The sequence below is a fragment of the Arvicola amphibius genome, chromosome 11 (genome assembly GCF_903992535.2).
Source record: "Arvicola amphibius chromosome 11, mArvAmp1.2, whole genome shotgun sequence".
NCBI classification, from domain to species: Eukaryota; Metazoa; Chordata; class Mammalia; order Rodentia; family Cricetidae; genus Arvicola; species Arvicola amphibius.
Genome location: NC_052057.2, coordinates 116,190,054 through 116,478,411, shown reverse-complemented (window position 1 = coordinate 116,478,411; position 288,358 = coordinate 116,190,054). Strand labels below are relative to the sequence as shown.

The following is a 288,358-nucleotide window of genomic DNA, read 5'->3' as shown; positions in this document are numbered from 1 at the left end:
GCTCTCCTAATAGGCAGCGCTTGGCAGGCACAATAGCGGCAGCTGCTCTTCCAAGGGCGGCCTCCAGCAGGACCCCACACTTCCCCTCCCGATGGGGCATTGTTTTACAGGAGGCATCTGGAACCTCGTGGTCTTGCGGCTCAAAATAATAATAATAAAATAAAATAAGAAAAAGAAGAAGAATTTAAAATTAAATCAAAATCCACTCACCCTCTGATTCTAAGATACTGTAACAGACTATCTTCCTGGGAGAACTTCCGAGTCTCGCTCTATTTCAGTCCTCCGGGAGGCAGGTCCCTAGACAGGTCCCAGCCCCTCCCTCTTGCTGTCTGTCAAGGGGACTATACACCTCAGTCAGACATTCACACCACCCAAGCGATAGCGCTTAAAACGTGGAGGGTGCGGGGAGCACTCAGGAATGTTGAAGGAGGGACCTGAGGGGAAGAGGGAGAGTTCAAGTCCAGCCTGGGCTACATAGTAAGACTCTGCCAAAAATAAATAAAAATAAAAGAGAGTCTTTATTAAACTACCCCTAGAAGCCTTCTAAATCAAGGACTGTGGGGTTTGAAACATTTCCTGCTTCTTAATCAGAGGGGGCACAAACAGCATGAATTCAGATTCGCAGTCCAAGCCTAATATCAAAGCAGCAGGGCCTAGGCTGCCCGGCGTTATTTTCCACAGGTCTCTTCCGACCACAGGGTTCCTCTTCCCTGGCCTTGTACCCATAGAAACAAGCGTGCATTTGGCAGGCAGCAAGAAGGCTCCGCGTGCATCATCCGACTGCTCGGGTCCTTCCAACACGCCGCCTTTCTCAGACGCCTGCGCGGGCTCCATGGATGAGGTGTTGCCCAATTACCTCCCTCTGTTTGTTCCCTCTCTCTCCTCTCCTGTCCTCCCTCCTCCCCACCCCCTTAGAGGACAGCCTTTCCAAGAAACAACACACACGCACACCTGGCACAGTGAGATAGGAATGCTCACCATGGATACCGGGCTACCATTCCCACTCCGGCAGCGGCTCCTGGGAATAAGTAACTATCTGTAGAATGCTGAAACTCCAGATGTGTGCCGGCTAGTGCCTTGAGACCCGGCTTCCCTGTCTCATTATGCCTATTTTTTTCCACAAGTTTCATATATGCATATCAAGCTTTCAGAAGGGGAAAAATTGGAAATGGTAATCTTCCTTTTAATATGCTACCACATGCCAGCCCAGAACAGCTGTGCACACACCACACATTGGAATGGACATGAAATATAGCACAGGACCATTTTTTTTTAAGCATTCATTCCCAGGGCATACCAAACACATTTACTTGGAGGGAGGTCACACAGTCTTCCTTCTGCATAAAAAGGTGGCTTTGAACTAGGTACCGCCATCTGGAAACAGCCTCCTCTGCTATTGATATGTAAAGTGCACATATTACGCCATCTTGCTGGGACACTGCAGCAGGAGGCTGAGGCACACGGGCTCGTAATTGTTTAAATACACAGCCTCCAGTTCTCCTCGATGCTTACTTACCTTGCTCTGAGAAGCCATTTGCCAGAAGCAGAGGTGGCTCTGGACAGGCTGGAGGCAGTCTGCTCACAGGGGTATTGGTCTGCCTTCAGGAAGACGTGCCCGGAACCCAGATTTTGGAGAAACGTTTGGCTATTCTCCACTATTGCTCAGAGCTTGCTAACAAGGAAGAATATGTCAAGTGCTTGCCCATGAGTCAACTGCAAACACCGTGGAAATAACAACTCTTGCTCCTTTGCTCGTTAGAGCCAAGTCTTTGCCTCCCAAGCCCTCCGGACTCTCCAATAGATAGATAGCAGCCTAAAACTGGTTTTCTCCAGCATTTAAAAACAAAAACAAAATTGCAGGATTCCATATTGTTAATTGATCTCCACTAGTCAGTGGGATGGTCGTGAGTTTACCAACAATTGCTCTTGAAAACGGCCAGCATTCCTCCACCCTCAAGTGTCCTTTGGCTGTAAAGAGCTTATCCAAATATACTGCTGACCTCTGGGGCTGTTTAACTTCTGTCTTGCTTTTTTTCATTTTTACTTCCTGGCCTTGTTTTCGCATGTGTTTGCTTTTTCAAATGGACATGACGTGAGTAACATAAATCAGCTGCCTAAAAGTGTAAAACCAGAGGGCAGATCTTCAGCTGGGGTGAATGACCGGGAAGGTGGCTTATGGGCAGCACTTGCCTGGCACTCTTGAGGCCATGGGTTTGATCACAAGCACAGCAAAAAAGGGGAAAAATATTGTATTGTATGCCATACCATAGATAGATAACAACTTTTAATGGCTAGTTATGCTTTGACAAAGTTCAATTACTTTATGTGTTTGTTCGATTTTCTTCACCACACTAGGGATGGAAGCCAAGACCTTGAGCAAGCTAGTCAAATCCTCTGCTACTGAGCCAAGTCCTCTGCCCTAGCAAACAAAATTAAATGCCATTTCAAGAGAAACCAGGAAGAGAAAACAGAGCTCTGAGTAACTCAAAGAGTTAAGCCATTACATGCACAAGTAACAGAGGTTCTGTTACACACACACACACACACACAGAGAGAGAGAGAGAGAGAGAGAGAGAGAGAGAGAGAGAGAGAGAGAGAGAGAGAGAGAGAGAAGAGAATCCAGGAGCTCCTTGGAAAATGGAGCAGACTGTAGGTCACCCTGCCCTTTATGTTGTGAAGAGCTTGAAAGGGGCTAATAAACCCAGCAGCCTATGGCAAAGGTAATTTATTTTATATTCCCCTTCACTGCATGCAATATTTTTGGAAGGGGAGAGCAAATATAATTCAAAAAGAGTGATAAACAGTAGAACAATATCTAGTCATGCTTCTACCTCCAAGTGAGAAGACCACATGCCTTTCACCTCCCTGCAAGGTGTTTCCCATCCTGTTCTGTATGTCAGCATCTTGGTCATGCCTAGCCAAGGATGTGGGGCCAGCAGTTTTGCCATCTTGTAGTCGGTGGCCCTTCTTAAAACCAAGAAGCAATACACATCACCTGAGATAAGCAACTTCCCGGTGCAGGCACACACATGTCCACACAGGCACCTCCCAACTCCACTCCACTGAAAACACACCGCTTGGCTGGGAGTGGCTCCAGGCTGGGAATGATTACTAAGTGGACAGCTCTCTGCTGATTTCCTGAGTCCCAGAGAACCCGCCCAGCCACTACTGGGCTCCAGAGAGATTCTGGCTGGCTCTGTTCCTGGCTCATACTTGTTACATTTTAGGTGGATGAGGTCATTGGACAACAGATGAGGTAACCATGCAGCCTGTTCTGTGAGTTGGAAGAAATTACCCTATGACCATCCAGTAAACACAGTGAAGTCCCCACAGGGTTTGCAGACAGCTGGGCTTTGCCGCTGGCTATGAGCGGTGGGAGCCCCGGGACTCCAGAAGCCTGACCATGCTCTAAAAGGAGCCAAATCGCTGTCTGAGCTCACGTCACACCAATCCCGGTGTCAGCCGGCTCAGCTGGAGGCAGCTCCTCACAGAAGGAGGGCTAACTGCTCCGTGGCAGGTTTGCATAGAAGCTGGGTAAACAGACCCCATTACTTCTGAAGACTGCTCCAAGCCAGCGCACCAGGGAGCAGGCCCAGCCTGGCAGTTGTGAGCTTTTCAGCTGACAGCGGTGGTCCTGCTGGTCAGAAATACAGCCTCGGTCTCTGCTGCTGTTCTTTGAGGTAGACGTGTGACGGGGAAACACACACTGCTTCATAACCAGTAAAAGTAAACCCTACTCCGAAGCCTGTGAAACTACACAATGTATTCCTAGAGAGGTACGCATCCTGCTAGGGCCTGCAGGGGTCCTACCACCCTCATGATCAACCAGAACATCCTTCCCATGGTCAGGTTTGATTAGCTACATTCTGCTTCTATCTCATGCATCCTCCTTTCCTCCCTTCCTTTTCCCCTCCCATTACTAAGCTATGTGGGAACACTAGGAATGTAATGGAAACCTGTGATCTCCCTCCAGACCGGCAGAACTCACTAGCTGACAACCAGCAATGGTTACAATGAAAGTTAGCGTGGATCATGGAAGGGAAGATGGGAAGTACAGAGGAAGAAAGCATAGGAAAGACACCCTGAAAATCTCCTTAAACCAGGCACCGGAGGGGAAAGCCATGGTTCTGGAGGCTCTGTACTGTGTCACACACATCTCCAACAGCCCCGTGAGGTAAGTTCACAGTGACCCCTTACAGGTCAACACAGAACCCCCTAGACATTAAATCACTTGCCCAAAGACATGGTAAGAGTCAAGAAGACTCAAACCAAGACAGAGGACACATAACCTGGCCTCTGATCACTCTATCCCAAGCACAGTTAAACAGATGACAAGCCACACAGTACCTCAGTGCCACATGTGAGTTCTGTATCCTGCCAGCCACGTAAGTCAGAGCAGTCTCAGGTTCCAGTCACGCCTAAGGAGGAAGCCGTGGTTGCCACTTTCTGCACACTCTGGAACACTGGCCAAGAGGAAGGCCTTGCCATTCCTCTGGGTCTTAGATATGGTTACATTTATCATGGCTATGCTCACATCAATAAAACACATTTACTCAGGACTTCATTTGTAAGTAAATAGCATGTTTTATGGATGGAGTATGCATGTGTGAGACTTTGTAAATCTTGTCAAAGGATTTGAACCTTCTTCATGGGTCATGGGCAGTCATTGGCTTGCTGTAGTTTGAATGTGTCCCCCTTGGCTCTGCGTATAACTCAGCGGTGGACTTGTCCAGCCTGAGGATCTGTCTGTACTCTCCAGAACTACAGGAAAAGTAAGCACTGGAGCTGGATAGATGACTCAGGCAGTAGAAACACATTCCACATAAAGATGGTCACCAGCACCACGAAAGGACAGGCATGGAGAACACATTTGCAGTCACGGTGTTGGGGATGTAAGGATAGGAACCACTACCATTAATGGTGTATCAATATGAACCTTAGGAGTGGGACTGCTTTCATGGAAGAGTCACTGCATAACACACACACACACACACACACACATACACACACGCACACATGTGCGTGCACACACATGCACATGCACGCACACACGTGCGCACATACACACACGAACATACACACGCACACACATACAGAGACAACAGATGTATAAATTAGCTTCATTACAACGGTCACTCCAAAATGTATACATATGTCCAAATACCAAGACACACTTTGGAGGATGGTGAAAATGGTCTTACCTGGTGGTCCAGGCTTCCGAATCATGGCAATCCTCCTGCCTCAGCCTCCTGAGTGCCAGCATTCCAGGCACAATGCCACCTATACCCAGTTTAATGAAACACGTTAACAGAGGAAACAAAACATGATGAAGCAATCAAACAATGTGTCCCTGCTCGTGTGCCGCTCCAAGGGCCACACAGTGCATCAGGACCAACGCAGTCCTCAGCAAAATCATATCACCTGCTCTCCACCAAGCCACGTTTTAATTCGCACCACATTTAAACTGCACATTTCTTACAAAGCTTTTACTTCCCCCCAGTTTCTACCTTTCCACTGTGTTGTGTAGGCTTAGGGCTGTGTATATGCATCTTTGTGAGGGTGCCCATGCATACAGAAATACATGCATGTGTGCACGCCTACATGTAGAGGCCACAGGTCAACTCCAGGTGGCATTCTCAGGGGATGTCCACAGCGGGGTGTTTGTTTGTTTGTTTGTTTGTTTCTGAGAGGCTCTCACTGGGACCTGGAACTCACCAATTAAGCTAGACTGGCTGGCCAGCAGTCTCCCGGGATCCACGTGTTTCTACTTCCCCAGCAGTGAGGTTATAAGTGTGCAGCACAATGCCTGGCTTTTTACATGGGTGTTGTGGATAGAATACAGATCGTCATGATTGCGAACAAGCCCTGAGCCACCCATTTTAAGAAATGCATTCACTTTACGAAATGCAACCATTTTAAGAAAACTGCCCAAGTTCCCCCATAACATGTGTTTCCTGAAACCCTTTTCTTTAAGAAAAAAAAAAAAAAGTTTACTTATTCCTGTCTCATACAAGACAGACTGCATACAATCCTGATTGCATTTTCCCTCATTCCACTCCGCCCGGCCTCTCACTTCCCTGCTCCCCCAGATTCACCGCAGTCACCCCAAACCCAGAAAAGAGAAGGCCTCCCAGGGACATTATCCAAACACGGCACAAGAAGATACAATAAGAACAACACAAAGCCCCATATCAAGGCTAAACGAGGCAGCCCAGTAGGAGGAAAGGGTCCCAAGAGCAGGCAAAAGAGTCAGCACCCCCAACTCCCACTGTCAGGGTCCTACACAAAACACCAAGCCAACGACTCTAACGTATTCAAAGGACCTAGAGCAGACCTATGCACGCTCCGCAAGGGCTGCTGACGCTCCTTTATCATTCTAGACATTCCTTTTCGGTCCCTCAACCTTCCTGCTCTAACTGGGATCCGCTGTTTTCCACACCTGCTAATCAACTCATCTCCCGGGGCCGCTTTGCCCTGCCCAGCCCTTCTGCTCCTCAGATTCCTAATTCCCTTTTCTCTGCAGTCCTTTTGGCCTCAGTTTTTCTGCCACTGTATTTCGGCTGTGGTTGTTTTCACTGCCACTCTTCAACTCCTCACATCTTCACACATCTTGTCCTAAGTAGTAGATAGCGGGTGAGTCTCAGTGAGTCTAAAGCTCCAATCAGAAAGCAGTGCTTCTCCTCCCCGCCCCCGTGAGTCTAAAGCGCCAATCAGAAAGAAGTACTCCCCTCCTCAGTGATTCTAAAGCTCTAATCAGAGAGCAGTGCTCCCCCTTGACGAGTCTAAACTACTGTTTCTCAGCCATTTACCTTAAAATAACTTCTGTGGTTTTCAACACTTTCTCTTCTTTCTTGATATCGTCCTGCTTTATTTAATAAATGTAAAGATTCTTTTTTTTTGTCTGCTGTTGTTTCGTCTGTATCTTCCTGTTAACAGGGCAACGTAGAAGAGAACCGCATTTATTTCTGGGTCCTCCCTGCCAGCGCCTCTCACGCACTAGCCCACTAAGTGGCCCAGAGAAGCTCAATAAACACGTCTGGGAGAGCTCACAGAAGGCAGGAGGCCATACTCCACACACCACCTCGGTCTCTTCTACAGAAGGTTCTTGATTTATGGTGGACTTACAACCCATCACACCTAAGTTGAAACTATCACAAGGCAAAACGCATTTGGTACACCTGACCTACAAAACATCGCAGCTTAACCCGGCCTGGCTTAAACGTTCTCAGAACACCTATGTTGATCTACAGATGGTCAAAATCATTTAGCACAAATCCTATTTATAACAAGGTGTTGGACATCTCAGTTAATTTATTGAATGCTGTGCTGAAAGTGAAAAATATGATGATTTATGGGCATACTTTCACCCTGTTATAGAGCCAAAAAATCATGAGTCAAACCGTTGTAAGCCAAAACCATCTATACACCACCCTCTGACCCAACAGAAATGTCAGAATCTTAGTGTCTCTCTCCAAAAGTCGCTGAGGGAAGGTGTGTTCTCAGAACACACTGTGGCACGGTGTGTAAGGACTTAGGAGCTGCCTAAGGAAAAACACATGGCTGTCATTTAGCTAACATATTAGATTTGTTTTAGCTGAGTGGATATATAAACTGAAGGGGGAAAAAAGAAATTGCTAGATTTTGCTACTGGTTCTGTGGAAGTCTGGATATTTTGAAAATCCCTCTGTTATAAAACAGTGCAGTGCTGGATAAATGACCAAGTTAAATGAATTAACACATTTTTGTTTTAATGAGGATGTGGGGTTACTCAGGAAATAAACGTTAATGCCAGAATTCTAGAGCAGGGTTAGCAAAACAATGTGTAGGCCAACCACCTGCTTCTGTCAATAAAGTTTTATTGGCATACAGCCACGCCCTTTCAGTTACATATGGTTTGTGACCGCCTTTGTGTTACAATAAGGTTCTGCAGGTGCTGCTGACGCCATATGGTGCACAGGCCTGAAGTGTATACTATCTGACCCTTAAGAACATTTTTCATGCTTGTTCAAAGAAATGGGGTCTTTGGAACTTGCTCCGGGAAGAGAGTGAACCTAAGATTAACATAAAACTTAAACCTTGCAACAGGCTCTGTCATGACTCGAGTCTGAAATGGCCCCCTCGGGACCAGGTTTGCGATGCCCATTCTCCAACTAGAGACTTACGTTTTAGAAATCTGAAAATCTTTAGGGAGTGGGGTTCCCCTAACGGAAGTGATCCCTGGAGGTGAGACTTTATAGGGTATATGCTGGCCTCTGGTTCTGGCTGGCCAGCTATGCTCTCCATCTGGCATGGTGGGAACCACTACACTGCAGGGAATTCTGCTGTGCATTCTCTCCCAGGAAAGATTATAGGACCTTAAACCATGACTCCAAATAATCCTTTGTCCCCTTAAATTGTCTGTGTCACATGATGTGACCACAGTGATACAAAGGGAAGTAACACAAGTTCACTCTTGGCAGAAAGGACAGAGTCCAGAAAACACCTGCTGGCTAAACCACCCCAGATATCCGGCTTCACTGTAGCTTGGGGTGAGAAAAGAAAACATTTATTAATAATAGTAATGATAACAAAAATGGTGGTAATGACCTCCTGAGAAATAACAATCATTGGCCTGTTTTTAATTTTTGAATAATCCTAATTAAACGCCCCAAACAGAAAATATAAATGTCATGCAGAAGACATGCAAATACTCTCCATACACTCCAAAACAAAGCGTTCACTATCCATGATTCCCACATGTTAAGCCCCAATAAATATAAGATGCACACTCGGAGAGATGGATCAGCAGGTAAATGGGATAGGAATTTGTATCTCAAGGATCCTCATTAAAAACTGGCTGAGCATGACAGCTCACCTGTAATTCTAGAATATGGAAGTCAGTGGGTCCCAGAAAAGCTGGCTAACTAGACTAGCCAAATTGGCAAGCTCTTGACTCAAAATATAAGATGAAGAGTGACCAAGGAAGACCTAACATCAACCTTGGATCATCTCACACACACACACACACACACACACACACATGTGCATGAACGAACATGCATACACAAAAAGAAAAAAATTATGAAACTCCTAAGTACTAACAACTGCAACTAGGAGTTGAAAAAAAATAACCATGATTTAAACCTACAAGGTCTTCAAACAACAGAACTGTCAAGTATTAGAACATAAGATGACTATGTATATTATACATATGCTTAACAAAATGATACATATGGTCAACATCAGCTAAAATGCTGTCTAGTTCTATTTGGTGGTTTGAATGAGAATGTCCCCATAGATGCATATGTTTAAATACTTGGTGCCTAGTTGGTGGAACTGTTTGGAAAGGCTTAGGAGGTGTGGGCGTAACAGAGGATGTGTGTCACTTGGGGGCGGGCTTTGAGGTTTCAAAAATCCATGTCAAGCCGGGCGGTGGTGGCGCACGCCTTTAATCCCAGCACTCAGGAGGCAGAGGCAGGCGAATCTCTGTGAGTTCGAGACCAGCCTGGTCTACAAGAGCTAGCTCCAGGACAGGCTCTAAAGCTGCAGAGAAACCCTGTCTCGAAAAACCAAAAAAAAAAAAAAAAAAAAAAAAAAAAAAAAAAAAAAAAAAAAAAAAAAATCCATGTCATTCCCAGTTAGCTCTCTCTGCTTCCTGTTTGGAGATCTAGATGTGTGCTCTCAGCAGCTGCTCCAGCACCATGCCTGCCTCCCTGCTACCCTGCTCCACCATGATGGACATAGTCTCTAACCCTCCAGAACCATGGGTCCCGAAGTAAACACTTGCTTTTATAAGCTTTGGTTATGGTATTGTGTCAGAGCAATTAACAAGTAACTAAGTTGTTCTGTGTATATTTATTACAATAAACATTTTAATAGATAAATAAAAATATGAATGAAATATCAAAACTATACAAATTATAGAAAAATTATTGAGCAAAAGAGAAATCTCAAGTATGATTGGACATAATCCATAACCAAGTAGATTTTATGAAAATGAAATTAAAGGGGACTGAAGAGGTGGCTGGTGACTAACAGGCTTAATGTTCTCAGAGGACAGACCCAAGTTTGATTCCCAGTGATTTACAACTGCACATAACTCCAGTTCTGGGGCATCTGAACTTCTGATTCTGTGGAGACCTGCACACGTGTGACATACACTCACACAGACAAGTACACATATATAGACACACAAATAAAATCTTTAGGAAAGAAATTATATCTATACCATACATATGTTAAATAGCACATATGCTTGTAGACATGTAGGCAAAAGATAGATACACAATATAGAGAGTTGAATACTCATTTGAAGAAAACACCCAGAATATAACACAAAAAAAAACATTTTAAAACACAAAATAGCAAGGGAAAAGAAAGAAATAAGAAGATCCAACATACATTCAGAGTTCTGTAGAAAGATTGGAGATGAGATCATGAGGAATAGTGTTTAAGAAAATCAGAAAACTAAGGAGAGGCATGAGTCTCTGCGGACAGGATGTGTAACATTTCCCATGGCAATCTTTTCCAAAAAATAATCACACATATTAGGTATAGCATGGGAAAGTGTAAAACATTGAAGCCAGAGAAAAAGGTTGAAGCAACAAGAGGTTCTGTTGCTTTCTGAAGCAACTAGAACAAAACTGTCATCTCTCATCAGACGCGATGACACCTAGAGATGGTGGGATCATGTCTTCAAAGCCGGAGATGTTGTCGACCAACAATAACTGAAAATAAAAAGTTTGGGCCAGGTGGTGGTGGCACATGCCTTTAATCCCAGAACTTGGGATGCAGAGGCAGGCAGATCTTCGAGTTCTAGGCCAGCCTGGTCTACAAAGTGAGTTCTAGAACAGTCAGAACTACACAGAGAAACCTTTCCCAACCCCTCAAAAAAGAAAGAAAGAAAAACTTTGATGAAACAAAAACTAGCACAGCTGACCATTCACAGACTGTCCTCGAAAGAAGCCTTTGGAGACTAGCACGTGGAACGTGATTCTGCTAAGATCCTCTGGGATAGAATGAAATACTGGGGCCTGGGAGATGGCTCAGTGGGTAAGAGCACTTGTAAAAGTATGAGGACCGAGTTCAGAGTCTCTGCATCCACGTAGAAAGCCAGGTGTGACCACCTGAGCTCATCACATTAGCACTAGAGAGCAAGGGAGGCCAAGACAGGAGCATAGCCAGGCTGGGGCTCTCTGGCCAGCCAACGTACCTTCCGGTCAGCGAGAAACGGTCTGTGCCGGCTGGTCTTCCGTCAACTCGACACACAAACTAGAGTCTGAAAGGAGGGAAACTCTGAGAAAACGCCTTCAGAAGATCCAGCTGTAAGGCATTTTCTTATTAGTAATTGGTCGGGGAAGGCCCAACCCATTGTGGGTGGCACCATCCCTGGGCTGGGGGTCCTGGGTTCCATATGAAGGCAGGCTGAGCAGCACCACCGGACCCCGAATCAGTTTCTGTCTCCAAGTTCCTGCCCTGTTTGAGTTCCTGCCTGAACTACAATATGGGAGTGTAAGCTAAATAAACCCTTTCCTCCTCAACTTGCTTTTGGTCATGGTGTTTCATTGCAGCAATAGAAACCCTAACTAAGACACCATCTCAAGGGAATAAGAGATACAGCATAACATTCAACATTTTTCTCTGAACTCCTCACAAGAATGCATAGATAAACATACACATGCACAGCACGTATACACACGCAACACACACACACACACACACACACAGAGAGAGAGAGAGAGAGAGAGAGAGAGAGAGAGAGAGAGAGAAATGAACTTCTCAGTAAACTAAAACTTGAGAAAAGAAAAGATAGAGAGATAAGAAAGTCAGTCAAGAGGCTGGAGAGATGACTCAGCACTTAAGAGCACTGGCTGCTCTTCCAGAGGACCTGAGTTCAATTCCTTGCAACCACATGACAGCTCATACCTGTCTGTAACTCCAGTTCCAGAGCTTCTGACAGCCTCACAGAGACATGCAGGCAAAACACCAATGCAAATGCACCTCAAAGAAAAAGAAAGCCGATCCAAAGGGTCTGCTAAAATGTGATATTGTGATTTTACACTACAGAAGGAATTATAGAGTCTTCTCCTGACTTCCCACAGTACCTTCATCTGTTTTTCAAGAGGAGAGTAAGAGTCAGGTGAATATTTCAATATTTTCACAAGAACAGAGCTACGCAGGTCTTCTGGGAGCTCTCCGTGAGCTCGCCGTAGAAATAGAAATGCGGGCACGGCTCGTGAATCCTTTGAGTCTAGTGGGCAGCCCGAGGTTTTCCCCACTGGCATCATTTCTGTAATGCTCTCATGACTTTCCTCGAGACACCACTCAGCATAAACACAGAGTCCGTCACCAGGCTGCACTTCCACTTCGTCTCAAACGCAAAGTTAAGCTTCACCGTGGCCTTCATCAAGGGCAGGCCTGAGCACTGCTGAGGGAGGACTCCCAGCACAGCGTAGGGGAAGAGAGAAAGGGAAAGAGGGGCGTCTGCTGAGCCCTCCTCTGACCTGGCACCACACACGGCTCTCTCACCACCTCATATCATTAAACCCTCACACGGAAGATACAAACAGTTCTCAGCCTATCACAGTTCAATTTCTAATTTTAAAATTTTCAGTGTACTATCCAAACCATTCTGTTTTCTTTTAATACACTACTCAATACATAATCTGAAACCTTCAGCATTTCTTTATAAGCTAAGCTTTGTACTAGATGTTTGTCCATCTGCAAGTCAGTGTAAATGTTATGAGCACAGTTAAGGCCGCCAATAACAAGCCAGAGTGTTGGTAGGTAAGCATTGTGTGTTTGCGACTTGAGATATATTCCACTTCACCAAGGGTTTGTCAGAATGAAACCCAGCCTAAGGTGGAGAGCATCCATGGCTGGAGACTATAAACTACATGCTGCCAGTAACTGTGGGCAAAGGGAAGAGAGAGGGAACCACGGAGAAGTACATCCTGGACCTCCTCCTCACCACTGCACGATAAAAAGCAAAACGTACTGCGTGAGACCATGATGATCAAAGACATTTCTGATTTGAAGCAACCTGCCCACACCCAACCCAGGACAGAAAGCTGTGGCAGTTCCAGCCCTCCACCTGTTTCTGTGTGACTTGGAGGTGAGATGATTTCTAGACCCTTTAATGTCTGAAACACTTCTAAGGATACTGTGAGGCAAATTCTAAATTTCAAACTTCAATTACGCTACGGTACGGATGTTTGTATCATCCCCAGATTTTACGTGCTGAAAACCTTGTCACTAATGTGGTGGCACTGGGAGGTGGTTAGTGTGTGATGGGAGAGCCCTCATGAATGGGATTAGTGCCCTAATAAAAGAGGTTCTAGGTCCTTTCCACAGCAAGATCTGTAAACAGAGTAGTGAACCCCCCACCGGAAACCATGTCTGCCAGCACCTTCGTCCCCTGCTCCTCAGAGGCCACCAGTCCATCTGTTTATTGTAGAGGCTCAAAGAGCTAAAACGGGGCCGCAGTAGCTTTTTGAACCATGCCTACGACTATTTGCTCAAAGATGGCTCTTCTGGTCCTATAATGGCAGAGTTGAGTAGATGTGACAGAAATAAGAGATTCCAAGTGACTTCAGCGTGAGAAGGAATCACAGCTGTCACACTAGTGGAAGCAGTGCCATCGAGTTGGATACACGTCCCCAGTGGGCCTGCCACCACTCCTTTGTCTTTCTCATCCTTCCTCCCTGCTCTGAGGTGCAGAATGTTCTCCTGGTCCCCATATTTCACATGCCTGCTGGAAGGCCATAACCACAAGGATGCCCATTTGCCTTGCCCGTGGCCACAGGCTCGGCATGGCTCCCACAGGCATGGCTGACTCAGCCCTGGTCAGAATGATCAGGCTGCAAAGGCTATACATCGTAATGCAGCGTGAATCATTCTAAGATATCTAAGAGTTGACGGACTTTACATGGACCATTTTCTTCTTTCCTGTAAACCGAGGCACCAAGACCCCCGTCTCTGTCCCCATACTGAGGTAGAGCCCCCCACTCACCGCCCCAGAGTTGTGCAGCTCCCACAGCTACTGATAGCATCCCTTTCTTCCTGCATCCCTTTCCCTCCCAAAGGGCATGATTTAAATCCTAGCTCTCTCGTTGGCCACATGATCTAGATGAAGACAACATGTTTCTCTGAGCTGTGGTGAGCTTGTCAAGAAAATGAGGACAGTGAGCCTCTTCTGAGACTCAACACTGGCAAGCAGGCAAGGTCTCCAAGGCGCTAGTCACCCCCCTCCACACACACCCCTATGGGTCTTCTTCCACGCCACACCATACTCAAACTTTCCCTCCCCTGCCTTCTGCTATCCCTGCCCTGCTTGTCCTTCCCTGGACGCTATCCTTCAAGTTCACCTTTCTCCTAAGTTTCCAACCTCAGGCTCCCTCAGTATGGGACAGATATGGGGGTCTTACTGCCTCAGTTTACAGGAAAGAAGAAAATAGTCCCTGTAGAGTCCGTCAATTGCCCTGCACTCACGCTGTGCTCCCTGCTTCCCCCTGTCACAACCCTTACCTCTGTGCCTCAGAATCATTCCCGTGCCTGCCTGCCTCACTTCTTTATGAAGTCTTTCGAGGCTGTAAACTTGACTCATTGTTCTGCCCTTCTCAGCTCCTTGCCTGGCACAGTTGAGCTGACTGCGCTTGCACAGTTGGGGATGGATGGGAGGTGTGAGAATCCCAGCCACCATCCCTGTAAGTCATGTCATTCATAAGCTCTCTCCTAGTCACTTTCAAAGTCTATAACCAGACTCTTAAAACCCGAAATCTGAAAGAAAAATCAAAGAAAACCTCACAAACTCTTACTGTTCGAGCTGAAGGGTCCCTCAAGGGCACTTTGTGGCAGCACCGTGTGGCACCGCCACAGGAGGGTCTGTGCATCCCTCCGTCCTCTCTGAACTCCAGTCCCTGCAGGGCATTTGGGACCAAGTATCTGTCCTGAAGGCCCTTCATGTGGCCATAATCCCCAGTCTCCCTGATGCAGAGAGCACAGAACAGACAAGTTTGTTCCAAAGAGAGCAGAATGCTAAGTGATTAACACTTCCTGGATAATAGAGCGTTCATTATATCTGAGGACATGGGCAGTCTGAGCAGCTCTGATTCCAAAACCTCTCTCCCTGGCCTCAAAAGAAAGGAGTGCATTGTCCCCTACGAGCAGCTGGAAAAGGGGTACATTAGGAAGTCCTCCAGAGGATGTATCTATGCCATGTCCTTCTCCGAGGAGCATGGAAAACCAGGTGCAGACTGGAAACAGCAGCAGACAGAAGAACGCCAGGGGCATGCTGTTTTCTAGGAAGTCAGCATGTATAATGTCTCTCAGCGCTGTAGATGATTTTGTATGCAACATGTAAATAGGTTTTTGTTTGTTTTTTTTTTAAGTGGAAACATCAGATGAAGGGGGGAAACACTGAGGCCCCTTATAAAGAAGCCTTTCCCTTGGGAAATAATCGAAGGCCCCAATTGCTCAAGTCTTTCAAAGACTATACAAAGCACCCTGAGCGCCTTGTAGAGAAAAAGTCTGCATTCGCAAGGGAATTGGCTGTGTGATCTAATAGGTCTTTGCCCTCATTCCAATTCCAATGATTCATGTGTGACTTATTTAATTGTTATCATCTATTGCAGATATATAAAAGAATGCTTTTATTCTTAAAAAAAATCTAAATTCAAATCACCTTTAATATCATCAAGTTTCTGCCCCCATCACCCTTCAGAGCATTGACACATTAACTTTTTGACCTACGTTCAACCCCACTTCTACCTCCCAGGATACAGAAAGTACATCTGCCAAGCAGCTGGGTATAATGAGAGGCCCCACCCAACAGCGCATTGAAAACAGGTTTTGGAGAACTAAGGGTTAAGCCAAGCCCCCCAGGAATTCCAGTCTAGTGCAAGCTGCCAAATGAGAAGCTGCCTGGGGCCTAGGTGTAACCACAGCTAAGAAAACAATGCCTAACGGCCCTACCCTCCCCAGCATTTAGCATTTATCATGGTCAGAAAACCACCTGTTACTTGAGAGAGTGTCAAAAGAATCCGAAGCCATAATTAAAGGAAAAAAAGGAATAAAAACATATTGTGAATTGCTGTGCAAACCTCGGGCAGATGTGTTAGTTAGCTGTGGGCTTGATCTGTGATATTAATTTGAAGTAAACATAGCAGAAAACAAAATGTGCACTGAACCAAGACTCTGCTTGCCTGAGGGCTTTGTTTCTTTTGTAGACTTTGACAGTTGCGGTTAGCGACCTAAATGCAGGCAGAGCTGGTGAGTCCTGCAGACTTGAGGACACTGGCAAAACCTTAGGGCGGAGCTGGCCCCCAGTCAGATGTACAGGAACCACTGTGCATCACTGTGAATATCTATAAATAACGACTGCAGAGCATAGTAGATGACTAGTGTCAGGCAGTAGGGTGACATCCTCCCTCTGCTAGGGACTCTAGCTCCTTGGAATCCAGCAAAGGCAGAACAACCCTCTACCCCAGCTCAACAGACACTTGGACCCCACCCAAGAGATACTCTGGTCTTTTCCCTGGGAAAACAGACTTCTCCAAGGGTTGGCCAAATAACTGTTAAACTCAGAAACAGGGCAGAGCAAGGAGCTGAACACAGCGACTGCTCAGTACATCTCAGTCTGGCACTGTTGTTCTGTGTTTAAGTTTCTCCAGCTCCTCGAGTTCCCAGCAAAGTTTGAGAGGGTGAGTGGAAGGGCACAGAGACGTGACCTGGAGAAGCCAGGGGCAAAGCAATTTGGTGGTGCCTGGGTGTTCATCGCTGTGAATCCAGCATCGCCCCTAAGAGATTGCACAGTTCGGTTGACAGACCTATGCAAATGTGGGAGAAACAAAGAAAGGCGAGTTGGCGTTCGTTTAGTAGGTGGAAAGCATCACTTTGATTTGCGATGATCTTTAATCTACCTCTTCTACCGCAAGGAAACATTGCGCAAACAAAAGCCCCAAATGTCACAAAATAAAGCTTGCAAAGAGTTTCGTTGGCACGCTTTTTAATTCTTGAGCAATTACCCTGCCATATACATTTATTCTAGAATACTATATAGTGACACATTAGATTTTGATACTGAAAGGAAATGACATATATAAATACCTCAAATGCAAAACTGACTTTAACCCACAATCTACTGCCAGGCAGTGGTGGTGCATGCCTTTAATCCCAGCCCTCTGGCCTCAAGGGGCAGAGGCAGACAGATCTCTGTGAGTCTGAGGTCAGCCTGGTCTACAGAGGGAGTTCTAGAATTCCGGGACAGCCAGAGTTATTACACAGAGAAACTCTGTCTTGAAAAAACAAAAACAAAACAAACAAATAAGAAAGCATGGAGTCTATTGATGTCAATTGATTGCTATTTTTTTTTAAAAAAAAAAAAAAAAGGAGTGTACATTACTTTGCCTTGAAAAAATTTTGAAAGGTTCTTTACTGGAATAGATTATGATCTATATTTAAGATACGATCTTTTGGCTCACAGGTTAAGAACACTGACTGTTCTTCCAGAGGACGCAAGTTAAATTCTCAGACCCATTTGGAAGCCCACAACTGTCTGTAACTCCAGTTCCAAGGACTCTGACACCTTCACACAGACATACATACAGACAAAACACCAATGCACATAAAATAAAAATAAAGCATTTAGGTCTGGAGAGATGACTCAGCAGTTAAGAGCACTGGCTGCTCTTCCAGAGGTCCTGAGTTCAATTCCCAGCACCCACACGGTAGCTCACAACTGTCTATAATGAGATCTGGTGTTCTCTGCAGGAATACATGCAGACAGAACACTCTATACATAAATAAATAAATCTTGGTGGAAAGAACAGAATAACAAAAACAAAGCAATTCTAAAAATCTTTTTAAAAGAAGACATGATCTTCATGCAGTTGCACTCATATGAATTCATAGTTCTGAGTGGCATTGTGTGGCTTCAAGCTTCTGGTGGACCTATCATGACACCTCATTATCTTTAAAAAGGATGAACTGTTAGTCAAGACTGACCAAGACAGCTACAAACACCTTTTCTGGATTCACTTCTGTGGAATATTCCTTTAGACTACGTGCATACTCGTCACTGTGATTGGTTTAATAAAGAAGCTGACTAACCAATAGCTGGGCAGGATAAGGTTAGGCGGGAAAACCAGAATAAGGACACTGGGAAGAAAAAGGGCAGAGTGAGAGGAGTCACCAGAGAGACACAGAGAGGAAGCAGAAGGTGCAAGATGAAAGAGAGGTAATGCCATGTAACAGAATGTAGATTAATACAATTGGGTTAATTCAAGTTGTAAGAGCTAGATAGTAATAAGCTTGAGCTATTGGCTGAACATTTATAATTAATATTAAACCTCCATGTCAGTTATTTAGGAACTGACAGTGGAAAAGAAATGTTTGTGTACACCTTTCCCCTTATTCCACATGCCTTTTGCCAGCCAGTGTGGATTCTTGAAGACTTTCTAGAGCTTCTTACTTTTCATCTCTGTCCTCACTCATCCTCTTGAAATGTCCTCCCAAGTTCCCCTCACCACAGTAGAAGTCTCATCTCTGAAACCATTTCTCAGGTGCCACACCAATGTCTTATTTGTGGCTTTGTTCTAGTACTGAGCAAACTACCTGGCCGGGGTTGAAATGTGATATGTCCTCTGTGAATGTGGTTTCACAGGTTTCTCAACAATTAGTGAGTTCCCAAGCCACCTTCCTCTGCTGCCCTCTGAACCACGGTGTTGGAACTCTGTTGAACGCTTTCCATGTTCAATCGAATATTGCAGTTGCTTGTTGGCATCCCCCTGCCTTCCCACTCTACCTCACCCCACTGTCTTCCACTTGCTAACAGTCTGCTGAAGCTAACACTTCACATTCCTTCCATGAACCCAACACTGTGTTTAATGAGAGCAGTAATATCTAATAACTGACAGTGCAGAGAAGTTAGCAAGCTACTCACACAGTAGGGAGTCCATGCTGCTCCCACAACAGTACAGCCAGCTCTCCGTAACTGTGGGTTCCACATCCACGAGTCAGGTGAGTGATGGAAGAGTTGGAGGAAGCAAGTTCAAGGCCAGTCCAAGTTCCATAGCTAGATTTCATCACAAAAACAACAACAACAAAATGATGGGTTGAAAGCACTTTTTAAAATTACATCTGTACTGAATATGTAGAGACTTTTGTTCTTGCCATACTCCCTAAACAATGTCCTATAAAAAAACTATTTATATCGACTTACATTGTACTCAATATTGTACGTAATCTCAGGCAATGAGGCAGGGTGATGCAGGTTATATGCAAATGCTTTGCCCTTCTTATGAGTCTTTGGCATCTGAGGATTTGAGTATCATGGGGCCTCCTAGAACCAATCCCCATGCACAAGAGAGATGTCTCCGTGTAAAACGGGAATGGCATCCTCTGACAGACGAGAACTACAGGTGACATGTGTTGGCAGCTTGCTTCATGCCAGGAATGACAATACATAAACTGCCTCTCTCGCATCCTCATCTAGAAAGCCCTGTTTTTGTGCTCGTTTTAAAGAGGAAGTGTCTGTGGCTGACACAATCTAAGTTAAGGACCACAGCACCCAGCTGGGGATGGTCAGTGTCGTGTAGGGATGGATAGTGGGGACAGGGTTCGTGCACTTGCTTGCAGCCCCTAACTAGCATAGACATCCCACCTCACAGTCTTGGAGCTAGAAAGAGCAGATCCAGAGCAGGAGGTCGGCTCTTTCCGTTGTCTTCTGTGGTCTCTTTTATCCTCCCTAGGAAGAACTCGAGCCAAGAACTGAGTGATGCCAGAATTCAAGAAACAGAGGCAGGTAGACTGCTGAGCTGGGGATGAGCCTGGTCTGTCTCAAGTTCCAGGACAGCAGGGACCACTGAGGCTGCTTTGAGAGCTGGATCACGGCACATGGGGTGTCAGCCCTGAGTCTGGACCCTTCTGGGCACAAAGCCCACCTCTGCCTTTGACCAGCAGTGCAATGTTGTGGAATGTCTTAGCTTTCTGTGCATCGCATCTCCATCCCCGAGGTGGAAGTGATAATGTTTCCACCTGGTTACATAACCCAGGAACCCAGGGGGATGGGTGCATGTTTGATACCTTCCCCCACTCAGTGATGTACAGAAGCCAGTAGAGGGTCCAAAACTACTTTGTTTGAGTCTTGACTGGCCTTCCTGGTTCCCTCTATGCTAATGTGCCCTCAAAACATCCCAGAGAATTCTTTTCCTTGCTGTAGAAGCAGCTCTCCTAGCTGGAGCATCCCAGCCCCAGCATTATGAAGGGACTCACCTCAGTATCTCTCCCAGCCTCATATATGTGCAAGAGAGCTGACTGGGGCTGTGCCAAATGCCTCCTGCCACAGAAACACAGACCTGCCGTCTCCTCTGACCTAATCCTTCTGCCTTGCAGAATTCCCCCCAGCCCTCACAGCTTCTGGGAATACACTAACAACTCTACAGATGCTCTCTTTGCCCTGTCCTCACACATGGTCCTCCAGATGGGACTGACATTCTACCCTGCCCCATTTTCCATTTGTGTGCACTTAACCCACCTAAAAGGCCACCAGCAGTGCCCATGTGCATAAGCTCTCCAGTCCGCTTATCTGACATCTCTGTGGCCACAGCTTTTTGCTTTTCTCCTCTTTGCTGCCTTCTGTCTTTTTCTGTTTCTTCATTTCCCTTGGAGGTTCTGTTTCCATCTCTTTCTCCGAATCTTTGCATTTGAGACTTTTTTCAACCCCTTTTTCACAGAAAAACATACATCTGACTTGCTCTATACACACACACACACACACACACAATCCCAAGTGGGTTTGCCTCACCCCTACAGGCAGAGCTGAAGCCAGGGGGGGGTTAAAAAGAACATACTTCACACCTGTCAATTAAGCTCAATCACTTGTGTGAAACTAGACCCTGATGCTCAGGGACAGGCTGACCTGGCGGGACTGGGGACTCAGCTGTCCCTCCAGAGAGGGCTCAGGGAACAAATGTCCCTTCTGTTCCCAGAGGATGAGAGCATGCATCCCTTGGAATGTCCGGGAGCAGCTGTGGGCCTTCCCATAGGGTGGACAGAGGACTCCTCCAGGCCAACACAAGGAACAATATGCACTGCTGTTGGTCAGCTAATTTTACAAAATTCTATTGACACAACAAAAGGAAACCCTAAACTGAAGACCAAGCTTCTGTAACTGATAAGTATCCATGCAGTTATTTGTGAGCTGGTGGCCCAAAGTCCAACTACACCATGTGCCAATATTAAATCCTTTTTCCTTTAAGACGCTTCTGCGGTGGTTTCTGGTTTTTGCTGTTGCTTTTTATCACACGAATGAGAAAAGTAATAACCACACTTGGAAAGTGTGCTAGACTTGATTGGTGAGCCCACTCCAGAGCTGCCCAAGACAGACAGGTGAAGCCTGAGAACCTGAACTTGCCAAGAGATGCCAACACTTTCCTTGTTTTGAGAATTCCTGCCACCCGTGTGAAAACAAGTAACAAGGGATGAGCATTCTTCCTTCAGCAGATACTTGAGCTAATACAGGGCAAGCAGCGGGTAGCCGCAGGTAGCTGGGAGACCATCCTTCCCATGGACAGCCTTACTAGCAAGGAAGGAACATTTCCAAAAGGAAAAGGGGGGTTCTTTTTTCAGATGGTAGGGGTAAGAGAATAACTAGCTATGACTGAGTTTTCCAAGGGAGCAATGGTGGGGCATGGGGGATGAGACATAAATAGAAAAACAGGCACTGAGATTTACAGTGATGAACCAGCTCATTTGATCATTGAATCTGAGATGCTCAAGCAACCAGCAAGCCAAAGACTCGGATGAATCAAATGTATAATTTCATACTGAGTCCAAAATCTGCTATCTTGAAAAACTGGTAGCATAAATTCTGCTTCAGATCCAAGTATAAAGACGGGAGACTACTGATATCCCGCTCATGTCCTCCATAAAGAAAATGAGTTTTCCTTTACTTAGTCTTTCATTCTATTAACGTCATCAGTGAATTGGATGAGGCGCACCCACTTGCCTTTCTCAGTCTACTGATTCCCATCTTAAGCTCTCCAGAAATACCTTAGAGTTTGACCATCTATCCGGGAAGCACATTTGCTAAAACTAATCATCACAGCAGCCCAGAAACACGTGGACTGTGGAAGAGCCAAAAGGAGTGAGTCTATCAGGAGAGAGGGAGCACTTTCAAGCCCCCATACAGAAGATTGTAGGGAGCAGAGGTAGTCGCAGTAAACGTGTATGGTTCTCACAAGCACTGCCATGTCAAGGACCCCAATTCCCAGATCTGTGGGAGCAAAGGCACTGAGTTTCTAGCCTGCTACTGTGTGCCCATTAAAGCTGACAACCCACCCAATCCCAGCTTATCTGTATGTGTTGCCATTCCCCTAGCTTTGTCAGTCTCTAAGCCATGCAGCTTGCCCCAGAAAATGAGAGACAGGCTATCCATTGGATTGACTGACTTGGGAGGCACATGGCCTTGGGAAGATCATATTTCATGGGATACCATGATGGAGTCAACCTACAAAAATGTGATAATATGAGGTGAGTGGTAAGTTAAAGACTTCTGTGACCCATGCAAGAAATGGACTCAAGGTTTAGGTGGGAACTTGCTTTTCTTCTTAATTGGGAAGATACCCGAGTATAGGAGTAGGTAGATCATAAGGGAATGAGAATACAAGAGAAAGAACATGGCCACAGAACAAGACTCTCAAGAATGCCAGCAAAGAGGGACCATGATACCAGATGGAGTTACCAGCTCTATCTCTAGGGCAAGGACCGATACCAAGGAAAATGGCTCAAATGGGGGAAAACATATTCCCACCTGGGTTTCTACATGTTTGGTGGCAGTTCAGTCCAGAGGGGGCTGAGGCGTTGGGTTATAAAGTCCCCTCTGGAGATGCTACAGGACCAGTGATTGGGTTTCTTCTGTGCTTAATCAATGCCTATGAAAGAGGAGTATTGAGAGCAACTTTCTCAAAACATGAAAGGGCTTAGAATCCTGTTAGGAACACACAGTAAGCACTGATGTTTATGTGATGCAGGAGAAGAGAACAGAAGCAAAGACTCCTTCACATAGACCTGACAATAGCACACACCCATAAAACTTTAAGTCGGTCACAGGAATCAAACCTTTGTCAGTCTACCTGGACACAAGTTTAGTCACTCAACAACAATCTTCATCAAATTCTAAGAGCACAGGAAACTGTAAACTTGTGGGAGAGGTTGTTTGCATGAGAGAAGGGTTCTAGATTCCCCTAACTCTGAGCCACCAACCGCTGTGTGATTCTAAATATTTTCAAGGCTGTCTCCAAAGGCATGTCAAGATGCAACAAGTAGGTGTGTTAGAGGCCCCAAAGTGAGTCACTTGCCTGGAGCTGGCGCCTTCAAACGGATCAATGGTGTAAGGCACCCTGGATAAGGACATGGGTAGTTGGTTTACCCGGAACGACAAACTGTGCCACTTCCCAGTACCACCAGCTCAAATCACGTGAGTCAACGATGCTGCTTCCTTTTTAAAAGACAGGAAGGAGTAGCGGCTAGTTCTCTAATAAGGCAGCTCATTTTCTGTCTTGTGTACCAGGGCTGAGTTTGCTTTGCCAAAGAAATTTTCTCCTCCTGGGACTCTCCGGACCTGACTAGGTAAGTTAGTTGTCATAGTTGTGGCCCCATTTAGCCACAGGCAGGACAGAGCAGCTCCAGATCCTTTGTCCCTTTCAAAGAGGTGAGACAGATTTTAGGTGTCTCCTCTTCCATTATGACCATTTCCTTAGGCATGCACCAAAAGGCAGTGACTGCATTTCATTAGTTCAAAGACATGCATTTCCCTTGCGCCTAACACCTGAGAAGTAGGGATGTGTTTAGAGACCATGGTACCTTGGCTTTGTGTGCTGTTCCTATTGGCCCATCTTACGGTCAGTGTTATTGTATTGATGACTCTGAAATTGTCCTTCACTGAGAACTCTGGCCTAAGTACTCACATGTTTCCCATGTTTGGCCACAACCTTGTGCATCTGATATGATACCTCCTGTGGCAGAACCCAAGGTGTGGCCCGGTGTGATGATGTGCTGAGGCCACATGGATAGTAAGTAACAGAGCTGGATGGTGCCAAGCCACAATACTACTAAGGGCTTATAGTTCATCAACAAATTACCAGCAAACTACGTTCACGCACAGTGCTGCTCTGGTTGGGAAGTCTAAGAAAAAAAAAACTCATTTGTTGAAAGCATGGTGCCCATTTACAGCAGTGTTAGGAGGTGGGAACTTTCATGAAAAAAAAAAATGGATTAATGAGTCACGATGGGAGTGACTTGGTTGTATGAAGCAAGATGTTAGTATCCCTCTGGTAGTTCTCAGTCATGCTCTCAGATATCATACGATACATCATACATCATCGTATAGTTCCTCACCTGGATCCCATGGTCATGCTCCTACATGCCCAGCCTCTGGAATCATAAACTCAATAAAATCCTATTCTTTGTACATTACCCGCTCTGTGCTATTTAGTTATATCCACAGAAAACAAACTAGGGGAGATGAAGAAAAGGCAAAGTCACGAGCAAAATACACTAGAGGATCCCTGCTGGGGCTCTGTCAACAGACTGCAGAAATAGAAAGAGAGCCACAGACAGAGACATTTCAAACCAACCGGATGAACGTCATAAAGCAGCAAAGACACTGTTACCTTCTAGGAGCCTGGGCCCCTTCATCTGTAAATATGGAAGCAATAACAACAATGGCTCCTGCTGATTGAAAATTCAGCCACAACAGGAATTGTGGCAAACATTTTACAACATTTTCCTCCTGAGAAGTGTTGCTTATCGTCTTCATTAGGCCTTCTGTTGCCGTGAAGAGACACCATGACCATGACAACACTTAGAAACAGAACCCTTCACTGGGGCTGGCTGACAGCTTCAGTGGTTTAGTCCATTATCATCATGGCGGGATGCAGGCAGACGTGGTGCTGGAGAGGTAACCGAGGGTTCTACATCTTGACCCACAGGCAGCAGAAGGAGGCTGTGTACCACACTGGGCAAAGCTTGAGCATATGAGGGACCTCAAACCCTGCCCCCACAGTGACACACTTCCTCCAACAAAGCCACACCTAATAGTGTCACTCCCTATGGGCCAAGTATTCAAACACATATGAGCCTATGGGGACCATTCCTATTGAAATCACAACACTCAGCATATTAGGACCACTGGGATAAGTATGAGAACTGATATTCAGTCCTTCCTGTTTGTCACCAGGTATCTCCCAACCCTTTCTCAGCTACCTTACCCACCAAGGAAGGTGATGATGCCCCAAGAGTTCTTACACTCCCTCCCTTCAGGGAAGTGGCCCTTCTTTCACCAAGAAGTAGATGACAATTCCACTCTTGGTGATGCTGACTTGTGAGGAGGTATTTAAGAATGTTTTGATTGGGGGAAAAACCTCAGAGATTAAGCACAGAATAATACACAATCCAGTATTCCCACTGCTAAGAATATACTCAAAACAAAATTTAAAAAAAAAAATGCAGGAATTCAAGCAGACCCTTGCAGGCTGACTTCCTCCCCATGTTACACAACATCTGACTGATGGAAACAATACAAAGATCTATCGATGAAAAGATAAAGCAAACTATGGCGTGTACATCGGATCTGACCCTTTCCAGGGAATGCAATTCTCAAACATGACAACATGGGTAGGTGTACCTGGACTTCTCTGTTCCTCCAGCCAGCTCTGTCCCGCCAGCCAGCCCCCAAATAAACACACAGAGACTTCTTATTAATTATGAAAACTCACCTGATAGCTTAGGCTTGTCCCTAACTAGTTCTTAAAATTTAAGTTAATTCATATTTCTTTTCTATGTTCTACTCTGTGGGTCAGTACCTTTTTCCAGCATGGCATGTCCATCTTGCCTCTCTGGGCCTCTTTTGACAGCTCCACCCCTCTTCATCCCAGGGGGCTGGCTCCCTGTCTGCAAGTCCCACCTAACCTCTTCCTGCCTAGCTATTGGCCATTTAGCTCTTTACTAAACCAATGAGAGCAACACATCTTAAAGGTGAACAAAAGATTTTTCCACAACCGGTAAGCCTTGAAGACCTTTTTCTAAATGAAATAAACTGGTCACAAAAGCACAAATATGCATTCTTCCATTCGGACGAGGCGCCTGAACTAGGCTAATTCATAAAGTAGAATGGAGGCACTTAGGAGCTGGAGGGCTATCCCAAAAGAAGCAAAGGAAAGTGTTCCTGACTTTTGCTAAGCTAGAAGTTATGTCCCAGGAGTGTGTGTTGAAAAAGCAGAGAGAAGCAACAGCAGAGAGTTGTGTGGGCTGGGAAACAGGAAGAGATGGGAAAGCTAAAGACAGGGGTTCTGCTAGACAATTCTGGGCAGAGACCCAGGGCATCTCAGAGCAGATGGCAAGTTGGAGCTTGACAGTAAGGAATGGCCAAGGGAGTCTGTGTCATTGAGAAATACAGCATCTACCTCAGAACTCTGGGGGATTTCTTTAACACACGCACACAGTAACTCTCTCACGCATCAAACAATACGGCATCCTTCCTCGGCCCTAAATAAACACCTGGGCATCCTTATTTTAATTGTAATAAGGAAACGGTTGACTAATGAAGTCACTAGTTGGCCTTCTGTGACATTGGTGCAAGTGACAATGTCTATTCAGATCAGAGTCAGAATTCAGAGTGGCGTGTGCTGCAAGCGCTTGCTGATGGCCAGTTCCTGCGGACTGGGCAGCGCTTCCCAGGAGGGCCCGGTGGGGGTGCTTTCCGGAGCAGCTGGATGGAGGTGATCCAGCAGCGAGGCAGAAAAAGCCAACCCCGCCACACCTCCTGTGAAACCAGCCGGACCCTAACGGGCTCTTCAGAGTCTTCTAGGAGAAGGGGATAAAGCACATTCGCTGGAACCAGGAACTCTCGCTTGTGTGGGTGTTGTGGGTGGAGCTGAGAAGGAAGTGGGTGGAGCTGAGAAGGAAGCCGGCGGGGGCTGCGGAGGAGTCTACACTGGTTTCAAGATTGATCAGAAAACAAACACAGGCAAGCATTCTCTGAGAAAGGCAGAAAAGTCCCAACGCAGGATCAGAGGCCATGTCATTTAATAACTCCCGTCTGTTTCCGCAGCCTGGGTAGATCCAGGAACCAGGCCAACGCCCAGCCCCAGGTGCTTTCACCTGCCCGGTGTGAAGGCTGGGCAGGCCTTGGCCTTGACAACTGACTCCGCTCTCCCTGAATCTGGGCTTCTCGTCTAACGTGGAGAGGCTATAACGAGTCTGTACTACAGGAACATCTGTGCCTGTAATTTTTAATGATAAGGGTAATAGAACATGCAATAATAAGCTCACGAAGTAGAAATACTTTGCCCCCTAGTCCAGAGTCCTTTCACGGCAGGCAGGAAATTGTTCCACCAGCAAGCAGCACCTTCTATGCCCAGACACAGCTTCCGTGGCCCTCACTCCACCAATGCAACATGCTTTAGTTTTGTATTTAGAGGTTCATAACCTTGAGGCATAAGCAAGGGTGTAACTAATTCTGAAAAGCAATAAAGTGGTGCTTTGCAGTGGCATGCCTGCCGTCCCAGCATGGGGCTGTTCAAGTGAGAGGGGTCTCAAGTTGGAGGCTGGCCTGGGCTATCTGAGTAGGAAGCCAGCCTGGACTACATAGCAAGACTCTCTCTCTCTCTCTCTCTCTCTCTCTCTCTCTCTCTCTCTCTCTCTCTCACACACACACACACACACACACACACACACACACACACACAGAGAGAAGTATTTTAGCTGTCTCTGTTCAGGGAAAATATGTGTGTGTGTGTGTGTGTGTGTGTGTTTCAAGGTTAAGCCTTACACTTTCTAAAGTCCCAAGGCCTGTTGTCTGTGGCAATGAGTCCAGGGCTGTAGCAAGCTAATTTGTGCTGCTACTCACCCTTTCTATGAAGCCCTAACCCTAGCTAACTCGCAAGGAGGGCGTATTTAGAGATGGGGTCTTTAAAAGAGGTGATATCCATAGAGTCATTTGGGTGGGCCATGATCCATTATCACCATCAAGCTTATAAAAGAGGCAAGGGACACACACAGATGGAAAACCATGGAAAGACACAAGAAGACAGCTGTCTGCAAGCCAAGGGCCCTGTGACTTTGAACTTTCAGCCTTCAGAACTGTGTGAAAATAAATGTCAGCGCGTCTAGGACACTTTGTCATGGCAGCCCTAGAAAGCCAATGCAGGGAGATATGATAGTTTCCTTGGTAAACCATACTGATCCCGTTAACCAACCACGGACTGTGTAAGCGTAGTGTAACCCCACCCCTTGACCCTAGTAATACCAGACACCCAGACACAAACACACACACACACACACACACACACACTATGCATTTATAAACACCGTGTTTTAATGGGCATAAACCTATTGAACTATAACGCGAATGTGTTTTTGCAACCATCTTTTACAAATACTGTAACAGAGCTAGCTAGGGTCTTGAAGAGTAACCACATCCTCTCCTTCAGCAGCTTCTCCCTTCCTGCCAGCCAGTCACTTAAGAGGCCGTGAAAGTGAACTGGGGACTCATGGTGAAGTGGAGTCGCTGCCTCCCACTCACCCCGCCCCTGGAGATCTTCCTGAAAAGAGACTAGATGAGAATCTCACCACTCGTCCAAGACTGAGTGGAGAAGCACCCTTCCTCCCCCACTCCCCGCCACAGCTGCCCCCGGGAAGCTGTAAGATGAAGCTGTCCCCGGGAGCCAGACCTCTAATGGTCCCTTTCTGCGACAAGCCCTCCACTGTTCCCCACGCTCACCTGTGCTAATGGGAGGCCAGCTGCCCAGTGGCGCTACTGTTTGCTTTTGGATTTAGAACAACAGCTTCCCCTGTCAGCCCTGGGGGACAGTGGCAGGTGTTCGGGGGCTCTAATATGTCAGTGTGGCCTTAAATGACAACAGAGAGAACAGAAAGTGAAGCAATTGGACTTTAGGGGAAAGGGTCCCTCACCAAGAGATGAAACAGTAAAAAAAAAAAAAAAAAAAAAAAGATCCACGTTTTTCTCATTCTTTGTAGCACTCAGAAGAAAGCAGAAACTGAAGAAACATGGCCATTGTTAGACAAAACCAGGTGAAGGAGTCTTTGCCAACTACAGCCCAGTGCCTAAGATGACCTGGAGGGGTGGGAAGTACCAAAGGTCAATAAGACCAAGGCTCAATAGCACCAACTGCATGTTGAGCATAGATGGGGGATGAGGGTGGGGGAGTGGGGGGGGGGGGCGGCGGGGTGGATTCTGATCTACTCAGCATGGTGCCTCATACACCTGCTGCTAATAAAAGACAGCCACTTTAATGACTGTCAACACTTCTTGCTGTGGTTACAACAACCTAGTTTCGGTTTTTGCCTCAGTTTGTCCCCTTTCTCCTGGGGACTCCCGTAAAGACTGTCACCTCCTTTCATTAAAAGATCGGTCTCAGAATTAGCACTTCTCATGCATGGTTACCGAGGCCGCAAGAACCTAGAACACATAACCTACCAGATGACCTAGCCCTGCCCGTGGTGCTTCCTTCATCCCGTTACCCCAGAGAGGAACAAGCCAAGCTTCCCTCGGGCCTCACCTCCAGACTAGAGCTGAAGAAAGGAGGCATGTAAGCGGAAAACCAGACACCAAAGCCGTCTGAGGCGTTGGAATGTCACGCTAACTCAGAGATGTTACCAACTGCTATTGCCCATGTGTCCATCTTTCCATGAAACTTCCCACCTGGTTCCACCAAATCTGTGACGCATCGGTGCCTCTACCCAAAGACGTCCTTCTTGCCTTTAGCCTTTCCTAAGTTTACTCCTCTCGTCATGATGCCTTCCACTGGCACAGAACATGAAACCAATCTACCATTCTGTTCTGACTTCACTGTGCACTTTATACTCTCCCGCACGCCATTTTACTTCCTTCTCTTATTATCTGTCTTCCAGACTAGGACCTATAATCTTAAAGACTACATTGTCATCCACTGGTGTCCTCGGGTCCTCCTGGTAATCTCCATGACTACATTGTCATCCATCGGCATCCCCAGGATGGCCTGATAATCTTCATGACTACGTTGTCAGCCATGGTTGTCCCCAGGACGGTCTGATAATCTCCATGACTACACCGTCAGCCATCAGACCATCTGAGGACATCAGAACCTGGGATGCCCAAGTCCACTGTGTAAACTGGGGTATTTGCACATGACCTGTTTGGAGCACATCTCTCCTGGGCTTTAAGCCTCACAGCATCACAAAGACTGAATGTGGAGTTGTGGGAACTTGGGCAAAAAATAAGAAACTTCTGAGCACACATTACATCCAGATCGATTCAAAACCAGATAGGCGAAGCAGCACCTGAGGCATCTGAAAGTGCTCCCTGACACTGGATCTTCTCTGCAGCCTTGACTCTGAACAAATAGCACAACCAATGCCCAGGGTGAGAATACCAAACAAGTATGCTGCCCAGCACACCTCGGCTCAGACTCGACACTAGGGTGCTATGCATGGCAGTGTTTTTAATGTACATGAAAAATTATTTAATTACAAAAATGTCTTTGAATATTTTCCTACCACCATTTCTCAGTAAGTAAAAATCACATTAATAAACCTTTGGTGTGTGTCATATTAAAATATTTCTAAATATTCTTCTATTTAAGTATAAGAATATATGTATATATAAACATACATATACACACACCCATATATGTGTGTGTTTATATGTATATATGTATATATATACATATGTGTGTGTTTATATGTATATATATGTATATACATATACATATGTGTGTATGTGTTTTGTTATTTCAAGGCAGAGTTTCTCTGTGTAGCCCTGGCTATCCTGGAACTCGCTTTGTAGACCAGACTGGCCTCCAATTCAGAGATCCGTCTGCCTCTGCCTCTGCCTCTGCCTCTGCCTCTGCCTCTGCCTCTGCCTCTGCCTCTGCCTCTGCCTCTGCCTCCCAAGTGCCTGGTTATAATTTATATTTTTAAACATTCTGTTTTGGATAACTAGACATGATGGTATACACCTGTATTTAGTCTCAGCACTCTCCGAGGCAGGTGGATCTCTGTGAGTTCAGGGCCAGCCTTGTCTACATAGTAAGTTCCAGGACAACCCGGACTATATAACGTAGACACCCTGTCTCAAAACAACAACAAAAAATTGCTGTTTTGAATTGCTAGCTTGAATTTCATGAAAAATAACTAATGAATTTTGGCTTAGGATTAAAACATATTTTCCAATAATTTATGAAATGGTTCTAAATTTATCTGTCATTTTTGTACAGTGTATTTACATAAAACAGCATTCTTATTTGTGATTGTAAAATCAAAGTATCAATCAACGTGGAAAAACACTGAGAATGCTGTAAGCCCTGCAATATGAAATATTCAGCTAAAAACACATTCTTCATGTGAAGATAAAAAACCTCATCATTCCATCAATATTCAAATTTGCTTTTACTTTCAATAACTGGTTATTATATATATTATAAAAAGTTACATGCATATGAAAGAATGGCTTCAAATAAACTGTCTGTAAAGGTTTGATTTCCATGTCTGTTTTATATACCTATATATTTGGGCCAAATAAAAATGCATTGCACAAAAGAGGTCCTGGGTGGAAGAAAGTCTCAGAAGACCTGCTTTAGATCATCTCTGAGTCAGCCATAATACCCAATATAATGCAAATGCTGCACAAATTAGTTATAATGGATAGAGCATAATAATGAGAAGGTCTCTATATGTTTAGTGCAGATGCAATGTTTTCACATATTTCTGATCCATTCGTGACTGAATCCAGACTTGAACCTAGCTCCACGTGGTCTTGCAGCCCCTGCTGACAGCCAGGGAAAGCTGCTCCATCAGCTGGCGTCACAGACAGGCCACCAAACAAAATTAGGTGCATGAGGACCCAAAGGGGAGCAAACACATGCTGCTTGCATCTCCTTTGCAAAAGGCTAGAAAAGCAAAGGCAAGTCTAGGGACCCAGGAGAACAGAAAGTGACAGCTGACTCCAGGCTGGTGCAGGAAGAAAAACATACAAACATGAGGCGGTATGAAAATAAGAACAAAGTTCTAGGGCTCGGGAGTGAACGCCATCCCCAGAGCTTTCTTTGGCAGCAGATGGAGAAAGGAAAAGTCTGTATGGTTTCCTGGAGAATCAGGAAAGGAAGAACATTGCCATCATATAGAAGAGTAAACTTCTAACCTTCTGGGAGTCGCTGAGGCTTGCCTGAGAGTTAGCTTGGGGGTGGGGAGATCCTGGTGAGGAAGAAGGAATCCTAACTAAGCCAGGAAGGAGAGGACAAGAAAACTTTTTGGGAGTGACCCTGTGGAAAGTCAGAGTTTGAGTAAAGGCTTCGTATTGGAGCCAACACAAGAGGAAGGTAAGGTGTTACTCATCAGCTTTTAGGAGCAAAAGAAACACACACACACACACACACACACACACACACAGTCAGACTGCGCCAGGACCTACTTGTGATCCAAGGCTTCTCTGGGCTTCAGTGATGGCAGTGCCCAGAAGCTGTGGGTGAAACCTCCCTTTCCAATAATAATGACTTATTTAAAAAATGACAGAAATGTAGTCAGAAGTGCTTTCTCGGAGTCTGGGCTCAGCATCCGTAGGAAGAATTTGAACATTCAAAATAACTCAAAATCCCAGCATTTGAGGTATCTTGTTAGGAAAACACTTTAGGGGACCACAAAGCCATAGTACATGAGGATACACAGAGGAGTTGGAGGCAGTGAGCCGAGAGCTGGGGATGACAGCACCAACAGGAAAGTGGCATTGCTATATTTATTTATTTAGACTCTGGGGGTGGAGCCCAGGAACTCACGCATGCTAGGCAAGCACTCTTACACTGAGTGATAGGCCTGGCTTTTAATAGAGATGCTAGCTCCTCCCCAGCGAAGTGACCAGAAGGGCGGTGGGACTTCCTGGAAGCTTACGAAAGGCTTTTCTACCATCTCCCACAGTTCACAGCCCTCTCTGTTTAACCACTGAATTAAAAACCATCCACATGGGTGAAACGACAGAATAACTGAGATTTGCTTCAAAACTCCCCAGCAAGCCAAGCAGGTTGGGGAAGAAGAAGAGGCCCCATAATGGAGAACTTGTTACAGACGCTGAAGCCAGGGGAGGGTTACATAAGGATCTCTGCAGCCAGCACAGCACCTGGGAATTCTAACAAGTTGCAAAGTCTCAAGCTGAGGCCAAGCCCAGGTCTCCCAAATAAAATAACCTCTGGGGCTAGAGCCCAGCAATCTGTGTTTTAACAAGCCCTCTAGAGGCTTCTGCTCCGCTACTCCTATACACCCTCAAATTGAAGACCCGCTGAATAAATATCATTCTCTCCCTTTTTGTGTAAGCAGTGGATTTCCATAATAAAGGGTTTTGAAAACCATCCCTCTGGGCATTTTTGTTGTTGAGGGTTTTTTTTTTTTCCTTACATCATTTGTCTCCAACTGCTATTTAACTATTTTTATAATCTTCTGGAGCCAGAACACAAAGTCAGGAGACAGAAGAAGCCAAGACACTCTCTCTGTCTGTCTCTATGTCTCTCTCTCTCTCTCTCTCTCTCTCTCTCTCTCTCTGTGTGTGTGTGTGTGTGTGTGTGTGTATGTGTATCTGTCTGTCTGTCTCTCAGTCTCTCTCTCTGCCCCCCCCCACATGGGAGTTTGCAAATGTTAAACCTCAGCTGACACCCCAAAGCACACCCAACTCAACATCTGAAGGCTGCCTCCACCTGGTGACCCTGGAGCAGCTTCCCCACCCCCCTGTGGTGCAGGCTGCAAGTCGATGCTGTCTAGGCCCTTGGAGCAGGACTGCCTTCTCTGCAACTTTGTTAGGTGCTCACAGAGCACGCTGCTTGGAGCCCAGGCGCCTCTGCTTCCATGGTCTGCACGGTGACTCTGGGCCTGCGAGAAATGTTCCCTTTTACTCTGGTTGCCTTCTGAAACTGGAGTAAGGCAAGTGTGGGGCCCCTTTTCCATTTCTGCAAGAAAACAGTGAGGGGAAGGGGGCAGGCGAGCCCCAGGTCTGGTCAGAGGGCGGTTCCCTCCAGGCAGGACCAGTTCCTAGCACGTTCCTGGCAGTGGGTGCGAGGGAAAGGCCTAAGGAGACCTGGGGGCTGTGGGAGGGGAAGGGTTAAGAAGCTGAGGCCTCCTCAGCCCAGATCTAGTTCTCTGTCTCCGTCCTCCTGCAAGCCTGCCCCACTTGTGTTCTGTAAAACAATCCTTTTGTTTCCTCTTGGAGACATTAGCCTCAGGGGCCATTATAGGAAATAAAGGTAGCAGGGCTTTTTATCTGCAAGAATCCATTATGCTTGGCCTTCGTGCAGCAGGACGCTCCTCTACTGGCAGCATCTCAAGGCAGTCCTATGTAGGACCCGCTCCCCAGAGACGACTCATAGGCACCTGTACCCCAGTCCCTCGGGGCAATTGAGATGAGGGTGGGGGTGCACCAGATCAAGAGTTAACACAGTAGGACGTGGAGTCCAGTGTCCTATCTTCCCGCCCTGGGTCCTTGTGTACCCAGGAAGCAAGACAATTCTCCAGTGCTAAAGGGAAAATGGGCTCTGCTTCCACTATAGTCCGAGCGTTCTTTGCCCCACCCACCCAATGCTTGGACGTGCAGCTGAGCCTGATCGAGACCAGACCTTGGACACGACTGGCTATCCTCCGCGTGGCGAGTGCATGGGGCCACGCATGAATGAGTCTTGCAGCATCCGACCCAATCTCCCCGCAGACGATCCTTCTGTTGGTGATACCGTGGGGCAGTCTCTGGTCATGGGGGCGGGGATACAAAAAGCGGGGGAGCGTTTTACCTCTCCTAGGAAGCTACAGTGCAAAATTCTCTCTTAGAAGCACCTAACAACATCAATCATTTGTCTCTTCCAAGTACCAGTCGCCCCAAATGTCTATTCAACCGGTAAGCTCGCTTGGCTTACCTAGCAGCCCAGTCAAAATAACAAAAGACACCAACAGGCTTAAGGCACATGCACCAGGGAGAGGGCTTTGAGTTCTGGCTTTTGAGTGCAGAAGCTGGGGGAGGGGAAAGGTTCTGGAGCGGTCCAGGATCATATTTTCACGAAGATTAGGGAGCCCATTATCCCTTGGTGACTGCAAGGATTCGAACCTTCAGCGAAGTATAGGGGTGAGGAAGAGCTAGAAAATCAAACTCCATTTACATCCTCTGCTGAATCCGGCCTGTGCCGCCTGTGGGCAGTCTTGGTGGACCCGCCGCCTCCGTATCTTCCACCCTTTTCCGCACTTCCCCCATGTTTTCCCGCTCACTTCTAACGGCCAAGTGGCCACTACCCTGCTGGGCTCCTTGCAAAAAGAGAAGGAGGGTCGAGGCAGGGGAGGAGGTAGCGATGCTGTTTAGGGAACAATGTTACTTTCCTCTTCATCAAGATTCTTTGTCAACTGCTAGGGAAATAATTGACCCCAAGCTACTTCAGTCACTAGCAATAGAAAACTGGGATGGTGATGTGTTCAGCTGTTCGGGAGGGAGGCGAGCAGGCCGGGGAACAAAGGTAGCAAGCAAGGAGCTGATGTGGGAAATAAAAACCAGGAGAGAGCTTGACTGGGGAGTCTTGGGAAGCATGGATTTCACTTAAAAAAAAAAAAAAAGAAGAAGAAGAAGAAGAAGAAGAAGAAGAAAAGAAGAAAGGAAGACTTAGAATTCTATTGCTTTGTCCTAACTCCAAGGTTGCAGTTCTGAAAGCTGGCCCTTCAGCTGGTTTAGAAGGAGACCCCCAACACAGGAACCCTGTAATACAGCTGCCCAACTTCAGGTCTCTGCCCCGTCCTTAACCTATGTAATGGTACTTCGCTCAGTCAGACAGGGTGACTCCAGTGGTCTGATCCAGGGGCCCAAAGGAATGGTTTGGGATTTCAGTGAGTATTGTTGGGGGGGGAGGGGGAGGCAGGGACTTTCCAAGGAAAAAACAAGAAAAAGGAGAAAAAGGAGGAGCAATGGAAAGGAAAAGAAAGTGGAAAAAAAGCAGAGAAAGCCAACTTTGTCTTTTCTTGAAGAGCTGACAGTTAAGAGTGATTAGTTGAAACATATCTCATATTTCTGACCGTAAGATGTACCATTTTGAAGGCTGATCCTGACCCAGATTGGACCAATCAGACACAAAGCAATAAGGACATACAGTGTCACCCATGGGGTAACAAGCCGGAAACATATCAAACAGCACCTCAGTTGGACCCCCGACTTGTGCTCTCAGCTTGCACTGAGTGATCTCCAAACCGGAAGAGAAGATATAGGAGGAAGGGGGAACAGAGAAATTTGGGCGCTAACCATTTGTTCTCCTTTAGTGTCCAACTGAACTAGCTCAGTGGATAAGTAGACGTTGACAACAGCCACCCCAGAGGCGAACCACGGGCCCCAACTTCTTCATGCTTAGCACTGAACCACGAGGGTGAAGAGTAATGTCTGAACGATGTGAACGCCTATCTTTCAAGAGAAGGCCTTATAAGAGTCCTGCAAATGCTAGTTTTCTATTTTCCTCCACAGTCACAGGGAGTGCTGGATATGTATGTGAGAGACCCACACAGAGATAGCCTGTGGGAGTGGTCCTGACCACGCAGTAATGAGGCTACAGTCTCCATCTGACACCAAAGCGGTGTTTCTTGATTTTAGACTCCCGGCCTCCAGAACTATGGACAAAAATCAGTCTACTGTTGTTAAGTCCCCCAGACATGGGCATTCTGATATAGCAGTGTGAACAGACTAGACAGTAAATGTATTTTCAAATTTGCTCCTACCTCTCCAAGCTCTTTCCCGTAAGTTCTCTGACATTCAGTTACATCAAGACACAATCACAGTCACTGCCCCTCGCACCCCTCAGGATGATAACTCCAACCAGCTGAGTGACTTTCTGTCAAAGAATGAGACCCCTACTCAAGGGGTTCTCTAGCTGCCTGCCTGCCCAGAGCTGAGGGATCTTCCATATGGAGCCAGAGGCATCTTTACATATAGTGCCCTTTGAAAGGAGCGAACTCTGGACTACGTTTGTTCTAACTCTGTCTAGAACGGAATCCTTACTGAATCATGAAACGTTCTGATTGTACCAATTAAGATTTGCTCACAACCTCGCCACTTCAAGTTCACTTAAAGGTTCAAAGATGAAGCCGTTGAGCTGTCTGCCTAAATCATAGCCACAGATTTGCAGAGAGCAAACTCTTCTAAGGTTAGTCTTCCTTGGATGACTTTGGATGACCTTGGATGACCTTGGATAACCTTGACAGTCACTTGCAAGGTGGAAACCAAGACCTGGGTAAAATCTGTGGCTGTGGCACTTTCTAAGGATAATGATCTTTTATGAGAATGAAGCCTAAGACTTGGTATCATTAGCCCTGAATTAAGTCTAATGTATCAGAATAAGAATATTCTTTATTTAATATTCTTTATTTAAGTCCTTACCTGGAACACATTTGTGATTTGGTAGATAGGGTTCTCACTGAATCAATGCTATTCTGTCACAAAAGATACTCTAGACCCAAAGAAATGTATTAGAGTATGGTGTCAATCATTCTAGACTATGAAAATCAGATGTTTTTAAAGTGTATAGCTTTCATTCATTTTTATTGTATGTTAATTATACTATTAGTCTAAAAATAAAAAGCCCAGAAAAAATTAAATAAATGATATAAATCAAAATTTTTATGTGTCTTTTATTGATGTGGGAAGTCCTTCTGCATATGTGTTGCTTTTATTGGTTAATTAATAAAGAAGATGCTTTGGCCTGTGATAGAGCAGAGTAGAGCTAGGCAGGAAAACTAAACTGAATGCTGGGAGAAAGAAGGCAGAGTCAGGGATAAACCATGTAGCTGCCAGAGAAGAAAGATGTGAGTTGTTAGCCTGAACCTTGCCGGTAGGCTACAATCCTCGTGGTAAAATATAAAATAATAGAAATAGATTAATTTAAGATATAAGATCTTGCTAGGAATACGTTAGAGTCATTGGCCAAGCAGTGTTGTAAATAATAATAATAATAATAATAATAATAATAATAATAATAATAATAATAATAATAATAGTTTCTGAGTGGTTATTTCAGGTCTGGGCAGCAGGGAAATGAACAAACAGCCTCCGATTACATTTTATAGATAACAGGATCGTGGTTCAATGATTTTTTTGCTTTATTTATTTATTTATTCATTTATCATTTGGGGGTTTGATTTTCTGAGACATGATATGGCTGGTAACAGTATTAGCTGTCCAGGAACTTGCTCTGTAGACCAGGCTGGCCTCCAACTCACAGAGATCTGTCTGCCTCTGCCTCCCGAGAGCTGGAATGAAAGGCGTGCGCCACCACGGCCAGGTTTATTATTGACTTGGTGAGACAGGGTCTCAAGTTCTGGCTGAACTCACAGAGATCCTCCTGCATCACCCTTCTGGGTACTAGGATTAAAGGCAGACATCACCATAGCTGGCCTTAGTGCCTCGGCCTCAACTCATTTCCTCAAACTGTTACTGGGTGCGCTGATTCACAGTAAAGGATAAATTCAATCCATAAGCATTTGTTTATGTTTCGGCACTGGCCTCACTACCCCCAAAAGTGACCTAACACATATGATTCCTGAACGCTGCTAAGCAGTGACCTGAAGAACCAGGAAGGAGAAGTAACCGGAGATAGGGAGTAGTCTCTGTTTTTTCCCTCTACCTGCCATGGCTGTGTCTCATTTAACCCTCCTGGCAAATGCAAGATCATCATGGATTTTACAGCCTAGGAACCAAAGCTCCGAAAGAACAATACTGCTAACACACCTAAGAAGTTATTGATGGCATGGGTGTTCTCACCTGGGTTCACTTCCTACTCCATGAAAGGCCTAACATAACTAAGTGAATATCAACACTCACACCAAAAGCTCTGTACATTAGAGACTGCTAAATCATACCCCTTATACAGAATCAACACACACACACAGAGAGAGAGAGAGAGAGAGGGAGAAAGAGAGAGAGAGAGAGAGAGAGAGAGAGAGAGAGAGAGAGAGAGAGAGAGAGAGAGAGAGAGAGAGAGAGAGAGAGAGAAAGCTATCAGGGCTTGGACCAACGATGAGCCCTCAGCTTCCCTGCTGCTAATGCCTCCCGGGCTGTATCTTCTCAAGAATTTGAATAACGAGGAGGATCCTCTGTGGGAAAGCCTAAGGTAATCTTCTCAGCTCAGACTTTCATTAGGTCAGTTAGGATACAGAACAAGAAGTCAGTAGAGGTTAGGAGCTCCTTGGACCTGTCCTGGGTGTTCTACAAAGCAGGGGGAGGGGAGGGTCTGCTTTGACCTACAAAGTTCAGAAGAGATGCCCCCTGCTCATGAGCATGAGCAATGCTCTTTGAAGCCCGCTGTGCTGGAGCAATACCTTGTTTTAACTGAGCTAGCTGGAGTAAATGTCTTTCCTTACAACGGAAGATCTGAGACTCCAGCATAAATAAACACAGTGGAAGAGAAGCATTTTCTCCAGTCTTGGCGTGGCTTTGCCACTGATGACCAATGCTCCCAAACTGACTCCCACCTGGCTGTCCTCTCGGGAACCTCGATCTCTACATGCAGAAAAACAAAGCTTCCCCTTCCCCTGCATGCTCCCTGACCTCGTCTCCAGCCGCATGGAAGCCATAGTCCCTCCAATTGCTTAGAGCCAGGAACCTAGAACTATTCCTGACTTTTCCTCTTCTTCGCTTTCTTATCCAGCCATCACAGTCCTCTCAAAGCTCTTCCCAGCCCACCCACCCCTTTGCCTCCCTCCCACTCTGTTATAGTCCAGGCTTCACAACCTTCCGTCTGTCTTACAGTACCACTCACTGGCTCCCTTGCCCCGTCTTGTTATTCTCTAACAACCAGGAGGACCCTCTAACACTAGTCTTGTCGGTGTACACACACAAACACACACTCGTGTGTGCGCAGCGGCAGCAGCATTTAAAACCCCACAGTGGCTTTCCTTTGCCTTTTAAGGTAAAATCAAAACTCATATACATGGCTTACAGGGCCCCGTTCATTGCAACCTCTCGAATCCTGTCTCTCAGCAGCATCCTGCCTACAAGCTGCTGAAGCTGGACCTCTTTCGGTTCCTCAAAAATGTCATGCTTCTATGCCCAAAGGACTTGTGTGTGCCCAGTGCCCTCTCTTCCTGATGAACTCTTCCTCTTTGCCCATGCCACAGCTTAGATTGTGTCCTCCCCAAGGCTTTCGCAGCCCTACTGTCCATTCCTGTAACCACACAGACCATTTGCTGACCTCCACTATAATTACTAAATATAGTCACCACCTTTCTTTCTTGGGGACAGACTGCTGGCAGGCAGTGACACCCCAACGCTGAAGTACACTGCCTGCTTAAGAGGTTCTGAAGGAATGACTCAAACAGTATTGCACAGCGTTGTCCTCACGCTCAGGACTGTAGAGACGTTGCAATGACCTCTCTTCTAGCAAGTTCATTACTGCTTACATTCCTTACAAATATAGGACGAGGTTGTCAGGTTGGCAGCAGGCACCCATACCTACTGAGCCACCTTGCTGGCCCTGTGGGTGCTTTTCAACAATCAATAAAAACTGGAAGTATTGCATGGAGACAGCTCATAAACAACTTCCGAAGGCCCTGTGCAGGAAATCCCAACAGCCCAGCAAAAAGCCAGCGGCCCTGAAATAGGATGTTGGCAGTCCAGTCGATATAGGGTTACCACTCGGATATTTTCCTAAGGCCAACAGCAGGGTATGTCTGCTATACCCCATTTTAAAAAAAAAAAAAAAAGGCAAGAACACAGCTATGGCTCTTTTTCTGTCCTCCGTTCCATTTAACATTCTTTCTTTCTCTTGTCCATATTCTAATCAAAGGCAAGAACATCCCTGCCCATGAAGAACCCACATTGAGAAAGAAAAGCATTGGGTAAGGGGGAAGAGAGGCAAGTTTCCCCCAGAGTCTTCGGTGACTTGGTCATTTGTAGGAAATAACCACATATGTCAGCTCCCTGGATGCCAGGACAGATGCCTGGAGTGGGGATGGTGACAGCAAGAAGAACCAGGCTCCCTGCAGGATAGACAGAGAGAATTTGGGCATAGAGTCAGCGTCAAGTCCTGTGGTAGGAGAGGAGGAGGAGAATGAACCAGAGAATAGCAAGGCACACTCCTGGGTTGACGGGAATGCTGCTTCTCTGAATCAGAAACAGCAGACAGACTGCTGTGGAGGACTCCATAGCCCAGTCACTCACGGCTCTTCCCACCATCGCTCTCCCGCTCCGTAAGAAACCCATGTCTGTGTCTTCCCTCCCAAACAGTTTTGGCGTTTTGGGAACTCTGTATTTGGGCTCTCCCAAATCTCCTCCTTTCAGCCCAGACAACGAAAAACCCTCTGTTGTGGCACCTTCATGGTCCTGCTGGCTTCAGACTGAGAAGGCCAGGGTGGGTGTTGGCTGCAGCAAGGACAGTGATGGCAGAGACCCTGAAGGTGTCCGGGTCACAGCTCCATCAGGCACAGGAGATCTAGCGAGTGTTGAGTGCCATCTTCTATCTCCTCAGCCCTGCAGCCCAGGCCTCCCTCTGTCCTCTGCAGCTCAAGTCCTCCCTGACTCTCTGCTTTGACAATCTCTCTCTCTCTCTCTCTCTCTCTCTCTCTCTCTCTCTCTCTCTCTCTCTCTCTCTCTCTCTCTCCCTCCCTCCCTCCCTCCCTCCCTCTCTCTCTCTCTCTCTCTTTCTCTCTCTCTCCTTTCTTCTGTTTTTCAGTCCCAGTTCAAACATCAGCCCCTCCAAAAGGAATTTTATCTGCAAAGCATATCTTTATCCAAAAGTTGTTTCAAATAGGGTTGTAATGATAAAGAGTGAAAAAAAGAGGAAAAAAGGCAAAGTGGGTGCCTCTCGGCGGGCCCTGCCAAGGTGTGCCACTGAGCAAACGTGCCATGCCGCGTGAAGTGTGAGAGGTTTGTTGGGGGAGGGGTGGGGCAGAGTGAAAGGGCCTTGTAGGAATGGGGATGTGAGAGCTGCAAGGAGACAGACAGACAGACAGACAGGCAAGGAAGAAACAAGAGGAAGGAGAGAGGCAAGAGAGGGAGCTGTGCCTGGCGGCCACTTTCCAAGGGTGTGTGTGTCACGTGACCGATGTGGAGCCGCACCTGGTACCACGTGATGAGGCTATTTAACTGCGCTGGCAGCAGAGGCGGGCCGATGCCATGGCAGAAACTAACAAGGGTTTTTGAAACTGGGCATTTAGCTCAATGATAGAATACTTGATTTACATGGATAATGCCCTAAATTGAATCTCTACTGCAAGAAAAAAAAAAGTTAAATTTAAAAGTTCTTTCTCAGCTCCACTAACTAGAATATACTGCCAGGAGAGCATGGCTTTGGTACATCTTAGGCCCTCCCCTAGTCTGGGGACCAGAGAAAGCACATGGCTTTTGATGAGGCTGCTCAAAGGGTACTGAATTGAATTCAGTGACATTAAACTTTCAACCCACAAACAAGTAGCCAAATATTTAACACGCTCTTAATTGGCTGATAAAATGTAATCGCAAGTAATTATTTTTGGCCCGGTCTTAAACAGTAGTCGTAGTGTCTCTGTCCCGTGTGCCCCCCACCCCATCCCACCTCATTGGTACCTTTCCTTTCGTTTCGCCTGGTTATGCATTTGGAGCATTGAAAGTGATTCCCAGTGGTTAAAGGAAACCTATGGCTTTAAAAAGAGTCATCACTGAAAGGCATTTTAAACACACAGTAAAAGGAAAATCTCCAAAGGAGATAAAGGGTGTCAGGAGTGGGGTGTCTCTTTTCTGTGAACAGCTCTGAGATGGGGCCTGTCTAGCTGTCCCACTCAGCGGGGAAGCCGGTGGTGGCCTCCCTTAACCCTTCAAGGCTCCCAGCTCAGCCAGATGCTGGGCAGATCAGAGCGAGTCACACACTCCTTGCTGACTAGAAGAAAACAGCAAAGGAAGGAGTAGAAAAAACGGTGGCTCCAATGCGGCTTCCCCACCCCCATCCTTTCTTCTCCCAAAGAGCCCTCTGTTCAGAGAAATTAAAGGACTCTGATAGCAGATCACAAATTCAGAACAGAAAAGCCCCACTATGCAGCAGAGGTCGTTTCTCTGGGTACTCAGACAGTGGACACTTTTTTTGTTCATGAACTTTTGGAGACCATTTATATAGAAGGCTGTTTGTTCCTGGACAAACACCAGCAAAGAAGAGTGGGGGGTGGTTTGGGGGATTTTGTTTTGCATTAGGGAGAGAGAGAGAGAGAGAGAGAGAGAGAGAGAGAGAGAGAGAGAGAGAGAGAGAGAGAGAGAGAGAGAAGAGAGAGAGAACTTTTCAGATAAAAGAATTCAGACTGATTTGTTTACTATTGCTGGCAGTTCTATTTACAAGTTCCTGTGGCCCCATGGAAAAAGAAGTGCTTTTTTAAGAAGTTAAAAAAGCCACATAAACCTCCACACTGAGGGTGCTTCTTCCCCTTCCTGCCTCCCTCACCCCCACTTTCATTTTACAAATGGCCAAGTCAAAGCAACCAGGGAGCTCTATTCTTTCCCTCTTAGATTCCCTTTCAGAATCCCTTCAAAAAGCTTCTCTCCTCATCCCTCAGAGAAATTCTACTTCCCACACCCCGATAGATTCCCCTTTCAGCGAACCACGTCCTGGCCCAGTAGGATCTCCAGGCAGACTTCACTTTCCTGCCCCTTGCAACTTTGCTGTTCCTTGTATACATGGGCAGTTTCTAAAACCAAGCTGGCAAGATGTTGAATAATGTTCTTTTAAAAGAGAGTGAGCTACCAAAAAAAAAAAGGTAAGAAAGAAAGGGGGAAAAGGGTGTGTGTGTCACAACTGTATCACTGTGTGACTAAGCACAGTTGCCTATAACCACAGAATCTGTGGCTTCAACCAGACACGACGTGGTCCCTTACAAACCACAAACTGGCCCAGCCATCTGTAGGAGTTGCGGGTTGCCAAGCAGACAGCTCTTCCCAGGCCTAACACTTCTTTGCCAGTGGAGGGCCTCCCTGTATCTCCAGCAACCAAGATGGAGTCTGCCCTTTCAAACCTCTTGGTATCTACATCCTTCCTGGCTCCTGCAGTGGAACAGCCACAGCAAGTACTAGCAGGTTCCATTTTGCAACTCTAGATCCAAAAGAGAAAAGGACAAGTTCAAACTATGTTTTACAGTTTGGGTTTTTTGTTGTTTGTTTGTTTGTTTGAGACAAGGTTTCTCTATATAGCCCTGGCTGTCCAGGAACTCACTCGGTAGACTAGGCTGGCCTCGAACTCACAGATATCCACCTGCCTCTGCCTCCCGCGTGCTGGGATTAAAGGCGTGCGCCACCACTCCCAGCTCAGAACATATTTTTCAAAAGAGAGGGGGAAAAAAAGGAAAGGTAACAAGAGAAGTTTCCCAGTTTAGGACCCTCCACTGCACGTAAAACTCAGTGCAACAAAACTTGATAAAATCCATTATAGCTTTCCCAGTCACTAAAGCAATGTAAGGAATTTCAGGACCTTTGCCCAAGGGTCCCGGAAGTATTCTAAATTAGAAGCACCTAAGGTCAGCCGTCAGCCGCACAACAGCAAAGCAGGGTCCTCCAAGGGATCAACAGAGAACCGTGTAAGAAGCCATTGACCTCTTCCCTTCCTGTCACCAACTTAGCAGTTTTTCCGTTTGCTTGTTTTTTTGGTGTGTGTGTGTGTGTGTGTGTGTGTGTGTGTGTGTGTGTTGGTGGTGGTGGTGTTTGCTCCAGACCTGCTAAAGGAAAAAAAAACTGATAGCTAAAGCCTTATTTATGAACAAGGAAAATAAAGATGATTGGCAGTAATGGAGGGTTTAAAGGATACTGGGGTTTTGTTTTTGTTCTGAATAATCTAGGGAAAGTCAGTCCACCATACAATGGACAAAGACACCAGCTCCCTTACCTGTGTCCCCCCCTCACCCCACCCACCCATCCCTCCATTACAATCCCACTTTCTTATCACATTAATTCAGTATAGTAACTGCTCTGTCTTGGAGGGGGAAAGACTTTCCTCTAAAAGGACATACAGAGCAACAAATGGGAAGGAAACAGACAAAGCTTGTGAAATCCCAACCCCTGTTGGTAGAACGACATCATAAATTATGGATCCCTCGAGCCGCCTCCGGCCTGTCACTGCTTGGTTTGTCTCCATGGACGTGCCGGGCGCGGGCGACACTGTTGTCCTGGAGCCTCAGATGCTCCCCCCCTCCGGCCTTTCCCTGGCGCCCCGCGGGGCAGCCCGGCCTGGGGCCGCGGGGACAGCGCGGCGCTCAGCCCCGAGGGACGTACCAGCTGCAGAGACGACGCCCCGCAGCCGGCCGAGCACAGGCTCGCCTTTGTTCCCAGGGACTCCCGCGGGGACACCCGGAGCTGGCCTGGGCGCTCAGGTCCCAGCGGGGCCAGGCCGAGTGGAGGATGCGAGGGCGCCCAGGGCGGACGGGCAGGGAGGGTGAAGGCTGCTTCTGCCATGGCGGCCTTCCTGGGCGGTGTGGCGGGGACCCCGGGGGCAGCTTGCGACATCTGTGCAAGAGAGGCAGAAAGTGCGCGCGGGGCGTGGGGGGTGGGGTGGGAGCGTCACACTCAGGACGCCCATCTGGCCAGGCTTTGCTCCGGTGCCAGAAGCCAAGAGGCAGAAGTCAAGGTTAAACGCTGCGGCGGGGCTACGGCCCCCTTCTTCCCGGCCCGACTCCCCGCAGGAGCCCAGCGCCAGCCCGGGCCGCCCCACCTTGCCCTTTGTCTTTGCTAGCGCAGATGTGCGCTGACCCCTGCTAGCAACCGAGCTGTCAAGATTAAAAGAGCCTCCACCCAGTTTAGCAACTGCAACTCTGGTCCCCGACCCTCACCAACCCACCTCTTGGGGTTTTTTTGTTTGTTTTTTGCTTTAGAGTTTTGGCAATAAGTCAAAATCAGTCATCATAAGATGCACAAACCCCTCGGTTCACATTTAAATTTGTGTGCCAAGTTGGCTGCTGTTACACCCCTTTAGCGGCGTAACCATCACCACAGACACAATGAATTGTGAGATTAAAGTTAAAAAAAAAAACAACTCATCCTGCAGATGTCTGCTGAAGGCTGTCCCACGGAGGAGTGTGAAAGGTCTTTGTGTGCACGTACGCGTGTGACTGTAAAGCCAACAGCTTCACATCTGTTCTTTGGTCATTAGTTTTAAATATGCCTTTAAAAAAAATCAGTGATGAAAGTTATCAGACTCAAAACCCTAAGCAACCTCTTTGGCAAGCTCTAGTTCCAGCAATGTATGGGAGAAATGGGGGGAGTTGGGATTCCTCATGAAGCGGAGAAAGGAGAACTCCAGATCACGCCGAACTGTGTGTGACTCAGGGCCCGGGAGAAAATGTGGGTAGAGGAAACGTGGGGTGGGTAGGGGTGGGGGGCGGCTTCCTGGATTTCTGTTGCAGGAAGAAACCACCGGTGAGAGGGAGGGCCGAGAGGGGAAGGGTGAGCAAAGGGGCTGCAAAGGAGAGCTTGGCCAGGGACTCGGCCAACAGGGCCTCCCGGAGGCGAGGAGGGAGGGCGGGTAGACGGATAGAAAGCTGGGCTTTCTTTGTTTTGTTTGTGTGGGCCGGGCTAGGCCATGAATACGCCTACGTCTGCAGCTCTGAGGTCAGCTGCCCAGCGAGGTAACAGCTGGCACCTGTGTGTGAAATGCAGCGTGCATTAGCAGCATCATTACTTAGCATTAGAGCATTACGAAGATAATTAGAGAAGCCTAGGACAGAAGGAGTTGAAACCGCAGCCCCCTTGGCTTCTCAAACGCCCAGGTTATAAGTGTAATTTCAAGGATTTAGGGGGCCACCTTGCACAGAGCAACTGGTCTGTGACTTCAAGAGAATTCCAAGGAGACCCTGAAACCGGGGCCGGTGCTGGTAGAAGAGGGGGCTTCTTTCCAGGCGTCATCTTGGCTCAAAAGTTGAATTAAGGTCACAGGTAATAGGTCAAAAAGATCTTTATACCATTTTCTAATATCCAGATTAATTCTACCTGGAGCACTATAAATTATTTTTTATTGCATTTGGTATCTGATAATTGCCTCAACAGACAGCGGTTGCTAGGTTTGTACCTGTGGGACTCTGTGGTGGTCTCTTCAGCTCGGTCCCTATAGCAGCTTTATTGGGTCATATGATAGATAAGGGTGCAGGCTCCCGAGGTCTGGGACAGTGGGCCTGCGCATTTCTTTGCATTTGCTTCCAGAATTTTTTCATTTGAGTGTGTGTGTGTGTGTGTGTTTCTTTGCAGCACTAGAGGTGAACCGAGGGTGGGGCCTAAATCTTACCCCTGAGCCACATCCCCAATCCTGCTGCAAGCTCTTTATTGGTCTAGTAAAGACATGAACTTATTCTGCCTGGTGCCTGGAAGTTGAGGAAATATCAGCAAGCACCAGACACTAACAGGACAGCAAGGGGAAGTGAGTGGTGCCTCTGGCCTGAGGATTCTGTGAACGCTGGCTTTCCAGACACACATTCTGTCTACACATGTGCTCATTTGGGTCCATGGTATTAGGTCAGGGTTGATGGGGGCAATTTGGAAACAAAAGAAACAGATCCATCTAGAACCAGAATCGCTCCTTTAATCAGAACAACCAAAGGCCCACCGTCTCTCCAGGAGTAGAGACTGCGAAGGTGGGACAGGGGATTAGAGGTTTGCAGGCAGGAAAGGGTGGGGGTGGAAGGTTTGATCTGCCTGCTCAGAATGGTAGTTAGCAGCCAAGGCATCCTGGATCCACCCACAGGCACTGCGGTGAAGTCAACTTTCCTGTGGAGAGCTTCCCCATCACCTGAGGCTTTTAGTCACTCTCCTTCAAAAGAGAACTTTCACAAAAGTCAATACTGTTGTTTCAGAGAGGCATTTTCAAGCAGTGCTTCCTTTAAGATAAATATACAAATTTAACGCTGGGAAAAAATCTCACAAATCACAGATTCGGCCTGTGAAAAGTTTGTGTGAAGACAATAAGATTTAACAGTAGGGACTTCCAATTAGCTTTAGATTTGAGTCCTACCTAAGTCAATAAACTCTTTCCTGATCTACTTTTTCCCCTCTTTGGAGACTGTAGTAACTAAACTCAGAGGTGACATTTACTTCCTGGTGTACAAGCTGCATTTATGGAATGCAGTCGTCTGATTATAATGTTACTGTTCGTTATTATTAACAAAAATTACTACCATGACTGGGCACCTATGCGTGTGTCCTGTATCTTAGGAAATATTAAGCATCTATTCTCTCATTCAGCCATTACAATGAAAGTCCTGGCTCCTACTCCTTCCCTTCCCCTGCACAGAAGTCAGGGGACCCTAGTCAAAAGTCAAGAGGTCGTCTTGTCTCCTCTTCAGGTCTCTGGCAGCTTCTCTGCGCACTCAGAAGGCTTCCATTGCTTCCCCTGGTTAGAAGCCAGCAGTTCCGGGCTGTGTGTTGTGTGCATGCTCCATCAGCCCACAGTTCATTTCTTCGAGTCGGTGTTACCTGTGCAGCTTTGTGGATCATTCAAAAGCAGCTGGACCTCAGGGTCTTGGCAAATTCTCCTTCCTTCACCCAGGAGGGGTTTTTCCACCCTTTAAAGATCTCTGCTTCCTGTAAACCCTGTCCTTTGCCTCTAAAGCACTTGGCACTCACTGTGTCTTTGCAGACTTGCTGCCTTTACCTTCTACACCGTAAGAGCATGGGCGGGGGTGTCCGTCTTCAGTGCTGCGCCCACCATACCCTCAGTATCTGACACTCTAGGGACAGGCAATAATATTTGTTGAATGGATAGATAGATGCTCTCAGAGACAGATACCACTATGAGCCTCACTCTGTAACCGGGGAAACTGATGCTCAGGTTACTCAAGTGAGCCAAGAATGAGGTCATGACTATCTTAAATTGCTACCATTTATTGAAACCAAAAACCGTATGACAAACACATGATCCTGAAGAGATATTCAAATCTGGATTCTGCAGAAGGCTGGTGACCTGGCGCAGTAAGGCACTTGCCTCGCAAGCACAGGGACCCGGTTTTATCCCCAGCATTCAAAGGAGGAGGAGGAAGCAGAGGAGGAGGAAATGGTACTAATGATGACGATGTATTAAGGAGACAATAAACACATCCTGTGAAAAATTTCATTTTACATCAAGATGGTATCTCCAGACCCATCAGACTGGCACAGCAGCTTGCGCCTCTACTCCAGCCACACAGGGACCAGTGACATGTTCTTGTGTCTGTGGATGCTGGGTTTCCTGATAGCACAGGTTTTTATTCTTTGAAAGTGTTTCTAAGCATTTGATCATTTAAACCTTTAGAGTTTTCTTCCTGGAATATATAGCTTGGCGGTAGAGCACTTACTTAGCAAGTGTAAGACCAAGGGTTCACTAAGAAACAAAAAACAAGTATCTTTCCAACCAGTGTGGACAGGAAGCATGCATCCAATCATCTCTGCCACGACCTTCAGAACCAGGCATAAAATGCTTTCCCATAGGACAGGAGCCCCGCACAGCCACAGATGCAGGAAGCTGCTTGCTCCCCTCCAAATGCAGCATCCTTTGTAGGCAGTGTCACAGAGGAGAAGGTAAAACTGAAACAAAGAAGGGTCACTTTAATTACTACAGTGCCTTCAAAGGCCTGGGCATGCTGCTTCCCCAGATGCTATGCAGATGGCTTTTTGGTAGCAAGGAACTTTTCACTGGGCCTTCTTTTGCCACTTGGCTAAACCGGTAGGTCCTTCTAGGGGAAGCACGGGAGGGCTTCCAGTAAGGGCCTGGAGGCTGCAGAAGTAGCTTTCCCTGCAGAGAGCTAAAGCCTTTCATTTCCTTCCGGCAGGAACCAGAGGAAAATACAGGAATTGATTCACACAGACTACAAACCGCCAACCCCAGGAGGGAGGGGCTTTCCTGAAATACACGCGTATCTCTGGTTTCACATGACGCTGCATATGGTTTATCCTTTGCCAACCACAGGAGGCTGAACATGGTCATTTCCTGGCCCTCCAAAGGTGGTTTTCCAGCGAGCACTGCATTCTGACTAATCAATGTTGCTTTTTCCTCCCTCGGAGTCTTTCTGCTACACACAGGCACGGAGGTGACTTATATCTGGGTGGGGGGGGGAGGAGGGGAGCGGGGCTGAAAAGGTGGCTGCGGAGCGCAACTTCGAGCAGGTCTTGGTATCAATCATCTCTGTCTGTTGTGAGAATTGAGGTCGCAGAGCCTCCCCGGGCAGCCGGTCTGGAGAAGACAAGCATCCTCAGCTAAGGTATAAAGGAGAGAGATTCTCCCCCCATCCCGCCCACAGATGCTCAGTTGTACTCAGTGTCCTAAGAAGTTGGTGATATCACTCGATGAGGACAACACTCAGCAGAGAGTCTGTGTTGTTTCAGTTCCCAAGTCTCTTTTTCTCAATTGGCTCACTTTCTTATACACCCATGGACACACGTTTGTTTTGAGGGGAGTTTTCCAATCTTGAGACCTCCCAGCATATCTTTGCTGCTCTTGGAGGCTGAAAGCTCGGCAGAGCTGGCAAAGCAGAATTTCAGTTCGCTTTGTGGTCTAAGATTCCTCAATCATTTATTTTCCTTTACCCGATTGTTAATAGTCTCCATTCCTGGGGCTAGGGAGTTGGCTCAGCAGTCAAGAGCACTCATTGCTCTGGCAGAAGACCGGTGTTTGGTACCCAGCACCCAAGGTGACTCACAACCACCCATTTCCAGGTGCAGGGGATCCAGCACCCTCTTCTGACCTCCTCAGACACCAGGCACAAATGTGCCACATCTACATACATTCATACACATAAAAGTAAGTACATCCAAAATATTTCAATTGTCCATTCTTGGAGGCGCCGGCGCTAGCAGAGGGCGTTGAGACCTTGAAGAGCACTCTCTGCAACCTGAGCACCTGCAGTGTGCTAGTCATAACCACCTATCTTCAGGAAAGGTAGACTCCTAGGAATTGTCGACCAGTGGATGGGTTACAGAAGCTGAAGGACCCCTTCTGCAAGATGATGCACACACAGTCTCAGGAAGGAACTCCCAGCAGTGAGTGGGCTCTGGTTGATGTGGCCGTTAAACCTAAAGAGAGGTAGTCAGCATGGGGACGCTGGGAAAGAGAGTTTAACCCTAAAACTGTCACACTGTCTCTAATATTGCTGGGTGGGAGGAGGGAGAAAAGAAGACTGGCCTATCTTAGGCAGAAATTGCCCAATGCTCTGGGATATGCCTCCTTCTGGGAGAGATGGATGCCGGCGATTCCCGAGGACAGACGTCAGGAGCGATCAGCATTAGACACACAGTCTGTGGCTGGTATATTTTACATTAAGAATAAATGAATGAGACTCCTAGTTCAGTGTCAGTGTCTTGTGGTTTGGGTTAAGCAAGAGCCAGTCTTAGGCCAAACACCCTCTAGGCTCCCTAACAAATCATTTCTTGCACAGAAACAGGCTGTGGACTCGCTTCCCCTGAGAGACCAGACCAACCGGCCAAACAACCTCCAGATGACATCCTCAGCTTCTCTCTGTCTCCAGATGACACCCTCAGCTTCTCTCTGTCTCCAGATGACACCCTCAGCTTCTCTCTGTCTGAAGCCAGCAAGCTGAAGGGAAGCTCCAGAGGGAAGGTGCTTCCTTCTCCTCAGCCCGCACCTGAGTGGTAACACACCACTGATATTTGGTTTCGATTAATTGTGCTTATTAAGTTTACAACACAAAGAGCTGATATTTGTTATATAACTAATGAAAAAAGCAGTCATTTTCCAGTAGAGCCTGAAAACACACACCTACGTCCAAGTCGCTGAAGGTTTTTCCTGCAGGAATACGGGAATCCAGAAGAATGGTTACGGATGTGCCTGGTTCCAGCAGGACAAGAAGCTTGGGATGCTTCTGACAGAATTAAAGTTTGCACCATGCTTCTGACTGGGAGAGATGCTCACGGGGAGTCCAGCTTCTTAGGAAGCTGAAGGATGAAGAGACGCCTGTATGAACATGGTACCACTCAGTGAGAAAATGAGCAAAATCCAGCCCCATATGATTCCTTCATGGGCAATATTGGTCCACCATCCCCGGAACATTTTCTTCAGCGCTGGAAGGAAAGGCAGGCGTGGTGTGGTCACGTCAAATGGCCTGGTAGCAATTAACCCATATTTTCAAAGAGCATTCTGGTCCTGTCTAGGTTGGCATTTGCCTTGGAACTTTCCTCATCAGCGTGAGTCACTCAGGTGGTCCTTCAATCTACCTGAAGGCCTCGGACGAGTGATGTAAACCCTGGGAGAACGGGGCTCCTAACGAGATAAGTAACAAAACGCTGCAAGCTTATTAGAGGGGAAAATTGGAAAGGCTGCAGCCAATTATTAATAAGTCACGAGAACATGACATGTCTAGGGAGTGCTTGGATGATAGAGGAGACGTCACCTGAGTGAAGATCAGAGGTGGCTACCCACCAGCCTTAGGGACAGTTCCAGCCACCGTCCATGTTTGACAGTCCACAGAGACAGGAAAAAAAAATAGGCAAAATAACATGAATAAAAACAGGATTTTTTTATTTAGAGAAGCTTGCGTTTTTACCTTATCTTTCTCGCATACAAATTAAATTCTTTATTTCAGTTTGAGTCCATCAAACTGGGTCAGAAAGAAAACAATGAAATGATCATTTCCATCTAAGCCCCCCCAAAAGCTTTGCTCTTAGGGAAGTGAAGCCACTTGTTCCTAATGAAAAGGGTGAGGCCTTTGGGTGCGGTGGTGCATATGTCAGCACTGAAACGTGTGTGTGTGTGTGTGTGTGTGTGTGTGTGTGTGGTGTGTATACAGGCACACATATGCTGCTGTGCTGGGACTCTAACCAGGGCTTCACACATGCTAGACAAGTACTCAACTGCTGAGTCCCAGCCCCACCAGCCTGAGCAATGTCTTCTTCCTCCCCCGCACCCTAGGGTTTCTCTATGTAGCCCTGGCTGTCTTGGCACTCATTTTGTAGATCAGGCTGGCTCCAAATTCAGAGAGATCCACGTGTCTCTGCCTCCCAAGTGCTGGAATTAAAGGCGTGCTCCACCACTACCCAGCGAGCAATATTTTTGTTTGTTTGTTTGTTTTTTAATCTTCCTAAAAGTATCTCGTGATCCCCTTTAGTCCTTCTGAACCCCTTTCATCTTTTCTTATCAAACTCATTTTTCTTTAGTCACAAAGATGATTTGTTTCTGGACTTTCCATCCAGCCAACCCACCTTAGAGTCTAAAGAAACACACGCTTTGGTTTCCGTGGCATTTTAGGAAAACCATAAGAAACTACGAAAAATATAAAGTTTGTTCTTTTGGCCATGAATCCTTGATGATTGTACTGTTACAGCAAAGTTGTCAGAGCCTGCCCCTCCTACATTATTAGCTGATTTCTAATGCTACCATAGTACTGGCTTGATTAACTAGGCAAAAAAGGCTGATTGGAAGGAGCAATCTACCGGTCAGCTAGTGGCTATGGGGAGTTTTCCATGCCCACTTCTTAACGGGAACAAAACTCCAGTGTTCTAGTCTGCTGTACGCTTCTGTGAGAAACACCGTATTAGTTGCCTTCCTATTGCTGTAATAAAACAAGACAACTCATGGAAGAGGGAGATGACTTTGGCACGTGGTTCCGGAGGGATAAAAGCTCATCCTGGCAGGGAGGCGTGGCAGCAAGAGGCCAGCATTGTAGTGAGGGTCGGAGACTGACCGTTCACATCTTCAACCACAAGCAGCAGGCAGAGAGCACACTGGAAGTGAGGTGAGACTATGAACTCTCAAAGCCCACCTTCAATGGCATGCTTCTTCCAGCAAAGCTGCCCCCTTAAATGTCCCCAAATAGCACATCACCAGCTGGGGACACCTCTTAAATGTCCCCAAATAGCACGCACATCACTAAGTTTTCAAATACCTGAGTCTGTGGGGATGCTTCTCATTCAAACCACTACAAATACAGGGACCATAAAGAACTTGAGGAGGAAATGGTTTATTTCATCTTTCATCTCCAGGTAAGGGTTCAACATTGAGAGAAGTCAAGGCAGGGACTCAAGTCAGGACTCTGAAGGTAGGAACTGAAGCAGAGACCATGGAGGAACCCTGTTCACTGGCTTGCTTGCTTCCTGGATTCTGTTCAGTTACCTTTCTTAAACATCCCAGGACCATCTGCCTAGGGACAGCACTGACCATAATGACCTTGGCCCTCCTACATCAATTAGCAATCAAGAAAAATGCCAATGGTCATACTGTAAGCCAATTTGATAGATAAAAACTAACCAGTATACCCAGTTAGACACAATCTAAGGGAGTGTGAGAAACTTAAAGGAAGAGCAAGGATGGAGTAAGCAGAAACAGGTCAAGGATGAGAATAAAGCACACCACACTCATAAAGACTTGGAAGTTGGGGAGTAGAAAAAAGTAGAAAAGACCACGAGGAAGGAGAGAGACAGAGACAGACAGACAGAGATCCCCTTTATCTACTGGGAAGTTCCAAAACATTGTGCAGATGTATGAAACTTCAGAATGTACTTAATCCTTAGGAATTATATTTTCTTCATTATATGAAGACACAGGAAAATGTTTAACATAAATATACACAGTAAGAGTTCAACAACCATAGGTAAAGACAAAAAAGAACAATAACAGTATTCGGTAAAGAACATTATTTAAAATCGTAAGATGTGTATGTTTACAATATTCCAGAAATAAACTTGGACCACAGTTGGTATTGGATAAACAGACTTTGGTAAAACAAAACACAGATAAGGGAGACCCCTAAATAAAGTTATGGCAGGGGACCTGCAAGGGCCTGAGAAGCTGCTATGGGCTGCTTTTGGTTATGGGCACTGATTCTCCTGTCTTCAGGCAGCAGTCGCCAGCTGGCCCCAGGTTTCCCTCCCTCCCCTAATGCCCACCTACCTTCCTTATGCAAAGAGCCAGCCAGCCAGCATCACATACATCCAGTCCTCAGTGGCAAGAGCGGGCAGAGTCGCCTCTAGAACTCCTACAAAGAGGAGTTCTTCTTGCTGCAGATAAGAAGTCAAGTCACCAAGGAAGCTACTATAGAAAATTGGCCCTAGAGTAAACCAGAGAAAATGAGAGATGAGAAGTAGAATAGAAAGCATAAGTTACCAACATGAGGCCAACCTGGCAACCCCTCTGGAACAGGAGGCATTGAGACAGGGCAATGGAAGAGTGAGCATCCTCAGGCACCTGCTTGTGACCTCGTGGGGCTGGGCCTGACTTAGATGAGAGGAAAAGCCATCATCACCTTCAACATACACTATATAAATCTATGAGAATGTATGACAATGGGGGAGTTATGAGTAGATGAGATACCTCATTGTCATCTACCCTGGTTTGCTTGCTTTTGCTGTGATAAAACACTGGCCAAAGCCAACGTGGGGAGGAAAGGTCTTGCTTAGCCTACCTGCTCTGCTTATAGTCCATCACTGAAGGAAGTCAGGGCAGAAGCCATGGGGTAAAGTTGCTCACGTGCCCCCTTTCCTTGGCTTGCCTGGCTACCTTTCTGATACAGCACAGGTAGGAGCGTGGAGCTGGGGAGGTGGGGAGGATCTGGGAGGAGTTGGGGGAGGGCAAATCATGATCAGAGTATTAAAAAAAACCTTTCAATTAAAAACGAAAAGAAGAAAATGTCAGGTGATCTTAGTTTATGTGAAAGTGACAAATACCAACTGGTACCATCCCCATAAACAACACCATAGCCATGATGATCATCACCACATCCCCATAAACAACACCATAGCCATGATGATCATCACCACATCCCCATAAACAACACCATAGCCATGATGATCATCACCACATCCCTATAAACAACACCATAGCCATGATGATCATCACCACATCACCATTTTAAACAACACCATGGCCATCATGATGATCATCACCACATCACCATAAATGGCACCTTCACAGATCAGCCTCTCGAAGCAAAGTCACAAGGTTTCAGAATCGCCCTAAGAATCAGTTAGGAAGGAGCCACCCGGAGGGAGTCTCTCCAAAGTCTGACACATCTACCCCCCTCCCCACAGCTGGGCAAGTTGCTGCATCTCTAGCCCAGAACTAGCCAGTGTGATTTGTTTCCATGTAGGGACTTCTGGAGAAGCCATATCTTTAAATGCAAGTGTAACTGGAGGTTTCTCTCCTGCCTGCCAGTTCCTGAATAATCATTCTGAGGCTTAATAATAACTATAAATGTTTATAGCTGATGGTTCAGGTTTATTACTAGCTAACTCTTACATTTAAATTAACCCATTTCTAGTCATCTATGTATTGCCATGTGGCACTGCCATGGTATTACCTCATTTTCTACATGTCTGGCTTCCTTGGCAACTGCTGGTATCTCTCTGACTCTGCCCTTTATCACTGATATCTCTGCTTGGATTTCCTGCCTGGATCTATCCTGTCTTGCCTTAGGCCAAAGCAACTTTATCAACCAATGAGAACAACACATACTCACAGAATACAGGATCCCACAGCATGCAAATGTTATTCTAAAGGCACATGGGAACTGAGACCTCTCCAGAGAATAGCAGACCTCCAACTCCCACCTCTACTTCTAGAGGTGTTCATGGCGTAGCACCCAAATAGTAAACGCCAGGTAATTTCCATCTGGAAAGTAGTGTCTGCCTGGGTTGTCTTTCCCTCAGCCTGTTAGCGAAGCTCTATGGATTTGGGGATATAAACTCTCTGGTAATTCCACAACAGCCTTGGGTACTTTCAAGTATAATTGCTTCGCAATGCAAAGATTTGGTGCCCCCCACCAAAACGGCGAAAGTCAATGATAAAAGCAGCACAGTGAGCTTTTCCCTATGACCATAGCAAACCTCATAGAATGAGCATTTTTCATAACCCTGCCTAAAGGGAAAGAACAGCATGGCAATTCCATCATCGTGACACAGGAAGGAAAGCATCCTTGGGGCACTGGTGAGTCATCTTAAGGGAGGGAACTAGATGCAGCTGGCACCCTGACTCCAGATGTGATAAAGATCTGATAGGATTGACAGGGTAAAAGAGGACCCAGAAAAACAGAGGTCATGGCATGAGGTGGTACAGGGGTAAAATGGCAGGAATGTGAATCTGCAAAATCCTATCAACTTGAGCCACATCTGCCATTCAGAAAAATCGGGAGCAGGGGCACAGTGAATACAGACAAGACACAATTTTGATATATCAAAAATAATCCGCCGAAAGACCCAGGGTCCTGTTACCACCTGCCTCAAATCTTTCTCTCCCCTGTCTCCCCAAAGCAAGCTATTGTAATATTTCTGGATCTGTGTCACACATATCTATTTTTTGTTTGACTTTCATTTTTTGAGACAGGGTCTTACTATATAGGCCAGATTGCCTGGACCTCATAGCAAACTTCCTGCTTCAACCTCCGAAGTGCTAGGATTACAGGTGTGAGCGCTATGATCTCATTCAAACCCCAGTTCTCTCAACTGGTAGTTTTGTGCGTCAGGGGTGCACACTTCTGCTCCCTTAGCCTCAGTTTCCCCAACTCTGCCGTAAAGATGACAAGACTGCACTTGTCTGTGAGACTGGCCATGGGCATCAGCATCATGAAGAGGCAGAAGGACAAGGAACGGGTGGACAGTCGATACCAGCATCTGCTGTGGGGCAAGGAGCGAGTGTGCGGTCAATACCAGTGGTGGGTGTGCTGTGCTGGCCCATCCTTAATCCTTTATACCATGCCCCTGAGAGTTGTGTGCTTAGATTATTGAAAAGCACTACTCTCTCCTCTGGGCACCCCAAGGCTGGACAGAATGCTTGGGGTGTCACTTTGCTCTTCTATGTGTTTATAGTCAGCAGAAATTAAATTGCTGCTAGATTTGTTGGTTCCCAGAGGCTTCGGGGGTCTCACTTAGCAAAGACCTTGAGCAAAAGAAGAAAGACACATCCAATATCGGTAAGTGAATCTTAATGTTTGCCAAAGTGGGCTCCAAATAAATGCTGGGGCTCAGCAACTCCTCGGAAAGGCCTGACTTGGTGATCAGGTAGAGGCTTGATTGTTTGCATTCCAGAAAAGAAGTCGTGAGCACAGAGCTTGCAAGGACCAGAAATTCACACCAGAAAGAGAACACGCGGACATTTCTACAATGAACTCCATCATACAGAAATGCACTGGGAAGAACCTACGTCTCTTCAGAGTTTTCCATCTCTTAAAGGATGGGTGGGCTTCCCCACACAGCCCGCCCTGGGGACTCACTCTCACTCCAGAAGAATAATATAACAGAGCAGCGTCCTTTGATGATGGGAACATCACGTCCATTTTCTGCTGAGTGCTCAATAACCGTGATTTGCCAACAGGCAGCTTCATGGAGTCATGAAATCATCCACTATTCTTTTGGAAAGTAAACTGGCTCAGAAAATCGGCTCTGGTAGGAGTCAGGCAAGATCAGGCTCATCCACAGCGATTCTGCTAATTATTCAGGGCACTTTCAAGCAACCCTCCCTCCCCTTTTGCCATTTTATCAGTCGTAATTAATTCTGTGGCTCAGGTACAGAAAGATTTAAAGCGATGTTTATAAAGTGAATTAGCCCCACCTTTGTCTCATTTGGAGTTCTCCGTTGTGAATACGCTCAGAGGGTAAAGGAGAGGCAATTTATGAGAGAGCTCTCTAGTGTCCTTGGTTCCGGAACCTCAAGAGGATTTATTATTTCAGTTGTGTGAGTCCTCTGGGACAAGAAGACAGACCATATGGCTCCAAAATAGCAAGTCTACCAATTTTTGTTTTTTCAATTTTTCAACTTTATTTTATACATATGGGTGTTTTGCTCGTATGTATTGTATCTCTTGGGATTGGAGTACATACAGATGGTTGTGAGCCACCACATGGGTGCTGGGAATTGAACCCTGGTCCTCTGGAAGAGCAGCCAGTGTTCTTGGTTGCTGAGCCATCTCTCCAGCCACCATCACCACCTCACCCCCAACCCCCACCCCACCCCACCCTCTCATGTAATTTTCCTTTTTTTTTTTTTTTAAGTCGAGGCTAGAGAACGCTGGTGCTTAGCGCAGATAAAGTTCCCGGTTCAACCCCTAGCATCAAAAGGAAGAGCTGTTCTTTTAACAGGCTCCCGTGAAGTGCCACAGGAGCAGGGTAGGGTGCAGCCATCAGTCACTGGTTGCAAACCATCTGCCTGCCTCCAGGTACAGGAGGCTGCTTACAGCCCCACAGCCTGGACCACAGCCAGTAGCCCTACCACCGCCTGCATTTCTGCTTCTACCCATATCCTGCCTTTCACTCTGGAAAGTCACATGCTGCCTCTGGCCTCCAGCTCTCTATGTCCAAATCAGCCCAAAGGTGTCCAATCCCTCCTTGCTCATTTTCAAAATTGTCCCTCTTTGCTTAGATGGCTATGCTACAGTTTAGATCTTCCTGTCTCCCCAGGGTTCATGTGCTCAAAGGCTGGGTTCCCAGGATGGTACCATCGGAAGGCAGCGGAAGCTTTGAAAGATGAAGCCAGCGAGATCTTTAGGTCAGTGGTTGTTCTGGCCTTAAAAAGCAAAGGAAAGAAATTATACGCTGAGGCTGCCAAAATCTATAGTAAGAATAAGCTTTCTGTGCCGCCATGAAGAAAAAAGAAATCTATGTTGGTTTTACTGCTTCACCCCAAACTGCAAGCATTAAGACCACATTACATAGTAAGTGCTTAATTAAGGCTCAGTCAGGAAAGTGCTTGCCATGCAAGCATAGGGACCTACAGAAAAGATGGGCATGATGGTGAGGACCTGTAATTCAAGTTCTGGGATGCAGAGACAGGTGGGTCCTTGGGCCTTGATGGCCAGCCAGTCTCTCCTAATCAGTAAGCCCTGGGTCCTAGAGAAAGACCCTTTCTTACAGTAATGTGGCTAGCTGCTGAAAAATGACACCTGAAGTTGACCTCTCACCTACACACACACAGACACACACACAGACACACACACACACACACAACTTGATACAAACCTAGACATATCTGGGAAGAGACAACCTTAATTAACAATTATGCTTCCACCGGGAGGAATTGGCACACACCTTTAATCCCAGCACTTGGGAGGCAGAGGCAGGTGGATCTTTGTGAGTATAAGGTCTTGTCTACAAAATGAATTCCAGGACAGCTAGGGATGTTACACAGATGTTTATGTCTCAATAAACAAACAAACAAACAAGTAGATAGATGATAGATAAACAAACAAGTAAATAAATAAATAATAGATGATAGATAGATAGATAGATAGATAGATAGATAGATAGATAGATAGATAGATAGATAGATAGATAGATAAAATATGTCTCCATATGATTGGTCTGTAGGCAAGTCTTAGGGAATTTTCTTGATTAAAGCTTGCAGGCCCCACCCACTGTAGGTGGTGCCATCTCTAGGCAGGTGTATAAAAACGTTGAGTGAGTAAGACAGGAGGAACAAGTCATAAACAACCCCTCCACGGTCCCTGCTTCAGCTCCTGCCTTGAATTCATGCCCTGACCTTGCTTCAAATGTGAGGTGAAATACAGAAGTGTAAGTGAAATCAACCCTTTCCCCCAGGTTGCTTTGGGTCATGGTTTCTGCTCACAGCAGTAGACACCTAAGACACTGGTCTTGGCTTTTTCACACTTAAAGCCACTTTCCAAGGCGCTCATTCTGAAACAGGGGTTTCACCTGCTTCTTTCTCGCTTGAATACTGTCTCCCTTAGAAGATAAGTATCTACGCTAGCTGTGAAGACCTTGAAACCTATTTGCAATCTCCTCCTTCAAGTCTGATTTGTTCTGCTAACCCTGGAAGGCTAGGGGGTTTCTGAATGTGCCCTCGACTTTAACAAACGTTACCACCTACTCTGCACGCTCGCCGCACACACCATTCCCACCCGTGACTTTTCCATAACAAGCTGGACTTCGCTGTTAAGATGCTCTACAAACTGGTCACGGTGGTGCAGGCTTTTAATCTCAGCACTCAGGAGGCAGAGGCAGACACACCTCTGCATTCGGGGGTAGCCTGGTCTCTCTATAGAGATCTTGTCTCAAAACAAAAGCACACAAAGAAGAAAGATGTGATACAAACACCATTCCTTTCTAGAAGTCTTTCACAATTATCCCTGTCAGAATTATGTTTCCATTCTGTTATCATAGCCTCTATAAATATTGCTACTAACATATGTTATATTATTTCATAGTCTTTCCTTTAGCATAATTTGGTATCATGCTTCATACCTATAGACCTCTTAGACCTCTAGTTAGCTCTATAAGTAGGCTCAGGCCCCAAATGTTCTGAGAGTTCAAGAGCTAGAGGATTATTATGGGACTGATAACATGGTTGATGGAATGGCCATTGCTGAATTGGATGTGGTCTCTCTACACTGAAGTAAACCAGCCTGGCCGTGGTACCTCTGTAAGGGTTCACATCTCAAAAGCTTATTTTCTCCATGAAATCACTGAAAGGAGTTTGTTTTGTCTGGCTGGGCACCAGTGACTCTTCATTTTGTTTTAGGACTCTACATTTATGGAACATCATTGACTCTCTTTCCAAAAGATATCACACTGGATTATTACATTAATAATATCACTTCGATGGGACCCTGTGAGCAAGAAATATTTGCGGCCATAGATATCTCCGAAAGAGACGTATAGATTAACGCTTCGACCACAAAGCCTTTACTCTACATTGTGGGAAGAGCCATGATGACCAGGTAGGCTTGGTCCCCTACCCATGGTGCTCTGGGAGAGGTAGAACCTTTAGGAGCAGGACTTCACGGGGGAGGAGGAGGGGTCTTTCGATTGCTGGCAGTGTGTCCATTTGTGGGACATTGGTCTTCTCCTTTTCTTTTGTCAATGTTCAGCCTTTTGCCCCTTTCCAGTGGCTTTGTTCTTGGCATATCACTGTTGTGCTAGGCTTCTTTGCCATAAGCCCACAAAGCTGTGGACCAGACAAGCATGAACTGAGACCCTAGAACCCCCAGTACTGCGAACCAAAAAAAATACCTTTGCTTTTTTAATCTTGGAGATATGTGTGTGTGTGTGTGTGTGTGTGTGTGTGTGTGTGTGTTTTATTTTCATAGGAATCCATGCACATGCACAGGTAGAATCAATGCAACAAGTTAAAAATTGTTCAGTATGTTCATAAAGTAAAGGGCTACCGAGAGAGGGAGGCAGGGAGGTTACGTGTGGCTCAGAATCGTGGACACACCCTTGTCTGACTGAGTCTGCAACCTCCTCACGGCAGAGACCAAGCCTGGAAGTCAGCATGGCAGCACGCCCAGCGGGAGCAGTCACCCTCATGGTAGCTGGCCGATTGCATCAGACTCTTCCTAATAAAACAAGGGGCAGCTTGTTTTCCCTGGAATGAACACTCACTGTGGACCTAGGCTGCATCTGCTTCCCCTCTCACCAAGCTTCTTTCCTGAACCACGTGATCTTTATGGATACAGATAGGATGATATCACACCCATACAAAATGGCTTCTACAACTGAGTGAAAAAAATCATATTGGACTGCATCCTAGGTTTATCGTTTTGAGGCGGAAGCGAGAAAACTGCCATTTCTCTCCCCCATGGTGCTGGGAGGTGAACCCAGGGCCTTGGAGACAGTAGGAAAGCATTTCACCACTAAGCCCCTCCCAGCCTTCTCTAAGGAATTCTAACCTGAGCGCTTTCTCTGCCTCTTCTCGGAAGTTACTTGACAGTTCCAAGCCCAGTTTTTCATCTCTAAAATAGGGATGCCAATAGCATCCTATCAGACGGTTTCGGTGGGATTAGTGAGATAATCTGTATGCAATGCACACAGGAAGGCTCAAAGCAGTAGCCAACCTCAACCTCGCTCCTTTTTTTTTTTTTTTTTTTTTTTTTGGTTTTTCGAGACAGGGTTTCTCTGTGTAGCCCTGGCTGTCCTGGAACTAGCTCTTGTAGACCAGGCTGGCCTCGAACTCAGAGATCCGCCTGTCTCTGCCTCCCGAGTGCTGAGATTAAAGGCGTGCGCCACCACCGCTCGGCACCAACCTCGATCTTGATCCATGTGAATCTTTGGGAAAACACCCAACGTTCGATATGATTTGTATTGTACCAGCTTCTTCCTTTCCCTTCCCAGGCCATCTGTTTCCTGGAGAGTTACTTTAGCTGGATCTTTCCTGTGAAAGGGTAAGAAGAAGCATGTTTTCTTTCACTGGAGGGAGGGGGACTGTGTGTGTGTCGTTCACCACTACTGCCGATGAGCAGTGTGCTAGAGAGGGGACATCCTGACTGTAATGTGAAAAGCTGGACTCCTTTGCCATTCCCCGCCCCCCAGGATTGGAATGGCTCCGTGGGCAAAGGTACGTGCAGTCTAAGCATGAAGACCCAAGTTCGAATCCTCTAAACACATAAAGGCAAACATGTAGTGTGAGTGTCTACAACCCAGTGCTCCTACTGGGAGACGGAGGTAGATACAGAAGAATTCCCAAAATGTGTATGACTGGTCTGTCATACACAGACGAAAAACAACCAAGAGATCATCTCATATGGGTGGAAGTTGAGAGCTAACATCTGAGTTTATCTTCTGACCCCTGCCCCCATAGGCACCACATGTGAAGGCCATAACAAGACGTTATGATCTGGCTCCGTGTGGGTGCTGGGAATCAAATTCAGGCTTTCTGAAAAGGCACATGCCGTTACCACTGATCTGTTGTGTTGTTTCATTTGTATTTTAATAACTAAAGCTCGCCTGAAGATCAGAGAGTAAAACAGCCCCACTGGCCAGCCTTACAGACCAGGCAGTGGTGACACACACCTTTAATCCCAGTAGCCATACTAGCTTGCCATAGAAACCAGGTGGTGGTGGTACACACTCTTAATCCCAGAACTAGGGAGGATTATAAAACGGGAGGAGACAGCTCTCAGTCTCAGTCTCATTCTGAGATTCCTGGAGGCAGAATCGCCATTTCAGACTGAGGTAGAGGTGAGAGCCAGTGGCTGGCTGCGTTACTTTTCTGATCCTCAGGCAAGCTTTCTTTATTAGAATACAAATGAAATGTCACTACACTGAACCATATCTCCAGCCTCCTAAAACATTTTTTTAAAACATGGGTTCAGAGGGTCAAACCTTCGAAATGAGTTACAAGGTAGTAAGTCCTTGGCTCCACTTTGAGGCAACCGGTGCGCTAAGCGGTGGTGGCACCTACTCCCTAGACCCTTGCATCTCAGAAACTCTCACAAGTTATTCCTTTCCTTTAAAAACAAGACCTGAAACTGACTTGAGAAACTTGAGCCACCCTGCATGGAAAAGGTGGAAAAGGTAGCACGCAAGAGGAACCTCTGCTGCATTAAATTGGGAGCGCTGGAGCAGGCTGCTGGGAGATGGGTCGCTACTTAAGGCGTGATGTCACGGCAAGACATTTTATCATTCACTCTGAGGAAGCCCTTCCGAATGTCACTCCTCTTTCTGAAGTTTAACGCATAGTGCTTTGAAAGACACTTAGAGGAGAACGGCCCGGCAGGAAGGAGACAGACAACGACTTTAGAAACTTCAGCTTACAGTCTTCAGTTCTCCAGTCACCCTCACAGGAGCACCAGAGTGGCAGAGAGCAGCCATTGCAAACACACCACACTGCTGTGGTTTGAATGAGAATGGCCCCCATAGGCTCCTAGATTTGAGTGCTTTGTGCAAAGTGGGTGGACCTGTTTGGCAAGAACTAGGAGGCGTGGCCTTGTTTGGAGGAGGCGTGTCACTGGGGGTGGGCTTTGAGGTTTTAAAGCCCATGCCATACTCTCTAGCTGACACATGGTTACACCTTAAGATGTGAGCTCTCAGCTACTGCTCTGGTGCCAAACCTGTCCCTGCTGCCATGTTCCTCGCCATATTAGGTCATGGACTCTAACCCTCTGAAACTATAAAAACCCCCCAAATACACTCTTCTATAAGTTGCCTTGGTCATGGTGTCTCATCACAGCAGTAGATCAGCAACAAAGGCACACACATGGGGATATAAATGTCTTCACAAAGGACTCTATATTATACACTCTTGCAGGACTCTGGAGATAAATATTTCCTAAAGAAAAAAACCCAAAACCTGACATAGCTTTCATAAAATATATTCTTTACCTGAAAAACAGTAACCTCAAGAAATCATTAGAGCTAACTGTCAGGTCAGGGGTATGTGGGTAGAACTTACCAGAGAGAGCACCTGCTTTTGTCTGCAAGGTCCTGGGTTTGATCCTCGGAAGAGGAAGAAAGAAAGAAAGAAAGAAAGAAAGGAAGGAAGGAAGGAAGGAAGGAAGGAAGGAAGGAAGGAAGGAACTAGTTTTTTAAAGTACCTTAATTCCTATTAGTGAGAAAATCTATACAGTGTCTGAATGGACTGGATAACGTCCCTGACGTCTTTTGGGAACACTGAATTTAATGAATATACATGTTCTTAAAAATGGGGAGATATACATAAGAATTTACATCAGTAACTCATGATTTTAATACAAGCAATCAAGATAGAAATGTAGTTTTTTTATGAGCCCCCATTTGCAAGACTGATATACCTAAATCTACTTTTAAAATAGAAATATTTACACGAGGTAATAATGCACACCATACGTCTGCAGTAATAATAATAACAGGCATATGAGCTATTATACTCTCCTATTCATATAATAATTCATATTCATATAATAATTGCAGCATTATAAATCAATAAAGAACAGAATCTTAGTAGTTGGTAATGGGAAAACTGGATCACCCTGTTTAGAAAAGTAACTGCATATTTCTATAATGGCAGATGCAAAATTGACACCAGAGAGATTAAAAACTATATGTGAAAGATTAAAAAGTAAAAATAACATAGAATAGAATATTTCATCTATCTATCTATCTGTTTATCTATCTATCTATCTATCTATGATCTATCTATGTATCTATCATCTATCTATCTATGTATCTATCTATCTACCATCTATCTATTTATTTTGTAGTGTTGAGGACTGAACTCAGGGTCTTGTGTGTGCTGGACAAGTTCTCTACCACTGAGCTACATCTCCAGCCATGACCTCTCTGATCGAGGTCTAGAGACTGGCTTTCAACATAACATCAATTCATCCAGGAAAATTCATTCAGTAGAAAAATGAGCACAGGAGGTAAATAAACAGTTTACAAAGACAAAATAAAACAGGCTAACAACAGGAGAGAGACAAACGCCCTGGCAATTAGGGACACGAAAAATAAAACCCTGACTTTCTATATCCAGCAACAATGAAAAAGACAAGCACCACAAATCCTGGCTGAGGGCTGGAAAGAGAACGTTCGTACTTGGCTTCTGGAGGTTAGACTGGTTATCCTTCCCGAAGAGCGATCAGCTGCCCCCTTGCTACTACGTTAGCTAATTCTGCTCTGACAAAATGCACAAGATAAGCAATTGCAAGGAGAGAAGGTTACCTTGGCCTCACAGTTTCTGAGGTTTCTGTCCATGGTTAACCAGAACAATTGATTGATTGCCGAAGACGAAGAGAGTGACTAGGATACAGCGCCGGGCAACTGCTCCTCTCGAGGCAGGCGGGAAGCAGGGCCCAGGAGCAACACCTGCAGGAGTTCCATTCTTCAGCAAAGCCCTCATGAGATTAACCTCTGTTTCAGTCAGCCCTCACCAGCACTACCAGTGCAACCCTGCCTGAAACTCAACGAGCCTTTTGGGGAACTCACTGTCTTGTACCCATAACAGTAACTATCAGCACACATCAAGGTTGTTCTCACACATCTATTCCTGGCCACAGATCCTCAGGAATTTGCACAGATGTCCATGCGAAGACATGAAACAAGACTCTGCACCATGCTAGTAATTAGCACTTGGAGGTTGATATAAAATGACTATGGATTAGCCAGGCATGGTGGCACACGGCTTTAGTCTCAGCAATGGAGAGGCAGAAGCAGGCAGATCTCTATGAATCTGAGGCCAACCTGGTCTACAGAGTGAGTTCCAGGAGAGCTAAGGCTACATAGAGAAACCCTGTCTCAAGAAACAAAAAACAAAATAAAACAAACCCACTAGGTCCACAACATGACTCTCTTGTCTCAATTTAAAGGGGACATTTCAGAAATTTATACAAAATGGATGCAATAAGGATGCCCCAAAGGGAGACAAATTACATGTCAGTACCCTTGGGGGTTGACTTGTGGCCTATGTGTACCGTATCTCCAAAAAGTCTTCTAGTCATTTGGCTAGCGGCAGAACGCTCCAGTTCAGCCAGGGCATAATTCGCATGATGTTTCTGATGCTCCATCAAGCCCTCTGCGCAGACCCATTACACAGATGTTTAAGTACCTTCAAGCTGTGTTTTCATATGCTCAGCTAATAATTAATTTCTAGCTGTGTTTCCCTTTAAATAAACCCCAAAGTAACCAGAAGGAAGGCCTAGAAGGAAGGTTTCCCTATGTAAAAACACCACTTGTGTTTAGTTTACTACAAAGGGGGGGGGGGTAGCAGAAAATAATTAAAAGTGTGTGCTTCCTTCTAACATGCTGTCTCCACTAACTGAACTTCTAACCTGACATAAATCCATTGCATACTGTAACCTGTTTCTCCTGATTATTAACCTTGAGCGTGGCAACCTATAAATCACGCTCGAAACAGCTGGCGCTCAGCAGCGCCCCAAAGGTGCATGATTACGATCGTTTTATATATATCTTGGTATGCAGACATGAAAAATTCATTGAAGAGGTTGGGACTGTAAGACTTATTGTAATGAATTTTCTCCAAAACATAGATCATGCTTAAAATAGGTGTCTGCTTATTATAATGCAGCCATTTATATCCCCCTGAATTACCTTGCTCATAGCTCAGCCATTTTCTTAAAGTCAAACATGATGAGACCTAAACAGATTTACCGCCCCACTTTTGGCTGCTTCAAACTAGAAGTTGGTGACTCCTCTGCCACCTCTCCAGTTCTCAGTGTTAATAGCTACAGAATCGAGGGCTACAATTTTTTGTTTTGGTTTAAAGAAATCTGTTTGAAAGGCACTCCCCATTGGCTGGGGCTTGTCAGCCATGAGCACATAGAGAAACTCAGGAAGTATTACTTTCTTATAACTCAGCAAGCTGTCCCACTGCTTCTCACGTAACACTCCTCCTTATACCAACCTTCTTAAGAAAACCAGTGTGTGGGTAAAGTCCTACAGCCCAAGCCTGAGGACCTGACTTTGATCCCCAGAATCTGGATGAAAAGCCAGAGTGTGGTGTGCATGCTTTTAACCCAGTGATGGGGGGGAGAGAGAGAGAGAGAGAGAGAGAGAGAGAGAGAGAGAGAGAGAGAGAGAGAGAGGATCTCTGTGGGCTTGCTGGTCATCTAGCCTAGCTTAATTGTGAGCATCTGGCTAATGAAAAACCCGATCTAAACAAACAAACAAACAAATCAAAACAAAAAAAACCAAAAACATGGCTGTTGACGAATGACCAACCCCAACGGTTGACCTCTTGCACACATGTGAACACACACTCAAAAAAGGAAAGAAAAGAAAGGGAGGGAGGAAGAAAGGTGTGAGAGCAGAAGCATCACTAAGGCCTGCATGCGGCTGTGTCACATGCAGGGCAGGTGGTGGCTTTCTCCAAGGCTCTGGAGAGGATAATGTTCCAGGTTTGAACCCATGTTTCAGGTCGCTAACCATAACCAAATAACCACGTGGACTATGCTTAGGAAATGCAGGCTCGCTACTCAATGCCTCATGCATTGTGTGGCCTGGTGTAATCTTCACCGCCAGCTCCTGAGATGGTCTGTGGAATCCCCACCACCACCTTCACCGTTTCTCCACCTTTCATCTATGGTAAATGTTCTGAGAGGTGAGGAAGCTTGTGCCGGGCACACGGAGCCTGCGGTTGGCTCAACCATCAGAGTCCACCCTAGTCACAGGACAATGCTGCCCTTCACTGCAAGTGTGGTTTCTTACTTCCCTTTCCCAAGGTGGTTGGCCAGACTCGTAAACTGTAATAGAAATACGAATTCATAAAAAGGCACAGTGTAGGGGCCTGCCAGCGTCGTCCTAGCCAAGCACACTCTAGACTGGGTGGCTTCAACAACAGACACTTGTGTCTCCATTGTACTGGAGGTTGGAAGCCCCAGACCAAAGGGACGGTAGGGTCTCTCCTGGGAGGGCCAGCTCCCCGGTGAACAGATGTTTGTCTGCTCTCTGGATTCTCATGCCTCTTCCTCTGTGTCTTTACATCCTAATCGTTCATTCTGAAACATGCCTCAGGATATGGGTTGGTGCACTGACCAATCAAACACGACTTCATCTCTTTAGAAACCTCACCTTTGCGTGCAATCACACTCAGAGACGCTTCAAGGGGAGGACAGAAGACACGATTCAGCCCACAGGGGGCATTGGGCCTTTTGTGGATGGAAACACTATCTAGAAAAACATCTGATTGAAAACAAATAGGTCCCAGTTGCTTTAGGAGCTTATACCTCTGCTCTTCGGGTTAAATGTTCTATCGTTAGTCACACCTTCAAGCCCCTAGACCTTCATTTGTTATCAGAGACAAATTGTTAAAACCAGAAAACCCTTGTTCACGTGTCTTTTTATTTATTTTGTATGTAGGGGGTGGGAATGCACGTGACACAGTGCACCCACGGAGGCCAGAGGATAACTTCCAGAGTTAGTTCTCCGGAACTGACTAGCATGGGGGTTCTGGGGACGTCAGGTAATCCTAGGATTGGCAGTGAACTCCCTAACCAGCTGACCGTTTTGAGCTGAGTTCTGGAGCCAGACGTGGTGGCGTACTCCTGTTATCCTAGTACTTGGCAGGCTGAGACAGGAGGATGGAGAAATCAAAGCCAGGCAGTGGTACATCTGGAGGAGATCCTGCCTCAAAATAATAAATAAATACAATAAACTAACTGGGTTTGGTGACTCCCAGTCAGAGCCCGGTGGCGTGTGCCACATCCATGGTCTCCTGGAGTCTGAGTCTGCCCCCTCCACTCTGGTAGACAGAGGTGCTTTCGTGCTGGCCAGGAGGCGGGGAAAGGGGGGGCAGATCTGGCATTCGGGACCACACAGCATTGCAGCAAAGAAAATGTTAGAACTTAAATAAGAAGGCAAGAATTCGGTGTCCAAATGGGCTAGAAAAGCCTTTTTCTTCTCACCTCAGCTTCCCCACACAAGGGAGGCCAAGGGCAGCTCCCCGGAGCCTATTCTGTTTTGGTTTGGTTTGATTTTCATACTGAAAGGCGAGTAGGAACAGGAGCCCTGCCCTGAGCATGCCAGGGCGGAGGGAGTGGTGACGTGGGTGCCGGTTGCCATCTGGCAGGGGCGGGCACACCTTGGGCATCTAGAAACCTGTGTCAGCTTGGCAGAGCCACTGTGCAGCTGCCAGAAGTCAGGCTGGTAAGAAAGGTCTTGCATGGGTCTTGCAGTGCTGACTGAGTACTGAGGGTAGAGGCCTTCGGCTCCTTAGACTGCCCGAATTTCTCCCAGTCTCAGTGAATGAGGAAAACTGTTCATTCCACCCAAAACAAACACACACTCACAAAGCACTGGACAGACACAATGGGGACAGAGCTCCCTGCGGTACTGTCACCACACAGGGACAGTAGGCACAATAGTGGACATTGTGTATGTTGTGTGCCAGCGTGCCAAGCAGATCTAGGCATGAGCTCATTCAGTGTTTGCAAAAGCCTGGCATGCAGGGAACTTCTGCCGTCTTCACTGTGGGCAGAAGAAAGGAGGTGTGCTCACGGCTCAATACACAATAGAGAATGGAGTCTGTAGCGCAGGGAAGCACTGGAGGGAAACGGAGTCTGGCGTGGCTTTTACTGCCCCCAGGACTGACTCTGCCTGTGCTTTCCATTTGAACACTGACCTTGAACGCAATCTCCATCGTCTCTAAGCTCCTTTGCCATCTTATTTTATTAATAATGATAATTCTTATTTTGAGCCAGGATCTATGTGGCACAGGCTTGCCTGAAATTCACGGCCTCTTGTCCTGGCCTCCCAGGTTCTGGGATTACCGCACAGGTCTTCCTTCATGCCCGTTGTGTCTCTTCTCATTGACGCTCTCACAGAGCGGACACAGACATCTCGAAGGCCAGACAAATGAAGAAACCCTCTTGCCATCAATAAATACACAACTGTACTGCTAAGGTCAGGGAATTTGGAGCCACTAACTTTAAATTTAGGGTAATTTTATGTGGGATGTTTCAAAGTTCAGGATGCCAGTCATGACTGCTTGATCATACATCGGTGTAGAGTGTATTAAAGGGAGAAAGCCTATATTTTGTGAAGTTTCAGCCATTGTTCATTGTGTATGTATACATATGTTCCAGGGCACATGTGTAGGTGTGTAGGTGTGTGTGTGTGTGTGTTTGTGGTACTGAGCACTGAGCTACATTCAGCCTATTTTATGGAGCTTGGAAACATTCCTATCTAACTATCAATGTGCATGAGGCCCCAGTAAGCTATCCCTCTCCCTTGCTATGGTGTGACAGAGCCTCTCGCCCAGCCTTGCCTCTTCTTCCAGGCTCAAGCTGACTCACCGTCTCAGCAGAGGGCCTGTCTATCAGGACAGGCTACCAGCTCTATTCCTGAACAAGACTTACAGGTTCGAGCACCCAGTCCTGTTTCTCACACGCTCTCCTGTGCTGCTTTGAAACTCATCGCCAGATGATGGTGGCTTTGAAGTTACCATTTAGCCGGTGCCAGTTCAGACTCATGGCTTTGATAGTCCTGTTTCTAATCCACATACCACAACCCAAGGGAAACATGAAGAGGATTAACTTGTTTTCTCCCAGTGAGAATGAGGACTCAGAGATGAGCCACATTCCATTCCCGCTGTGTGGAGGAGTCACCTGGTTAGTTATAAGGTGGGAGGAGAACAGTATATGTGGTTTAGCTGAGCCAGTGCCTGCACACATGACCTCAAATCTCCGCCAAGCAGGCAGGTGAGGGTTGCATAGTGACCAACTCAATGACAGACTGAGGCCCACAGGACTACACTGCGCTCTTTCCTTAACCCCGACTTCCCAGCCTAAGTATTTCACAACACGCCACTGCAAACGGCTAAGAATGCTGCTTACTACCTGGCCTGGCACAGTACTTTTGAAAAATGATTCCTTACAAAATACAGGAACAGTCTTCATAATATTTATTCCTGAAGAGACTCCATATATGAAGGTCCAAAGTAAAATCAAAAAGGCTGCATTTAATTCACCAAGGAGGTGTCCAGTTTTCTAGAACTGGCCAGTGGCGCCATTCTCCGTCCACTGCCAACCCTTGAAAAAAGCATATGGCCTTAGTAATACAAGAGAGGGCAAGGTGTAGGCCACTTGACTGAAGATTTTAACTTTAGTGGTGATTGTTTGTTTTTAATCCCAATAATTTTAGGAGCCTTGGTGGGTTTGTCTTAAAGCAAACTAGATAAGGTCAAATTACAGTAAGCCAAGACAACTGACGAAGCCACAGGTCCGTCCTCAGATCTCTGGGCTTGGGAACGTCTTCCATAATTCAATACATTTAGCCATAGCTAACAGACAAGGAGCTAGGGAAATCTGTGTCTGTGGCAGCTGTTGAAACAGTCCCTTTGCCTAACCTTCGAGTTCTGGTGGGTTTCAGTGATCCCTGAGAGCAGGGAGGGACTTTTGAGAGCACGGGGAGAGATGCTTTTGGCATGGCATCATTAGTAAAGCTAACCGCGTCACGTTGTCGAGCATCTGATTTGCAGGGATGTGTCCAGGGTCACGTGGCTTTACTATTTCCCGTGTGTTCTCATCCTTTACAACTCTGGCTGCACCAGGCTAGCCAGGAGAATTGTTAACGGCTTAGTCAAAGCTCCAGACAATGTGTTTTTGACATTGTGGTCTCCCATGCCCCCCATCATGGTACAGGGGGCCCAGGGGTGCAGGTGGGGTCAGTGGGTAGGCTTTGGCCACTGGAGAATTTGAGCTCCAAACGGGTAAGAAGAAAGCATCAAAGTTTTCTTCCCGCATGAAGTCCACACCGTGCTTTCTCAGTCCCTCTGGCAAGCCATTGTTGGCTCATCTGGTCTGTTGTAGATCATGTTAGGAAATAATTAAAGATAGGCATGGCAGAACACACCTGTAATCCCAGCACTCGGAGTCTGAGACAGGGGAATTGAGAGTCCAAGGCCAGCCTGAACCACTCAGTGAGATTCTGTCTCAAAAACCAAATACCTAAAAACAAGACAGAAAACAAGAAAGGAGCATAGACACAAACGTGAGTTGTTCTCCCCATGACTCAGGTTTTGGGGTCACGATCCTAAACAAAGGGTTTGATATATAATTAAAAATATGTTGCATTGTATATAGTATGCGTGTGTTGGCATGTGCAGGAGATTGCAGGATAACGTGTAGGAGGTGGTTCCCGCCTTCTATCATCTGCATCCTGGGGATTGAATTCCAGTTGCCGGTCTTAGCAGCATCTTTGCCCACTGAACCATCTCAAGGGCCTTTGCAAGACTTAAATAGGAAACCAGCACCTACACATCTCTTGGGGAAGGGTTTTGGTTGGAATGAAAAAGACAGTCCTCAGTGTTAGTTGTACCCCCTCCTTTGGCTACATATCTTTCAGCCTAAAGAGTCCTTTACTAAAAGTGGACTAAGGGCAGAGTCCAAGCCAACCACCTTGTCCCCGAGCTATGACAGTGTCTCTCTATTCCGTGGCTCAGAACACACTGCTCTATAGAGAAGAGGACACAGGTTGTCTATACCTTTAGATTTTGAAGAGTGGAGGGCAAAGAAAGACCACAAGGATGGTTTTACAGGATCTCTTGGGTACTGTGGGCTGGTCTAGCTGCTCCTAAGAAAGATGAAGCCGGGGCAGAACATGTGCATGGCAAGAGGCAACAGCTGCAGAACATGTGCATGGCAAGAGGCAACAGCTGCCCTCATTTTCCAGACCTCTCGCTACAGGTAAGAGGGAATGGGCTGTGGAGTTGCCCTAGAGGGCTCCAACCCTAGCAGAGACTACAGATGTACAAACCATAGTGAGAGCTACAATAGCACACACAAAGCCATGTGGGAGACAGGAAGACACAAGACATACCATTCTGGTGGGATAATTTTCCATCCTAACCATGTTCCAGAAAGCTCAAGTCAACTTCTCCAAACTGGGACTTTTGTTGTATCAACAGGTAAAAGGAAAAAATTAACTGTTCAGAAATCCCAGAGAGTGTAGGCAGTGGTGTGTGTGCGTGCATGCGTGAGTGCATGCGCGCGTATGCGTGTGCAGATTAACAGCGCTAACCAAGCAATCCTTTCCTCAAGCAAAACTCAATTCCCAGACCACAAGATACCCTCCTGTAACCCCAATACTTCTAAGGTGACATAGGAAGTGGAAGCAGGAAAACCCACAGTTCACGGGCTGGCTGACCTGAATTAAGAACTAACTGTAACAGCACAAACAACAGAGATCCTGACTCAGCAAAGACAACCAACCCCTGAAGGCCGTGCTGGAACCTCCAGATGCACTGTGGCAACACACACACACACACACACACACACACACACACACACACCATATATTTTTAAAAACTTTAGACTGTTAGTTGCGTAGATTAGATAAGATCATAAAACAGGAATATTAAGCATACTGGTATCTGCTTGCACACACACGTGCACGCACACACACGACTGTTAGGCTTCGTTAGTCAGTTTGTCCTGTTGCAGCATATGACTCTAGAAACTTTACAGTCTTCGGGTCTTACACCATCAGTGATTTCTAAAGAGTTATAAGATAGCTCAAACTAATTTAACTTTTAATATTTTAAGACCACAGGCTAATGGCAGGTTTATAATCAAGACAGATGGCCAAGATAGCCACCGATCCTGTGGGCGTTTACATTTTATTTGGTCACTACCCTTGCCTTACCACTTGGCAAAGGACCCCATTTTTTTTCATGCAAAGGGGTAGTAGCCACAACACGGGCCTAACTGGCTGGGGTGAGGTGTGGATTAGCTCATGAACACATAGTAACAAACGCAGGGCAGAGTGTCCTGCCTCCCAGGGAGGCATGGTTAAACATGTTGAGCAGTTGTACGCGGTCTCCGGTCTCCGATGTATGTGCCTTCCCCCAACCATTAAATGCACAGCCTGCTTGGGTTTCAGCCACCCAGCTCACATCCAGGTGGAAGTTCCTGAACTGACACCGCCAGTTTTGAGTTGCAGAGCCTATGAAGTCAGTGCATCACCTGGATCCCATCAGGGGGCTAAAAAGGATCAGGTTTCTCTCTTCAGTAATTTTGGAATTAAGCTTCCAGATCCAAAGGTTGAGGCAGGGAAAGGACAGTGGAGGAAGTCACCTAGAAGGAAGTGTAAATGGCATTTCGAATAGGCGCTTCTGTTTGACACACCAGAAACGCCAGAAAGCTGTTGCTTAGCTACAACTTTGAATCCACCGTGACAGATTTCTCTCCAGGCCAGAAAGGCTATGAGGAAGACTGGCCACAGAAAGGCTGAGGCAGTAGAGGCTCTGCTACACTCCTGTGGCACACCCACGAGCACCCTGACATGGAGCGCCGCCTCCTTTGCTCCAGGGATGGGAGCTTCTATCTGCTAGGAGCGAGACCGTGCATCAGTCTGAAGAGAAAGAGGTCAGAAGTGAGAATACCTGAAGTTATCACTGACTTGTTCTCTTTCATTTAAACCATACCATAAGGAGATCAAAATTGATTAAAGAGATCACATCAAAATTTGCTCGTATGTAGGAAGATCCCAAGCTAGAGCAACAGATCCTTTTGGAGAGCTGGGGCTATCGTCCTGAAGACTTAATTGAAATTATTCGTGGAGCACTTTGCCCAAACAGAAGGCTTTCCCTTTAAAACATTTCCCAAACCCACTGTGGAGCCCCACGGCTGCTAGACCCACCTCCCAGAGGGAATTCATCACTCCCTTCTGCAAGACCTTATTCCTGTGCTACTTCCATATTGGTCTTTTATTATTATTATTATTATTATTATTATTATTATTATTATTATTATTATTATTAAATGTACATTGGTGTTTTGCCCACATGTATGTCTGTGTGAGGGTGTCAGGTCCCCTGGAACAGAAGTTACAGACAGTTGTGAGTCACAATGTGGTGCTGGGAATTGAACCCGGGTCCTCTGGAAGAGTATCCAGTCCTCTTAACCACTGACCCATCTCTCCAGCTCCCATCTCGACCTTTTAAAGGTATAATTGTCTTACTTTCCTGGATGGAGCCTTTCAGTGATTTTCTTTAGGGCTTAGAATGAAATTCAGCCCTCTACCAGGACCATCCAGGCCCTGTAAGTTCTGGCCTCACTTCCCAACTCTTCTGAGCAGACATGCTGTGCTCACTCCACAGCAGTCCCGTGTTAAGGTCTCCACACCAGTTATTCCTCTTGCTTGGGAGATCCCGCAGTCAAGTCTACCTGCTGTTTCTCACAGCTCAGGTGAGTTTGGCTGCACCCTCTTGAGCCCTTTATAACTTCACCAACTTAACACCTCATTTAATAAGTCTTCCTTGCTCTGCCAAAACTGAAATCCACCAGTCTTTTTCCAACTAGAACGTAAGCGCTCCGACAGCAGGGGACCAGTCTCTTGTTCTTGTCTCTGTCTCTTTAAGCCCAGCAGTAGTGTGTGCTGACTCATGAGTTGTGACTTCATTAGCACACTGGTTAAGAGCCTGGGCTTGGATGGCAGGCTAAACTTGGTTTCAACACCAAGTTACAACTGGGTCAAATTTATCTTTTCAAAGACTCGGTTTCTTTATACAGTAGAAATACTTGTGGGACAACATAAATTCAAATTTAAACATGCTCACTGGGACTCAAGTGTACTTGGTCACAGTTTAGTTTCCAGATCTAACTCTACAGGTTTGTCTTCCTGTTCAGTGCACACACCTAGAACCCCAGCATTTGGGAGGCTGAGGCAGAAATGAGTAAGTGCATGGCCAGCCTAGGCCGCACAAAGAGACCTTGTTTCATAAAATGAAATTTTTTTTAAAAAAAAAAACTTTTCTTTCAAGTCTCAGCCTCAGCTATAACATGCAATTGTGAAGAAGAAAATATAAAAATATAGTAACAGCAAAACCTTTAGATCATCCATCTATCACTTTTCTTTCTGCAACCCAGAATGCAGTACTTGAGGAGGGCAAGATGGGCTTGGTCCAGACTATCCTCCAGATCTCAGCGAGAGCCAGTTACTTCCATTACTGTTGCTCAGCTTTCCTGGCCAGCCAAGCTGCCTAGCAACAACGGGGACCTTGACACCACAGGTCAGCATTTGTATGAACCGTATCCATGTTTTAGATAGTCTCAAGATGTAATATCAATACTTCGTTCCACTGGAAGAAAAAAATATATCTTCCAATGTGAAAATTTGTATGACTTGGAGTAAAATGAATAAGTCAGAGTTCTCACTGCCTCCAAGTGTGGATACCTCTGCTTTGAAGATCATCACACTCTCAGTGTTTGATGCTGACAGGGACAGAGACATGCTCATCTCTCTACTTACAGGAGCCCAGAAGAAACTTTCCAATAAATAAGGAATTTTAGGAATAGACCTTTTTATAATGTACCATACTATACCAGGTCTCCCTGGTAAAGTCTTTCAAATTAAATATTTAAGTCCCTCTGTTTTTTGCAGGTCTAGCTTTATTTTCATGTTCCAAGAATCCATTTCAGAAGGCATTCCTAGACACGCCCTTCCCAAGCACAGGCTGGGTAACTCAAGGTTTAGCCATAATAATAGCTTCCAGTTGTTCCTGGTCCGGTCATGGGCACCTTTTCATCCTGGGCTATACAAGATGGAGTCTCTAGGCTGTTAGGCTGTCGCATCACATGTAGAGGATAACCTGCATGTGCACTGGTGTGCATGAGTGTGCACAGGTGTGTGTGTGTGTGTGTGTGTGTGTAGGAAGGTAAAGATATGCACAATTCCATCCATATCACTTCCTTTTTAGAGGGAAGAAAACAGGGTTTGTTCAAATGACATTGAAAATAGGTCTTATAATTTAAATCTTATTTTAAAAATAAAAGGGTCAATGAACGTATAGCCCTTGAGACTGGGTAAACGTGTGCATGCACACACACTTGCTCAAGTGGGTCTATTCGGGTTCCACATGTGTTCTTCCACACTGGTTTCTGGTACCAAGCTCTGGTCGGCAGGACACCAGAACGCCTTTGTGTCCCTTGCTGACACTACGACACTGTGTGTTCCCCCATTATCCAAGGATAAATGACCTAGATAGTGCGCCTATTAAAGCCCCATTTTTCTTTTGCCCTTTTGTCTACAGTGTAGCCCATTATCACAGGCTGCACACATTTTCAGGATTCTCACTCTCAGATGTCCTTTCAGGGGAGCAAGAAGAGGTTTTTGTGTGTGTGTCTGCTGAGATAGCTGGTGTGGAATTACATAAAGGCAATTCAAGGTTTTCCTCCTCATCTAGTCTCGAGGACGGTTAGTGTGTTACTAGCAGCTCGTCTAGCATAAGAGGGTACGAAAGTCAGAATGCTGTACCTGCATCTATTGCGAACACAGACACCACACACACACACACACACACACACACACACACACACTGAACACCCACGCCCCTACACACTGCATCTGTAACTCCATCTCTGCATATCATGGGTCACTTTTATTAAAAGCATCGTTACTACAGTTGGCAGCAATTTACATTTTATCTTACATGATAGCAGTTTTCAGAGAAAAAAATAAAAGGACATCACAACAAAGAAAAACATTTACAAAGTCCTGTCTGTAAACTTCAAGGCTAGTTTAGAGCTGAGGTAATGCTGTTTTAGCTTTGTGGCTAAAGTAACAAAGTCCTTTAATTTAAAAAAAAAAAGGTACCTGATTCTCACTTCTCTCACTCTTTTATTTATTCTTCTATTTATTTTGTTTATACCAGTGCATCACAAGACCACAAGCCAATGGAACTCCAGTTGTCTGGCAAGAACCCTCCCAGTAGGTTAATTTTCCAAAGGGACCCTTCACATTCAACAGCTGCCTTATTATTGCTGCGCCTCGGGGTAGAGGCGTTCACACTAACGTGGAGATTGTCAGAGTGTATGGACGTGTGTGTATGCAATGTGGGAACCCCATACAGTCAGAAAGGGACACGAATGAGCAAGTTATGATATGTATGGTAAATTTCATCTTGACCTTCACAGCAAAAAAATTAAAATTAAAAAAATTAAATATATAACTTCATACTTCCTTTGAGCAGCACTTCCTTCCTCTAGTGCCGCTCTGTTACAAATTGCTCTTTATTATAATACCAGCGGTACCCCCAAAAAGCAGAGCATTATGTAAGTTTCCTTAAAAAGACATGATCGCCTCTCAGATTTCATCTTTCCTAGGGATAATAAATAATGCACTGCACAATACTTAATGACCAAGATACCTTCGGACACACCTGCATAACGTGACTTGGACTTCTTTTCTTTTTCTTTTCTTTCTTTTTTTTTTTTTGTTTTGCTACACTATGTTACAGAACAGCTTATAAAACTAGGTATGAACATTAACTGTGAGTGTAAACAGTAGGACTACCACCTGTCGACAGTTTTCAACACTTTCAGAGGAGCTGCGGCTGCTACTCGTCATTTCCGTTGTGGTCTATCTCATCCCCGCCTTCGAGGGAGTCCAGCTCTTCACCCTGTGCAACCTCGTCTTCCAAGATGGAGGACTCTGCAGTCTTGTCCAGGTTCTCCTCGGCATCGCTGCCTTCCAGGGTCTCTCCTTCTTTACAGGGGCCTCCCTCGGCCTTCTCAGCAGCCTTTTCTTCACTGGTACCCACGGCGGCGGCGTTCTGCAGTCCCGCCAGCGCCGGGAAGCCAGGCAGTGTCAATCCCCCCAGTCCTGGAGGTAGAAACATGGATGGGTAGAAGAGGCCTGGGGCCATGGTGGACAGGAGGAAAGGGTTGAAGGCCAGCGGGTTGGAGGGCAATGCAGCCGGGGCAGTAGCAGCACCAACAGATCCGTTTGCCGAGTCGGCAGCCGAAACGGCGGCGTCTGTGCTTTTCTCCGAGTCTCGGTTCTCGTCTTCGTGCTCGGTTCCTTTCTCTTCCGCCTTGGAAGTGCCGTCCTCGGGCTCTCCCTGGGGAGCAGTAGTGGTGTTTCCAGTAGCAGCTGAGAGAGGGTTGTTCAGCAGCCCGCCCAGGCCGAACACGTTGGGCAGGCCTGCCATTCCTGGCAGCATCAGGGGCAGCACGGCAGCGGGGCTCTTCGCGTCGCCTCCGGCGGTGGCAGCTGTGGCCAGTCCTGGAGGGAAGCCCATGAGCCCTGCAAGCTGGAGGGACTGGAGGTTCTGGAGATTCTGCAGGCTCGTCAGGTCCATCCCAGCAAACAGGCTGTTCACTAACAGAGGGTTGATCCCTGAAGTAGAGGCCACAGCAGCGGCCGCAGCCGCTGCCCGGGCGATCTCGCTTTTGGGCCTCCGTCCTCTCCGGCTGGCTCCTTCTCCCCGCACCACAGGTCCAGTGAGAAGCCGGTCAAACATGGACTCGGGGACAAAACCCTGGAGGACAGGGAAGGGCAGACAACAGCTGTAAAGACTGGTGAAGGGTACCTACTGCCAAGGAGGGCCTTTGTGATGAGCTTCACACCACCATTCTAAATAGGAGAGCCACTGTTTCCATTGTAAAGGATTATTGTGAGAATCTGGAAAGCACAGGTTCTGGTTCTATACCATTTTTTTTTCACTTGCTGAGTTGTAGGGAAAAAAAAGTTCAAGGCTAGCACTCCACCACCGAAGCAAATGCCAAGGTAGCTGCAACCCTAATTAAAGGATCAACACACCAGATAATGGCTGATTGACTGGCGTAATCAGTTCCTGGTGTGTACGTGTGCATCCCATGCCTCAAGCACAAATAACTTTCCATTTGTCAATTCACTGCCGAATAAGTATCTGTCAATTTGAAAAGGTTTTATACGGAACAAATATGATAAAATAGTGTCATGAAAGAGTTGCATAGATTCTAAGATATTCCATACATTGTGTGTACTGGATATTTCAAATGCAGATAGATGAGAATAAAACAAAACGTGTAACAATGTGGAAAATTATACTCACATGTTAGTAAGTACCCCAGAAAAATGAGAGGTAACACCAAAACCTGCATGTAAATGTTTACGGCAGCTTTACTAATGAGTTCACAAATGTGGCAATCCCAGAGGTCTTTCCGTGGGTGAAGAAACAACATGAGGTAGCCAAGCATGCAGCAGCGTGCTGTACAGCAGCAAAGAGCAGACTTTGATGCCTACTCCACCCTGGGTGACTGGAACATACTCAGAGAAAGCCAATGTCAAGTTCCATAGTCCTACTTCCCCTTTATCCAGACATTAGGGATGGAGACAGTCAGCAGTAGTCAGGGTACCAAGGCGGGATCACAAGTACAAGGACCCAACCACAGCAGACCAGGGAGGTCCCAGTTGATAAAAAACGGTTCATCACAGCACAACAGACAGAACTCTACACCAAGAGTCAGTTTTAACTGCATTATTCAACAAACAAAACCAACACGCATGCTATTAATTTGTCTTGAAAAGAAACGGATAATGATAAATGTTTATGCAGAATCACTGTCTATTTTAAAACTGGAGATCATAGCTAATAATCTTCCTGCTCCCAACCAGTACACATCCCATCGCCCAGATGATGTCAACTAGGCTCACCTGGAACACGTCCACCTCCAGGGCCGGGAGTGGGTATGTTTAAACCTGAGCTGACAAAACAGTTCATTTCCGATCAAGGGTGGGTGGGTGGGTGTGTGTGTGTGTGTGTGTGTGTGTGTGTGTGTTTAAGTAAAATATTATGCATTGACTGTACGAAACAATGTGTGAAATGATGTAATACGACAATTCTTTTAAGCTAAGATTAAGTTACAACTTAATAATTAATAGCCAAAGGGGAAATAAACAGGCACACAGTTTTAAGTGTACCTGTAGTACTTACAGACTGCTTGACTATATCGGTCCAGTCTGGAGCGACTGCAAACTCAGGGTTCTCCTCCAGCCATCTGGGCAGGTCCTTCATTGGAGGGGCCATGGCTCCACCCATCTGGGAAGACGAATTCGGTAAACATCTGAACACAACAGAAGCCTCCCTCCCCGTTCCTCTCATCTCCCTCCTTCCAAACACACACAGGTTCTGGAAGAAATGCCAGTCTTGGTCCTCACCAGCTCCTCCCCAAAGTTTACCTTCTTCCCATTCCGTTTGTTAACAACTGGGACCCTCTCCTCCCCGGTCAAAGTGTTTATATCCAATTTATTAGGATTCCGACATCTATGTCGTTTCTGTTTCGGTTTTTGAAACGAGGAAAACAGCGCGTCTGCATTCTTCTGCAAGAGAAAAGGATGTATTTGGGTGTATTTAATAAAGCTAGATTTAGTACTGGCCCCTTCCTGCAAATGCCTAGGAGAACAGGTTTCCAGGACTGTACAAGTTACAGCAGAAAACCGGGACACATGTGAACCTGGAGACATTCAAACGAAAGATGCAGGGTGAGCTAGCTGTCAAAGCTCCCTCAGATGAGAAGCAGTTAGGCAGACCCAGCGAGGCTCCACAAACCTCAGACTTTAATTCCAGCACCTGAGAGGCAGAAGCAGGCAGATCTCTGAGTTCGGGGCCAGCCTGGTCTACGGAGTGAGTTCCAAGAGAACCAGAGCTATGCAGAGAAACCCTGTCTTGGGAAAATAGAAACCAAACAAACCAAGCAAGCCGACTGTGCAGTACTTACTGGTACATAACTGGGCATATCGACAGTGTAAGCAGGATGCAGCTTTAGCCAGTCAACCAAGTCCTTGTTTTTAGGAGCATCTTCTCCCATCAGCCTCGTCCCGTCTTCAAGATTTATCACAGGGATCCGTGTGTCAGGGTCCAGCTGTCCAGGAGAAGGAATGTTTCGTATTGGTGGGGTCTCTATATCGTCTTCAAAAGCTTTGGTCACCTCAGCATCCTCCTGCAGGAAATGGAGAGCAGAAATCTGAATTGTTGCATGATGAGATTCTGAGAATGTTCTACCGCAGGAAAATACCCTCCCAGCCCAGTAGATCTCTCATTGAAAAGGGAGCAGCTATCTGAAACAATGTCAGTTTTAGGATGACCTTCAAATTACAAGATGACACTTTTAGATTCCTCACGAGGTAGGAATAGTACTTCTGTAGAAAATTCAAAACCTAAAGGGCCAAACAAGCCATTAGGACAACACCAGCGTGCTATGCGGCAGCCTGCGCTAGAAGTGTGTGAAAGGCGGGCTCACAGGGATCCTTGGATATGACTCCAATGAGCACCAGTTTATAAATAACTGACTTAACTTGGTTGGTAGAGCACCATTCTGTGTTAGGCACGTGTAGAAGCACCAGAAATAACATTCCACCCCCATTCTGCCACTGGTCCTTAAAAGCTGTCTTTCCAACATCCAAACACCCATTTCCTAGTCCCCAGGGCTCCCCTTCCCTCTGTCTCATTACAACTTTCCTTATTCTAGGTTCCACACTCTTTAGTCTAACCTCCAGGCTGCTAGACCACACTGGGCTTTCTAAAATGAGTAATCTCTGCCTGATCTAAAAGCTGCCACTTGGCCACTCCCCTAGCTAGGCTACTTCGCTAACTGGCTCCACGATGCCTTCAGGGCACCCCATGAAGGTGTCTACATCTTCATAACCTCCTTGTTTGTATTCACTGGCAAAACTTCCATGTTTCAAGTCAGACACAAGAAATGCTCTCTTGCCCCAGTTCTTCTGCTCCAACAAGAGCTTCAAAACTTAATAACACACACTACCCTCAGGAAAATTTCCTTATGGGTTCCCCAACCTCTTTCTTGCACCCTAAACTCCTCTTTGGAGCATTGGGAGCGTGTCTTGGTCCCACCTAGCATACATACATAACTTATGACACATTATTGAAGTTGGATCCCCTTACCCAAAACACCTAAAACCACCAAGTGTTGAAATTTGTATTTTTTTTTTTTTTTTTTTTTTTTTGGTTTTTCGAGACAGGGTTTCCCTGTAGTTTCTAGAGCCTGTCCTGGAACTAGCTCTTGTAGACCAGGCTGGCCTCGAACTCAGAGATCCGCCTGCCTCTGCCTCCTGAGTGCTGGGATTAAAAGCGTGCACCACCACTTCCTGGCTTTATGCAGTATTTTTAACATAACTATGTTTTTAACTTTTTGCATTGACTCTACCTGTGCATGCATGATTAGTGTGTAGGAGAGCGAATGTGCACACGTATGTATATTAATGTATGTGGAAGACAAAGGACAGCTTTGAGGAATGGCTTCTCTTCTTCCACCTTTATGCAGGTCTGTTCCAGGATCACAATGATGTCAGCAGACTTGGATGGGAAGTGCCTTTACCCACGGAGTCATTTTCCCTGCCCTGCAGCTATGATTTAACTGTGACCCTCCAGGCGAAGTCAACTGTGAAATGTTAGTGTGTTTTGTTGGTGCCCAAACAGGTTCAGAATTTGGAGCACGTTGGACGTTTCAGTTAGGGCATGCTCAGGACTATCCTCTTCTGCTATTTTACCCCAATACTGACTTTTCTAGGAATGCCCACCACATTACTCAGTGCCTTACTCTTCAAATCACAGAAACCAGCCGGCACTGGCGATGCCACGGGAGGCGCAGTCTTCTTCCACGACAGCAGTGGGGGCTGGAGTGTGGACGTGAGCCTGTGTTCAGCACACTTTACACTGCGAACTCTACATCTATGCCAGCCCTGCTTTCTCCCTATATCTTATTCATAAACAAATCAGACTCCATAATCAGGGAACTGATTTACCGGATCTAACAGTCAAAAAAGCCCTTAAAAAGACGTTTTCTAACATCTATTAAGATGTTCCTGATGGGCAGTGGTAGCACACATTGTTAATGCTAATACTGGGACGGCAGAGGCAGGCAGATCTCTGAGTTCGAGGCCAGCCTATTCTATAGAGCAGGTTCCAGGACAGCCAGGGCTACACAGAAAAACCCGTCTCTAAAACACAAGACAAAACACAACAAAAGAGGTCTCTCAGATTTGAGCTGACGGTGAAGTTAACTCTGAACCTGTGTGTATGGACACTTCCGTTTACACCCCATGATGGGGTTAAAATGCCAAAGACTGCTGCTTTGTCATTTCCCACCTGCTTTTTCCTCCAATAAAATTATCAAGCTTCTTTCCAGGCTCAAGTAACTGGGGCTGGGCATTGAGGCTCACACCTTTAATCCCAGCACTCAGAGAGGCAGAAGCAGGCAATCTCTGTGTGAGGCCAGCCTGGGATACAGCGAGATGCTGTTTTACAAAAGGGGGTGGTGGTGCAATGGTAGAGATGGAGGAAGAAAGCCAAGCCAGAAAAAACCAGGATCCCTTAATTTCAAATCATAGCTTTTTTTTTTTTTTTTTTTTTTTTTAACTGTCCCATTGCCCATGGAAAGGCTTACGGTGCCTCAGCCCAACGTGGCTTTATTGATTACTTTCAAATCAATAGCTCAGGATGTAAAGCCCTCAACCCTTCTTGCAGCACATGTAATGGAGTTCTTCAGGGTGAAATCCTTGCTATCAGAGTCAGAGGTCCCATTTTGGGGTGATGTGGTTGAGGCAGTTTGTAGAGGAGGATTTATTAAACTGCCTTTTATATCCTAATTAAAAATCCACTGACCTGTCCTCCCACTAGCAATGATGTGACTCGGACTTCTAAGACAACCAGTTACAGGGACTGAGAGAGCACTCCGAGCCACTAGCTGGGCACGTGACGGCCTGGCACTAAGCGTTTACACTGGTCTAACGGATGTCAGCCCCAGCACCAGTGTTCCTGAGAGCTGAAACTTTGCCTCCTCAGGAATTCAGAGATAACAATTGTGTGCTCAGAAAAACACGTTTCTACTCTTTCTAGAGCAGTTATATGTCAGAACCTCAGGAAGAATCGTTCCTCTGCTGCCCTTGGCTCGGGCTGAGTGATCGGCACCAGGATCAACCACAGCTCCGTCCACTGTAGTTCTGTTTCTCTGGTGGAAGAAGCCAGCTCCAATGTGATGTTGCTGAGAGAGGTGGGGTCAGCAGCCCAGGGCTGGCTGTCAAGAGGAGTAGACACAGCGGGAGACAACGCCCAACTTACTGCACTTAATGCTGTCCGTTTGTGGCTCATGAAAAACAGGTCGAGGCCCTCCACATTTTTCCTCCTGCCCCGCCTCCTCTTCATGGGAGGCTCTCCATCCATCAGGGAGCCGTTGAGCAGATGCCTGGTGGGGGTGCGCGAAAGGCCTGCCTGCAGAAGTTCCATCTGGTTCTTAAAGGCATCGGACACTGGCGTAGACGCGGTAGGCAAGATAAACTTCGAAGTAAGAGATGAAAACTTTGAGGTAGAACTTGTGGCCTCTCTTGAGGCCTTTGATAAGTCCACAACTTTTTCCTGTCCGTTCTCTGAGACTACCTGAGACTCTCGAAGCTGGGCAACCATCTCCATAAGATTTCGCCTCTTGGCAGCCCTTTCGGCCTCTATTTCAACTTTTCTCCTTCGTCGCCGCCGTTGGCGAGGGACGGACAGGTTAAGGGCGTCATCCTATGGAAAGATTCCAACAGAACAGAGGTATAGTCAGCCGAACCTTTATCTGGCATTAGGGGCTGGAATTAGAAAAACTGAGACCACCGAAGAACTGAACATTCTACACCGGTAGCCACAGATATGGAAACAGAAATCACTTCATTTTCAAGTCTGGCCAATCAGCCAAATGTGGTGATGAGTGCCTGGGACTCCAGCTACTTAAGAGCCTGACAAGATGGGCCACACAGCTACACAGATAAACAAAACCAAGGCATACTTGTGGGCACAGGCTCCCAAACCAGTTAAAACCCACAGAGTCCCCCAACACGAAAGAAAACTGTGGTGGCCTACCTTGGACAACTGAGGAGACGTGGTGATGTCCTCACTCCCGCTGATGCTGGCCTGGCTGACCATGGAGAGCTCGGCCAAACTCCTCTTCTGCAAGGGACTGTCCATGGTGGAGGGCGTGTAACCAGGGACGAGGCCCTGGAAGTCAAACATCTGGCGCCGATTGACTGGCCATTTGCCTTTGAGTACGGCTTCACAGATGTTGTCTAATCGGTTTATCATTACTCTGTCCTGGAGGGGGAAGAGGTGCAGGGCATTCATAACAAAGACCTAGTAAAAATTCCTGGGTAAATTCACCCACTGAGACATGGAAGAGCAGAGAACGCTTAAAGGCCAATCACCAGGAATAAAGAAGCCGGAGAAGCAGCAAACCAGCAAACCCATCAGAGCAGCTTGCTTCTGATAGGCTGTTCTGACTGTGCTAATGAAGAAAAGGGACCATTTTCAACTCCGCACACTGTATGCCACAAAACGGGCAGCGCACTGAGTAAACAGCACCTTTAAAACAACCTCAATTCATGACTCATTCAGGCTTCAAGAACCTCAGCGGGTGACAATGGGAGCCTCTCACTTAGCATTTTAGTGGTCAGGCCCTTCAGATCCACAGGCCAGAGTGCAGTGTGTCCCAGGAAGGGGGACATCATTAGCGTCACTATTAATAAAGTTCAGCATTATGAAGTGGGCACCAACCTAGGAACACCTAATGAATGTCAATCTGGATTCCCCACATATTATCGCTCCAAATTTCATTGAAGCGTGCACATTAGAGTTTTCTAATTACAGCTCCTTAGACCAAGTTTCCACAGATTAATAGTGCCTGTGACTATAAACCTTTCACTGAGCTGGGAAACTCCCCTCTAGACTCAAGGTGGGAAATTATAACCAGGAACTAAGAGGACAGAGAACCGGAGAAAAAAAAAATCTTGACAGCACACCCTTCAGACAAAAATGTCACCTCCTTCTTAAGCCACATTAACACCAATGAAGACTTGCTGGGATGATGACCTCAGGCCTATGGTGTGCGTGTGGTACTGCTTTAAACTAGACAGCCCCTGCCGTGGCATCTACGATGACACTTTCTGCCCTGAGAAACACAGACCCAAATGGCACAGAGAACATTTTAAAGAATTATGTTTCCTGACCAAAGACCAATTTTCCTTTGCCTTGAATTATATCTACATCTGGGATGAGTTCACAATGATTGGGAGCAAAGGGGTCCGCCACCACCCCTTCTCCGGACTTGAGAACATAGTGGGTTTTCAAATACATCATTTCAAACCAAAAGACTTTACTTCATCTTTAAAAAGTGGAGAACATGATCTCAAGGTTGCGGACTTTTTATTTTCTCAACTCTACTGAGAAACCATGAGACAACACGACAGACTGAAGAGCCAGCTCCGAGGAACGGTGAGGATCTTTGGTTGCTAGTCTACAACACTAGCTTTTTCATCTTATCACAGAGATACTCCAAACGCTTCTTCATTTCTGTTCTCCCCAGCCATTCTTTAAAATAAAGGGAAATTCTGTATGCTCGACAATGTTTACCTCAAATTACTTGAAAAAAAATTAAGCTACACAGATTTTCTTTCTGCTCTTTTGTTCAGCCAACAAAACAATCAGAGTAACAAAACGCTGCCAACCTTGGGCCAGAACGAGAAGGCAAAGGTTCGCTCGTGAAGGAGTTGAGCCACAGAAGGGTCTCCGTCTTCCATGTAGAATCCATCTCGGGTCTCGTCCCTGGCAGTGCTCATGGAAGCATTGCTTTCCTCATCAAAATTCTTCCCTCTGGACACAGCTCCTGCTGAGAAATGCGTTACGTGCAGCACTCACGGCCAGCATGCGCTGAAACCTACGCTTAGAAAGGACGGGGTTGAAAACAGGAATACCGCCCAGTTCCATTTTATTGAGTGCCTACTATACATCCAGAAAGGCATGGGGTGCTTTTCACATCTGTGTTGTCTAAGGCTTACCAACAGCCCATTAATGTAGATGGTGCACCTAGCTTGCTGGTGAAGAAGCCATGGAAATCTTTTCTTTGTGGTCACAGACACAGGGTCTCATGCAGCCCAAGAAGTCCTCAGATTCACTATGCAGCTGAGGCTGGGCTTGAACTTGTGAGCCTCCCGTTTCCCTACTCCCAGGTGCTAAAATTATGAGCCTGCGCCACTACACCAAGTGATGGTAGAGGCGTTGAAGGCTAACCATGCTTCTAACCCAAGGGCTTACGTCCTGTGACACGGGACAAGGCCACGACGGCAGCAAGGTCCATCATGGTGCCCCGTTCCTCTGCTGTTATAGTCTGTAACATGGGAAATGTGGATTCGGCCAATCGTCATTGATTTTGAAATAATTAATATTTGCTCTTCCCTCACAGTCATTTGTCTGAACTTACCACTACACAGGATTCTTAGCACACCCGACCGTGAAGTTAACCTGTGCCTGTAAACCAGAATTGACTGATGTGTGCACAGCTGCTCTGAGTACGCGCTTGGAAATGGGTTTGCAGGTGTAAAGTACCAGGACAGACACATGCAACCGTAAGCGGGACTATTCCTTCACAGAAGAGCACAGGCGCCTTCTGTACTTCTGGATCTCAGTATGGAGACTCCACCTCCAAAGGCCAAACAAAACTGCAGGCCACTACGCCTTGCCACCAGTGACTTTTAAACAATCAAGTGCCTGAAGCACTGGCAAGGTGGTGCACGCCTTTACCTCTCTGACCCCAACTCCCTGGAGGCAGAAGCAGGTGGATCTCTGTGAGTCTTAGGCCAGCCAGAGCTACAGAGTGAGATCCTGGATTTCACAGCAAGGCTGCGCTCCACTGTAAACCCCTGTGGGATCGGGAGCCAGGCATTACCTTCGGGCTGCGACGACTCCTCTGACTTATCGTCGTCCTCCAGTTTTTCTTCCTCATCCTCTTCTGAGCCTTTCTCGGAGACAGACTTGGACCCGGGGTCTGCACTGCCCTCGACCCCTTTCAGTTCGCTCTTCAGGGAGTTGGCCTCAGTCTCACGATCCTGCTTGCTCTCCTTGGCCCCGCCACCAGCTTCTTCTTCCTCCTCTTTCCCAACCGACCTCTCTCTAGCCGGTGAGTGTTCAGCTTCCTCTGCCTTGCCCTCAGCCTGCTCAGTTACCTTCTCTTCGTGAGCATGAGCCGAGGAAACGCCTTGAGGAGTCTGGCCAAAGCCCACGGCCAGAGTATTCAAAGAAGAGACGGTCCCAGCCCCACGGTTCTGAGCAAAGCTTTTGTGTGCATCGAGGAAGGACAACTCGGGGTCGTTGAGGATGTGGTAGTCGGTCCGGCTGACCCCATGCTTAGCAGCGCCCACCAGCAGGTCCCTGTCATGCCGTCCACATTCCCACCACTCAGGCAGGTCCAGGCTGGGCTGGCAGAGCTTCAGCCTGTCACTCAGCTGTGGGTGGTGGAGGACTTGCTCTCGGATCTTGCGCAGCAGTTCAATGCGGTACAGAGTCCTCGATGCTCGTTCCTCAGTGATGGGCTCGATGAGGGAGGCCAGGTCGGGTGGCTCTGTAACATGAAGCATGCTGGTTACCTGGGCGGGCCCCGGGCCCACCTGAACCTGCTCGCATGGCCTGACCACCTAGTGCAGTGTGGCTCATCATTCATGTACCTACCGTCCTCGGGCTTGGAGGGCATCCGACACACCCGCCTGCACATGGCCACAAAGCAGCTGAAGTACTTCTCCAAGCTCTCGTCAGATTTTTTGTCCAGCCTGGCAAAGGCGCGGAACTGGTTCCAGTCAAACTGCTGCTTCACAGGGTCGAAAACAACCCCAAAGGTGGACACCACACGGTAAAAATCAGCTTCTTCTCTTCTAGTCCACCTGTGGGAAAGGAGACCTGGCTCACACCATGCTTGAGGAGGTGGGCATACAGGACACTTTTTTTTTCCTCTGCCCCCCAAGAATGTTTCCAGGACTTATTTAGGGTTGAGGGACAGACACCTTCCAGGCACGAGACCTTTCTTTGGTGCCACTGTCTGGTGTGATCACTGCTTCTTGTGGGTTGAGTAGAGAAGAGCAGGCACCAGGGCTGGGGGTGGGACTGCACTGCAAGGGAGATGAAGGACTCACTTTTGCCTTTTCTCAGATATAATAGCTTCCCTTTCCGCCTCCAGAGCTCGCACTTCCTCCCGAGGCCTCCGTCTGCGCCGGTCTGTCTTCATTAGGGCCTCCTGCCTCATTTGTTGCCTTTTATAGCTGCGCTGATAGGCAGTAATGAGCCGGCGCAGGCGTGTAGTCAGGGTTGACGTGTTCGGCCAGTAAAGTTGACCTAACTCAGCGTTGCTCTCGCTGTGCTTGCCTGGGGAAGTGAGAGGGAGAGTTGGAAACGCGCCCTGCATTCTCACAACACAGACAGCTTCCCAACAGCAACAGACGACTCCTTTGCCTTCTGAGGGCAGGGTGGGACAGGCCAACCTGGCACCCTCAGGTTTTAAAATATAAACAAACAGTAACGGTTATGAAGAATTTGTGAACTATTTATTTTTAACTCCTTTGAGGGAGGGGAAAAGTTTATCAGTCTTACAGAAGGAAAACCAGTCTCTCCTACAAAAGTACTTACACTGGTAATCTCAAACACAACAAGCATGCAATTATTGTCTAATCATTTTGCACTGGGTAGAAAGTCAACAGTCCACACAAATATTTCAAATGAAAACAAACGACCTTCTCTCAATACAAATGTTTTAAAGACTTTAAGTTTTTCCACTAAACAAGGACTATAAGCAGGTTAATTATCTTAATTAAAAAGTTCTATCCATGAAATTTAATGTAGTGAAGCCATAAATAAGGATCAAAATGATTCCCAAGGGAAGGGTCCACGCGGAAGATTACCCGGAAGATACAATCATCATGCCATGGCATACGATCATCATGCCGTGGCATACGATCAGACCGCCCAGCTCGCTTTCCCTACCCTACGGCTGTCTGGGGGGCCTCACCTGTGCCGTGTATTTCCAGGGACTCCTCCTTATCCTCTGGGGGAGAATTTGCAAATTCCTTGAAAGCAATGCAAGAAACAGAGATATTTTCAATGGGGGGGGGGGGGTTGATTTTATTTTCTCTCTAAATCAAAGGCCATTATCCATAAAGTTTAGCAAGCTCTATCTGGGCATATCATGTGTTACTGGCACAGTAAAGTCAATACACTCAAGGTCTTACATCTATTTCGTCTTTGAATGGCACTCTGGTTGGCTTATATTCTGGATCTTCATCTTCTCTATCAAATTCTCCACTGTGAAAAATTTTAAAAAACAATTATTTAAATCACATCAGCGAGTAAGGAGGTGAGAGGGAAAAGTACCGATCAACCTAATAACTACTTCTAAGACCTAATATTGCTTTTAAGTATTATAGCTATTACTTTGTTTCAAACGATTATTACGCTATATGGATAGGATCTACCAGTAAGCATCAAGTCGAGCACATAGTGAAGCAGAACTAACCCTGCCAATAGATGTGATACTGACATAAAGTTTATTAAAATTTTAGAATGTCCTTCTTACCCGTCACCGCCATCTGCTAGCATGTCTGTCCCTCTTTGCTCGGCAGCGATGGCCTTGGCGTCAGGCATACCAACTCGTTCCAGAAAGCACAGCGCAGGGTCAGCTCGCATGGAATTGTACTTCTCATAGCCTGGACCATGCCCGCCAGCCCACAGAGGACACACATAGAAACAAAGGAAGACCCTGTCACTGTCAAAAGCCACAGCCCTGCCATAACACAACCAGTACACAGACCACCAGACCGTTTAGCGGAGTGTCCTAGAGAATGCTCATTCTAGGGAAGCCTTTGTGGGCCAACTTACACTTGGAGAAGCTATGAGAATGACCACAAATACAAACAGAAAAGGGCTCAGGGTAACTGCAGGATGTCAGAAGATTTCTGACCCTATTTTCCCCCAACATCTAATTTTGCTTGACATTTAAAAGGCTTCATAACGTGTCTTTATGACCTCTGCAGGGGTTCTCCAGATCTACCCCCAACCCCCACGACTGCGTCTGGTCCTGCAGGAGCTCACATGGCTGGCTGAAAAACCCCCATATACGTAAGGCCAGCGAACCTGTCTTATTAGGTTTGGGATGATGCATGTCAGTAAGAGGACCCTGCTCCCTTCATGGCTTTCAAACTGCAATTTGCTTTTTGACTGCCCAAGTTGACTAGACGGAAAATGGCAGATCCCAACAGTGCACTGCGGGAAAATGATTCTGAGGCCGAGCTCGGAGAACACGGCTGGAGTACATGGGCAGAACGGCACAATTCAATTAGGATGTGTACTACAACACACCGCTCCTAACTGCTGTAGAGCCGCAAGCCAAACTGTAATCATGAAAGGTTTTATAAGCCATCATTCTCCCCTTTAGTCAGGCTGGGCTGCTGAGAATACCTCCACGACCTCCGGAGAATTGGGATTATAATCAGGAACTGCTCACTGTATATATCATGCCAGTTCTGCATCCCCAGCCTTTCAAAGTTAACAAGGCTGCATCCCACTCGGGGGAGCGGTGAGTCCTCGGCACTGACATTTGTGAGATATTGCTTGGAACAAAGCCCAGGAGGCACTTGTACAGATTAATAGCAGAGGTTAAGCCCACGTCCACTCTGACACTGGCTGGCGGAGTTAGCGAGGGGAAGCCGTTCTGGAAGCAAAGTTTCGGGAAAGCGATGGTACAACTTGGCTATTACTAAAACAAATATGGTTTCTGTTTACAGCCAAGAAAGAAATGTTTTCTTCTCAAATGCTCAACAAACATTCAAAAACAGCATCTGATATTTACAGTTCATATTAGTTTTTTTAGTACAGAAGAATGGAGCACGCCAAGAGTCCTTTGGAACGATCCTCATTAATACTATGACTTTGGAAAAGGGTACGCAAAGAGTTCTAAATAAAGATGAAGCCGCACAGTCAAGATGCATTCAAACAGAAACACCCCTTACCATGTTTGAACACTCCGATTAGCAGGGATTTGTCTGCTTCCTTATCCCACCAATCTGCAGGAACTTCAGCATGGAAAGGCTCAGGGATCCACACGTCTGCTTCACTGCAGAGACAAGCGTTCAAGCACGTTCTAAACCTGAGCCCTGGAAATGAACCCTAGTCCCGTGTGGTGGTGAAGACACCCTCGTGTGCCCCCTCTTTCACGGTAAACGTCTCACACGGCGGGGAAGAACTGGCAAAGGTGAAACCAAAGGGGTCAGTGGCCCGCAGTGAGCCTCATCGTGCGGTTTCCCGCCTCAGACCAGCGGTCGTCATGTCTCACGTGCAAACAGGGCATGTGCAAACGGCCCTGTGTTCTCGTCACACCCCAAGCCCGGGGGACAGACACTTGCATTAGAGACACAAAAAAGAGAGGTGGGTCCCCGAGGCTGGGAGGGTTCTAAACACAAGCCACGGGGCTTCCCATCCTCCTGGGTGAGCTGTGGAGGGCCCGGAGCACCCACCTAGAGTCAGCACCCTCGAGGATCTTATCTGCTTGGTCGCCTATCACTTCTTGTCTTAGGTAGTACAGCATGCGGACACGCAGCAGGACCCTGGAGAGGAAGACAGAGGGGGGGAAAAGTTCTTAACTTCGGTGCTGTTTGCCAACAGTGGCTCTTGGCAGCTGCTGCTGTTCATCCATCATCCTGCCAAGGCTGATTAGCCATGCTGTATGGTAGGCTTGAAGCGTGACAGATGGTGGCACATAATCACCTCTGTGTGGTGCTTTCTGCTGGCTTCCAACAGGCCTGCCTGGCAACGGCTCACGCTGCACAGAGAGGGAGCGAGCTCGGCCCAGCCCAGGCGCACTTCATTTAGTCTTACCTAGTGCAGCTTGTGGAGTTTAGACACGTACCCTACCACTGCCTCTGAAGTATTGAAGCAAGTTTGTAAACAAGCGAGCAGATGGCTTTCAGTAACTGTTCTGCTTCATTATCTCATAAAATTTCCTCAGCTGCTGCCTTAATACCATTTTTGGAGGCACATCAGAAGTTGCAGGAATAAACGAGATATAAAATCTGGTTTTACTACCTTACAATAAACCCTCAATATGGAATGTCAGGTTTTTCAGATTACACAACTTTGCTTCCGAGAAAGGAAGATGGTGAGGGGTGGGCAGCAGGTGGGTCCTTGCCCTACTCAGGGAATATTAAACATTTCTACTACTTCTCACTCATATTATCCGGGGACCTAAGCTGCGGTTGAAAAATAATAAACACTACCAGATTCAAATGTATCTAACTCATTGATACTCATTTTTAATGAATCGGCATTAAAAACCCTTGACATTGTCAGGGCACCAGATTTTCCATCTTGCTTGTGTTTCATGGCTACAACGTGATTTTATCTTTAAACTAACACTCACCTGGCATATCTCATAGGCCAGCTCACTACTCCAAACCCAGTCCTCAACTAGACAGCCCTCACGTGCATGTGGTGTTGACGCCTGAAGATGACCCTCTGGGTGAAGGCTGTTTTCTTCCAGTGTAATTTCCCTGGCTGAATAAGCCTGTCACACATTTGCATAACACCCCTGTACCACCGTTTCTTGTTCATACACTGGCTCATTTGGCCTTTGTAATCACCCTGTGATGAAGTGGGCAAGTTCTCATTTCCATACTACAGATGTAAACACTGTCGGTAACGGAGGACGAGCTTAAACCCAAGGTCACAGAGGCACCTTGAGCTCAAACTCTCAGAACTGGGTCTCCCAAGATGTGGTGACTTGCCTCTACAGCATCAAAATGACAAGGAGGGACGGGTGGTTTTACTGCAACAGACTACTCCTGAGCAGGCATCAGTATACATGCTGTGACCGCCTACCCGGAGTCTACTCGCGGCCAGGGATGGGCTGCAAGGTTGCATATATCCAACTGTATGCCAGGATAAGCAGTTGTTTTGGGGAATGATTTTTTTTTTAAATTTATTTTCTTTCTCTTGTCAATGTGTAAGATCAAATACTGACTTCGCCACACTGAACCAATAAGAGAAAAGTGGAGTGGTGGTTAGCAGTGCTTCCCTTTGGTTAAAGAGTCTGCAGGCGTGTCTTCTCACACCGGATGCTTGGAAGGGTAGTTCCATCGGAAACCCCCTCTACCTGTGGCTCGACTCTTCGCTTGGCTCGCAGCAGGGAGCCTAACACTTACTTTTCCTTTCAGTAGGAAACACAGACTTCCACTTTGAGGTTAGTAATGTGGAGCATTCTATGAACTGATGTGAGCATCTCCTTCTTCCTCCAGAGGGAAAGCAGGAGGGAAAAGGATGGCTAGGACACAGCTCCCTAGCTCATAAAGGTCACTCTGTGACAGACAGACACGGAGGCTAACAAACCCCCACATGTTCTCACACATCCTGCTGGTGATCACAGCCCGGGGCCCAGCACTGCACACAGGACTTCATGACCAGTTCCCTCGGCTCTGTCACCTGTCTGTTCCCCCCATCTGCAAGTCAGTTATTTTCCTACAGTGCCCTTCAACTGGGTCTTATTTTCTATGTACCACCAATATGTCCTCAATGTTGACAAGACTTAATCTCAAGGCATGGCCTATAGGCAAAGGACAATGGGACACGCTCTCCACTCCAGAGGAAAGCTAGACCGTGTCAACAGCGTTTTTCTGAGACCGAATGAAAGATATGAAAGAACCCCAATTTCATCACATGTGCTAACTGGGGAGGGCTTCCCATGGAAGATTGTTACTGACAAGACAACAGAAATCAAACATCAACACAGCCACACTGGCATCTGGGAAAAGGAGCCATTATCTCACATGGAACCATTTAACTTCCTGTTTGAATCCAGAACTCAGAAGGGAGCGACCCAAAGTCATGGTAAACTACAAAGATAGACATTTTTGGAGAGTCATGATGATTACACGACACCTTTAGCAAGAAACACCATACTACAACAGGAACAAGTTTTAAAGACACCAAAAGCTTTAAGACCACTGGGAACCTTTCAAGAGCCCCTCGGTGAAGAGGTAGACTTGGTGGCAGGAAGAGTGTCACCAAATCCCACTCTGCTCTAAACTGAGAACCCTTAGGTAAGTTACTCCGGCTGGAGACCCACCTCTTCGTTAAGTGGAGACAAAACAGAATATCTGCCAGGAAGAGATGTGGGTGCCAGCAGTAGCTATTCAGGGGGCTGAGGCAGAAGAAACTATGTGAGTTTGAGCCATCTGGGTCTACATATAGCTCAAGCACTATGTAAATTCCCTAGTGCCCCTCAATGGAGCAGATAGTGACAGGGTGGAGTCATAGGAAATGAACCATAACTGTCTGTCTACGTATTAGCCCCAAACTACTATGCGATCCCATGGCAACACCGCTTATGGAAGGTAAATGCGGAAACAATCCAAATGTCCGTCCGTGGGAAAAGGATAAACAAAGTGTGGCATACACATAATGGAATAGTATTTATCTGTCAAAAGGATCCCGACATGACCGACAACATGGATGGATCTCAATCACTACAACACGTGAAGCTGCCAGGTACAGGGGACAATGACTCGATCATCACCACCCTCAAAGCAGCTAGCCTAGAATGGACGAGTGACTAAGACAGCGGCTGCCGGGATCTGGAGGCAGGGGAAGGAGGGTACGGAGTGCCTGTGGGGATTGATGATGCAGTGTCTGACTTAGGTGTTGGTGATGAGCACGGGGCACCATGGACACCACCCACTGCTCACTCACAAAGGGGCGCAAGTGGCGCATGTACGCGCTTCCTCTCCACACGCACTCGGCATGCTTGCCTGCCTCTGCCTGGTACCTACTTGTTGCAGTGGTGCTTCAGGTGCTTCTTGTAGCTGTCCTCCTGGAACAGGGCATCTGGGTTGCAGCTTGCCAGCCAGTCCGCATCCTGCACTACTGGCTGCGTACTCTGGGCCTTTACCTTCTTCCCCTTCCGGCCCCTTGGCACAGGGGCCGACAGACCTAGAAGTACCAGGGTCACAGTCACGGAGGCCTTAGCATTGGGCAGTATCGTGTCAGGGGTGGATACTGTAAGCAGCAGGTGGGAAAACGGTCTACGCTGCTACCCATTACCAAATGGTGGTGTTTCTGGTAGCCTTTTGTGACCCAGAAGCACAAAGAACACAAGACCGACCTACCGGAATGATTGAGCAGGGCTCGAGTTTGGCCATCGGCTGTCGGCGTGATCAGGTCCCAGATAAAGCTCTTGATGTTCTCATCCCCTCGGTAGTGATTGAGACAGTACACCAGGATGGCTCTGCAGATGGTTTCTACGTCTTGCTCAGTGAGCTGACGTTTGTAGCGTCCATGGGACAAGATGTCTGTCCAGCGGCCCCAGCTGGAAAGCAAAGAGGCAGCATGCAGATGGAGTCTGGTTGTAGTGACCTCACCTTGACATCCGGGCCCCAGTATTGGGAAATCCTTGACCCACATGGGCATCAGTAACCTCTGGCGATCGGAAAGGAATGCAGGTGCAGGCATAAAATACCTCCTTAGAGGGGAAACCACAAAGCCAGGAATTGTGTGGCCACTGAGACACCCATGTGGCTAATGGCTTTCCTAGGCTGTTGGTGGCTATGGCTATCATTTTTAGGAAATGCATGCAATCTGAGGAACTGGAAATTATCATACTGTGCTTCCTTCAACTCTGATTTATATGTTCTTATGGTGACCAGCAGTTTATATTGAAAGATGGCTTCAAGTAGGATGAGTACTAGAAATCAAAGCTACAACCCACCACAAATAGACACCACACCAACTAGTGGAAAGTTAGGAGCCCCGTGGCTCCCTTTCAACAGGGAGTGATCACTTCCAACTCAGGAAAAATGCTGAACCAAGTCTCACGTCCTCACAGAGAAAGGGCAGGAGGAAGGACTAAGCAACGGGACAAACATACATGGCGCCACCATCACACACAGTGGCCATACTGTTTTGTCTTGGAAATACTTGCTACACAAAAAACGGGTAGGATACAGAGTCTGCTGAGCTGTGTGTGCCTCCTCAGGGCGGAGCCTCTCCACTGCCCTCTGCAATAACTGAGAGTAGTACTTTGAGAACAGAGAGAAACCGCCCTCTGCCAGGGCCTGCCTCTCCCCAAGCCGCCATTCTTCCTGGCTGTCTTGACCTTCCTCAGACCCATTCCCAAGGCCACCACTCAACTCCAGGCCTTGCACTTGCTTCTCCTTCCCTTCCTCATGTCTGGTGCTTGACTGATGCTCACCAGGGACAGAATCTCTCTGTGACTCCTCCCAGCAGAGAAGCAGGAGCATGGCATGGTACCTACGCTATGTCCTACGGCTGAGCTTCTGTGTTCTCTGTCACATCATCTTAGCATACTGCCATTTCTGCTTGCTCGCCTTCCGCCTCAGGCTGTATCTGCCTTGCGCACAGTGGTGTTCCTGGTGCCCGAGAGTATACTAGCCCAATGCCCAGCATGCAGTGGTTATTTAATCCCCAATAGTAAGAGTGGGAAGAGGAGGGGATCTGACTGACAGGTGAAATGCCTGAGCATCCCTTTTAGAACTAGGAGTTATTAGTACGTTCCAGTCCTAATGTTCCCAACAAAATTCCAACTATGATCACCAGACTGAAACAAGGAAGCAGGTTCAGGGAGCAAAGGGCTGAGGCTAGGGGGAGTGTCTGTTCTACACAGAGGCAGGAGAGCTGCCCAGTGAGCACAGACTAGTGCCAAGTTGCTGAGATAGGGGATAGGCCTCAGCTGGCATTGGTGTATCCCACACTAACATCTGTGCAGCGCTGTGCATCTGTGCTACTGCCTCGTGCGCTGAGGAGACACTGGAAGAGCTGCTGTCCTCAGAGAAATGCTGACTGGGATTCCATCAAGACAGACACTGGCGTGACAAGACAGCAGGCCTGAGCGCTAAGCAGGCAGCTGTGAGGAGAGCTGCAAGGGAGGCAGTCTGGTTAAGTCTGGAGGTGGAGCCCAGGGGGCCCTAGGCAGAACAGCCTGTGCACAGGCAGAAACGAGAAGGGCATGAGCAATGGGGTGTGAGTGGAAGCAAAGTTCCCAAACGGAGCTTGGACTACCCATGAGACAGCATCCACATGACAGACAACCTTGCAGGCCTCAGACACGTGTCTCCCCCTGCTCTGCATGAGCACTGATCCGCTGGGAGACATGCCCACAGGCGGGACAGCATCGACTCGGCGCAAAGACACTTCGGCGGGCGCTTCTACTTTAGGGGCATCAATCTGAGAGTAAACGCTTATCTACTGATTCAGGCATTTACTGAGTTCCTATCATTCAGGGTGCTGTGCGGGTGCCAAGTTGCATGAGACATGAAGCTGATGTGGGTCATGAGGGTTTGGGAGTCAGCCTTTAGCAAAAGGAGCCCACAGATGCTTCAAGTTCAGATGGCCTCTTAGGTTTCAGATGAGCCAGAGGAACCTTTGATGAAAGTTTAGAGCAGAAAACTATTAAAAGATAACCGTGGCCATAAAGTTTATGTGGCGGTACAGTGTCACGAGATTTTGCAATTGTACATCGTTCTTAGTTTTTAATAATCTACAAGTAAACTGGAGTTGCCATAATTCCCAAGATGCTAGCTCACACTCCTAACACTCTCTCTCCAGTGACTTTTCTCTCCACACCCAAGAGGACTAGAACCTGGGTCATGTTAACCAAATGAGCTACAGACCGCAGAGAGTTAATGTGGAAGCATTTACCTGGCTACTCTAAGAGGAGCCACGCGGATCCATGCAGATATGGCTTTCCTATGACAGCTGAGAGTTCCAGCTGTTGCTCCTCGTGAATCCATGCAGATATGGCTTTCCTACGCTAATAGGAGCCACACGGATCCACACAGATTATGGCTTTCCTATGACAGCTGAGAGTTCCAGCTGTTGGAAAGGGTGATATCACGCAGTGAGTCAGCCTTACCCGTAGACCAGCAGGTTCTTCTCCACCCGGAAACACTCACTCCTGGCATAGCCCTGGGACTTGTCCTGAGGGCGCCGTGGCTTGGCACAAGGCTTTTCTTCGGAATCGCTTTCCAGGTCGGAGAACTCCATCAGCTCATCCTCCTTCACGGCGCTGTAGAGCCGCGTCTGCTTCCTTACTCTTGGAGTGTCTATGACCAGGTTGTTCTAACAAAGGAGCAGACGCAGTGAGACTACAGCCCACCCTTCGGGTCCTATCAGGCGGCAGTCTGGGGGGTGGGGGGGCTTCTCACTTACCCTCCCATTTAAGGCATCGATGTCCAGTTCAGCCTTCTTAGCCCACTTCTGCCAGAAATTTGGGTCATCCAAAGAAATATCTGTCCTATTTCCAGATACAACAAAGCTGGCCTAGAAGGAGGAAAACATACGCATTACTCTGAGATGTGTTTCTCAGAGGCAGGACACAAGGCAGCCTGCTTCCACCGAATATGCACATGTTCATCCTCTTGTGGAAGACAGTACTGGATATGTTCCACACCTGCTCTAGGTAGGGGAAGGTATAGCAATGGAGGAAGGCCTTGAACTTGGCTTCAACAAGGTACTGCTCGGAGCAGATCGTAAAAAAAAAAAAAAAAAAAAAAAAATCCATTTTCTCTAGAAGAAAATGCCTGAACTGTATTGTAGAGCACTTCTAAAAGAAGAAGAAAGGTTGCAGAAATGCTCATGGCTCATGGCAGGACATGCACAGAAGCCTAGAGGGGAGGACCGAGGAGGAAGGGACTTAAGGAAAAGTAGCCAAGAGCAAGCCAGTGAGGGTGGATGCCAGAACAAGGGGCCTTGCATGTGTTGTAGGCAGTCTGACCTCTATCCTGAGGGAAGCAGGGACTATTTAAAAAGAGAGGTAAACTCAAGATGGCTACAACCATGCCTAGAGCCACCTGGTGCAGAAGTTACAGCAACACTCTCCAGGGTAGAGATCAGAGCACACCGCTCTTGCAGTTTACACAACAAATAATGACAAAAATGAAGAAACTGAGACTTCCTCAAAGGACGTCTGTCAAAAGGTGAAGAGAACAGAGGTAGAGACCAGGAGGATGTAAAACACTGAAAGGGAAGAAGCCAGGGAGATGAACTGTCTGCGTGCACGTGCGTGCAAACATACGCATGCCCGCACACAGGTTAATCTTGCACAGACTGAACTAAAGTGCATGTGAGGACGGGAGAAAAGTCCTGCAGCAGAAAGAATGAAAGATGTGAGGGCAGAGCCCAGAGAAGGAGCGCTGCAAGCTGGGGCAACAGAGGAGCTCAACTCCCGCTCACACCACGTAAATGGGTTATAAAGGGTATTGGTGAAAACACAGGAAACATTAACTCTTAACACACAGGTGTGGGCAGGCGGCAGGGAACAGTGGCTCTAGAAGACAAACCGGCGTTCATCAATTTCAGCCACCGTGGAAAAGGAAATTAAACTTAGCACCAAGCAAACGAACAAGGAACGCTGTCCAGGATGGACCGAAAGAGAACTCAGAGCCATTGTGCGCTTCGGGAATGCAAACTCATGGAGCAGCTGTGGATTCCTCAACACACTGGAAAGGGAACTAGGAAATAAACACAGCTACGCCACTAAGTGTATTCCCGAAGGGAGGACTCTAAGTCAACACCACAGAGACACTTGTGGACCCACACTTCATAATAGCCAGGAAATGGAACCGGCCTGGATGCCCAACAACACCTAAACTGATAAAAGACTCCAGCTACACACAATGGAATTTTATTTAGCTGTGAAGAGAAACGAAATCATAGCATTGAAGGAAGGTGGATGGAGCTGGAAACCATTATGTTAAGCAAAATAAGGCAGGCGCAGACAGACATGTAGTTTCTCTCACATACGAATCTAGATTGTGTGTGTCTGTGTTCATGTGTATACGCACACGCATGTGCAGAAATCTGGTCATGAAACGACAGGAAGAGATTTTACGCAAAGGGGTAAAAAGAATAATGGGACACATGGGACATGAAGAGGGAAGAAGGGGCTCCTGCAGGGTGGAAGGGGTCCAGCGAGGGGGTGCGAAGGGCACAGACAGCAGTGGGGGACGGGCCACACTGCACTCTGACAGGCGTACGATGAAAAGGCCAGGAAGAAACCCATGATTTCTACGCTAATTCAAACTTGTCTAATTCATTGAAAAGAAAAACAAACCAACCCAGTCTGTCAGTTCCTTAAATGATACAGGTGCATATGTGATGCTCAGGTTTAATCCGGTGAGGGGGCAGACAGTTAACATCACTCTCTAGAAGTTCCCTTCCTGGCATATGTTAAGAAAAATGATTTAGCCCAAGCAGAAGCTACCATGAAAACGTTCATGAAAAATCCCAAGTAAGCCGGGCAGCAGTAGTGTAAGCCTTTAATCCCAGCACCTGGGAGGCAGAGGCAGGCGGATCTCTGTGAGTTCGAAGCCAGTCTGAACTAGAGAGAGTTCCAGGACAGTCAGGGCTACACAGAGAAACCCTGTCTCAAAAACAAACAACAACAAAGGCATGACTTGTGTGTTGGAGTTACCAGGGAATTAACAACTGGCCTATAATTCATAACAAAAAGCCAAGGTTCTGCTTATGCCTTGTGGTCCCCTCATAAGAACTCCTCATGAGCTCTAGCACGCTTCTCTAAAGGCCTGGCCCCCTAGGCGGATTCGAACCTTAGCAAACGTGGACCCTTTTCCTTCGGACTCAATGGTAATAGTGTGGGTTCGACGAAGGAGAATCTGGTCAATGTCCTCTTCACAGAACTTAGACCCTTCGTCTTCCTCGTCCATAAGTGCACCATAAGCTCCCTTTCGTAGAAGGTCTTCTATCTCCTTCTTGGAAAGCTGTTGAACCTGTTGCAGAGAGAGTTTAAGTGTTCAAAGGAATTTAAACAGAAACTGAATGTCTTAAGATTTGCTAATAACAAAGGAAAATGCGATAAAATACGCTTCAGTTTTGAGGTGAAAAGCAGCCAGTATATCAAGAGTGACACACGCCTTTAACCCCAGACATTGGGAGGCTGAGACACATGGATCTCTGTGAGTTCCAGGCCAGCCAGATCTACACAGTGAGACCCTGCCTCAAGAAAACGGAACAACAAAGTCCAGATGCCAAATGATTTCTTACAATCAGATAGCTGTGGCCATTAGCCGGAATGAACACGAGGCCTGGGCAGTGACGTCTTACCCCGTTGGTGGCGTTTTCTCTTCCACTCATAGACTGCAGCACGGCTTTATCCAGGCCCAGCTTCAAACTAGCCTTGTCAAACATCTCCCTTTCATAGGAGTTTCTCGTTATCAGCCTGTAGATTTTGACAGACTTGCTCTGCCCTATTCTGTGGCACCGAGCCTGAGCCTGGAAGCAAAAGAAAATCAATGGCTGTTGTAATGAAATATATAGTGGTGTCTTCTCCAAATTTGTATGTTGAAAAGCCGATCTCAATCTGATTTAGAAGTGGGGATTTAGAGGTGGGAACTTAAGGGGGTAATTAGGTCACGAGGGTGGCGCCCTAATGGATGGGATTAGCCTCCTAGAAGAGGTAGGAAGGAAGCTGAGTGTGTTTGGAGGAAAATGGCTGTCTGTGCAGAGTTTCTCACCAAAAACCTGACCTTGCTGGCACCCAGACCTCACCCTTCCAGCTCCAGACCCTTGAGAAAGGCGTGGGGATTGTTTAAGCTGCCCATTCATGTCGTTTTGTTTTGGCAGCCAAACGTGACCAACACAGCTACTTAAGAAACACTCAGCTCTGGCCAGTTCTAAAATGGCACGTCCCCATAGTTAAAGGTGCAGTTTAGAAGGGGTTAAGACACTCAGCGGCTTCCTCTCATACACTGCCTGGGGTGATCCCTGGGAGACACCAGCTGAACAGGGACACTAGTTCCCTGGTGTGACTGATAAGTCTTTGTCACAGGAGAGTGAGAAGAGGCGCTGGAGCAGCCTGTCCCTGCTTACCTGGAGGTCATTCTGGGGATTCCAGTCTGAGTCAAAGATGATGCAGGTATCAGCAGCAGTGAGATTAATGCCTAGACCTCCTGCCCGTGTGCACAGGAGGAAAACAAACCTATCGGAATCAGGTTTGGAGAACCTGTCAATGGCTGCCTGGCGGAGGTTGCCTCTGACTCGGCCATCGATCCTTTCGTATGGATACCTGGAAATACAGTAGCGAGGTCTGAAAAACAGCTACCATTTTCTTTTTCCTCTTAATTAAGTATCCATTGTGGAATGGGTACTCACAAAATAGAAGGAGTTAACAAATAATTTCAGATGAGAGTTGTTTTTCCATACCATTGCCTGAACAATCAAAGAGATTTTTACTTGACTTCTTCTTAAAGAAATAGCTGTTTCTAAAAATACAGTTTGAATTTTAAGTAAGAGCTTTTCTCCCCAAGTTGAATGCAATAAGGGAAAAATTGCCCACTAAAGTATGTGTTGTAAAACAACAACAAACAGAAACCTCCTACACATGGTACGTGCCTTTAATTCCAGCACTCGGGAGGCAGAGACAGACAAATCTCTAAGTTTGAGGCCAGCTTTGTCTACTGAGCGAGTTCCAGGACAGCCAGGGCTACACAGAGAAACCCTGTCTCAAAAAAAACAAAACAAAACAAAGCAAGTATACAATGGCCTCTCTGCAATCATCACAGAAGATGCCCTTATGTAATTGTAAAAGGCGAGGTGATACACTGTTTCTATCCACCACCTCTACTGTAAATGTCATTTCTAGGTGACCCAGGAGAGTCCTGGCCTTTCTCTCTGTTGTTTTGTGCAGTGGTCTCACCGTCTCTGAATGAGATAGTCTTCCAGGATGTCCAAGCAGCGCACCATCTGGGAGAAGATAAGCACCCTGTGGCCACCAGCCTTCAGCTTTGGCAGCAGCTTGTCAATCAGCACCAGCTTGCCAGCAGCCTGGATCATTGCCTGGAGCTGAAAATCTGGAGACTCTGCATTGTGTGCTTCTTTAAACTCTTCCAAAATTTTCTCTTCAGCACCTGCAGAGATTGGACGGCAGGACGTGAATACCGTGAAGGGGTTTTATTACTGAAAACAATGGATTTGCTTTCCAAACCCACAACAAACTGGCAAAACCAGAAGAGCCCATTCACGTTTAGGAGCAGGAAGCCACCTGCTTCACTCAAAGTCAGAACCAGACACAACTACAGGCCTACAAACGGAACCAGGGTTTTAGGTCCCATATACTGAGGCATTTGGGGAAGAGATCCACATTTTTCAACAACCAAATGTTTGCTGTCTATGTTAAAAACAATACAGAACAAAAACAACCAACAAAAACACACCTAAATTTCAACAACAGATGTTAGGCCAGAAATGGTAGAAGCAAGCCACAGGCTGGAAACCTACAGGAAACCAACCTAGCGCTTGAACTGTCGAGGAAGGTGCTGTTTACTAAATAAAACGCAAACAGCGATTCTACCTGAGTTAGCCAAACCCTGTGAAGCTAAAACCAGAACCAACCAAGGCTTCCCTGCCTGATTTCCTTCTCCCCCATGTTTGCTATTGTGCAGAAACTTGTGTACTTGAGAGAAGCCTCACGAGAAGGGCTCGTTCCCTGTGAGGAAGGCTCACCGCTACCTCCTCCAACTCCTCCACCCCATGGTGTGGCTTTCGCTGCTCAGGTAATTTGGCTGGAGTTAAGCAGAGGTGCTCTGGCCTCCTCCGAGGCCTCCTAGGCTCCCAGCACATCTGATCTTCAGAAAGAACACCAGCTTCTACCACTATTTTGTGCCTGGAACGTAGCCCTTCCTACCGCTGGTAGATAGGGATGCAAATGCCTCCCAAAGGCTTCTGAAGGTCGGGGCAGACAGGCCACTGCGGTCAGTCAGGTGGCAGGCACCTCACAGGCAACACAAAGCAAGCCATGCACAGTCCTGTTTCCAGGAAAGGTGGTTGGTGAGATTGTCCTTAGGAGGTCATATGCAGAACACCCTGTGAGTTAAGAATCATCGAGGGCAGATTAAAGCCACTTGATGTTTGGTCCAGCTGCCAGGCCTTCCCCGGAGCACCTGACCTTTGCACAAAGGAAAGACTGGCAGAAAATGCCAACTCTCTGGAGCAGGCTAACTCTTACTCCCCCCTTGCACATGAACAAAAAGCTGAGATTCAGATTTTTTTTTTCTGTAAGTGTGGAAGCAACCCAAGGAAATACAAAGAACAAAACGTCGCATCTCTGATTGAAGGGACGGTGTCTCCCAAGCCTGAGATCTGTAAACCCAGGTTCTGAATTAGGAAAGCTCTTGTGTGCAGGACAGAAAGTAAATATCACATTAGATCTTTTAGAAAGCTTGCTTTTGTATTTTCTGTGTAATGCATTGTAAGATACCTACAATTTAGAAATGAATTTTTTACTTTTAAGATGTTTGGTTGTTCTCTGTCCATAAGGCGTACAATCCAATCAAATGAAATGTAATGAAGTTTAAAATAAGTTAATGATCAAGGAACAGTTTTCAAAAATGAGATTTTTACTTTTGAGACAGCAAATGTCACACCTGGAATTATTTTAGTAAAAAATTGAAATATAAATAATTCGAACAGAGAAATCTGAACTCACTCTAAAATTTTAAATTCAGTAAAAACAAGCAAAATAACTCCTGCCTTTTCAATGAATTTATCGTAAAATGTGAGTGTGCATGCATGTGGGCATGTGAGGGCAGAGGCATCAGACCCCTTCAGAGACAAGCAGTTGTGAGCCACCTCCTGCGATGTGAGAGCTGGGAATTCAACTCAGGTCTCGCTCCTAAGTAAGATGCTCTTTAGTAGCTAAGCATCTCTGTATAAGCACCAAGCATCTCTCCATAACCACAGAGCCTTTCTCCAGCCCCCATGACTTCTTATTTTATAAGAACAGTTAAAAAAGAAATAATTTTTTTTTTAGTGTGTGTGTGTGTGTGTGTGTGTGTGTGTGTGTGTAGGGTCAGGGGTAGAGGTGAGACAGGCTTTCTCTGTGTAACAGAGCCCTGGCTGTCCTGGAACTGGAACTCACTTTGCAGACCAGGCTGGCCCTAGACTGAGAGTCTCTGCCTCCCGAGTGCTGGGATTGAAGACGTGAACCACCACGTCAGGCCCCTTTACAGTTCTTTTAGTGTTGTATTTAGTATGGCATGTGGAAAGAGAAGAAGGAGAGGGTAGCAATTTCTGCCCTATGCATTACAGCCGATTTTTTAAAAGTTGCAATTAAAGGTTTCTTAAGATGTTAACTGAATATGGGTTATGATGAACCAAACTACACATATGCACGCCAGTAACTTCACTGAGTCCCAGCTCACTGACCGAGTGACATAAGGCTTACAAACGCATAACTGCATGATTGGGGGCTTGCGTAATAAACACACAGCGATCACACACGATACTCTCTTCAGAAAACAAAACCAAAGCCACCACCTTCAAAAGCAGTTCACAGGACCTCGCTGCAGAGAAGCAGTGGCCTCGGGCTCTGTGCTCTGAGGCTATCTCAGGCAGACACTACTTTCTACACTAACAAGGGTATGCAGGGAGGTCAACAGGTAGGTGTACGCTGCCCGCGAGACAGGAAAGGTGAGGAACTTTAGGTCAGCTGACCTTGACTCTCACAAATCAGATGGATGAGGCTTTGTCCTAACTGCACTGCGAGCTTATTATAAACATCCACAAGAACCCCGAGTTACCTGCACAGCATAAACTGCCCAGATCACAGCCACAGACCCCCAGCTCGTCTGTTTACTTGTCTGTCTGTCCTTCCATCTTTTTAAATATTGCCTGTGATCAGGATCTCCATTGTTTTCACGTTTGCGGCAGGCTCTCATGAACAAGACCCTCGCCCCTGTGCCTTCCCCATGATTAGCCTCAAGTTTGCTACATAGCTGACAAGAACCCTGAACCTCGGATCCTGCTGCCTGTACTTCCCCAGTGCTAGGATTATAAGCATGTGCTACCACACCTGGCTTTATGCTGTGCACTGGGATGGAACCCAGAGCTCTCAACAGTAAGATGAGAACACCCTCAGCCCCACAGACTCATTTCTAGTCAGGGCTCAGTTCCAACACCAGCCACGGCTTCCCTCCGCCTACAGTCTTGGGTGAAAGTAACATGTGACCCCATCTGATGGCATCATAGCGGGGTCCAGTGTGTCTGGGGCACAGTCCTGGGTCTCACACATTGCTGTACTTTGGATGAGATCTCTTCTTTCTTTGCCTGCATTAGGACTTCAGCCTTAGCACCCTCCTTTTCCTAGTCCCGCCTGGGCAAAATCCTTGTCTCGTGCATCATCTTTCTCTGAGGTTTCCATCTCAATTCTTCTACATCCTGACAGGGCCATCTAAGTCCATACTGGCTATGCTTGAACAGGCATGGGACACGCATCTCCTTAACCATTTTTGGGAGCATTTATAAGTATTTAATCCATGGAAGTTCCATGTCACTATGGAGTAGAAGATGAAGTCTCCACAGGTAACGGGGACAATACAACGGACACGACTTTAAGATTCCTTCCCGTTTTGCAGGAGACACATGCTGGAAGTCTCCAGACTGCAAGGGATCGAAGGCCACTTTTCTACCAGATGCCTGAGGTTGCTGGCAGTGCTGCCCACACGGGGATGCTCTTTAGTACTTGGGTCAAACACCCACCTCCCTTCTAAGAAGACCTCACAGGGTTCCTCTGTCTTTAGCAGCCGCCCCTCCTAACATCATCCGTCCCTGGCAAACGCCTGCTTTCAGATGAAGGGGATCGGTAGGAGGGAAGACAGCATGGCGTTTCCAGGTTCCCGGGAGCACGGGCCACTAACCTCAGCAACGACAAAGGTGGGCACCCCCCATGAGCAGACGGGGCAGTGACACGCACACACCATGAGCAGGGGCAGAGGGGAGCTTCTGAAGCTTGTACCAACCTCCCATCTAACAAGCTCCAGGCAGGCGGGTGGGCGGGTGGGCTTACCATTGATTAGATAGGGGTGATTGCAGCACTTTCTCAGTTCCATCATAGTGTTTAAAAGGTTAGGTACGTTAGCTTGTCCACCACCTTTGGAAAGAAATGTAAAATTCTTCTCAAGGATGGCTCGGTAATATTTCTTCTGAATGTTTGTTAGCTCAACTTCAATAATAGTTTCTTCTTTGGGGGCCAAGTTCTTTTCTACATCCTCTTTGAGACGTCTCAACATCATTGGCTTTAGAATAGCCTGTAGTTTTTGCACCTAAAAAAGGACCTCAGGTCAATACTGGCATCTCCATTTGTTTGGGTGTTAAAACATTCTGGCATATTAAAATAGGGAAGGCTGTCTTATTGATTTAACATCCACTTTCAGTTTGCAAAGCCTAGGAGGAATGTAAGGAGCTAATCTCTGAGCTGTCCTAAGAGAAACAGAACACTGGGTGGCTTACATCAAAGAGAAAACTTCACCTATCCAGAATTCCTGACTAGCTTGAAGGGCTTGAAAACCTCAGAGCTGGTGTTGGGGGAAGGGTGTTTAGTTTTCCTTTTTGTCTAAGCCATGGAGATGAACCGGAAGAGGGCAGGAGCAACGTCAGAGGTTTCTGTGTTTCTCTTCTGTTGTGGAAAGAGACACAGAATAAGAGTAAGGGATCTGGGGGATATTACTCTGTATCAGTGGCCAAACCAAGGAGGGATGTCACCCTCTGGCTCTCTTTTCAGCAACTGGCACAGCACTGTGACCTTAGAGGAGAAACAGAACAGACATGCTCTGAACGGAATCAGAAGATTTGAGCCAGTAGGCTGGAAAGGGGGCAAATAAGCCCAAGAGTTCAAGCTTATAAATGCATTTATTTCAAAATTAGTGAGGTGCAGGTCTTTGCTGGCTCACTGACAGGAGGCTCCCCATGAACCAACACATGCACACCTCATGCAGTGCTTATGGCAACCAAGTACTTCTCACACAAGCCCTCTAGCTTCTCCCAGAAATCCAGCTGGCCAGTTGTACCTCCGAGGAAAATAAATAGGCTTGAAGCAGTACAGTTCAGAAATCAGAGTGAGGACCCAAAGCTCAGTGGGCAAGTGATCCTATAAACCCCTGCGACTTCTGACCAGTTCACCCTGCAGAGGCACTAACCCAAGGGCACAACTCTGTGAAGGTTGGGTCTGTAAAAGAACCTGCCTATAAAAACGTAACAGGCTTTTGTGGGGGCTGAGGGACAAACAAGATCACCTTCGTAATGATGACCTGAAGTCCTAGAGAAGGGTACACAAAGCTGTTCACCAGGGGGGCAAATACTGTGGCATAATCTGTACATCTTAGAGTCGCAAAAGCCAATGCTTTGCCATTGCACGAGTTCATCTTCGGTGTCGTGACTAAAGGCAAAGCGGAGGGGTAAGTACCTGTTCTTCTGTTTTCAGATCGCCAAATTCTTGCATGAAGGTTGTTTCTGAAGGGAAGCGACTTGGCTCCAAGAAATGGAGCAGGCTGAAGAGCTCTTCCACGGTGTTCTGCAGCGGGGTCCCCGTCAGCAGCACTTTGTGTTCCTAGAAGAACGTGAGAGAAACAGCTTGCCGAACTGGGACAGAACAATTTCCTAAAGCCAACACTTTTCTCTCCGTACCTATACTCCCCTACTCCTGCTCCCTGCAGCAATCAGCATCCGGTGTAGAGCTCGGAACAGAGAGAAAGAGATGCAGGCAGGCGCGGCTCCTGCTCCAGGTAAACGCAAACACAGCACAAACTCTACGCAAAGGACTCCTCCCACGTGCCCTGCTGCTCTCCTTCTTCTGGGTTTCCTAGGCTGATATTTAAGGATGACTGTTTTCTAAGTCCCTCAATCTCAGTGGCTTGCTTTCTCCACTGTAGTTCAATTTTTCCTAAAGTTCCTAGACGCAGTTACTCGCTCCTTTCTGTTCTCTCCATCAGCACGACGCTTACCTTTCCATCTGCTTCCTGCATGAGTCACGGTAGAGACAAAAGAAGTGCTTCAAATGCAACAGCGCATGAAAACTGAGTTTGTTCTGCAAAAATTTCCAACTAGCAAAGACGTCGGCTTAGTTTTAAATACCAAAAATCATTAAAAGTCTTTCTTTGGCTAGTCTTCCAGCTTGTAAGCCCCTCTCCAACTCTTAATGCAGCTATGCCTTCTCTATCTCTACATAGGTAACAGAGATGTCTTTTAGATCAGTCAGGATTAACAATGGTAAACTTACTGCTTTTAAAATGTTTTCTGAGACAGGGTCTTGTGTGTCCCATGCTGGCCTTGAACTTAGGACCCTCCTGTCTCTACCTTTCAGGTACTAAGATGACAGGCACATATCACCGCACCAGGTTTTTTGTTGTTGTTGTTTTTGAAACAGGGTTTCTCTGTATATCTTTGGCTATCCTGGAACTCACTCTGTAGACCAGGTTGGCCTTGAACTCACAGAGATCCTCCTGCTTCTGAGTTCTGGGAGTAAAGGCGTGCACCACCACCGCCTGGCACCCAGGTTTTATACAGCACTTTGGGGCCAACATAGGGTTTTGTGGATGTTAGGCTCTACCAACTGAGTTACACTCTAATACCAAGCTTATGAATTTTAAAAGCCTTAATATGTCCTTCTTTTGGTATTTGGTGTATAATACAACACAATTATTTTAGGAAGTGACTGCTTCAAAGGTAAAGATTTTTCTGGTTTAACTTGAAATCTTACCATGCAGATCCTATGCTCACTAAACTCTTGTGAGATAATTTAAGCAATGGCAGCATCTACCAGGTCTATCTGTCAAGTTCTTTATCAGTGAGGTGAAGCAATTCGGTGTTTTTGTTCCTTTTTCCTTCCTCTCTCTCAGTAGAAGTCTCTGGTTAAGGAAGGTGGATAGATCACCATCGTCATTAGGCTCATAACGCGTGATCCATTTGCAAATGAATGGAAGGTCTTCTTACTGGTGGGGCACAAGGGTCACGATCACTGATTTGCTGAAGTCCTGAGTGACTTTATCTGAGAAAGTTTGAAAGTGCAGTCACAGAGAGAGGAGAGGTCACTGTGGGGGAGGAGTGGTGCTGACTGGCTTGGAGCTTTCCCAGGCCTTTTCTTACTATCCTCAGCTCTGAACATTTCATTTAAAAGGTAAAGACTTTTAACTACACTTATGGCAAAGTAAACTTATTTGGAAAAAGGGAGCCCCGTCTTGGGGTACTGGGCATTATCACCTCCAACCTGCCTTGAAAACATGTTTGTTCTCTTTAGTACGGGTGGAGGACGTGTACTTAATTTCATTTAAGCAACACATTTTTGTGTGGAGCCTCCTGCCAATGAATGAGGAGACAACAGATTCAATGAAGACCTACAACAACCTCATGGCAGCCCCTCTGCTGAGGGCATTCCTTCTAGAGCTCCTATGGAGGACCATGGTGACCATGGATACCCCTCCACACCTCCATTTCCTTTGCCATGGAGTAGAAGAAGATACCCAGCAATCCTCTTTGACTTGGAGATCATCTTCATCAAGTGCATGCTCATCCCAACTCAGTCTAGAGCATTCAACAGTGATCCCTAAAGTGGATGGCCCTGCCTGCGCAGGGCTCCTTCGCACTATTTGACAGTGGTCAGAGTATAGGCTAAAATGATGCTGAAGGTGGGATTTAAGCACCAAGCAATCAGCTATTCTGAACTGCATAAATAAAATGACATTTTGAATTTGAACAACAATAACATCTTCCACCTTTAAAAACATCTCTTCTGAGATAAGTCTTTGGAGATTTCCAGAGCATTAGCCAAAATGTGGTACAGGCACACTGGCCATGACACTCACAACCTAGGACTGGTCTCCCACAGCAAGGGACAGCCTTAGCCTCCCCTGGCTAACTCCGTGAGGAAAATATTATTATTTCCCTATGTGATAGCATGCATAAAAGATAAATAAATATTTGGACATGTAAAAGAAAAGTTATTTCTATTCCAGATTCTAATCCATTAATAAAATGTTAATTTCTAAAACATCTCAAAAGCAAGTGAATTTTTTGATGTTGACGGGATAAATAAATTTTTCTCAGTAACAAAGGGGTGTTTTACAATGAGACTACTATTTTGAGACATGGAAACTAACAATAAAATACAACTTAAGACAAACTCAGTCATGACTTTAAGTCTTCTGAAAGGGACCATGAACTGTCTCCTAGTGAATTGCCATGAAGGGAAATCCCTGCTCTGAAGATACAGTTAGACAGGTCATGAGCATGTTTACCTACAAAGAAAGTTTACTGCGCTGCACTGCCCAAGTGTTGCCTGGAGAAACCAAAGACAGGTAGGAGCTGTTCTTTCTAAAAAAAAATGCCACATCAAGACCTTTCTCTGTTCCTAAATGTTCATGCTGCTTTGTGGACTGGCTACCAAAATTGGTGAACTGCTTTACAAAAGATTTAGGATGAGGTTAATAAGTTCTCTACATGACAGGAAAATGGGAAATGCTACCCTACATAGGAAAAATTGGTCAGACTGCTTCCCTTAAGCAAAATTAGATTTCACTTGTTTGTGATTAAAAGAAGGGCTTATTAGTCCCTTGCAAAGCTCTGACAGAAGGCTCTGAGGTTCTTTTCAGTAGCTGAGGTCTTTGGTAAAATGTGGATAGCCCCAAACATGCAGAAAGTCCCTTCCACGTTCAATAACAAGAGACCTACAGAAGTCCTTTAGTTTCTTGAAATTCGCCAAATCTGCCAACACAATTTGAAATAAGAACAACTTTCTTTCCTTTACTCTGTACATTAGAAATGAGGGGCAGAGCTGATGAGCTGGCTTATCAGGTAAAGGCACTTTTTGCCAAACTGACAACCTGACTTCATGTCCCAGAACGCACGTGGTGCAGAGAACCAAAGAAGCTCGCCTCACACTTCCATGGTGCACCACGGTGTGTGTGTGTGTGTGTGTGTGTGTGTGCGCGTGTGCATGCGCACTCAACACACAAATTAACAAATGTATGGGAGGGGTAGAGAGAGAGACACGCATGGTAAGGCTGTGCTGCCAACTCTAGATTAATAAGGAACTGAAGAGCAACTCAAGCAGCAACTGTCATCAGAGGATTGTACACACAGCAGCAGGCACAACAAGAGACCAGATGCTGCTATTCTGACAATATACCTGTGACAATTATTCCTAGAGGAAAGAAAAATCTTAGCACACCAAAGGAGGAACACATGGTTATTTCTTTGGAGACTGGAAGATCACAAGCTAAGCAAGCTTAAAAAAAAAAAAAAAAACTCAGAATCAATGTAAGGTCTTCAATATCTCAAGCCTTTCAGCTCTATACAAAGTGAAGGGACGGCCCAGCCAACTAACTCACTATGGACATACAAAACTGGCCCCAATGGGGCAAAACCACATGCTTGGGAACACAGCTGGACTGTCAGTCACCACAGAAGAAACGTTTGGCTCAAAAGCTAATGACATGGCAGATTACTCTGCTGTGATACCAGCAAAACAGTAAGGAGGAGCAGGGGACAGCAGCCTCCAAGTAGCTTAGCTTAGGAAACCGAGACATGCGCCCTTCACAGGCAACACCAGACTCAAGCGACGGCGCGATAGCGCCATCAATGAGACCGCGCCATCAATGAGACCGCGCCATCAATGAGACCGCGCCGCAGTCAATGAGACGCGCCATCAATGAGACCGCACCGCAGTCAATGAGACCGGCCGTCAATGAGACCGCACCGCAGTCAATGAGACCGCGCTGCAGTCAATGAGACCGCGCATCAATGAGACCGCGCCGTCAATGAGACCGCGCTGCAGTCAATGAGACTGCGCCGCAGTCAATGAGACCGCGCCATTGATGGTCACTAACCAGGTCCATCATCTTCAGTCCTTCCAGCAGCTTGCAGTTCCTGTTCTTCAGCCTGTGGGCTTCGTCAATGACCACACAGCGCCAGGGGATATTGCGCAGCTCAGGACAGTCCGTCAGGATCATCTCGAAAGTAGTGATGATGGCATGAAACTTATAGGACCCCTTTATCACTCGACCCTACAGGAACAAGTCAGAATTATCACACGGGAGAGACTACGTTGGTACAGCAGACGATGAGGATAACCAAGCCCCTAAAATCTACGTACTGAACCCCTGGAGATCTCTTCTACTAGGTGGCACATTCTGTTTTCAAGCTATTTATCAGACTGGAGCTTTTTTGACTAGGCAGAATTTTCAAATATTTCCTTTTTAAATCAAACTAGAAGCACTAGGAATTACATGGAGTGAAGTGCCATTAAGGGCATGCGGTCTCATCACAGCCCACAGAACCCAAGAACCCAAGGGAATGGAGTGCCAAGGGAACTTGAATTTGTTTAGAAGTTTCTCAAGCTTCTTTCTAAACTTGTTTTTATAACATTTCTTATAAAAATGTCAAAACATTTGAAATTTAAAAAATTCAAAAATCTAAAGACGATGAACCTTGTAATTTCTTAAATCTAAAGATAAATACAGATTTCAATATTTTTCTCCTTTAACTGTAGGCTACGTGCCTTTTTATTGAAAGGGTGCATGTGTATAAAATCTACCTTATTCCTAACTGCAGGACAACATCTATTGCTATTATCTTCTGTTTGGTATTGTCATAGGCATATAAAATAAACTAAGCTAACTAATATATTATGGAGTTTTGTGGTCACCAAATATTAAAGTTATTCTTTCTAATTAAATAATCAGAATGACAAACGCTAGAAATAGAAAAAGCATATATAAAATATAAAAATATTCACGGATGTAGGAAGATGACAGACACACATAACAGACAAGCAATCTCAAGTAAGTCTCTCAAGTGAGCTAATCGTGGCATCGCCATGCCACAGAGACTTGGGTCTTCGACATGCACAGGGGTCACACCCCAACAAGTCTTACCTGGGGATCTTTGAAGTACATTTCATACAACTGAATGGTCCGACGACTAGCTTGGCTCCCGTGATACACAACCACGTTTAGCTCCGTCCAGGTTCGGAATTCCCTTTCCCAGTTGGGGATCGTGGACAATGGGGCAATTACTAAAAAGGGGCCATGGATTCCTTTCAAATATATCTCATAGAGAAATGTAATAGACTGGATAGTCTTTCCCAGACCCATTTCATCTGCTAAAATGCAGTTTCGCCTTTAAGGAGGAGAAAAGACAGAAAGGCTTAGTGAGCATTAGCTATTCTTCTCGTTTCACAGAATAAGTACTACACAAACGCATACCCCATTCGACTGCAACTGTTTTCCTAGTTCAACAAAATACATGTTGAAGGGAATCTCTAAGAAACAAATGTTATTTCTACATAGCTCTGTCAATTTCTCTATTAATTTATTCTGTGGATAAATTAAGTGTATCCCAACAGTTGGATTTTAAAAATGTATTACAGCGTTAACTATTGCTTAAGGTTTGCTAATATTAATATTTCTAATACTGCAAAGGGAAAGAGCCACAGCATTTGTTAAAAGTAAAGAGAAGTTTTACATACATGTTGTACCAATTGAAAAGTAGCCAGTTCACTCCCTCCAACTGGTATTCCCTGAGTTTGTTATTGTTTCTATACTCCCTGGAACTCTCCGACTTCTTCCAGTCATCAGCAGGAGGTCGCTCCTGTTCCAAAGACAGGAAATCCCATTAGTGGTTTCTCCAAGTCTGCACACAGACGCTCCTTCCAAACCGAACCCTTTACCACGGGCCGATCCTTACCACACGCTCTGTTTCCGGCTCCCTGGACATGAGTTGCTCGAACTCTTCGATCTTTGCTTGATCGATGTCCTGCCTCAGCTCCCATGTGCTGTCTTCGTAAGGGAGTGAGCACCACTTCACCAGATAGTGAGTCACAGGCTGGGATGGGTTCAAAGAGATGGGGACTAAAGTCACTTGACCAAATATCATATAGTAAGGAGAAACATGCACTCTGCCTGTTTATCAGTGCTACCCCCGGCAGGCATCAGTAAGACTGAACTGTCCGCACCTGAAAACTATAACCACTGAAAGCTGTCTCCAGTGTACATTGAAAACTGTGTTATTGGATGTTAACCAAAAAAAAAAAAAAAAAAAAAAAGAAAAAGAAAAATTTAAGTTTGTATCTGAATCGTTGGTTTATGAACAAAATATCAAGGAGTAGCTAATGAATCGCAAGAAGCCAAATCAAAGGCTCATTTTTATCTGTCAATCATTCATCAAGTATACTTGAACTTACATAGTAAACCATCTTAGCACCTTTTTAAATATAATTGAATAGTTGCCTGAAGGCTGAAAAACAGACAAATGTATGAGACAAATCTACCTTTTCCTTTCGGGGGAAAAATGACTGTTTGCATTCAGCTACATTAAGATAATGAACTTGCGTTCTGGAAGAATGAAGGGCAAAATGTTTTGGGTGATCTGTGCCAGCAGGAATTCTTTGTCCCCTTTAGAAACATGCGAGTCTGCTGATCTTCAGCTGAAGATCAAGGTACACTGACATGTCAAAAATATTTCCTGACAATGAAAATCTGCTCTGAGACAGTGTTGCTTAAGAACAACTAAGGAAGGCAACCAAGGTAAAGATGGCATCGTGGTAGTCTTTGAAACACTGCAAATTTCATTACATGAAGTTTGGAGGACGGGGTGTTCCGTGGAGGTCCTCCAGAGCTCAGCACTGACATGGGAAGCTCAGTTCCATAGAGGGCCAGGGGCACCCGAACTCATGGCAGGGAGGCACACAAGTGACTAACTGACACACAGTCCTCACTTCCCTAGTGGGTTCCTTCAGTCTCAGAGGTTTATAAACAACACAAGAGAGCTGGGTCTGGGGCCCACTATCCTCAGAGCCATCCCACTAAATGAAGTTCATCAGCTTCACTAAGCACGTCCAATGCCAACTACCATTAAACTCTGTTCTGTTACAGGTGTGCTGTCAATTTCACAAAAAAATGTGTTGTATGGTACACATGTACAAAATGTGTTGAGGTCTTTATTGATCCACATACAATTGTGAAATTTTAAACACAGCTCAGACTGAAAATATTAAGAGTGAAACTCTTCATTCTAAACCCCAAATATTTAGCACTATTAAGTTGCAAATCTAACACCAACTCAGGTAAACATAGACCAAGCGTGTGGGAATGGAGGTTCTGACCAGGCCCAGGCCTTGATTCCGTCTCTTCTGTCAACGCGTGTGAGCTGCCTGAACCACCCTGTGTTACAAGGAGGAGCTGTTACCTCGCCCCGGTCATCTGTGCTGCGTGCGAAGTCCATTATCCGGTCAACTTCCACATAATCTGGATTAAAAAGATCATCCTCAATCTGTTCCAAAGGAAGGAAAGAGGTTAAAATGCTTATTCATTTCTTCAGAGAAACACTATTTCACTTTTCACTAGGCAATAATAGTTTGGGTCACAGCAACACAAACTTTGTATTTGACATACTCTATTATATTAATTGAAATGCTACAATTTAACAAAATCACTTCCCGTGAGGAAATCAAACTTCTCAGACTTTGTGAACTGGGTATTTTAATTACTGTGTGAAACCCTTTACTATGAGGGAATGTTTAAGAATATTTCAAATGAAGTGTGAAATTACAATTCACTAATGAGCAATCCAAAAGGCTTATGGCATGCAATACATTTAGCATTCTTGAAAGTACTGTCTGCAGCGGAGAATCAGAGCCACACAGAGGGCGAGGGCGTGCATCTCAGAAGCACTGCTTCTTCTGATGCTGTGAGCCACCATGTATGGGAGGGATACACATGGGCTATGAACCTGAAACCCGCAGGTTTCCCGTCTGGAAACCTCTGCAGCCGATAGCACGCCTTCCCTTAGAGTAACAGTCTTCCGACTGATCTTAAACATTCCAGGGATTTATTTGTACTGAACACTGAGTGTTTGGGTGAACGAATTCAAAGAAATGAAGCCTAAGTAGAAACACTTAACTAATATTCTAATGATATTTGCAAAAGCAAAGTAACACGGCTTTCTCAGAAAGAATACAAGAGTATAGTATAGTTCAAACAGGTTATAGTCATATGAAAGAATGGACGGTGGCTCCCATGAAGTTACAGGCCATGTCATACTTTAAAGAAGCCCACACCTGTGAAATTTCTGGTCTGAGTCAGAAACAAAAGCCACAACGTTATATGTTGCTGGAGATTAGCTTGGTAACAGTTTTTAATCTAACAAGCAAAGGGCAGTTTAGGAGTCAGTTAGGCCTCATTCCCAATGCCTTGACAAAGTGAGCTGTCAGTCACATACTATGTTCAAGGAAGACACACACCCTGGGCTATTTGTACCCACTTAAAATGTCCAAGTTGGGTGCTTCGATTATGAATTATGAAACAAACAGCACAGGCAAACCGTGCTTCTGCTGCTGCGGGCTTTCTAACAGAGGTGAGCAGAGAGGAGACAGTGCACTACAGCGGCTGCTCCACCTAAAGGGTTAATACACAGACAGTGCACTACAGCGGCTGCTCCACCTAAAGGGTTAATACACAGACAGTGCACTACAGCGGCCGCTCCACCTAAAGGGTTAATACACAGACAGTGCACTACAGCGGCCGCTCCACCTAAAGGGTTAGTACACAGACAGTGCACTACAGCGGCCGCTCCACCTAAAGGGTTAGTACACAGACAGTGCACTACAGTGGCCGCTCCACCTAAAGGGTTAGTACACAGACAGTGCACTACAGCGGCTGCTCCACCTAAAGGGTTAATACACAGATGCATTTAGCTCTGCCAAAGCTCAATTTTCAGTCCCCTACATCCCTTCCCGCTGAGGGAGCACTCTGGCATCATGCATATGATGGACTTCCTGGCCTGAATAGATTGTACATGCAGCAGAGTCAGGAAACACAAGTGTCAGCAAAGAATGCAAGCGCAGCCAGAGATCCTACAGGAACAGAGTCGAGGGACGTGCAAAGCCATGATCACTGATGGGTCTGCCTGTGTGTAGAAGGGAGGGACATGTAAAGCCATGATCACCGATGGGCCTGCATGTGTGTAGAAGAAGGGAGGGCCGTGCAAAGCCATGATCACTGATGGGTCTGCGTGTGTGTAGAAGGGAGGGACATGTAAAGCCATGATCACCGATGGGCCTGCATGTGTGTAGATGAAGGATGGACAGAGTCGTATCCTTTCCTGCTAACTCTCATTCAGGATAGAACTGAGATTTCTAGTTGCCATTTCACCAGGAAGACAACGCTTCTCATCCTGGATGCCTGGGTGTGAGCGACTTACACAGACAAGTTCAGACAAATGGGCGGGACATTAGGGCCAGGCACAATTCCCTGAATCCAAATGAATCCAAACGAATAATAAAACAGAACCATGATTTAAGGATGGGAAAGAGATCCCATCGTGTCTTCCCCTTTGCCCTCCTACGGAGCCTCAGATAAGATCAACAGGACATATGGTCCCTCCTCTCTAGCAATGCTGCTCACCCAGTGCCTGGAAATTTTAACTTTGCTTCCACTAAAAAAGGGCACAAGAAATAGAAACCCACAGCTCTTGGTGTTTGCCAGACCACTCTTTCAAAGAAAGAACCGTCCTAATAATCTCCAAGGGGAGAGAACGGAGTCACACTCAGTAGCCAAGCCTCTCGGTGTTGAGCACTCGTTGCTACCAAGGCAGCAGAGCAGAAGGGTGAGGCCAAAGGGCAGAGCACAGGCACCTGAGACTCCCTGCCCGCCTGCAGGTGTCCTGGAGACAGGTTCCAGGAAAGCACACTAAGTCCCTGGGGCTCCTGGGAGGATCCTACGGCATCCGAATACTAGGCCTCTTCTTTCTGACCTCCCTCATCCCCACGAAGGTGTAAACATGAAGGCAGCTGTCCAGCAGCCAGCATTTTACAATCTTCATGTTCTTAGCAGTTTACAGCCAGTTAAGTCTTAGTGATTTACATTTTGCTTTCTGCCCCTGTCAGTGCGGGGGGATTGAACCCAGAATCTCACACTGGCAAGCAAGTGTTCTACTACTACACGCATGGCCCTGGTTTACTCTTTCAGGAGAGCAACTAGGGAATCATCAAGTCATCTTTTTCAAAGTTAGAGTTGTTGGTTTTGCAAATCTTCTTGTCTTGTACATGAAGGAAACTTAATGGTCTCAAGTCCAGGATGCTCCATCCTTTAAAACCTCACTGACCCTGACAGGAGCCGGTCCTCTCCTCGTGCAGATCAGCGATCTCTGTCTATTTGTAACTGAGAACCAGGTAGGAGACACTGCCTCCCCTCTGTGCCACGGCACACAGCATCTGCTCAGTGCCCTCTGCGAGGGGCGCAGGCTTCAACGGGAGCCATCTGCCACACTTACCCGGACACCCTCCAGACCTACTAAGTTCTGACCTGCTCTCAGCAGACTGCTGCCTGCTCACTTTGTTCATTTCCCAGCTTGTTCTCAATGGACAATATTAGCCACACCATCACCGTTATTCCCACATCTCCTGAGATTTTCTAGATGAAGCCAATGGGAAGAATGGGAAATTTCCTGTTTACAAATTTTAGCAATACCAGCTACCAACATGCAAGTAACAGCACCAAATGAGGAACGCCAGTCTTTGTTTATAGCTTACTGACCAAAAATTCAAACTTTCGAGTATTTTAATAAAGAAAACATTTCAAAGATTGATCAGGTTGTTCATACCTCTGAAAGGAATTTGTTCTGGCCCTGTTTTGACTTAAATCGTTTTATCTTTTGCTGAATTCTCTTATCTTTCTCCAGATCTTCCACAGACGCCCACTGACAATGAAGGTACGAGCTGAAAGAATCAAACAGCATCCTTAAAACATAATCAGTGCATTTGTCTTATTTTCTTAAAAATCATCAAAAAAGATCATTCACAAAACGCCCACTTAATTAATGATTATTGATGGTGCCAAGCAACATTCTATATAGCCACCAATGTTGGAAAAGAAGAAAAAATTGATAATGCAATTGTACTTAAAAGTTGTTATCCGTCAAACCTTGTGCTTTACCCACTACCCATAAATTTTTTTAAATTAAAGTCAATCAATAAAACAAACAAACAGAAAAGAGCCTGAGAGCAAGGTGATGTCCCAAGTTAACAGATTATACACCAGTTTCAAACAATTAGCACTACTCGGTGGCCTTAACTACAAAATGTTTTGAGTCTTTTATCTTTGAGAAATAAAAGGTTCTTATCGAGTCAGAAGAACTCAAATTTAAGGCCTCAGTTGCTTTGGGGATGGATAAGGGGACCAGTATGTCCCTCGTTCACCCAAGGCCTAAACACAGCCCCTGATGACTGGTTGTCAGGAGCCAGGGTGCAGCTTGGCTCTGGCTCGTGCCCGTCTGACAGAGCTCCTCCTCATCCCTGAGTTATTAGCTTGTGTTCTTCTAGAAGCTCGAAACCAGGCCCCTCAGGATTGATTTTTCATTCGAACACACTCACCAGCGAATGGCTACCTCTTACCAGTCAGCTCCCATTTTCCAGACTCACCTGCATGAGCACAGTTCTGTCTTTTCTTAACCTGAACATATTCTAGACACTCCCTCTCCTTCCATAGACTCAAAGGACAAGCGATACATTGTTCTATTTGATATTTTGATATCATTTTGTACCATCTTCCTTTCAGTGTCCCTAACAGTTCCTATCATCTTGTTTTTCTTCCCAACTATGACATTAAAAAGTTGGTGCTAAGCAGGGCAGCCCATGCCTAAAATTCATGGCCCCTGGGAGGCAGAGGGGAGAGGAAAGCATGTTCAAGGCCAGCGTAGGGGACTTAGTAAAACCCTGTCTTCTTTTCAGATTAAATACTAAAGTTGGGTGAAAGAGGAAAATATTTTAAACAGAAGTGTCTTACATAGATGCAAATTCATCTAAGCCCCATACTGATACACACACACAGAGAGAGAGAGAGAGAAAGAGAGAGAGAGAGAGAAAGAGAGAGAGAGAAAAAATAGACCAACTGTGCAAACATCAAAATGTTAATAATTACCATAAGTAGTAAACCAACGAATACTGTTTTTTTTTTTTTTGCTTTCAACTTGTACAATTTTCTAGCAAATACTAAGCAATACAACTATAATCAAAAAACAGCAAAGAGCCTACCTCTGTCTTCTAGCTAAGTGACATAAAAGACACAGGGCGGTTACACGGCGGTTACAATTCTTGCCTTGAGAAAGGAACAAACACGTATGGAACCACCAGGTCGGCCCCAAGCTGGACACAAGCACTTGGACATGTGGATCTGGCCCTGCGCTGCCACCTGAGATCTGAAATTCTCAGTCAGTGACTCCACCTTCTAAACCTTGACACTGAAAACCCATTATGGAGGATTAATCAGGAAAAGAAGAAGAAAGAGAAGAAACCAAGCCAAAGGCTGGCAATTGTTTCTTAGTGAGTCAAGGCAACCAAGCAGAACGCTTTCTGATAGACGTTAGCACGGAAAACACGAGACACTGTTCATGGAGGAGTCAACTGCATGAGGACTAGACTAATAAATAATCTGAAAGAAGGCTTACAAGAACATGGCTTACGGACACTGAAAAATCTCATTTCAAGACATAATCATTCTTTACAAAATGAGTTAAATAATATTTATACCTAACGTTGACAAAGATGGTACAAAGGGAAAATTAATGTATCTATTTCTACGTGTTAGTGGATGGTTCTGGGGCAAACGCTAGCAAACACCCCATACTACTTTAAGAAAACAGCAAGCAGATGAGCCAAAGAAAGGGCTCAGCCATCAAGAGACACTTGCCACCAAATCTGATAACCTGAGTTCAATCCTTGAAACCCATAGGGTGAAAGGAAAGAACTAGATCTTTCCTGCAAGTTGTCACCAGACAGACTGATACACAAAGTGACAGTTCCCCACACCCCCAGGTGGGGAAAAGAGGAAGAAAAAACAAGAAGTAAGATTTCCTCCAGTAATATAATGTTTGTTTAGTGTTAGGAAATGTATTTTAAAATAAACAAATATTAATATACACATTAGGAGAAAAAATCACACAATTATTCCAACTGGTGCCAAACATTGCTTTAACAAAATTCAACACTTACACTGACTGTCTTAAAATCCAGGAAACTAGGAATTGATTGGTAGTTCATTAACGTAAGTAAATATGTAGGCTTTAATCATAAAGTCAGGTCTTATCAGACAAGAGAAGTAACAAAGACTTTTCTAAAAAGATCGGGAACAAGGAAGGCATGGATAGCCACAATTATGCAATAGTGTACCTATCAGAGGTACTCACCAATGCCATGATTATGCACAAGCATGTGCGCGCGCGCGCGCGCGCGCACGCACGCGCGCGCACACACACACACACACACACACAGAGCAACCCTCTAATGAATCAGTTAGAAAACTACTTCAAAGAATAAAGCAAATCAGTAACGCAGAAGAAAGCAAATTTGCACGTGGAAGTTAATATGCAGACGTCATTCACAAAAACAGCCAATGAGGGAGCTTTATGACTTCAGAAAACTTCCATAACAGCAACAAAGACAAAGGGTTTGGCAGTAAATTAACACAAAATATACATATGTGTTCTAAAGGGACCCAAACATAACAATGATTCGACTAAAAGGACTCTTAGGCTTCTACACCGTGCAAAGTCAACAGCCTACATCACAAATTTATAAGTGTAACACAATATAGAGAAAAATGGAAGTAAGCATTCTCATTGAACTAGACAAGTTCACACAAAACTGTTTATATAGACCTAAAAGTACAACAAAATCCATAGAAACATTAAAAACAAGGGGCAACTAGGAAACATCAGATAGCAAAATACAGTACACAGTCCCTAAGTAATGTGGTCCTGACATGAAGAGACACACTGATCCAAAGAGCAGCCTCCCAGCCCTGCACTCTCTTCTGATTGGTGCATTAACCACCGCACAAGCTGTTCTATTTCTGTTGTTCTTGTTAACCTAACACAATCGAGAGTCGTTTGGGAAGAGGGAATCCCAATTAAGATTGGCCTCTAGGCAATGCCACCTATGGTTTGGTGATCCTGGGTGCTATAAGAAAACAGGCGACCAAGCCATGGGAAGCAAACCAGTGAGTGGCACTCCTCCATGGTCTTTGCTTCAGTTCCTGCCTCCAGGTTCCTGCCTTGGCTTCCCTTAAAGGATTGTAACTTGAGAAATGTAAGCCAAACAAACTTTTTCCTCTCTAAGTTGCTTTTTGATCATGGTGTTTTATCAAAGCAACGAAAACTCTAAGACAGAAATTGTTACCAGGAGTGGGGTATTGCTGTGACAGACCTAACCATGTGTTTTGGAGGAGGTGACACGCACACTCTGGGATGGAAAAGCCACAGAGAGTGCTCAAGAGGTCAATGGGCTGTCCTAGGAGAGCTCGGAAGGTAAGGATCGTGAGACCTGTGCAGATGACGGAGGCCTGGCTTGTGAAGTTTCAGGGAGAAGTTCGAGAGTCCCCTAAACACTACTGCATTGTTCTGCATTTTGAATTAAAGAATCCGTAGTTCTGGTCAGCTGGGACTGAAGAATCAGCTGTGATAAAGAGACCAGCCACTCAAGGTGAAGTCTTCTGGGAAGTGTTTCCTCGGGGTCAGTACACAGAAGCTCTGTGGTCCAGAGGGGACCAAGGCTGTATGTGATGCTGTAACTTGAACTTGGTTGTGTGTAAAAGTCTCTGGTGTGGTACTGATTTTCAAGGCATGAAGGAGTCAAGGAGAACGACTGAGGCTGGTCACAGTGAGAAGCCAGAAGAGGATATTAGTAAAGGTGTAGCCTCAATTGCAGTAAAGTCCCAGAATTGAAGGACTCATAGAGCAAAACTAAGACTTTGGCACCATGTGGCAGGGCCAGAGTCCCTGAAGAGAGCCTAGGAAAGGTTACTGGGACAGGTGTAGCAGAGCCGTAGACCTAGCATTGTGGAGAGGTCACTACCATGGGTGGACTACCAGGGACAGCAGCAGGCGTGGTGTGGAGCCAGGGTGGGTTTAGGACAAGCTGTGAGTACAGTAGATGGCACAGTCGGAAGTAGGCTGCCCAGGCCCCAGAGTCCAAAAGATTCTAGAGCAAGGGTTCTCGGCCTGTGGTTCACAACCCACAGCGTGAGGGACTGCAGAGAGTGGCTGCAGCATTAGGAGGGTGGAGAACCTGCCACAGAGTAGATCCCAGGCGCACGACACTGCTTATTCATTACACTGCTGGACTTCGGTTTTGCTTTGCTCTGACTGTAACTGTGCCCTGGCTCTTCCTTTTTGAAATAAGTACAGAAGTTATTATTTTTCATTATTATTTTACAGGAACCCACAGCTGAGATGCTTTTAGCTTTGAAAGCGACTCTGGGTATTCTAAAGGGACTGTACTTTTAAAGTTTGAATTTTCATAAACTGTGAAACTTTATATAAAATTTATATTTTACAATGTTATATATTGTAATATCAATGTTAATATGCGATCTCAGAGATGAACAAGAAGGAAAAGGTTATAATTTAATTAAATGATATGTTTGCCTATCAAGTTAAGAAGGGGGTCTACTGTGTGGGGCTGGGGTTTTTTGTTGTTGCTGTTTTGTTGTTGCTGTTTGTCAACTTCACACAAGTTATCTGGGAGGAAGAACCTCATTTGAGAAAAGGCCTCCATCAGACTGCCTGTTAGCAAGACTGTAGCGATTCTTTTCATCAGTGACTGATGCAGCAGAACCCAGCCTACTGCAGGTTAGTGGTTCCTGATGATGGTGTAAGAAAGCAGGCTGAAAAAACCATGAGGAGCAAGCCCTTAAATATCCCCTCTGTGGCTTCCGCTGCACTCCCTGCTCGATTTGAGTTTCTGTGCTGACATCCCTCACGTCTTTATCACAGCGAGAGAAACCTTAACTAAGACATTAAGTCTTAGAAGTCTGGACTCATAAAAACCTCATAAACGCCAGGTGGGAATGGGAGCTGCTTATAATTTCAGAGCTCAAAAGGTAAAGCCTTGTGTGATACGGGTAACCAGAAAAGCTGATGGGTGAGTTCTGGGTTCAGCTGAGACCCTGGCTCAATGAACATGGTAAGTCGAGATTGAAGAAGACTCCCAATGCTTCCCCACCCATGTATAGTGTACACGTATACTCACACACATACATGTGCCCACATGCAAACACACGTATACACATAAGGCAGAGAAAACAGAAAAGAGTATAATAAACATGCTAGTACACAATAGTAACATCTCAAATCACCATGGAAAAGACGGACTTAACTACAGAGCTAGAATCATCCAGCTCATGAACTATCTAACATTTCACTTAGCGACAGATCGCATGTAAGACAGATTGTGGTCCCATAGGTTTGCAAAGGACCTAGAAAATTCCCACTGCCTGGTGGTATCCACACTGCCATGCCTCAGGACCGTAAGTCACCCAGGTGACAGTGGAAACTTACTACACTGCCGGCCGCAGCACACACAATTACAGACAGTAGTAACACTGCTGTCAACAACCATGGTCCTGGACAAGCATTTAGCATACAATCCTCGTGAGTCTTTAGTGTGACTGTCTACTCACAAGCCATGCTACAGCAGCAGCCCTGGACAGCTCATCTCGACCCTGCCTTCTGATTCCGTCCAAAGCATCATACCAGCTGGCTGTCACTGACCATCTAGGTCTGATAAGGCCACACTGATATCCACATGACACCACTGAAAAGAACAAACACCATGCACATCACGCCCTTAAGCAGAAAAGGCATGAGCACAGCAAAAGAAAGTGTGGGCTAATTCTACTTGCACACAGGACGGAAGGACTTTCTAGTATGACTTGAAAGCCAGATCCAACATAAGACAGATACGTCTAGCTACGGAACTTTTACATTCATTGGGGAAAGAGTCAGGTGGTGCACACATGGAAGTCAGAGAAGACTGTCTGGTTTGATTTTTCCTTGTCAACCTTGTGAGATCTGAGGCTCGAACTCAAGTTGTCAGGTCTGTCCATGAGTTCTGAGCAATCTCACCAGCCCCAAGCTTTAAAATTTATACCGTAATTAATAAGCACAGAAAGCTAAGGCACATCCTGAAACTGGTAAATCCAATGGTCTGTGAAGTAAAGAATGAAATGATGGGGACCTAGGAACGTAAGGAAATTCTGAGTAAAGTAGTTAACCTCTACTCTATCCAACTAAGTACAAAACATGCAAACAAAGAAACAAAGAGGCTTCTGACTCACACAATTCTCAGCCAGTCATTCTTAATTCATTTCCTGTATATTTTAAGGCTGGCAAAAAAAAAAAAAAAAAAAAAAAGTAAAGACAGTAAGATCCAAGCTTTTAGAGTTGAAGAGGGGAATTGCTAACACCGAAAGGAGAAAGGACAGAGGCTACTCCGTGGCATGGGGGCTGGTGCTGGAACTGTCAACTGGGAACTGTTTTGTTGTTAGGTAGGCAGGCGGGCACATAGGCGGAGGTAAATACATATGTTCGATAAACAGGTACATGTGCCTGCAGATCATGTGTATGTAAGCGTTTGAGGTGTATCCACAATCCTAGCAACCTCTCCAGACAGCGGCTTCCCAGCAGCAGTGAGCATGCTCACAGCCTACGTTGGCTCCTACACACTCTCTCATCCAATGAAGGCTGATTGCACAACTGCTACTTGCCGAGACAGGATGACCCGGGAACACGCTCTGCCGTCAGTGCTCAGAGATGGGGAAGGGGAAAGCGGAGCCAACCGGAAGGGACTTCCACTAGCTCCATCTGGGGTGATGAGAGCAAAATAAACTAACATTTACTACTTGGGTAAAGAACTCGAATCTCTCCGAATGAACCCGCAGGTTCGCATGGCTGTACATTAGCCAGGGCAGAGCAGAAAGGCCATCCTTCAGTTAAAAACTCAAACACCCCACCTGGAAGGAACCATGGGTTGACTTAGCAAGCATCACCATATTTAACAAACTCAAAGTATTTCAGATATACAGTTATCATAAAAAGAAAAAAATCCTTCCTACTGCTTCTACAATTTTTCTACAAATCTGATTTGCATTAAAAGGAAGTAAGAAAAACGTTTATAGGAAGTTTAAGTTCCCTGACGTCTCCAAAGCATCTCACAGAAAACTAGCTCTCAGGACTCCTCATGCTGTGGTAAGTGTCTCTTTCCTCTTGGCAGCAGCGCCTAGTACAGAGCCTGCGCTCTTCTCTTCCCACAGGGGAGTGGATGGTGACACTTGGTCCCATTGCCACTCTGTCTCTGATGCCTGTCTGGTGGTGCAATCACACGCCAATCAACCTCAGCCCGCTGTTTGGTTTGACGCATCCAAGGGAATTCCCCCTCCAGCTTATTTAGGTTACCTCCCCTTTGCCTACTGTTCTTGCCTTAAGGATTACCCCACAGGAAATCACGTCAGGTGAGCAGTCTGAGCCTATGAAAACTCACCATGAGGACTCACGATGACAGCAGCTAACATTTACTGAACATTTTGTACTGCCAGACTTCATTTCACTGGTTCCCATGATAAAACTGAGAGACACCTCCATCTTTTTACTTAAGAAAACATTTTGCTTACAGCCTTTTCAGAAGAGTGACCTTGCATTTTACAGAATGCCAGCCAACAAGGGACAAAAGGAAGAAAACATGGCACCCAGTCCCCTCTTTAAAAACCCAGGACTGATTCCCATAGGCGTCTGGGTCTGTCTTCAGAAGGACAAAGCAGAGAGCGCACACGACCTCAAAGTGACCATTGAGAATCTCTGTCCTCAGCTGCTTGTCTGGGTAGAAGCGGCTCAGACGACCAATCCCGAAAGCATGCTGGCTGGCCACCGTGAACACACAGATACCACAGCATAGTCAGGGAGGCTGTGCTTTTCCATTCAGGTAAGGAAAAAAAATTAAGCCCACTAAACAAATATAGCAACTAACCCACATGACGCCGCAGCTCGGTGCACTGAAGCCCGAGTGGCACCCTGTGGGTCTGTGGGTCTCTGAGGGACTATAGAATTCTCGTATCTCAGAGAAGGGAGGGGAGCAAGAGCACTCTTTATTTCACTAGTATCACATCAGGTGTTTCTGTCTACAAAGACCTTCTTGGTTATATAAGGAAGTTCATCAACTTTTACACAGTAAATGTTTTCCAGAGAACATCTACGAAGCCACCCAAAACAACACAGTTAGCAGGAAACAGCCTTCGGGGGCACCACAGAAACCACATCGATGCTCCCATGCTCACGATTCTTAGTCCAAGCAGACCCCCTCCCCGCTGCAAAGAAGCCACGATTTACTTACAAGTTTTTGTACTTTACGTAAAACTCCTCAACTTCCACCTCCTCGCCAGATTCTTTCTGCAACAAGAGAAAATTGAGACACACACTTAAAACTGTAAACTGGAGTGTTTCAAAGGCAGCGACGCACACCCCCACACGGGGACACGATGCCTGAGAAGGCCTTCCTGGAGAGATGAGCACATGGGGAGCCTTGGCCGCCCATGCCTTGGATACTGACGCACACGGGCACATGCATGCTGCTCTACTCAACGTGCCTGTGATTCTACGGCATGAATCATTTTAACTCCTCCCTAACCACATGCAGCTTCATTCACAGCAACCTGACCCCAAACCTGGCCGTCTGCCAAACCCACAGTGTTAAGTAGACGCCAAGTGTACCATTTTCTCAGGCAGCAGCCAATTAGCAACTGCTCTCCTGAATGCCATATGTATTATTTTTGGCTGCCTCATGGCAACTTTACATTGTGGGTTTTGTAATGTTTTAAAATATTTAAAAGACATTTATTTCTCCATATAGTTAATAACTCTAAACAAGAAACCATATAAAAGTAAACCTTGTTCCTACGGTGTAATCCAGTGCATCCCTGTTCATAGTTTGAGTTGTACTCGGTGGAACAATTAAAATCTCTCAGACAAGATGTCTCACACACACAGCAGCCAAATAAAATTAACACTTCCAATCCCATTGAGGTGGGTTACAATTGCCATGCGTGTCCTTCAAGTCAAGAGTTTCAGTGGTCAGACGTTATGACTTAGACATCTCTCTCTTTCCCTTCATGCTTTTAGGTTGAGACTGCTACACAATTCAGAATATGTCACTTTCTTACAAGTGCGTGCACAGAGAAAGCAGAGATGTAAGCCAGAAATGTTTTTATCCGTGTTTCAGCAAGTTCTACGCTGCTGCAGGAGCCCCCAAGCCGGCCTGGCCCTGCAGGTCCACACATGGGTGCCATGTGGCCTCTTGGATTGGGGAAGAAAGTGAAGAGGAGTAGAAACATGGGATAAAACAGAAGAGAAGGCGTGGAGGACAACGGGCATCTTACAAAGGCACTAGGGTTGGTCTCCATCTACAATGCTCTAACCACGATTAAAGACTCTCATCTAACTAGAATTCCTTCACAACCTTTATCAATTTCAATTAAGCCTACATTTTAAACTACTTCTTACCAATGAGAAGCCTAGATATTCTAGTGTGTAGTCAACACCTATCAACATCTGATTCTACCCGAGCGGGTCTATGAAAGGTCCAAACTAGAGTAGCTTTTAAAATCAACATATTCGGCTTTTATTCATCCAAAATGGAAAGAAATGACTGCCTATACCTCAAGAGGCAATGGCACCCGAACACAGGTCACTTCATTGCTCACTTCAAGACAACCCGTCTAGGACTCGACCTACCATCTCTAAGCCCAGTATCTTCTCATCCTCTCCTGTTCAAGGTATATTACACTGATACAGAATTAGGGACTCCAGGAGCGAATTAATGATGAAAACAGACAGCCAGGAAAGTGGGGGGCTTTACAGCATGGCCTGAAACTCAACCTCAAAGTGGATCTCAAGTCACTGTGCTCTTACAAACCTGGGGTGCAACCCAGATTTCTCCGAAATAATTTTTCAAAATGACGCCTCTCCCAGGCGGCGTCAAACAAACCATCATTATAGGCAGTAGTGTGATCTCTGACTTCCTTCTTTCTCCTCCTCCCGTGCTGCCCTTTCTGCCTTCATGGATACAGGGGCCCAGAAGTCTGGATGGCACTGACACACAGGCCTAATCCTTCAGCAGTGGAGACCGTTTTACTCGGTCTCAGCTCTGCTCCCAGAAAGCATCTGTCTACAAGGCATTACTGCCCACTTCCTGTCACGATCGTCTATTCCCTGGGGCACCTGCTGAAGCCGACTAAGGGGCTCTAGAGCTGTCTGGGAGAAGCAAATGGACTGAGACCACCGTTACCACCAGAACTGGTGAGGAACTGCCGCTGGGTCCCCAAGTAAACAAACACGCGGCATCCTGTTTAAGTGACCACACGTGTAACATATGAGCTACAGCTGATGTTTGCTTTCGCATAAATCTGCACACGCTGACCATCTTCTGTCTTACCCAGAGTGTGTAGATCCACGAGCCTCCGCACCACTTCAAGAACTGACTAAAGACAGCTACTTTCTCCAGCCTCCAGCACCCACACCACCAGGGCAGAAACTATCCCATAATGTGCACACTCAGGGCATAACGGCATGATAGCTTACAGCTGCACACATGCATGCACACAATATGGATATTTACTCCTTACCACGCACATTCGTGAGTTCAAAAGAAGATTTGAAAAATATGTATTCCGTTCACCCCCAGATGAATGTATGGAATCATTGCGATGTATACGAAACAATGTTTTGCATGTATTAACATATTTGCCTCATTGTTCGTGTGACCAAGAGCTTACATCAGGCAGAGAGCCTGCTTCTCTAACCTGGCCTGAATCCGCACATAGCAAGGCCTCATCTGAAAACAGGATGGCCTTTCTAAACTAGATAGCTCCCTACTCAAAACTACACCGCACCAAACAAAGGGAAAGCATTATTAAATAATGAACAAAAATTGAGTAAGTATCCGAACAAAAATAATAAAGTGCAGGTATAAATTCCTTTCGACTTCTTACCTAACCTCCTTCATACCCCAACAAAAACAGAGTTACAGTCTACTTAGTCAGAAAACAAGTACATTCTAGGGAATAGGTCACCTTTATGGACAGGAAACCACGGACTAGGAACAGATAGCACCGTCTATGAGCAACCCCATGCAGCTCCCCAGAAGGCATTAGCAGTCACTACAGATGTGTATGAGGACGGAGCAGTCATTGCAGAGGCTCTCAGCCTTCCTAATGCTGTGCCCCTTTAAGACAGGTCCTCGGGCTGCATTTAATTTTATAAGCTACTTTTTTATCATTTGGTTTGATTCAGGGAAATTAAGACAAACACCTTGAAATTATAAAGTAACTTCTTATGGAGAAAACATACCATGTAAGTAAGTTTAAAAAATAAAAGAATTTTAGGGACTAGAATAGAGTTCATTCAGAATTTGCCCCATACCTCTCCCCTTATGAGCCAAAGGGACTTGAATTATTTTTCTGCAGAAGAATGGCACACACAAGTGCTGTGACAAAATGTGGAAAAGTCAAGATCTTCTACGGGATCTAAAGATCTATTCACGTATTCAAACGTACCTCAAGGTTCACGTCTCGGGTACACTAACTGTGTTTAAGACCATATATAAATGCCCAGCCATACCCTTTAACATGGTGCACTACACTGAGCGGCGAGCTTAGTGAACTCCACCATAATGGATCTCCAGTCTTGCGAGGCTTCCGGATGGAGGCGGTTGACTTAGGAACCCACTGAGTCCCTTTGATGCTTGCACCCTCAGGACAGGCCTGAGGAGTTCACAGACAGTCTCCACGGAATTAACAGACAGCTACGCACAGCGACACACACACACGCACACGCACACACACATGCATACGCACACACACGCACACGAGGGAGAGAGCGCGCTCTTCCCACAGACAATCCTTACACTATTCATAGTAATAGGAAACAGACCAGCAAGCCAGTTAGAATCCAGGGGAAAAAAAATTCTCAAATCTCCTTCTGCTTCCACGCGCAACATTGTCCCCCGGTGTTTTTATAACTGATAACTTAAAGCAACCTATGCCGAGAACATTAGCAGTTTAAAGTATCTCTGAATGGGTCTTTATGATCCTTACGAGACAGCAACAGAGGAACAGCTGCGGATAGTCTCTGCCCCTCTCCCTGACTTCAGCCAGTCCACGTCTTCCTGAGAACTCCTCCCAGGAGTTTTCTCCATTCTCAGATTCCCCAAGTCAATAATCAGTCACTCACAACCTGTGGGTCACGACCCTTTGGGTGTGTGTGTCTCTCTCTCTCTGTGTGTGTGTGTGTAATAACCCTTTCACAGCGGCCACATATCAGATAAAACGCGCATTAGATGTTTACACTACGACTCATCACAAGCAGCGAAATTCCAGTTATGAAATACAGTGAAAGTAATTTTACGGTTGGGGGTCCCCACAACACGAGGACGTGTCTTAAAGGGGCACCGCATTAGGAAGTCTGAGAACCACTGCAGTGACTGCTCCATCCTCACACACATCTGTAGTGACTTCTAATGCCTTCTGGGGAGCTGCATGGAGGTTGTAAGGTATGTATGTATGGTAAGTTCATAGAAGGTGCTACTATCTCTTCCTAACCCACGGACGTCTCTCTGTAAAGGTGAGCAGAGAGAGAGAGAAAAAAAAAAGGTGCTCCGAAGTAGGCAAAACAGAAAAGCTACGCCCTACACCAGGTATAAAGCTATGAAGATCAGAGCTGGTTATAGTCTGCACCTCCAAACCTGTGGAGCATGCCTGCTGAAGAACCAGCCACGCAACAGAAGCTAGTGTCTCCATCCCAACAACATGTTGTCTACTCAAACAAGCCGCCTCAGTTCAGTGAAGGGGACCACTCTTTGAAGCATGCCAACTGTTTAAACTTTAGCATAGATCTCTAACTCCCAAACGAACAGTTCTAGAGTCACCAGGAAAAAGGCAGCCTCATGCCTGCTTCGACAGGTGGCAAATCTGGATTATAGTTTTATCATTTAATCCACCAGGGCAAGAGGCTGCGAACCCAAAGTCACTAACAGCCTCCTACCCAGCCTACTTTTATACTCAATGTGAAAATATCCTGACTTCGTGGCCCCTGAGCACTTTTATATGAACATGTGGTGTATAAACTGATAAAATACACATACCAAGTCACCTAAGAAAAAAAGCAAACTATAGCGGGAGGCACAGACAAGTTCACTGTTGGCACAATGGCTATTTTAATGACCTCTTCCCTCCACACACACCGGGTGACAGGGTTTCTCTGTGTAGCCCTGGCTGTCCTCAACCTCACAGAGATTCTCCTGCCTCTGCCTCCTGAGTGCTGGGATTAAAGGTGTGTGCCACCACGGCTGGCTAGCCTCTTATTTTTCAGAAAAAAAAATAAGATTTATTTTCATTTACGTGTCTATGTGTGTGCACGTGGCTACGGGTGCCCACTGGGGCAGGAAGAGGGCATTGAGTCACCTGGAGTTAGAGTCACACGTGATTGTGACACACTCAACAAGGGTGCTGGGAACTAAACTCGGGTCCTCTGGAGGAGCAGAAAGCATGCTTAACTGCTGACTTACCTCTCCAGCCCCCAGTAATGACTTCCTAACAGACATACTTCCAGAAGTGCCTATGGACTCTGGGACTTTGTTGCTGCTGCTGGTGGCTCTGTCTACTTGGCTTGTTTTATTTTCTGTCGTCTGATAGTTGATAAGCTTTGGGATATTATTAAAATCAATTTTAAGTCCTATAGTTCTGCCACTCCACCTCCTGGCCACTGGGAAACTATACCTTGCATATAATTTACTAACAGAAACCACATTTGTTGTACATATCAAAAAATGAAATGTGTACTTTCGTTCAGCTTAAAGAAAAATGAAAAGAACTATGTTGGCGTGACTGACTGACCTATATCCACAGTACCTACTTTCTAGAGACACAAGCTCAGCGTCTCCCAAGCCGAGTGAGAAAACTGATGTGGAGCAGACGTCCCGCTGGCTAGAGAAAGCATGCTGGCCTTCTCCATTCTAACTCCCCTCGGCACCAGTTCACCTGCTGCCCGCTGGCTAGAGAAAGCATGCTGGCCTTCTCCATTCTAACTCCCCTCGGCACCAGTTCACCTGCTGCCCACTGGCTAGAGAAAGCATGCTGGCCTTCTCCATTCTAACTCCCCTCGGCACCAGTTCACCTGCTGCCCGCTGGCTAGAGGAAGCATGCTGGCCTTCTCCATTCTAACTTCCCTCGGCACCAGTTCACCTGCTGCCCACTGGCTAGAGAAAGCATGCTGGCCTTCTCCATTCTAACTTCCCTCGGCACCAGTTCACCTGCTGCCCACTGGCAGGTGCTTCTGCTGACCAGCATCCACTTGCAGTGGGCATAAAGAGAGTTTGAATACATTATTTATATATGCAAAATGTCATCGGAGGTCTGGTAAAACATCCTTGCCCCAATAATAAACAGACCTTGGTGGGGGCGTTTCCAGGCGAGCTCCCACAACAAGGTCTTTTCTTCAGTGCTCCTTATGGAAAAGGCAGTCTGTAATTATGGAAGTCTTAAACATTTCTTTGGAGTATTTGGGTTTCTCGCCTTCTCCAAATAGTGCTATAAAGGTTAATACATCTTAATTTCATTGCTTAATGGAGTTCTGATTTCATTCCAGGTCAATTACCCAGCCCCCAACTTGTATCGGTGCTAGTATATCAGATGGGATCTGCGCTATCACCAGAAGTTTCGATTTACAATAATGTAATCGCTGAGCTTTTCTTTTTCTGAGAAATGGTCACATGTAGAAAAGGCTGCCCTTGAACTCCTGATCCCCCGGCACCTGCCACTGTAACCAACTCCGTGGCGGAACCTTACAGGGGCAGCAGACAACCTGGAAAGACCCACCCTATGGGCTTCCACCTTTGCACGGTGCTCACCTGCTTCTTCACGGAACGACAGCTCATGATCTTCTCTACCACTGGGCCTTCTGCATCAACAGATTCCTGCAAGAGAGACAGCGGCATCAGTCAGTCCAAACAGAAAACCTCTGACCTGGGCTACAAGAGCCAGCAGGAAATCACCCCCCACCCCAGGCCTCCACACCCTTTAAATCACTTGGTCCAAAGCCACGAGTGGGAAAACTTACTAAAAACAAGAAAGCCCACATGCACAGAGAGGCGAAAGGAAGAGCTATGTTTATAACTTCCTGATTGTGTGGTTAATTATAGAGACTCGCACGGGTCCCTCAAGCCACAGGGCACTCTCTCTGGCTGCCAAGAAAAGGTAACCAGAGAGTGAGAGCAACTTTTCTGCATCCACACTCCTGGGGTAAAGACCCATCACTCTGTCACTGGAGGCAGCCCTTATCTGTGCTGTAAAACACTGTCCACGAATGTAACAGAGGACAAACCGCCAGCTAAGTACAAAGCTGCGTTTAACAGACCTTGCAACTGGCTATCAGTCTGTTAACTAAAGTACAGTAATAGCAAAAAGGATGAATAAATAAAATCTTTACAATAATCAATTCTACGTTCTTCCTGTGTTTCCGTACAAACTGTTTTATCCATCATTTACATTGCACAGAGAATAAAGTGTGCCCTGCTGGGTACTCCAAGGCAGTAATTTCATAAAGCGGTTCTGACGGTGCCGAGCAGCAGGAGGTGAGCTTCAGCGGTTTATTATAGTTCGTTTACAGCGCTGAGCTCCCAGAGGTAAATCCAGGGCCCGAGATTCTAGCTGAAATTCTTCCTCGGCAGAGACCATTAATTCTCCAAAATTGTGTCAAATTGCATATCATAGCCTTGCATAAAAACGAATTTGAGTGAGCAGGGATTTTTAAGACACTACGGAACGATGAATTTCCCCTGGCACATCAGCCCACACGAGCAGACTCTCCCAATGCTCGATGCCCACTCCAGCCACGGCGCTGACTGCTCAGACGCCAGGTAGAGAGTTTCCGGTCCACCCAAGCCCAGCTGCCAACCTGCTGCTCCGACTGTGAGGTGTTGGATGGAGAGTCTCTCCCAGCAGCATCTGCATCATCTGCCTCCTCATCAGAAATCTTGAACTCCAAGTCTTCAGTGTATCGCTTCCGCTTCACCTGCCTGCTGGACCGCCTCTTCTGGAAGGGAACCCCAACAGAGCGAGTTTAAAAAGCGATCTCTGGTGCTTCTCTATGGGGTGCACAGTGGGGATACCTTTGTCGTTGGTGTTGTTGTATTTCAACCTTAAAGAAAAGCTGGTGACTTTAATCCTGAAAGCCAAGAGACAAGATCACTGTGGCAACCACAGTAACGAACAGGAGACAAAGTGCCTGGGACCATGCCACGCCACTGCTCCCAGCAAGGCCCCTTCAATAAGAACACACGAGAAACAGCAAACTGTGCTCCTCACTTGGCCAATCTCCATTGCGAGCAGTGGCCACACTGAGGTGGGCAGTGGATCTACGGGAGTCCGGGACACTCTGCTCTATTTCTCTATGACTGAAATCTATAGGCTAAAAAGGTCTACACAAATATTGGGTTATTGTTATTTCCCAAGGCCCTCCAATGCATTTTAATTTCGGACTGAAAAGAAAGAGTCAGGGCTGGGGATGGACACCTAGTGGTAAAGCACTGACTTCAGAAGACCCTGGGTTCAATCCCTAGCACTGGAGGGGGGGTGGGGCAGAAATGGGAGCTGAATGCACAATTCATAATGAGTGGCTAAGATGAGTATGCTTTTATTTGCTTGTTTGTTTTGAGACAGATTCTTACTATGTAGTCACAGCTGGCCTGGAATTCATGATCAGACCAAGCTGGGCTCCAACTCACAGAGATCTGCCTATCTCTGTCTCCCAAATGCTGGGATTAAAAGTGTGTGCCACCATGCCTGGCAGTTCTAGTTTTAATACAACTTTTTACCATGCTCTTTAAAATTTAGAGGACTGGCCGGGCAGTGGTGGCACACGCCTTTAATCCCAGCACTCAGGAGGCAGAGGCAAGCAGATCTCTGTGGGTTTGAGATTAGCCTGGTCTACAAGAACAAGTTCCAGGACAGGGTCCAAAGTTATAGAGAAACCCTGTCTCAAAAAACCATAAAAGAAAAGAAAAGAAAAAAATTTAGAAGATTAGTAATAGCTAGCTAGCATCAGTATGACTGTTAGCAAAACATATACTTTCACTCTCGTGGTCAAAACACAACCGAGCACAGCCTTCCTAGGACAACATAGTCATCTCTATCAACGTTTAAACACACCAACCCTTTGACCTAACAGTTCTGCTTACGGTAAGATACATCATATATTTGGAAATCTGTCCAAGGTAAACTGACGAACACAAGCAACTCATGTAACTACCTTCTGATTCTACTTCAGACAAATTCAAATTGTTTCTTTATTTGGATGTGCAAGTGAGCAGTAACCTCAAGATGAAGAAAATGAACATCATCTTTACCTCTCTTATTTTCAACACTCAGTAAGAAAATAAATGGTGCTTTTGTTAACAGAAAAAAACATCTGAAAAGAAATACAAATTTGTTACTAGGTTTGTGGTTCTGAATAAAGAGATAAAGGAGTGGGGTGGTGGTGATGATGGTGATGGAGGTGGTGGTGGTGGTGGTGGTGGTGGTGGTGATGGTGGTGGTGATGGTGGTGATGGTGGTGGTGGTGGTGATGGTGATGATGATGGTGGTGGTGGTGATGGTGGTGATGGTGGTGGTGGTGGTGGTGGTGATGGTGGTGGTGGTGGTGGTGATGGTGGTGGTGGTGGTGGTGGTGGTGGTGATGGTGATGGTGGTGATGGTGGTGGTGGTGGTGATGGTGGTGGTGGTGGTGGTGGTGGTGGTGGTGATGGTGGTGGTGGTGGTGGTGGTGGTGGTGGTGGTGGTGGTGGTGGTGGTGGTGATGGTGGTGATGGTGGTGGTGGTGGTGGTGGTGGTGGTGGTGGTGGTGGTGGTGGTGGTGGTGGTGGTGGTGATGGTGATAGTGATGGTGATGGTGGTGGTTCATGGTGTGGTGGTGGTGGTGGTGGTGGAGGTGGTGGTGGTGGTGGTGGTGGTGGTGGTGGTGGTGGTGGTGATGGTGGTGGTGGTGGTGAATTTTCATTTTAATCCTAAAACAAAAATGCTGCCGCCGCTCAGGCAGGGCTGGCCCACCACACCATCCACCCCACGGCCTGAGAATGCTGTGTTCCCACCAGCTTTAGAAAGATACTTTGGTGACAACCGGCGTGTACTGAAGAGGAACGTGTGTCTACAGCCTTGCTGTGGCGGCACCTTTGGAATGATTATGAGTTAAGAGTTAACATGTCACTGACTTTTGACAACCAATCAGAAAATTCACAACCTGTCCCTTCCCTGCAAGCGTGTCACCGATACATCACAGGAAGAAGCCTGCATCACTTCCTGTGTCAGACGCCAGAAAGACAGCCTTCAAGGCCGGTCTCTGGGGGCTGCCTGGCTTTGCTGGTAAGCCCACAACTGTTACACTGAGACAATTAGACAGAAAACACCGAGTTTGCCGTAAGTGGCTAAGCTCTCTTCTGTCCCTGAAATACAGAAAGGAAAAGAAGTGGGAAGCGGGTAGAAGGGGAGGAGAGGAGAGGAAGGAAATAATCCCACCCCCAATCAGAGAGTCCGTTTTAGTCAGAATGCAGCTTTTTTTAAAAACAGCAGCTGTATTTGGGAAGCCATGATGGAATTTACTTAGGACATGATTCTTTGTTTTGTTTTGAGACAGGGTCTTCTTTTGTAGCCTTGGCTATATATACAGGAACTGACTATACAGACCAGGCTGGCCTCGAACTCAGAGATCAGTGCTGGGATTAAAGGTGTACACCACCACATCCAGCCTGTGAAAATAATTCTTAATGTTGTCCAAATATGACTATCATAAAACTCCTAATTAAGCACAAATTAAGACGAAACATCCTCAAGGATACAATGAATTTTACTAAACATTTTTAGTTTCGAACCTCTTAACCAGCTTGTAAGAGGTACCTATTAGGGCTGGAGAGATGGCTCAGTGGTTTAGAGCACTCGTTTCTCTTGCAGAGAACCCAGGTTCAACTCCCCCACACCCACATGGTGGCTTGCAACCATCTGTAACCTTTCTACCCTCTCAGATCCGTCTGTCCAGCCAGTGCATGACATCACACGCACAAGGGCTGCTCAAGAAAAACACATCACAAAGAAATTCTTTGTAAGAGGGCCCCATATTACACACCCTTGGACCTCAGGCAGGAAAGCCTGGGAGCACACTTACGTCAGAGGAAGCCCGGCCAGCTCCTAAGGCCTATAGCTACAGGACTCAACAGTAGCTGTTCCCTGCTGGCTCAGATGCCACCTGCACAGGCCACATTCCCAGCCATCCCAATAGAACAGACTTGCATGCTTCCAGATTTCCGTGGTAGGAAATAAATCTTAACTGTCAGGTGTACTTTTTAGTCCTCTCTCAGCCCGTCTTGGTCGAAAGAGAGCAAAGTTCACACACAAGCACCCAAATTCCTACTATTTACTCCTAGAATTCAGGAGAACCTCACATTGGGCCGCTGGGCAGAGTTGCTACTTGGGAGTCACTGACTTGTCCATGGAAACTATCAGGGATATATCTCATTTGGATCTACCGTCAAGAAGATAAGCTACAAAGTATGTTTTGGTTTTTATTATGAAAAAAAAAAATAATGAGGGCAAGACAGATAGCTCAGTCAGCAAAGTGCTTACCACCCAAGTGTTAAGACTCAACTCTGACCCTTAGAACAACAGAAAAGCACAGCATGGAGACCCATGATTACAATTCCAGCACTGGGGAGGTGGACACAGAATCTCTGGGGCTCCCTGGCCAGTCGAGGCGAGCATCCTTCACAGACCCCAGGACAGTGAGAGACACTGCCTCTAGATCACAGGGTGGATGTCTTCTAAAGAATGACACTTGAGGTGGGCCTCCTGCTTCCACATAGATGTGCACACACACACACACACACACACAGAGAGAGAGAGAGAGAGAGAGAGAGAGAGAGAGAGAGAGAGAGAGAGAGAGAGAGAGAGATCAGCAAATAAAAATTGACAAGAAATCAAATTTTAGGAAAAAATTTAAATGTGCACGACACTTGAAGTAATATAATAGCAATGTTAAAAATATTTAGGAGGGCATAAATAAAGATCAAAACACACACCCATGGAATTAAAGGGCAGCTTTCTGCTTTACTGATTTCAAAGCTCAGCAACCCTGGAGTGAGCTGAGTTTCTGCTCGCCTGGCTCTCTTCACTATGGATATAACGTTCCAGACAACAATAAGGACATCGCACACACACCTGACAGCAAAGCCATGCGGCTAAAGTTACCCTCTCCCCAGCCGGAGCTCAGGAGGGATAATGGCATTACCTGAACACCTGGGTCTTCATCCTCTTCAGGGGCAGGGGACGGTGGGGGTGTTTTGTCCAAGTCTGAGTTTTCAGAACCTTCTGTTTTTCCTTTGTTGACCTTTTTCTTCAAAGCACTTGCTTCTGAGTCCGGCTTCTTATTACTAGAATTCAAAGTGACACCACTTAGTGTTCACGTTCAGTGTGGTTCCCACGTGCCCCAAACCTTCTCCTTCCACGAGCCCTTGTGGTAAAGGCTAGGTCAGTGTGTGTTGGCCGATTTTCATTAGGTGGTGCTCCTAATTAATGTCTGACAACAAAAAACTTATAATTGATGACCTTCAGCAAAGTTCTCACCCGTTAAAACTGAGTTGAATGTAAAACTTTGAATACTGCAGAGTATTGCTTGTAGCCCCCACTAATATACCAATCCATGATGAAGAACTAAGATGTTGCTTTGCTAAAAAGGCACAGCCACCTTTTCTTAACTAAAGGAAAAAAAAATCCAGTCTAATGACCGCATCCTCATTTTTCTGGCAGAGTTTTATACATGCCTATGGCAGCCAGTAACAGTAGGTTTCCTTATATCCTACTGACAAGCATTTGATAAAAATTCATTTCCTAGAAATAAATTTTATTTAGTTTTTATTCAGTTCAGTGTTCTTGTTTACAAGCAAGTTGAGTTGTTGTTGTGAGCTTTTTGTTTGTTTGTTTTTATGCTAAGCAGTTCGAAGAGATGGTCACAATTGGTCCTTATTTTCCCGAGTGCTAGCAACTGAACCCAGTGGCAGGCTTGCTACCACTGAGGACATCACCAGGCTCAAAAACTTAGGTCTTTGAAATTGTGTGTGTGTGTGTGTGTGTGTGCGCGCGCGCGCACGCACGCACACGCGTGCGTATCTAACCAATAACTAAAGCTCACTTTCCAACTGCTACTGAAAAACATTAGTCGTATTTGAATGTTATATCAAAACACATGAGTACCCTCTGAGAAAAATAAAATTTTAGGGTTATTGCCACCCCAAAAACCCTCCCTTCCTCAGCCGGAGTGAACACGTAGTGCTCCCTTTAATCTCCACTCTGGACCCAGGACTTCCTTACATCAGCACACATTTGTTACACATACAACGCAGAGAGCGATCCTCACATCAGCAAAGACTTTTTAAAAAAAAAAAAACTATTTCTAGGGAGCCTCACGCTCTAAGTAGTTTAACAAACAAAAGATAGATTTCAAAACCCCACACTTATTAAATTTTATAAAGTCCCAGAAAACCACACTGAGAGGATACAGTAAATAGCATGTTGTCAGACGCTGGGAAGAGGCTTCAGGAACTAACGATTTTGTGTAAGGATGTGTCACATTGAACACTCCCAGAGCACACCGGTCGTGTATCCAGCACAAGCCTATGGCAGGCTTTCCTACTGATAATGCTTTGAGCGTTAAACTTGGTATTTTTATAGACTCAGAGTTTATTTTGATACGTGAGCGCTTTAGCATCGCAAACAGCTACATCAGGAAACAATTCAAAACAATTCAAGATTATCGCAGATAGCAGTTACGTTTCGAACACTGATTTTATTTATAAAAAGGTGGTGTGACTAAGTCAAAGATCCACGGACAGCACAATATTTTTTAAATTAAAAAATTCATGCAGAATTTCCTGACGAGAGTGTCCTGGTGTTTACGCTACACACGGACAGAAGTCTCCCCTACCATGAGGCTCCATTCCCAGCATTTATTTCCGCTCTAACTGCCACAAATTATACAATACTACAGCTGAACACTGGGCCCCTTTCCTTTCATCTGCACGCCAAGAGCAATCAGATTACCCTGGTAACCAGCGGTCACATGACCAGCACCTGCTCTTTTGGCTGGATGCCACTGGCTAAAGCCATCTGCTTCCCTCAATCAGCTTTCAAACATTCTCAACACCTGCGCTGCAGTGTTTTGTGGTTTCTTTTATCAAATCAGTGCAAAACTGCTTCCAAAACTTTACATATTTCTCGAATTTGTTTAAATCAGAGGTAGGTCTGTCAAAGAGTTGAACCATTGCCAGGTAAAGTGGGCTGGCACTGGGTACTTTCCATGGTGACCTCGCTCTACCAGAGCAAAGGAGAGAGTTCAGGTTCATGGGGTTTCGGGCCCTGCGAGCACCATCCTGCAGGAGAGAAAGGCTGACTAGAGCCAGGTTTGAGGAAGCATCTATTTGCTGGGGGAACAGAAGCACTAATGACTGTCCATCTGCTCTGTCCAAGGATGAACTGCACAGAACCTCCAAGATGGCTGAAAGTCAGACAGGACCTCCCCAACGCATAGACAAAAACCTCATGGTCGAGGGAAGCACTTTCCGATCTGATTACTGCAAGAGGCCAACTCATTAGACCTCACGGCGTTCGTGGAGAGGGACAGCTAGGTTCTCCCACCCACCAGTATACAAATCAAGCACCCCAAGAAGTAAGGTTAAGAAATCTTCAGTGGCCACCCAAAGACAAATCCAGGCTATCCAGGACAAAATTCAATTACTTACATTAAATTGTCCTCATTATGATTTTGGAATACACCAACCTGGATTCCTATGAAGTGCTACATTCAAACCGCTTTAACCTAAGTCATTTTCTTCTGCCAGAAGTACTACAGAATGGTGGTTTCCACGAGACAGGAATTAGTTACTGTTCCAACTGTGACCCTGGACAAATCATTTTGGGTTGTCCTGCACCCCCGTTTCCTCATCTATAGCACAAGGCTAATATCTGCATCTCTAGGGTTTCTAGAAGCTGGAGATGAGAGACAGACGTTCATTCCCCGCATGCCCCAGAAGGTGAGGACCATAGCTGAGAGGTGCACTCTGGCTGGGACTCTGACCCACCGTTGCCAACTCATCCGGGGAACTCCTAGAGAGGATGGCATGAACATCAAGGTACACTTGACTTAAGCAACATAAACAGAAGGAACATGCATGGCCAATGTTAGTCACCAGCTAAAAGGAGAAACAGCATTCTCATGCCCGCTACCACTACTGTAGCCACACACGTCATCCCAACCTGGACCATAACAATCTCTGCACACCGCCCCCTCACCCCACGGGAAGGGTCTCCAGCATGAGACCAGTGGGAAAAGGACAGAGTCCAGATTCCGAATCATTCTGTATGTACCTGGCAGGTTCGATCTGGTCTTTTACTGCCAAACCCCAAAACATATCCACACAAACATTCTCCTTCCAGACTATATTCAAAGCCTGAATATGCAGACAGCTGCCCTCGTTGCGGGGTACGATATTGTTTGGAACGTCCCTGAGGCCGGCACTGCGACACAGAGAAGGGAAGCCGCTGAGCTGTGTGGTGCAGACCCAGAGGTGCAGACCCAGAACTTCGCTATCCCTCCAAGAGTTGCGGCGATGCCTCCTCAGCTCCAGCTTGTCACCCAGCAGTCGGCAAGTAGAGTCACAGAAGCCAGGCACACACAGGCCTCACTGCTTCCTCTCACCTCTCCTGCCTCTGCTCTGCTCCTGCCCCACCCGGAACACCACTCACCTCCGCAGCAAAATCTGAGGATGCACTGAACTCCAAACTTGACCACTAATGTCTGCAAGCCTCAGTACTGGGGTCCTTGGGCTTCTCTGGCCTTCACAACTCACAAGGTTCGCTTCCTGTGTGTTCCCTACAGCTTCATTTGCAGACTTATACATGAATAATAAACACCCTCTGGTACCCCAAACCTGCCTGCTCATCTGCAATACTTAGCTGACATCCAAGAAGCAGAAAATCAGAATACCATGGTAGCCTGGGCTGGGTATGATTTCAAATCCCTACATGTCACATGGCATACAAATACTTAAAACATAAAAACTGTTGTTAACATTACTGAGTTATCCTATGAACTAAAACGTATTTATCTTTGTATTCCTGGTGCCTACTTAGAGGGGCTGGTGAGCTAGCTGCTTATGTTTCTTTTCCTACTTAATATCTAATTAAGTAGTTTAATAAGTACAAAGCTCTTTTTTCTTTCTCTCTTCCTTTCCACCTCCCATAAGACAGGGTTTCTCTGTGCAGCCCTAGCTGTACTGAAACTCACTCTGTAGACCAGGCTGGCCTCAACCCTCAGAGACCTGCCTGACTCTGCCACTCAAAAGCTGGGATTAAAGTGTGCACCATCACCACCTGGCTACAAAGCTTTTTCCCTATGCACTTTCCTATTTCCTAACACACACACACACACACACACTCCCACACACACACACACACACACACACACACACAAAAACAAAATGATTCTAAACAACCACACGACAGTGGCAGTAAGATGGCTCACTGGGTGAAAGTGCTTAATCACACAAGCCTGGGTTTGATCCAAGAACTCAGATCACATTATCCTCTGACCCCAAACGCGCACTGTGGGTGTGCTCAGATACATAACAACAATAAATACTTTTAAGGATAAACAGAAGCTGGAATAGCAATCTCCCTTCATGACGAGCCATCTACAAAGCTCACTGCGGTGGAGCCAAAGAGCCAGGTGAGCAGGCTCGGCTGGACTGGCAGAGTGCTTGTCTACCATGTAAAAGGCTCTGGTTCTTTCCTCAGTATCCATAGGTACAATGGCACACCTATTTCCAGAACGTGGGAGGCAGAAGCAGCAACATCAGGATTTTAAGGCTAGCCTGGGTTACTTGATACCTTAGCTCAAACAGGAAGGGAGGGAGGGAGGGAGGGAGGAGGGAGGGAGGGAAAGAAAAAATGAAATGAGACTAAATTGTTAACAAATTTGAGAACAGGAATTTTTCAAAATCAGAACAGTAAGTGCCATTTATAAATAATATCTCCAAGTCAAAGTCCTTTCTTCTTCTATCTTCCCAATCAGCAATATGACAAAAATACAAATACAGATCTAACCCCACCCCCGACTCATGTGCAGAGCCTCACTCGTGCTGGCAAGCCCTGGAAACAAACATAAATCCAAGGATGCCCCTGGAAATTTGAAAGGCCACTGTTGCTCCTGCAGCCTTGAGGGCTACACTTTATTATGGGAGCAGACACACACTGGCTGACGCCGGGGTCCACAGCCAACAGCTGAGATCATTAGTCCTGGAGTTACCCCCAATGCCGTCAGAGCGTGCACGCACCACCCTGAGGAGAATGTTTGGTACACTTGATAAAACACAAACTCCATATTCTGAGTTGTGTTACCCTGTGGGGACTTGTTCTTGGGATTCCACACTTGTGGAAGGACTCTTATTTAGCTGAAGACACAGCTGTCCACAAACAGGGTAGGGGCTGTTGTCTAAGACAGAGCTGGTGGATCACTGTTGATCAACACTTATCTGAGAAACTGTAGGCTTTCTAAAGAGCAAGAACTTATTAGAAAGTAAGGGCTGGACCAATTTATGACACAACAGAATGCAGTTAAAGAGTCATTAGTGTCAACATTCATTTTCAAAAGAAACTTGGAAAAGGAGCCATATTGCAAAACCAAATGTGCTGAGTCAGTTAGTAAAGGTGACCGGACAGTGGGCAGAAGTTAGCAACCAAGCAGGCCCTGAAGAGGAGGTAAGTTCATGAGTATTCTCATGACAGTGGAGGGGAAAATCAGTCTTGAAACTTAGGTCAGGACCCTTAATCAGAGATATTATTAGGGGTTCACGCTTCTCCAAAATAATATATCATCTTCCTTAAGAAGAAGGGCATTAGCCAGACCTTTAATTCCAGCACTTGGGAGGCAGAAGCAGGCAGATCTCTGTGAGTTCAAGGCCAGCCTGGTCTATAGGAGCTAGTTCTAGGACATGTTCTAAAGCTACAGAGAAACCCTGTTTCAAAAAACAAAAAAAAAGAAGGGGAGTGTGAGTGTGTGTGTGAGTGTGTGTGAGTGTGTGTGTGTGTGTGTGTTGGGATGGATCAATGCCCCTGACCTGGAGCTCAGTGGTTGGCTAGGCTGACCTCCAGCAAGCCCTGGGGATACACTCATCTTTTGCCTCCCCAGAGCTACAATTACAAGCCCATGCCATCATATCCAGCATTTTATGGAAGTACGAGCTATCCAAACTCAGGCCGCTATACTTGCATAACAATCAGAATCTCACTGTAGCCTAGGCTAGCCTTGAATTTGTGACGACATTCCTGTCTCAACCTCCCAGATGGCCTGGACGAGGTACGAAGCAGCACATCCAACAACAACCACAACCACAGACTTCCCAAAAAGGTGAGGCTAACACTGAGAACTGCAACCTAGGATGTGGGACAGAAGGGCTGGGGCTTAGCAACTCCACAAAGGCTCTGGAGGTTTGCTGTTGGACTTCATGGCTCAACGTTGGTGAAAAAGCACAATCAGCTTCACAAACCAAAAGTCCTCTAAGTCCTCATGTGCTGACTAGTTTTATGTCAATTTGACACAAGCTAGAGTTATCTGAAAGGAGGGGGCCTCAGTTGAGAAAACGCCTCCATAGGATTTTCTATAGGGCTTTTTTTTTTTTTTTTGGTTTTTGGAGACAGGGTTTCCCTGTAGTTTCTAGAGCCTGTCCTGGAACTAGCTCTTGTAGACCAGGCTGGCCTCGAACTCAGAGATCCGCCTGCCTCTGCCTCCCGAGTGCTGGGATTAAAGGCGTGCGCCACCACCACCTGGCTAGGGCATTTTCTTAATTAGAGATTCACAGGGGAGGGCCCAGCCTACTGCGGGTACTCCCATCCCTGAGCTGGTAATCCTGGGTTCTGTAAGAAAGCAGGCTGAGCAAGCCAGTAAGCAGCTCCCCTCCATGGTCTCTGCCTCAGCTCCTGCCTCCAGGTTCCCGCCCTGTTTGGTTCCTGTCCGGACTTCTTTTGATGATGCACAGTGATTGGAAACCTAAGCTGAATAAACCCTCTCCTCCCCAGACTTGCTTTGGGTCATGGTGCTTCGCCGCAGCAACTGAAACCCTAAGACGACCTTACTACTTAGTAATAAGCTTTCTAAATAGTGAAAATTAAAAGTAACATTAGAAAACCAAACCAAAGAAACTAGTAACAGGAGAAATTAACCTCAGTCTAATGAAGGCTCCATGAGAAATCTCCGCCCAATGCTCTCTAGATGGGGAAATATGAGAGAGTGTCTCTTTCTTTGTTGGGAGAGGGGTATCACTATATAGCCTTGGCTGGCCTAGTACTTGGAGTGATCATCTTGCCTCCATACATTAGGTGCTAGCATTAAAGGTATGTGTAACCATGCCTGGCTCCCATCCCTCCATTCTTACTCAATATGCTATCTGAAGACTTAGCCAGAGACCAGGAAGGTAAAATAACAAAGAAGAGAATCACAAAGAGCAGGGGAGGGCGGGGTCAGATTACCTCTGCCTGTACATGATACCATCCTGTCTTCAAAGGGCCTACGGATCCCACTGCAAACTGGAAACCCTGTCAACGTTGCTCTGAGACTAACACTTTCTACAATGTAGTAAGACACAAAATTATCATAGAAAAATAAGTAGCTCTTCCATGTATCGATAACATATTTTGCCATGAAAGAAATGGACAGGAATTAAGATAGCTTTTAGAATATTTTATTTAAAAAAATTTATAACTAGGAATAAACTCAACCAATGTGGTAAAAAGGCCTCCATGATGAGTTTTTTTAGGCTGACTTGACATGCTCCTGGGTGGCAGAACGGAAGTGTGTGGAAGTGTGTGAATTACTGAAAACCATCCCTATAAAAACTTCAATGATATTCTTCACAGAACAGCAACAAAAGTCACTTCAAAATCATGCAGAAACATACACACACATACAAAACAAACAAACAACAACAACAGGCAAAGCAATCCAGAGCAGAAAAAGCAATGCTGGAAGGTGTCACAATACCTGACCTCAAAATTTATTACAGAGCCATAGTAACAAAACAAAAGTAAGACACAAATATATCTCTAGACCAATGGAATAGAATAGAACAGAGGACCCAGAAATGAAGCCACACAGCAACAGTACCTAATTTCTGACAAAGGTCTCAAAGACATACTCTGAAGAAAAGACAGCCTCTTCAACAACTGATGCTGGGAACATGGGACATTCTCCCTGCAAAATCCCAATTCGAAATGGATCAAAGACCTTACTACAGTGGTTCTCACCCTTCCTAATGCTGCGACCCTTTAATACAGTTCCTCACATAGTGACACCAACCATAAAATTATTTTCATGCTACTTCATAAATATAATTTTGCTACTTTAAGACCTGAAACTCTGAAATGTCCGGAGTCAAACCAAGATGCAGATATAAACAAGGGCTTCGCTTTGACAAAGACTCCAGTAGCTGAGGACATAATTTCAAAAATTGACAAATGGTCACAAGTGCAATCAAAAGTATCTATACAGCAAAAGAAACAAGCAGCAGATCAAAGAGACAGAATAGAAGAAAATCTTTACCAACTATGTATCTGACAGAGGTTAACATTTATAATCTATAACCCCAAATGGCTACCCAATTAAATGGGCAACGCGGACTAAGCAGATAATTCTCCAGAGGAAAGCAGGTAGGAGACCACTAGAGACATGAAAGACTACCATCCTTCACCACCAGGGAAGCGCACGCCACAGCTGTCCAGCTCTCACGCCCTCTTCAAGAGCCTGGCTTCAGGAAAATCAACAATAACAAATGCTGGAGAGAATGTAGGCCAAGCGGAGCCCTAGTCACTCCGGGTGGGAATGGAAAATGGGGCAGCCAGTGTGGAAATCAGCATACAGGTTCCTCACAAGACTAAAAACAGAACTTTGGTGACTCAGCTCTATCACTCCTGGGTGTGTGCCTGACCGAATCCAAGTCAGAACCCCATGGAGAAACAGGCACATCCATGTTCACTGCACCACCTTTGGCAATAGTCAATGCACGGAGCAAATCTACAGGTCTGTACAGACCCAGAAAATATAGTGTGTGTGTGTGTGTGTGTGTGTGTGTGTGTGTGTGCTCATAAGGAATAATGAAATCACACCATTTGCAGAAAAAAAAAGATAATATCATGCCAAATAAAATAAGCCAAGACATAAAGACAAATAGCTCATGTTTTCTCTCCTATGTGCAGCCTAGATCCACGTGTGTACACACATACACAAACACACACACATACACAACCAGAAGGGGGTTATTTACTGTTTGGTGAGAAAAGATGGATTGGGGAGGAACTGGGCAAATATGAACAAAGTACAATGATAAATACCTATTAAAATACCATAACGAGGTCAATTTTTATGTAACTTAAAATTAAATTTAAAAAGCACAAAAGTAGCCGGGCGGTGGTGGCGCATGCCTTTAATCCCAGCACTTGGGAGGCAGAGGCAGGCGGATCTCTGTGAGTTCGAGGCCAGCCTGGTCTACAAGAGCTAGTTCCAGGACAGGCTCTAAAAAAAGCTGCAGAGAAACCCTGTCTCGAAAAACCAAAAAAAGAAAAAAGAAAAAAAAAGCACAAAAGTTTCAAAAGATCAATCGAATCAGCATAAAATGTGATGCACCAAAAAGTGGCATCAGTCCTACAAAATAAAATGAAAATAAAGTCTTATCATTGTGCATCTGATAGCATAACTAGTACGTAATAAACTGCAGACAGCAAAATAAGCTGGTAAAGGGGGCAGAACAAGACGAGGAGCAGACAACACGCATCACACCAAGACAAGGAGACAGGCCTAACACCTGGCCTGGGACCAGTCCACCTAGTTCTTTGTGTTCTCTCTGTGCACTGAGCTGCTCACATGTATGACTCCACACGGGAACCTTGAGACCCGCGCTCACACACACACACACTCCACACGGGAGCCTTGAGACCTTGAGAGCCTTGCTCACACACACACACTCCCTGACTCCACACAGGAACCTTGAGACCTTGAGACCCGCGCTCACACACACTCCCTGACTCCACACAGAAGCCTGAGACCCTAGCTCACACAACCCCACAGTTTCTTCACCTTACTGCTTTTGAGGAAAGTAAAGAATTGTGAGAGGGAAAAACGAAGACCTCAGGTTTACTACAAGCAACACAGGATGTGTACAGAAACCACTAGCAGTGAGTTCTATGAAAGACATTAAATAAAACACCCAGAAAGCAGCCTTTCACACTGTTGCGCTCAAAGGTCTAGCTATTGCAGAAAAGGTACTTCCTTGGCACATAACATACTAGATGGTAAAGAAAGGAATAGCAAAGAAAGCTAGAAAAGATCCCAATGTCAAATTTGATTTCGTGTTTCAAATACATGTGTCATCTTTACATTTCTACAATCAAACTTTCAGGCATAGCAGCCTAGGACCAGACGCAAACCTGCCTGGCCTCCCATGGCATGTTGGGTCTCGGCAAATGTTCCTGGAAACACCAGCTCTGCTTGGTGTCAGCCTGGGTCATTTTAAGACACCAGGACCCTGCCTTCAGGGTAGTTAGAGTATTGGCCATTTTCTAAAGGACATCTTACCTTTATTTGTTTCTTTAGGTGGAAGAACAGAAACTTGAATGAAAGAATTAAATTCTTAACTAGCACATTCTAAAGCAAAGATTTTTTGTCTTGTAGTTAAGAATTAACACTGAAAAATCTACATTGCTCTGTGGACTCGATTAGGATGTGGACCATGAAAAGGAAGTGCAGTCAGCTAAGATGTGGTGTTTTCACGGAAGCCCAACACAGACATGAGCCACTCTGGTTATGTGGCACTGTCTGGCCCTGCAACACTGCATAAAGGAGAAGCCCAATTAGACATTCTGGTGCCGGCTCAAACCAGAGACTCCCAGGAGTCGCTCGGAGAACACCGCTAATGCCACACTGTAGATGGGCACATTTGACAGCCAGTGCCCTGTTCCAAGATGTCACTTTTATTCATGGGCAGCACTCCAGAGGACACTTTGGCACTCAGAATCATACTCTCTGGGTTCACAATTATCTTCTCTGACCCACCAGGGTGGCTAACACAAGTGAGACATGCTATCCACCCAAATTTCAATCAGGTGCAGTCAGCAGGATGGAAATTAGATAGACCAACACCAAGGAGAAAAATACCACCGTCTAGCCAAACAGGGAAGGTAGACCACTGTGAACTATACTGTTCCTCTATAATTCAAGACCACAATAAAGCAAAATAAAATCATACTCTAGTGGATGTCTAAGGGTGTAATGCTTCCAACTTTTAAAGAATCAAAACTTTTTTCCCTTACTTCATAGCATTTCCTTATCTATATGTCAGAGACGAAGCCACATGCAGATGAGGAGGACAGCAGGGAGGGAAGCTTCCAGGTTCTCTATGCTGTGGCTTTTACATCCAGTGACTCTAGGAGGGCTTTGGGTAGGCCCAGGCCAACCTGTCAAACATCTTCACACAACAGGAGACGAGCATTGCCTTGTACAAATTTTCATATTTTTCCAAAGCATTCCCACATAATCAAGACTTTTTAATTAAAAAAAAATCATCCATGATCCTTTTTGTCCTTTTCTTCCAGGAACAAGATCAAAGCCGCATCTACTGTGGCAAAATACACTCCTCCTTAACACTCTTCTTAAGAAAGAGTGTAAAAAAGTGTCTTTGGAGAAGCCTCCCTCTCACACCGCTGCTGCTCATGGCCTCTTTGCCTCCCCCTGTTATCTGGTGGCACAGGGAGAGGCCGGAGGGAGGCCACACCACTCTTTCCATTGCACCGCGCCTCACTGCAGGGCACGGTGCTCCACCAGGGTCCCTTCCTGCCTTTCCTGGTGGCCTGCTGATTCTCCTACTCTGAACCAGAGAAGCACAGAGGCACTGAAGTGGTGAGCCCAGGGGAAGAAAGGTCTGGGGATCTGAACCACTGTTAGTCGCTCTGTGAGAGAGAAAACAAGTGTTGCAGGTGCAGGGTGCTGCAGGCAGGTCTGACGTGACGTCTGACGTGACGTCTGACGTGACGAAGAAGAGACCTGGGAGATGGTTCAGAAGCAGAGCCAGCATGGGCCTCGTGGGTACCACTCCTTCTCTCATCCTCACTAGCACCCGAAGGGTTCAGAGCTCCGCTTTATAGCCACACACTTGAAACACATATGCGTGTGTGTGTGTAGCATGTGGTGTGTGTACGCTCTTCCACTGGCTTGAGCCAAAACAATGTCTTTCTGATTTTCCAATGTTTTGAACCAAACTAATTCAGAGCAGGTGAGTGTTTTGAAGGGAAAGAAGGAACAAGAACCCAAGAAAAGGTAGAAGCTTTACAAACAGAGAGTGCACAGCAAATATATTTTAGTTTACCAAGACACCAGGCTTGCTAACTGAGTAAGTATTTCTTGGGTAAAAACGCCCTATTTCTTGGGTAAAAACGCCCTAACTCGGTGGGATTATAATTGAGAAAACGAATTCCTCAGAAGACACAGCTAAGTAAGTAGCAGCTACTATTGGTAATGATAATCACGGGGTTGTGCACACCTCACGTGCTTTTGGTACTTTGTGTGGCTTTTTTAAAAATAAAATAAATAAAATAAAAGCAGTATGCTTATTTTCTGGTTTAAAATAAAATGCTATCTTCACTCAATTGAAAAATAACATTTTCGTTTCTGCTAAATTTAACACCGGGGGTGGGGAATGGAGCAAGGAACAAAATGTGTTCCTAGAAACCGCATCAGCAGCGGTGAGCCGCCGTTGCTTAATTCAGGCTCAGGAGTCAAGTCACAATCCTTGGCCAAGTTCCCCTCGTTCTGCACATTCAAAGAATCTTTATGGCGCTAAATGGACCACTAAATCCTTCAAGAATCACTGAAAGGAAGCACTTCCTCCGAATTCTCTCTCACTTCACAGAGCCCATGCATGCACAACAGAAGCCACCCTGAAAGGAGGGCGCAAATCCTCCAGAAGCCTTGCACATGCAAAATGCACCCTCGGCAGCCACAGAAGGCCTGGCTGTGTTTTCCATATTCACAGCCAGTATCTGAAAGCTATAAGGGCACCAGGGGAGAGTAACACAGGTTTAGAAAAATATATTGCAAGGAAAAAAAAAGGAAAAAAAAAGAACATGGTTCTTTCTACTAGACAAGAGGAGTGTGGCCCAGCGGAGCCCATTTTGTTGCTCGTTAGGATGCAAAGTGTCTTTACCCTAACGTGCTGGACAGCTGGTCTTCCTGTTGCACCACCATTCTTTGCAACTGCTTCAGGCAGATTCTCCAGCACAGGAAAGGCATGGGGAACTGTATTTTGGCTATCAAGGTGGTTGACGTCTACAAACTCAAGCTCCTCACTTTTCCCAGAACCGAGTGAGCTCCAGGGGGTGAGAAGGCTGCAACAGACACAGATGGGCCAGCTCTGGGCAGCAGCCACGGTCCATGCATCCTTCATTAGCAAGGGCATGAGGATGCCGCAGACCAGCAGCAGCCACTTCCTCTCCACCCCCTCAAAGGCCAGCACGGCTGCTGGCAGAGCTGCCACGCAAGGCGGCTCATGGGCTGCAGGAAAGAAGTGGGGAGCTGCTAGTCTAAATTTTTCATTTCACTTGTTTATTTCCTCCGCTGCAGCCCTCTGTAGGAAAATTATTTTCTGTATAAACAAATTCATCAAGTTAACTTATTCAAGGATGGAAATAACCGGTATCACATAGCATTTTGCAAAACAAAATTGCCACTGTTGTAGTCCACTGCGTAGACGCAAACTGCTCTGGCAATTCAGCCCCAGCACTAACACAACCCAAACCCCCTATTACCTTCATCACTGCATATTCAATTTACATAATTATTCTGCTATGCTATTCAGAATTTACATGTAGCCGTATGCATTCTCGTTATCCTTGATTCAAGGATGCTATTTCCTTGTAGACATAACTGAACAAGGAGACCACAATTGACATACTCAATTCATCTGACCAATAGCAACAATGTGGCTTGACAAAATAATGGTTTGGTTTGTTAATTTATTTAACATCTCAATGCAATTATCCTATGTTTGGACAGCCAATCCTGAAAGACCATCAACAACCGGAAAGCTTCTGGGGACGGTCCTTGCCACACTTCATTGTAAATCAGCCAGTGGTCACACACATGGTGAGCTTAGCCAAGCCAATGGAGGTGCTAGCAACTCTCCACCACCCCCCTCCCACAACATCACCCCCAAACATAGGCTGCTAATAAGTCTCTGCACACACTCCCCCATCAGGTTCCTGCCACTTAGACGTCTTTACACACATCAGTGTGCTCCAGTCAAGGATTCTCAAACCGCTGACGCTTTACAACTCCTCGCTCTCGAGGGGACAGCTAGTGAGGACCAGCAGGGTGAGGGAAAGAGCTACCCTTCCTTCCTGAGCCTACAGAAAGAGCATGTGCAGGCCCCATGCAGTAAGCTGTGCGAAACACTCACAGAGACCCTAACTCATGCTCAGGATGACAGCTGCTGGCCCACCCTGGAGACAGCCCTCCCCGAAAGCTCTCTGGGCCAAGAACGGATCTGTAGCTAGCTGCACCAAGGAAATTATACACACCCAGCATTGACCAAACTGGATACCCAGGGTTGTCAGGAAGGTGCTGCCTGGGTCACTGTGACATACAGCATCTCTAAACCTACCACACAGAGTGCTCCACAGCAGGCTGGGTGTGCTCAAGCAAACTGTAAACATGGGGCCTGCCTGATGAGACTCGGGCTAAGGAAGGTGACTGCAAATCTATGTCAGAATCCCAGGATGATTCTATGCCATTTCACAATTAGGTGAGAAGATAGGGAGAAAAGAAAGGAAAAGAAAAAGAAAAGGAACTGCGATGAAAATTGATACCAAACGTTGGTGGTGCATTTCTAAGGTCCAGAAAGCCTCTTTGGCGCACACAGCTACAGCTAAAGAGGAAAGGACCATCTTCCTCACATTAGGATTTGACTTCTGGGAGACACAGGCACACACCTCCTCACACCACAGCACACCATTTACACTCAGTCACATGCTCTGAAAACAAACCAGACGGTGAGACGAAAGTCCTCAGCTGCATCTCACGCATCATGGTCCCAACACTCACCTACAGACAAGCAGGTCAGAAAATGTCTCTCTAATGAATGTAAAGATTCTGTAATGAGTTGTAATGAGTTGTAGGCTTAGAAGAATATTCACCAGGAGAAAGTGTTTTCAGCAAAGAAAACTAGATGCTGAGGGATCCAAGCCAGACCATAAATACAGAGTTATCAATAAGTCTGAATTATTGCATATACTCGGTTACCTGGACACCATAAAAGACATTCATGGCACAAAAAATAGATTATGATACACACCATCAACACATAGCATAACCATGGGTTTGAGCTATCAAGATTGTCTCGCTACCATCTCTCCGTGTGCTGGTATCCCTGCACACGCACACACAACAGAGTCCACCAGCAAAAGGGTACAGCTAGTCATCACAGAAGTGTAAGGCGTATGTGTGCAGACAAATGTTTACATGTGCACACAGGCCAGAGGGTGGAGCATGTTTTCTATCCGAGTGTGCAAACAGGCTCAGATTAACCAAGTCTGGCAATACTTCCATCTGGAAACTATATTTCCTAACATGAGCCATATTCTGAAAAATAGATTCAGATGTTTGGAACTGGTTCAGAACAGTTGTTAGAAATGTTCAGAACAAATGAAAAAAATTAGTCTTCAATGTCGTCTCTCAGATTTTCTTACCAAATAAATATGCCTTCTAGGGGGTCAGAGAGTTGGTGGGAAGTACAGGGCAAGGAGGCTCCTTCCTATTCCTTAAAGTCCCCACTGTTTGCCCTTGAAGCCACATCTAATGATGAGTGGTACTGGGTTTCTCCCACACTCCCCACAAGGACTTCAACCTGCCGTGAAGACTTACCCTGCCAAGCAGACACAATTAATTCTCTCTCAGATGCTGGAAATGGTGCTGACATGCTTAGAGCCTTCCTTCCCCTGCATGCCTTCCTATCAGTTACCCAGAGATGCTCAGAGCTTTGCCTGGGCTTTGCTTCCCCTGCAAGCCTTCCTATTTCCTATCAGTTACCCAGAGAGCCAAGTACAGTGCTGGTTTGTGAAAGAAGTTGGCTGCTAAATAAAATTTTTTAGCCAGTACAGACATTAACTCAACAGTTCATAACAGTGGAGTCCTAAAGATTGGAATGCACAAAAACCTTCGCTTTTTACTACATGAGTGACAGGTGTCCAAGAACGGTATGAGAATCAACAGCCATCCCACGCCCCTATGCAGACCACTGCAGCCTGGGGCTGTCTGCCCTGTGGCCTCGGACTTTACCCACAGCCTACCTTGACTTTTTGCTGGATTTGGGTTTTGGTGTGACAGTTTTTGCTTTCTTTTCCTTTGGCTCTTTGGGGATCTTCGGGGCTTTTGGGGTCTTGGGCTCTTTCTTCTCCTTCGGTTCCTTCAATTCCTTCGGATCTTTTTTGACTTTCGGCCTTTTCTTTTTCTTTTTTTCTTCTTGGGACCCATCCAGTGAGTTCCTACTTAGTTCTTGGTTATCAACCCCACCAGGGAAGTCATCTTTACCAAAACTTTTACTAGGATCCCCTGCAACAATGTGGTTGTTTTTCTTTTTCTTCTTTTTCTGCTGTGGCTGCTGTTCTATTGACGGCAGGTAATCGTCGCCCTTCACCAGCTGAGCGTTCTGTCCGCTGACCTGAGTCATGTCCGGCTTCTCTAGAAAGGGCTCCGACGGAGAATGCTAAGGAACACAAATGGGATTGAAATTAGTTTCTCATTCTTCAAGGTAAAGAACGGAACTGAAAGTCGGTGACTGATGTTTCGGGAGTTTTATTCTGTACTCAGGGAAGCAGACACCTACAAACTAAGGGTTGTGAGATTTGCCATTCTCTTTCAACCTGGAAACACTTGTTTAAGAGGGATGCTTTTAAGTAGGAAAATGTTACATTTTAAATACCAGTTTATTACTGCAGAAAAAAAAAACAGTGCAGGAAGGGAAAACCTGTTAGAGAGCTAGACATTCTGCACCTCTTCAACCGCAAGAACACAGGACAAGAAGTAAAATGTGTGTATATATGTACATACGTACATACATATACACAGACTGCTGAAGAAAGAGTTAGTGTAGGGTACAGTGCAGGGAAACCCTGACGTGTACTAGGGAAATACCCAGAGAGCACATCAGAAAATACTGACAAATAGACAAGATGCCGAGAAGTCAACTGAGGCAGAGTAAATGACTGGTGCACAGAGTGGCCTCACACCTATGACCCACAGACAGGGCAGAGTAGGCACAGCATCCACACGGCACACTGCGGCATCTGAGGGTCCTTTGTATTTCGACAAAACACCTGAAAACACCCCACCTGCAACCTCCAGTCACCTTCTGCCCTTTTCCTACGCTCCTGTGACAGGAGTGATCCTATGATACGCCCAGCATGGGTTTAATGACCTTACCATTACCAAATTCCCCGCGTCGGATCTTTGGACTAAGACGGTGAACCTTTTGATTTCACAGGTGTGGACAATGACATGCTAACATAAAGTAATCTGTGTGAGGAGACACAGAGCAGAGCGGGGGTCTAGCCCACACAGACTCGACACTAACATGGGATAAGCTAAGCATTATTGTGGGCAAAGGAAGAAACCTCACATTTAAGTACAAGAAATAGAAATAGCATCTTAATATCACATCCTAATTCAGCATATCCCAAGCCATATACTGAGCCAGTATGTCCGTTTACCTAAATCTACAGGAGAATCTTAGTCATTTATCTCCATCTTTCAGAGAGACACTTGAGAGCTCCAGAAGAGGATGTGACTCCCCAGGGCTCTATAAGGGGGAGAAGACCTGGATGCATCTTTCCCCCACCCAGTGTCTTCTGAGTCCATCTAGCTTCTAAAAACTTTACACACAGGAATACTTCTAGGGAGGCAGCACCAAGTTTTACCCCATCTCCCTCTGCGGCTGTTCCCAAAACAACATTTTACAAACTGAACACAGCTTGAGAAGAAGGCAGCCCACTGGTCCACAGGCAGCGTTGGCTGCTCCAAAGACCGTCACATTCAATTCTTGAGCCACACCAGCAGGGAAGAAATGCCCCAGAACCCCAAGCTGAAACATTAAAATTCCAGCCCAGGCTCCATCACCAACTGCTCTCTGGAGATGTCACTGCCCTCAACCAAAGTTCAACTTCTTCACCTGCTAAGTGAAGGACTTAGGTTCGAAGTTTCTTCCAGTATCTGGGAAAGTTGGGCATGTAGCTTAGAGTTACAGCATTGGCCTACCACGTACAAGGCCCTGGGTTTGATCCCCACCATTCCAAAAAGAAAAGAATAGCAGCAATAGCAACAAATCGGTATTAAGACACACACACACACACACACATATAGTTGTTTTTGACACCTGATTTTCTCTGTGTAGCCCTGGCTGTCCTGAAACTCCCTTTGTAGACCAAACTGGCCTGGAACTCAGAGATCCACCTGCCTCTGCCTCCTGAGTGCTGGGGTTAAAAGCGTTTATTTCCATCACCCAACAAGGCAAATCTTAAAAATACAAATTGTCTCTTCTTGGTCAAACAAAGAGGGAATAAACTCAGAAAGTAAAGGCACATCAGATGACAAAGGGGTGAGCACAAAGTGTGAGGGGCACACCAGTGCACACACACACACACCTCTTGTTCGGAGGGACAAGATGTGGTCTTATCTACCCCAGCTTTCAGATACAAGCTTAAGTCCTAGGAGGCAAAGTGGCTACCAGAAGCGACAAAAGGGAGAGAGAGGCGGTGTGGGCCTAGGTTTCTTAAAGTTAGCGCTCTTGTGGTCCACGCCTCGCCTCCTGAAGCCTTACACACGGGAAGGTGAGAGTGAGACCGGAAAGGAACTGCCCTGGGGACCTCAGCCCAGGCAAACTGCTGAAGTTCAGTTAATTATTACATATTTTAAACATAATTGACAAGGAAAAGACATTGCTTTTCTGCATGGGGCATAAAAATCAAACTTCCTTGGGAGAATCTAGTGTTCAAAAAAAAAAAAATAGAAGAAAAGTCATTGCTTGAAAGTAAGGGAAAGTCAGAACAATGATTCCAATCTGGAGCGATGAACTAACTCACTATGGGGCATGTATACCCATCTTCAACCTGCATGGCATCCACCCCAGGAGGAGATACCTGTGTCTCCCGAGAGCCTTCCCAGCACACATTTATGAATTAGAAAAAGCATTTCACACACAACACACACACCAAAAAAAAACCCTGAAAATTCATCAACATACTTTAGCGTACAAATCATTTAGATGCTTCTTTTAGAAATAAAGGAGGCCATACATAAGTGGCTCGGGAAAAAACTTTTATCGTCCACAAGAAGGGAGAAAAGTGAAGGCCCAACACAGAAAAGTATTAATGTTGTTTGCTATGCAGCACGGGTGTTTTGGTGCTATCTGAGGAGGGCAGGAGAGGTGCTCAGGGATCTGAGTGTTTACCAGACCTGCTTCTCCTCGGCTCTTTTAGAGGGAAGCTGTTTTCGTAAACATTTAACAAAGAACAGATGGTCTGCCTTAATCATGTGGGGGAAGAAAACCTGGAGCTCCCAGTAATGCCCCGACAAAGTCTCCCAGGCCCAGCTTCCTCTGCTCCCCCCCCCCCCACCAGGCGCATGGTACGGTCTTCTCTAATGCTATTTAATTTTGCAGCGGACATTTTCCCATCAATCCCCACTGCCTGACAGGTAATCAATGCCATTAACATCTGATATTACCATATAGGCCATTCCTACAACCTCTGGCGTATTAAAGCGAATGTCAGGGATTTCAGATACCAAGCGTATTTCACACATGTAGGGCTTTCTCCGTGACACAGTTCTATGATGCTTCCATATGTCTTCTGACATACTATGATATCTGTAAGAAGTGTGTTGTAGACTCTAGGGACCTACAACAGCCGACTGATATTTAAATAAGTAAAAATGGCCCAAAGTGTGTATGTTTCGTATAAAAAATTTAGTCATACTGTTTTTATCCTGAGCTCTACTGCAGCTGCTCTCACAACAATTAGGAACCACAGGAGTGAGCTCTCTGTCCAGAGCCGGAGGGGCCAGATGCGCTCATCAGAGGTGAACCAATGCAGGAGCCACAGCAGTATCTCTGCTACGAGGCAAAGCCGCCCGCAGTGCTCTGAAGTGTCACAGAAGAGAGGAAAGTGTGGTGGGACAAGGCTGGGACTGTCTGAAGCATGCTTTTCTTCTAAACGGTCTCAGGCTCAAAAGGCTGTCTTATCTTCTTTCCCACACTGCCCTAACTTTACTTCTTAAGTCTGAAACTGTAAGCAACATAGAGCAACACGAGTGAACAAAATCTCATCACCAACATACAACACACACAATTTCTAAAGCTCACAGTATTCCACATACAGGACGCCTGGGGGTGAACTCATTTTCAGACGAACATGCGTTTACTTGTTTGAATTTGCACATATGCAAACAAGCACGGATTCAAAACAATGCTTGACAAAAAGGGAGAGCCACTACCAAATGGAGCAGGGATACACTACTTCTGAGGACAGACCCCAGCAGAAACAGGGAGCTCAGAAAGAAGAGGAGAGAGCATCAGAGAGAAAAGACACTTGCTAAGGAAGTGACCCGCCAGCAAGGACTCAGGTAACGAGAAACATGGGCTTGCGACACAGCCAACGACATTCGAAATGGTTTACAAGTTACAAACTCTAATTAGTCACATGAGATGAAAATGTATTTATGATAGTTCTTTTTAAAATGACTGTGGACACATGTTTCTATTACAAACATTCCGAACTTTTGCTTTTGTTTTTCCATTACTTCTTGGGTCCTGGATCCTCTATACTCTTAAAAATTAAGCCTGGTGTCAAGACTAAGGTGTTTTGCCTTTGGGCAAACAATATAAAGATTCAGAGCACTTAGCAAAGGTTCAGTAAGTTCTACTGAGACCTATAGGAGGAAAGCACTTTTTAAAAAGATGTGGCAGCAGCTGATACACTTACTATCAGGACTCTAATTTATTCATTCAACAATATTTAAGGAAGTAATAGAGCTGCCGGGATGTTGGGGTGGGAGGACACAGACCACTTTACTCAAGCTGAGATGAGTGTCCGCCTGTCTCTGTCCCTACCGTGCGTGCGTGCGTGCATGCGGGTGTGTGTGTGTGTGTGTGTGTGTGTGTGTGTGTGTGTGTGTGCGCGTGCGTGCGTGCGTGCGTGCACATATCTTTCTGTCTATCTGCCTGCCTGCTTGTTTTTTAACTTTTGTTTTGGGTACAAGGTCTTGCAAATTGCTCAGGTTGGCCTTGAACTCGTGATCCACCTGCTTCAGTCTTTTGGGTACCTGGGATTACAGGTGAGTGCTGCCAGGCCTGAATCTAAATGCAAATAGATTCACCACACAAACAAAACCCATAAGAGCTACAGATTTGCAGGCAGCCATGTTGAAGAGGCTGTAGATCAGATGAACGATCCTGAGCCTCCTGAGTCAGTCCCAGGCCTAGAGAGCTGTAGAAGAGCAGCCTTACAGTGCTGGGTCTCTCCCACTCAGTTGCCCTGAAGGACACAGCAGAGCCAGATGCCAGGAGCACTGAAGCTTTCCTCCACACCCTCGGAGGGAGCCAGAGCAGGCAGCGCTCTCCCGGAGCGCAGGGTCCTCGTCCTCTGCTCTCTGGCTGTTTTGCTCATCACACAGTGCCTTTTGGCTTTCTTTTCTTTCCTGTATCTTCTAACCCTGACCAGGGCTGGATACTGCACTACCCTGCAGCAATGGGGTTCCTGAGAGTCAGGAGCCCACCGGCCTCTCCTGGTGTTCAGCTAACAGTCCTGGGGTGCTGGAGGGGGCACTATATGGACCGACACGGTGGACAGCAAGGTGTGAAGCTGTCCCAGGGCACCCCACCGAGTCATTTCCCTTTCAACCCTTTGCTGTCAGTTAGCTAGACATGCTCCGAGCTCCGCTAGGCCATGCACATGTCCTCTCTCTCCAGCCTTGGAACAGCCTATCTTCTCCCCCGCCCCCCGCGAAGCGCCGGATCAGGCTGGACACTGCCAAGTCAGTGGCCCTCAGCTAGAAGGGTGGCTGTGCAGCCCAGCTCTGCTGTGGCCACCATCCAAACCCAAGCCCTGAAGACTGTGGTTCTAAAACCCTAGCTAGCCCTGGCCTATCTGATGGGTGGCTTTTAATTCAATACGAATTTGAAATTTTTGCTTCAAAGGGTCAGGGGAGAACTGGAGTTTGGTTCTGAGCCACAGCTTAGAGTGTTACCGAACATTACTAACTTTTCGCCCAGATGCGGAATTGGAGTTGGGCACTGTTGTTCTTCCTGAGTCTCGAAGTAAACAAACTCTGCCTCTATTGCTCTCAATATCCCTGTCTGCTGGGCCTGTCATTCAACTTAGTAATGAGATGGAACATTCCACGGACTATTTCAGTTCCGTCAGGACCAGGAGAAGACAAGTTTGCGTCCTGCCTCCCTGCCCTGCCTTGAAAAAGCCCCCAAGCCCTAAAGAATAGGCGGCATGTGTTCCATTCAATCCGCTGCACTGCGGGGACTCCAAGCCCATTCTTTCCTCTGCCTTGTAAGTCAATTGCTATGTCTTAGGGAAAACAGCAGATAAAATCATAGGCTTACATTTAGGGAATACAGAGTTAAAACAGCCTGCTCATCTGCGTGCGCGCGTGCGCGCGCACACACACATACACATACACACACACACACACACACACACACCTAAGGTACAAAGTAAATTGATGTTAAATTGAACATGGTTTTGAGGTGTCTCCATTGCTTCATAAATGCTTGGGAAAATTAGCTCAGTCATTTATGTGAAACTTCAGTGATGTTCTCCCATGTGATGATGGCTGCTCAAAATTAGTGTGCGGGTGACCGGAATTTCCACATCTTGACCGTCTCCTTCCCACCAAGCACAGGGAAGCCGCAGGGAAGACACAAAACCACACGTAAAGGCCTATGGGGAAGCCCAGATGTTTGCATCTTAATGAAAAAATAATAACAATTAATATTTTTTAAAGGCCCGTGTCAGTAAACGTGAATAATTCCTTGTGTTGCTTGGACCACAAGAACAGGGAAGAACACGCATGCCCGATGTCCTATAAGAGTGACATGCTAGGGTCATGTCTACAACTGATCAGGGCACCTCTGGCCTCTCATAGGAAACCAGAAGGATGAGACTGTGAGGGAACTCTGAGCCGGTTTTGCACTGAGTCCCTTCTTATGAATCTCTAAACTGCTTACAGTAGGAATACCAGGTGCTGTGTGAAGAGTTCTTTCTAGAAGCAAGCTGGCAAAAACACGTCTGCGGTGTCTTACTGCTAGCCCTCATGAAGCCTGCCTCTCCCTTTCTTGTCCACTCTGCCCTCCCTTGGCAAAGATACCTCGTTAGCATCCCTGAGAGAGAATCTAGACTTCTCATGTCATTTCAGCACTGAAGCCCTCACTGTTCCCAAACCTGTGTCAAGAGCTGGAGTCTGACCACGGACACACACTCCCCCAAACTACCCGGGCTGCCAGGGATCAAACACTTGATCTTGTGTGTGTCTTCAACAGTGCTTCCAGGTCAGTCAAGATATTTCACACACAGACAAGACACTGAGGAATTCTATTCACAGACAATGAAGGCGGAGGTCAAACTCACACTTTTTAAAAAAGAAATTAATCCAGCTCAATAAACTCTGCCCTCCACGTGACTGTGTGCTTTGCCACCCCCGGCGCACTCAACAGCATGTTTGATCCTTAAAGTGGAAAACTATAGGGTCTGGCTCCAGAAAGCCAACTTACATGGCTTACATGTGTCACTTAAATAGTAAAATAGTAAAAGCAACTTACTCTGTTATTCCTATGGCTTTAAAAACCCAGACTTCAAACACTAACAGCAGGTTCCTCTCTAACACTGAGTGATCCCAAGGGTTTTTGCAGAACTGGGAATAGAACCATCTTTGAAAAGGGGGAAATTAAAGGAATTTAGGGATAAAGTTAATTTATGTACTTTTGGCAAGTTTTCCACGATCCAGAGACTGAGAGTGTAGCATATTTAGTTCACAATAAATGCTTAATGATAGACTACGATGGTCTATAAAAACTCACTCGCATCGCATCTGTGGGAGGCAGCGTTCAAAGCCTGCCCCTTTATCTCCCGGTGTGGCAGGACCTGTGTCCAGCTGAAGGAAGGTTAAGGGATATCACAGGTCTGGTCAAGGTGGGAAATCACGGGGTAGGGCTCCCTCAAAGGGGCAATTATCCCAGGCAAGCCTGACTAGAATCAGGGAGGCTTTTAAAGAGGAGAGAAGACTCCTTCCAAACTGTGAAGGAGCCAGTGGCCAGGGTGGAGGGGAAACCACAGGCATGACTGGCAGGCAGCCTCCAGGAGCTAAGGGTGGCCTCCAGTGACACGCAGCAAAGCTGAACCGGGCAGCCCTGAGTGACTGCCAAACATGGACAGACTCGGTGATCAGGATTCCAGGACACCTCAGGTCGACGTGCCGGAGGGCCTGGAGCAGTGGGGTGGGCTCAGCCGAACCAAGCCCAGACCCCAACCTAACAACATGCTAAGGAGGAAGAGGATGTGGCTAGAAGCCATGAAGTTTGTGGTAACACGTCACACGGCAATCCTCCCTGAGGATCCTTCTCCCGTGAGGTAGCTGACACACGGAGAGCATGGCGGAGCTTCCTCGTGTCTTTGCAAAGAGGCAGCGCTGACTGTGTCACTGGGTATTGTTGTACAGTCTCTGAGGTACAGATGAGAAGACAGGATGCATCCAGAGGGGATACAAATTCATCCCAAGTCACACACACGCGTGCACACACACTGAAAGGAGGCAGGACTGAAGGCTGGCAGTCTCTACAAGGTCCGCATTCCCAACCATGATACCTACCAATTCATCACTGACTGTGGGTCAAGAATCCCACTAGCTCCTCCAAGAAGCAGGAAGAGCAGGGTGTAAGGACCACCTGCACAGGGCTGGGGAGAGGCCAGTGGCTCCCACCACACCAGCTACAGTGTCACCCAGAGATTTTTTTTTTTGAAATCTTCATTTTCATGTTAATGCACGCACACAGGAGTGCGTGTGTGTACGTGAGAAATATTAAAGGCTCCTGATACTTAAACTTACTTTTAAAGAAAGTTTACTGCACATTAGAAAGAGTCTGTTAAACACTTACAGGGGACGGCGTCCCTATGACTCCTTCCAGCTGAAATCACACACAAAACAGAAGATACCAAAGCAATTAAGTATTTTATAAACACTGCTGAGGGGTCAAAGGGGGGAGGTTCATTCACTGACTAATAATGCAGTAATAAACAAACAGCAATGTTATGCAACTGAGAAAATTATTATAATTGAATCTACACAGCTGGGCAAGTCGAGAGGCTGGCTGTGTAGCTCACAAATGTTTTGTGTGGGTGGGTTTGTACTTTGGAATTGTTTGGATTTGAGTCCTTCTTAGTTAGAGTCAAGATCCTGCTCTCTTCTCTGAATACAACCCCACCACTGCAAGAGCAGGAGAGAGTCACCTACCGAAATGCCCCACTAATTAGCTGCTATTTTTACAACAGAGAAATAAATGTGAGCATGAACGGTAGGCAGCTAAACTCCGCTGAGATGCTCTCGTTGCAGACCTGGAGAGGTGTCATCTTTGCGAACGGCAAAATGAATAATGAATGACAGTGACATGTTAGCACATTGGGAAAAAAAGGGCTCAGAACAAACCGACTCTTCACATTTTCATATTTAGCGGCACGGCATTCTCGAGTTTACATCACGCTTTGAAGTTCTCCCATTGTAGGATTTATATCTTTGGCAACAAGAGCCCACCAGCAGACACACAGAGTAAGCACCTCCAACTACACATTTCAATTTAAGCTGAAGCATCAACTAGGGACAGGAGAGTCACTGGTGTATGTCCTCTTGAACTGTTGAAATCAGCACTGTACTCTTGGGTTCAAGGAACTTGGGGGGCCCACAGCTGTTCTATCAATCAAATGCAGTCTCCATGCAAGCCGTAACAGAAGTAAGGTTCTTTCAAGAGATCTTCGAGCGCGGTGCTGTCCTGAGTACCACTGGAATGTCTTCTTAATTAAAGGCTAACTCAGAACAAAATTTGTGATCTATGTCATGTTCCCATTTGCATAAAATCTAACTAACTTCTAACTCAATGGCCGATTAGCTAACTACGAGGGCAGAGGTACACATGTATCTTCAACAGGCACACATTTACATCAATGATATCTATTTTTATGAGATAAAAGTACTAAAGCTTTAATGGTGGCAATTAAAACAGCCCAGAGTTTGAGTAGCTCGATGGCTGAGTCACAGACCTTTTACCTATAATGGGACCCATTATATCTCTGCACTCAGTTTGAGGGAGTAAAAGAGGAACAGATTTTAAATACGGTTATAAAACAGCAGTACCCTCTGGGCCAAGCTGCTGGAGTTTAAACAGCTGTGAAGTTAGCCTGGCCTCAGGACCAACATCCACTAGGCAACTTCCTTTAGATTGCTCAGATACTGGCCTCTATCTGAAAATACTTAACACCGAGTAATTGATTTCTATGTTAACTTTACTACTATGTGTAAATTATATTACTTCAGGTGGCTTCTGATAGGCTATCTTCATTTCTGCCTAAAATATCAACACCTGTGTTCTAATGTTCTCATTTAAAATATAAATGAAAGGGAGAAAGGAGGAAAAGAAGATAAGTAATCTCATTAAAAAGGCTGTTTAGGCAATATTTACACATACTATTAAATAATATTTTCAAGGTAGTTTGGCATTGTTGGGTTAAAGATGTTAAAATAAGCATTTGTAAGATAGGGTGAGGAAGAAAAGAGAATTTAAGAGGTAAGTACTAATGAAGTTTCTCAGACAAGCAAAACCAAAATTAATCTGAAGATCAACGAAGATACATCAGAGTTGGAAATCTAATCGAAGCCTTCCTGTAAAATGCACTTTTCCCATTACAGAAGCAAAACTTGGGTGAGAAAGGGGAGGGAGGTATGTTCAACGCACGGCATACAATTACATGAACGTCCTAACGTAACACACTGCCAAGGACAATGAAAACTCAAAGGTGCAAAAGGAAAACTCCGAGAGGCACCCACAGGCTATCAGTTCCTCCTGCAGGAACTTCTTGTTTTGTTTAGTTTTGTTTTGTTTGAGACAGGGTTTCTCTGTAGCTTTGGAACCTGTCCTGGAACTAGCTTTTGTAGATCAAGCTGGCCTCAAACTCAGAGATCTGCCTGCCTCTGCCTCCAGAGTGCTGGGATTAATTTTTTAATCCAATACAAGGTGTTATAAAATGGTACGCATTAGCGAGCTCACTATGTCCAGAACAATAATGCTTAGGAAGACAAAAAAACAATAATCATCCTGGTTGTGAACTGAAGCCCTATGTCCCTAACAAATTAACCTCAGAGACAGGAGGTGACACAGGATGCCCCAAAGTTGTCCAGCCTGCGCTGCAGCAAAAGAAATGAAATGCAGATGCAGTCGAGCGCCTGTAGATGGGGAAGGCTCGCCGGGAAGAATTCTAGTGAGAGCTGGGAGGCTGGATACTGGCCTTGGGACAACATGACAAGGAAGACTTCAGGCATCCAGATTCTTCCCAGTAAACACAAAAGAGCCAGGGGCACTCAGCAGAACCAGGAGTCAGGGGCCAGGGCACAGCTGATAAGCAGCAGCAGGTGCCCAGGGCCTTGGAAACCTTAAACACAGCCAAGATGGTCCCTATTCTGGTCTCTCCAGCACAGAGAACCCTTACAGCAATTCTTTAAAGTAGTGGTTTAGAAGCCTGCCTAGGGGAGTAATTTAGATACTATCTCCTCCAAACTCATCCACCAACTTCTTAATGTGCCTCTTGCATGGCCAGCCCTCCCCACCTGCTCAGCCCTCACGGTGCCTCACGCTAACTATGTCAGGTATTTACTGAGCCTCTTGACGCATCTTCCTCCCACTCAGCCTGCTTCTCCGTTCCCCTGTAGAGAGGAGTCCTTGAAAGAGCAACGACATTTGCTGTCTTCACTTCCTCTCCCCCAGTGCTCTAACCACATTAATATTCCACGAAGCTGCTCCCACCAAGGTGACCCCACCCCTAGCGGCTGGCTCCTCAGCTCACCTGACCTACAGGCAGCAGCCCACACAGCTGCTCACTGCTGCTTCTTCGGGAGAGACAGCTGAGGGCCTTTCCCCTCCTTCCTCACACTTTCTGCCTGGCTTATCCTCCCCACCTGTCATTTCTGCAGTGCCCCAGGCCTGAAGTTCCCTCCTCTCACCCATGCCTCTAAGTTAGCATGATTACCTCTAGCTGGGTGCTTCGTGAAGTCCCTCCTCCAGCTCAGACTTCTCCCCTGAACTGTGGGCCTCTTCGTCTAATGTCCACTTGGTCACGGCCACAGTCATCTCAGTCCTGATTCTGGATTCTCTACCCACCTCAGGGACCCCAAATTGTGACTCAACCGGCAAGCCAGAAAGTTAGCAAGCTCCTTGACTCTTCCCTGAGTCTTAACTTCCATTCCTCGTCCATCTATAACTGACTGATTCCATGTTCAGCACGGACGGCGCACGCCCTAACTGCCTCTCCCAGGGCTGGGAAGCAGCCTGCCCTGCGGATGCGCCTCTTTGGCCTTTCTCCTCTTCTAGCCTGGCCCTCTCCCCAATCCATCTGCGACAGTCTCAGTGAGCCCAGGAAGGTACAAATCGGATCGTGGTGTATCTCTCCTGACCTCCATCTCATCCACAGTAAACTCTCCAGTCTTTACGAAGGCCGGAAGTGGTTTGGCCTCCTACCGTGATACTAAAGTCCCCACGATTCCCCCCTTTTCTCTCTACCAGGAAATCTATTTCTTGTCTATCAGCAAATACAGGCTAAGGATTTTTCCACCTCAGGGCCTTTGCACGAGCTGCCTCTGCCCTTAGAGTACTTCACACTGCCTGTCACGCTGGGCGTGGCAATGTACCTTATAATCTCAGCACTTGGGTGGGGGAAGCAGGAGGGTGAGGGGAAGGCCAGCCTTGGCAACATATCAAGTCTGATGCAAGCCTGGGTCACATGACACCCAGCCCCTCAAAATACAACAAACAGACAAAACACAGTGTGTGTCTATCCCCCACCCCCATCCTTTCTTTGCGGGGAACCTAAGCAGGACTATACTACAATGAACGTGACGGATGCTCACCCTTTTTAGTTTCAGCAGCATGGGAAAGCAGTACCTTTCCATCCGAGCCTGACCACGTGGCCTCCATCCCTGGATCCCACCATGAAAGAAGTGTCCCGCAGATGCACTATAGCACCCATGCACACACACTCATACATCATACAAACCCACGACAATAACGAGCTAATGTCTAGAGGGGGCACGGGTAGATGGGCAGGGGAAAGTGTTTGCTACGCATGCAAGCCTGAAGACCTGAGCTCAACCTCTGGATCCCACAAAACAAGTGAAGAGGAGAACCGAGGCCACAACATTGTTCTCTAACTCCCACGTTGTGTGAATGAACACACACACACACACACACACACACACACACACCGTGGATACATATGTATAATAAATAAAATGACTATCTGGTGCTTAGTATTTTTCCAACATTTCTACAGATTTGACAGTTTTCAAAACCTCAAGTGGGGGCTGGCACTGCTCCGCCGCCCTCAGCTGTGCCCTGTCACCGAGCCCCCTTCCCTCACTCATCCTGTCTTGGATGTGTATCTTCACTGTCTCTTAGGTTTTGACAGTGCTCAGGAGTTCATTCACCACAGGGCCGAGCCAGGTGCTCATCTCCCGAGGACTCCAGCTTCCTGTTGATGTCTCAAGAGCGGCATGCCAAAACTCAGCCACCTCCCTCAGCTAGGCCTGACTTTCCAACCTGGGTTAGTATCTGGGTGCCTGACCCAGACAGCAATCTTCCTTCCTCGCCCTTCCTGGCTAGAGCTAATAGTGGTTAACACTTTCCTCCCCAGTCCTCCTGGTAGCCACGTCTCTGCCGCATTTCTCCAGTCTCGGACTGGACAGAACTGTTTCTCATCTCCTATTTTTAAAGCCCCTTGAATCTTTCCAAATGACCATTCCCAAGGTGAACGGACTACGCTTTTGCACAATCCACCTTGGGCTCCCTGCCAGCTACACTTGAGACAGACTCCCTCAGCATGAAGGGGGTCAAGCCCTTCCCTGTGCCACCCTTCCAGCTGGCCCTCTGCCTCTTAACCCCTCTCTGGCTCTGCCATGCCCCACATCTGCAGTCACACAAAGACACTTCCCCATCTAGAGCTTGGATGGGTGATGCCTCCTCTCCTCTCTGTTAATCCATAGGCAGTCTCCAACACTCAGTTTCAGCACAGCTTATTCATGGGGCTTTCCCTCCTGGTCTGTATAGGCAGAGGCAAGGACCTCTCCTCATACTGCGTGACCACTGACATCCTCTGATCCTCTGCTCTCTGAAGGACAGGAGCATGGGACACAGACACGCATCCCAGCAAGAGTGAATGTGTGTGCGTGTATGTGTTCGTGTGTGCGCACGCATGTGTGTGTGTATGCATCCTGCTCTATCTCTAACACCTGGCTTAGTGCTGAGGGTAGACCATCAAAGCCTCACCGCTCTCTCAAATGTGAGCACGGATGTCCCTTTTCTGTCCTCATTCAGGACCCAGGAGCATGTCACATGCTCTCCGCAACTCTGGTGCCCGGCACAGTAAACCTTTAGTTGAACAAACAGATGTGACATGTAAATGCGGACCCCGTTTACCAGCTGGGGCGAGGCCGTGCTGCCACATCTGCTGGAGTCTGAGCGCCATGCTCGGTCCTGTCTGCTAAGCCTCTGCATTACCCTTTCACCTGGCTCAAGCATCGCCTTTCTCCCAGCCCGGCAAATCATTTGGTTGCGTCATCAACATATCGGTTCCTACATACGACTACATTTAGTTTCTGTCATAGCAGACCAACCACTAAGTGTTAACTAAGTTTTATTTTGTTAAGGAAAAAAAAAAGGCTTCTTCCTCACCCTTATATCTGGTTCTTGTAAAGAGAATGGCACATTGTAAATGAGCAATTATGTTGGCTGGTGAATGAACGGATGGCTAGAAATGGAACAGATGAGCGCCCTGCATGAAAGACTTGACAGAGAACTCCCCACAGGATGCACGGTCACTGCAATCCTGGAGAGACAAGCTGCCTGGACAGAGATCCAGAAAGGTTCTCAGGATTTCATCTCCAGAAACAAGCTACGAACCTTTCTGCCACGGAGCTGAACGACAATGTACATACTTTTATTAATACAAAAATGGCTTCTGATTGACTTTATTGTGTATGACTTTAGAATGAACTTTCAAAGGAGCTGGATGGGCGCAGCGCAGGGATCAGCAATGGAGCACTTATCCAGCAAGCCCCAGGTTCCACTCTCCGAGGAGCTCCTGTGCACACCCTTCCCCCACATGACTCTGAACCGTGAAGCACTTCCTTGATCACTTCAGCAGAAGGGTAAGGCGTGTGTGAGAATGGCCACACGTGCTGCTCTCCGGCTTTGGCCACCACAGCCAACCCCGGGGTGGGGGTGGGGTGATGACTTCCTGAAGCCCAGCAGCAGCATGCTCAAGGCAGAGCAGGGACAGGAGCAGAACAGGACTGACTGGGAGCTTCAGCCCAGAGGCTATGCTGGGGTCACAGCCCGGCGAATCCTTCTCCCAGGCTCAAAAACTTAGCTCACATCCGTGAAGCACACCGTCACACCTACCCTCACCTCCAGTGTAGCTCATCAGCTCACCTTGGGTCCCTTCCACTCTAGAAAACAAAGATAAACCTGGAGATCAGCAGTGACCCTTCTCTGCAGCGGGATATCCCTGAGACCATTCTTTCCCCACACTCCAAAACACCTTGCTGATTAGCACACCGCATATCTGAGACAGACTCCACCCGTGAACTGATGGTGAATAAAGGCAATGGGCACAAGCCCTGATCACACTCCATTTAGAATACAGCAGTAGGGATACGAGCAGAAATAGGGTACCATAGCAAGAGCAGCTATAACAATATAACATTAGCTGAGATAGTAATTTACAGACAGCTACCATACTGTGGGCCACGCACACTGTCTGCATCCCCTTAACCCTCTAACGGCACTTTTAGTTAGGTCCACATACAATTCTCATCTAAGAGGGGAGAAACAGAGACCAAGAGAAATGACATAGTTCTATCACAGCTCACTAAGTGGCACCCAGGGCTCCAGTGCCATGTTCTTTACCCCTGTTAGGCTGCCATGCCTGGTGAACAGCAGGAAGTGGTCACTGCCCAGACAGTGCTGACTGAATCAGTCAACAGCCTAGATCTGAATTTGCTGGGAAGGCAAGCACAGCATTGCAGAGGGAGAGGTTTCTAATTAGGGGTGCATGCTCTAGACCGAAGGCTCTGGAGGGAAAGCATTCTAAAAACAACAACTGGTTCATCAGGCCAAGGAGATGTGGAAAGAGCAAGAGCTAGAGGAGGACCAGGCTTGGCTCACTCCTGGTCCAGCCAGCTGTCCTTCAACACTAGCATCTCTGCGTGAAGACATCAGACATCTCTGACAGGAACCCTCAGGCAAAGCTCTGCCAGGGCAAGCTAAGGGTTCCTGATGATTCTGCCCACTCACTTAACACATGTGCACATCTCGCTTTCAGGAAAGTCATGAGATAAAAACATGTAATGGTTTATCTTCACTGTTACCTTAGCAGGATCTGGAGTTGCCACTGGTATGTTTGTGAGAAGGGGAGACAGGCCCTGAATATGGGCAACAGCATCCCACAGACTGGGGCTAAACAAAAAGGGGGGAAGGGGAAAAGGGGGAAAAAAATCAAACTAAGCATCCCCCCTCCCTCTCTGTTTGTTGACTGTGGAGATATAATCAACTGACTATGGCATCCACTGGCATACCTTCCCTGCCATGACACACTGCATCTCCACCTTCCCTGCCATGACACACTGCATCCTCTACCTTCCCTGCCATGACACACTGCATCCTCCACCTTCCCTGCCATGACACACTGCATCCTCCACCTTCCCTGCCATGACACACTGTATCCATACCTTCCCTGCTATGACACACTGTATCCCCACCTTCCCTGCCATGACACACTGCATCCCCCACCTTCATCACCATGACACTCTGTATCCCTACCTTACACACTGTATCCCCACCTTCCCTGCCATGACACACTGTATCCCCCACCTTCCCTGCCAGAACACACCATACCTCCTTCCAATCCTGAGGGAAAAAAGCCTTCCTGCCTTAGGCTACCTTTGTTGATTATTTGATCACAGCACCAAAAGAAGGAACTAATGCAGAAAATGTCACAAAACCCTAGCCTGAGCATCTCTATAGAATATGGAGGGGGGACGCTTCAGGGGTGTTATAGGGTCTAAAGCATCAGAAGCTTTGTACCAGAATTTAGGGAAGGGGAGACCTAGGCAAACATGATTTAGTAGACTGCAAACACCTTTGTCCTGAAGATGAGAGCTGAGATCTGAAGAGAAATTGCTATCTCACCAATCCGTATCACCATAACCTCCCTTTCTCTCCCTAGCTCCCCCCAACACCCTGGTTTACTCTTTACCTTGGTTGCCTGACAAGAAAGTGGGGCACACAGAGAGCAAACACTGGTCTGACCTCAAACCCTGGGGCAGTCTGTTTTTTCATCCTGACTGTGGGATTTCTCCGGCAGTACCTTGTAAGGAAGTGTGGTTTCTTGCTTTTCAAATGAACAACCCCTCATAAATACCTTCGAATACTTTAACTCGGGTGATTTCTTTAGGCTGGGCCTGCTGGAACGCAAGAGGATTAAACAAGAGGCTCTTAAGTTTGAGGCCAGCCTGGGCCAGACAGTGAGACCCTGGTTCAAAAAAAAAAAAAAACCAAAACAGTGTTGGTTGGGAGGCTAGAGAACTGGTTGATTACATATGTGTAACAATCACTACAGTTGAAAGAAAGGGAAGGAAGATGGAAAATTGATGGTCTCTGTGTGTGTGTGTGTGTGTGTGTGTGTGTGTGTGTACATGTGCACACACACACAGATGGTCTTTGTGTGTGTGCCTATGTGTGCGTGCACATGCAGATGGGCATGCCGGCAGAGACCAGAGCAGGACGTTAGGGGTCTTCACTGATTTCTGCCTTACTGCCTGAAAAGCTACCATCTCTGGTTTTGACAATGGGTGGGGGGGAAGGGGAGCGCTGGCCATTGAGCTCCCATGATCTGCCGTCTGTGCTCCACTGCTGGTTACAGGCACATGCAGCCACGCCCAGTTCTTTACAAGGATGCAGGGATTTAAACTCAAGTCCTTAAGTTTACACAACAAGCCTCTTACTGACCCTAAGTCTTGGTTGTCATGCCGGTCATAACGACACACAGCCGGCGTGGCTTTATCATGAGCTTCAGCACAGAACTCATCATCAGTAACGCACGACAGCTCTTGTACTTGTTCTCCGGCTGGACCACAAGCACTTGGCAGTTTACGGGGCCATTTGTATCTATCCTTGTATCAAGGGAACCAATGGCTGCCTGCGTCTTGGTAAATATCAGAGTGTCACACAGCTAAATCTCTCCTCTTGTCTTCTCTTGTCTTCTCTTCTCTTGTCTTCTCTTCTCTTCTCTTCTCTTCTCTTCTCTTCTCTTCTCTTCTCTTCTCTTCTCCTGAGACAGGGTCTCACTGTGCAGGCCAGATTAGCTGTGAATTTGTATCCTTCAGCCTCAGCTTCTTGAGTATTGGGATTACAGGCATGCACAACCATGCTTGGTCTAGAGGTGAACCGGCTACCTCACACTCAGATTCTGCTACAACTCAACAGCACCAAAAACAACAACAACAACAACAGCAACAACACAGAAGCAAGTGAGACCACGAAGTGGCTGACTCGTAAAACTAAACCCGCTAAGACTCAGTCTTCACCACTAGGGCAGAGACTACCTGATACAATCACATTGACCTCCAGCCTGGAGACCTTTCACACTCGGGTCACACACTTCCCTTCTTCCTCCCCACAAGGACTCGTCTCCTAGGTTCCTGTAACCTCTAGGACAGCCATGAACGGCCAAATGCCAAAGAGCCCCTTCAGACTAACCACATTCTTTACCTACCCCATCCAAACACCATCCTCATGATGACAGCTTCTGACTTCATGTCTGACCCAACTTCCCTTTCAATTCCAAACCCCTACAAGGCCACACCACCTCAGTCGAGAAAGTATCTGGAGATTAGCAAATAAAAGCTTGAGGTTTGTTTTCAGCTGCGGTTTCCCACAATTTTCCCAATCTACTGACAACACAAGCCAAAATCCTAACCTCCCTCATTCTAGCCCTGTCGCCTACCTCTCAGTGAACACTTTCTACTGATACCTTGAATTATCAGAGCGCCATCCCCACCACCACCCTAGCCTAAGTAACACTGTATCTAGCTCCATCGACTGAAGTAAAGAACCTCCAATTCGGTGCCATGTGTACTTTCTTCTGCTTTCCTAACCATGCCTCAGAAAGAACAGCAGAGCTAACAGAAGACACAACAGGCCATGTTCACCTCATAACTCAAGTTCCTGAGTAGAACTGACAGGGCCCCTTCTCTTTACTTCACCTCCAGTTATCGCCATGGTGAAAGTGCCGAGTGCATCTCCCGGCCATCACTCCGCCACGATGCGGCTTATTGGCTGCCCCTCAGATAGGCCTCGCGTGCCAGGCTCAGGGTTCATGCATGGCTGTTCTTTTCCAGACATCTTTGTGCTTGCAGACTAGATCTCAGCCAGGGTTTCTTCCCCACTGTCGTCTTCTAAGAAAAACAGTCTTTGAATCAACTTATTCAAGCGGGCGCCCTAAACCTCTCTACACCGTGTCTCATCCCCGGGTTCACAACTCACAGCAAGGCTGGACGGTATTCGCACACACAGTTTACCTGTCTCCCTCTCTAGAATGCTAGCTAGCGCCATGAGCATCGCTATACCTATAGCAACTACTGCACAGAAGGGACGATCAGTGAGCATTCTGACTGTCAAGGCAAGTATCTCCTCAAGTACCCCATGATGAAGATGGTGAAAAGCAACCTGAGTTTTTAAAACTAGACCAAGAGCTAAGTGCACGCGAGGAGATTCAAAAGCTGTACAATAACCGATCTTGTGTGACCTGGTAAATCTGGATTCCCAGGGAGGAAGGCATGGGCTGCCTAGCAACCCAGAAATAACACTGTTAGTGATTTGGTCAGCACGGTCTACGGGAGGATTTTAACAAAACAAGATGAAGACAAAAGTTCTTCAGAGCATCAATCCTCTGCCTCCTGCTATGGAAGCAGCGTGGGTACCTACTGCCCTGCCTTCCCAACCATGGCGGGTAGCATCCCTTTATGCGTATGCCGAGATGAGCCCCGCTCCTACGTCACTCTTACTAGATACCGAGTCGTGAAAACAAGGAAAGCGAAACAGTCGTTCCTTCTGCGTGCTAACACACTAACTAGTTCCTTCTGCGTGCTAACACACTAACTAGTTCCTTCTGCGTGCTAACACACTAACTAGTTCCTTCTGCGTGCTAACACACTAACTAGTTCCTTCTGCGTGCTAACACACTAACTAGTTCCTTCTGCGTGCTAACACACTAACTAGTTCCTTCTGCGTGCTAACACACTAACTAGTTCCTTCTGCGTGCTAACACACTAACTAGTTCCTTCTGTGTGTTAACATACTAACTAGTTCTAAAGGAAAAGAATCTCAAAATTCTCAGGAAAATGGACTTAGAATATTTAGTGAAGTCATACAATTTCAGAAAGGAAAAACAAGCATGTTCTTCCTCCTATGTGGATCCTAGCATATATGTAAACAAATGCACGTGTGGGCAGAACACGGAAGGCCAGCAGCAGGTGGTGAGAAAAGGCTTGACGGCACGGAGTGGGCATGCATCAGAAAGCGAACTGTTTTATAATCTCACTTCTAGCATGGACTTTTCAGTTCTCAGTGGTTTTATGAGTGTATAAAATACAGATTTGAGCCAGGAGGCAGTAGTGGCACATGCATTTAATTCCAGCACTGAGGCAGATGGGGGGACCACAGAGGCAGGCAGATCTCTGAGATCTCTCTGAGTTCGAGGCCAGCCTGGTTTAAAAGAGTGAGTTCCAAGCCGGGTGGTGGTGGTGCACGCCTTTAATCCCAGCACTCTGGAGGCAGAGGCAGGCGGATCTCTGTACATTTGAGGCCAGCCTGGTCTACAGGAACTAGTTCCAGGACAGGCCTCTAAAACTACAGTTAAAACCCTGTCTCAAAAAACCAAGAACAAAACAAACAAACAAACAAACAAAAAGAGTGAGTTCCAAGACAGCCAGGGCTATTACACAAAGAAACCCTGTCTTGAAAGACCCCCCCGCCTCACGACTGGAAAAAAAAAAGCTAGTGAAAGTGTAAAATTCAATATGAAGCTCTGTAGTTCCAAAATGGCTATTCTAACATAATGGTTTACTGAGATGGAAACTTTGGGTCTGGTAAATCTTTCTGGATGGAGTTTTATTTTTAATAATTTTAATTTAATTTAGATTTTTAATTTTTAATTAACTTTTAAGATTAAAAATTAATTATAATAAAGTCCTAATAAAAATTGGAAGAAAAAAACAAAAGAGCAACCAACTCAGGAAACTCACACCTAGGGAAGCTGTGACAGAGCCGGCTAACCTGGCAAACGTGAGGACGGTGAGCTGGGGACGAGGGGCAGCCTAGGAAGCGATAAGCGGAGTTAAAGAGGCGGGAACTGCAAAGATCAGAATGTTTCCAGAAATGCGGACAATGAAGGCCTTGGCCCAAGGAACCAAGGAATCTATTGGAAACTGGGCTAAAATTTATTCATCTCATCTTCTGGGCAAAGAGCCTGGCTTCATTCTACCCATGTCCTGAGAACTGAAGTGAAATTAAACTCAAAAGTAATGCACCCGTTGTTTGTTGAGGAAATCCCATGGCCAGACGCCATCCACGTCCTAAATATGGTCACCGCCCATGCTCTGATCTGGGTCTCAAGAGAAAGTAACCAGCGAAATAGAGACCTGGAGAGTGTTTGTCTTAGCGAGGGAAGAACGTGGCTGAGCTCGAAGCTGAGAGCAAGGGGCAGAGGGTACAGAGAGATCAGCGGTAACTGCAGAGAAAATGGTACTTAAAAAGAATCTTCATGCTCTGGATCGGGACAACGGGAAAGAAACCTTGAGGGTGACATCTCATAACCGAAGGCTCCAGCTTATAAGGGTGCAAATTAGAATGCCATTCAAGGGGTTCCGTGTTCAAAGGACCATCTACGGGTCAGCTTCAAAGGCACACGTAGGCCTGGAGTTCTCTCCAAGGGAGGGCCAGCAACATCTTGAGCTAGCAGCAGAATTGAACGGTGTTGTGTGCTAGTGTACACTAGTTTTGTAAACATGATAGGAGGAAAGGCGCAGGGACTTGAGACACAGAGTCTTAGACAATATTTCAGAAAGCCAGTGTGATCAGGCAATAGGAGACAGGGTCATATCCTCACAAGGAAGTCCTAAGAGCCACTTACCCAAGCTGGGAAAATGAAACTGCACCGTAACAGACTTGAGATACCAGGACCATGGCATCTCCACCAAGAAAGGTGGCAGGCATGGAATGGAACCATCCCAGGAGACCGTCTATATCCATTGCTGCGGCAGAGCCGGAGAGTAAGACTTAAGGCTGTTGAATCCCAGACGATTCTATCGCAAAGCCCAGATGCCAGAAATGCGTCTGCAGGTTTAGTGTTTGCTTTGCTGAATTTCAGTCTTACCTGCAACCATCCCTCTCCTCCCTCTTGAAGTGGAAAACTTTATTCTTCATACTAAAATAATATATCTTCTTCTTTTAGTTTATAGGCTCACAGTTAAAACTGCCTTAAGTCTCAGAAGAAACCGTCAATGTGTATTATGCACTTACTTGTGAAAGTGTATGCACAAATGCCTTTAAGTTGTACACATGCACTGTTGGAGACCACAGAGTAGCGGCAGGCGTCTTCCTCAATCTCTCCACTGTTTGGTTAGAGACAGGGTCACTCACTGAATCTTGAATTCACTGAATTCAGCTATCCTGGCTGGTCAGTAAGCTCAGAACTCCTCTCTACCTGTTCCCCTCGCTCCCCCATGCTGGCTACAGACACTGCAGGGGGTTTCTATGTAGGTGCTAGGCAATGAAACTCAGGTTCTCACAGATGTATGGCAGGCACTTCACTGCAGGAGACATCGTCAGCCCCTGAGACTTGGACTTTTAAATGTGTTGAGACTATTAAGACTAGGGGAAGTTCTGAAGTTAGAACAAGAGCATTTTGCACTATGAGATGGCCATTAGCCTCTGAGAGCCACGGGCTATAATTTCCAAGCAGTATGTTTAGGTGTCAGGTTGACAAGGGAGGGACTTGTTAATGATTACTGTTAACTTGATGGAGTTTAGAATAACCACAGAAACATTTACATAGTTGTGTCTGCAGGGTTTCTCCAGAGAGACTTAACTAAGGGAAGACCCACCATGAGCGTGGGTGGCAATATCCCAGGGGCTTACATTGCCAGCTGGACACCCAGGAAAGGGTGCTGAGCACCGCCAGCATTCGATCCCTCTTTGCTTCCTGACTGTAGACGCCTGTGGACGCCTCCCCTCTGCTACAGGTTCTCACTTCCCAGGTAAAAGTTCACCCCGTTGTATAAGCAAAGCTGCTTTCTCTCAGGAGTTTTCACCCAACCCGCAGTTCAGTGCATGCTTGGTAGAGACCTGGAGTCCCCAGTATTCCTTCAGGGCATCTGTAACAAACAGGATGTCTGTATAACATGCAAGAAGGAGGCCTGAAGTCTCCGCTGGCTTGTGCTGACCCTGGCAGGAAGACACATAACCAGCAGCCATGCCAGCACGTGGCACTGGCAGTCACCATCATCCCTATGGCTACAAACTCACACTAAGAAAAAGAAGGACTTAAGAAGGACCTTGACAGAACAGCAAAAATTGAATTTTTTACTATTCATAATGCTTTTTGATCTTCAGCATGAAGAAAATGGCAGCCAGCATGGGACAGAGCTGCCGCATGCACGAGGAGGAGGGCCGCCACCACGACGTGTGTGACTGGACCTGAACGGGCTGCCTGTCTTCAAGGAACACTACTTTAATTTGAAAGGATGAAAAACAAACCAAAGAGATTCTGGATCAGGTATCTGCAAGGCATTTTCTTGAAATAAAGTGAATTTCTCACTTCAAGGAAGTTAACTGGCACTGTGTACTTAGAATATGTAAATATGAACTTTCAAGCAAAAAACAGAATTTCACAAACACCCATGAGCTTCACAAATGATCTGAAAGCTGGGTCTCTCTCTAGGGAGCCCTGGCTGTCCTTGAACTGGACTTCCTCCTCAGCGCTCGACCGCATTTCCAGTCTTAAATACTTCTGACAAACTGTGAGGATGGAAACAAAAATGACTTCTTAAATGTACCCGTTTGAAAACAAAACATTACTCTACTTTAAAATTAAAAAAAATCACCTTAATACAAGTAATGTCTGAAAAACCAAAACAACTGGTTTTCAACAAAAGATCAGTGTTCTCGGAGAGGATCAGTGTTCAAAAGATGAACGCGATTCAAGGAGCCGATATTTTCAGAATAGCATGATGCTACAGAATCGAGGGTGGTTACAAAGCTGACCAGAGCAGGGTACAGACCCACGCAGCCTAACAGTCTACAAATTTCTAATCGGCACAACTGCATCCCCCACGTTCTCACTGACATTTAAGAGTCCAGGTGAGTCAACCACTTGTAGAGTTTTGGGATATCTATAATTATCTGCAAAGATATTATAATACTCCCCCTTCTTATAATTATATGTGTATAAGGGCTGATAACCTTCACATATTTCAACCAAAACAACAGGCTGAAGAAGCAGACACAGACCCAGCTGCCTCTAGCAAACAGGACATGGATCATTAGCAAAAATATTAAAACACCGATGCTCTCCAAGCCTGAGCTTTTGTTGAAAAATAGCTGGTTTTGTATTTCAGATATTACTTGTGTTAATGTAATGGTTTATCTTTTAAGTGAGTTAATGTTTTGTTTTGTTTTCAATTTCCCCAGTTCTAATTTCTGGTGTTGCCAATAACAGATATGACTATGGAAAATATAGACGCTCTTTAGGATCCGTCAATGTTATGAACATGAAGGTCCTGTAATGAAAAGATCCAAACAATGCTGCTTTAAACAGAACTCAAGTGTGAACAGATGAGCTGCAGACACTTGTCTGGGGGACAGAAGGCTCTAGAAGGGCTACACAGCTGTCTGACGTGAGCAGACACATGCTCTTCTACATCCTCCTGTCGCAGGTTATGATGCTAACAGCCTGGCAGAGAGCATGTCCAAGCACACACTTCTCAGCACCAGCAGTACCTACTGCTGGGGTTCAACCTCTTAAAACAGAGAGCGACTCGGTGCAGAAGAACTCACATGAAAATCAATCACTCTCTTGGTCTTTCTGCTGATTTATCCTACTGAAACGCACTAGGGTAGCCGTCCCTCTTCACAGAAAGACTCAGGTTCTCCACCTGCAGCCTGCTCTGATCTCTCCAAGCTCCTCCACCTGGGCGGGCACCCAGCCGCTCCTTCTGGCCACCGGTGCACGTGAGACTCTCCTAACCGCCAGCCCACACCAGAAGCTGGGGTACCCCTCATTGGAAGCCATGTGGGTGCTGTGCAGAAGCCATTAACGAACACTACCGGAGGAATCAGTGCCCCTTCTCTTTGGTCTTCCAACCAGGAGAAAGAACCCAAAGGAAGTCTGAAGAGCATCCAGGATACACGGCCCTGCTCCTTTCTGCTGCTGCTTTCTTCCTACAGTCCTTATCTTCACCCAAATGTCCTTTCCTGTGTCCCAGTTCCCTGTCCCAAAGTATAAAAACCCCAACTTCATCCGTCTCTTAAAAGAGCCAAGCAGAACTGCAGTAAAATAGGCTTCACTTCGTCCAGGCAGCGAAGGCCGTTTAAGGGAGATGCCTGGCTGCCATGCAGGCGAATATATCGTCTTAATATGCTCATTAATGTAGTAACGCAAACATAAAAATAAAGTTGGAATTTTAAAACTTAAAAATTATTTCGGCAGCAGTAGAGTTTGAAGACTGTTGCTCTATTGACGAATAACAGCTGCTACCACACGTGAGCTTGCTAGTTTCCACTGTCGAGCAGACTTTCAAATGCACTCTTTCTGCTGCCACTGTGGAGACCTCCGAGAGTTGCTCCGGTGTCCCAACAGCAGAAGAGCCGACTAGCCATAAGGGAGGCCGGCTCATCTACGTAATGTATGCCCACGAGGCCGGCAGGATGTGGGACACATCATCCAGGCGGGAACAAATGTTAGGAACTCGACCTCCACAGCATTGTTATCTGGTTTCCAAAGGGCTCTCTCTCCTCTCCAGAAATGAAATACAAATTGGTATTTTCAACTTTCGAAAAAATTATGTTGAGATTCACACAACATAAAAATCAAGCATTTTGCAATGAACTACATGTTCTTACACAATATGTTCACAAAAAATGTTCTCTCTTGATAACCTGAAGACCTGTCAAAGTATTTTCTACTGATTGAAGTCCTGTCCACGACCTAATTAGAAAACCAAAAATCCAGATGAGCAATGTAGCTGCACCTGCCGTGATTTTAACATGCTTTACAGCAAGCACATGACTGACTAAACCTCTTCAACAACCTTCCAAAGCATCACTCTGACCTTAAATTCAGATGTTCGGTTCATTCTTTTAAAACACACCGTGTTCAGCAAGTGACTAACATGCCAGCAAGATTAACCAGGTTATCCAAACACAGCAAAATGAGCTGGGCGAGCACTGCCATGTGCTGCAGACTACATGCTATCACTACCAACTAGGGCTTACAGACACCAAGTTCTTACTGTGGTCAAAATAAATAAATAAAACTAGGAAAATAAAACTTACACTAGCTATCTATACAATTAATTTCTATTTTTAAGTTCTAGTGTTAACTATAACCTACATCTTTCTGGTAATTTAAAAAAACTTGTCTTGTTTTATTATGCTTGACTGGTCCCTAAAAGAAAGTGAACATCTAAATTAACAATCAACAAAAGTTTTGCTTCAGGTCCTTGGTCTGTCAGCTCCAAGGGTACAGTAGGCACATGTACAGCCACCACACTCAGAATAGTACACAAGGGCCATGCCATCAGAAAGGTCTCAGAGGACTAGGCCACAGGGATTCTACAAAAACTCATGACTAGCTTGACATCAAAGAACAGGGCACGCTCTCTTTCAAAACAACTTGGAAAACATAGGACACTTCTGTTCACAACAAACTTCAGTTCACAATATTATAATGCTTTCTTTTCTTAAAACTTAAATTCTGAATTCAGTAAAAGTATGTAGCAGCCTGGACTGAAATGAAAATTCTGTAGCATTTTCATATGTAGGGAAGGCTGCATTTTATAGACAGATTGTATAAATACTATATTTCAATAAAGCAACATATGCAAATGTACAAAATTTTCATAAACATCTCCATTTGATGGGTAACAGGATTTCTAATTTACTTTTTTTCTCACGCTTACAATAGCTGCATGATGTTGGCACATGTCTTTAATCCCAGCACTAGGGAGGGAGAGGCGTGTGGATCTCTGCGAGCATAAGGCCAGCCTAGTCTACAAGGGAAGTTAAGTTCCAGGGCAGCCAGGGTTACATGGAGAAACTTTGTCTCAAAAAGTCAAAAGAAGAAAACAAAAAACCTTATAATATATAAAGGTGCTATGAAATATATTAAGCATTTTTAAATAGCAGCATATAAAGTTTGAAGATGGTAAAGAAAGGTTTTTTTTTCCTTTATACCCTAGTAGGTGGAACATAGAACTTATTGTTTGCTGCCAAACAAAACCCTGGTCTGGAGGCCCCGTTCTAACACGTGTCTATCGTGTGTGGCAATGGCGGTATGAGCTGTGTAAAAGCTGTGCCCAAACATTAAACCTCGCAGTGGGAAAATGTGAATAGCCTTCTTGGCGATTGGTAACTTTGTTACTATACAGCAAGGTAAGGCCCTCTTCTTCCCACTTCTCTTCTTTTAGCATATGACGTTACTCTTTAACAACAACAACAAAAGATCAGGCTACAGTAACATCAAAGAGATGAATAATCGGTGGTTTTCACTGAATTCACTGCTATCCCTTTAGTGCTCAGACACAAAGGTGGAATGTCATGCCAGGTTCCGGGGACACGCGGGAAGACACTGGAAACAACAGAGGACTGAAGGAGAACATGGGAGCTAAGGCCAAGTGGAAAGTCTCTGTACTACTGAACTATATACAGCTATACTCTGACCCACATATGGTTCAGAGGGTTAACTTGCTGGATGTGGGGAAAGCCAGAAAAGCTCCCAAGCACCATGAAAGAGGATTCCACTGGAGGTTCTGTCACCTGAGGCTCTAAAAGGTTCTAAATGCAAAAGGGTGGCTTTCACCTGAGTGAGACCAAGAAAACATGCAAAGACAAATGGAATCATATATACATACACACACACACACACACACACACACACACACACACCAGAGTTTAGTGACATGAGTATACTGAACAACTCAACCAAAGACTGAAGAGCCTGTGACAATGGAGCTCTTGGTGCACGCGAAGCCATTGTCCTCAAAGCTCCTGCCCGCATCAGCAACCTCTGCCAGGGATGAGAGACCTGATGGACCACAGGGGTGTAAGGAGACACAGCAAAGGGGCACACTGGCATCTCTTCCACTTTTACTCTTAGGCGTGAACTCATATTTAACAGAAGGTCCATGTTAGCATCTAAGAGTCCAAGACTTCCGTGTAGAAGGCTGACTAAGCCCAGCCTACGAGTCTGCATAATTTTTATGTTAGGAATAGTCTCTGAGCTGGCTTTTGGTTTACTTCTGTTTTCTCTGCCAACCGTTCTCCAGCTTAGGGACTTTATTTCTTTGTGAATATTGATTTTTAACTTTCTTGTAGAAACTGAAGCTGAACCCTTGGAGCTTTGTTCTAAGCACAGGTTTTCTCAAATTTAAACTCTGAAATATTTCCTCACTGAGCTAAGTCTTCAACCACAATTTCCAAGAAAGAGGGATAGCCTCCCGTGTCAGATGTCAAAATCAGAACAACACTAAACACAGTGGTGCCACAGCACCTCGCCCTACTGTGAAGATGCCGTGTTCCTTTCATATGACCACTGTCCCCACAACTAATGGGAGAGCAACAGCCAAGGGAAGTGAAATACGGCCTGGTGCTCTACTATACCATCAAACAGCTCCCTGAAGAGCCTGACTTGTCTCTGCTAGGCGGGAAAGCCTCCATAGCTTCCAGAAGTGCTCCTTCACGGGAACACCTCTGCAGCATGCTCACAGTCAGAACAGTCCCCTCTGGCATGGGCCAGTTTAAAGCGCAGGCAGCATCTCCCCTCAAGGGTGCCCTGCAGGTCTGCCGCTCAAACTTCAGAGAATGGTGAGAGCAGGTAGATGCCCCAATTTAGTCCTCCCCTGCCCACTTCTGGGGCCTCCAGAGTTTAGTACCTCTTCACACAGACCAAAGCTTGCCAATTAATGGTGAGGTGATGGAGAGACGGCTCAGAGGTCAGCACCCAGGCTCGGTAGCTACCCACTTGGTAGCTCCCAACCATCTGTAATTCCAGTTCCAGGGACTATGATATCCTCTCTGCAGGCACTAATCACACATGTGGTACATATACATACATGCAGGAGAAAAAGAAAACAACAGCAACACTCATACCTATATATTATTTTTTATTTAATTAATGGTGAAGCAAACATGCCATACCTATTAATAATCCCCCAGGTTTTTTTCGTTTTAAATTGAAAAGAATGTTCAGGTTAAGAATACATATCAAGAAATGCTACCTAAAAAATTGGTCTTGGTGGGTAGTGGTGGCACATGCCTTTAATCTCAGCACTTGGGAAGCAGAGGCAGGTGGATCTCTGTGAGTTGGAGGCCAGTTTGATCTATAGGGTGAGTTCCAGGACAGCCAGGGCTATACATAGAAACTCTGCCTTGAAAGGGGGAGGGAAGAAATGAACTTTAACTCCAATATTCCTGTATTCAGCAGGAATTTTAAGCTATCTACTCTCCTTCACTGATGAGTGATCTAAAGTTCCTTGTCTCATCACTAGCAGGAAAACACATTTGCAATCTCCTAATCCCCTACCCAGAGCTAGGCTGCTAGAAGACCAGGAAAACCAGTGTGTGAGGGTGGATTCCTGGGTGGTGGAGCCTATCAGAAAACTGGTGGGTCATGGGTTCTATTCTCAGGAACTCTCTTGGGGCAGTGTCCTTCAGAAACCCTCACAGGTTTCCCAACTCCTTGTCTTCCCATTATATCCTCCTCCCATCACACCCTGTGGACCAAACAGACAACAGGAAAGCTCCTGGGATCAACGACACTAGCTCATACCTTAAAGCACCAGCATCTGGTTTGACACCACGTAGGGCCGTAAGAGCCTCCTGAAACCCATGAAGCTGAATTATTTACAATGTAAAAACAAAACAAAAACCCAGAAATGTCTGGAGAACAGGTCAAGTACCGTAGCTGGGAAACAGTCGACTCTTCACTAGGGAACACCGCAGGCTGTTCAGCTCACAGCCTGAGTCAAGGCTTTCACTCAAATGTTAACACAACAGGCAAGGACCCTCCTTGCCTGACAGTCACTTTCATTGCGTTGGAAATGGCCCAGAAATAAAGCTGGGCTGGTGGCCCTCTGTGTCCACACCAACTCTGTAAAACTGTCTGTCCCTTGGTGCTGTACCTGCTTCTCTTCCCTTCTCCTCTGGGTTTAAGTAAAAAAGAAGAAACCAGGAAAACATTCTAGAACTAAGGAAAGAGAAAAATAAACTCAAGTAAGACCGCACTCTCGGTACCGCGCTAACAACCACGCTCGGGTACTAAGTGGGCTTTCTGTTTGCTTGTCAGGCAAAAGTATAAGTACCTCCCACATCTGATCCTGACTTCTGTGCTGATTTTAGCCACTGGGATGAGGAGTGCGTGCTGCGGCAACGACAGAGAAGGCTTCTTCCTCCCTGTGGTTCCTGAGAAACTAGCCGCGGATGCACAACTCCAACTAGGGAGACAGCGGAGTGACAGGACCGAGTCAAGACTTAACTTCCCCAGGTCAGTCACCAAGGTTCTCCCCCAACATTCTCCCAACTCACTTATTAATGCTTCCCCAACCATGTTCTACAGTACCAGAGACTCCCCTTCTAAATGGCAGCTAAAAGAATACACAAGCAGAGAATGAAAAACATAAATGGGTGGGAAATTTCCGGTAAAAATAAAGCTTTTCCCTCACCCTTGGAGAACCACTCTCATGAGGACATCAGAAAAGAGTAGGCCCACACAGCGGAGAACTTGAACTGCTCACAGTAACCATCTACCACTTGAATCTAAAATCTTGAAAATGGCTGGAAACGACCTTCCAGAGAAACCCTAGTTTTCCCTACAAGACAGGCACCACTAAGCCTTCCTAAGAGTTCAGACAAATGACCTACCTTTCAAGAAGCAAGGAATGAGAACTCTCACACATTCAAGCCTTTCGATCTGTTGATGCTTCCTGGCAACATGAGTATGTGTTCATCCTGAGGAAGGATGGGAACACCTGTCCTGAAGAACTCCTCTCATAATTATACGAACCAATCTCTGGTCTGTTTATAATGTGATAAACTTGTTCATACTGACTTTCTGAAGGCCTGGCTGAAAAGCAATCCACTGTTGTTCAGTCATTTGCCCTCTTCTGGCCACCATGTGCATGTGGTGCACATAACCTCACACAGACACACACAGTCAATAAAGGTCGCTGGCTCCTTGAGACATCCAGCAGTGGCCTAATATCCAAGTTTAAAGAAAACTAAAAAAAATAAACCAGCAGTCCTCAACCTATGGGTCACAACCCCTTTGGAGACCAAATATCAGATATCCTACATATCACATATTTACATTATGATTCGTAACAGTAGCAAAATTACAGGTATGAAGTAGAATGAAATAATTTTATGGTTGGGGATCACCACAACATGAGGAGCTGCATTAAACGGTCACAGCATTAGGAAGGCTGAGAACCACTGAACTAAACTCTGTCAAATTTGATAGTCATAGAAAAACGTCCTTTTCTTTCTTTCTTTCTTTCTTTTTTCTTTTTCTTTCTTTTTTTTTCAAAATAGAAGCCATCGTAAGAGACACAACCATCTCAAAGGCATTCACGCTTTCAGTTTATGGGGCTTTAACTCTACACTTTCTATCTTAACTCAGACTTTTTATCTAACTAAAAGCCTGACCTCTGAGGAAAATCTGCTCCGGGGAGGAGGAAATGCCAGGCAAGGAAAGGTCGGCAGACTGCTCATGAAGCCGATGCACATGCAAAAGCAGCCAGAAGAGAGGCCGCATGAAAGTCAGTGGCTGCCACAGGCAAATGAAGGAAAGCATGGCTGGACCTTTACCAAAGGGTCGTGAAGAAGTAACCAAAGCCAGCATGCCGGGCCACTGTGCTTCCCACAGGTGCCAGCTGTTCCACGGAGGTTTAGCGGGAGGCCTGTTCTCCGTAGGTGTGTGCGCGTGCAAACATCCCTAAATGCCACTGATGTCAGAAGCTGGCTTAAGACATGGCGACTTCTACTTCCTATCTTGCTCAACTGTGAAATCAAGAGCAACATCCTAGGTAATCGTCACGGAAGCATGCACCGGTCACTAAAAGGCTTTTTTTTCTTCCTCATTCTCTAATTACAGCTCCCATGCATGTGGCTTGAGATATATGGCCAACTTTTCCCACAGATCTACTAAGTGGTTGTCAATGATGCTACCCACACTGGGTAGATACAGACTGTCAAGGGAGGGACTAACTCAAGCTCCCAGGAAAAGGTTTTGCAAAAGGCTTTTAAAACTGTGCTTAAAGCCGGGCAATGGTGGTGCACACCTTTAATCCCAGCACTTGGGAGGCAGAGGCAGGCGGATCTCTGTGAGTTCAAGGACAGCCTGGTCTACAAGAGCTAGTTTCAAGACAGGCTCCAAAGCCACTGAGAAACCCTGTCTCGAAAAACCAAACAGACAAACAAAAACCAAAACGCTGTGCTTAAACTGTCACACAAAGACATTATTTTTTTAAAAAAAAAAAGTGCCACTGATTCTTTTAGACCTTTTATTTATTTCTAGAAATCTCAGGGTGGGGTGACACAGGAGCATTAGTGCCCACTGTCAAGGCCCTAACTTCTGCTCTCCTTTATGGCGAATATATTTAAAGACCAACTTAAGAAAAGGAACAAAAATGCCTCAAAATAACACTGATCCTAGAACACAATGTTTCAGATCCTAAAACGCCACCAAAAGTTTCCACTTGTGAGAACAGCCCAAGAAACGGGACACCTGGGGCGGTGCAGCAGAAATCGTTCAGAAACTTGGGACTTGCCTATAACCTGAGGGACAGTCCATTTAGATAAGCTCCTCAGAGGAACTCCATGTTATTCTAGTGCACAGTGTGCAGATTGGTGTCTATTCTGATTATCTTCCCCATTCTTCATGTTCTCCTGTGCTATATCCACTCTGCGAACCTCCCAAAAATACAGAGTGTGTGTCGTGCACCTCAATGCTACACGTCAGTACGTGAGCTGTGCAAGGCCTGTGCCGTTCTGTCGATTTGTACTCACAGCTTTCTAAGCCTTAAACTGTCTCCCTCACCCTCTATCCGTCCTCCCCTCAGGTCACATTGATCCTCCACATCTCCACAAGGACGGGTACTTCCCCCATACAACTCAAGGATGGCTCTCTAGCCTTTTCGTGAAGAAGTATCTTCGCTTGGGCTCTTTCCCTAAAAGCAAGGCTGTTTCCTCTCCCTCAACCAGAGGAATAGCGGGTCCCTCCATTTCTAGAGAAATGTTCCCTGAAAACAAGGAGAAGTCAAGGCATGGCAACAATGTTTGCCATTAAAACAAGTGAAGCTCTCTGTAAACATGGCAACGGGTAACCCTGAACACTTTCTACGGGACAGAGTATTGTCTGAGTTCCCAATGTGAGTTTACAAGATGTTACTGCTAACAATGCAGTAGAGAGACCCCTCTCTTTAGATAATGAAACCAAGGCCCTGAGGCTAAGGAAGTTGCCCAAGGCAGGGATATAAAAAATGGTGGCACTATTACCGAGAGCTCAGGTTCCAAACCTGCACTGTCCTCCATGCTGTTACTCTGGAGGGTCCCTGACAGCAACACAACTTCACAGGACACTGAGTTTTCGCTTTGTTTCCGTGGAAACAGGCAGTGGACCGACTGTGTCAGGACCATGACTGGCACAGGGATGGGGGGTGGGGATGTCAACCCAGGGACTTACACATTCCAAGCATCTGTTCAAACTTTGAACTTGAGTTTGAATTTCTAAGGCAGTAAGTACACAGCAATACAAATAACCCACATGATGTAAATTGTGTGGCGTTTACAGTCCCAGTCAATTTGATGGATATTCAGAATCTGAAGAAAGGCTTCGGAACCATTGCATGAGCTACTGAAAAAGAACTACAAGCTATAGTTTCCATTTCCCTACAAATCTTACCACGCTTCCATTAACAAATACGTCCATGCACAATAATGTAGCTTTTCACATTTTCAATCAATAAACTTTTTGATCCCACATTTTGCTTTGTTTATTCTTTGTTATAAAAGTCATCTCTAGACATCTTTGAGCATTATGCAATTCATAAAGGACCTAATCTGAACCTACGAAATATTTAAGGAACACAACTTGCTTTTTAAAAGTGGAAAAACTTGCCAGGGGTGGTGGCACACGCCTTTAATCCCAGCACTTAGGAGGGAGAGGCAGGAGGAGCTCTGTGAATTTGAGACCAGCCTGGTCTACAAAGCAGGTTTAAGTTCCAGGACACCCAGAGCTGTTACTCACAGAAACCCTGTCTCAAAAAATTAAAATAAAAAAGTGGAAAACCGGGCTGGAGAGATGGCTCAGAGGTTAAGAGCATTGCCTGCTCTTCCAAAGGTCCTGAGTTCAATTCCCGGCAACCACATGGTGGCTCACAACCATCTGTAATGAGGTCTGGTGCCCTCTTCTGGCCTGCAAACATACACACAGACAGAATATTGTATACATAATAAATAAATTTTTTTTAAAAAAGTGGCAAACCTCAAGTCAACAGGTCTATCTAAATGTGGTAATTCAGCTAGCGGGTCACAGCTCATCAGCTTATTTCAAACTAACAGAATAGCTTCCTGGGTGCCTGTCACAATCTAGAACTCCATCATATATGAAGATCACATGGGCTTGGTGATGCTAAAGCCAAGCTCAGTTAGAAAGATGCGCTCACTAGGGCCCAGAATGAGCCATCCAGGAGGAGAGATTCTAGATTACGTTGGGAGCATTCTGAATTACTCACACACCAACCTCCTCACAGCCTGCAACGTGGGCAGTGCCGATCTTCACAAGTCAAACTTACTATTTTATGGCTTAGGTGAAACTTCCTTGTTCGTAATCAGTTTCTTTAAGATAAAATTAACTTTACATTTTGTCCAAACATACAATCACAATCATAAAAAGAAGCTTGAGGTCAGAGGGTCATAACCACAGCCTAGAGGAGCACAGACTGTCGTGGGCCTCCATAATGGACACAGTCAGGGGTGCTTGTCACCCCTCCTGATCCTAACATTTGGGACTGGTACCATTTTTCTGGTGTCACTGAACTATCGGGTTCGGGGAGGTTAAGTCACTTGTCCGATATCAACAAGCTGCAAAGGGGAACACAGGGATTCTAATGTCCTTCTGACTTCATTTTCAAAACTGACTGCCCCAGGATCTGAAGAGGATCCGAAGTTAAGCAAAAACCGGAAAGTAAATACCAAAAAAAAATACAAACAAAACTGAACATGCAAAGGAACATAGCTCAAACGTCCGCATCTAAGACCTTGCAAAGTGTTGAGTTTGTCTTTTGAGAGCAGTGCCCTTGGGGTCTCCAGACTATAGCACTCTGCACCAGCCTCCAGCTCAGAAGCTGGAGGATACTGTTCTCTGGAAACCCTGAAAACCGGGAAAAGAGCAACTTCATTCGGGGACCACTACAGTCTCCTCAGGGAGCCCCTACAAACTTGTGCTCATCTTCCAGCTGCTGGGGAGAGGAGTCAGAAACCAGCGCTGTCAAGATCCCTTCTTTTTTGAGAACACTTCCACTTCCGGGGATTAAAACTACTTCCCCAAAGCTCAGTCACGTGCTTTTCTGCCTTGGAGGTACCCAGGTTGACTCATCTAAGGACAGCACCACGGAGTGTTTGACCCTGAGCAGACAGGAAGGAAAGCTGAGTGCTGGCCCTGGAGCTGGTTCCTCACCAGGACCTTGGGCTCTGATGGCAGCTGCTCAGTGGGCTGTTTCCTACCATCCTCTGAGCACCCTGGAGGCAACAGTCAGGACAGACTCCAGAATCCCCCTCCAGGGGGCTGACCATTCCCTCTCATGGGAAGTCAGCTGTGTAAGCCGTGCCACCTCTGCAGAAGGGTACACACGCCATGGCCTTTCTGCACTGCTCCTGAGACCCCAGATGCACCAGACCAGAGCAACTATCCCTTCATTCTGGTAGCCAGGGCCGGGTGGAGCCTCAGGGCCACTCTGCTGACCTCTGTGCTGAATCCGCCAAAAGGGAGGCCCCTTGACCTCACACAGCTTCGACCTGTTCTGCTCCCCTCTGTCTCTGCAATCCTGGACAGCCGGGTCCTTTTCCCATTGCCACCCATCTGTCCTACGACGGCACCATCACCGCTTTGAAGTCCTCCTTTCAGCTCAATTCCTTAAAACAGAACGCAAGATCCCAACAGCTCTCCCTAATCAGAAGCTTCCCACTGAACCATTTCCCCATGCAGGAAGCTCAACTCCAGGTGCGTGTTTGAGGAATCACCTTAAAACCGCACAGAGTCTTCAGGGATCGCTTCCCTAAGGTAAGTTTGAATGGAATTCCAAGCAGTCGGCCTTTGCAGGAATTTCCTCTTCCGGGACATCTGTTACACAAGCACCCATGATCTTTCACTGTTTTGTGTGTTCACACACAGGCCCTGTTCTCCAATGACCAAGTCCACCCGGAAGAAGCAGTACACCCTACGGCTCTGAAGTTGCCCACGGTGCCCCCACCCATGAAGACCTGCAGAGCTGGGGGATGAACAGGCACTCAGAAAAACCTGATCAGGAACACTGCTTTCTAACAGGCCAAGGTCACGAAGACCAAAATATACAAAGGAGGAAAAATGTCTTTGTAAATATAAACTGGGAAAGCGAAATATGCTCCTTCAGTGCTGGTGCACAAACCTCAAACCAGCTCCTCTCCGCCACCGCTCGCTGTCCTTTCCTACAACGCAAATCCACTCTCTCCAGCTGGTAAACTCACGGATTCCACAGCTTCCCACAGAAGGTGAACGAAAGGAGGGAGGGGATGCTAATGCACAAAAACTGTATTTTTCAGACAGAGAAAGGAGGAGGGGAGAGATGATAACAAAACAAAAACTTTCTGACGAGTGAGCCTAGTCTCCGTCAACTACATCATTACATCTAGTATAATTTCCAGGACATAGGGATTAAGGAATTCTTGAATGAATGAGCCAGAAAGTTAGTAAATAAGTAAATAAAGGCCGTCAAAGGGGTGAAGACAACCTACAGGCTAAAATCTCAAGGTGTTCACGAGGAAACCATTTTCACCATGCTTATCAGACAAGGCGGCCATGCTGGCTCTCACACCACAGTGCAGGCGGGCCCCGCAGCGTCTCCTTACCTGATGCACAGGCACTTTCTGCGGGGTACTCTGGGGTGACGGGTGGAGTTGTGCCCAAGGCTGGTGATGAGGGTGTGGCGGGGAAGACTGATGTAAGCCTGGGTGGGGCTGGAGTGGAGGGCAGGTTGGCAGCTGCTGAAAAGATGGCTGTTGACCAGGATGCTGTGGGCCGGGGATCAGTCGTTCCTGGATGGCTTGTGGATCTGCAAGGCCAACACCAGGACAACCGTTTGGTCTCATGTGCCCGGTCAACTCCCTCGGTGCCGAGGACATGCCCATGAATGGACGAGGCTGCTGCATGTTTCTGGGGCCTATATTCCTCTGTCCGAGTCCCATGGCACCAGGGGGCTGGTGAGACGGCTGAGGGTGGGGCATATTTGGATAACTGCCAACTTCCATGGGCATCCCAGCACTTCCGGGCCTGACTTGCGGAGGAGGCGTGCCTGCTGGATTACTCATTGCTTTCATGGGTGACATGGGAGGTGGAGAGGCATAAGTTCCCTGAGGCTGTGAAGGATGCATAGTTTGTGTGTTCATTTGGTTAAGTGAGCCACTGGCGTGGATGGGCTGCTGGTGCCTTAGTCCTTGACCACTGCTTGACGGGAATCCTACAGCATTGGGGTATCTTGGTACGGACTGATTCATTGGAGAACTGTTTGTAAGGCCTAAGTTCTGATTCATCCCTGTACTGTTAACTAATCCCTGATTTAGGTTACTGTAAGGGTATCGAGAGTACTGCCCTGAGTTGTTTACAGTAGGGGAGGGGACCGTCTGGCTCCGAGAACTAAAGTTAAGGGTTTGCGGCCGGACGGCCCCTTGTTGAGGAGGATTTGGGGAGAATCTGGGACTGTGGGCCACGGATTCCCCGTGGAGAGCAGTCGGGGGGTGGTGGAACTGCTGCACCGGGTGGCGCAGGGAAGGGGCCATGCTGGGGCTCTGCTGGGGCAGGTGCGACAAGTGGCCGGGTCCTGAGGTGGCAATGAAAGGATTTCCCTGGCTGAGGCCCTCTTGACCTTGGGGAAACTGGCCCATCCTCTGCTGCGGCTGGCCATGCTGCTGCATGGAAAAATCCCCGCGCGCCATATAGTTGCCCATGGGCTGCATGTGCTGGGGGTGGCCCTGTGCCGGCGGCCCCGACGGAGCTGGCTGCGGTTGCTGCTGCTGGTAGGGGGCTCGGATCTGGTCCGGTACCTGGACGGCCCGCGGGCCCCACATGGAACCACTGTCCACAAAAGACTGCCCATGCCTTTCGCTCTGCATGCCGGGGTAGACTCCCATCTGACTGCCGCCGCCGCCTCCGTGTGGCACCTGGACAGGGGGGGTGTGGAACTGTGAGTGCGGAGATGCCAGCCCGTTCCCAGGGGCGCTGCCCATCATTCTGCTAGGCTGATCCATCAGATGCATCTTCTGTTCGTACTGATTATAGTGATCAAAATGGGTCAACTTGGTTTGATTCTGATTGGTGGAAGGATGATGAAGGGGTGGCTGTAAGGAGGGGAAGCCTTGTTCCATGGGCATCTGCTGACCCATGGGGTTCACTGGGTTTTCAGGGTAGCCACATTCCCCAAGGCCTTCGAGGCCCTCACTGAATATATTCCCATCCTCGCCAAAGAGACTCATCATTCCTGGATCCGCCATCTTCTTCCAACACACGGCTCCTGCAAACACAGCTCGGGAGCTTGTCTGTGCTTCCTCACTGAGGGGCTTGTCCTCAAAGCCTACAATCCTTGACTAATCTTCTTCATGTCATTCTAAATTTCTTTAATTCTCTTGGACCCTGCAGTGTCGGGCGAAGTCTGGATAGAGGTCCTGGAAGGGAGCGGTGGGTAGGAAGGAAGAGAAAAAGAAAACAAAGAATTAGGAACCAGTGATAAAAACTGCCAGTATTTTACACATTTGAATTTAGCTTCCATCAACAATACTGATCTAGGCCCCATGCTGGGCTGTATTTTACAAATCTAGCTCACTTTAAGGGAAACTCATTAGCTTCTCCCCGACGCATTATGATCGGTTACGTAGAAAGCCAGCAAAACACTAACCTTAACCTTAAATTAATCCATTCACTACACTTCCTCACATTGCGTTCTTGGATGGAACGGAACAAAAGAACACAACATGAAGCAGCAGCAGCTGCCACAGCAGGCAGGCAGGCAGGCAGATGTATGAATATAGCCAAGCAACCCATCTGCTGAACCAAAGCCCTGGAAATGCTCTGGTTACCAACAGGCGCCCTTAACCCCACTCCCCTGAGCATCACGGTAATCAGATGAGCACAGCACCAAGGACCGCGAAAAGCCCAACTTAGTGAAATTGACTGGAGGATTACACAAATACCAAAATCAGTCATTTTGTACAAATTAGATATTTACAGCCCACATACAACTGCGCGGCGGCAACACAGGCCTCTGACAAGAAAGCGCCCATAATGAGGTTGAAAAGCAAGCTTGAGAACAGCACAATAAATTCATAATTTCATTATGCTTAATAGCAGGAATAGGCAAGATTCAGAAGCGGACTAAAAGAAAAGCTTTCATTCTTCATGAGGAACGATCTGACACATGGCTCTGGGCCCACCGTGTTCCAGATCTGTGGGGCGGACGGTGGCAGGGTCCAGACACCAGCTTCATTATGCCCCACCGTCGGCTCTGCCGAGGGCTAAGGACCCCAGGTGACCACTCAGGAAAACTAGCGGACAGCCGGTGACTATTCTTGTTGGTAGAGACAGAGGCCTCTTTAGAAACTAGTCAAAACTGGATGTTACTTTAACAGAATCAAGTTAAAAATATCCACCAGACCTTTTCAAACTCGTATAGGACAAAGCAGGACACAGCAGGAGGGAGTGTGGCTAGCTGGCGCGTGCCTCTACCTCCTAGGCAAACAGTCTAGAAGTAGAGCTGCAGCCCTATAGCTAGACTGTAGCATAGGAGGGAGATGTATATATTGAAGGTGCTCTGACTTCTCTGTAAACTCTTTCTGATAGGTTTGGGGTCAGATAAAAATAGCCAATTTCATCTGAAGAATGCTTCAACAAGCAAAACAGACAAGTGCTTTTGTTCACTGCTTGTTCAGTCAACAACCTAATAAAGAATGAGTTCACATAAGAAAAATGCCCGAAATCTTAGACATCTTTGGAATTTAACCCATTGATTTCCTCTTACAAGCACACCAGGCACTGTGTGATACTGACCCACTTGGGGCACAAAAGCACACACGGTGAAGACGTTCTGGCGATGCCCTAAGCAAACTCGGTCATGAATTCTGCTGCGCACTTCTGCGAGGATATGGAAATGAGCAACTCTGCTGAGGAACCACCCAGTGAGACAGACACCATCCGCTCCACCTGCCCTATTCTAACATATTCCTACCACGGAGGGAGCTCTGTCTATGAAAATGTAAACAACATTCCTGCTCACTGTCAGCACTGTAGACATGACACCTGAGAGGGTCTCCAGGTCCAGGGCTTTCAGGTGACAGCTGCCAGCAAAGGTCTTCTCGCTCTGCCACTAACTGCCGTCAGCTTTCTGATCGACTTTCTCCTAATGCAGAGGTCAGACGGAAGAACCGGGCACACGTGAAAGCCGTTCTGACGGAAATGTGCTGCTCTGCCAGGGAATGACTGGAAATCCAGAGCCCGGTAGTGGAACTCTCCAGTGCCAAATGCAACAAATAACGATAAACTAAACTTGTGCCTGACCTAAAAGGCTTAAAGTCAGTCTTCACTTCGTCGAGGCTCGCTCTTAACTTTCCAGGAAATAAATAGGTACCGTGGACTTGCAAACAGCTTAAGCCTGCCATGCAGCCCACTTCGCACGCCAGCTTAAGGAAAGTAGTATGGCTTATATGTTCTGGAAGACCTTGCTTCATGCCCCAACAGCTTCCTTGGCTGGGGCCCACCAAGCATCGGGGGAGGGGGATGATACAGCCTGGGAAGATCCTGGCCCCCTCTGCGCTGGGGGAAGGGAGCACAGAGGCCCCCTGGTACCCTCCCTCCTGCAGGACCAGGGAGCCCGGGGCATCCAGAGCCAGCGTGGAGCAGCAGCGGTGGAGCTGGCAATTGCATTTCACCAGCTAAGGGTCCAGCAGAAGGGGAAAGGAAGTTGTGCGGGCATGAGACAAAACAGGGCCTCACTGAGAGTAATTATACCAGACACTTGGCTTTGTTCCCCTCCTTCCGGTTCCCTACTCATTCCCATTAAGAATCCGCTCCCGGAGGCATGAAAAATGCCAGCATTAAATGGTATCAAGTAAGCATGTCACCCAGTGCAGCTGTGACCACACTCAGGTGTGCCCCCGGCAGAGGAGTTAAAAACCTGTGGCTCCGCAGTCTACCGTCGGTGACGGCTAGCTTTTGGGCCGGCAACACCACCTCGCTCCTTTGTGGCCCCTAAGACCAACTGGCAATGGTGCCAGGAATCCACCTGGTAACTATCCTCCATACTTTTGACCTGAGCTAACCTAATTAATTGATATTGGTTGCCTTTTTATTGCATTAAGACCATCTGAATGCCCAGGTTGCAGCTGCAGTATGAGATATTCTGGCTTTATAAAATATTTAAAATAAAACTCTATTGTGAAGGTTTCGTCCTTCTGCACACTCAATGTCTGCATCGCCTATGGCTGCACACTACTGTCAAGTGGGCCACACCTGAGTCACAATCATAAAAAGGCGTTCACTTTCTAGGAGCTATGTATTAAAGTAGTCATGAGAGTGAAATGCATTTTCATAATTTCCACTTAACCCTATGAAACCTGCTGTGACCTGAAGGAGAGTTCGCAAGACTCATGCATTCGGAAGTGAGCAAGGGGGTGCAAAACTGTCACCTAAGAGAACTATCAGCATGGGCAGAAGTACACCACAATACCAGCTAGAAGCAGTTCTGAGCTGGTGAGCACTTTCGGGCCTCCTGCCCCAAGCTCCTCTTCACAGATGAAAAACCCTTTGATAGGTTAACGGACTAAGTGTCTTATAAAAAACATTTTAATAACAAAAGGTTCCCCAAACTGGAAACTGACGCATGGCAAAGATGACAGAAGACTGGAGCCAACCTTGGGCCTCCCTGGGGGGGGGGGGGGGGGTAAAACAATGCTTCTTCAAAGTGAAGTAAATTCAAGCCCTTCTAAGACAGTTTCCAGAGAACCAAGCAGGGACTGCTGGCCACTTCCCTGGGAATAAACGTGCACAGCGAAACAAGTAAACAGCACAAAGAACCAGCAATGAGCGGAGGATGTGGCTCAATGCTTGCTGAGCCGAGGATGTAGCTCAATGATTGCCAAGCACATATAAAACCAAGGGCTCAATTCTTAAAATTTTTTTAAATCGAAAATTAAAAAAAATCAGCATTGCAAGCAACAGATATACAAGAGGTCAATGAGAAGTTATAAATATTTAAGAATGTAAAACAACTTCATGATAGGCTAGTTTTTATTATCCACTGTCACACTGATTGCTTAATGCGGAGACTTTCCAACCTCAAACTTAACCATTTCCTATTTACCCCATGATTCTGAACGCAGAACAGCATTTGTGCATTTGAGTTTTTGTTTGGGGTTTTTGTTTTGTTTTGTTTTTCAAGGCAGGGTTTCTTTGTATAACAGTCCTAAAGACCAGGCTGGCCTCAAGCTCACAGAGATCCTCCTGCTTCTGCCTCCTGAGGGCTGGGATTAAAGGCGTGCGCCACCACTACCCTTCTGTACACTTGAGATTTACTGTAGCACCACAGAGCTGCAGACTTCTTGTCAGAAACAAGGGAGTTCCAAACACCTGTCAGATGCAGTTCAACCAGGAGCATCCCGCACACCTTGTGTGAAGTCCTAGGGTGTGCGCCGAGATGCTGAGGATTCCTTGGCTACAGCTAACTTCATTTGTGGCCCTTTCAACTTCCCTACCTCTGAAGGACCTGAGAAGAACCGGCAGATTCTGGTCGGAGGGTGGAGTCCATCAGTCTCCAAAGGTGTGAACTGGCACACAGCACACCAGCACCCTCACCACAGCCCAAAGAGAGGCCACTCACACCCCAAGTGAAGAACGGAATCCCTGTGGTGAAGATAGATGCACACATAGAAGATAAAGCGCTCTCTGCTGAGAACCCTGGACAGTGCCCATGGGCGGCCATCTCTCTACCCCAACACAGTCTCCCACAGCCAACTTGGAGAGAGGAAAGTCCAGTGGGGACAATGCTTGCTGTTGGGAAGGGCATCTATCCAGCTGACAAGCGTCTAGATGAGGGACTCGGGAAGTGCCTCCAAACAACATCAGAAATCGGTTCATCACCAGCTTCAGATCTGCCTCCTGGACCAAGTGGTGCCCTTCCGGAACTCTCTGGCCAAGCCCACACTTTCTTCCTCATTTATTTGCTTGGGCATTGCTGATATGCTGTAACTGCACTGTCAACACCAGCAGCTATGTTACCATTTAAAATCATCAAAATTTTAAAAATGCAGTTCTTACTCTTACAAACCGCATTCAAGTGCTCAAGAGCCATTCACCAGACAGTGCACACAGGGAACACCTCCATCGGTGCAGAAAGCCCAGGACAGCAACATCATTCATTTCCCCTTGAGGACCCTTTCCAGAAAGAGGCCATATTGAATGGTACCCCCATTCTTGATCACAAAGGTTGGTATTATTTCAAACGCCAATACCATCCCTTGTGATGTAGAGTGTTTTCCAAATATCCATTTTAACTACACTTTCAACCTATAAAACCTCTCCTTTCTCTGTTTTCTGACCTTTCTGTTTCTGAGAAGTTTAGCTATGAGAGGAATAACTCTTAATTCACAGAGAAGTGTTTAGACAGATAGGAGTTCCTTCTGAAAGCCTGCCTTAGTCCAAATGATGTATCAAAACTAAAACTGGGAGCTGGGCGTGCTGACTCACACCTTTAATCTCAGAACTCAAGAGGCAGAGGCAGGTGGATCACTGTGAGTTCAAGACCAGCCCGGTCTACATAACAAATTCCAAGCCAGTGCTACAGAGTGAGACCCTGTCTCAAAAACACCACCGAATGAATGAATGAATGAATGAATGAATGAATGAATACCACGGGACGGGTCGTGCACCTTGGGGTAGCATGTCTGCTTGGCAAGCATATGACCCTGGATTTGATTGCCGGAACCACAAAGTAAGTTTTAAAGCTTAACAAGGCTTGCATGGAGGGCTCTCAGTTTCTCCAGCAGGCAATAAGCAGTCGTGATGACGTAAGACCACAGCGGCCATCTGACACCCTGCATACACAATGCTGAGCCAAACAGATGTGGCCCTTGCTGCTCTAGAAAACCCCCTCAAATATTCTGAACTCGCTCACCCTCCCTCAGGTCCATCTGGACCTGAACCACCACTTCCTCCCCATCCTCCTCCTCGACCACCTCCTCGTCCTGGGCAGGCTACTGGGGGTTAGTGAAGGACATGAAATTGGAAGGTGTCCTGGTTCTGCCAAGTCCCAGGCATGGCCAATCCTCTGTAGTGCTATTGAGTCATTTCTTACATCTGGTGAAATCCTTAAGGGCCTTCCCTTGGCTTTCAGGATCCTGTATAAATGTCTGAGTGTGGCTGGACGCATGCTTTCCTCGGGTGCCCGAGTACCCCTCCATTCTGAACTTCCCAAAATTTTTTCCCTCTGCCCTAACACTCCCTTCTGAGGTGCATCAAGCCCTGAAGGATTAACAACCACCCTTCTGCAACCTGTTTTCCTCTGGCCTCCTCGCCACCTCAAGGGCAGCCGGGCTTCTTTCTCATCTAAGGTCCTTGTTAACACCTGTCTGAAGATGTTTCCAGACTCCCTCCTTGAGCTGGTTCTAAGACCCTCCCCGGTAGGGCCACCTAGCTGAGAGTTACAAAGCACCACTCACTCTGCTTTGTGTTTTGCCAATGCCCTGACTCTTCCTGGAGACTTACCACTTGAGCAGGGGTCTAAGGACAGGAACACGGACCTCTGCCTGCTAGGAGAAATAGTGTCAGACAACTCCAGCCCCGCGATGGGATCTGCATAGGAATGCTGGGACACCCTGCTCTCAGACTGGGAGTTTTCCCTCTGTGGCAGGATGGAGGACCACTTCAAGTGAGAACAAACAATAGCAAGAGACACTTGTTTCAGGGAACCAAGCAAGCCATACAATGACAAAGCATTTAAGGGGAAAAAGGCCGCCCTGCAGGCATCTGCAACTGGCCAACAATACTGACTTCATCCAAAAAAGTTCCTCCAGTCCTCAGTGGCAAATCTGAAAAGCAGAGGGCATCTAAGAGTGGTTTACTTTTAAAGATATGTCCATCTGCTTACCAACCATTTCGGTAAGCAAGAAAATTCAGTTAACAATAGTCTAGTGCTGCATTACACAATGCACTATTTCACAGGTTCTTGCTGAAACCTTTCAGTTATTTCTACATGACCTTGAGATGTCTGGATAGTCTAAACTGCCTTTCAGATGATAATTCCCCCCACCCCCACGAGCTGAGAACTGGTGTTTGCCTTAAAGGTAACAAATCAAACAGCACTGGGCGAACAACTCCAGACACTGAGGGCCCGGGCATTTTTTTTCTAAATGATCAAAACGATCATATTGCCCCATCCCCAAGTTGTGCCACTCTGGTACAAAAAAATCAGAAATTACATCCTTCAGAGAAAGGCCTTCACTCCGCAACCCAGCCTCAACTGTCATCCCTGAAGCCAGTTCCTTGAAGGTAGACCATGAGCAGGCAGGAACCAGCCTGACCTTAGCCCAAAGGCAGCTCGCCTCCTACCATACCTAGGTAAAACAAATTCAGCATGGTTTTCATGCTGCATGCAATGTAGCATGGCCCTGTCACACATTCTAATAATGCTGACCGTTGACATCAGACAGCACAAGAGCAGTGAGAACGTACACGTCTATGCACACAATTGTACTATATCCTTGTACATAAATATGTATGTAATCTCATAACGTCTTAATGTTATCCTAAGTAGCTTTAACTAACTTTAAATTGTAAATGAATACAGAAGATAGAAGAGCAAATGTAGAGGCAGATTCAAGAATACATAAACTTTTTAATTAACATATTTAAGCCAGGCAGCAGTGGTGCACACCTTTAATGAGGTAGAGCAGGCAGATCTCTGTGAGTTCTAGGTCAGCCTGGTCTGTAGACGTAGGTCTGTAGAGTTACTTTAGGACAGCCAGGACTACACAAAGAAACCGTCTGGGGCAGGGGGATCATATGTAAGTTGAAGAAAAATTAAATTCCAGACTTAACCATCCTGTCAAAGACTGAAGGAAGACTAATATAAATTTTATAAAACTTCCTAACCGGGTGGTGGTGGTGGCACACGCCTTTAATCCCAGCACTTGAGAGGCAGAGGCAGGTGGATCTCTGTGAGTTTGAAGTCAGCCTGGTCTACAGAGCGAGTTCCATGACAGTCAAAGCTACACAAAGAAACCGTCTCAAAAAACAAACAAAAAATAAAAATAAAAAATTAACATCAGAAAGCATTTCTCTACTCACTTTTTATCCATTTTGAGCCTCTAGTTTCCTCTACACACATCCATCTAACAAATGGGTGTGAAGCAGAAGAACCAGGGAAGAGATACCCTGGGGCCACCCTCTGTGCAGGTACCCAGGCATCACAGAGGACACCAGAGGCAGGCAGGACAAGGACAACATGCTGAGGGCAGCCCAGAGTTCCTGCTCTTGGATTACTTTCCACCGCTGAGCCAGCCAACTGCAATGGACATTTCCTATATTCTTTTACATTGAAAAGAGTTCTGGAAAGTGGAAATACATTTTTTTTTTCAGATTTCCGGGGCAGTTTAAAAGTGTATTCACTTGGGTTGGAGAGATGGTGGGTGAGCATTAAGGGAGGGCACTGGCTGCTCTTCCAGAGGACCTGTCTTCAATTCCCAGCACCCACACAGTGCCTTACAACAATCTATACCTCCAGGTCTAGGAAATCTGACACCCTCTTCTGACCGCTGTGGGCACCATGCATGCATATGGTGCACAGACATATAGGCAAGCAAAATACCCATACACCTAAAATAATTTTTTAAAAATGTAAAGGTACTCAATGCTTCCTGATTTGAACGGTGGAATCAGGGGGTCATTAGAGGGGGTTTGTGACATACTGGTGTCTTAGTCAATGTTCAACCACTTCAAGGGACTAAAGAGCAAGCTGGGGAGGGTTATCTGACTCACACTTCCACAGTGTGGTCCATCACTGAAGGAAGTCAGTATGGGAACTCACGAAGGGAAGGAACTTGAAGGCAGGAGCTAAGGCAGAGCCCACAGAGGTGGGTGCTTCTCAGTGGTTTGCCTACATGGCCTGGTCAGTCTGCTTTCTTATATAATCTTGGACCACCAGCCCAAAGGCAGCTCCAACCACTACATGCTGGACCTTTGCCCATGAGTCACTACTTAACAAAATGCCCTACAGGCTGGCCCACAGCCTGATCTTTTCTTCATTGAGGTTTTCTTTCCTCACGTGACTATAGTTTGTGTCAAGTTACATAAATCTCTCCAGCATAACTAGCAACATTCTTTTCCCTATTTTAAAAAAAAAAAACTTTAGGCAACACCACAGATAAAAATAAGTTGTTCTCTTTGCTAGAAGGCCTTGCCTGTCGTGAATAAACTTGAACACACTTACAAGCAAGTACCATAGGAGAGAAAAAGCAGGGGCCCCTCAGCTAGCTGGAGGGCCTTCTAGGACTAGCTGACGCCTTGGGCATCAGACTAACACAAAAGAGAAATACTCAGGAATCATTTAAGATCAAATTTCCAGAGAAGCGAGCAGTGTAGCAACAGACAGAATCATAAAGGTGGTTGAGACATCTGAAGAGCATCTGAGAAAGTGCTTTAGAAAACTGCAGGTACTCTCAGAAGGTTAGATCCACAGCAAGAAACATAGCTACACACTCAATAAGCAAGTCACTCAATTCCGATTTCAAATAAATCGGGTTGACAGGTGAGAGGGAATTAGGCCGAATGCAGAGCAAATAGTTTCATACTCACTATTTCAAAATCATTTCAAAATTTAACATAGCTGAAAAACATCTTTACACCTACATTTACTATATTCAAGTATTTGAGAATAATCAGAACTGCCAGTTTTATGCCGCTAAAGCCACCCTGATGTGTCTCTGGGCCAATTAAATGCTCTGCTCACATTAGCTTGTGATTAAAAAGGCTTTTCTCCACAAGCTCCATATATTTAACTTTATATTTTCCGGCATCTACAGGCAAGGCTCAACTATAAGCTGCTCTCTCATTCCACAGAACCGTGCAGGTTTCCTTCCCCAAATAGCTCTGTGCTGCAGAAAAATTAATTCGATAAGACACTTTTAATATCTAAGCAAATTTACTCATAAGCTAAATCTTTTTATTACATTGGATTTCCTAACAAACTGTTACTATTTTCCCATATCAACATGCTATTTTGAATGCTGACTGTAATAACCTGATTCCCCCTGAAAATCACCTCCCAAGCCGCTTCTGACTCTGTGCTTTACGTGGGCAAGATTACTGCAACTAGGCTGCTATTGCAAATCTTGGGTTTCAGTTCGAAATGATGTCTTCCATCTCCAATGTCTACAATGTGTTCGTTTTGATCACAGATTAACTCTGAAGTACAGCTTAAGTTGGCAAAACGGAAGGACAGACCCTCACGGTAAGAAAGGTTCCATGTGGTCAGACGAGCTGTGTCCAGACCTGGAGAGTAACCGCAGTGGTTTACGGCTGCCTGGAAAGATTCCTCGGTTTATTTTATACTTGGTTTAGCAGAAGATTACATGAAGAACCAGACACCTATCCAACTTTAAAATAAGGACTAAGACCTACTAATACCTCAGGCAGCTGCACTCCTCCATTTCTAAGATTTTATCAAACTTAACCCTCCACATAGGTTGCTAATTAAGTTTCTGTATTAAAGCTGGGCGGTGGTGGCGCACACCTTTAATCCCAGCACTCGGGAGGCAGAGGCAGGCGGATCTCTGGGAGTTCAAAGCCAGCCTGGTCTACAAGAGCTAGTTCCAGGACAGCCAGGACTATTACACAGAGAAACCCTGTCTCAAAAACAAAAACAAAAAATTGTATTAAAATGTTAGGTTATTATCCTCAGTAATCACATTTATAGCATATCCTACCTAGCCACACTCCAGGTTCCTATCCCAATGTCTACCATATCTACAAAGATAGAGAATTCTCTACCTCATGCCTGTTTCTCAGAGGTAATTTTAAGAGGTTTTGCTATAAAACCATCGCGAAGATTCTAAAGAGTTCAGCTGGGTGTAGCGGCACAGATCGTGAATCCTCACTAAGGAGGTAGAGGAAAGAGGATCTCTGAGTTCCAGAACAGCCAGGTCTATGCAGCAGACCTGTCTCAGACAGACTGACGGGTGGGGGGTGGGGGTGGTGGATGAATCTATCTAAAGATTTCTCACTGTTTACTTGGTTTCAGGCCAATCCACACCAGTGGCAAAAGCAAACATATCTCAGATTTTCATGTTTGTTTTGTTTTGTTTTCTGAAACAGGGCTTCTCTGTGTAGACCTGGTTGTCCTGGGACTCCACTACCTAAAACTCCGCTACCCTAAAGTAGTGAAACAGCTTCTAGTTTTTTTGTTGTTTTTTTTTTAAAGGGAGGGAGGGAGAGGGGTTCAAGTTTTCCAGTAGCTTCTGAGCTAGTCCAGGAACTCTGTAGCTCTGTAGACCAAGCTGGCCTTGAACTCAAAGAGATCTGCCTGTCTCTGCCTCCCAATTACTGGGATTAAAGGTGTGTACCACCACTGCCCAGATCTAGAAAAAATTTTACACGCTGCTTTGCACTTGAAATTGTCTGGACCATCAGTATCTAGATAACTTGTCCTCACTACATGCAAATTTAGTAATTACAGAATTTGATCTGCCAGAATTGGGCACCATCCTGCAGAATGAATGCAAGTTTTCTGTTTCTTTAACTGTGATGAAGTTCTTTCCATTCTTCTTATTGTTCTTTGGACATGCACCCTTTTCAAGGTTAAGCTCTGACTATGGGCTATATTTTGATATTTCTTTCATTGTGAACCATTTCAATATTCCCTGCTCCGCCTCTAAATATGTCCAATACCTCCCCTACGTGGGCACATGAAGGAAAGGCTGGGCATGCCAGAATCGGCCATCTTCCAACGTCTCGGTGCACAAGCAGCACCTCCTTTCCCAGCACAGACGCAGCCTGAGCTGTGCTGGCTCCTCAGGGCCTTTCCTCACACAGGCAGGCGCATGAACCGAAGCGGGAATTACAACATCACTATTTCTGCTAATCCTGTGCCATCCAGAAGAACAGCACGCTCTGCTACCTCCCTACCTCCTGCTTGTGTAATCACCTGCTCTGGCCCTTCCCAAACCTAGGGAGGACAGGAAGTATAGCTGGGTGTTTTGTTTCCTACCAACAGGGCCAAAGAACCTAGCAACCTTCTACCCACATTCTGAGGCACCGAACGGAGCCACATCCCCAGCTATTAAAGAGAAAATTTAAAAACTCAAGTTTGTCTGTCACACTTGCTGCAACCAGAACTTAACAGTCACGTGCCTGGTACTACTGAATTAAGTGGAGGAAATACAGAGGTTTTTCATCATGGTTTAAGATTCACGGGCAAGACCTGAGAGGTGAAGGTGTGTGTTCAGAGCGTGCAAAGCTCAGGGGTCAGTGCTCAAAACCAAAAGTTAACTAAGCCACCAGACTCTTCCCTGTGGCTGAAGAGCACAGAACACACTCAAATGTCCACACACACACACATCAGGGAGGCTCTGTGCGTGTGTGTGTGTGTGTGTGTGTGTGTGTGTGTGTGTGTGTGTGTAGGAGAGGGTGTCCCAGATCAGGGAGGCTCTGTGTGTGTGTGTGTGTGTGTGTGTGTGTGTGTGTGTGTGTGTGTGTGTGTGTGTGTGTATAGGAGAGGGTGTCCCAGATCATGAAGGTCCTATAATCCTTCCTGAATTCAAGCCATTGCCAAGGCCTGAGCTATAGTTGTAGAAAGACATGATCACAGTACTAAAATGTAGAGCACACATTAGGGAAAGTAGGATTTAGTGTAAGACAGGAGTCAGGAAGATCTTGGCACTGGGGAGGAGACAGGACAGCCACCAACCACACACCCTGGTTTCTGGACGACTGGGATTCTGGCCTGGGTGAGGAAATGGTTAACATCACTCACTAAACTGTGGAGCACAGAAGAAAGGCAGGATTGTGTGGGCAGGAAGAGAGGTACAAGGCAAATTCACGTGGTTCTCCCGAGGCAGAGTAAGGGTAAAGCAAAATGCTAATCAGAGAAGGCCAAGCAGAAGACACTGTGCAAGCCATTCACCATCAGATGGAAGGCACCATCTTGGTGGAGGGGAGACTGTCAGAGAACGTGCGGATGAGGGGAGAAGAAAACCAACAGCATCCCAACATGCAGGTGAGGAAACAGCACGGACAGAAGCCACCCCAAGGACCAAGTTCTGCAGGCTGCAACGGCACTGAGAAGGGAAATGGGTACCATGTGGTGCGCTAACCATCCAGGGAACTGGTAACTACGCAGGCAGTTAACACACAGTTGGGGCTGCGCAGCTCAGGTTCCAGTGAAGAATGGAGACCGCTTCTAACAGCTGAGAAAAAGAGAGGGTTGATCAAGAACTAATTAGTGTTGATCAAGAACTAGTTAGTGTTTGTCGACTCCAAAGGAAGAAGAGTTGGGTGCAAACTAAAGCCAGAGCCCCTGGAAGAGTTCTTTGCCCTCTATGGTCCTCGGTGTAAGTGGGAATGTCAACAGTATTTACTTCAGAAGAAGCATTTTCACTTGCAAACACAGCAATGCCCAACTTTTGGTAAGTACTAAAAGCATTGTTTGGTAACACATGCAAACACACGCCAGTACAGATGCCAAAGGAGGTCAGCAGCCACCAAAGGGGAACGATGGGAAGGAAAGACCTGAGGCAGAAGAGGACCAGCCGGAAGTCTGTCACACACAGTTGGCACAGTGAACCTGAAAAAGAAGCAGGTGGGCTCTGTTTTAAGAGGCTGTAGACCAGGTATGGTGGCAGCTGTCTGTAATCCCAGCACTTAAGACAGGCATGAGGATCTGTGTTCAAGGCTAGTCTCAACTATATTCATGAGTTTGATACCCATTTGGGCGGAAAGATTTTTATCTTGAAAGAGCAGGTGGAGGGGAGGGCCAAAAATAAAGCTGACAGAGGAAGGGAAAGGAGACAGAACAGTGTGAGCCACACAGAAGGCATATGACCTGCCCTTCCAGGACCTTCTTTGGTTTATAAAGTGCTGTTAAACAGCCTGCCTCCAATTCCTGAGTAAGAGATCAGACTGCGAAAAAGCACTTAACGCAGAACCCAGCACATAATCAGCAGTCAGCATGCTCAAACACTTCCGTGCTTTGACCTGAAAAGAAAATGTTAAGTATTTTTATTCTATGTGCTTGCGTGTCCCGCCTGCACACACACATGCACACCATGTGTGCACGGTCCTCACTGCTCCCTCAACTGCAGTTGCAAATGGTTGTGAGCTGAAAGGTGACCGCTGGGAACCAAACCAGGTCCCCTCTGCAAAGGCAGCCAGTGTTTGCCCTCTGCATCCCTAACCTGAAAACTGTAAACATGAAATGTGGCAATCTGGCTGGGTGGCCTTGATCCGTTGTCACAGCCTCTCAGTCTCCAGGTCTCAGTGTCCTACATGCAGAAGACAGGGTTTCTCTGTGTAGCCCTGGCTGTACTGGAACTCACTCTGTAGACCAGGCTGGCCTCAAATCCACAAAGATCTACCTGACTCTGCCCCAGAGTGCTGGGATTAAAGGCGTGTGCTATCAACACCCGGCCAAAAGTGCCACTCTTAAAATGCTACTGGAAGTTGGTTCTTTTGGCTGTTATTTTGTTTGTTTTTGAAACAGGGTCTAGCTGTGTAGCCCTGGCTGTCCTAGAACTTGCTAACAGACCAGGATGGCCTCAAACTCAAAAAGATCCACCTGCCTCTGCTTCTGGATTTCTGGGATTAAAGGCGGGTATTGCCACTTCCAGCTAACCTGCCCGAGAGTCTGTGATGGAAATACTCTGATGACAATGAGATAACTTCTAAAATTCACACTGCTAAACATTTTTAAAAGAAATAACTTCCAAGAAACAATAGATGAACTGATTTTTAAAGGTGACTATATAGACACGCCAAATGCACGTTACATCATCAGCTCAGCGAAGCTTCAGATAGCAGGGTTTGTTTGCTTGGTTTGTGGTGTGTGTGCGCGTGAGAGAGAGAGAGAGAGAGAGAGAGAGAGAGAGAGAGAGAGAGAGAGAGAGAGAGAGAGAGAGAGAGAGAGAGAGAGAGAGAAAATATATGTATAAACACCATGTGCTTGTGTGTGCAAGTCTGTGGCAGTCAGGAGAGAATGCTGAACCCCCTGTAACTGGAAACCTTTAGCTGCCATGTGGGTTTAACTCCCCTGCAACTGCAGTAAGCACTATTAACTGCTGAACCACCTTCTCCAGCCCTGAAGCTCCAGTAGGTAAAATTACTAAACTAATGCTAGTAATTCTGATGTAACTAGTCCTTCCTGCCTAAAGGTGCATCTGTGTCTAGATTTTTTACTAGGCACATAGTGTATTTCTGGGGTTAAGTAAACTCACTTCTCAGAATACATCTCTTAGGGCCAGGTGAAGAGGCAGCTTAGGGACCTTGTGCCCCCAGGCACCTACAAGAAAGGAAGCAGGGCCTTGGATACTGGTTGGCAGAGGAATCTGCAGGCCTCCTTTGTATAGGGTCCTGAGACAATAGGGCCAGCTGAAGCACTATCTCTGGAGTAAATGCACTATCCTTCTCCCTCCACGGTCACCAGAAACACAAGCCTTCCTGCACAGCTGCAGCCCTTGGCTTAGGAACAAGTCGGGGTTCGGAACGCACATCCCATACTTCATAATGCTTCAACAAGGACCACATCCTAACATCTTTTTCCCATTTCCCATGATCTGGCTAAAAATAACTTTGCTGACAAGTGAGCGCCACAATTTCTTTCGTGAATAAGCCAAGAAGGTAGATGTCACTGGGGATTCTGTGAAGATGGGTCAGCCACTGTGGACACCTCCCCGTAAGAATGTTCAGGGCGGTAAGACATAAGCAAATGTCTACCATCCATTGTGGTTGTCTGAGAGTCGACCTTGGAGCACCTTGTTCCTCAGAACTCCTGACTGTGCAGGTGACAGGCACAGTTCTCAGCAAGAAAACAGGAAATTCCATCCCCAGAGCCACCCTTAACATCAGCATCTACAACCTCACTGTCTCAGGACACTCTAACCGGCTCCCTTAACATCCCCATCCCTCAGGGCCCATCATCAGCGTGATTCCCCACATCTGGAACCTAAAGCCTGCTTCTGGGGTCACATTTACAGGGTCTGGGTACTGGAACCCACAGTCCTCTCCATGTAAAGGGAGGGAGGGCAGATCTGGGAAGCCCAGGCTGTGGACCCCCCGTAGGGCAGCTCCTGCCCGGCTTCATCCTCAGCACTTACTGGCGGTGACTAAGATAAGGGCAGGGGGTGAACACCTGTTGAGGGGATGAAAAATCACAGTCCACAGTGCTGGGGGATGACTCGTCAGTGAAGAGTGACCATCATGACTCTTGCAGAGACCCAGCACCCATATGGTAGCTCACAGCTACCTGTAAGTCAGGTTGAAGGGGATCTGATACCCTGTGATGATTTATACAGGCACTAGGTACGTGTGTGGTACACATACACACAGGCAAAACACTCAAGCACATAAATCTTTAAAAGATAAATAGTCCTCTTCAAGAAATAATTCACCAGAACTTGAGATTCTAGCCTTTGAGACAGGCAAACAAGAAGCTACTCAGTGCTGGGTCGGCACATCACATCCTTTGTTCCTGAATCTGCCCCAAGGCTGCAGCCAAGATGACTGCCATCATTTGACAGGGCCAACAGCCACCGTCCCCTTCCAACGCCGGTCCGTGATTTAGCACCAGCATCTTCTCAGCTTTGGTTTTTACTGACCATGGCCAAAAGTTAAGTTCATTTATGAAATCACTGCCTCTCAAAGATTAAAGTCATCCAATTGTGACACCTCATCAACACTTAAAGGAGCTTGAAATAGTCATCAAGAGAAAACAGAGCTTTATCCCAGCATGTGGGCCTGGGAGAAGGGCAATACCTAGAACCCAGGAGACCATGAAGACGCAGCTGGTGGATTGGGAGAAGGGCAGTACCTAGAACCCAGGAGACCATGGAGATGCAGCTGGTGGACTGGGAGAAGGGCAGTACCTAGAACCCAGGAGACCATGGAGACGCAGCTTCACCAAACTGTCCCAGCAGCACTAACGGAACACCTTGCCTACAGCAGTCAGTCCACAAATATTAGGGTTCTCTCCCTGTCATGCACCAGCCTTACCCCACTCGCTTAACAATGTTCACGCCCAGGTTAGCCCCATAAACATACATGTTACCTACATGGGAGCTGACCGCTTAGGAGATGCAGCATGTGTCTTTACTCGTGGGTAGAATCCTTCTGCTACATCCAACACCAGGGCAGGGAGACAGCTCAGTCAACAAAGTGTCTCACAAAGATGAGGAATCCAAGCCCCAGCACCCATATTTAAATTAAAAAAAAAAAAAAGAAAAGAAGAAAAAGAAGCCACTACCCAGTGAACGGCTCCTAAGACAAAAGAGTTAGCCACCCTGATGGCCAGGGTTTGGTTCCTGGGAGGCACATGGTACAAGGAAAAAACTGACTCCTCCAAGAAGTCCTCTGACCTCACACCCATGCTGTGGCAGGCACGTGTACACAGAGGTAAATACATGGAAAAAATAAAAACCAGTGCTAAAGAAGCAGAGACGGGTGGGTCCCCGGAGTCCCATGGATAACCAACCCAGGCTGTTCTAAGAGTCTCAGCCCAGCAAGAGTCCCTTTCTCAAAAACAAGGAGAACAGATCCTGAAGAATGACAACTGGAGTTGTCCTCTGGCCCCCATATGCGTGTGTATAGACGTGCATATGGGTCTAAAACACAGCGACACCCACGTACACAAAGGAGTCAAACAGTAGGGCTGAGGGTGTGGTTCAACAACAGAACATTCATCTAGCATGCGGGATGCCCAGGCTTCAAACTCCAGCCTGGAGAAGGAGGTGAGGAGAAAGAGGAGAACCATACATGAAATGTGATATTTTGCAAGGCCAGAGTCTGGGTTGTCTAGAAAGGACAAAAAGCTGCAGGGTAAGGTGTACACACACCCACACCCACACACCCCCACACAGAGAGAGAGAGAGAGAGAGAGAGAGAGAGAGAGAGAGAGAGAGAGAGAGAGAGAGAGAACACCAAAATCCCCCTTGTGAAGGGGATCCAAGCCTCCCAAATCTGTGAAAGCCACAGACCATGAAAGACTAAGAAACGGAAGGTAAGAGCCGCATTCAAGGTTACTCATCAGTCAGGAAGCGCCCAATCCTGACTCAGAGACCAGAGCTCGGGCCACACAGGGCTGGGCTCAGTGTGACCATTTTCCCTGAACATACAGCATGTGTCTACACAGTTGACAGGCTGGCAATCAGAGTCTCTCAGACTAAACAACTGTATTTATGCACAACTGCAAAACAGCTAACAGACGTGTTGAGGCCAGCCAATCTTGAAAGAGTACATGGCAAGGCAAGGCATGCTTTGCGGCAAGCTTCCAACTCAAGGGACGCGGTGACAACCTTCTATCCACTGCCGTGGAGACTGCATTGGCATCCTTCTTCCAATGTCACTGGGTCCAAGACACAGCCCTCATCCTAATAATTTCCGGTGCACTGTGAGAATGTTTTTCTCTAACTTGCAATGCGCTCACGCCCTTGCGTGCACTGCGTCCATACTCCAGACCGGCCCTCTTTAGACCTGCGACCTTCCAGGGGCTGTCAGAAGCCACCTGGTTCAAAGCCGACTGAGAAGTAGACTGCACAACCAAGGGCAACCCTTCTTCTAAGAACACCACTGCCACTCAAAGACAAGTGACTGACAAACTATGGTTCTGCAGACTTAAGGATTTGGCAGGCATTACAGAAACGAACGAAATAATCTGTCATTTCAAGGAAAACAATTGACAGCTTTGTTTGCCAATGATAAAATTTGAGCATTCAAGCAAAAATCAAAAATTTGGAAAACCGGTATCTACTGCCACGAGCCTGACATTTTTCAACAGCTTTTAAAAGACTCTTCTGGTTTTTAAAGCACAGTGTAAGGAAACGCCAATGTTTGAGTGGTTTGTGGAATTCACTGAACCAGTATTTTCCAAACAGCCAATGAATGATACTACAAACCAGAACGGCTTAAAACACACACACTGAAGGAGCTGGAGAGATGGCTCACTGGCTAAGAGCACATGCTTCTCTTCCAAAGGGCACAGGCTTGCTTCTAAGTCCTGACATGGCAGTTCACAACTGTCTATAGCTCTAGGTCCAAAGGATTCAATTCCCTCTTCTGGCCTCCACCATGACAGGCATGCACATGGTGCATATGCATACATGTAGGCAAAACACTCATACGTGTAAAAAATAAAAAATAAAATTTTAAGACACATTCAAAATGCATGCACCAGTAAGGGTTAATGAACCCAAGCACAGAAATTACACTAATCAGATTTAGTTTTCAAACTGAAAGTAACCTTTAAGAAACTGCCCTTCTTTTTCCCAAAACAGGGTTTCTCTGTGTAGCCCTGAATGTTCTGGAACTCACTTTGTAGACCAGGCTGTCCTTCAACACAGAGATCTGCCTGCCTCTGCCTCCTGACTGCTGGGATTACAGACATGTGCCATCCTAGTACGGCTTTAAAAATCCTCCTTTTTTTTCCCAATTACATGTCCATATAAAGCTATACCTGGTTCATGTTCTTTAATCAAAACAGTAAATCACAACATACCAACTATGGAAATGTCTCTGAGATCCCCATCTGAACCAAGCATCAGAGAGATTTAAAGGACATGAAGCAATCTATTTGTCTTCGCTCAACTTTTGCTTTTGAAAACAACTATTGTTTTTCACAAAATATAACTGGGAAATTTATAATTTTATATGGCTAAATTTGCTCTGGAAAATAATAGCTTTTCTCAAGTTACTTAAATTAGCATTTAATGGAGCTAAAGAAATGTTTTAAAATTAATAGCTATTTGTAAAATTGCTTAGGTTTAATGTATAAAATAATAAATATCAATAGACAAGACTTACAAAAGCTCTTTGGGGCTGAAGGGGATACAATGGGCTTGAGAGGCTCTCCGAAGACCCAAAATACTTAATGACTAGCATCCTGACTAATAACATCTCTGAAAAAGCAGCATCCCTCAAATTTTAAGTAAAACACACACACATACACATGCATGTATACATACATACACATATACACATACTCATACACGCATATATATATATATTTTTAAGTGTGACAAAACAGAACAATGAAAACCTTTTGGAGCATAAGGCCTGCAGAGAAGTAGAGCCACACTTAGGGAGCATTAGAGGCTCTGTAACCTCCATTCCACAGCCACCAAGACATCCAGACACCCCGAGAGAGGAGGATCCAAATACGGAGTCGCTGCTGTGGTTTCGGCTGCCAAGCCGCCATGTGTGCTTCCAAGAGAAGGTGAGAGAAGCACACAGAGAGTCCTAGGGGCCAGTGAAGGAGACAGCAGGCAGTACCGGGGGAGGGGGGGAGCAGGAGAAAGAAAGGGACAGCCAGGCAGCACCTGGGAGGAAGAAAGGAAGGGACAGCCAGGCAGCACCCGGGAGGAAGGAAGGGACAGCCAGGGAGCACCCGGGGGAAGAAAGGAAGAGACACCTTTTGCTTTTGAGTACTAGAATACTTTAGTGCTCACTTCTTTCCTTTTGGCAAAAATAAAAATGCACTCCCTGCCCCACCAGACTTCTCTGTACAAAGAGCAAAGGAGGTCCGAATGGATTTCTCTGTGCTGCTAGTTTTAACAATCCTATGAGATGAACTCATAAATATTCTCCCCATCTTATAGATGGTGACAGTGGCTCCTGGAGTAAAAACCACTTCTGCAGCTGGGCTGTAAAAACATCGCCCCCATCTTCTGAGCTCCTGCCTGGAACCTCTTCAATAAACTACCGGGCAAGGTGGCACCTGCAGTGCCAGCACCGGTGGAAACACTCGTGACTCCGCACGCCCACCCAGACCGCCTAAATCTGAAGCCCAATCCACGTTTCATGAAGCAGTTCGATGCCTGAACCACTGGCCTAGAAACAACAATGCCTGAGGCAGGCACCCATCTGCCCTGGTAGTGTCTCCAACGAATCTCTGCCAGAGCTCCACACGCAGTCCTGCACAGTGACGGGAACAGAACCTGCCTCTCAGTTACAGAGGCGGGCTGGCTAAGGTCAAGGTGCTGACAGGGTCAGTTTCACTGTGAGGTGGGCATCTCACTGTGTGCTCTTATGGCCTCTTCTGACAAGGAGAAAGGAAACTGTTTTACCTATCTTGAAGGACACTGTTATGCTGGACCAGGACTCCATTCTTGTCTTCATTTTACTTTTAGTGCGTCTCTAAGAGCCTGTCTCCAAACACAGCCACGCTGGGGGCTAAGACAAGCTTTCGTATATGAATTGGGAGGGATATACAATTGAGTCCATATACTGAACAGAAGTCTGCGCTCAGGCTACCTGCAGAGGCAGCGCTGACGGTCCAGGACTTCACGTGCAGAGTCTGGGACACAGAGAGCGGAGAGAAAGGCACCCCCTTTGCAGAGCAGCAAGTGTCAAAGGGAATCCCAGGGCTGAGACACCCAGTGCACTTAGTCAGGTCTTAGGACCACAAACGAAATGGGAGACTTCCAGTGTGCTTTGCCACTGCAGGGACGAGGGTCACAGAGCAGGGACGAGGTTCCAGGGCCAACACAAAACATAAATCCACGTCAGCCTTGTCACCTCCACTACAGTACTGGAGACTAAGTGTTGAGTAACCTGCGAAAATGCCACTGTTGATAAAGGTGATGAGACTCTCCCAAGACTCCTTTCGGAGGCAGAACCCTGAATGTTCTCTTCTCAGTAAGACTGCCTGCCCTTCAGTCAGCGATTACAGAGCCGGCAATGGAGAGGCTGGGCCTTAGGAAGCACGAAGGGCCAGAAACACTTGCAACGTTCTCAGCATCCCTGACAAACTGGCAAAGAGCACTAATATTCAGAGCAGGTGGGGGCAGAAAATGGACAGGTTCTACGCCACTTGCAGGAGTGTGAGCTGACCGGACCCTTTTCCAGGGCCCATGAGAGCACTCAGTGCATACTCAGGATGAACGCAGACACAGACGAACATTTAGGGTTGATCGAACAGCATCAGCATTTTCATGAGCGAACTCGGAGTTGATTCAAATGGCCACTGACATGGACAGAAACGCGAAGCCACACGGAGCAGGGTACAGTCCTTTGGCTACGTGGAGCTCTCTGCATCAGTAGGAAAACATCAGAACCAGGATTCTGGTGGGAAACCTCAATTAGGTAGACATAGGAATGACATGCCTGAGCTGAGGGGTGGGGTCCCCTCTGCCTACTCCAGACATGTTTTATGGTTGGGAACATTTGGGTGGAAGCTTACTTACAATCAGCCAGATGTCAGAGAAATAATAGATGACAATTCTTTTCTCCCATTTGAAACAGATGTGGCTTCGATCCAAGTTCGGCTAGTTGGCGACTCTGCCCGAGTTGAAGCCTTGGTTCCCAGTAAGTGGGCAGGAACCCCTGCAGAGTGAGGGGATCTGTGGGCACTTGGTTGTCCCTAAATGGATCCTCTGCCTTCCCTTCATGCACCACACGAACCCACACTGTGTATGTTCTCAGGAAGGAGCCCAGAGCTGGGCACGCCCTAAGCAGAATCTAGATGTTCCTTGCACCTATCCTGCCAAGGACCTCCGCAGTGGTGGCTACAGACAGCTGCTCCATTAATAGCCAGACAAGCAAACTAACCCCTAGCTAGTTTAATCAATACTAATAACAGGGAAATGTGTCAGTTCAAGGCTGATTTGTACTTGACTTTCAAGGGAATCGGGGGGGGGGGGGGGGGGGACAAGCACTCTGAATCTGCAAACATATCCATCCGATAAAGACACAGGGCTCAACCACCGCCTTGACAACAGCTGTTTGGGTTGGAAATGAAGGGGGCCTCCAAATTTTCCATATTCACGCTTTGGAAGATCTCAAAGTATTTTCAACCCCATCATCTGAAATAATTGACTTATTAGAATCAAAAAAAAAAAAAGGAAGCCTGGCATTACCAAAGTTCCCTCCTAGTTCCAGGTGACATGTTCTTTACCTAATCAATCAGTGTTAACAGCAACCAAACTGCAGAATGCTACCCAGCAGAAGAGAGTCGACCTTCAGAGCTCCTCATCCCACTTCTCACCTCATCCTACCCACCCAGGCCCTGCCCCTTTAGGACTAAGTGAAAGCCACGGTGAAGATAGGTTTTGTACAGTGCCACTGCCAAGACACCCCCCCCCGTATCAAGTCTATATTAATTAGCGTTTGTCTTTACATGAGCAAAGTACACAGCACTGGAAATACTCCAAAATAATAACTGGATTCTCAGAAAAGTTCTACACAAGTGTCTTGCCAAATCTAAAAACTAATGAAAGTGTTTACGTTAGACTCAAAAAGTAACTACATGAAGCAACACAGTTGCGCACTGTTTCCATCCAAACCACCGTGTGTGTGTGTGTGTGTGTGTGTGTGTGTGTGTGTGTATTCTAAACTACTATCAAGCTGGACTATATATACATATACATACATACATACATATATGTATATATAGTTTTCCCCAAGACAGAATAAATCACCCTTGCCAAGCCATCACGCTTACCCCAAAGGAAGCAGGAGCAAGTGGCGTTACAGCACCTGGCCCTATGCACTTTGGGAAAAAAACTATCTTTGCTCAGCATTGCTTAGCCAAAGAAAGGCTCAAGCTAAATCTAAACAAATAGGGGGTGCCTGATTTGATCATTAGGACTAACTTTAAGAGCAAATCACAAATCAGCCTTGAGTCCCCTGTGATGGCAGCATCTGCTGTCTCGTCAGTAATGTCAAAATACTGTCCCGTAGAAAAGAGCTCCCAGGCCGGGCAGTGGTGTGCACGCCTTTAATCCCAGCGCTTGGGAGGCAGAGGCAGGTGGATCTCTGTGAGTTCGAGGCCAACCTGGTCTACAAGACCTAGTTCCAGGACAGGCTACAAAGCTACAGAGAAACCCTATCTCGAAAAACAAAAAAACAAAAAAACAAAAAAACAAAAAAAAAAAAAAAGAAGAAGAAGAAGAAAGAAAGAATGAAAAGAGCTCCCAAGGCCTTTGCCACCACGCACTTGTACACCACGGGTATTTATTAGCTATCTGCCGTCAGCCTGATACTGTTGTAGACCTGGGCACTGCAGACAAATCCCTCTTTATGAACTTTGATTACACCCTAAAGAAAGTAAACAAGTCAGAGATATAAGGAAGTAAATAACAGGCAGGTAAAACACAGGGCTGTGGTCTGAAGCTGGATCTTGGGGAGACATCCAGATGGAAAGATGACACAGAGGTATAGTGTGGAGGAAGAGGAGACAACGAAGAGGCCCAGGGAAGACTCTGCTCCGGAGGACAGATCAAGGGTAGGAACCTCCATAGGACAGCTGAGACCAGGAGCCCATCTTGAGGGAGGGCTGCAGGAGACTGGGTCAGAAGGTGTCCCAAGGTGTCCCGTGATGCTGAGAAGTCTTACACAGGACAGGGAGGTTTCAGCAGGAGGACAGGCTCCTCTGCCTCAAGTTTGGATAGGTGACTGCTAAGCAGGAAAAGAGGGGAGGCAGAGGCCAGTTCGGGAGCTACTACTGCTGAAGGGACCGGCAAGGAAAAAGACCATATCGTCCGTGGTAAGCTCAGTGGATAGAAACCAGCAGGTCTACTATGAATACAGAGCGAGGTATTCTGGAACAGAGCGAGGGCCTGAGTGGGGGTGTGGCTTAGTGGTAGTGCACAGTTACCTCGCTCTACAAAAACATGGATTCTATCCCCCGTAGCAAGTACATGGGGGCGAGAGCCCAGATTTTCAACCTCGCGGGAGTGTTTCCCCTTCCATCTTATGGCTGCTGCTGTGTTTGGTGTGTGTTCTGAAGCAGAGTGTTGCCATGGGCAGAAAGGTGGCGCTGGCTTCGGGTGCCACCAGGCTCACTAACCTGGACTGGGTTGCAGCCCAGACAGAGCAGCAGTTCCTTGCACTAAATGGCAGCCAGACATCAGGGACCTCTGCACACAGGAATGTTCACCGACAGAGCTAAGTGTCTGGTTCCATGGACGCGTTCAGCTGCAGAGACGGCAATGACTCACCCACCCCTATTAAACGAAAGCGCGCCACAAACGGGCAGCTCCACACTGATCTCTCTTTGGAAGCAAATCTTGTCACTCTTGCTGCTGCCGGTTTTAACGGGGCCTGTGAAAGGCTGATTCTGCCTATTACACCTCTCTAATCAGGAGCTGCATTCCAGCTGCCCTACCAACTTTAGAAATATTTCAGGATCTCTGCCTTGACTGCTGGCCAGCAGAATGTCACCTGGGGTCCCTTCCTGCGCTATCAAATGCCCCTAAGGCCCCTGCTCTCTAAGGAGCAGGTCCTGAGTAGAGCCACTGCCCCCAGCCTCCATCTCCAGCTTTCCTGACCCCTCCCCCACGCGCAGGCCTACAGCATGTGGCCACAAGTGCCCAGAGGGCCATGACAACCGACGCCCTGCTGCCTCTGAGTGGCCTGTGAGCCTAACCAGGCCTTCCAGCCTGGGAAAGCGATAAGACTGGAGGCAGAGAAGGATGCAGCAGGGGAGGGAAGGCAGCTGGGCAGGACTCTAGGTCTAGAATAGGCTTACAGCACAGCTGAGACTGAGACACAGCAGAAAGAGCACAGAAAGAACTGCCTTGCATCTCCTTCCTGATGCTAGGTGGTGAGGGCCTCCATGTCTCCGGCCACTGTGTGCTTTACTGGGAGTCAGATGCTGGGGCAGTGCAAAGGTTTCCTGTCCCCACCACCACCCCCCTGCCTTCCCAATCATGACATCCAGTGGCTAGCCTGGCCTTCCTTTCAGGGAACTCGGTTGGGCACAGAGTAATACCATGCCACTGTGGGACGAGGAGGTCCTGGCACGAACAGGAATTGGCTGTGTAGGGTAAGCGGCCTGAGGTGCAGTCAACAAAAGGAGCCCGATGTGCTTCGCATCTGGGCCCCTCCTGATGAGCTCCTTCCAGCCTTCAGTCCACGTCCGCTCAACCCAGCCATGACTGTACTCTGAAAGCCTCGGGGCACCAGTGTGGTCATCCTCTGGGCTTCCCTGGATCCACTCCACCATGGACTGCTAGAATCTACCTCTGGGTTTAGCCAGGAACATCCCTAAGAGGCAGACCAGATGTCTGAACCGAAGCCATGGCTCCACCATAGTTGGTTCTGAACTGAGTAAAGAAGGGGGGAAGGGAAGAAGTCACACAGAAACCCTCTGGCCTACATCACAGCCACAGAGAAGCCTGCACTCACAGAAGACTGGCAGGAATTGGTTTGGGGGAAAGGTCACTTTGATGGCAGTGCATTGTGTTTTTCCCTGAGTTCTTCTAAAACAGTGGTTCTCAACCTGTGGGCTGTGACCCCTTTCATGAGGGGAGGGGGAGGTCACCTAAAATCATTGGAAAATACAGATATTTACATTACCATTCATAACAGTAGACAAATTAAACTTATAAAGTAGCAATGAAAATAATTTTATGGTTAGGGGTCATCACAACATGAAGAAATGTAACAGGATAGCAGTATTAGGAAGGTTGAGAACCACTGATCTGGACACTCACTGCTTTGCTTACAGGGCCATTAGCATGGTAGTGCTCCTCTACAGTTCTGGTCAGCTTCCCTGAAGCCCCGAGCCTCCCAGAGAGCTAGACAGACACCAACACCTCAAAGATAATGCAGCTGCTATAAATAGATGAAGATCTGACCCTGCCATCCTCAATTCGGAACTCCATGATTGCTTCAAAAAATAAAATTAAACCCACTGAGCCTGGCTGTCCCACAGCTTGCTGCCCACACCACTGCAGTTAAGAACACAAGTGTGCAGATCCCTCCTCTAACTCAGCAGGCCCATCTCCAATCTGAAAAAAAAAAAAAAAATGAAATAAAAATTCCCCAGAATGTCTACCCAGGCACCTAAAACAAGTTAATTTAAGAAGTAATACTTATATAGCTACAGTGGTGCTCGCCTTTAATCCCAGCACTTGGGAAGCAGAGGCAGGCGGATCTCTGGGTCCAAGGGCAGCCTGGTCTACAGAGTGAGTTCCAGGACAGCCATGTCGTTTATACAGAGAAACCCTGTCTATCAACAACCCCCCCCACAAAAAAAAAAACCAATGCTATTATTTCTTAGTAATACATATTTAAGTGTTTTAAAATAACATATGCTACCTGGGATTGGCTTCTAAGTAGCCCAGAACAAGGAAGAGAAGAGCAGACATGAAGAGGACGCAGAGGCGTGGCACTCCGCTATACCCACCCCTCTCCCCACTTCCCAAGGTGCCTCTCCCTGAGTCTGAAACACGAGTCCTAAACGCTGAGAGTCCCTTTGCTCTGTGGCTGATTCCCTTAAGAAGGGATGCTGCTCAGAATGACAGCGGACAGCACACTCAGATCGCACCAAAGCCTCGCAGCCAGCAAGCAATCCAAAACCCAACGGCGACGCTGAGCCACTCTCCCCAGCGAAGCTTTCAGAGTTATTTCTTGGACTGCCCTGCCTGGGCATCTCCTTCACTAATTCTGCACAACCTCGGCAGTGGGTCTAGAGAGAATCCGCTGATTTGGTTAAGAGCCATTCTGGCACAGGCCAGTCGTCTTCTCGTATGGATTATGTATTTTTCTATCATCTGTAATCCCCAATTCTACCTTCATTAAATGTGTCGCGCCAGTCTACAAACCACTCTTAGGAGTCATAAGAATATTCAAAGCTCACTGGCCAGTTGGCCAGTTGGTATTTTGTTCTTAGACTAAAATATGAAGACGCAGTCATGTAATACTGCACATGACAGACGCCCCAGACAAGAGAAAACCTGAGGGAACTAAGCTTCCTCCGTCTGCTTAGGAGAATCACTTAATTAACAGTCCTCTTTAATGTCCCACCCTAAGTAATTATCACTTTAGGAAACAAAATAGTACCACTATGTCTATGCCATGTTAGAGTTTCTACCGCCGGCAAATGCAGGGCACAAAGAAATGCTGTACATCTCCCAGGACCATGCTTAGCATTCTGCGGTCAGTCGCTGGAGCCTCCCACAGTTAGTACGATGAGGAGCAACAGCGTTTCCACTCCAAGCTCAACATTTAAGTCCGAGTCATCAAATAAGGAACTATTTCATTACCACCCTGTACTGACGGAGACCTCTATTAATTACTATTTGAATTAACCTCTGAGCCATGGTTTTCATCAGTACAGAAAAGACAGGGACAATTTCTAATTACATGCTACCTCGTTATAAGTCACTAGGCCGCCAGGAGTCTATCTGATGAGGCCGCCATCCTTTCCCTGAACCCATGAAGAAGACTCCATGGGCCTCAGGACTCTGTCCCTGGGTCACTGCTTCTCCTTCTGTTAAATAAGACAGTGCAGGTAAGAGTATTTACAGTAAGCGCATTTACACATGAGCTGAACGGTTATTACACTCTATCATAATATAAAGCTAGATAGTCAAGAACCTACTGCTTAAAAGTTCCAGGAGCCCAGACAGGTAAGCACACAGAACTGCAGGGAGTTCCGAGCCACCACACCACCACGTTCTTGTCACCGGGTCATGTCATAACTATGCAAAAGCAGCAGCCGATGTGTCAAGGGAATCCAACAGAAGAAAAAAATTACAACTTGAAAAATATGTTTTTTCGCCCACTTCTGCTGCCAGCCCTTGTCTCTGTCCAAAGACAAGCAACCCAGCAGGCCACTGTGCATCCTGCCTGTGTGGCTCATGCGGATGTGCAAATCCAAGTGTCAGGTACAACGGGTGGGAGTCGGGGAGGGGGGATGTCACCCAGTGCCCCATCCACTTCTCAGCAGGCATGTTCCTCGGTGAAATTCACACTCCTAGAGCCACACCAGTTTCCTTCTGGATTGCACAGCCTTAAGCCCGGTGTTTCAGGCTGTCCTTCACGACACACATATTTAAAATACTACAAGATTAAGGCCTTAGGTACGGTATTATATGATCTCAAAAAAGTCAAAACACTGGAGAGCAGGTAAAAATAGATCTGTGTTCTCAAAAGACTGAGTTTCTCCATCATGACTCGACCTTAACTCCTAATGCGGCAAAAATTATTTGTATGCCAGAATCTACCAAACGCAACTCAACTCGACCAAGCATTCACCTTCCTAAGACGAAATGTCAGGACTGTACAGCATATCCTGCACGATCCACCCCCGTGTGAACTCACGCAGCACCTACGCGCCCGTCTTCTATGCTGCTGCTTCCAGGGGCACAGCCTACACCAGGTGCCTCTAACGTAACTGGATACGGCAGCCACGTACACTGCAGCTCCAGATCAGATGCTGTTTGGAGCCACTGGGAGGGATGCTACTGCCGAGACTAACGCCATCAGCGGGGGGGGGGGGGGGGGGGGGGGGGGGCGGCACACATGGGAAAATCTACAGAAGAACCAGTCAATTAAGAATGTGTATTTTGACATCTAAAATTTCTTTCAGAGAACCTTCCCTATTTATGTACAGAACGTGTAAAGATGACTCACACTAGGAAAATCATTTCTTCCAAAATTTTGTAACCATTCCAAGAACCACCATAACCAAGACTGCAGTTAAAAACCACTATGCCAGCCTGGCGGTGGTGGCGCACGCCTTTAATCCCAGCACTCGGGAGGCAGAGGCAGGCGGATCTCTGTCAGTTCCAGGACAGCACAGAGAAACCCTGTCTCCTAAACAAATCAAAACAAATCACTATGTTAGGTGAAATAAGCCACACAGAGACAATAAATATTGTATGTTTTCCTTAAATGAAGAATCTAGGTTTAAAATTATGTATGCATGTGTGTGTATAGCATGTATTTGTATGTGTGTATATTTATGGCATAAAACTAGAAAGCAGCTCATGAGAGGGAAGAAGAGTGTTAAGGGCACAGGAAAGATGCGGCAATGTACACATAAGAAAGCGAAAGGGCAGATTGCCTGGGGGAAGGGAAGCCGGCCTGCGGGGGAGGAAGGGAAGGAAGGGAAGAAATTCCTGGAAACAAGTATAATGCAATAGAAAATTGTATGGAAACCCATCACTGTGTGTACTAACCTAATGCTTTTTTAAAAAATATAGAGATGAAACTGTAATGAGAAAATTATTTTTCCAAATAATAAATATTTGCAGTCCCTAAGAACTGCTATCTTAATAACTACAGCTAGTTAATAAAGTAAGAAAACCATCAAGATCCTCGGCAATCCATATTTGCAACTGTCTTAACTGCCACACCACCACTGACAAAGCCTAAACTTGGGAACTCACGCAAACTACAGCTGCATGTCACGTTCAACTCTGCCATAAAACTGTTCTTTTAACTGTTATTTAGCGCCAACATGGTGACGCACCCCTCTAGAATGGCTACTGGAGAGATTAAGACAGAAAGATCATTTGATGGAGTCCATTTTGCTATTATCTTTGCTATTACAGATAACAAGAAATTGAAGTTAATATTGTATATATTTATGGTTTGCAGCATGATGTTTTAATAATATAAGTTACAGGGTAAATGATTACTATGGTCAAGAAAATTAACATAGCTATCACTTTTTATCTTACCTTTTTTTTTAATAAAAATAAAGTACAACTAAGGTTTCCTTTCACCCTTAAATACAGTTTCAATTTCTATTTAAAGACTCAAATGCACACAGGATGCGTCAGATGGTGGCTAGGTGCTGTGCATAAAAAGTCAACAAAAATCTGATGAACTGAATATACTCAAGGAAATACAAAGGAACCACGACACGATGCAGCATTGTAGAAATTAGTGGCTGAGTAACTAACTCTCAGCTAAGAGTTTTTTATTTCATTTTCAATTACACCAAAATCTGTGTTGTGTCTGCTGTGTGGATCTAAAAATAAAAGGAAGAAGCACTGGTGATTTCTACAGTCATTTTGTCTTCGTCACCTTCCTCTTGGCAAAGTTCTCCTCATACACTCAAGGATCCTCTTCAGAAGAATTCACTGTTTAATCAAGTTCTCCAAAACATCTTGGTCATTGACTAGGTTACAAATGTTTTAGAAATCAGACCCTAATCCTTAATAAGAAAAAATACCACAAGAGAATACTAGACATTAGGCTGCCTTCGGTGAACTTGTACCTTGAACAAAAACGGGTTATTAAATATGGAACCAAGTCAGGCCTGGTGGCACACGCCTTTAACCCCAGTACTCAGGAGGCAGAGGAAGGAGGATCTCTGTGTTCGAGGCCAGCCTGGTCTACGGAGCAAGTTCTGAGACAGCCAGGGTTACACAGAGAAACTCTGTCTTGAAAGACAATAAATATGGAACTGTGTTAGAAATTCTGCAAAGGAGCAATCCATGATTAGACAGGAGCACTGAGAACAGTAATGAGTCCCCACAGAAACGGGAGGTCAGGAAAGTCCACATAGGGACACTGAGCCTGAGGCCAGAGGAACATGAAACTTTGTCCTTCATACCGAGTGAACAGTCTACCGTGCTCTCAACAACTAGAAAAAGAAGACAGTGTAAGGTAGGAACTTGCTGTCAGGTGGAAGAGCCTGAAAAGACTTTGAAGTAGCATTTGGAACACAACCTAAGCCAAGGAGGATTTTCATCAGCAAAGTCAGGCTTGGGTGGACAGAACGGTGGTCAAAATAGAACACAGCAAAAGCAGAGCCGTGAAAGAAGGGAGAAACTGCATGTAGGGACCACGAGCTGAGCCTGACTGGGGAGTGTTTTAAAGCATAGATGGCGGCATCGGGAAGAACGGACAGCTTGCGTGCCAGGTGGACAGTCAACTCGGGTTTTCCAGGGGAAACGTGAGCTGCTGTACAGACATGGGAAGCAAGGCGACGTGGGCAGGAGTCATGGGAGCGGACAAGAGAGACGACAGCATCTTTTCATCCTTTCACGGTCCAGCAGAGACCAGCAGGGACTGATGGTGAGCAGCCAGAGGGATGGCTTGCATTCCTGAGTGACTAGGGTATGGCTGCAGCGAGAGCCGGGGGTGGTAATCTCCTAATAATCAATACACAGCTCGCCACACTAAACTCTTCCCTCTTAATGTAAAAATGCACTCTGTCCAGCCATGCCTGCTTTAACCTCACCCAAGGTGATTGCTGCAGGAACCTACAAACACTTTTAACACTATATAGAAACCCTGGCCAACTTGGTGCTCTGGAGAGCCAGGCACACATGTGGTTCAAATCAGTATGCACCTGGAACAAATGTCGAGTAGATTACCTATTAATAGTCAGCCTATTCTAGTAATACTTCCTTCATAACTGATGAAAATCCTTCAGAGAAAGTTCTTATAGTGAGGCAACATAGAAACTATCTTCATTAACCCAACTGATAAATCAGTAAGTGAGCTGTCTGACACTGTAAGAGACATACTAAACAGCAGTGAGGTCAGTCAGTAAAGCACTTCCAACGCAAACGTAAGGACCTGATTTCAATTCTCCCATCAAAGCCAAGCACAGTGATGCATGCTTACAATCCCCAAGTTAGAGAGGCAGGAACAGGCAGCTTCCTGGGGCTCACTGGTCAGCCAGCGATGCCCACTTGAGGAGTTCAGGCCAGTGAAAAACCCGGTCTCATGATGAACCAAAACAGTGGCTGATAACTTGGGAATAATACCCAAGGCCGTCCCCTGGCATCCACAAAGGAACACGCACACACGCCAACACACACAACAGGGACGCCAACCTAAGTTACCCCATAATGGGACAACAATTCTTCTAAACACCACAGGAGGCTAGCAGAAAGTCCAGTGCCAGGAATGTTTCCTCTTTTAAAGCGGGGAGCCAGTGAGGTCCCAAGACCCCCACACATCACAGTCTGTTGCCACTGCTCTTAGCTGCCCTCCAGCACTTGGTGGTAAGACCTTTTCACTGAAGACGCCACACACTTGAGTGGCAGAACATGGACAAATCCAGCTGGTGCTGACCTGGAAGCTTCACCCTGACTGGCTAGCTTCCGCAGCTCTGAAAGGTGCCGTGCACGTTCCCGGAAGAGAATGGTTTCCTCAGCTACCAACACTGTGTGCTGTAATAACCACTGGTCTGGCAAGAGAAGCCCACTGTACAACAGAGGCACAAGCGCCAGGGGAGCAACCAACCATTCTCTGATTGCATCACGGCCAGCTCCACAAGCTGAAATCCGTGCCTGCTACTATTACCACGGCCAAGAACTAAAAGCGCACGCAAGCCCCAAGGGATAACTACTATTGTTATCCTGCTAAATAAATCCATAGTTCTCAACTTAGGGGTCCAACGGCCCTTTCACAGAGGTTACCTAAGACCATCCAAAAACACAGATATTTACATTATAATTCATAGCAGTAGCAAAATTACACTTATGAAGTAGCAATGAAAACAATTTCATGGGTGGGGGTCACCACAACATGAGGGACTGTAATAAGAAGCCGCAACCTTAGGAAGATTGAGAAGCATTGTGCTAAATGGCCACAATATTAAAAAGAACTCCTAATGACTGATCCTTCTACTCATAGACTAATGCCACTCTCAGCCCTCATCAGAGAAGCTGCTTTCTTGCGGTAGAGGGTAGTAACACAGAGCCCCACAGCTGGTCAGCATGAAGAGAGTAAAAGACAACACAGGGCCCAGGCCTAAATGGGCTATCGACATCTACTCCCTTCTCCCAAGGCTCGGGGGTCACTATGGAACAAGGGGCAGGAAGACTGTAAGAGGCAGAAAGGATGGAAGGCAACAATAAGCGGAGTTTTCAAGACTCAGCAGGGCAGACGCATGGTTACAACATACGCAAGATCAAGCCAGACAAAATCATAGCCCGGCAGGAAGGGAAGAGATGACAAAGTCCTATCCCCAGCAGAGAAGCCATGGGGCAACCGATGGGTGCTGGGAGGAAAGGATGTGGCTGGTCCCTGAAAGGCTATCCCGGTCCCACACCCTGACACACGCTGACAGCACTAAGGAGAGTCTATGGATCTAAAAACAAACAAACAAAAACCATGAAATTGGAAGGGTTTAGTGGGGCTATTTGAAAATAAGGAAACAGGAGATGGGTATGATCAAAACACATACACTTTTTGAAATATATACACGTGTGTATATATCTGTATCAAATCCTGAAACAGTAAAAAAGCCTTAACACAATCAGCAGACTATTGCAGGCCATGATATACAGCAATTCCCTTTTATGTCAAATATACTAAAGGCGAGGGCCAATGTCGCCTCACAAACAAGTTTACTAGCTGGTTTCAAAACTCTTATCATTAGCCTAACCATATCTCTATTTTAGAAAAAAAAAAAAAAAAGAAGAAGAAGCCAGGCATGGTAGTGCATGCCTTTAATCTAGGCACTCGGGAGGCAGAGACAGGCAGATGTCTGGGTATGGGGCCAGCCTGGTCTACAGAGCTAGTTCCAGGACAGCCAGCAGAGTTACACAGAGAAACCTCTGGGGTGGGGAGAGGGAGAAAGAGAGAGGAAAGGGGGAGAGGGAGGGAGGGAAGGAGGCAGAGAGAGAGAGAGAGAGAGAGAGAGAGAGGGAGGGAGGGAGGGAGGGAGGGAGGGAGAGAGAGAGAGAGAGAGAGAGAGAAGTGAGACAGACAGAACAGAGCTTCAGCAAAGGGAGGGAAGGGTGGAATTGGCAACAAATGGTGGAGATCTTCCCACCTCCAACTGCAGGAGACCCTACCAGCATGCCACCATGCCCTTACCGCGTACCCACAGGACTCTAATGTCAGGAATATATCTGCTGAGATGAAAAACGTATTGTTCTTCTAAAAATAATTTTTATCAGCCATATGTAAATTTCTGGTCAAGCACAAAAATGTTCCCTGGAACCATAAACTATTATGTCACGTGTGTAAAAATATTAAGTATCAGAAAAATGTGCCGTATGAATTATTCCTACCTCTTCAATACTGCCAACTCGAACAAACCAGTCATAGTTCAACCTATCTGACCCCAAATTCAAACTTACTCCATTTTTAAAATATTTTGCACAGGTATAATAAATAACGAAATGTATTAATCAGAAAGCTTACTGTATAACCCCACAGATCAAACAAGCAAACTTAACACAGTATGAGGAGGGAGGCCCCATCAGACTCTCCAAATTACCATGGCTGCCCTGCAAGGACCACCTTTAAAAACAGCTCCATCTCATGAGGGGTTTTACAACACTCAATGTGTCTCCCTGTCTTCTATGAGCATGGCCTTGGGGGTTCGGTCCCTTTCCCACAGACTGCAGCGCTGCACGGGAAGAAGTACAGCAGTACAAACGCGGCCCACTCTGCTAGATGACGCTGACCTGCTCACAGGGCTGGGGAGCTGTCCCTCCTGGCCGCTCAGCTTCCTGCCTCTTCGGCTACAAGGTCACTGTTATCTTTCCACTGTCTTTCAAATCCCAGAAGGTGGGCGGTATACAGGTATACATTTCGCTAAAGTCCAGGAGCCCAAACGTACCTCCTGTTATATTTACTCTATGAGATTTATTGATTTTATTATAAATAAAATCAGTAACATCAAGAAGTAGTTAGGAACAAGGTTGTATAGTTTGTATTTACTGTGTTTATTATGTTTTCTAACTTGACAGAATTAGTGAGCTACATCTTAGATCCAATTCCTACTGCCAGGGCTGGGAATGGGAATCAGTGGGAGATCACTGCCGAGATGCACAAGGCCTTGGTTTAACACAAGTCCCCCCACCTCGGGGGCGGGGAGGTGGATGTCATATTTAGCCTCAATTAGTAAACCTAATTTTTCAACAAGTCCAATTCTTCAGTAAGACCACAGAATTATCAACCACTGCTATGAAATAACAAAAGTGCATATTTATACAGGCGTGCCTCCTTGTTCCCAATTAATTCATACTCTGAAGAAGCAAGGCAAATAGGGGCCTCACTTTCTGCTTTGCAGGGAAAGAGGAACCTCTTCAATGGCCAAGTATGCAAATTCCTAGTAGCCAACTCACAGGTCTACTAGCGTATGAACCGCTCATTCTGCTGCCTCCCTGTGAGCACACAGCAGCCAGACTCTTTCTGGTTAAGGCCATTCCTCGTTTCGGGTCTCCATCCCTTCCTGGGCTCTGACACCATCCCTTATTTGCTTTCCTTTCTACTCTGGACTTCACGGCCTACCTTTCAAAGGCACCCTTCCCACCTGCTCCTGCACACTCAGGGCCCCGCCATTTGTTTGTTTTGTTGTTAGGAGACAAATCTCTCCTAGCTTAGAGAGAGAGAGAGAAAGCAATCCAGCGAGTCTGCATCTGGGCGGCTGGCCTACAGCCACTACAGTTCAGGGCATAATCAGATAGCCCTGCCAATGCATAAGGACTAGAATAAAATGGGTGTCAAAATCCAGCCAATACTACTCCACATGAGGTAGGCCGTGTACCTGGACAGAGTCTTCTTGCTAATTCTCAGAGATGCCACAGTGCTGGGGTAGCCCCAGCACTAAAGAACAGCTGGGACTACAGAGACGGGCCAGAGGTTAAAGTGCACTGCTCTTCCAGTGGACCTGAGTTCAAGTCCGGTGCTCACAACCGTCTATAACTCCAGCTCTAGGGGGATCCATGGCCCTCTGCAGACCTCCACGGCTTACATACACACAACATGCATACATGCACACATGTGTGCTCACACACAAAACACATATGCATACTCACATCTTTAGATGTGTAACAACACATCTTTAGAAAACAATCGCTAGGCTCTGGTTTTACTATTTCGCCTAGAAGTCTTGAGCCCTTGGTACTGTCTTGTTCACCTGTGTACCCCCGACACCCAGCATTCAGAATGGTGCCAAGCCCTGGGACTTTCCTAAGCAGTCTCTGGAACAGCTACCTCCGCGACCTCTGGGAGACGGTGGAGAAAAAAACGTAGGTGATGAAGCGGAGCAGAGCTGAGCAAAGTGTTGAGGGAGACTTTTCTACAAATGCGTTTAAGTGGGGGAAAATCTGCCGCAGAAAGGAAACTGGCAACAGGAGCCGAAGAAAACTCCTAGAACACAAGCCCAGCTACAGCGTGCGTGAGCTGGTGTGCTGGAGCTGGCCGCGCTGAAGCAGAGGGACAGAGGGGAGAGAGCTGCGAGCAGACAGCAGAGGGCTGGGGGTCGGGAGTCACTGCCCAGACAAGAAGAGTAGCCCAGGCTTGACAGTCCAGGAGGACAGAGAAGGAAAGGCATCAAGGTGGGGGAGGATCCGAGGCAGCTGCTCCAGACAGTGAGTGGCCTGGAGGACAGCCTGTTGGTAGGACAGTCCTTCCGGGAGCCTGACGCAATCCTGCCCCAGTTACTCTCTCAGGCAGGGGTCTAAAGGCAATGAGTGGCTCTCGCTACTGGAATACTGTGACTGTTCATTCACCTCAGAGGGGAGTAGATTGTAGATAATTGTACATTGACCGAATTGTGGTCACATGGCTTCAAGAATGTACACTAAAAGGATTTCCAAAATTAAAACTCATAATAAGACCAAAGAAAGCCCCATAGCGACCTTTCCGTATTTTTTTTCTTTCATTTCCTGCTCGTCACCCTACCTTAACCAGTGAGAAGTTAATAAGCAAATTCTCACACGTTCTCCCCTGGGCCACTCATGTCAATGCTATGACCCAGCACTGGCCAAAGGCATTTTACGTGTGGGCAAGAGGAAGTAGGGCATTATTGTGCAACGCATGTCAGTTTTACAAGGCCAAAAAAAAAATGGAAATGCGTGGTGATGACAGAGAAGCATTAGTCCACAGTCAAAGAGTCAAAAGCAGTTGAGACGCTAGATTGTGTGTTTTCCCACCATAAAAAAAACAGGCGTGAGGGAAAGGGACATGCGCTGTGAAAGGTGGTGCCATGATACGTCTAGCACATCCATAGCCTCCCAGGATCATCCTTTCCTCCTCTCCTCCCATGCCACTTGTCCATGGGACCTGTTCTAACCCAAGACAGAAGGAAGCACCAGACTGCCCTCCCACCTGGCACCAAGGAAGTCAACCTGGATTAGTCTACTGGAACAGAAGACATACAGCCCCCACTACACAGTCAAGTCACACACGCACGCGCGTACACACACACACACACGTACACACACATGCACACACACTCGTACACACACACACACATACGTACACACATGCACACACGCACCCAGCTAACAGCCAACTGAGTGAAGCTATCTACTGCCAGCTGACCACAGACATGGGTGGAATCCAGCTGAGTTCAGCACCAACCGACAACTCACAAACTGCAAGCTAACTCGGTGGCCGCTGTTCAAAGGGCTGAGCTTAAGGACCGTTAGGAGCACAGAGCCACAAGTAACTGAGGTCCCTACACTAGAAGCCAGTCCTCTGTCACTCCTGTGCCCCACTCACCAGCAACTGAAAAGCTTTGGGACGAAAGAGGACCGGACTAAAACTGTGGGTTTTATCGGCCTCAACCTTCTCAGAACCCAAGCTAGAGGGGTCTCGGCATAAGAAGCTCAAAGGGATTGATGGAGTCCAGTTCTTCTAAGAAGCTGAAATGAACAAGGAGCACAGGCAACCTGAATTCAGGAGCTGTGCCCACTGAGTAAGAAAGAAAGGATGCTTAAGCTCAGCAGAAAAGTAAAACATGGTATTTTCAAAGCCGGGCGGTGGTGGCGCACGCCTTTAATCCCAGCACTCGGGAGGCAGAGGCAGGGGGATCTCTGTGGGTTCGAGACCAGCCTGGTCTACAGAGCAAGTTCCAGGACAGGCTCCAAAGCTACAGAGAAACCCTGTCTCAAGAAGACAAAAGAAAACAAAGTGAAGCATGATACTTTTTAAACATCTGTATTTTCCCACTCTTGAGCCCGATACTTTTTAAACATCTGTATTTTCCCACTCTTGAGCCCATAATATGTATGAAAGGAAAGCTGGCACTAAAGAAAAAGAAAAAGGTTGAAACTGTTTCCCAAGTCCACAGAATCCAGCTATACAGAGAAGCTACAATCTAGAAAATCCCATCCCTTCCCAACTAAGGATGCAGGGAAAGCCACAGAGAAAAAACGACCCGCTTAACGGTAGCACTTACTTTGGGAAATAAAACGAAAAGAAACAGGGTTATGGGGCTTTTGTACAGATGCAGAAAAATCACCACTGCAAAAGAAGGGCACTCACAGCCAGAATCTATTCCACCATGGTCCCCACTTCCGCAGTCTCTGACAAACGGGTCCATGGCCATTGATACACTCGCTCACAGCTAGTGACCGGTACAGTGCCGCAACCCTCTCATTCATTCACATATTCACATTCATTCATTCTCATTCCCCTCCCCCCGGCCTAATTTTACCTGCAGCCTGCTGATTTATTTGAATTATTGTTAGCTACTTTAGATGACATTCTGAATTATCCCAATTTCACATTGCGAAATAATACACTGTGTTCCCCTTCCATTAGATTATTTTTAGCCTAAACATATTATACACAAAACTTCCTGTCATCAAGCACTAAGTTGGAATTCAGACAGACTGCTGGACATCTGTGAAGCCAGCCACCGTTTCTGGAAAGTCTGGTGCTCTAAGGCAATGTCAAGCGGCCCGAGCTGCACCACTGCGGGCCTGGCTGGCCTCTCGGCACTCCTCCAGAAACCGTGTATGGGCACCAGTGCCCTCTTCGGGATGAAGCAGCTTCACACAGGAAGTGAGAACCAGGTTCTAACATGGAGTCCACAACCTCAGAGAGCATCCGCCACTGAGCTCCAAGGACTGCAGGGTAATGCCTGTCCACCAGCTCCACCATAACTATGGCGCAGTAAGATGGCCAATGCAGAGAGCCCAGCAGACCTCAACACCAACTGAGCCCTGGGCAAGCCACTGTCGAAGTGCTAGCGCAGTATTTCATCCCTATTCATCTTTTGAGATATAAAATATTTCCACAGAAACAATGAAAAGCTATCCAACAAGAGCAATCAAAGAAAAGAGCCCACTTCACTAGCCCATTCTGCACTAAGAAAGTACATCAAGAGGGCTGAGTCCTCAACTAGGGAGCTTAGGGACAGGAGGCAAGGACAGGTCCTTGAGGGTATTGACTTGTTTCTTACTCTAATTTCCTGTGTCCTCTCCTGGGCCACCCAACAGCACAGCGAGGTTCCAGGAGGGAAGCGAGAACGTACAGATCCCACAGGAAGAGTACAGAGCTGGTCACAGATGAGGTCAATCCCAGGCAAAAAGAGTGATCGTTGTTGGGCAGTGGTGGCTCACGCTTTTAATCTCAGCACTCAGGAGGCAGAGGCAGGCAGATCTCTTAGTTCAAGGCCAGCCTGGTCTACAAAGCGAGTTCTAGGATAGCCAGGGCTACACAGAGAAACCCAGTCTCAAAAAAGAAAGAAGAAAGAAAGAAAGGAAGGAAGGAAGGGAGGGAGGGAGGGAGGGAGGGAGGGAGGGAGGGAGGGAGGGAGGGAGGGAGGGAGGGAGGGAGGAAGGAAGGAACTAAAAACAAAAAGAGAGTCATAGAAAGGGCCTCACTCTAGGTAACCAGAAACAATAGTTAAGATATCAAGGTGTAAGGCCAGATGTGTTCATACATGCCTTTAATCCAAGCACTCAGGGGGCAGAGACAGGTGGATCTCTGACTTCAAGGTCAGCCTGATTCACAGAGTGAGTTCCAGGTCAGCCAAGGCAACATAATGAGATCCTGTCTCCCTAACCCCAACAAAAGGTATCAGTGTGTACAATTTTGAAATTACTTCAAAATTCTGAGTTCATCTGAGTGGTCACATACTTTTGAGTGGCATTAAATATTTGGTTCTTCTAATATATAAACCTGAGATGGAGGAAGGCCTCTTACATTTTACACAGCTCTTCTGCTTAGGGCTGAGGGCATTCGGTATTTCACCAGACAAAGGGGAAATGAGAAGGGGTGACCAAGAACTCAGCAGGAAGGTATCCAATGGGTGGTCAGCACACGCTTATCCTCATGTGTCTCTACCAGAACACTGGTGCTCAGCTGCTCTCACTGTACACTGCTCACTTCAATGCCTCAAAGGCAGAACCTGACAGCTTTCCCAAGGACACTGAGGCTCGGCAGTCCTCCACCTCCACCGACGACCAAGGCAGCTGTCAGAGCGCTGGTCCCCAGCACAGGTTTAGCATAGATACACTCTTAGTATATGCCAGGCTAATGGTAAAGGCGCTACTCACCACTCTGGTCATAGCAAGCAAGCTGCAGCATCAAAAGTCGCTGGCCCAGTTCCCCAAACAGAAGGAATCCAACCATGCCCTGAGCCCAGGCAGCCTTCAGCTCCAGCCCCGCCATGCTTCCTCTGACAGCTAACTAGACACTTCAAACTTTTTGAAATGACTATCCTTTTACATGAACTCATCCTCTATGGCTGCTGGCGGGGGACCATCTAACATAACTACAGTAGGTCTACACATTGGAGTCTGTAGGAAATGATCTGCCCTATACCATTTGTCTTGTTGGGGAGGGACATGTTATAAGGGGGTTCGTTCATGTCGGTATGCAGATACATGTGTGCACACATACAGAAGCTGTGAGACAGTATCTTGCTCTGTTACCCTCTCCATTCTTGCCTTTTCACAGGGCCTCTCTCTAACCACAAGTTAGCTAGGCTGCTTAGCCACTGGGTTCTTGGAACTGGGCTTCCCTTGTAATGCTAGGGTACGCGCATGAACAGCCAAACCTGGCTTTTCACATGGGCACCGAGGATTAAAAGCACGTCATCCTGCTGCCATCACTTGACCCTATACTCTTAACACATTCCTGATGCACAGTCCTCTCAGATTACCCAAGGTACAGAAAGCTAAGGGGTCCCTTCATGCTTTGTATTCCTGAGCAGTCGATTTTAAACTTACGGACAGGAACTGTTTTCCTACGTTAGGTACGATGTAGGTGCTGCCCTGTGCTAGAGCCCACACTCACTCAGATACCCCATGAACGACGGTATAGGTTTTGCTTTACTGTTAGTTTTAATAGAGTTTGGCATCACTCTTGCAAACCATCTTGAGATGCTGTTTTATGGCACTCAATGTATTGACAACATCTGGCAGAGGGACACTGTGAAGAGCTGCTCACTATGGGCCATGGTTAGGCCTAGTAGCCAAACAGAATCATACGGAAGTAGGTTCATCTATGCTGTACTGCGTTGTGTGCCATGTACTGTGTTCTGTGTACCGTGTGCTGTGAACCATGTGTTGTGTGCCATGTACCATGAATCATGTACTGTGTACCATGTGTTGTGTACCACATACTGTGTACTATGTGCTGTGTACCATGTACCGTGTGTGCCATGCACCATGTGTGCGTGTACCGTGTGTGCTGTGCACCGCGTACCATGTGCTGTGTACCATGTGACATGTCTGACGGGGGCTATAGGGTAAGAAGTCTTACTGGGCATAATTAAAGTGACAGACCTTTGGGCTTACGTTTCAATTTTAGATATATTCAAATAAGTTTTCTTTTACTCCATGAGCAAAAATGCAAAATAGAGTGCAAACTAAGATTTCATTACTTTAAAAAGTGGTTTTGTTTGTTTATAAGCATAGCGGCAAGGACACATCTTGCGGTTGACACCTTCTTAAACTTATTGAAATATGGGAATGAAACAGAGCTGCTATATTCAGATTCTGTGGCCCGGTTACTGCCGATTGTCTTGGGGCCACAGCACCTTGTCACTGCTTTCCCTGTCCTCGGTCACGTTTGCCTCGGAAGAGGGAACGAAAGGTAGCGTTCTCACGGCAACAAGATCCCTGAAATCGGGAGAGATGTGTGTGTGTGTCTGTGTGTCTGTGTGTGTATCTGTGTGTATGCATGTCTATGTGTGTGTTGCCCTCAAAGCTTCCCCAGACTGTGTGACCAAATTTGCTTCTCCAGTAAAGAAGACTCAATTCCAAGATGAAAGAGTTCCAGGTTCCAGAAGCTTCCCCTCGCAGCCTACACAGTCTCCTGCCGGGACACAGTAAACCCTTTAACCCCAAGGTACTGCCGTCTCCCGGAGCTGCCCCATCTCCCAAGCTGGGCAGACATAGAGAAGCTAGTACTAAATGGGCCTGAATGCCAAACGCAGAGTTAGTAACACAAATGCAGAGCTCACCCATATAAACCTAAAAAGACAAAATGCTTGGTTTTGCTTTTGTTTTTATTTTTCGTTGTCAGAAAAATACAGCTGCCAACAGAAGGAAATTTCTTTCGGTAAGAGAAATGTTTCAAATCCTGCCAACTAATCTATGGGGGAAAGAAGAACCGTAAGGCGAAGTTGGGCCTTTTTCAGGACTTTAGTTAAATTTATTTTTAAAACAAAAACGATTTCCTGTTCATTCCACAAAAGGGATGAAAAACTACAAATCTTCCCTTGTGTCACGGGTTTCTCTGATTTTACAATCCCAGCAGCATAGCATCTCATAAATATGAAGGGCGAGAAAATAAATAGTACAGTAACAACTGCCCGCAGCTCAGTTGGTTTATTAAGTGCTAACGGTACAAGAAGCAGTGTAGGGTATTTAGATGAACTACTGTATTAATCCCCATCCGCACATGTGAAGAAACTGAGTCCTGAGTAATGTAACTTGTCCCTGCTCAGTGGAACTAGTCATCTGTCCAAAGCCACAGCTTGTAGACAGCTCGGTAGGGGTTCAAACCAGAGCTGGTCAACGTCAGAATCACAGCTTTTAACTAAGTGAAACCAGGGATCCTTAAAACTATCCATTTTTCAACCTGATGTGCTTCCCTCCGGCGTTTCCTACGATTATGATTTAACCACAGTTAACATAGCATTTTGTGCTCTACTCTTTGAAGCCTTCCATTTCCCCAGAGCACGATCTGCAATGTCTACCTGATATTCTAATATAATGCAGCATAAATTTAACCACCCCAACTTCTCAGTGTGGCTGCTCTCTTTTCAGAGCTGACAGGCCTCCGGACAGCTGCTTGGGACAGGTGATTGACACACTGCTGCGCCCATGTATAAACATCTTCATACACCCATGGCCTTTCCAAAGGTTTGTAGTTTTTAAACTTCTGGCAGTAATAAGGTAACAGATCTCATCACACTTCGGGGAGAAATACTTTAAATGTTCACAGCTTGATAAGGAGGGTTATTTTCATTAATAATTTGGGATTTTTCATTTTGAGAATGCATGGGTCTTGCAATGTAGCCCAAGCTAGGCTCAAATGTAACAGTGACTCCTGCCTGGCCTCCAAGCACTATAGTTACAGAAACGTACCACTGAGTCTAGCATAATTACTCCTATAACTTACAAGTCTTTGTGTTTAGTGATGGACTAAGTTCTCGCCATCTACACCACTGACTATGCCCTTCCCGTTTTCCTACGAGGCTGAACTCAGAGTGCACTCAGGTACCATCCCACTCTAAGCCAGGTCCCTAGGAGCAACAGGTTACCCTCCCACACCCGTCACCGCACATCATCTTCCCCTACAGTTCCCTGCCCTCCCCAAAGCTTCACTGCCTCCTGGCTGGGCTATTTCAACAGCCTCTGACTTTTTGCCTCTAGTCTCTCTTCAAGTGCAATCCATCACACATTGCCAGACTAACCTTTCGTCTCCATTTCCATCATGGAACCTCGGTGAGGACCTCACCCAAGCTGAACTTCCAACTGCACCACAGGGCAAGCCTCTCCTTGCTCTCCAACCTGCTCCCCTTCTCCTGGCCAGCACTCCTGTCTCCCAGAGAGGCTCCTGGGACTGAAACCTGGGAGGAGGAAGTGTGGGCAGCAGCGTGGGATTGTGCTCTGTTCCTCACCAAAGGGCCACAGCTCCAGGCAAGCCACACTCATGAGAGGGCACCGGGTCACAAAGCCCTACCCTGGCCGCTGTGGGCTGTTCTGGATGGGCTATCTGGTTCCTTTGGCTGATGTCCTGACCCCTGCAGGCTGCTCTGGATGGGCTAGCTGGCTCCTTCAGGGCTTTGGCTGATGGCCAAAGTTCACACTACTACGACCTCTCTATCAGGAGAGATCCAGACACCCTCCTGACTCAGTCTTCACTGCTAGCACACTGAGCACACCTCATTAAACTCTCCTAGCACTTCTTCAGACACGCTGCCCTCGTCACCCATGCGGTCACATGGTAACCTGCACTTCCAAGCAAGGGGAAACATTTCCAGTATCTCCAGAGATTAGCACAGCCATAACTTGACACCAGCGGGCCTTCAACAACTGTAAAGTCAGACCAAAAGGTCAGCAAAACCAACCTACAACTCCGCACATAACTCCGGAAGCTCATAAAATCAGCTTCCACCAGGCAAACCCATGCTTCCAAGTGCCAAAGAGATCACGCTGGAAGTCCACGCTGAAGCTGCTGCCTGCTCTGCAGAGACATAAATCTGAACACACGGAAATTCCCCCTGCTCTTCATGGCCATGTCTCTGGATTCATTCACCCCCTTAGAACTGACAGGGCCATGGACCCCTGTGCAGAGATTCACATCTGTGCAAACTGGAGAAGCCTGTCTTTCTGAAGCTCATTCCTGAAATCCTGTTGGCAAGGCAAGTTCCCTATCTCACTGTGGGCCTTAGCCAAGGGGACCATAGCCCTAACATGTCTCTATACAGTCCCGTTCCTAGAGCCAATTCACGTCAGCACTTGGCTCCTCCCCAGGTCTTCCATGGATGGTTTCGGGTTTCCTGTCCATACCATGTTATAGCATGGCAGTGCGGTGACGATCCACGGGTCACCAGATTGACCCACAGCATCCTGTGAGAACCAAGTCTTAGCAATGTTCTAATCAGATGCCAGGAATGTGGTAATGGGGCCATGAAAACTTACCTCCTCTTCCCTACCCACATTCTGAACCAGCAGGGAGGGCCTCACAGGGGCCACCTCCCAATGCTACAATAAGGAACCTCCACATGAACTATCTGATCCAATTGCACTTGAAGTCTTTTCCACAGAAGATGCCCAATAAGGCTTTCCTGGAGGAGCAGAGCTGAAGTCAGCCCTCTCTCTGTGGTTACAGGAGCACACAGGGCCCTTCTTCTCCAGAACTGCACAGCCAAGACAGCAGGTCTGGAGGACACAGGTGTGAGTGAGGGAGATGCCCTCCACAGGAGCAAGCAAGGAGCAAGGGAGGTTCCCCCAAATAGGTCACCTCCCTGGGCAAAGAATGGTGATGATAACATCTAAGCAGTCTGTAACTCTGCTCAAAGGCCACGGTGCTGGGACACACACACACACTCACACACACACACACACACTTACACAGGCATGGGCACAGACATGGACCCAGCACATAGAACACAGAGTGCTGCAGGTGTGGCATGTCCCAGCTACGCAGTTGCCTGTGCCCCGCAGCCAGGGCAGGTGTAAGAAAGATGCAGAGCAAGAGCCAAGACTGAACTTCTGTTAGAGTTCTACAAGAAGGAAGAGGGGCCGTGCCCCGATTATACACAGACTGGAAGGCTAAAATTGAAGCCTTTGGGGTGGTACTGAAAACAACAGTTTTGGGGTCACATGTGAAAACCAAAGCTGAAGCTCTGATCCTGAAGCAGACCTACAAAAGACCCAGTACAGGAAGAAAAGAAATGCCAACGGAGGCTGCAGGAGGGAAGGCTCAGGTCCTCAATGGCCTGCTCATCGAAGTTCAGAACAAGAGTCAAGAGATGGGTGGGGTCAGGAAACCTAAGCTGGAAAGGAAGCTGCTTCTCTCTGAATACAAACAGCTTGCCCTGGAAGCACCATGCTACCAAGCCCTGTACTTCTCACCCCCTAGACTACCTCAAAGCAGCTCTTCTTTAAATACATAGAAACCATGAGCTAGGCGGTAGTGGTGCACGCCTTTAACCCAGCACTCTGGAGGCAAAGGTAGGCAGATCTCTGTGAGTTCGAGGACAGCCTGATCTACGAAGCTAGTTCCAGGGCAGCTAAGGCTGTTACACAGAGAAACCCTGTCTCAAAAAGCAAAAAAAAAAAAAAAAAAAAAAAAAAAAAAAAAAAAAAAAAAGAAAGAAAGAAAGAAAGAGAAAAAAAAAGAAATAAAAAGAAAAAGGAAAAAGAAAGAAATTCTGGATTACAATGAATAAACTGTTAACAACAGATGCTGTCGCTTGTCAATTTCTCTTGGCATACACCTACCACGCATCAGAATTACTCCTGAAACAAGTTCCTAATCAGGCCATGGCAGAAAAGAGAGTAAAATGTATCAATAAATACAAAGTTACTTATCCTGGAGGGCCATTGTTTTAATAGCACTTTCTCCAGCTACTCACTTTCCCTTCTATCCTAACTAGCTTGCCAAAGAATGGCTACAAGTTATCCACATTGATGTAAGAAAGTAACATACCTCCTAACAGCCCAAATACATTGTAACAATCTATATACTCCATTTTCTGAACCCTTTCCGTTTCCAAAGTCTACACACTGAAAAAAAAAAAAAAACAGTCTTCTAGTCTTGCTTTGGGGGTTACAAATGGCAACAAGAGCTGACACTATGAACCTGAACGAGACCAAATAAAGGTAGACAAGAAAAAGGCTACCACCAAACTAGAGGAAAGAGTAGAGAAGAAAGACCTGTGGACAGAAGCAGCATGGGAGAAGACTCAAGGCCCCAAGGGACTCCTCACCATGGCCCTGGGTAGCAGCAGTCAAGAAGATGGGTACCACAGGACCATGTCAGAAACAGTCCAGTAGTCAGGTGGGCTCTAAGAAACATGGAGATTTTAATTCAACAAAGCTGACTTGCTGAAAGGGAGTCTACACTTTTTTTGTGAGAAATAACACCAGCAACTTTTACAAGATTTGAACTCCTGCTTTCAATGCTTGAAGCAGCATCTTCTCAGGACTTTCTCCCTTCCTGACTAGGAAGTGAAACAAATCCACGACCAGATACAACAGTGGGCTGGAGTGGACAGTACTCTCCTGATCTACCTGATACAGGTCGGACTGGTTTAAGTATGGTGCTGTGATCCATTAACAGGAGCCCAATGACAGGAGCTCATCGCTGAGTTCTAAACTACTGAGAATTGCAAAAAGACAATCGTCTGCCATTCTCCAACGTATAAACAAGCCTGAATTTCTGTGACTCCTCCACAAAGTGAGCATCCCTCCTTTGCCATCAAAGACATGGTCATGCGGGGGCTGGAGAGATGGCTCAGTGGTTAAGAGCATTGCCTGCTCTTCCAAAGGTCCTGAGTTCAATTCCCAGCAACCACATGGTGGCTCACAACCATCTGTAATGAGGTTTGGTGCCCTCTTCTGGACTGCAGACATACATGCAGACAGACTATTGTATACATAATAAATAAATATTTAAAAAAAAAAAAAAAGACATGGTCATGCAAAAGCTAGGGCAAAGACTTTCCAGCTGAACGGAGCAGCAGAGCCTGCCACTAAGACTCCAAACACAGCTGAGCTCAAGAAAGTTCATAAACTACCTGTTGCGTTCAGCTTTGCCCTTACGAATGCACTGACAATACAAAGTTTTCCTTTTCTGCTGGGCACCCACAACTAAACGGAATGACTCGCAGCATCCCAGTCGATCTCAGTGCTGTGTGTGCTTCATGCAGAAGCTTGTTTTTATTTTTCTACACATTTGCTTTTAATTTCTGCACATGCATGCTTCCCCTACATGTGTATAAACCACCTCCATGCTTGGTACCCACAAAGTCAGAAGAGGAAACTGGGTCCCCTAGAACTGGAGTTAAGGACAATTGACAGCTGCCATTTGGGTGCTGTGAACTCAATCATGGTCCTCTGCAAGAGCAGCCAGTGTTCTTAACTGCTGAGCCATCTCTCCCCAGCCCCTACTTAAGCCTGCTTGGGTTTTTTTGTTTTGTGGTTTTGTCTTGGTTTTTGCTTTTTACTTTTTGTTTGTTTGGTTGGTTGGTTGGTTGGTTTTTCAAGACAGGGTTTCTCTGTGTAACAGCCTTAACTATCCTGGAACTCGCATAGACCAGGCTGGCCTCGAACTCACAGAGATCCACCTGCCTCTGCCTCCTGAGTGCTGGAACTAAAGGCGTGCAGTACCACACCCAGCTCCTGTTTATTTTTTTTTTAAATAAGTGGAAAACTGGTAAGGATAAATAGTAATTCAGAAAAATGGAACTCTGAAGATCAACACTCCTGAAACAAAGATTAAAATTTTAAGGGTACCAAAAGTATATTATGTTTTAACTAGAAACCCAATGTATTCAAGCTTATAACAGTGTATTGGATCCTCAAGGACAGTACTATAAATGTACAAAAGCCAGAAATATGTGTGTGTGTGTGTGTGTGTGTGTGTGTGTGTGTGTGTGTGTACACCATGGCACTCATGTGGGGATCACAGGGCAACTTGCAGAAGCCCCGTTGTTTGTTTGTTTGTTTGTTTTTTACACCATGTGGTTCACAGGAACTGAACTCGGGTCGTCAGGTTGGGCAGTGAGTGGCTTTACACTCTGAGCCATCCCACCAGCCCTGGAATACAGCATTTCTATCTGGAAAAGTAGTACCACCACTCTAGAGTTATCACTCCTTTTAAAAGTCTATGGGCAAGGAACACACCCAATGACATGCAGGTCTAGATGACACGTGACAAATTTATATACACCTATGCACTAAAGGACAGGGATAAATTCTGAGAGCTGCTTCCTTCTATGAAGGTATGCTGTGAGCAGCCTAGGGTCTACTTACACAAAGATGCTAGGATATCCACTGGGTAATGTGATGCACTATGCATGCAATCCTTCAAAGACCAAGTGTCTTTATGTGGCAGGTTTTGACTCTGTGTACGGTTGTGGAGATGGTCTGTTGTCTTGTATGTTAGCAGAAGCAGTCTACAAGTATTTCAGATGCTCCACACTCACAAGACACTGTTCATACCAAGGACCAGAATGATAGAGTATCACAACAGCAAGCCTTGTAGCATCCTGGGCAACTCAGCCATGGGCAGTGAGAAAAAGATGCCCAGCGAACGGTACCCTGGATAAACACTGGGGAGAAATTTCAAGAAAACCAGTTCTGCATTGAGATAAATAATTCAATGCTGGCTGTGCTGTGAACTAAACAGTGAGGGAAGGACTAGCACAAAGTCCACTTGGTGATGAGCCTGTGTCTTTCAGGTTGAAGAGAGGGGGCCTCACAGACTAAAATCCATTAATAGGCAACCTGCAGCCCCTCAGTTTCTCTCCAGGAAACGATTCTAAAAAGCTCAGATGTACAAGATCTCAGTCTGTTCTTCATATCCTCTTAAGGTTTGGGCTGTTCTAGTAGGAACACCCAAAGCTCTTTCTACAGAGGCACTAATATGCCACAGGCTGGCAAGTGTACTTCACAAGTGGCTTCAGTCAGCTATACCCACTAAATACTGCAAACTTGGAAAATTATATTTAAAAATCTCTAAAACTACATTCTATCCCCCCTATAAAATGACAATTACTATTCCCACCTCAGCGTTCTCCCTAATCGTACCTCAGGATCCAGTGAGAACTGTTTGTGTAGACAGCTGGGTAAAATACTAACACACCAAGTCCGTGTTCTGTGAATGCCAGCTATTTGGATCAGTCCCTCGGACCATGAGTCTTCTTTTGAGAACTTTCATCTTTCTGTCCCAGACTAGGAAGCAGGATAATTCTCCGGGAGCTTCACTTACCCAACAATCACAAGTCTGGAAACGAGAAGTCATTTTTTCTGAGTCCAGGGAACCTGGAGCTCCCAGAGACTTGGGTCTGACAGAATCAGACATTTATACTTCAAAACTCACTGAACCTGCCCAGGCCACTGGCCAGAAAAGATACTGTGACCCACTATTTGAAGAACAGCAGTTCTAGGATAAAGGAGAAATGGTTATTTTCTAGAAAGACGTCCATAACCCAATGCAGAGAGCATTGTGAAGCTGGGGAGACCGACTACTCTCTCGACACTGACACTTTCAGGACCAAAGACTTGGCCGCCCCTCTGTGTAACCAACAGCATCACCGGGGTAACTGCCATGTGCTCACCCTGCTGGATGGAGGTGCATGCAAGTGTGAACCTTTAAATGAGCAGTCTGGCGAAAGCGAAAACTGTGTGGCCCTTCATCACTGCGGGCCACTAGCTCTTGTCTACTCATCAGTTAAGACTGTAGTCTGAGGAACTTTTTTAATTAAAACAAAATCAAGGACTGGAAAGACTGCTTGGAAAGTACAGGCATTAGCTGCCGGATCTGATGCCCTGTCTGGATCCCAGAGCTCACATGGTGGAAAGAGAGAACCAACCTTCACAAGTTGTTCTCAGACCTCCATAAGCACACTGTGGTATGGGCACACACACACTTGTGCACGTGCATGCACACACACACACTAATTAAATAAATATAACATTTTGTTTAACTTGATGGTTCAGCGACTAAAGGTCGGCTGATGAAAACAGCAACTGCTCACCCACTAGGCCATTTGCTTTACCCTGCGCTTCTGGCACAGTGTGTGCCCACTTGGCCTCACCATATCCTTGGGTGGGTGGGTGGATCAGAATACCCATTTGTAGGATTCCTATCTGGCCTTTCTGCCGTAGGAGTTCAAGTTTCCAGCCAGCAGAGAGTATGAATGTACAGTCTCCACAAATGTTTTCATCTCCGCAGAAGAGGAAGTGTCTTGAAGGTCAAAGGGGCACTCTGAACATTGTGTGCCAAAGCATCACAAAATGCCACAGACACAGCAAGCGCAAATAGGCGGTGTAGACAGCCACAGCGCAGACTGGCAAGGCTCCGCCAAAGGATATGCTATGTGGTTTCAGGGTATCATTCGTACTTTTAAAGCTCCTCTTCTTATCTCAAGCAAGTGAAGGTGGTCTGGGTGCAATGGGAGCCCAGATGCTATGCAAGCAGATGCTAGAACCGAGCCGATCAGAACTCACGCTCCTCCACCAGACTGCAGTGGGAAAGCCTCAGTCTCCTCAGCTGAAAAACGCAGATCATTCCACCTAATACCTGGAGTTGCTCTTGATGAGTAAATTAAGAGACCCATGAAAACACTCAGCACAAGCTATACGGTGTAACTCAGTGGCACAGCCTGTGTTTACTATGTAAAGTCCTGGACTAAACGCCTGACTCCCACAGTTGTTCTCTGATCTCCACACGCATGCTTGCTGGCACAGTAACATGTGTGCACAACATACAGGCTCACACGCACATGTGCGCACACTCACATACACACACAATTATGATTATTGTTAGTTATCTTTTAAGATATCTTGTTCTTGGCTTTTCTTCAATGACCAACAACAATTTAATCAAGACTTTGAAACTTTCAGGTGGACATTTTTCTGACATGATCAACATATCTAAAAATGATTAAAGCAAAAAATCCAAACACAAACAAGGTCAAGTACATAAGAATATATAAGCTACCAAAATGGAGGCTTTTAAGTTTCCTCTAAAGATTAATGGTTAACAGTTCATGGGCCCCACCCATACATAAAGTAATTGCCAGGCCCACACACTATAAAATACACTTGATATTAAGGCATTTCTTGTTGTAGAGTTATGCTGAAACTGACTATTACTCACCTAGAACACTAGCAGGCACTGCCTTGGAAGCTAAATGTATGATTATTATTCTTGAAGGGATATCTCATTGTTTACCTGCTTGTGTTAAACATACTTAATGGTTTAAATATGTGCACCTGTAACTGTTTCAAATATCAACAAAACAGATTTCTACGATGTCCAGTCTCTCAGAAAATTAAACAGGAGACATTAGTGTACTCCTTCGAAGGTTAAGTAGTCCCCCAATCTGCTACAGAACTAAGAAGAAAAAACAACAATTAGCAAGGTATCTAGAGCCTTCATCAGACACACTGCCAACCTAAGCAACCGTTTTAAGATGATGTTCTCAAGAAGAAACTACACACCAATGCTAGCACTCATCTGATTCTTGGCTGTTGTCCACACAAAGGCTGGGGTAGACGTGCATGTCACCTGTGGTCTCTCTCAGTAACAGTGACTCTATGCCTGAGCCTGTGTTGATAAAAGAAATACATGGTGTAAAACTCAAACCCACGACATGACCGCTGCTGCCTCCCAAGCCGCTGCTGAAGCCGAGAGAAGAGACAGCCCCAGCTCTCACTCAGCTCATCAGCCCCCTGAAGCCCACACTGCAGAGGCAGCCGGCACCTTCCCATTCCCTTACAGCTCAGAGAGAAATGACCTCGAAAACACATGCTGGCTAAACCAAACAAAAGAAGGCATCTTAAAGGACCTTTCAAAACCTGAAACTAGGAAGCTGAAGAAGTAGTACCAGAAAAACACTGCCACCAAAGACCTTGCATGGGGCCTCTGAAATGGCAACTGGAGCACCCAGGTTTTATACTAAGAGACCCTAAAACAAAGATACTAAGTTCCAGGGAAGACATCTCCATTTGCAAACAAAAAATAAGTAAAATAATATCTAGAACCAAACAAAAACAATTAGCAACAGAATGTTTGTTTCAATGTTAATATTCAGGATTTTCATAACTCGTTAGCTCATATATTACTCAAATCCGCCATTCAGAAGCTTTTCTGCATTTGTCAATCCACATCTCTCCTCTGTCACTAGCAACCATGTTGTATATAATCCACTTTCTACAACTGAACTGCCTTTGAACATAATTTACATATTAAACTGGTTTATACATACTCCACTAAACACCAGGTAAGTATTCAGGCCAAGGCTATTATTTTTCCCCGATTATTTAAATAATGTATTCATTTCTACAACACCCACGTAGGACCGCAACTGCCTCGATATGATTAACTCCCTCCAAGTGAGAAGCACAGGCCTGGAAGCACATGGCACCCACAAGCTATCTTCTGGAGGCCCAGGGACCTTGCCTGAATACCTAACAAGCAACTGAAAGGAGGTCCCAGAAGAGAAGACACAGAAGGGCGAACGTGGCCAAGTCTGGTTACCACAGGATTCGTGCTCAGCCTCTGATGACCCAACTCCTATGGAGTGTCCACGTTAGGCTGGTAAAAGAGAAAGGCCACAATCAGGCCGGCTTCAATGCTTACCAGCTTCTTCCTGTTACCCTGAGCCTTTCCCCAGTGGGCTTACCACACACAAACAGGTAGTAGATTCTGCCTGAAAAGTCTGGAATACCACTAACAATGAAAAGACGGTTACAACAGTTACCCAATCCACAGTCAGGATCAGTAATCTCGGTCACATGCTCAAAGAACTCATGGACTTCTTCCTCACACGCCACCCTCGTCAGGTGCCTGCTGCCTCCACGAACAGCACCACCAGTCAGCCAAGAGGGCGATGTGCTAGAAACTGACATCCCCAGAGACCTCTCTCCCAGGACATGTCCATCTATCTTCGAGTCGAATTCACTGAAATGCCTACAAATTTCTCACATCATGACCACTGCTCTCCCTCCCCAAGGACGCCAGTGTAGGCCACACTGGCATCAATCCCGACAAAAGCAGACCGAACGCTGCCTACGTTCTTCCACCTTCCTTCCACCACTCATCCTCACTTCACCCGTCCCAAAGACAATCCTGCCCGTGTCGATCAGCTTGAACCTCAGTACTACTTCTGTATTCCAAAACCCCAAATTCCACAACGTGTCAATGCTGCCTAAGCTGGATGCCACCTGCCTTGAGGGTCTCATCTCAAAACTCCATGATGGCTTAAAGCTGCCACCTCCCAGGTCAGAGGGCACTGCTGCCTGTTACGTTCTCAAGCGTTCCTTGGAAACAAAATACAAACAACAACGCTAAAGCCATTTCTCAGTGGGTGAGTCCACACAGTGGAGGAACTCCCAGTGTCTGCAGCACCTGGCCTCACAGCAGCTTGGCTCTCTGAAGCTCTACCAAGTGTCTCGTGTCACCACTGTGTTCCCAGACTGCACTACTATACCTTTCAGGTGGTAGGTACCCAAAAAAAAAAAAAAAAAAAAAAAAAAAAAAAAAAAAAAAAAAAAAAAAAAAAAAAAAAAACAGCTGAATCGAAAACAGAACAGAAAAAAACCTATCGCCTACACGAACAGCATGAGGCTCAAATGACCACTGAGAAAGTATCCACCTGATTCAGCAGCAACAGCCACTAACACACCAGAGAGCCAGTCAACCTTTAGCCACCAGACCATGTTTCTCCATTTCAAAGCAAAAACAAAACAGACACTTCCACCTAAAAGAAAAAAAAAAAAAAAACTTCTCATGTTTGCAAGGCCTGACAAGTAAAATGTAGAGCATCTACTCAGGATGATGAACCCATGATCCTACACTGAAAACAGTGATCAAATGTTGGAATAATCATCTCTGCTTTTTTCAGAATAGATAATCACGGGGGTGGGGGGATTTTAACACAGTGGAGGAAACAGTGGTCGTTTAGGAGCCTGGCTCTCATGAGCTTCAGAACTCTGAAGACAGAAGACACTCCCAAGTCACTCCATGAAGAACCCAACCCTCCTAGAGCTATCTCGGTTGTCCAGGAGACGAGCCCACGCCTCTCCCGCACAGTGCACTGAGGGAGCACTAACTGACCAGTAACTCAGTGGTCAGCTAGTGGCAGCTCATTTAATTAATCTCTTGGCTCTACTTTTTTATTCTATGAAGTCAAAAAGTTCAGCAGGCTCTCTAAGGTCCTCACATTCTAAATATCTGAAGGCACAAGTGACTATAAAATTTAACTCCATATGACAGAATCTTTATGATCGGTGCTTTCTATTATAACACAGCTGGTTTCACATAAAATGTTAATATATTGATAAAAGACACAGACAATCAGTGTTTTAATTACCATTCCTGCTCTTGACGCCCACCATTCTACTCTGACCTTCATCCATACCTGCAACATGAATGATACCCAAGTTGAAGTAAGCCATTACACCTTTGCGTTTTATAGAAAAATATGTTTACTCCCATTTTTTGAATTTTAAACACCAGTCGTCTTCAATTGCCAAAGATTTTTAGAAGACTAAATAAACAGCTTTCTTAAGAGGACTGGGGCTGGAGAGATGGCTCAGCAGTTAAGAGCACTGGCTGTTCTTCCAGAGGACCTGGGTTCAATTCCCAGCACCCATATGACAGCTCACAACTGTCTGTAACTCCAGTTCCAGGGCATCCAACACCTTCATACAGACACACAAGCAAGCGAAACACCTAAATAAGTAAATAAATGTTTTACGAAAGGACTATTTTATTTTACAAACTAACGGCTAGAGTGAAGAAACAAGAATGCTAAGTTCTAATTTTTAAATGGCATGAAGGAAGAACTCTTCTGAATGACACACAAATGTGTCTGCGTACGAATTCAGAGCCAGAGGACCAATGTGTTCCTTCAGCCAAGCACGACCTCTCAAAGGTCCTAGTTGTGCCTGTGGGAATGCATGTCTTCTGTGTAGAAATCGCCCCGATTTAGGGAGTCATCCCTTTCTTCAGAACAACTTTCAAGAGCCCTGCTTTCTAGGTGCACACGCTGCTTAGTCCTGAGCATGCTCACTGTTGTGATGCCTGACTTACAGGTGTTGTTTATTAGATGACCACAGCGCCTGCCACGAAACCAAAGGCCCTATCTGGATAAAGAAGAAAGAGAACTACCACCGCCACGGTTCACCCTGGAGTGAAGACAGGCAAAAAGAAGCATCTCTGCTACTAGAGAACAAACTCCCAGAGAGAAAGTCCTGCCTCTTACACAGAGTTCCACGGTGGAAGGCTTGCGCAGCCAGGATGAAAATGAACTTAAACGGGAGGTAACTAAATGGCAAGCAAACTTGATCATGCACGGCAGCATATAAAATACAATTCCAGGTTTGAAAGAACTGTCCCAAACCTGGCTCCCACGTTGCACTATGGGGCATCCAGCAAATGCACAGGCCGGTGTAGCCCGGTTCGCTGCTGAGAGGCCTGACTTTGCATCAGCGTGCAGAAGAGGTTGTAATGTGTCCTTGATGTTTAAAATCATACAGGAACCTAAGGTGCCCAACTCTCAGTAAAAACAAGGCTAACAGAGAACACTCCCGTCAGAGGAAGTATTGGAAATATTCCGTAAGTCAAACTAATAAAAAAACTAGACCAAGCCTAGGTGAATCCACCCATGCCCTATTTTAACACCGAGTCTCTGACTGCATTAATACTGGTATTTGTATTTCCAACCTGCAGTGCTAGGTTACTAGTTTATTTTTTTTTGCTTGAAAGAGAAAAATAAAAGTATCATCTACATATGATGTCTCTATTCTGTCCTCTGTGTCAAAGACATGGGAAAGGGAATCAATTTTAAAACTGATGTCAAAATAATTCCACTGATTAAGGCAGTTTAACCAGAGCTTAGAATTTAACATAAGTTTTTAAATAACTTATTTTTTATCTAGAAAGTCTTTGAATTTTGAAAGCATAAACATGGGATAAAAATTTATAAACTTCAAATTTACTAATCTGTCCAGTTTTCTTTGGGAGGGAAACAGTATGCCAAAAGAATATAAATAATCCAAATACACACTCCCAGGAAAGAATCTCAAATCATGAGTGTCACACTGAGGAAATTCACCTGTTACAAGCCTGTCAAAAATTCATAATGTCCCTTAATCAGCAGATTACCAGAAAGAGGGAAGGGGAATGTCATATTCACCCAGTGGACAAAACAGAAAAAAAAAAAAAAAAAACAATTTTAAATAGCTCCTAAAAATCGTTGATCAAGTCCTTTTCCATTTCCAATATTTCCTTTTACTGTTGCTTTTTTTTCTTGCAGTTTTTCAGGGAAAATAAAACTTTTCATAAGCAAACTGGAAGACTTAAAATGTCTCCTACTTATCACCTCGAAAGGCAATCCTTGGAGTCCGCTGTGCCCCAAGCCTCTAGCTTTCCGCCTCTTTATTATCGTTGTCAATGAATGGGCCCCAGTCAAATGAAAGCTGCCATTTTAGGGGGAAGACTGGAGGGCTTTCTGTTGTGCAACAGCGAGACAAAAACACTGCGCGACAGATGTACTCTGGGGGCTGGGGAGGATGCAACTTCATAAAACCGCTGCTCAAGTTATTTCTCGGACATTACTGTAATGGAAACGTAATTATAAGCGGAATAAATCAGGTACCAAGCTGCTGGGTCATTGCCACTAAAATTTTTTGTCATCGTTAGAACAGATCTGTGAGGAAATAAAGAGATGTATTTTTCTCCCGTTGATTATCACACACATGAAGAGTATTCTCCCTCTTACTGAAAGAGAATTGGGGGAAAGTAACAGTGGACCCCTTAGGAAGGTGTCACCCACTGCAAAGACGGCTTCTTTTAAAATTAAAAAATAAAAATAAAAACCAGGCTCTCATAAAATTATTTTAAAATAATTATTTAATATATTCCAGAGATCCAGTTCAGAGGATAGACACAGTTTAAGTAAGTTATTTAAATCGATTGCTAGATAATATACAACGGGAAACTAAAAAGTATACTTAGCAAGTGGAGAGCTGGATAGTGTATCTAATTCTAGCAATTCAAAGGAAACTCTCCATGTGGGTTGCTACTTTTCTTTTGTCCATTGTCTGTTCAGAAGAGGGAAGGAAAAAAAAAAAAAAACTAGTTTAAAACCGAGGCGTGAACAGTCTCTAAAAGTGACCTCCTGGGAGAACCGTACTGCCCAGCCGCAGCACTCCCCGCGCCGCCCGCTCCACCGGGGCGCTCACAAAGCGGGCTGCCGGGCCGGAGTTTGGGGTGCGCTCCCACGGCGCGGGGCTCCTCGAGGCAGAGCCATCCGGAGAAAGGCGGCTCGGGAATGATGGCTGCTCGGGGCCGGCGGCTCCTTTCCCGGAGCCTCCTGACCAGTCCCCTGCCCCCGCCAGCCGGTCGCCCCCTCCCCGTGCCGCTCGCCCCGCGCCGCCTCGCCCACCCCGCACCGCGCCCCGTCGCGCCCCGCCCGCGCCCCGCGCCCCCACCGGGCCCCGTCCCCGGTGCGAAGCAAACAAACAACGCGTCCCCCGCCGCCCTCCTTCCTCTCCCGCTGACCGCTCGGCCTCCAGCCACCTCGGTCACTCGCGCTCCGAGCCGGCTCTCCGCGGGGGCACCGCGCAACCCCGCCGCTCCGGAGCCACCTGGCGACCCCCGCCCCCGCCCGGACCCCGACAGGCTGGGGGGGGGGGAGGGGAGCGGGGACGCGAGTTGGGATCGCGGATTAAAGTCGCTATTATGCCGCCGCCTGCGGCCGGGCCAGCTCGGCAAGGTGGGGTCCCCCGGTCGCCCGCCCGCGCTCGCCCCAGCCCGGCTCCCTTTCTTCTCGTCCTCCCGCACTTGGGAGCCACCGGGGTGCCCTGGGAGCCCCTGGCTGCGGGCTCGGAACTCCGCGGCCACCGCGCCGCCGCCGACTGGGCTTGGGACGCCCCCCGCGCCGCGTGTTCGCGCCGCCCCCGCCCCCGCCCCACGCGGCGCCCCGCGCACTTTCCCTGCCGCCGACCCACCTCGCCCGTGGCTGTCCCCTCGCGGGCTGGCGCCGCCGCGCCCGCAGGGACGCACTTTGTTCGCGCCGGTGCGGCCGCCGCTCCCGGCGAGCGCGGCGTGGTCGGGCCGGAGCGGGGGGCGGGGGCGAGGCGGGGGGCGCAGCCGTCCCCGAGCCCCGCGCTCAGCGCCCCGCGCCCGCGCGCCCGCCGCCGCTCGCGCCGGAGTTGGAGCCCAACTTTTTCCTCCTTCCCTTTTCTCTCGAACGCAGCCGGCAACTCGTGCTCGGTGCCGGCGGGAGGAAACGCGCTCGCGCTCCCCAGCGCGCAGACACGCTCCCTCCTGTCCCCGTCCCCCCCGACGCCGGCAGCACAACAAAAAGCCATTTACATGCGAGGAAGTGACCCTCGGCCGCCCCGCGCGCCCCCGCCGCCGCCGGCCCCGCGGACGCAGGCAAAAGTTGGGGCACCGGGCGGCGCTCCGGCCGCGGGTTCGGGCCCCGCAGATGACCGGGCGGGTGGCGCTGCGCTCCTGCCGACCGCGGCCCCCGCGCCCCGCACACGCCCAACTCCCCGCTCGCAACTCCGCGCGGCCCCGGCCCGGCGCGGTTTCCTGCCGCCGCCCCTCCCGGGGGCGCCGGGGAAGTCAGCGCTCACCGGTTCGCTCGTTCGCTCGGGCTGCTCCGCCGCCGCGCGCCGTGGGGAACAAAACGCAGAGCGACTCCGGAGTTGGCTCGGCGGCCGCGGCCGGGGGCTGATCCACGGGCGCGGAGTTGGCCGCGCGCGGACGGGGCTCTGGCGAGTTGCGGGGTCTCCGGGTCCCCGGGCCGCCTCTTCCGCGGCGCTCCTTTGTGTAATTCCACTCGATTCAAGTTTAATCCGATAGTTCCCGAGCACGAGCGCGTCCGCACTACCACGGCTCAACCCCCGCGCCGCCGCCGCCACCGCTGCCGCCGCCGCCGCCGCCGCCGCCGCCGCCGCGGCCCCAGCACGCCAGCGCCTGCGCGCGCCCTGCACGCCGCGCGCACGAGCCTCCGGGACCGCGCGCGCCCGCGGCCGGCTCCCTCCGCGCCGCGCCCGCGCCCGCGCGCCGCCACCTGACGTCAGGCGCGCCTGGCATAATTTATGCAAGAATTCGGCCGGGGTGGCGGAGGCCGCGGAGAGGCCGAGAGAAGGGGGCGGCGCAGCGCGGGCGGCCGCCCCTTCCCGTCCTGCCGGGCGCCGGCGCATCGGGCGGGTGGCGGTCCCGGTGCGCGGCTGCCACAGCCTTTCGGGCCGTGCCGCAAGCGCCTGGGCGCGGGTGCAGACGGTGCCACGTTTCTGCGCAGCACCTTTCCGGAGCCGCGGTGCGCCACCCTGGGGCAGGAAGCCGTGGCGGGGAGCCCGTAGTGACCCCCAGCCACCGCGAGGGGTGTCCAGCGTCGCGCGGACGGCGGAGGCTGGAGGTGTTTGGGTGCCTCTTCTGTAATTATCCTTCAACTTGAAATGATTTTCCCACACGAAATACCTAGGATGGACTCCTTGCTTTTCAAATAGATCCATTTTTGCTTCGCCACTTTGCTTTTGCCGACGTCCTCGGTGATGGGACAGCCGGCTCCGCCACTAAATCAAAAAGTTGAACTAGATGGCATTGATTTGGGCTGAATTTGTTAGCATGCCAAAAAAAGAAAGAAGGGATAGCGCAGTGGTTATGAAACAAAGAAATAGAATGTGTGCCCATTTTTAAACGTGTCAGAACTGGAGTGCTTTCATCATGCCTTGGCCAATGTGGCACTAAATATGATCTTCTGGCTTTAACTACCCGGCCTTCTTGCCCATTTATCTTACCGGTACAAGATGAATATTAACCTTGAAAAAACTTTTCCTCTTGCTGATTTTCCTGATTTTCCTCTTGCGTATTAAATATTTAAACATTTACTAAGCACCTTTTGATTGCAAAACACTGAGCAAGTATCATTTATAAATGGTCAACGATTGTAAAACAACGATTGTTTTATTAGGTTAAGGATTGAGCTTACTTTTAAATAAGGAAGGAGGTTCCACAGCCAGCTGTGACAGATGAGCTAGTGATTTGAACCCAGAATCGTAGAGAGAAAATGCCAAGCATGCTATTCTCACCCACTGCTGCTGAGTCTGGCGTATCATTTGGACAAATGATTTGCCCAAGCTATTTCCTTTATACTGCAACTTAATCGGCTAAACATTTATTTTCTAATAGTAATAAATTTATAAATATTTTATTCTTTTTTAATATTTTACAATCTGTTGCTTATTTAAGTACATTGCTTCTGGCTTTCTTTCACCATAAATTGAATTTTAAAAGGAACGTGTTCATCAAATAGCTTGCAGGTAATCAGTAGAAAATATATTAATACCTCAGAAAAAAATCTGACATTGAAAACTGGAAATTATAAAAATCTGTTTTATAACGCCAGTATCATAAACTAAAAATTACAATTCTGACGTTAACTTTCCGTCTGTATATCTCTTAAAGTAAGACTGTAATAGACAGTTTAGTCAAATATGCATATACTTCAAGGCAATTTACACGCTAAAAAAATATGACCTCTACATTTAATTAAAGTGTAATGCTTTAGCTGTGTGATCAACAAATAGCTCCAAGTGAGGAGGTCCCCTTTGGTGTCCTTGTATATTTCACTAGAAAGTTGGGACACTTCCTTTTGTAATATGCCAAAGATAAACATTGCCAGTGTGGAACAAAACATCAGCCACATATCCCCTCTCTGACTTAATCTCCTTCTTATCCCATCCCAAGAACCGGGGGAGAAGTCCAGGCTTTCAGGAGTTCTGGTGCAGAACTGGAGGGCCTTAAAAAACCAAAAACCCTCAGGCACAGACGTAGGCGACTTTGTCTTTCCTAAGCCATAGCTCCCACCCCCCCACCCCCCCACCCCCACTACACTAAGCCTGGAACCGTCCTCTCTCGGTTTGCTCTACTCTTGAAGTTTTCCCAAAGAGAATCATTTGAATTCACAAGCTTTAGCTTTAAGTATGCAAATACCTTAGGGCCAGATAAGGGTCATTCACAGACAAACGTAAACTCCTACAGTGGGTTGCTTTCCCCCCCCCCCCCCACCCCACCCCAAAGCCCAGCAGAAACTAACCCATTAGGATATTTTTATATTCTTTTTATATTGAGTGCATAATCGGTTCCAGGCTTGGTTCTAGGTGCTGGGAGAAACCCTAACAAGCCCTCCCTTTCTTGAAGTCTTCTGCCCTGTGGATTGGTAGTTGAGATTCAGTGAACAGAAAGAACAATGCGGGAGGCTGCATCCTTGAGGAATTAGGGCTAGCTAGCCCATCCTGAGGGCAGTGTGAAGGCGCTAGAGACCTGAGAGGTGAGGCTCTAACAGATGGAGTGGGAACCTGTAGATAGCACTTAGGAAAATGTAAACACAAACTTGTGGCAAAGGAGTTGCTGGGCTTTGTGAAAGAAGCAGGGAACCTACTTCCAAAAACTCAGAGGAATGGAACTCACTCATAGTGAGGCTGAACTACTTACTGCTTAGACAGAAGTTTGTCTGTACTGGGGGAAAGTAACCCATACTGGGCCAAACTACAATGCTTGGGAGCAAAGGGTCATTCGCAGAAATGACTGAAAAGCACCCAAACTTCGAGAACGTCTACTGAAACTTTAACCCTATCAGTCAGTCTCTCAATATTTTATAAAGCACATTAATTCCAGTATAGATGAAATGCTCTATGAATTTTTGAAGCTTTCATCAGAATCAATTTGCAAGCCCTAGGAAGAAGAAAATATTATTCTATGTCCCCATTTACAAAATTTACATTCCTTGGGCAGTGGTGATTTACACCTTTAATCCCAGCACTTGGGAGGCAGAGGCAGGCGGATCTCTGTGAGTACGAGGCCTTCCTAGTCTACAGAATGAGTTCCAGGACAGTCAGGGCTACACAGAGAAACCCTATTCCAAAAAAAAAACAAAACAAAACAACAACAAAATAGCATTCTTCTCTCTCATCAAGTCCTTTGTGTTAAATTATGATTCAGTACAGCCATTGAAAAATATAGAAAAATAAGCGGGGCGGTGGTGGCACACGCCTTTAATCCCAGCACTCGGGAGGCAGAAGCAGGCGGATCTCTGAGTTCGAGGCCAGCCTGGTCTACAAGAGCTAGATCCAGGACAGGCTCTAGAAACTACAGGGAAACCCTGTCTTGAAAAAAACCAAAAAGAAAAAGAAAAATATAGAAAAATAAAGGTATATATAGGAAGAAGTTTATAAATACTGACTGAACACCACAATCGAAGTCAAAAATACGTCTTCCACCTTGTGTAATAATGGCCTAATTTTTACTGTGACTTTTTCATGGAAGAACTCAACTGGAAATAGAAGTGATGAAGGAGTGATCTGGCACTCAGTCCATTCTTTTTCAGTAAAAAGTGGCCACCAAATGTAGTCTAAAGCTGCAGGTTCCCACTACACAGCGATATCGGCTTTTTCTTTCGTAGGTATCTGCTTTACAATTACGGCTAGTCTGCATTATGCCAATTACAGTGAACTTGGCTCCGCCTAAAAACTTACGTCTTTGTTAAGTGAGTTCTCCTGGGTTTTTAACATAGTTCAAACACAAATATTAACTGGTTCAATTATGTTTCTGCAAATTATTTTTTAAATTATTCTTGGGATACCCTTCCAGTGCTTTTTGCTTTATCAAGAGAGTGTGGTGTGAAATGTTTAACAATAAGCCCACAGTATCTTTTAAGTAAGCAGATAGGATGTTGGCTTTAAAATCATTAGATAAAATTCCCGTCCCATCTCCATTAGCCCAGAATACTGTAGGAGCCCCCGCTGGCAACTGTCAGAAGTGATAAGGCTGATCTCTCGGTGGGGGGTTGGGGTGGGGGAGGGGCGAGCTAGAATGAGACTCTCACAGATAGTAAGTTAAGTGACTTTGAGAAAACTTTTGCTGAGTGTTTACAGTGCACCACACCGTCTCTTAGCCTTGGCAACATGGTAAAGGTCCCTTTTGGTGTGAAGTTCAGGATGTGTGGCAGTCTAAGAAACGGTTGCTCCTTTGGGGTAAGGCTGTTGCTAGTGGTGGAGCAGCAGCCTACAGAATGGAAACTTAGGTTGGCTCCTTGGCACCACGGAGGAGAAAAAATGAAATAAGACAAAGGTGTGATTCTTGCTGCCTGGGACAGGACAAAATGTTTCCTAGGATATGAGGCCTTCAACTATGCCTTGAGGAACTCGTCAAGACAGGACCTTTAGAGGTCATAAAAGGTGCTGCCCTGAACTAGGACAGTCTATGACTGCTAAGCTTCCTTTTTTTTTTTTTTTTTTTTTTTTTTTTTTTTTTTTTTTTTTTTTTTTTTTTGGTGTTCTCTGAAATTCCACCCCAACTCTAAGATGCACTATCTGTCCTTTCTTTGACCTCTGAAAGAGACCCATCTCCACCAAGGCATATGTATGGCAAATTATAACTCATTCTTGCCCTATCTCCTCACTGGGTTGTGAGCAATAGCTGTGTCTTGTCTATTGGCATCCCGTTTATGACAGACTTTCCCCTGATGGTGGGAATACAGGGGGAAGAAACTGGACTAAGGAAGTAAAGTCTCCAAAGAGGATTCAGCAAGAGGACCACCACTTGGAAAGGTCGGTCTAGTGCCCAAACAGGGCTGATCAGATAAAGGTGCTTGCTTTGCAAGCCTGATTACCTGAGTTCAATTCCTGGAGCCTACATAAAGAGGAAAGGAGAGATTTGACTTCACAAAGTCAAATCTGGCTTACACACACTCTCTCTCTCTCTCTCTCTCTCTCTCTCTCTCTCTCTCTCTCTCTCTCTCTCTCACACACACACACACACACACACACACACACACAAAATGAAATCTAAAGAAAAGAATGAGTATGAAGAAGAGGGAAATGCAAAACTAAAGCAAAGACAGGACAAAGGCCTGGAGCGATGCTTAGGACAAGAAACAGGGACAACGTGAAAGTAATTGCCGACAGTGCCACACTGGCTCAGTCCAGCTGACATTAGCCTTTGTAGTGTGGACCGTAAACTCATGAGGGAGAGAGGTGGGTGTGCAGAGCCATTTCCCCCTGTGGTGGAGGGCGGCAATCGGTTGTCCAGAAGGAGTACTGTGGAGTACAATGGCTTTTCCAGCTTGCACTGGGTCACACGGTTCCCGCTCCCCCACACACACCCCGAGTTACCAGCACCAGTAATCCAGTGTACTAATACTGAGCAACACCATTGTTTCTACTCCTAGCCTAATGCATGGAAGTTTATAGCACTCGCTTAGTGATAAGGTACTTTTACAAATATCTAAATGGGAAGCATACTCCATATTATTTCCAAATAGTTACTAGACACTTGCGGAGTACCACAGACAAAAATAAGCAAACCCCTATTCTGAGGGGGTTCCCTAACACTATGGAGTGGTGGGGAGGACATTTAAGCATATTGTTGCCATCAAAAAGTGGGCAGTGGGGGCATAATCCAGCTAGTGATGACTCCAAAGAGACTCATCCTGTGTCTGCCCAGATAGGCAGAAGAGATAGAACAGAAGATGTGACATTTAAACCAAGACTTGCCGGACGCTGCAGATGGCAGGGGATGAAGAACCCACCAGGCAGAAAAAAACTGGCTGATAAAGCCTGAGGCAGATGGCCTGTGTCAGGACCACAAGTAATTTGGCTCAGTTAGAGCACAGCACACACGGGGAAGGAAGTGAAGATAGAAATAAAATGTAGGCCAGATCAGAAAGGGTTTACAGCACACTGAGAATACTTTTTGAGCCGAGTGTCATGGCACAACCCTGTAGGAGGCAGAGGGAAGCGCGTTATAAGTTCAAAGCCAACCTGGCTATGTAACAAAACACTGTTTCCAAAAACAAAAGGCTGTGGGTGTAATTCAGTAGTGGCATACTTGCCTGGTATGCAGAAGACCTCCCAGTTCAGTTTTCAGTGCTGATAAAAAAAAATTTTTTTTAAATATATGAGGTTGGGATGTAGCAGGTTTGGCAGCCAGTGTGTTTTCCTAACACACAGGAAGCCTGGGTTCTAGTCTCAGCACTGTATAAACTTTGTGCAGTGGCTCATGCCTGTCATCATCACCCAGGAGCTCAATGCCATGTTAGCTACGTAATGAGTTTTAGGCCAGCCTGGGCTACTTTAGAGCCTGTCTCAAACAAACACAAGCTCCTCCTTGGGCCTTTGACGCTGAGCAAATGGGTATTGACTTACGTCATGAGCTAAGATAAAGAGCAGCAGTTGCAAATGGTTTGCAAAGGCAGACAAGGCTTTGCACGAGTTCAAGGTCCCTTGTGGGATTTGCAAGAGGGGATATGCCATTAAGTAAGAGTCAGGAAGGTACGAATGACACCGACAGATGAAAAGGACTTTTCCCAGCCATCTACTGCAAATCAAACCCGCTAGGAACTTAGTGTCTTGGAAATTATAAATTCATCTGATTGGCTGTGTGGGGGTTGGGCTTAGCTGAAACAGGTAAGGCTCGATCTCTTCATGTCCTCTGTGACTGGTCTGTCTCTGAGGAGTTTCCAAGAAGGCGAACCCTAATGCGGAAATCCACATCAGGCCTCTGCTTGCTTCAGGTGATGGTCCTTGACCAAATGGAGTTCCATGCATGGTCAAGCTTACAGTCAGTGGCAGGAAGTAACTTACAAAAAGGCATGAGTCACTGAGAAATGCTCCCCCAGCAAACACACGTCAAGAGATGGGCAGGAGAAAGACAGTGTAAGGACGCGCACACACAAAGAACAAAAGCAGACACACTACAAGAGAAGTGGCCGAAGGAGAGTCACGAAGATCATCCATCTGAAAGGGTGGCAGCAGTTAAGGTAGCGGTATCTGCAGGAGGGAAGCCACCACAGCGAGCAACTTCACAGACCAAGTGGAGGAAGCTTGAAAGTCTTTGCTGCGTTTGCTCACTAGGGTGGAGAATAGATCACAGAGGGTGGGAAATAAATGGGAGCCGAGGAAGAGGCAACCAGTCCAGACTCCGAACTCCTACAAAAAGATTGGTTAGGAAGCAGAGAATGATAAGGCAGTTACAAAAAAGAAACCCACAAACTGGAATGGCAGCGCATGCCTGTCATCCTAGTACTTGGAAGGCAGAGGCAGGAGGGTGAATCCAAAGTTTAAGGTCATCTTTGACAATACAGAAAGCTTGTGGTCAGCCTGGGCTACATAAGGCCCTGTCTAAAAAAATCAAATAAATATACTAACCTAAATTCTAAAAAATCATTTAGGGATGGAGAAATGTCTCTGTGGGTAAGAGTACTTGTTCTTGCAGAGGACTGGAGCTCCACTCCCAATACCCAGTTTCAGGAAAACAGCAGCCTGTATCTCCAATTCCAGAGAATTCAGTACTCTCCCCTGACCTCTGTGGGCACCAGGCACACCTACAGTGCATATACATATGTGTGGTAAAATATTCATGCACATAAAATAAAGCAGATAAATTTTGAAAAAAAGAATTTAGATGTAAGATTGAACAATGTGTTTTCTCATTTTAATGCTGCCGTGAAAAGCATTCTTTTCAAGAAAGAGGAATTCTAGATGTGAAGAGGGGACTTAACAGGAGAGTTAATGTTGGGGGATCAGCTCCTTTTATTTTTTAAATAGATGTGATAACCACAAAGAATAAATAACTAAACATGCCTCCTCTTCCTTCTGTTCCATCAAGTCCCCAAATTTGGCTGGTTGGCTTCTTTAGTTAGACTATGCCCTGTGCTCACAAAGCCAAGAACTCCGTGCTTTTTTGCTCTGGTAATGTCACGGGCATCCAATATCATAGAATGGAGACAGCATGTTATTACTTCAAGTACTTGGATAATGCTAGCACAAATTATGCTGGCCCTTGATTTGTAAAATGAGAATGGGTCACAATTTAAAGTTGCTTCATGTAAGTTATCCGACTTCCAGATGCCCCAGGATTTAGGTACTTGCCAGTAACTTCTGCTGACTTGAGATACTGGACTCCTCGTCTTCCTCATCAGTGTCCATTGGAGCTAGGATACCGGATGTGGGTTTTACAGACTGCATACACACAACCTACATTTAACAGGGGGGAGAATGAGGTTCAAAGGGGTAGCCAAGATCATCCTGTGGTGAATGACAATATGATAAAGTTGCACTCCAAATCAGGTCTCTGCGTGTGTGTGTGTGTGTGTGTGTGTGTGTGTGTGTGTGTGCGTGCGTGCGCATGCAGGGGAGAAGTTGATGTCTATTTGAAGGACTCTACCAGGCCCAAGCATGGTAAACACAGGCTGGAGCATGGGCAAACATAGTGCCAACAGGTTTTGCCTTTTCCCTTCCCCTCCCCCTTGTTAAAACCATTAGATTGCATTCCTAAAGCTAGCCTCCAAAGTCCATCCCCTTATTTGGCCATTGACACATTCCTGAGACTGAGCACCAAGGTTTACCTATTAAAATATTGAACTCCAATAATCAAAATTCATTGTTTGGCTACACTGGCTAACCCGTCCAAGCAGGACCTACCAATTTGCCCTTATTCTCCTTAAAAGCCCACTTCTACACAAAACACCCTCTGCTGCTGTCTGTCTTTGTACAGTCCAGAGGCAGCCCCCACCTCACGTACCCCTCTGGGGTAATCCATGGCCTTTATACTGAGAACTTGGTGTCTGGGTGTGCCCTGTACCAATTCTGAGGGACCCCACCCCCCTAACTGTTGTCATCCCCACTTACTCTCCATCTTATTTTTTGAGACAGGGTCTCTTATTGACCACAGTGCTCAGCCATTTGGCAAACTGTCTAGCCAGTAAATTCTAGGTTCTTCCTGCTCTGCTCCCCCCACCCAATGCTGGAATTGCAGGTATGTGCCACTGTGCCTGGCTCTTTATATGGGTGCTGGGAATCGGAGCCCAGGGCCTCTAGCTTGCTTGGCAAACATTTTGCCCACTGAGCCATCCCCCTCCCCAGTTTGTTTGTTTACTTGTTTACTTGCTTACTTAAAACAGGGTCTCACTGCAGAGCTCAGGCTTATCTTGAATTTACATCAATCCTACTGCATCAGCCTCCCAAGAGCGGGAATCCCAGGCTCAAACCACCAATGTCCATCTCAGACCCGTGTTCTAACTGCCTGGCTCATGATGAAATCCGATGGTTTCCATAAGGCTGCTTCTCTTTCTCATAATCCATTGTCTATATGAGCTGCCTTTCGTCTGCTTATCTTTCCTCTGTGTTTCTTCCGGTGCTGAGAATCAGACAAAGGCTTTCCTCATGGCAGGCTACTGTTCGGTCACCAAGCTACATTCTCAGGTCTTAGGTTTTTGGGTTTGTTGTTGTTTTGTTTTGGAGACAGTATTTTATCATGCAGCCAAGGCTCATCTCGAGCTAAAATTCCTGACCCTCTTGTCTCCACATCTGGAGTGCTGAGATCTCAGGCACACACCATTATGCCCAGCTTCCCTCTGCTTTAAGGGGGAAAGGTCTCATGTGGTGAACTACCCCGTAATTTCCACAAGAGTTTGCTGGAGGCTTCAACTCTGGATAAGCCTGACTGGAGACTTACGCAATCGTGAATAAGCCCTCTCTTGGTCGAAACCTCCCCATCCATGTTGAAATGTGGCAGTCACGCACACCCACACGGATTGGCCAGAGGTTGGTCAACACCAGCACCTGGCATACAGGAAACACTACAGATGCTCACAGAATGTAGGTGGCATCTGAGATTCCAGGAAGACTGGAAACATAAAGGCAACAACCACATACAAAGAAAAAAAATATCCCACAAACTGGAAAGTGGAAACATTCCTAATTTTATCTTAATTTGTATTTTGACATAGTTAACTTCCTCCAAAGTAATTACTTTTTAATATGTTTATAATGTGTTTATAATATGATTGAGCTGCTAGACTGGGGTTTTTCATTTAGAAAGCTAGCAAGACATCGCGGTAGACCATTTTCTCAGCTCCTCTGTGGAGACTCTCCGGTATGCGGTGCTGCTGTGAAGCCCAGCTCCCTGGATTAGCTTCACGGGGTCAAAAAGGCAGACACTGACCTGAAGCCAAGCCAACAGTCACCTTCCTTCCAGCCCTTTCCCATCTCCATAGACTCCAATTTGGGGGCCCTCCCAAGCCATTTCCCTCAGGCCACTCTTATGTCACCTGAGTCTAAAGTAGATTAAGTATCATTTCGCGTGTTTCACTGACAGCCTATTCGTTTATTGCCTCTCTCAGGAAAAGAAAATGTAATATTTCCAGGCGTGAGTCACAGAGGCAGACTACTGAATGTGGGCTCAGACACAGCAGCCATCATGGTAATGCCGGGAGGACCGAGGCCAACAACGCTGGCTTCTTGACTCATGGCTCTCTCTTTCTCTGTCTATTTCTCTCTATTTTTTCTTTCCATTTCTTTTTTCACGTATGTGGGTCCTGGGGACCAAACCCAGGTGCTAACCTAGGAAAAGGAGTGCTCCTTTCTACCCCTTTCTTCCCATTTGTTTGAGACAAAGCCGCACTACGTGGTCCAAGCTGGTTTTGAACTATTAAACTTCTTGCCTCCATCTGCTGGGTGCTGGACTTATAGTTGTTTGCCATGACACTCAGCTTAAATCTTTGTTGTTGTTATAATGTATTTGCACATAGATATTACACATATACCATTCCAATGATTTTTTTTAACTGTTCAAGTCAAGGGTACTAATCACATTCATCAATATTAAATGCAAATACCACTATTATCCATCTCCAGAAACTTCCACCATCCTGGGAGGAAATTCCTTGGAAGCAGTTCTCCAGTTCTTCTCTTCCCAACCCTGGCAGCTTTAGCATCTCTGCAAATTTGACTTTTCTGGGACCTCAGAGAAACAGAATCACCCGGCCGGTGACCTTCGGTGGCTTGTTTATTTCAGTTCACGTGTGCTGTGACAGCAGCCGGTGCTGCTGAGTGTGTCAGGACCTCCTTCCGGTTTGAGGCTGAATTACACCCCAATGGGTGTAGCACATTCTCGCATCCATTCATCTGTTGAAGCACACCTGGGTGTAACCGCCTCTTCACCTCGCTCTTTAGCTGCTCCAGACAGAGATGTGACCTTGTGCGACTTCAGGATTGAACTCAGCACTGAGGCTGGACTGTGTGCCTCCTCTGAGGGCCACTGCTACACAAGGGTCCCCCATCCAGGTGCCTGCTGATTATGATCTGAGGCATTAAAACTTTGAACTCCTCAAGCTGGGTGGTAGTGGTGGCAATGCCTTTAATCCCAGCACTCAGGAGGCAGAGGCAGGCAGATCTCAAGTGAGTTTGAGGCCAGCCTGGTCTACAGAGTGAGTTCCAGGACATCCAGGGCTGTTACACAGAGAAACCCTGTCTCGAAAAACTGAAAAAAAGAAAAGAAAGAAAAGAAAAAGAACCATTTGCTGCTGGGTTGTTTGCTGATAAAACTGTACAATATGTTACTTATTAGGATTTTTCTGTATGGAAGACAGTATACCAAATTTATGGCCAGTGCACTAAATGTAGACATATTCTTTCCATTTCCTTCAGAAAGTATACATATACATATATATATATGCATAACTAACCAAATAGATTATATGACTTATATTTATAACAAAAATTACAGAGGTATTAGAGAGAATGAGACTCAGGCATGGTGGCTAGGCCTGTAATGCCAGCCACATGGGAAGCAGAGAAAGAGGCTCTCAAGATTGAGACCTTGTCTCAGAGCAGAATGAAAAGGACCTGAGAGTGTGGCTCAATGGTGGACAGCTTGCCGGCTTATATATATATATGCTTTTAAAAGGAAATTGGGTGTGGTAGTGCATGCCTTTAACCCCAGCACTCAAGGAAGCAGAGGCAGGAGGATCTTTGTGAGTTCAAGGTCAGCCTGGTTCCACACAAGGGATTCCGAGACAGGCAGGAGTACACAAAGATTCCTTGTCTTAGATGGGTGGGTGGGTGGGTGGGGAGTAAGTAAATATGGAAAAAAGAAAGACTTAGAAGCTGATCCCCAAACTATATGGGGGAAAATCTAGATTCACGGGATGTACATGATATGTTCTTCTTTGTTGGTTGGTTTGTTTTTGAAACAGAGCTTCTCTGTGTAGCCCTGGTTGTTCTACCTAGAACTTTCTCTGTAGACCATGCTGGCCTCAAACTCAGAGATCTTCCTCCTTCTGCAGTCCAAGGTCTGGTGTAGATGGAGTGGTGGGCTGTGTTCCGCCACCCTCGTGCCCAGTTTGCATAGTATGTTCTTGGTTGTAGAAGAAAGGGGAGGTTCACACTCATGCCCACTCCCGTCTGTACGATATGTGTGCACACCTCTTCATACGTGTCAATCTGCGAGTGAAGAGACTGTGTGTGGATTTTTATGCTCACAGTATTGGTTGCCTGTGGGGTGAAGGATTGTAGATGGGAGACATTTTCCAGACTATCTCCTTTCGTACGGCTTGGATTGTCGTCTGGGAATATAGGAAGCGTTTGGGGAAGAGAGTGGGGGACGAAGATCAAAACACATGATAAGCATGTAAGAAATTCTTAAATAGCAAAAAGCAAAATAAAACCCTAAATTCACTTGAAATTTTCCTGTGTTCACATACTACTTTAGAATTTAAAATAACATATGAGATGGTTATCTAGCTCAGTTGGTAGAGTGCTTCCTAGCATGCTCAAGTCCTGGGTTTGATCCCCAGCGCTACATAAAACAGACATGGTGGCACACGCATCTAATCCCAGCACTCAGGATGTGGGGGCTGAAGGGTCAGATATTTAAGACCAGCTTTTTCTACAAAGCCACAAGCAAGCAAGAAAGGTGGAGGGCTGCTGACGACGACCTAAAGAAATAGAAAATTTTTAGCCAAACCTCACAAGGGTAGCTTGGGAGGTCACAGAAGACGAAGGGGAGGAACCTCTTCAAATGGACTGTACATAGTGGACAGGATTGAGGACAGAGAAGGACGGTTAGAGAGAGGAGGGAGGCCACCAGCCCAGCCTTGAGGCAAACAGTATGCAAATGCAGATCGAGTATCTTCGCCTGGGGTGAGGGAATATGGTGACATTTTCCTGACTTAATGTGCACACCAGCTCATCCCTAAATGAATCTAAGGAATTCGTAACAGGTATGGCCATATTAAGGTATAACAGTAGAAACAGCAGGGTGGGGGTGGGGAGTGGGAGGCGACTAAGTGGATAAAGCTCTTCCCTGGCAAGCAGCTCTAACCTCCAACACCCACATAAGAAGATAGGCGGATGAAGTGACCTAGCAGTAATCCGACTCGGCCCAGGGCTCCCAGATCTCTGGCTCACTGGTGCCTGACGCTCCTCTACGAGGCTGCGTTCACTGGTCTATCACAGTCCCTCAGCAGAGAGAATGAAACATCCTGTCTCCTGGGGCAACTTCCCCAACTTGCTGCGTCAGCTGGCAGGTCCTCCCGCTGTTGGGTGTCTGCATGAGTTGGTTTATGAGAGGCTGAGAGCAGGTGTTATGGGAACAGAGCCTGGGTGGCCAGCATTCCATGTTTCTGGTGCAAGGCAGGTCACATCTTACAAACCAGACCAACAGGTACATGTGTGAGCGACCTATTAAGAAGGCCAGAAAGCTAGCAGCCTGTCTTGTGACAGAGTGACAACTTAACTGTTGCCTAGTGTCCCTTGAAATAAATCCAGCATTATTCTCAGCCAGAAGTTTTAGGCCAGGACTGGGTAGATGGCTCAGCGGTTAAGAACGGTTGCAGCTGGGCAGTGGTGGTACACGTCTTTACTCCCAGCGCTTGGGAGGCAGAGGCAGACAGATCTCTGAGGTTGAGGCCAGCTTGGTCTATAGAGCAAGTTCCAGGACAACCAGGACTACACAGAGAAACCCTGCCTCAAAATAACAACCAAAACCAAACAAAAACAATAACCAAAAAGCCCACAAATAAACAACAGCAAAAACACTTGTTGCTCTTTCAGAGGACACGGGTTTGAATCCCAGCAGCCCTGTGGTGGCTCACTGCCATCCTTACCTTGTGTTCCAGGGTATCTGGCATCCTCTTCCAACCTCCTGTGACACCAGGCACACACAGGGTGCACATCATGCATGTAGGAAAAACACTCATTCATAAGAAATAAAATATATCTTTCCAAAAGGAAATTTCAGTCTTATTCCGGTACTTGAGTTGGGTACTCATTAGGGTACTACCATAGTGGGTCAGGTATAATGTTGGCTTAAACACAGTCACATCAGCTGATCCCCATGGCTAAGGAAAATGTCATCTAATGAATAACAAGACCTGTGGAGACACGGGTTGGGACCAAATAGTGTTAGTCTCAGTAGTTCATAAGTTCTCTGAGGTAATAAGAAATTATTAAAGTTATGAGTAAAAAGTAGACAAAAAATGTATAAGATGCTGTCAGTGTGTCTTAGAATCTTTATTGCTGTGAAGAGACACCATGCATGACAGCTTCTGAAAACATTTCATTGAGGGTGGCTTGCTTACGGTGTCAGAGGTTCAGTCCATCACCATCACGAAGGGGAGCATGGCAGCACGTAGGCGAACGGATGTGGTGCCAGCTACCTCTTGACCAGATGGCAGCAGGAAGTCGACTGACACACTGGGTGGTATCCTAAGTGGATGAAACCTCAAAGCCCACCCCCACAATGACACACTTCTGCCAACAAGGCCAGACCCACTCCAACAAAGCCACACCTCCTAATAGTACTATTCCCTATGAGATTATGGGACTATAGGATTATGGGGGCCAATTACATTCAAACTACCACATGGTGACTGACCAAGTAGCAGATTGTGGGAAAGAACTGAGGTAGTGGGAAGCTATAGTAATGTTATTAGTGTTATTATTGAATTTGAGAATCAAAAGAAGGGGATGGCTGCAAAATAGTATAGAGTACAGAGGAGTGTCTGGAAGGTTTTCAGGTGGAGTAGCTGGTATAGTACCATTAGCCTGGCGTTCCAGCTACCTAAGAGGCTGAGGCAGTGACATCACTTGGCAAAGGAATTATCGTAGACCTAATTTTGCATATGTTGACTCTGAGATGATAGCTGGATATTAAGTGAAATGGTCTAGAAGTTTCGAATATAAGATTCAAACATGGGGTACGCACCTGTAATCTCAGCTCTGGGGAAGTGATGGAAATGACTTATTAATTTACCTATTAAATTCTCTGCTCAAAACTTAAGCATCAATCAGATCCAGACCTTTGATTCCACCCCTAGTGTGCTGGCTCTGTGGGTGGCGAGGGAGGCAAATGGATGGAATAACATGGTAGAGTTGGGTCAATAAACCTAGCGTGTGAGTCATTTCACGGGAAAGGGATCTGGCATTCTTAATACTGATGTCAAGGGGCAGAGAACATAGAGAGTAACTGATACCTAAGAACTGCATCAACCTAACAAAATCTATGGATTATATTGGAGCCCAAACATGAAGAGGACAGATAAGAAAAAGATTATGAGAAACCAACAAAATGACTCCATGGGTAAAGGCATTTCAAGTCCCACGACTTGAGTTCCATCTGCTGAACCCATATGATGGAAGGAGTGAACTTGCCCTCACCTTGTTCTCTGACCTCCAAACATGTGCATATACCTACAGACAGAAAGACAGACGGGCCTCGAACTTCAGCTTGTGTTTGCCTCCTGAGTGCTGAACCACTGCCTGGCAATATATCAATATATGTGTGTGCATGTATGTGTGTGTGTGTGTGTGTGTATATATATATGTGTGTGTGTAATATATATATATATATGTGTGTGTATATATATACACACACACACACTGTACCCATGTGTGTATACACACACACACACACACACACACACACACACACACACACACACACTGTACCCATGGAATCTCAACAATATGGTACCTAAGCAAGTCTTTTTTAAAGATTTATTTATTTATTATGTATACAGCATTCTGCCTGCATCCCAGATTTTATCATAGATGGTTGTGAGCCACCATGTGGTTGCTGGGAATTGAACTCAGCACCTCTGGAAGAGCAGCCAGTTTGCTTAACCTCTGAGCCACCTCTCCAGCCCCCCTAAGCAATGACAACACCAGTTGACACGCCAAGATGAGCAGAGGAAATCTCACGAGGCCCCACCCCTAGATGAACAGGCAATTAATGGTTGCTGAGAAAGGGAGACTCAGCCTTCCTGGTGACAAGCCCTGAGTCCTGTTTTGAAGCTGTGTACTAACATATAGTCATTTGTTGCTTAGGCACCAGGAAGATAGCCTGAGAAGCGATCCATTACACAATCTGTCATTGGGTGAGCCTCACAGCAGCCAGATACAATGACCTAGAACGTCTAAGCTCTGTCATCCAGCACAGCCTCTTGGTGCAACGAACAGGCATGGTAATCAGAAGTGGGAGCTGCCCCTGCCCTCCCCGCCATGTGCTGCTTCATGCCAGCTTTCTCCTGTATGTGTACACAGTAAAATGTCACTAGGAAGTGAACACACGAATCAGTAACATAATGGTTTGTTACCATAACCAAGCATTTGTGTTCTGAACATAGCTGTACATGCTATACTCTTGTTTTTATTTATTTATTTATTTATTGGTTTTTCGAGACAGGGTTTCCCTGTAGTTTCTAGAGCCTGTCCTGGAACTAGCTCTTATAGACCAGGCTGGCCTCGAACTCAGAGATCTGCCTGCCTCTGCCTCCGGAGTGCTGGGATTAAAGGCGTGCGCCACCACCGCCTGGCTATACTCTTGTTTTTTTTTTTAAATATTTATTTATTTATTATGTATACAATATTCTGTCTGTGTATGTGCCTGCAGGCCAGAAGAGGGCACCAGACCTCATTACAGATGGTTGTGAGCCACCATGTGGTTGCTGGGAATTGAACTCAGGACCTTTGGAAGAGCAGGCAATGCTCTTAACCACTGAGCCATCTCTCCAGCCCTATACTCTTGTTTTTGAGACGTCACCACCTACAAAGCCCACACAGGCCTTGAATTTGAGATTTCCCTTCACCATCATGGCTGATATTATCTATCCTCTCCCTCCATCCTCCGTTTGTCTCTCCTCCCTCCCTCCTTCCCTTTCTCTTCTTTTTAGTGTTTGGGGATCGGACCCAGGACGTTGCACAGGCTAGACAAACACTCTGCCTCTCTGCTACCCGCCCCCTCCCGGTGCTTGGCTGGCAGAACAGTAGGTGTCTTGACATCAGCGTCACCACAACACACGAGCAACCCATAGGGCTTTGACTCCAGGGTGGCTATCACATCATAAGTAGCAGTGTTCCCTCTGTTTGGTTGTGATCTTACGAGACCGTGTACGCATGTGCCGTATGCTGGTTGCTAGGTTGTCACGGCACACGTGGCTACACCGAGAGCTGAATTAGTGTGCCTCCTGGGGTTTGCTTTAGCGTAGCCCACCGTGGGTGTGAAAGCTCAGTGGTGGGGCGCAGAAGAAAAAGAGGCCATACGTTGATATTAGTTGAGCTTACACTACCTAGGGAAGGTGTCAACCATTACACACGCCTTTCTACTTCCGGGTATGTTTCTGTTTCGTTATGAACACTGAGTGGGGCCATTTGAAAGCCAAGCATTCACCTGTGAAAGTAAATATGTAGAGACGGTGCGGACACGGCTCCTGACGGAGGCTCGTTCCGCCTTGAGAACCCGGAGCAGATGGACCTCGGTTTTCTGGAAGAAGAGTGGGAAGCTGTACTGATGGAACCTTGATGTGCTGGATTTGAGTCCAGCTGCAGCCTACTGGCTTTGTCACCTGAGTTCATCTCTTGCCTCCAAATACCTCCAAGGCCCAGTGAAGAGAGACACCCATATAAAACTCATGAGTGGCTAAATCACACACAACTCAATGTGCTAAACGAACCTATGCACAAGAATCGCCATTTTCTGCCCCAAACACATCAAGTGTTCTCTGGCAGTGTGGATGTTTTATTTCCTAACAGAATGGTCACAAGAAATAAGGACAGAACTGGGGTGTGCAGTGTGACAGAAGGCAAGAGAAAAACCAACGGGTGTGGCAACGGGGCCACCAAGGAATCAAGGAATCGGATGGATGCCTTCATCAGTTTAGGTCGTCTGGAGGTCAGTGATGACATCATTCTGTCCGACTCATGACGACGTGTAGAATGCAACCAGACAACAGAAAATTAAACTGGAAGTGCTGGTGGCAAGGAGAACGGCGGAAGTGGTGTGTTTCCTTATTTGGTGATGAAAGGGACTGGACAGCCCTTGGCAGAAGACTGAGAGCCGAGGGGCCGGAGATGCTGTATGAGCCAAAGTAGAGACGAGGGAGCTGGTCCTGCAGCAGGCTCCAAAGCCTGGAAATTGATTTACAGTGGAAGAGGCTTGACAAGTAAAACCCGGAGAAAGCTAGGGAAGGAATCTGAATTTCTGAGGGCTTGGTGGAAGCGTGTTTGAACCCAGGGTGCATCGTTCCGCTCTGCCTGATCCAGCAATGATGGACAGAGCAGATCCTGAGGAGCCACAGGATGGGGCTCCCCTAGTGTCAGACAGGCGAGCAGGTGGCAGGCTCTCCTCTGTCCTGCTGAGGAGAACGTTCTACGGCCTTTGAAGTCACTCCTTTTATGTGACAGGAAAAAGGTGTGAATTAATCTGTTCCCTGTGGGCCGTGGTAGAATAGAGCCCCCTAGCTGCTGGAGGTGGAACTGCAGGTGTCCGTTACTGGCAGAGCTGGAAGGAGCCCTGCCCCCAAAGCAGAGGGGAGGCTCAGCTGAAAGAAAACTCAGCCAGCGACTGCAGAGGCCTTGATGAAGCCTTAGAGAGGGAAGCGGTTTTGTAATCACTTCTCTCTGTTCATCTCCTTGATTTCCAACTCAGCCCCACACCGTGTCTGAGTCTCCTCCTGCCGTTAAGGCCAAAGTGCTGGTTAAGACAGGGAAACCTGTATCTGGAAGGTACTCACCGGCTCTGTGTTAAACACACTCCAGACTTCGTGGCCTTCTGTAAGTGTATGAGTTGGGAAGAATACATCGAAGTCTACATTTGTCTAGAACACTCTCTGTGTCTCTCTGCTGGCTCCTTAATCCTCCACCCCTCTGAAAATGCAGCAATGGCCTTATGCACGCTAAGAGAACCCTCTAAACCACATCCCCCAACTCCTTTTACGTCTTAAGATTTTGAGGCATCTCACTAAGTTACCAGGGCGGGTCTTGAATTTTGACTTCTACAGTCGTAGCTTCTCAAGTAACACAGATTACAAATCTGCCCTACCATGCCCAACTTTAGATCTCTTTTCAAACAAAAGCACCGCTTACCTGTGCTTTTCTTCCTAAATTTTCAAGCTCTTCCCCTGGATAGAATGCTTGGCTGGGGCCATAAGGACCGTATATCCCAGTCTCTCTCATAACCAGCTATGATATAAGTAGGACTGACATAAGAAAAATGAATAATCCCGAGTTTCTAGGGGGACTTTCTAGAAAGATAGTGTGTACCATGTTTTAGCCTGCTGTCTGGAATTTGAGTCTAGCCTTCATCTGGGCCACAACAACTGTGGCCCAACCTTGGGATGAGGCAGTGAAGCTATAATTAAGACATGGCATCGAGACACATGTGAGCAGCACTCTCTAGCCTTGAATTTGTATAGGACAAGGAAAGAATTTTTTGCCACGGCCTTGTGACCTATTGTCCCAGCTGTTTAGGAGACTGAGGCAGGAGGATCACTTGAGCCCGTAAGTTGGAGACTAGTCTGGGCAACAGAGTAAAAATAATTTCATAAAACAAAATCAACAATAAAAATGCTTTTCTTTCTTTCTTTTTTTTTTTTTTGTTTTTTGTTTTTCGAGACAGGGTTTCTCTGCTTTAGAGCCTGTCCTGGAGCTAGCTCTTGTAGACCAGGCTGGTCTTGAACTCACAGAGATCCGCCTGCCTCTGCCTCTCGAGTGCTGGGATTAAAGGCGTGTGCCACCACCGCCCGGCCTTTCTTTTTTCTTTTTTTTTTTTTAAATTTGTTTTTCCAGACAATATTTCTCTGCGTTGCCCTCATTGTCCTGGAACTCATTCTGTAGACCAGGCTGGCCTCAAACTAAGTGTGTGTGCTACTACCCCCTGCCTCAAAATATTCTATTTTTATGCTAATATTATTTCAGGATTGCAGCCAAACCTTACTCTAATTGGTATATTAAGTATTAAATTAACCACTTATTTGTGAGCCTAAAAAGTTAGCAATAATAGTAAGAATGTAATAAACTCGGTTTTATCTGAATTATCAATTAGACCAAACCTATGAAAATATCTCCTGAGCTTTCTGGATCCAGGGTCTTCCTACACAGTACTAGCTGGTGAGGAAATCACTATGTAAGCCAGGCTGACCTAAAATTTGCAGAGACCCACCTGCCTCTGCTTCCCAAGTGCTGGGATTAAAGGGGTGTGCCACTCAAGCCGCCATCCCTAACCCAGAAGCTGCACCCAGCTAATAAGCCCTCTCACTGGGTACATAAAGTGCACTAAGGACAGATCCCAACAGTAGAGAGCAAACAGAAAGTGAGCTCAATGACGTTTTTGTAAGTTTCCTGTCCCATAATGTTTTGTCTGAGCATTAATTTTATTCTTTCTTTCTTTTTTCCTTCCAGGTCTTTTGCATATATAGCTCTGTAGTGTTTTAACAGGATTTCTAAGTGTGCAGATGTGTGTGTCCCTGCATCTACATATGTTATGCTTTTTTCTGGCTTTTTCTTCATTTGTTCTGTTCTATTCTGGTTTGTTTATATTCTTCTTATTGTTTTATTGTTATTTTAGATGGCTTTTGTATTCTAATGAAGCAAAGAGAAAGAAAGGGTGTAGATTTGGGTGGGTGGGGAAGGTCACAGGGGTTGCCTTAGACCTGAAAACAGGGATATTTACATTACAATTTATAACAGTATCGAAATTACAGTCACAAAGTAGCAAGGAAAATAATTATATGGATGGGTCATTACATGAGAAACAATGTTAAAGGGGCACAGGATTGGGAAGGCTGGGGGGCATTGGGGAGGACTTGGGAGAAGAGAAACCATAGTTGGAATATATTGTCTGAAAAAAATTATTTTCAATTTAAAAAAGATATTGCTACTATGCCTGGAAAAATGTTTTCTTATTCAAGCCATATTTGCTGTGTTGGGGGTCTGTGTCAGAGTCTGAGAATACAGAAATTAGTATAATACAGTCCCTGATACCACAAGTCTCAAAGACCTTGGGAAATACAGTTATGTAGGATGTGCATAGAAAGGACTATGGAGATTTCTCCTCACATGGCCAGAACGAGAGCCAGGGAATACATGCTCAGAGCTGAGGTTTCCATGGACCCTAGAAGAACAAACGGAAGTTTGTCAGACAGAAAGAGAAGAGGTAGCAGTGATACTCAGTGGTCATGGATGTCCTTAGCATACGCAGGCCCTGAGCTCCATCCTTAACACAGAAGAAGGAAGGAAAAAAGGAAGGGGGGAGGGAAGGGTGGAGAGAGGAGAAAAGAGGAAGAAAGGAGAACAGAGAGGAGAGCATACTAGACATTGGATTTATTAGAACGGAAATTTGGAACAGAGGGACCCTTAGCAGTTTTGCTCACATAGATCCACTCTGGACAATGACAAAAGCAGCTCTTCTTCCACGTGGCCCTAGGACAGTGGTTCTGAACCTTCAGGTCTTGACCCTTTGGGGTCACATGACCCTTTCACAGGGGTTGCCTTAGACTGTCTGAAAACACAGATGTTTACATTACAATTCATAACAGTATCAAAATTACAGTCACAAAGTAACAACGAAAATAATTTCATGGATGGGGTCACTACATGAGAAACAATGTTAAAGGGGTACAGCATTGGGAGGACTGAGAACCATTGCTCTGGGAGATGCCTGAGGTGCTGTGAAATAAAGACCAAAGAGAGTCAAGTTTAGATGAGCAGACGAGAAAGTCCCCGAAGAAGGTACAGGAAAGGACCAAGGAGTCTGTGTTGTGACACTTGTGCAGTAGGATCCAAGAGCTAGTGGATGGAGAGAGTGGATGGACAGATGGAGGGGGAGGGGATGCTGGTGAGGCGTCAGGATGGGGCAGGTTCTGTGGGAGAAGCTGAGAAAACAGTTTCCACGATGCTCAAAAGCAGCAGGAATACAATCGGAGCTGTTTGGTGAAGACAGGCGCTGTGGTTACAGGCGCTGTGGTTACAGGCACTGTGGTTACACCAGCTTTTCAGAAGCGGGCAAGGACCAGGTGATGCCGCCTGGGAGCATAGGTGTGGGCTCGGAACAACAGCTCCTGAGTGACCAGGGAGCCAGGGCAGAGCTCTTCTTGGGCCATACAGAGCCAAGAAGAAACCAGGAAAGGATCCAGAATGTACTGGAGGCCAATGAGAATCATTCCCGGGACGTACTATGGCAGGGGTTTAATGTCTTAGGAGTGACTAAGCTTGGGTGAATGCCGAACTATTCCTCAGCCAGGGCAGGGGCAAAACTTTGGCAGGCCTACTGTGTGCTCCACACTTGTTAAACGCTTTCCAGTGCCGTCGAGCCCACATCATACAACATTTGCCACTTTTAGTTATGTGAAGTTTTGGGCTCAGGGGCATTAATTCTACCCACGTTATTGTGTAAACTGTCATCTAAGCTAAATCTCCAATTAATAAAGTTTTCTTCATCCACTAAAAGAAAATTTCCCATTCTCCCCCTTTTGTGTTCCTTCCTCACCTATTTTCCTTCCTATCTCTGAATTCCCCTTTCTAGGTACCTTATCTATGTGGGGCCACACAACGTGTTGCATGTATGATTGTGTGCATGCGTGTGTGTGTGTGTGTGTGTGTGTGTGTGTTTGTAAAAGAGGGGGAGACTCATGGCCTTATGCAATTCACACAAATGCTCTCCCGCTGAGCTGGATCCCTAGTCCCCGTCTACTCTTTGAGTATGGCTTATTTCATTTGACTTGGTACTGTCAAGGTTTGGCCACATTAGGAACACATGAGAATGTGCTTCCCTCTGTGGATGTCGTGAATCTTCTCCATCCATTCAGCCACTGACGGACAGCTGGGCTATTTCCAAGTTTGAAGGCTACAGAAATTGTGGCCACCTGTTAATTGCAGAGAACCAGGAGCAGGACTTGGGAGGAAATTAGCAGGAAAAGGAAGAAGCCCAGGGTTTGGAGGGGTATCATCCCTCATCTTCTTGAAAAACATGGAAAATGAAGTCTGTTGAAGACGTGAGTGGCTCAAAGATGCAGAGAACACACATCTCTTCCTCTAGATCTGTGCTTACCCCCGAGGCAGCAAGGGTACTGCTGAGTTCCACAGCAGGCAGGAACAGAGCTGGGAGAGCACCTGAGAAGTGACACAGAGGGGCCTCTACAGCACATTGCCCAGGTGGTATGGAAATCAGTTGTGAAAGGGACTGTCAGGTTGTCTTTAGGACACCTCTCTCTATCGCTGGCCTTTCTGCGCCTGTACCATTTTGTTTGTAGCCCTCCTCCCGTGTGTGCATCTTACTGCATTTCTTGATCTCTATCTGCTACCTGTCCCCTCCTAAGGAGATTTGCATTTGAAGAAGCAACCTTTGAAAACTAAAGACTAGTCAGGCCTAGGTGCACAGGCCTTTGATGCCAGTGCTCAGGAGACAGTGAGTTGATAGTCAAGCCTGGTCTGTTGAGTGAGTTCCAGGATGGCTAGGGATACACAGTGAGACCCTGTCTTGAAAAAAAAAAAACACAAAAATGAAAAGAAAAACACAAAAAGACAACTTCAAACAATAAAGGACGAGACTGGCGCGGCAGAAGAGAAGGCGAAGGTGGTGATGGCCACAGGCAGAAGTCCTCTGCTGCCTGCCGCCAGGGCTTGTGGGAGATGGCGAGATGAAGCAGTGGGGAGAGAGTGTCCACTCAGCTCTCCTCTCCTCTCCAAAACCAGAAGCTTGGCACCAGGGAGTGACTCACACCTGCAATCTCTGCACTGAGGCAGAAGTAGCAGGAACATAAATCCAAGGCCAGCCAGGGCTACCTAGCGAGTCTAGGGACAGTTCGACAAGATCGTGTCTCAAAACAACCGAAACAAATTAATAGGAAACAACGGAAGGGATCGAAGTTCACAAATGTGCTCGGACTTGCTGTTTATTGTGGCTGCTTTTCGATTCTATTTTGCTTCCTTTAGAAAACTCATCGTAGCCTAGTGCAGTGGCACACCACACCTTTAATCCCAACACTCAGGAGTTAGATCTCGGTGAATTTAAGCCTAGCTTAGTCAGCACAGTGAGTTCCAGGACAGCCAGAGCTATGTAGAAAGACTTGTTTTTTTAAACAGAGCACAGCATAACACTTGGATGACTAGCTGCTGGCTAAATATTTCCAACTTGGGTGCAGGGATTAAGGATAGCAGAAGAACTGCCTTCACAGCTGCCCTGCTCCTCTTCCCCCATTTACCAGAGGGCAAGGGCAGGCAGTGGAGACCGTCAATGAGGTCATCTTTCTTTCTTAACCTTTGACGGTGAACACCAGGCAAGACAGACTTCGCTAACATTTGTCTCCCTTATAATTGCGTTAGTCTCCTCTTCATATACAATCATCTTCTTGTTCTTTTTTTTTTGTTTGTTTGTTTTTTGTTTTTTTGTTTTTTTGTTTTTCGAGACAGGGTTTCTCTGCAGCTTTTTTAGAGCCTGTCCTGGAACTAGCTCTTGTAGACCAGGCTGGCCTCGAACTCACAGAGATCCACCTGCCTCTGCCTCCCGAGTGCTGGGATTAAAGGCGTGCGCCACCACCGCCCGGCCATCTTCTTGTTCTTGTAGGATACTCAGAGCACCACAAAAACCAAGACTTTTAGAGTTCCCTGGACACTCACTGAAATGATTTGGGGAGTAGAGTACCCCAATTTCTTTTAGTATCAGTTATCCTCTATGAAGGGGCACAACTTTGTATCAAGACCTTGGGGCATCTGAGTTGGGGAAAAGGTCATTTATTTCGTTTCTGTTTTGCTCCTGGATAGTATAGATATATAGTCACGTGTCACTCTGTGACAGCAGCATTCTGAGAAATGCATTGTTGGGTGATTTCGTCCTTGTGTGAATGTCATAGAGTGTGTTTACCTTGACTATAGAGGCTACCACGTTGCTATGTGATACAGAACTCCAGACTGCCACTGAATCTCACATGCTCCTTTGTAGACTAAAACACCACTGTTTGATGACTCATATGGACACCTATGTGTTTATACATTCATTGCTTTCATTGCTCCTATGAAGTCCAAATGTCTTCATTTGACTATGAACTAAAAGTTTGAAGTGGACTATGCAGAGCGCCAGTGGCTGGTATTTTGTCCAGATGCTGGGGTATAGCACAGTGTTCATTACCTTTATTTGATTCTCAGTTTAGTACTCTGGGGCAATCCAGAAAGCAGAAAGTTGCTCAGTTTGCAAAGATGGAGATGGAGACTGTTATTATTTATGTCAGCTTCTCACAAACCAGAGTCACCTGGGGAAAGGAAACTGCACTTGAAGAACTGCCTGCACCAGACTGCTCCGTGGGCATGGCTGTGGGTCATATTCTCTCTCTCTTTCTGGAACAGGGTTTCTGTGTGTAGCCTTGGCTGTCTTGTAACTTGCTTTGTAGAACAGGCTGGCCTCAGATTCAGGGATCTGCCCCTGAGTGCTGGAACTGAAAGCTTGTGCCACCACCCTGACTCTGTGGGAGCGTTTCTTGAAATGATTGATTTCCAGCCCACTATGGGTTGTAACATCCTTGAGGTGGCCCTGGAGTCTATAAGAAAGCAGGATGGTCAGGAGGTGGTGGCGCACACCTTTGCTCCTAGCACTCTGGAGGCAGAGACAGGTGGCTTTTGTCTGAGTTTGAGGACAGACTGGTCTACAAAGTGAGTTCCAGGGCAGCTAGAGAGCTACACAGAGAAATCCTTTTTCAAAAACAAAACAAAACAAAAACAAAAAACAAAAACAAAAGCCAAACAAACAAAAAAAGGAAAGTAAGGTAGGAAGGAAGGAAGGAAGGAAGGAAGGAAGGAAGGAAGGAAGGAGGGAAGGAAGGAAGGAAGGAAGGAAGACTAGTAAGCTGTAGAAAGGAAGCCAGCGAGCAGTGTTCTCAAAGTCTCCATGCTCCTGCCTTGGCTGTCCTCAGAGACGAACTGCAATCTAACAGCCAAATAAACCCTTTCCTGCCCCGGCTCCTTCCATCAGAGCAAGGGAAGAGTAACTAGGACAGAAGACATGGACAGAGATGGTTGCTTCAGACCTGAGACAGTTGTCAGTTACTGTGTAGTTGCTGGGAATGGAACCTGGGTCCTCCGGGACAGCAGTCAGTGTTCTTAATCACTGAGCCATCTCTCTAGCACAAGAGAAGCCAATTTTAGGCATCATTTTGCTTGTATCATCTATTTATAGTAACCATTTGGAATGTTTTATATGACCAGATAGGATACATACTTGGAGAATTTTTTTCTGTAGTAGTAAATAACCATACTGAATACTTCTGCTTTAAATGCTGCTTTTAATGATAAGATTTGAATGAATGAGGCCACAGGCGATCTTAAAGCGCTGACAGCACAGGATCATGGAAACACTAATTTCTTTGTACTTTTTCCGAGCTGAAGGTCTGCTATTACTTGACTTTTGCGTCTCACTTCTGTGCTTACTGATTTATTTATGTTTTTATAACAAACTCTTTCCCCTCCTTTTCACCTGTATTTTCCAACTAAAAGTCTACTCTTTGCACCCAAGTGTAACAAAGTCAGGTTAGTTGAACTGCCAAGAGAAAGCCATTAGGGGCCAAGGAAGAACCAGCTGCGCTAATTTCTCAGTCCCTCATCTTCCCTGTGGTTCTCAGCCTTCCTAACACTGTGACTCTTGAATACAATTCCTCATGTTGTAGTGACCCCACATACAAAATTACTTTTGTTGCTACTTCATAACTGTAATTATACTACTGTTATAGATCCTTATGGGAATGTCTGTGTTTTCCGGTGGTTTTAGGTGACCCTGGTGAAAGGGTCACGCCCCCCAGGTTGAGAATCACAGCTCTAAGTCTTCATAGCTCAGCGAAGAACCCTTGTTGAATGAGTATCAGGGCCCTATTTAAATACTGCAGTGCTGAAGGCAGGTAATGTCAGCATGGCTACCTGAGAGAGCAGGAAAAGGAGCTTCAACTTGTTACACTGGCATTTCATACTAAGGGGAAATATTAAAAGGTACTGGAATAGTTTTTTTTAAAAGAAATGCAATGTTGAGGCAGCTTTCTTTCTTTCTTTCTTTCTTTCTTTCTTTCTTTCTTTCTTTGTTGCTGAGGCAGTTTATTAACGTACTGATAGTTGTTGCATCCAGCAAGAACAACCAAGGGCCCAGAATTCGCAGCTTGACACTGTTCTTTTTCTTCCATTCCTTCCCTGGGCAAAAATTTCAGCTGAGTTTTAAACTTTCAATCCAAGATTAAAATAAGTGTTCCTCCCCATCGGCATGGACCAACAAGCTTCAGCCCAGAAATCTATTTTATGAACCCCACACGTCTTTGCGAAGAGATTTTTAATTTCAATAAAACTTGTGTCTTAAAACTTGTATCATGTTATATTTAAAAACCTTGTAACCGAGCACTCAAAAAAATAATTCAGCAATATATACACTGACGACCCACAATGTCTAAGGCTTTGTTGGTTTTCCGTGCCCATTACTGTGTTTGCTAAAGGGGTTATTGTCCTCTGACGGGACACTGCCAAGATCATCCTAACATCAACTGGGAACAATGGTGAACAGGCAGCTGCGATGAGCTGGAGTTGGATAAAGCAGCCCGAGGGGAGGTCTGGATTCCGCATTACTGAGGGGCTAAGGGCACAGGGTTGCGTTGGGAATCCCTAGTCATCATTTTGGGTATGAGAAGGAAATCACCATCCTAGACGAGGAGACAGGGAAGTACCGCAGCGGCAGCAGCGGGAGAGTCTCACCGAAAACGGAAAGCAATTTCAGGTTGGCTGCAACAGAGGAAAGGTTATAACCAAACCTGGAGTAAAATACCTAGTAGATAGAGCATTAGGTGGAGTTTGTAACGCTGATTTTAGAAGAAGGGACTTATTTTGAGGGCCACAGGGATTTCTTTAAAGGATTTAAAACGGGAGGGAAGCGATCGGATTAAAATGAACGCATCCATTTAATCCACTGTAGCGGTGAGAAAGGGGCAGGTAACTGCGGGGATCCTGGTGGAAATGCCAGGAGCGCGACCCGGAGCAGCGGGAGCCACGAGCAGAAGTGCGGGCCAAACGGATGCTGGGGCTGCATGAGTTGGCGCGAAGGGATGATGAACAGGCTGTCATGGCTGATGACCATGCATGGCTGAGATGCGAAATGCGGGAGGTCTGAGGACAGACGGGTGCCGAGTTCCGGGTAAAAGAGATTTCCAGCCTCCACGTGAAATCGCTTGGATTTCAGAACCGCTTGGAAGGCGGAGGGCGCATTGCGAGTGGACCAGACGTCAGAGAGAGCCGCCAGCAAAGACGGACCGCACTTTTTTCCTTTTCTTCAAAAAATACCCGGAATCCCAAAACCTGCAGTAAAATAGGCAGGGGGTTCCAGCGCTCTAATTTGGGGAAGGCAAATGAGATTTTGGGGTAGGAGCTGTTCACCATTACCTTACCGTGAGTCCTGTCAATAACCTTCAGCCAACAACCCCGCCCCCTGGTGCCGCCCACAAACTAACTCAATACATCCAACAATACGGAATCTCGATCTTTTCTTTCCTGGAAGAGTATTTCATAGCATTGGGTTTAGGTTTAACATGTGCCGTGCTCTTTTCGCCCAATTCCTGTATTAGACGTTAGGCTTTAATATATAATAAATATCGCATTACAAATACACAGCCATTTTCAAAACACCGAAACGGGAGACAGCCGTACACGACCAGTGCGTGCAAACGTGCAAACTTTCCAAATGTTTGCCCGTGGCAGGTTCTGGGCCTCGCTTAGGAGCTCCGCGCGTGTCCGGGACGGAGACAGCACGTCCCCCGCGACACTACCGGCTCCGCCCCCTCCCCATGCCACGCCCCTGGTCCCCACCCACTCCAGAACGCGAGGGGCGGATCCGGGCTGCCCCGCGCTGATTGGCTGGATCCCCACAGCCCCGCCCCCGGAGCGCGCGCAGGAAGTTGGCCGGGCGCGCGCGCACGCTGCCCCGCGGGGAAGCGCCCGTGACCCTCGTCGGCGCTCCGGGCCGAGGTGTCCTTGAGCTGCTCGCGGACAACCGCAGTCCCGTTCCCAGCCTCGCGGGCCGCGGGGCGGTGGCCGAGGACGCCGCTAGCGGTGCCCGGATGTCGTGGCCCGGACAACGCGGGCTTAAAGGGCCAGCGCCGCGCCGCCGCCTCGACCCGCTCTCCCAGCGAGCGGCCTGGGCGGCCTGAGGCCCGGCTTCCGCAGCCGGTCGCTGCCTGTGATTGGCGGAGGCGCAGAGAATGCTGGACGCCGTAGGTCCCGCCCCGCTCGGGTCAAAATGGTGCGGGCGAGGCCCTGCTCCGGACGGCCCCCGCCTTTCGGTCTGGGGATCCCAGAAAGAGAACGCTACCTTGTTTGAGATCGCGGATTTGGGCGATGGCCTCGAGGTGCGATTTAAAAAAGACACAGTCGTCTTCAGCAAGGGAATAAAATGATTGTGTTCAACTTAAAGGTTTCCTTTTAAATAGGTGTCGAGGGCATTCAAAGGGACCAACTTGTACAAACTTGTTCCGTCTTTCGATTAGTCCGAGCCCGTGACAGTTCATTTGATTAGGCAAAATTAACTAGTCTGCATAAAACGTGAGGGCGTGCACAGATGTAGAGGTAGGTATATCTCCTTCTCTTGATAATGCAGGCTTTCACCCGGGAAAAATAAAACCAGACTGAATAGCTTTCCAAGTTGTTTCCACTGTTAAGATACCGATTCTGAGTCTAGACTTAAAATTTTAAGATGTCCTTTTGTTTCTCAATATCTTACAATAGATGAGACCTTTTAAAAAAAAATCTCTTGAAATTACACTTCTTGGATTGTTTTTTGAAGAATATATGGAAATTGTTTTGTGTGTTTCTAATCATTTGAGTCTAATATCAGAGTAAAGGGAAGTTAGAAAGTACCAACACTTGAGGAGTAACCCCGTTGGTTACCGGGGTTACGTTAACGAGAGAGGATTTTAAGATAAAGGATCGTCTGGGGAGAACACTGACACACAACAGGGTGTGGGTATATGCTGTACTGAAACAGCGCAGTGTGCCAGCTTTGAAAATGACCGATTTTCTACTTAATTTCAAGTATCAAAGTAGTAGATTTTGTTTAAGATGAAGGAGTGAAAAGATAATGAAGAAATGAGGAGAAACACAGGAAATCAAAGATGAACAGATGGGAAATGTTCAGAGAGCTCGGAATAACTCAGTGCTCGCTTGTTAAGAAACCGATAGAGGAGAAATCATTGTAAAGTTAAAACAGGCTTGTACTGATACAGTTTGTAGCTCCAGTTTCATGCCCTCTTCAAAAATAAGATTTCACTTACTTGACTATACAGCAGGCTTGGAAATGACAAAGGCAGAAACAGAAGTCTCCAGAAGACAAGATGACGTTAATGACATGCTTCATTTTAAGAGACACGAGCTCATTTCCTGTTAGAGGGACTCCTACCAAATGAGATTTGAAGCTAAATAAATTTATCTTACAGACCTTCCTTAAATCTGTGCTCGTGTGTGTGGGGAGCAGGTGTGGAAAATG

General features: G+C 46.5%; 1 protein-coding gene across 3 annotated transcripts; it reads right to left on the bottom strand.

Moving 5' to 3' along the window:
* Window positions 1-78,454: 78,454 nt before the first annotated feature.
* Window positions 78,455-257,653, bottom strand: Chd7 (chromodomain helicase DNA binding protein 7). Of its 3 annotated transcripts, none has more exons than XM_038347339.2 (38): window positions 257,380-257,653; window positions 196,264-198,072; window positions 158,801-159,216; window positions 142,653-142,794; window positions 138,276-138,413; window positions 137,230-137,295; window positions 130,663-130,718; window positions 122,106-122,220; window positions 118,692-118,775; window positions 117,192-117,329; window positions 116,974-117,095; window positions 116,381-116,624; window positions 115,334-115,510; window positions 110,917-111,060; window positions 109,522-109,777; window positions 105,376-105,586; window positions 104,550-104,745; window positions 103,785-103,952; window positions 103,271-103,450; window positions 100,872-100,982; window positions 100,576-100,781; window positions 97,814-98,013; window positions 97,478-97,637; window positions 94,172-94,261; window positions 93,668-93,771; window positions 92,236-92,365; window positions 91,892-91,964; window positions 91,672-91,729; window positions 90,803-91,031; window positions 90,345-90,553; window positions 89,566-90,237; window positions 88,349-88,509; window positions 86,712-86,939; window positions 85,935-86,378; window positions 82,576-82,797; window positions 82,037-82,177; window positions 81,792-81,896; window positions 78,455-80,354 (listed from the first exon to the last, which is right to left on the bottom strand). In XM_038347339.2, exons 2-38 carry the CDS (start codon window positions 197,899-197,901, stop codon window positions 79,431-79,433), a joined length of 8,958 nt encoding a protein of 2,985 aa, XP_038203267.1. In that variant the 5' UTR covers window positions 197,902-198,072; window positions 257,380-257,653; the 3' UTR covers window positions 78,455-79,430. The 3 variants fall into 3 exon arrangements, with proteins under 3 accessions (XP_038203267.1, XP_038203270.1, XP_038203268.1); XM_038347342.2 differs by having other exon boundaries at window positions 88,349-88,506; window positions 257,380-257,652; XM_038347340.2 differs by lacking the exon at window positions 257,380-257,653 and adding an exon at window positions 256,747-256,775.
* Window positions 257,654-288,358: the final 30,705 nt, after the last annotated feature.

Excerpts from the sequence above, each read along its gene's own strand:
- Chd7 (XM_038347339.2), bottom strand. The coding sequence starts at position 197,901 with ATGGCGGATCCAGGAATGATGAGTCTCTTTGGCGAGGATGGGAATATA. Across the intron at positions 92,366-93,667 it reads AATCGGAGTGTTCAAACATG|GCTATGAGAAGTACAATTCC; the intron begins GTAAGGGGTGTT and ends GGCATGGTCCAG. Across the intron at positions 91,032-91,671 it reads CCTGGAAATACACGGCACAG|GCAAGCACAGCGAGAGCAAC; the intron begins GTGAGGCCCCCC and ends TCACTTCCCCAG.